Consider the following 288358-nt stretch of genomic DNA (forward strand, 5'->3'; position numbering starts at 1 on the left):
CGGTCGCCGTCCTGGCCGCGCCAATGTCCCGCACATGCTCGCGTACCCTCACCCGAAGTTCCCTTGATGTCAAGCCTACATAAATCAGACCACATCCATAGGTGGCGTAATAAATAACATTACTTGTGCCACAAGAAATGTAGTGGAGGATCTTAAATTGACGGGAACCATCGGAGGATGTGAAAGAAGCACTGCGCGAGACATTGGCGCAGGCAAGACAATGACCACAGGGAAAGCATCCAACAGTTGGCCCACGGGACCCAAATGGATTAGGCCTTGGGGGAACATAATGACTGGACACTAAGAGGTCCCCGAGGTTTCTCGCACGGCGTGCCGTCATGAGTGGTGAATTGCCTAGATGGCCACGTAGAGACGGCTTTGTATTAAGGATACTCCAGTGACGATCGAGGACCCGTCGCATCGCATCCCACTCGTGGTTAAACGATGAGATGAAGCGGATTTTACCCTGTGTCTCCATACCCCGTTTAGTCTGGTTGGTATATAGAAGACTATTCCGAGGGGTTCTACGAGCCCTCTCATAGCCACGCGAGATGCTGCGGTTACTGTACCCGCGCTGTTTAAAACGTGTTGTTAAATCACATGCCTGGGCCTCAAATTTTTGATTTGTGGAGCAGATCCGCCTCATCCTCAGGAACTGGCCGACCGGGACGGCCCGAATGGTTGATACATAATGTGCCGACTCTGCGTGGATCAAGGCATTGACCGATGTCGATTTTCTAAAGACATCAGTCTGGATGTTGGAATGGAGTCCACCTCCAGAGTGATGTCCAAGAAGTCGACACGTGTGGTGTGGTACACATAGGTCAATCAAATTCCACGCGAATTGGCATTGAGTCGCATCATGAACTCATCAAGCTCCCCCACCGTCCCCCGCCAGAAGAATAAAATATCATCGATATATCGCATCCATGACACGACTTGGTCCGCGGCGAGTGCGCCCTCGTCGCCAAATATCTCCCTTTCCCAGGCCCCCAGGAAGAGATTAGCGTGCGAGGGCGCGCAAGCCGCCCCCATCGCCGTGCCACGTCTCTGCAGATATATTGTGTCCTTAAATAGGAAATAGTTATGTGAGAGGGCGAAGAGGAGGAGCTCAATAATGAATTCACATGAAGGGCCGTCTCTGTCTGCCGCTGCGCGCATCCGTTTCGCTGGTCTCCCTCTCTCGGCGCGCGCCCAGATATCTCTGGCCCTCCGCTCATTTTGACTTCTGCGCATGCGCGGACGGAGTGATGGCCTGGGCGCGCACACGGGGGGCGAGCTCCTGCGGCGCATGTGCCATCGATAGCGCCAGACTTTCCGTACATACAGCCTCACTCCCCAGTGGTGGTCATGTGCTACGTCACGTGACCGCAGCACGTGATAACATATTTAAGGTCCTTACATCCCCACAGCAATAGCCTCTTGAGAAAGCCTGCGTGCTGAGGGCGAAATGCACGTTGAGGCATTTCCTTCCACGGAACCCTTCTCATTTTCAGCGTTACTTTACATTCTAGGTAAGGCATTTCCCACTGTCTCTATGGGCGTCTGTCATTCCAGTTGACACTATGTCTTGGATTACTTACTACTATAGCCCATGACTTATATCTATTGGTATATGCCTTGCCTCTTCCCCCCCCCTCCCCCTATCCCCGTTCTATTACCTTCTCAAATTACTAATGGCCTAGGGATGTAGGGGGCTTGACGTATGCTGTATACTCCTGACCATATACACCTGATCACCCAAGCTGTGACCTTTTCTATGTATGTATTTATTATGTGTTATTTAAGTGTTTGATTACTATGTGATACTCATTGTTAATAAGTAATTATTTAATAAACTTATATATACCTGTTGTTACCTCTATGCCCCTTATCTTTTCTCCTGTATCAATTATGCATTTGGGGTTGGTATGTACATGCTGATGCTGGCATGGTCCAGGCTCATCAGCAAAAAAATTTTTGTTTTGCTTTCTGCATATATAGGGCTGACATGTTTATGATAGACTTATATAGACTGTAAATAGGGCTCGGTTAACCCTAGAATGGGAATAACCCGATGTATTCATTGGTTAGTCCATGGGCAGATCCATGAGGTCATCAGGGGGCGTGATCCATGAGGTCATCAGGGGGCATGATCAATAAGGTCATCAGGGGGCGTGGTCCACGAGGTCATCAGGGGGTGTAGTCCATGAGGTCATCATGGTGGGTTGGTCCATGTGGTCATCAGGGGGCGTAGTCCATGAGGTCATCAAGGTGAGTTGGTCCATGTGATGTGTCGCTCTGTGGTTGGTTAGTCCTTCTATAGAATGCAGCTTCCTCCCAGAACAGAGCATGGTGTCATGAAACAGGAAATGGCAGCCATCTTTTGATCTAAGCAACCTTATGTAAGGTGAAATAATACACTTTGTGGGTATTTTCTCTCAATCTCCTATATCTTGAGGTTAATTAAGTATTTGAGCCTATAGCTCTCCTCAACACCTCCTTATCATGGCAGTGATTGACAGTAATCTCCTCATCAATATACCGGACTCATAAACTATGTCCCCGATTCATCAAGACCAGGAAAATAGTTTCATGGAAAGAGGTGGTGGTCTCAGAAACAAGGACTATGGCGGCAACTGAAGATGCTGGTGGCAGACACAGTAGAAGTGTAGTGGCGGCCACTGAAGCTGTGCTCACTTCTCCATCACATCTACTGAATTAGGACATAAGCAGGGGATAGCGGTGTCAGAAGCTGTGGTGACGTTCTTTTCCGGGGGAGGCTGGGGTAGAAGCTGCAGAGAAGTAATTGTAAGGTCATCCTCCTCCGGTTTGAGCCTGTCCTCAAATGAAACGTCACAGGCAGTAAATTATAAAAGCACATATAGGGATTAGCTATATAGGGAGAATGGTAGGGAATTTTATAATAAAGCAAATTACAAAAGTGGTTTGACCGTAAAGATGACATTTTATAAAGGGCATTATTGGTATCGGACAACCTCTTTAACACTTCTAGCACGTGGCAAGCAAGACGATAAAAGACAGTACTTTTTTGCACCCTGATTTACTTTTCATTGGCAACACGTAAAATTTGGGGGAGTCTGGGGTTGGATGTAGTTAGCAAACCCAATTGCTAATGTAATCTGGTTGACCGGTTGATTTAGTAGCTAAGAAGGCGGAAATTAATTAAGGGCTAAACAGATATGGAAAATACAGGGTCAATTTGCTGATTTCAAGTATCAAATTTACTAGATTTATATTAAGTTCATTGAGATAACACAAGATAAAATGCAGGTGCCTAGCTAGGCAGGGCTAGGGAGCATGACAGCCGTAGGTTCACCAGGTGCTGAGGGATGGTAACAAATTTAGACATACAGCTTGGGCAGCAAACTCAATCTTCGCTTTAGGCGAGGGAAATGCTATACAGATGGAAAATACAGGTCTGCGGACAGGGGCAACTAGAATCCTATTGACCCCAGGGCAAATTTTAGATTTGGGACCCCACCACCACCAGGAAGCTGCCCATATCTTTGTGTCCCACTGGCCTTGCTAAGATCTATAAATACTGTATATATGTTTGACCCCCCCACCCTAAAAAAAAAAAAGAATACAAATATGATTTATTAATCCAACAGAAAACAAAGCTATATGGTAATAACTTTAGCATTCTTTTACTGAAAAAACAAGCTAAACAACTATATTAATATCAGATTTGTCAATAATACAACTATACCAGGGACAAATAATTCTGCCACACCATAACAATATATTACTGTCATATACGGTAGTTACTGAATAATACCACCATGCTGTTCATTAACAAAAACACTGTACTAAGACTAATATTACCACCAGTAAGCAGATGGTGTTAGATGGCAGTTTTAAATCGGTGTCTATAGATATTATGTGTATACAGTACAGATACATCCAGTGACTCAGAGAGAGGTTTCCTGTTATTGAAGTATTCATTTTGCCTTTTTTCTTTATTCAACCGAGACCGCCATGAAGACTTCTTCCATCCATGTCTCTTCCCTGCAGAATTAGCACAAAGACTTCTATGACTATTCACTTTTCCAGATTTCTTTCCCACTTTTTCCACCACTTCTACACCAACTCCATAGTATGCCTTACACAGCAACGGTAACCCTCTTTTGCTCCCTACACAGTAAAATTATTCCCCCTCAAAAAAGTACATCACAGTAGTCATGTAATTATTTACAGACTATATTCAGTAGTACTGCCTCTCTTTGTGCCCTAATACAGTAATTATGTCCCCTTTTGTGGTCCCCATGCAGTAGCAAAATGTTTTATTTTTGCCCCCGTACAGTAATAATGCCCCCCTCTGTGGCACCTATACAGTAGTGATTCTCTCTTTCTTCCCTCATACAGTAGTAACATTCACCTTTCCGCCTTGTTATAGTTACACAGCTTCTGGATACCCACAGTTGCAGTAGAAAACTTCACAGAGCAGATTACATGGGATAACAAGCTTTTACTTCTCAGAACATGAGGTAAAGGAAAAAAATGCACAGTCACACAGTACTGCACCAGGAAGTAAGAACAAAACAGAAAGTACAAGAGAGGCTTTTTTCTTTTACAATACAGTAAACAAGAAAACTTTACACAACATCGCCATCTACTGTCAGATCAGCATAAAGTCCTCCTTCACACAAACAAAGAAGTCTACAACTGTTGCATATACCAACACCCTTTCTCAACAATATGGACTTATTCAGTCAAACTTAATTTCTTCATTGGTTTCTGATGTTTTTCAGCATTCAATGCCTTTGTGAAAATGTCTGCTGTCATATCTTCAGTTGGACAATATTCTAATTTTTCGGATTCCTTGTTCCTGATGGTCCCTCAAGAAATGATATTTCACATCAATATGCTTGGTTCTTGAGTTAACTCTTTCCATCTGAGCAAGAACAAGACATCCCTGATTGTCCTCATTTATTTTTGTTGGTTCAAACTGTACTTGTCCTAGGTCTGTTAGCAATTGTCTTAACCATAGAACTTCTTGACTCGCATGTGCTGCTGCAACATATTCTGCTTCTGTTGATGACAGCGTTACTATTGATTGTTTTTTACTAGTCCAACTAATTGGTCCGCCTGAGAGAAAGAAAAGATAGCCACCGGTAGATTTTTTGTCAGTTGGATCTCCAGCCCAATCTGCATCAACTTATCCAGTTAAAATGCATTTATCACTTGTAGGCAGTTTCAGTTTAACATTGCTGGTTCCTTTCAAATAATGTATTACTCTCTTCACAGCATTCCAATCCACTTTACTTGGCTTGGACACTTTTCTACTCAGAATTCCTACTGCTGCTGCAATGTCTGACCTTATAACAGTCGCTAGATACAGTTATTTTCCTATTGCCATTCTGTACTCTTCATTATTTGGTAACACATTTTTCTCACTACTCATCTCTTTAAGATAATTAGTTTCCAATGGAGACTTTGCTGGTTTTGCATCCTTCAATCCAAATGTTTTGGTTATGTCTTCAATCGTGTGATTTTGATTAAGTAGGAAACTTCCATCTTCTTCTCTTTCTATCTGTATTCCGAAGTACTGTTTCACATTTCCCAAGTCTTTGATCTCGAAACGTTGATTCAGGATTTTTAGTATGTCCTCTTTATCCCTTTCTTTTTCAAAACAAACTAAAATGTCATCAATATATATGAGTACATAGATCCATCTGTCCATTAGTCCTTTTGTATACAGGCAAGGATCAGCTTTGCTTCTTTTAAATTTTTCATTTGTGAGCACCTCCGTGATTTTATCATTCCACGCTTTAGCAGCTTGTTTTAAACCGTATATACTTTTCTGTAATTTGCAAACCATGCTTGGGTTACTTTCATCTTTGAATCCTGGAGGTTGTTCCATGCAAATATCTTCTGTTAAACTTCCATTCAAAAATGCTGTCTTTACATCCAGATGTTTCAGTTCCATTTGTTTTATTGCTGCAACTGCAAACAAAGTTCTTATTGTAGTATGTTTGACAACTGGAGCAAAAGTTTCATCATAGTCTTCTCCATATTTTTGAGAATAACCTTTAGCTACGAGTCTTGCTCGGTATCGTTCAGCTGTGCCATCTGTTCGGTACTTTACTTTAAAAACCCATTTACATCCTATAGCTTTTCTTCCTTCTGGTAATTCTGCTAGCGTCCATGTTTTTGATTCATGCATGGATTTTATTTCTATTTCTGTTGCCTCTATCCATTTATTGGCTTCTTCTTCAGGAAGTCGAGATATGCCTTCCCAAGAGGTAGGCTCATAAATTTTACTTGTACTTGCCTTGTATGAAAGGCGTATTGGTGGTTTTCCTTTGTTTTCTCTTATTGAACGTTTTGGTTCTGTGTCTGTTTGTAGTTTTATCTCTTCACTTTCAGTATTCTGTTTTTTATTAACCCCTTAAGCCCCGAGGGTGGTTTGCACGTTAATGACCAGGCCAATTTTTACAATTCTGACCACTGTCACTTTATGAGGTAATTACTCTGGAACGCTTCAACGGATCCCCCTGATTCTGAGATTGTTTTTTCGTGACATATTGTACTTCATGATTGTGATAAAATTTCTTCGATATCACTTGCGTTTATTTGTAAAAAAAATGGAAATTTGGCAAAAATTTTGAAAATTTTGCAATTTTCAAAATTTGAATTTTTATGCCCTTAAATCAGAGAGATATGTCACACAAAAGAGTTAATAAATAACATTTCCCACATGTCTACTTTACACTTGGAACTTGGAACCCCCAGGTGCTTCACAAATTGATTCGTAAAAATCTGCTAACAATTTGAGCCGACAATTTGTTAGCGGATACCATGTTGCATTTGGAGAGTCCCTGTGTGCCCAAACATTGGAGCTCCCCCACAAGTGACCCCATTTTGGAAACTAGACCCCCCAACGCACCTATCTAGATGCATAGTGAGCACTTGGAACCCCCAGGTGTTTCACAAATTGATTCATAAATATGAAAAAGTGTTTTTTTTTCACTTTTTCATTTTTACGAATCAATTTGTGAAGCACCTGGGGGTTCCAAGTGCTCACTATGCATCTAGATAGGTGCCTTGGGGGGTCTAGTTTCCAAAATGGGGTCACTTGTGGGGGAGCTCCAATGTTTGTGCACGCAGTAGCTCTCCAAACGCAACATGGCATCCGCTAACAATTTGAGCCGATTTTCCATTCAATTTGTTAGCGGACACCATGTCGCGTTTGGAGAGCCCGTGATGTGCCTAAACAGTGGAGCTCCCCCACAAGTGACCCCATTTTGGAAACTATACCCCTCAAGGATTTTATTAAGGTGTATAGTGAACATTTTGAACCCAGAGGTACGACACAGAATTTGTTTACATTAGGTCATCATATTGAATAAGTTGTCATTAGTCTTGAGCGCAAGAGCTCGCTACTTGAGTTTGCATCGGGTACTCAGGTATGCACCATGTACAGCGTGTGCTCGAGTGACATGCTCGAGTCCCTGCTCCACATATTTCACGGTTATTAGACACCCAAAAAAAAACATGCGGGGATCGCTCGTGCATGGCAGGCAATCCCCGTAAAGTTTTTTTGGCCGCGAAGCATATGGGGCAGACACTCGAGCATGTCACTCAAATACCCACGATACTCAATGCATACCAGAGCACCCGATGCAAACTCAAGTAGTGAGCACTTGCGCTCAACACTAGTCGCCATATCGTCATCTTTTTTCTTACTTTTGAAAAAAATCCCAACCCCATCACAACCCTAACCCCAACCCTAACCCCAACCCCAGCCCTAACCGTAGCACAACCCTAACCGTAGCACAACCCTAACCCTAGCACAACCCTAACCCTAGCACAACCCTAACCCCAAACCCAGCCCTAACCCTAGCCCGATCCTAACCCAAGAGTTTATTTTTGACGCCGTTCCTCGTGCGGTATAAGTGATTAGACGACTTTATTCTTCGGGTCGGTGTGATTACAGCAATACCAGAATCATATGGGGTTTTTATGACTGACAGCTGTCACACACAAAAAGACGCATTTTTTGTAAAATCTAGTTTTTGCATCGCCATATTTTGAGAGCTATAATTTTTCCAGATTTTGGCAGACAGTCATGTGATGGCTCGTTTTTTGCGGGATGAGTTGACGTTGTTATTGGTGCCATTTTCAGGCACGTGACATTTTTTGATCGCTTTCTATTCCGATTTTTGGGAGGCAGAATAAACAAAAACCAACAATTCAGGAATTGTTTTTTTTTTTTTTTATTCTGTTCCGCGTGTGGTAAAAGTGATAAGGCAGCTTTATTCTTCGGGTCAGTACGTTTACAGCGGTACCACATTTATATCGTTTTTCTATGTTTTGCACTTTTACATAATAAAAGCAATTTTGTAGAAAAAAATATTTTTTAGCATAGCTTTATTCTGAGAGCTATAACTTTTTTATTTTTCGGCTGTTGGAGCTGTATGTCAGCTTTTTTTTTGTGGGACGAGATGACGTTTTCAGCGGTACCATGTTTATTTATATTCGTCTTTTTGATCGCGTGTTATTCCATTTTTTATTTGGCGGTATGGTGATAAAGCATTGTTTTTTGCTTCGTTTTTTTTTTTTTTTTTTTACCGTGTTCACTGAAGGGGTTAACTAGTGGGACAGTTTTATAGGTCAGGTTGTTCCGGACGCGGCGATACCAAATATGTGTACTTTTATTGTTTTTTTTGTTTTTTTTTATAATAATATTTATTGATGGGTACATTATATTTTTATTTTTGGTGGATTATTTTATTTTATTTTTTTTTATATTTTTGGAATTTTTTTTTTTTTTTTCACTTACTGACAGTTTTTATACTTTAGTACTTTGTCCCACTATGGGACTTTCACTTTTTTTTCTCTGATCGCCTGCATGGCACAGGAATGCAGCACCATCCCTGTGTCATACAGGCTATCAGCGCTGCACAGTGAGAAGATTGTTTGGAGATGCACTGCGCATGTCCAAACAATCTTCCTGCTGTCTGGTGACCCGGATGTTGTCATGACGACATCGGGTCATCATGGCAACACCCGGGAAGCCTTTGCAGACAGCGCTGGAAGCCGGAAGAGGAGGTGAGTATCTGCGATCACCTCCCCTTGCCCCCGCAATGCTGCGATCGGCTGCGATCGACTTCGATCGCAGCATCGCAGGGGTTAATGTGCTGGGAGCGGTGCAGGACCGCTCCCTGCACATAGTACCGGGTGTCAGCTGTGACAATCAGCTGACACCCGGCGGCGATCGCGCCCGCACAGCCTGTGTGCGCGCGCGATCGCGATGACGTACTAATACGGGTCTGGCTCTTAAGTCCCAGGGCACAGACGCGTATTAGTACGTCAGATGTTATTAAGGGGTTAATTTCAACTTATTTTTCATCAGATATTCCTTCAGCTATATCATTGCTGTTTTTCTCATTTTTTGCTTCCAGTGAAATCATAGTGTCTTCATTTAGATCCTCAATAAATGTCACACTGTTACTTACCATAACTCTGTTTTGGGATCTAGGATTCTATATCCTTTGCAATTTTTACTATATCCAACAAATATTCCTTCCATGGACCTATTTTGAAGTTTAGAACGTTTTTCTGTTGGAACGAATACAAAAACTTTACAACCTAAAACTCTTATATGATTTACACTTGGTTTCATACCTTGCCACAGTTCATATGGGTTTTTTTTTTCAGTTTTCTTGAAAAAAGTCGGTTCTGTAGATAGGTAGCTGTCATTGCTGCTTCACCCCAATATTTCTCTGATAGTTTGGAATCTGTCAGCATACACCTTATCATTTCAGTCTGAGTTCTGTTTTTCCTTTCTGCTACTCCATTAAGTTCAGGTGTATATGGAACAGTCTTTTGATGCTGTATACCATTTTTTCTTAAGTAGTTTTCTATTTGGTGTCCTGTGAATTCACCTCCATTATCACTTCTCTTGACAATTGGCTTCCTCTGAAACTTGTTATTCGACTTTGTCACGTAGGCTACTAGTTTATTGAAAACTTCGCTTTTGTTCTTGATCAAGTATGTGACTGTGTATCTTGAGCAGTCATCTATAAAAGTCACCATATATCTATTGCCTCCTGATGTAGTCACTTTCATGGGTCCACATACGTCAGTATGCACCAAATCAAGTGGTCTTGTGCTTTTCGTTTCACTTTCTTTAGGAATAGATATCCTTGTGGCTTTGGATTTTATACAACATTCACATCTTGCGGTAATTGAGCAATCAGATATCAATAGATCCTTTGTCAATTCTTTCCTTTGTAGCTCCATTATACTTTCAGGATCTCTGTGTCCTAGATGTCTATGCCACACGTGAATTCAATTCTTGTGATCATGTGTACACAACTTCATCTGTTCCTTTAATGTGTCTAGATGATATAATTGTTCATCTGCCTTGACATTGGTTATTACCTTGTTTCCTGCTAGGATTGTGCACTCATCATCTTTGAATTTTACAGTAAGTCCTTTAGCTGTTAGACGTTTTACAGATAACAATCCTCCTTCTAATCCTGGAACATATAACACATCCTGTACAAGTATTTTTGAATCATGCCCAAACTTGTTAGAACAGTTTAGCATTCCTTGTCCAACACATTCTGCAGTTATTTTACTTCCATCTGTAAGATAAATGGCTTTCTTCTTATTTAAATTAAGTTCAGTAAAGACATTTTTATTACTTGTCATGTGACTTGTTGCTCCTGAGTCAATAAACCAACCCAATGATGATTTCTTATCAGTCACTTTAAATGTGCCATTCCAATTATTTTCACATGAATCAGAAATTGTGTTTTTCACCTTCTGTGTATTCTCTTTATGATGTAATTTCTGTTGTTCTGCTTTCCATATAGTACAGTCTTTCTTTAAATGTCCTTTTTTCTTACATCTGAAACATTCTCTTGTTTCTTTATTATAGGGTCTTTTTGATTCTGTAGCTTTAAGAGCATTTCCATTATTTTTTTCAGTAGAAGAATCATTTGTTTGTTCTTTCCTTCTCTGATATTCATCTATGAGTCTGGTCTTCACAAACTCTAATGTAATGTCTGTTTCAGATCTTGTCTCTTGTGTTTTTTTCAAAGCAGTATATGAATCCGGTTAACTGCACAATAATATTGCTGCTACATGGCTTTCCTTAATATCTTCACCAATTGATCTCAGCTGTGATATCACTTCCATAATAGAGAATATATGCTTCTTAATTTCATGGTCTGCACTTAGTCTCATACTGTAAAGCTTTCTTAGCAGAAATAACTTGTGATTTAAGCTGGGTCTTTCATGTAGCTTTCTTAGTGCTTCCCACATTCCCTTTGTGGCATCCTCATTCCTTATGTGGATTACTTGCGTATCATCTACTAATAGGCTGGTGGTACCTCTTGCTTGTCTATTTTTCTTATCCCATGTCTGATTATCCTCATCTGGTCTATCTGTAGTGATTACTTCCCATAAATCATCTTTAGACAATAACATTTCTACTTTGAGCTTCCATAACTGATAATTCTCATTATTCAGCTTAGCTACTCTGAGTTTTAGCTCTGTGCTACTTGTCATCTTTAATTTGTCTTACTTGTTTGGAGAGAATTGTACTGAAGAATTCACCAGGGTCTTGCTGAGAATTCCGGTGTCCTGGGTGTCTGGGGTCCTCGGTGCCTGGGCCCATAACCTGTTGCACAGCTTCTGGATACCCACAGTTGCAGTAGAAAACTACACAGAGCAGATTACATGGGATAACAAGCTTTTACTTCTCAGAACATGAGGTAAAGGAAAAAAATGCATAGTCACACAGTACTGCACCAGGAAGTAAGAACAAAACAAAGTACAAGAGAGACTTTTTTCTTTTACAATACAGTAAACAAGGAAACTTTACACAAAATCGCCATCTATTGTCAGATCAGCATAAAGTCCTCCTTCACACAAACAAAGAAGTCCACAACTGTTGCATATACCAACAGTTACATTGTGTAACATCCCTGGTTGCATGCTGGCATGGCTTACCATCTCCCACCATGCAAGACCGCCAACTTACCTATCAGTCCAGGCTGCACTCTTTGCTCCAGTACTTGCTGTGTGCATGTCTCTTGTCTGATTGCTTAGGGGGGCGGCGCGGTTAATGCCTGATTCTTAAAGTTACAGTGTGCGCACTCCTAATGCGTCCCCAGCCTATTGCTGTGAGTCACTGGATACTTAAACCCCCTCCACCCAGTAGGAGGTGCCTGAGCAACACTTTCCTTCAGTGTGTTCTGTGCAACTGAGTTGCTAGGTCCTGTTCTGTATCTTGTCTGTTTCCACCACCCTGGGGGCAGTATACCCAGGCCCGTTACCTGTATCTGTGACTTCTTGTCTGTTTCTGCCACCATGGGGGCTGAGTTCCCAGGCTCATTCCTGTATCTTGTTCCTGGTTCAGTTCCTGTCTGAACTGTGTCCTAGCCCCTTACCTGTTTGTCTCTATGTCTGTACCTTTCCTTTTCCTGCAGTGTCTGAACCTGCACCTAACTTCAACTCCTTGTACCTTGTGTGTATCTGGTTCTGCTTGTCCCGTTTCCCTGCCTCCGTATCTACCTCCTGTGTTCTAACTATCTTCCTGTGTTTCCCAGTCTGTTCCATGTGAACAGTGCCCTGTCCTGTCTGCCTGCACCTTCTGCTCTGCGGTTTCGCTCTGCTCTGTTCTGCTCTGCTTGTTCCTCTGCACTTGCGGTTTTGCTCTGCTCTGTTCTGCCTCGCTTGTCTTCCGCACCTGTGATTTCGCTCTGCCTCGCTTATCCTCCGCACCTGCGGTTTCGCTCTGCTTTGTTCTGCCTTGCTTGTCCTCCGCACCTGCGGTTTCGCTCTGCTCTGCTTGTCCTCCGCACCTGCGGTTTTCACTCTGCTCTGCTTGTCCTCCGCACCTGCGGTTTTTGCTCTGCTCTGCTTCTCCTCTGCACCTGCGGTTTTGCTCTGCTCTGCTTGTCCTCCACTCCTGCGGTTTCGCTCTACTCTGCTTGTCCTCCGCACCTGCGGTTTCGCTCTGCTCTGCTTGTCCTCCGCACCTGCGGTTTTCACTCTGCTCTGCTTGTCCTCCGCACCTGCGGTTTTCGCTCTGCTTCTCCTCCGCACCTGCGGTTTCGCTCTGCTCTGCTTGTCCTCTGCACCTGCGGTTTCGCTCTGCTCTGCTTGTCCTCCATTCCTGCGGTTTCGCTCTGCTCTACTTGTCCTCCGCACCTGCGGTTTGTTCCTGTATCCCAGTCTGTACTGGTCCCTATCCAGCCTGCTTTCCTATCTGCCAGTACCCGCCTGTCTGCATACCTGCCAGTCCTTTCCTGTCTGCATACCAGCTGTGCCAGCCAGAACCCGACTGTCTGCATACCAGCTGTGCCAGCCAGTACCTACCTGTCTGCATACCAGCCGTGCATGCCAGTACCCACCTGTCTGCATACCAGCCGTGCCTGCCCGTTCCCGCATTCCCCTGGTCAACAGCTGTGACCGGGGTCTGACCTGGAGTAGCACCTGTGCCACCTTCCACGTCCCTCCTCAGACCACGGAGTCGATTAAGCCACCGTGTGTTCGTGGTCAGATCTGGCGAGGCCCCTAGTCACGCCCCTCCAGGCACTCCTCGGTTCGTGGCCCAGTGGGACCACTAACCACGCTCACGCCAGTCAGTCCGGGCGTGAGCGTAACACATTGGTAGTGTTCACCTTTCATAGCACCTTACAGTGGTAATTTCATCCTTTGTGGACCCCATTTAGTAGTAGTGCCCCCCTTTTGGGCCTCCGCATAGTATAATATGTTGGTAATAGTGCTCCCACAAAGTTTTATTCACACTAATAGTTAGTACCAATACCCGTTTGCACTAAAAACATTTAAAAACCAAAACCTTAAGGTGTTCCCAGATTGATATTTTAATGCACAGGAGATAACTCACTGATCACCCCATCTTGAATGAAGTGGAAGTGTGCATAATTGACCTTCACTTTATTCATTGTCAATTAGACTGCCGAAGACAGCAAAGTACAGTGTTTGGATATTTCTGCCAGTCTCCACATAACTCTCAATTCTGGTAATACTCCTTTGATTTCTTCTTTCACTCTTTTGTCCTGCACTGATGTGGCAATGCAGTGACATCAGTGTGTCACCTGAGAGGGATTGCTATGTCCTCTGGTGCTCCAGGCCTCTAAAAGGCATGTAATTTCACTACAATGTATGTGTCAAGCAAGGTGAGGGAAAGACTAAGTGCACAACGACAGGAAGAGGGGGAGGAAGCCCAAACACTAGGGAAAGGGGGAGTGGAGACCCCTAGGCAGATCTGACAACACCCTGACTCCCCTAACATCCCTAAATAGGTTCCGCACGTATCGCTGAGTAGGAAACCTAATCCCTGACTGCCCCTAGCAATAGACCCTAGATAGGGAGGGGACGGGGTGAGTACTAGTCCAGCCCCCCACTGCAACTGAAGACAAACAGGTAAACAGACAAAGTAATACACTTAGCTTGAGAAGACACCAGAGAGATCACGCCAAATATCCTCCAAGAGAACTCCATGAAGACACTAGCCGACAACTAGTACTTCAGGCCTGGACAGAGGAAAATAGTGCTATCTGGAGAGACTGAAGGTATTTAAACATCCAGCAAGGGTGTGTCAATTAGCAGCAGATGGTGGAGGTCAATGCTTGGTCCTAGAGGGAGAAGGATATCACTACACTACAGAAATGAAAAGATCAAGAAGGTGCATGCAGAGCCTAGGGCAATGACCTGCTGCAGCTGGATTCAGGATGACTGGCTGTCACACCTGATACACCCGGGACAGCTTGCCTTATCACATTTTCTACCTTTTACATTTTCTCTCTTGCAAACTGTCTGGGTGATCAAACCAAAATGTTATAAACTGTTTTAAACTGATAATATTTAAATAAACTACACCCGTGGCTCTCTGCTCCGCCATTTATTTCACCTGGATCTTCATCCTGAAAATGCCGACTCAGCTGAGATTAACGCTGACTATTGAGGGAGCACCTGCCACTAGTGATGAGCGAGCATGCTCACTACTGCTCGAGATGCTCGGCGCCCACCGAGTATTTCCGGGGTTGCTCGGCGAGAGCTCGGGTCCCCTCCCTGCATGTTTGGCGCTCTTTAGAGCGCCAATCAACATGCAGGGATTGCCTTTCACTCATTGTAATGCCACAGCCATGGTGGTTGTGGCATTACAGTGATTGGATGGCCGCACAGCGTCATCAGGTCTATATCAGACCTGGCACCACCATGCTCGTCACAGACACCCCGGAATCAGGCAGAGTAGGGAGAGGTGCTGCTTCATCAAGGAGAGATTTGCTTGTGTATTAGGTAGTGTAGGGAGAAAAACCGTACATTACACATATCCATCTTAACAAACAGTCCTTTTGAGGACTAACTAATCCATCTGCAGAGATATCAGGCAGGGTATATAGGCAGGCAGGGTATATAGCAGACTGGAGTGCATATAGCACAAGAAATATTACAGCACTAGAAATCCAGCTATTTAAAACTGTGTTTTCTCCGTCACACAGATCACATATACGTTTTCAGAAAATATTGCCATTTGTGGCCTCCATTTCAATTTTTTTCACTGTGTCAGCGAAGTTTTTGACACTGGTTTGCTGTTCAAACTAGTTACCTACAGGCCAGGTATTTAAAACTCTGTTTTCTCCATCACACGGATCACATATAAGTTGTCAGAAAATACTGCCATTTCTTGCCTCCATTAAAAATTTCTTTCAGTGTGTCAGTGAAGCAATTCACACCAGTTTGCAGTTCAAACTAGTTACCTACAGGCCAGGTATTCAAAACTCTGTTTTCTCCGTCATACGGATCACATATACGTTGTCAGAAAATACTGCCATTTATGACCTCCATTAAAAATTTCTTTCAGTGTGTCAGTGAAGTAATTCACACCAGTTTGCTGTTCAAACTAGTTACCTACAAGCCAGGTATTTAAAACTCTGTTTTCTCCGTCACACGGATCACATATAAGTTCTCTCCAAACTCCAAAGATACTGTCCTCCATTTAAAATGGGCAAGGCACGTGGCAAGGAACGGGGAACTTGACATGATGGTTAAGGTGCATGCAGAGGCCGAGGACAAGGCCGTGGCCAAGCTGAAATTGTGCCACAACAAACACCCACATCTTCTCGCCCGACCTTCCTGTCCCAATTCCTAGGGGACCACAGCACACCACTATTGAACCCAGAGCAGTGTCAAAAGGTTGTTGGTTGGATAGCGGATAAGGCTTCCAGTCACTTAGCCACCACCACCACCACCCTGTCTTCCACATGGTCAAGTCTCAGTAGTCGTGAGTCTGGACTGCATGTTCCTCACCCTGATCCTCCTTCCCCCCACCATGCCGAGTGCCCGGAGACAACTGATCCCACACTTGGACACTCTGAAGAGCGGTTCACTTTTCCGTTTATAGATTCGGGCCTCTCGCCCGGTCCACCTGAAGCGGGGCAAGAGGAGATAGCGTGTAGCCATGCCCAAATATTTGAGCAGCCACAGTCACACGAAAGCGACATTGGGAAAGTGTCACAAGAGGTGGACAATGATGAGACACAATTGCCAGAAAGTCAGGAGGAGGACCAGGGTGCGGGAGTGGAAGACAAGGTGGTGGATGATATAGTAACTGACCCAACCTGGCAGGAGGACATACAGAGCGAGAACAGCAGCACACAGGGGGAGGGAGGCAGAGCACCCCAACAGGCAGGAAGAAGCAGTGTGGTGACCGCAGACAGAAGGCAAGCTACCATTCCCCGTAACACCAACACGAAGGAAGTTGCCAGTACAACTGTTAGGTCTTCCCGAGTCTGGTTGTTTTTTAAAGACTCTGCCAATAACCCCAAAAAGGCCATTTGCACCACCTGCCAGGCCAGCATGAGCAGAGGTGGCAAAATGACCAGCCTGACCACCACCAGCATGATCAGGCACATGGCAGCAAAGCACCCGATATTGTGGGCCGAACCCCAGGGTTCAGAAACAGTGTCTGCAGGTGGCACAATTGCTTCTTCCGCTGTTGTGCATGCAAGCCAATCCCCTGTCCATGGTGCATGCGAAGCTGCCTCCTGCCCTGCACCTGTCGTTGCGCACTCTCAAGTAGCAGCATCAGGAAGCATGTCCATGTCCTTGTCCCAACGCAGCCTTCAGTTGTCCATTCCCCAGTCGTTGGAACGCAAGCGCAAATATGCAGCCAATGCCCCACAGGCCACACTACTAAATTCTCACATTTCACGACTGCTTGTGCTCGAAATGTTGCCTTTTAGGCTCGTGGAGATGGAAGCATTCTGCAACCTGAAGGCGGCGGCCATCCCTCGGTACTCGGTCCCCAGCCGCCACTATTTCTCCCGGTGTGCCGTCCCCGCATTACACAAGCACGTGTCCCAAAACATTAGCCGTGCCCTCAACAACGCAGATACTGGGAAAGTCCACCTAACCACGGACACGTGGACAAGAGCTTGTGGGCAGGGACGGTACATCTCGCTGACGGTACACTGGGTTAACATAGTGGAAGCCGGGACCCAGTCGGACCTTGGGACGGAACACGTCCTCCCGACGCCAAGGATTGCGGGCACTAGGTCAATCAGTGTTGCCCCCACAGTCTACAGCTCCTGCACCTCATCCTCCTCAGACCCCTCCTTCTCTTCAGCCTCCATCTACGAAATGACCACATCAGTCACAAGCTGGAAGCACTGCAGCACTGCATCGGCCAAATGGCAACAGGCTGTGCGGAAGCTAATATGCTTAGGTGACAAACCACACAATGCTGAAGAGTTGTGGACAGCTCTGAAAGAGTAGGCAGATCTGTGGCTCACACTGCTGAACCTACAGCCAGGCATGGTCATGTGTGACAATGGCGGGAACCTGGTGGCGGCTCTGAGGCGAGGCGAGTTCACACACGTACCATGCCTGGCACATGTGCATGAAGGATTTGTAAGCAGAAGAGGGCAGTTGGGAAGGATTTGTGAGCAGAAGAGGGCAGTTGTTGAGTACCAGCATCAACAAGGCCGTCGGTATTCAGTTCAGACTCCACACATAAGACCTCAGGAATGGACATGGATGTCAGACATATGTTTCATCCTCCAAAACTTTGAGGACTCCGGCCATGATGCCATAATTAGCGTCACCATCCTGCTTCTCTGTCTTCTGAAACACTCTCTGCTCACAATCAAAGAGGATGCATTGCAGGCGGAGCATGATGAGATGGAGCAAGGAACCAAACAGGGTGATTACACACAGCCCAGCCACATCTCATCCCAACGTGACAATGAGGAAGAGGAGGAGCAGGAGGAAGGACAGGAGCTAGTTTCATGCGCTACAGACGGTACTACTTGCACAGCTGTCATACCATCTGTTCAGCGTGGATGGCCAGAGGACAGAGAGGAGAAGGAGGAGGAGGAGGAGAGCATGGTCAGTCATCCTCTTGGTGAGGACACGGAAGTCTTGCCTGTTAGTAGTCTGGCACGCATGGCTGAGTTTATGTTACGCTGCCTTTCCCATGACCCTCGCGTTCTCAAAATTTTGGGTGACAGTCATTACTGGTTGATGACACTTCTAGACCCACGCTAGAAGGAGAACTTTATATCTCTTATTCCTGAGGCGGACAGGTCTACAAAAATGGGGCTGTACCAGAAGGCCATTGTTGCGGAACTATTAAAAAAATTCCCATCTGAAAACGCTGGCGGCAGAGGGCACACTTTGTTGGACAACCAAGGAGTACAGGCGAGAGAGACACAACTTCAATCCAGCAGAGGCAGGGGAACACTGTCAAAGTTCTGGGAGAGTTTTCTTAGCCCCTCCCATCGCACAGGCCCTGAGGCGCGGGGTACTCTCACAAGGAGTGCAAAGTTTGGGAAGATGCTGAGGAGTACCTTGCCGACCGTACCAACGTCCTCCGTGATTCCTCTGTGCCTTATAATTATTGGGTATCCAAGCTGGATACATGGAATGAACTGGCTCTCTATGCCTTGGGGGTCCTAGCCTGCCCTGCCGCTAGCGTTTTATCAGAGCGGGTTTTTAGTGCCGCTGGTGGAATTATAACTAATAAGGGCATCCTCCTGTCAACTGAATATGCTGACAGGCTGACTCTTATAAAAATGAACAAGGGCTGGATTGGGCCAGACTTCTTAACACCACCGAATGATAGCAGCGTAACATAAACTCAAATCCAGTGTCTTTTCTTGGGAGGTGTATTCCCATGCACCTTTTCACACCCAGACATGGTTCCTGATTTTGGCTATTTGCTCTTGTCCTCCTCCTTCTCCTCATCCTCCACCACCATATCACCAGGGTGACCGTGGTCCGTGATGCAACACCCACATAATTTTTTTAAAGGGTATTTATGATGCCCGTAAAAAAAATTTTTTATACAGTATGTTCATGTATACCCCCCAGGGGTAAATGTTTGTCAGCCCATACACTTAGTGCATGGGCATTACAAGTATAGGAGGTCCGCTCCTTTCTAATGGAAACATTTTTTTATCAGGCCCTCCTCCATGTCTCTTCCAAGGGGCATTGGAGTGCCTCCAAATTTTTGGCAACCCTTGCATTCACTGCATAGGCCAACACTATGGGAGACCCACTTCCTAATAATGGGAACATTGTTTTGAGGAGGCCCTCTGACCTCCATGTCTCTTCCAAGGGGCATTGAAGTGCCTCCAAATTTTTGGCAGCCCTTGCATTCACTGCATAGACCAACACTATGGGAGACTCTCTCCTTTCTAATGGGAATTTGTCGTTACTGTGGCCCTGCTCTATGTCTCTTTAAATTCTTAGTGGGGTTTTTCCTAAATTTGGTCAGCCGTTGGACTCACTGCATACCCTATAACTGTATAGCAGACTCTCTCCTTTCTAATGGGAACATGTCGTACTCATTACTGTGGCCCTGCTCTATGTGTCTTTCAGAGTCCCTCCATCATCAATGAAACAGGATGTGTCTGATGTGTCACACACCACATTGCCAGATAAGGTTGTAAAATGTTAAAATGACATTTCCCAGTGAATGTATTTGCCTTAAAAAATAACAGTAGGATCTTTCTTTAGTATAAAAACAGAGTCGCCAATGTAACCTCAATGTAATCACATTGTTCAGCTCCTGCACCTCCTCCTCCATCTCCAAAATGACCACAAGAGAAGCCAGGGCCCACCGGAGGAGTCTCTGGTTTTCTGGTGGGTCTGTCCAACCCTGCAAAGAAGCAGCCCTGGCTAAGAAAAGTGTGGGGGAAGGTTCCCAGACACTCTATGGCTGTTTTTTTAATGTGGATCGGACGTGCTTATGCATGTTATTTCTCAAACCGGATTGCAGATCAGGCCATTGCCCAACTCTGTAGTCATGAAATTAAATGCGCAAAGAAAGATGTTTGTGTGTCAAAGCACCACCGAGAAGTGTGAGTTGATGTTGGACAGGCTGCCATTGCTTCTGCAACAAGCTGCTTTAGAGGACTTCCTGGGAGAAATGACACCCAGCGTAGATTCAGTTTCCCTCTATGCCAGTCCTTTCACCAAGCTAAAGAACATATCTGTGGTGAAATACAACTCTCAGCAAAAAAAGCTGTGGACTAGCTCCGCACAGTCCCTGGCCACATTCACCTGTCCACGTGTTTGTGGTTAGGCGGTCCTTCCCATTAAGTGCACTGGGGAGGGCACGGGTAATGTTGTGGGACCAGGGCTTGTGGAAGGTGGAGACGATACCGGGAGAAACAGTGGCAGCTGGGGACTGAGTATGGACTCCTGGCCGCCGGCATGAGGTTATGAAAAGCTTCCACCTCCATGAGCCTAAAAGGCCACATTTCAAGTGAAAGCTGCTTTAGAGGACTTCTTGTGAGAAATGACAGTTGGGTAGATATGGTTTCCCAAGTCCTTTCACCAAGCTAAAGAATATGGCTGTGGTGAAATACAACTCAGCAAAAAAAGCTGTGGACTGGCTCCGTACTGTTCCTGGCCACATTCACCTGTCCACTTGTTTGTGGTTAGGCGGTCCTTCCCAGTAAGTGCACTGGGGAGGGCACGGGTAATGTTGTGGGGCCCGTGCTTGTGGAAGGCGGAGACGACACCGGGACAAATAGTTGCGGCTGGGGAGCGAGTATGGATACCCAGTCGCCGCCATTAGATTGTGGACAGCTTCCGCCTCCACGAGCCTAAAAGGCAACATTTCAAGTGCAAGCAGCTGTCAAAAATTTGGCAGCATAGTATTGCAGCCTGTGGGTTGGTGCGTGGCTGGCTGCATACTTGCGCTTGCATTTCAAGGAATGGGGTAGGGACAACTGAGCGCTGCACTGGGACAAGGACGTGGACGGTGATTGTTGCAAGTCTGCAATGACAAGTGCATGGCGGGAGGCATCTTCGCATGCGCCAAGGATCACTTATGATGGGCACACTTTTAGGCAGTGACCTGGGAGTCAGAGATGCTTCCAGAGGTCTTCCTCATGCTGTTCCCATGTCTTTTCAGTACTGTATGCATGTGTCTGATTATGTGTCACACACCACATGGCCAGATAAGGTTGTAAAATGTTAAAATGACATTTCCTGGTGAATGCATTTGTCTTGGTTGTAAGCAATGCAAAAGTGCAAAAATGCATTAAAAACGCTACGTGTGAACATAGCCCAAGGTGTGGAGGAGTATTTTTGTTTTTGGTTATTTATTTTGCCTTATATACAAGTCATTACCCTGGAAAGGATGTTCCTTAACATATTTCCCAGGAAAATCCATTTTGGTTTCGTTTTTGTATGTTTTATTGTGAGTCCGTAAAAGTGGCGTAATACTCTGACAACGTTGTTGACAGCAGTGATCTGGGAGTCAGAGATGCTTCCAGGGGTCTTCCTCATGCTGTTCCCATGTCACTTGAGCACTGTTCCCATGATTTGGGCAATTTTTAGGCCCTCTACAGACCGCCGGGGGGAGCCGCCTGAAAAATGCTTGAGTTTCCCATAGACTTACATTGGGTAGTCACATCCTCTGCCACTGGGATCGCTTGCCCCTGGAGACCTGGATGCATGGCTTTAAATCTTTGCTAAAATTTGTTGATTTATCATGACTATTCCTCATCCTGCAACTAAAAAAAATGTCTCTTTTGTATCTATAAAATACATTTTTCATAAAATAGATATGGGAAAACCACTGCAAATAAAACAATGAGCTAGATAGGAAAACTTGATATAGAGGATTCAGAAGTATTTGGTGGGAAAATGTCCAATAAATTGCAATTCCCAATCATTTTTCAGGAAATGCTATAAAATGATCACTCTTGATATGGGTTTATTCATAATGATCTGAAAGGGTTATACTAAAAATCACTGATCCAGGCCGGCCTGGAAGACTCAGCAGAAACACCTCTTCCTCTGCCCTTCTCTCTAGTTAAAGGGTCACTTATTGCTTGGTCATTGTCACTCTTACATAATCATATAAATAAATTAGGGGAATTCTCTCATGTTCTTTCTCTCTGCACATGTGTCTTCTGCTGGGCTTGATTTCCCTTACTTGTAACCCAAAGGATGAGGGTATTACAGCTGGTGAGTAAGGCTAAAAATGAAGACTATACAATAGATTTGATAGTACTTGTATAAAAATAAATAAAATAATGTGCATGTAAGGTCAAACATTGAGTTATGTTTTATGCTAGCAATGGAGACAGTTGGGTAAAGTCCTTTTCCTTCACCACTGACTGTTTATGAGTTGAGTTCTATTTATCCTGCCCTTTTGCAGTTCTGACTTTTTTTTCGTCTTAGCAATGCCGAGTTTTCAGCACTTTGGTCAGAGCTACTATGGCACAATCTACATGAAGTCTGTACGTTTTCTCCAGTGCTCATTCCACCAATATATACATATATATATATTTAACTTTCACATAATTGGTTTGTCATGCAGTTCCTTTAAATGCTCTGCTGACACCTCCATTGAAGGCTACACTATTTTATCTGGTGCAATTCCAGGCACCATGACAGAAATCCAACAGATCCTGTTGTAATGAAAGGGGTTCGTTGGGTGCTGATGGTGTCCAGAATGTGTGCACTGCCAGTAATTTAATTGTTCTTCTCCAATGACAGGTCAGAACAACGTAATTGAAAAACTATGATGTGAACAGAGTCTACCATGTTTACGTGAATTTATTCTATGTCAGGTCTTCTGGAATATGTTGCTGCTATAATTATTAGAACAAAAATACCAGCTCCTCCACATACTTGTGATCATGTAAACTGAATTAATGGGAACCTTTCAGTTCTGAAATACTGTGCCATCTGTGAAAAGTGTGTTATAGGGTGGGGGAAGCTGAACAAATTAATATGAAGGTTCACTGGAAATTATTTAATATAGTTTGTATTTTTTTTTTATTGAAATGCCTGCTTATTTTGGGTTTATCAGTCAAAGGGATGGTTCTACTCAGTGACTGACAGTTATCTCTGTAGAAGTGAGCAAATAGCTGTCAGTCATTGATTAGGATCGCCCTCTTGACTGTTCAGTTTAGAATCTTTTTCCCTCAAATCTATCAATGCGTTCAGTTTCTTCTGCTCTGCACCATGCATCTGCAGATCGGACTACATGCTCAACATGACAGGTTCCCTATAAAGACAGGGTCAGTGTTATCAGAACCTTGGACATTGTAAGTGTTTTGATAATTTCCATGTGAATAAATTCAGCAGAGCATATAGTTCAGCCATACACACCTAGTGGACCGATGAATAATTGTCAAACAAAGTGCGGCTTAAAAAAAATAAAGAAAAAACACATGAAAAAGCTCTTTGTCTTTGACTACTTTATTGTTTGTTGACGTTAACTAATTGTTTTGTATCTCAATATTCTGAGAACCGTAACTTTTTTTTTTTTGTTTGATAGAATTGTATGAGGGCTTGTTTTTTTGCACACCGAGTTATGGTTTTTATTGGTGTCATTTTGGGGTACATACGACTTTCTGATATGCAATTTACATTTTTTTTTCTTTTTAGTGTTCGGCTTGTGAGATAACTATTATATTATCTTATTAAGTCAAACTGTTACTGACACAGCGATACCAAATCTGCTAATTTTGTTTCAATTTTTTTTTTCTTTTTAGTGTTCAGTTGATGGGATAAATATTATAATATTTTATTATTTCAAACATGGACGCAACAATACCAAATTTGTTAATTTTTTTTTTCATATTTCTGTAAAAGTTGTTTTTTTTAACTTTTATATTTTTGTTTTAATTTTTATAATTTTTACACTTTTTTTTATTAGTCTCCCTAGGGACTTGAACCTCTACACGGCACTGCAGTACTATAGTATTGTAGTCTATTCTAAAATTACTGATAATCCAGGAATCTCAGCCACAGATATGGGTGCATTCAGCAGGTCCTCAACTACCATCAGCACCCTGATGACGGGGTGAATTCCCTGCATCCAACAACTTAAAGAGGTTGTCCACTACTTTTACATTGATGACCTATCCCTGATTGGTCGGGGTCTGGCACCCGGCACCCCCGCCAATTGGTGTCGCCGCCGCCGGTCGGGGGTACTCACATGTGGATCTGTGCGTCTTCTGCTATTGGCCGCCACAGGGTACTATACATTGGCTCCTATTGATTTGAATAGGAGGTAGATGTGTGGTACCAAGCCTCCGCCACTACCAGCGGCCAGCTCCACAAGTGAGTACTTCCAGCAGGCGGCCCCCGACACTGATAACAGCTGGTCGGCCGAGGTGCCGGGTGTCGGACCCCGGCCAATCAGACTTTGATAGGTCATCAATCAAAAAGTAGTGAATAACCACTTTAAATGCTTGACAGCAGCAACTAAGACAATGAACAGCTAAAATTGCAGCAGCTACACTCGGATGCTGTCTGTGCCAAACAGTCGGATTTCGCAGTGTATGCAGTGAGATCAACTGCTGAACCCACGCTATACAGCAGGATGTTGCCAAGTGGTTATATGCTACAGTTATAGGTGGATGAAGCTGGTATTACATGTCGTCAGTAACATCAATAGGACTGCCAGTCTTAATATTATATTTAGTCAAATACATAGACTCATGTCATAAACCTTTACACATTCTTTGTTATGCAATTAATGCCCATTAGCTTTTTCTCTGTATCGTGCTGATATTCTTATAGAATTTAAAGATATTTGAGATAGTGAGCAGCAGAAGAAAATAATCACTAAATCTAATCTATAATGAGTATTATATTTGCACACCGGCCAACATTTCTCACTGGGATTTCAGAACAATATCTATAACATCTGCTTAGAACATCTTTTATAGAAAAAAAAAACTCTAGTGGTGGAGAAAATTCCATTGTGGAATTCTGATAAATCTGACAAAGTGTCCAATGCAAATGTGAACACAGCCTTAGGCTACATTTCATATTACTAGTTCACAAAAGCCAAACATTTTATAATAGGCTGATATTTTTACATAAATTTTGGCATAATTTTGTACACAACATAATGCAAGAAAATATTTTCTCTCTAGGATCCATCTTTGACTTACCGACCAGAGCCTGAAAACTATCAGTACAGGAATTACAAAGTGAGTATAAAACAACACAAATATATCTGCATGTTCAGATTTTTATGTTTTGAATTAACCTAGTTTTATTAGCTCGAATACCTGTTAGTTTATACGGGATCTAATCTCTCAGGGTATGTAATGTAGACAGCATAGAAAGATTTCTTAAAATATAACTTTTAATAGTAATCATAAAATTAGGATTAACCCAGGCAAGACAAAATATAAATACTGACCCACAACATCGTGCCTACATCTGTACTACAATTGTCAATAACAATTGCTAGTTGGTACCATGTGAATGTAGGACAAGGTCAAATTCAAGGTGCCATAGTGCATATAAAGAAGAAAAAAGTGTAGATCTCATCCACTTGAGCTGTAGGGATGTTAAATTCAATGGAGTTTCACAGGCAGACAATTTCAGTTGTCACACCTATCTGCACTGTCATGCCCCATGTATATGCTCCTGCCCTAACAAGGGCAATACCGAAGAACATGGTCTGATCATACCACATCTTCTGGGTAGGGAAGGAAGCAAAAGAATGTACAGACATGACAGCATGGGATCGCAGCTGATTCTTTCTGTGAGGTAAAACATTGCTTAAAAACAGGCAAGGAAATGTTTTGCCTCACAGAAAGAATCAGCTATGATCCCCTGCTGTAATGTCTGTATAATCTTTTGCGTCCTCCCCTGCCCAGGAGCTGTGGTATGATCAGACCATGGTCCTGCACGGTCAGACACAGCCATTACACAGTACATAGCAGGGGCACATTTATAAAATTCACAGAACACAGGAACATTTTTTTTTTAACAAATCCAATTGTGGAACCTATTTTTATTCCAAGATATATTGATTAAATTTTACTTTGTTATTGGGGAAAACCCCATTAAATGCTAACACCTATCCAGCATTCGGCTCTCTCCACTGATCCTGAATCTATATGGAGCGATGGCTGTGCATGCCTTCATTCCATGCACTGTTTATTAGACTATTGGATATAGCCACATACAGTGCTGGGCTTTTTCCACCAATCCCATATACAATGAATGGAGCGGCTAGCGCGACCAATCAGCGACGCGGGATTTCCGTTACAGACAAACAGACAGAATTAGACGATTATATATATAGATGTAATATAAAAGTTCTCATTTTAGGAGAATGAAAGCTGATAGAAATAGCAAGTCAATTGCAAACTTACTTATTTTCATGCTGTCTAACTAACTAAACCTTGACCTATCATTTATTAAATATATCTCCCGTATGCCAAAAGTCTACAAATTTAACCCTTTCACCCCGAAGCTTGTTTTCACCTTCATGACCAGGCCAATTTTTTTAATGCTGACCAGTGTCACTTTATGAGGTAATTACTCTGGAACGCTTCAACGGATCCCGGTGATTCTGAGATTTTTTTGTGACATAATGTACTTCATGACAGTGGTAAAATTTCTTTGACATGACTTATGTTTATTTGTGAAAAAAAATCAGAAATTTGGTGAAAATTTTGCAATTTTCAAACTTTTAATTTTTATGCCCTTAAATCAGAGAGATATGTCACACAAAATAGTTAATAAATAGCATTTATCACATGTCTACTGTACATCAGCACAATTTTGGAAACATAATTTTTTTTGTTAGGAAGGTATAAGGGTTAAAAGTTGACCATCGATTTCTCATTTTTACAACAACATTTACAAAACCATTTTTTTAGGGACCACATCACATTTGAAGTGACTTTGAGGGGTGTACATAACAGAAAATACCCTAAAGTGATAGAATTCTAAAAACTGCACCTCTCAAGGTGCTCAAAACCACATTAAATAAGTTTATTAACCTTTGAGGTGCTTCACAGAAATTAATGGAATGTGGAAGGAAAAAATAAACATTCAACTTTTTTTCACAAAAATTTTAGTTTAGACCCTATTGTTTTTACTTTTACAAGGGTAACATTAGAAAATGGACCCTAAAATTTGTTGTGCAATTTCTCCTGAGCACACCGATATCCAATATGAGGGGGAAAACCACTGTTTGGGCGCATGGCAGGGCTCGGAAGGAAATTAGCGCCATTTGAATTTTTGAATGTAAAATTTGCTGGCATAATTAGCGGACACCATGTTGCTTTTGGAAAGCCCCTGAAGTGCTTAAACATTGGAAACCACCACAAATGACACCTTTCTGGAAACTAGACCCCTCAGGGAACTTGTATAGATGTGTAATGAGCACCTTGAACTCCCAGGTTCTTCGCAGAAGTTTATAACGTTGAGCTGTGAATATAAAAAAAATCACATTTTTCCCACAAAAAAAAAATTTTTGCCCCAAATTGTGCATTTTCACAAGGGTAACAGGAGAAAATTGACCCCAAAATTTCTTGTGCAATTTCTCCTGAGTACACAGATACCCAATATGTGGTGAAAAACTACTTTTGAGGCATAGTGCACAGCTCAGAAGGGAAGAAGCGCCATATTGGAGTTCAGATTTTGCTGGACTGGTTTGAAGGTGCCATGTCACATTGTTAGAGCCAGAGGTGCCAGATCAGCCGAACCTTCCATGAGTGACCCCATTTTACAAACTACACCTCTCAATGAATTCATATAAGGGTGCAGTGATCATATTTACAGCAGAGGTATGTCACAGCATTTTATATCATTGGGCAGTGAAGAAAAAATAATTACATTTTTACCACCAAAATTTTGTTTTAGCCGCAGATTTTACATTTTCACACTGGGAAATGGGTAAAAATGACACCAAAATTTGTCCCACAATCTCGGCTGAACATAGAAATACCCCATATGTGGCTGTGCAGTACTGCTTAGCCATATGGCGAGACTCGGGAGAGAGAGCACTTTTTGCCTCCTAGAGCGCATATTTTTGAGAATAGTTTGCGGACTCCATATACAGAGCTCCTATGTGCTAGAAGAGCAGAATCCCACTCAAGTGACCCCATTTTGGAAATGATACCCCTTTGTGAATTTATCTACTAGTGTAGTGACGATTTTGACACCATGGGGGTTTTCCAGAAACCAGCAGCTGTTGTAGTGACCAGTACGTTGTAGTGACCAGTACGTTATGCCCAGCTCATGCTTCTGGAGACATGCACCCGTAAATTAGGCGGGCTCTCATAGCTACAGAAATGCTAAACATGTGGATGCTAAATATGGTTTAGGCACACTGTGGGGCTCAGAAGGGAGGGGTGCACTTCTATTTTGGAGCACCGAATTCACTGGATTTCTTTTTAGATCGGGTGAGGAGCCATATTGCTTTTACAGAGCCTTTGTGCTACCAGTAACATGGAAGCCCCCTATTAACAGATGACGAACCTGAGTGGGGACTTGCCTTTTTTGTGATTGGATTTGAAGCTTTTATTGGGAACATTTAACATAACATTTGAGATCGCATTTGTCCTGTGCTCTACGCTGAGCACTTATATCGGCGCTTCCATCTAAATCTCTGAGTGAAGTGATTCAGATGAAATCCCTCAGGGATCAATTCACTATAATGAGGTAGCATCGTTACTCTGGATTCCATCTGGCCTCTGTTCAACAGTGTCCTTCTTTTCAGAAGTGCACAAAACTGTGGCCGGCGGCGCTTTTATGACGGACACCGCCAGATCACAGGTCCCAGAACAAGGCTCTCATAGATTTGTATTGAAAAGTGACCTCCGACACACTCCAGCATACACTGGAGCGCACAGGCAGGTCACTTTTCACAGAAAATGAACTGGGGCGGCAGGGAAATTGATGAAGTTGGCGAAAGGTGAGTATATGACAAGGGGCAAGGGACTTACATTTAAAGCACCACTCCAGCGGTGCAAAAAAACAAACAAACGTTGGAGTGGTGCTTTAAGCCCATATTGATTATATACAGTGGGGAAGATAAGTATTTGATGCACTGCCGATTTTTCAAGTTTTCCCACCTACAGAGAATGGAGAAGTCTGTAATTTTTATCGTAGGTACACTTCAACTGTGAGAGACAGAATCTAAAAATAAAACCCAGAAAATCACATTGTATGATTTTTAAATAATTCAATTGCATTTTATTGCAAGAAATAAGTATTTGATCACCTATTAACCAGCAAGAATTCTGTCTGTCACAGACCTGTTACTTTTTCTTTAAGAATCCCTCCTACTCTGCACTCATTACCTGTATTAATTGCACCTGTTTAAACTTGTTACCCGTATAAAAGACACTTGTCCACATATTCATACTCTAACTTCTCCACCATGGCCAAGACCATAGAGCTGTCTAAGGACATAGCAATATAGTAACATAGTAACGTAGATTGAATAAAGACCTAGGTCCATCAAGTTCAACCTTCGTCCTCCAATTGTACTCCCTACACTAACACTACACTAACTTACTAACTAACTGGGACTAGGCCTCACAAATGTATTATTATTATTATTATTATTATTATTAGCATTTTTATTATTGCTACACTATTACAATTAAAAATGTACCCGTTAATTAAATTATTTTAATTAGTTTTATATTTTGTATTACTTTTGCGATTTTAACAATGGTATTACTAAAATCCTTATGCCTAAATCTGTTGAACCAGAAGAAGGCAAAAACCCCAGGACACCTTCAGCCAATTTGTGTCACACAGAAAAATTCCTTCTTGACCCAGAGAAAAGGCGACCAGTCCAAGAACCCTGGATCAAACCTAATTATAATATTAGTTATGTAATTACTAATACCGTACTAGATGTACTACTATAGTTGTAGCATTTTGTCTAATTTAACTGTAACCCACAATATTATGTATATCGAGGAAGTCATCCAGCCCTTTTTTGAAAGCTGTTATAGTGTCGGCCATTACTACCTCTTGTGGTTGGGCATTCCACAGTCCGACTTCTCTGACTGTAAAGAACCCTTTCCTGTTTATCTGCCGGAATCGCCTTTCTTCCACCCGTAATGAGTTCCCCCTGGTCCTTAGTATGGTCCTTGGAAGGAATAAGTCATGTGCTAGTTCTTTGTACGGACCACACATATATTTATACATGTAAATGAGATCCCCTCTGAGGCGTCGTTTTTCTAAGCTTAAACAAGCTCAACTTTTTCAACCTCTCATCATATGGGAAGCCTTCCATCCCTTGTAATAATCTAGTTGCCTGCCTTTGAACTGACACTAACTTCTGAATATCCTTTTTAAAATGTGGAGCCCAAAACTGGATCCCAAGCCCAAAACTGGATTCCAGGACACCAGGGAGAAAATTGTAGACCTGCACTAGGCTAGGATGGGCTACAGGATAATAGGCAAGCAGCTTGGTCAGATGGCAACAACTGTTGGTGCAATTATTAGAAAATGGAAGAAACACAAGATGACTGTCAGTTTTCCTTGGTCTGGGGCTACATGTAAGATCTTGCCCCGTGGGGTACGGATGGTTATGAGAAAGATCAGGAATCAGCCCAGCACTACACGGGAGGATCTGGTCAGGAACCTGAAGAAAGCAGGGTCCACAGTCTCAAACATTACCGATAGTAACACACTACACCGTCATGGATTAAAATCCTGCAGGGCACGCAAGGTCCCCCTGCTCACACCAGCGCATGTTCAGGCCCATTTGAAGTTCCCCAGTGACCATCTTGATGATCCAGAGGCGGCATGGGAGAATGTCATGTGGTCAGATGAGACTAAAATATAACTTTTTGGTATCAACTCCACTCGCCGTGTTTGGAGAATGAAGAAGGATGAGTACAACCCCAAGAACACCGTCCCAACCATAAAGCATGATGGGGGAAACATCACTCTTGGTGGGGAAAACTTGCAAAATCGTCAGTGTATCAAATGCTTATTTTCACCACTGTAACTGTATCTTGAATATGATTTGGTAAACAGCTAAAATGCCAAAACTTGTGTCACTGTCCACATATTTCTGGAACTAACTGTACCTGCCTGTTAGTTTTTAGGCCCATAATAATAAAAAAAAAAAAATACTCTTTAAGTTATTCCTTTGTGTTAGTTTATTATATGTTCAGCAAAACCTATGTATCTTTGCAATAAATCTTTTTGTCTCTCCCTTAAATTCTTTACCCATGTGCAAATATTGCCACCTAGGGCCATACTTTTGAAGTTTTAGTTCGAGGCTCTTGTATAGTACAGTATGAAATTATTTTGCAAGAATCTTAATATATTTCATCAGCTGCATGACCAACATCCAGATTTGCACCTACCTTCTCATAGAAGTCAAGCATTTTGGTTAAGCATTAAAATTCATGCTGAATATCAATCATTAGTTAAGATTACAGACCTTGAGAAGTGCAGGAGAACTAATGGTAAATCCATACTCAGGAGCTATGAGATAAAAGATATTTCTCTCTCCGCTTATTCTAGGATGGCCCTCTTGTGGACAGAGTGAAAATGACCTACTCTCTAATGCACACACACCAAACTCTGGACTTTGTGAAGGAAAAGGTGCGTTTAACTTGATTTTTTGGTTATAAAATTACATAAAAATATACAGATTGTAGTCACATAGATGATGCATATATCATGTCCTATTTATGGAAACATTACATAAATTTTTTTGAAGGGGTTAACCTTTGAAGGTCAACCGACCTTCTTAGTATCATCCAAAGAGTTGAATAGTAATTTATTAACTTGAAGTATATTAAAGGTAACAGATATATCAGTAGAAGCTCTATAAAAAGTATAATTTGCAATAACCCAATCAATAACACAGCGATGTAGCTTATTTCTTCTGTGACAAAGAAAAAATATTATTCATTTATTTATTTTTTAAATATTGCGATCTTTCAATTAACCCTTTTGAGGGGTGAGCATAGGACATCACAAGGTTGCAACCATTCTATTTCTGTAAAAAAATATATAACCATCAGTAATCTGATGATGTTTAGCAAACCTGCATTAAACTATGGTACCTGCTTAGGGCTTTGCTTATCTGGGTAGAAGATGGCACCAGGATGCATTATAGAAAAAATGCAAGCCGGTGAAAGCAGTGTGATGCTCTGGGCAATGTTCTGATGGGTAATCCTTGGGTCTTATCCATCAAGCCTCCAATTTACAGGACTTAAAGACAACCTGTCATGTATAATAACGCCATTAACTGTAACGCTAATGCTATCGCCCCTGCATGATCCCCTTCTCCCTTCATGCAGGGACGCTGACATACTCACCACCGCTGCCGCGTGGTCACCTCCTCATCTTTGGCGCATCTCCCTGCTTTCTGCGCGCTGGCTTCCGGTGCCGTACCTGGTGCTCACACGCGCACTCCCCTGCTCTTACATTGTAAATGCCTCCAGCCAATAGCTGTGAGGCATCTAAGTATAAAAGACACCTTCTCTATTGGGGAGGTGCCTGAGCAACCCCTATAGTTCCTTGAGTAGAGTGTGTGTGCAACTGTATGTTGCCATATCCCTCATCCCGTGTAGTTGAGTGTTAGCTCGAACCCCTGGTCCTTGAGTGGCAAGGCCTGAACCTGAACCTCTGGTCTTTGTGTGGCCAGGTCCTGATCCCGAACCCCTGGTCCTTTTGTTTCCAGGGCCTGAACACAAAACGCATCTGGCGGCCCCTGTAGTCTGAAGCCGCACCAGCGGTACCTGAATCCTGAGAAGCCGCTCCGACAGTACCTGAACCCCAAGAAGCTGCACCGGCGGTACCCAAACCCTGTGAAGCCGCACCAGCGATATCTGAACCCTGAAACCGTTCCGTCAGTACTTGAACCTGCACGTGTGTCAGTCCTGGTTAGCATTCCTGAGTCTCTACTGTCGGAGCCTGTTCCAGTACCCGAATCCAGCCCTGTCTGTGACTCTGTGTCAGTATCTCTTCTGTCAGAGCACCCAGAAACTGAGTAGTCTGAAAAGAGAGCGAATCCTGCCTGCAAGCAACTCTGAATCCTTATCCGTGTTGGTGAACCTGACCCCTGGGACTGCCTAGGAGTGGTACCTAGAGGATACCTGCAGCTCAATCAAGTCTGACTCCACCATCAGGAGCTCCAGTGAACACCAGGTAGCCGCTTAGTCATACCCCTCCTAGGTAAGCCCGGCTCCGTGGTACAGTGGGTCCACGAACCACGTGCACCACCTGCGTGTGTGAAAATAACCTGCAGATATGGGGTTAATCTGCATATTAATAACGTTATGACACCATGCGGCGCTGGCATCGAGAGCCCCACTGCCAGGAGGAACTGAACTTAACTCCCCCTTGCAGCGTTTGGCTTCCTGTCATAGAGGTGGCGCCTGTGCGGTTTCAGTTACCATTCAGTACTTAGTGAGCGGTGACTGTAACATAGCCCCCAGCACTGACTGACAGCTTGCTTGGCATATAGCCGACTGTCAGTTAGTGCCGGGGGTGCAGCCTCTGATCTCTATACACTGAGCGGTGATTGAAACCGTGCCGGCGTCACCCCTATGACTGGAAGCAGAATGCTGCAGGGGGAAAATTGTGTCCTTTAAAGGTTAATATCATTATTTTACAAAAGAGGCTCCCTTTAAAGAAGGACTCTCAATAAAAATGTTATCCTAAACCTTTCTAAATATGTGCGCAGTGTTGTGTAAGAGCAGTAAAACACTTACCATTCGCTGTGTTCCCAGATTTCCAGTACCGCTCCAGATCACACTGAAGTTTGAGTGAACTAAAAGTCGCTATTACAATGTAAGTTTATGTAGCCTTGCTCTGAGCAGGATGAGCTGAGCAGTGAGAAGAGGAGCTGAGCAGTGCTGGAAACCGGGGAAGATGGCGATGCGAGAGTATATTAATGCATCTACACTACGCTCATACTTTATAAGCTTTAGGGCATAACATGTTTGTTGGGAGTGCTTCTGTGCAGTTAGTCCATCATTTGAAATCTGTCAATTGGCAGTTGAAACCCACCTCAGTAACTAAGCACAGGCCTTTATCGGGACCTTATACTAAAAATAGAGATAACTTTAGTGTAAAAATTCACTTGATTACTTTAACGAAAATATTCTTTATGTTCAGATGAGGTGCTCAAAGCCCTGTGGGAAAGACTGTGCGGCTCACAGCACCTTTCCTTCCTCAGATTTGCCAGCTAGCTCTGCCATTGATTGACAACTTTAAATTAGTGAGAACAACAGTGGGAAGCAGGGTGCTCTGTACTGCATGGCTCCGCCCATGGTGTTCTGTCCACCTTATTTGCATATGAAGATAAGACATTTTTTCTCTAATACTACCCAGTGGATTTTTAACCCCTGTTCATGTTGGTCCTCTAGGATACTATTTTTTCATTGTCACATTTCAGGAGCCATAGGGGCCGATCCAGAAAAGTGGCATAAAAGCTTTGAAAAGTCTCATTTTCCCCGCTGTACATATAAACTAGTTTTTGCAGGTTCTACCAATTTTATATAGTTTTGTTATGTTTTACTACTTTCACAGAGAAAAACAAAAACATTTTTTAAAGCATCCATTTGCTGGGTTCCATTTTTTGATCATTTTTTATTTTATTTTTTTGTGAATCTGGATGAGCAAAACCCACCAATTTTAGCATAGTTTTTTTGTATTTTGTTCTTATGGCGTTCACCATACGGGATAAATTATAATATAGTTTTATAATACAGGTCAATACAGTTGCAGTGATATCCAAGTTATATCATTTATTTACATTCTTCTACTTTTGCAGAGCTGTACAAGGATTCGCTTTTTTGCATTTACATGCTGTAGCTTTTATTGGTAGCATTTTGGGATATGTACAACTTTTTGATTAATTTTTATGTAATTATTTGTGAGGTGGGATGAACAAAAAACAAAAAATTCTGGCATTACTTTTTCAAATTTTTGGGTGGCGTTTACTGTGCAGGTGTCGTGCAAGGTGTGGGAAATACTAAGTGCAACACGAAGGGAAGAGGGGAAGGGAGCCCAGACTCTAGGGAAAGGGAGGGTTGGAGACCTCCTAGGCTGATCTGGTATCACCCTGTCTCTCCTATCGTCCCTATATTGGTTCCTCACCAATCGCCGCTCAGGAACCTAAACCCTGTATTTCCCTAGCGCTTGGCCCTAGATAGGGAAATGGGGGATGAGCACTAGTCAGTCCCCACTAACAACTAAAGACAAGAAAGGAGACAAACACGGGGAAAAGTAACTTAGCTTGAACCAACTTCAGAGAGATTACTCCTAACGTCTTCCAGGTACCAAAGAGGAAGTAAGCAGACTGCAACAGCTCCAAGCCTTCACAAGAGAACAAGTGAATATCACTGGCAAGTATTTAAACACCCAGGCCTGGGTGTCAATTAGCAAGAGGGAGGTAGCCGCTGGGTCCTACAGTGAGACAGTTAAGAAGATGTCTGTAATGCCAAACAAAGAGATCTTCTGCAACCAACTGCAGAGCGACTGTCACTTCTGACACACCCGTGAAAGCAGGGGAAATAATCATATAGTGTTATAATATGCATAATTCCAGAGACCAACCAGTGAGCTGCTGGAGAAGGGATGTGACAGGAGAAGAAATAAATCTTCTCCTCAGCTGACGGAGAGAAAAAGATATTTTTCTACAGCTCAGTCCTCCTTAGTCAGCCAAGGTGAAGATTTATTTCTTCTCCTGTCACAGCTCCTGTGTCATTGAGACACAAGTCTCGTGAGTAATGTTTCTTCAGACTACATCCCATCCTGACATGTGACTAGGATGGACTTCCATTTGAATTACATGACAGAGGCCATTTTATTACATTCTTGGAAAACCCCATTTAGAGGTTTTGTGGAATCCATTCCTTGATCTTTTTCATGGCACAAGACAGACCTAAACAACACAAGTCATTTTAATGTTATGGCTGATTAGTGTATGTTTATATTGCTCAACAGAAGGTATTTGAAAAAATATGCAAGGGAACCCAATGTATAATTAAGGACAATTTTAAACAATTTGGGACCTGGGGCAACATTCATGCTGGGGACTCAGATCCTGAAATACTCCACCAACAACACTGTTACAGTCCATTCAGTACATTACACAAATGTTTTCATGTAAAAAAAAAAGAGGACACATAATTGGTATTATCACATCTGTGACAACCAGAGCTAAATGACTAGCACCTTATTTGACCAGCATGATGATTACCATAAAAAAAGAACAAAAACAATGGCAGAAGTGTTGTTTTTTTGTTAATCCTGCCTCACAGGCAGCGGGATAAAAAGCGATCAAAATGTCATATTTACCCCAAGTTGTTACCAGTCAAAAGGTAAGTTCATCCCACAAAAAAACACAATAATTTAAAATAAGTAGCACTGCGAAAATTAACCAAAAGATGATTTTCTATAATTATCTATAGACAATAAAAATGTAATACATACGTCACTTTGCCGGTGCAGACAATTTTGTATTATTATCTGCAGACAATAAAAATGTAATTATTTTGTAAATCAGCCGGTGATCAAGATATCCTGCCCCCCCCCCCACCTCCAATCCTCGTTTGCATAGCTTCTCCTTTGATAAGATTGGCAAGTAGATAACTTAAAGAGTTTGTCCATGACTTTTACATTGATGAGCTATCCTTAGGATAGGTCATCAATGTCTTATCGGCCAGGGTCCGACAACTGGCACCCCCGCCGATTAGCTGATATCGGTGGTAGAGGTCACCGGCAGGAAGTACTCACTTGCCGAGCTGCTCCGTCTACTTGTAGTGGCTGTCGCAGGGTATTACACATCACTATTGATTTGAATAGGAGGCAGATGTGCAGTACCAAGCTTTGGCCACTACAAGTAGACGGAGCAGCTCGGCAAGTGAGTACTTCTTGCTGGCGGCTGCCGCCGACTCCCGGTGACAGCTGATCAGCGGGGGTACCAGGTGTCGGTCCCTGGCCGATGAGACATTGTTACCTAATATTAACAGCTCTAAACATATTACCATTTAGTAACAGCTTAGTAAAGTACACAACAGCCCTGGGTTAGTGCAAAGTGTTATGATCTGCAACATGTACTAAGATAGGGGAAAGCTGTCCCTACAGTAAGACTAAGCTGAATCCCTACGATGTAGCGGGCTGTCTGTTCCTTGTGAAAGGACCCGCCAAAGTCCTCGGCTAGTCTGAACGAAGACCTATAGAATAAAGGAAGGAGTCCCTAAAAGAACTAAGGACTGAAACAAAAATGGGACACTTCCTGAACAGAGATAGTTGTTGCAGAACACAAAAAGACAAACTGACAAAAAAGGTACTAGAGGTCCCAGAAGGACCAAGCGAACTGACAGAGATAGGCACCGAATAACCTGGCTAGCAAAACAGTCAAACAGCACTGAAGTCCAGCACAGCCAAAAGGGCGGAGCTGGAATATAAAGGCAGATGGTCACATGACCGCAAAACACAAGATGGAAAAAACAAACAGGAAGGTTCTAACACAAAGAGTGAGATGTTAAGATAATAGGTGATAACTTCTTGTAACAAAAATACACCTTTAAAACTTGTTTATAATGGTCTAAATCTAGTGCAGCTTATCTGCCAAAGCTAAGAGTAGATCCTAAAATCATTAGAGCTTATCCATATGGCACAGCTGTGTACAGGCTGTATAACGACACACAAAATAATTGCATTTAAATATTATAGAGCAATATGCTTTCTGTGTCATATGGTCCCTCTGCGTGGCATCTTATTTACCCTTAAAAGCCATTTTCATGCAATGGCATGTTCAGAATTTTTTTTTTACTCTATGCCTCCATAAAGAAGCCTGATGGAACTACAATATAGGTCAGTCCATAGTACTACAGCGCATAAGTAGGGAAGAAAAGTTTAACATATGTTTTTTCACTGCCGCCTTCATATGCTTTGAGGCCTCCATGGTAGACCTCTAAGTTGTACTGTTTTCTCTTGTGGAGAGTGACAAGCCTGACATGCCAGGGTAAGGAGACTTATAGGCCATGTAATGCTCCTCTGGGAAATTAAATATGCAAATTGCCTCTTCAGAGAGGACGAGGACTTGATCTCTAGTGCCACCTATTGGATGTAACAATCCTAACAGTCAATATCGACCCTTTAACAAGTCTTGCCATATCTCATAAAGGAATGCATGTAGAATGTATACAAAATGTACACTAAACAATCTGAATTTATGTTTAATCTCGTGTCCAAGGCTCAAAGGTATTATTGATAACTAATAGTTACATAATAAACAGTGACTGATAGCAGTATTGATTGTCTGACAATATTGTTTTCATTTTCACGATGAGAACAGCACAATGTCCTTTTCTCACATTGCCTAAATTCATATCACATTATAGGTCAATGTTCACTGTTAAAAGCTACAAATGTCTCTATAATATAAACACAGCCTAGGTCTGTATATATCCCCGGGATAAAGAGGAGAAATATGCTAAATGTTAAAATGTATTATTTTACTGAAGATTAAAAAAAAACATGAAAACATTTTTTATTATTCTTCAATTAAATAATACATTTTTACATTTAGCATATTTCTTTTCTTTATCCTGGGGGTATATACAGACCTAGGTTGTGTTTATGATATGCTTATGAAGTGGTATGCACTAACTATATCTAGGACTAGTTGTTTAAATGTCTCTATAAATATTTTATCATGTAGAAATTTTATAATTTAGGCTTTGTCCATATCTTGTTTCAGGTACATATATACAGTTGTGCTCAAAAGTTTACATACCCCAGCACAATTTTTCCTTTCTTGACCTTGTTTCAGAGAATATAAATGATAACAAAAAAATTTTTCTCCACTCATAATTATTAGTCGGGTGAAGCCATTTATTGATTTTTAATATTTAAAAAGAGAAAACACAGTAGTTTGACAATAAATGTGTGACATTCAGAAGTAGTGCTGTTGCTTCAAAAGCATCCAGCAACTATAAGAGTTAACACAGTCACAAGAGACAGGGAGTGGTTAGCAGAGCCCCAGGGGGCACTCTGTAATAAAAGTATTATGTATCTGTTGTGCAGTGCAGGGAGGTAGCTGCAGGAGAGACACTTTTCTCCTTTTACTCCCTGGCATACTACATGAAAGTGTGGGTCCTGGCTGGATGTGTGAACTTTTGCTGTGAGGGCCTTACGCTCGTGCAGGCCGCATGTAGTCGGCGGTGTGGGCCGGCCAGGACCATGTGGTTCACAGTTCAATGAGTGAGACTTCCGTGCCAAAGCAGACTCTTTACTGAACGGTAACTTGGCAAAGGTTACATACAAGGGATAGCAGGTACAAAGTCTTATGGTCATTTCCTCTACCATACGGAGCATTCTCCTTCACACAGTATCCTTACTGTGTAATCTACTTCAGGGCTAGTGAAGCACATTGTTTTGCCCTACTTTGCCACAACCCAGCTTCAACACCACAGTCCTGATCAGCAAGTCTCCCTACTCGCTCAACGGTTCTGCATCCTATTTCTTCCACTATTGGCGCCCTGCATGTACCGCTCGGGGCCCCCACTAGTCCCACGAACTGAGTCCTTTTTAGCCCCGTTACCTTCAGTGTTAAAATCTTCGGGGATCGTGACTCAGCGTCCTCACCGAGAGCCCTTCCCCGGAAGGCCTCTGTCTCATCAGTCACTTCTCTTCAGGATCTCGCTATCCCTCACCTCTGGTCTCCTCTTTCTGTGGATCACCCCTTAGACAGCACTGCTCACTTAGCACTCCAAACTCGAACTCTCTTACTCACAGGAAGCATCACTTGCCCTAACACTAACCGCTCCCACTGTGGGCTAGTCCCAACATTAACTCTATCCTAATTTACCCTATCGTCACTACCTATGCTACAGTCAACAATCTATCCCTATTCTACCTATCCAATACACTATGCCTTACATTATCACATCCCACATTATACACTACTTATAGCACTACTACACACCGTATATTACCATGCAATTCACATGACCTGATATATACAAAGACGCATGACATAATACGCACAATGCGATTGGTGTCTTCAGGGGTAGAAACGCGACAACACAGTCCATCACCCTTACATATTCATGAAGGAAGATTGCAGCAGAAGGATGCTGCCATGTGCAAGCATGTCCTGGCTGAGTTATAGGCGTGAAAAATAGCCAGGTGCAGAAGTGGCCCAGCGGACCACTGTGGTGAAGTGTCATGATTTTTTGTCGGGCTCCCCGATGTATTCTGGGGCACTAGTTACAATAGTTTTTTACCAACTAATGTGTTTTTTATTTTGTGATATTGTGGTTGGTGGGAAGGAATGGGTATGGCAATTTCACTTGTCAAGCAGTGAAATGATGTACTTTGAGGACCTCTGTTTCATATACATGAACCTCTGGTGGAGCCTCTTTACCCTCCAAATGGCACTGTATGATTGTAGTGGTTTTACTTCTAATATATCCGTAAAGAAACTCCTGATTATATCTCCAAAACAACCTACAAAGATGAATAGTTCTGATGCTTTGGAACTCTTAGGGTATATTCACACGCAGAAGATGTATTCCTTAGACTTTAAAGGGAATCTGTCACCACATTTGAGCTAGGTAAACCATTACTATAGGCATACAGGTTATAGATGGAATAAAAAAAGTGATACCTGTCTGTGTCACATCTCATACCTTGTTGCAGAAAAATAATCTTTTATGACGTTATGTTAATGAGCTCTTACAGGATATGGGGAGGCTGCTGTTGGGAAGAAAACACTGCCTCCACATTTTATTAGCATACTAGCTGTACCCGGCCATGTGTTGCTGTGCCTCAGTCTGGTTAAATGGAAAAGAAAGAAAAGAGAAAGCGCACATTTCTAAAATATTTAATGCTTGTGGGTATACAATATTTTTTGTTGTTCCATTGTCTGTGTAGATATAGAGATTGTCTGGTTTGCCGACTCTAGAACATGCAACATATTATTTATCGTACATGTGAGAAGCAATCCGTATCTAAATTTATAATATATATATATATCTATATAAATAAAAATGTAAGTGTGTGTATACACATCTTCTCATTTAAAGATTTTTCTGAATTTTCTTGACTATGAAAATTGTACATTCACACTGAAGGCATCAAAACTATGAATTAACACATGTGGAATTATATACTTAACAAAAATGTGTGAAACAACTGAAAATATCTCTTATATTCTAGGTTCTTCAAAGTAGCCACCTTTTTCTTTGATGACTGCTTTGCACACTCTTGCCATTCTCTTGATGAGCTTCAAGAGGTAGTCACCGGAAATGGTTTTCACTTCACAGGTGTGCCCTGTCAGGTTTAATAAGTGGGATTTCTTGCCTTATAAATGGGGTTGGGACCATCAATTGTGTTGTGCAGAAGTCTGGTGGATACACAGCTGATAGTCCTACTGAATAGACTGTTAGTGTTAGAACCCTCCTGTTTGTTTTTTCTATCTTGTGGTTTGCGGTCACGTGACCATCTGCCTTTATATTCCAGCTCCGCCCTTCTGGCTGTGCTGGACTTCAGTGTTTGACTGTTTCTCTAGCCTGGTGCTTCGGTGCCTTTCTCTGTCAGTTCGCTTGGTCCTCTGGGACCTCTAGTACATTTTTGTCAGTTTGTTTTTTTGTGTTCTGCAACAACTTCTCTATTTAGGAGGTGTCCCATTTTTGTCCCAGTCTTTAGTTCTTTTAGGGACCCCTCCCTTAATTCTATAGGTCTTCGTTCAGACTAGCCAAGGACTAAGGCGGGTCTGTTCACTAGGAACAGGCAGCCCGCTACATCGTAGGGATTCAGCTTAGTCTTACTGTAGGGACAGCTTTCCCCTATCTTTCCTTAGTATATGTTGCATATCATAACAGTTAGAAGAAACCCCCCCTCTCGCTGTTGCTTTTACGTCCAACAGCTGGTGTATAAAAGCATAGTAGGTATATAAAAACATGCATGTATTCGAATGCAATGTTGTGTCAAAATTTCAAAGCAATCGGTAAAGAACTTTCAGAGATTTAAGATTTTGAACAAACGAACATTTACATTTTTATTTATATATAGATAGATGTTTCTGCTCCCCTCATCATTCCTACATTCCTGTGATATTGGGTGCTTGAGATGAAATGGCACACCTGCGCATTCCTTCTCACTTTGTTCCTCCTCAATGTTCCGTACTACTAAGGGTATAGGCTTCACTTCTTCTGCGCAGGTGCCAACGAGTCACTGGCATACCCGCTCCCAGTGTTCCGTGGCACGCAGAAAAGGTGCCCTCCTGAAACTGGGAGCGGAAGTACCAGTGATTCACCAGCACCTGCGCAGAAGGAAAGTGAAGCCTATGCCCTTAGAAGGGTGGAATACGGAGGAGGAATGAAGGGAGCTGAAATGCCCTGGCGCGCAATTTCATCTCAAGCTCCCGATGTCACATGGACGTAGGAATGATGAAGGGAGGAGAAACATATGCTAATGAAGTGCAGAGGCAGTGTTTTCTTCCCGACAGCAGCCTGCCCATATCCTGGAAGAGCTCATTAATATAAAGTCTTAAAAGATGATTTCTCTGCATGAAATGTGAGACAGACAGATATCACTTTTTTATTCAGTCTATAGCCTGTATATCCATATTAATGGTTTACCTAGCTCAAATGTGGTGACAGATTCCCTTTAATTGGAGCAAGAGCAAGCATGGTCAACTACAATATTCAAGATCTTAAATATGGAGCTGGATCATACATGGGCGACTACACTATTCAAACAGTTCAATATATGATCAGTCGGGGCCTCACAGTTGGGACCCCCACTGCTGAGCGCCTTTGTTTTTATAAGCCCCATTTAGCTGCATGTTCAACTACCATATTAAAATGCACATGGTTGTTAAAGAAGAACAAGGTACACAGGTCCCCCCAATCTAGTGATTATGGGAATTCCATGGATGGGAACCCCAATGATCATACATTTATCCCCTATTAAAGGATAGGCAAAAAGTGTTCTTAAGAGATTTTCCATTATTCAAAGAAGGCTTGAAATCTGTTGATTCACTAAATTATTAATGCTAATGGGCCAATTATTTAATTTAATAAACTTATATTTTATGTATTTTATATTTCCATGAGAACTGTGTTCTGCATTGAAATCCAAAAAGCTGTGCATGGTGCTAATGTTCTACCACTATTGCCCATCAATATTCCTTGTGCAGCTAATATGTGACTACTATCGATGTCATGCTATCCCCACAGGTCCCCTTGATTTTGATCAGGAGAGTATGATCACGGAGAAAGCCATTTCTGCCCATGTGGCACAGTGAAAATTCAAGGAAAAAAGTGATGCTCCAGCTGTTTTCCAAATAAAATAATAAGCTTTATTCCAACATTTCCAACATTTTAAAATCATGACATTCTCAGATATATCCAAAAAGATTTACCGTAATCCTTTTTCTTACAACGTTTCGGACTTTAACCAGGTCTTTATCCATGAATAAGGATCTGGATATGGTCATAGGAAAAGGGATTAAATCTTTTTGGATATACCTGAGAATGTCCCAATTTTAAAATGTTGGAATAAAGTTTACTATTTTATTCGGAAAGCGGCTGGAGTATCACTTTCTTCCTAGAAAAAAAATCATAGCCTGTTATCTGTAGGTTAAAAGCTGTCAAGTCCCGTTCCATCAGACATGACACTAGCCTTTGGCCACTATGTGGGAGAAGGAGTACCACCTCTTACTTGTTGGCATCCAAGGGCCTTTTTTGATTTGCTGACCTGGCGTGACATCACGTCTGCATCACGACGCGCCGATTATGTCATTCCAGGTCAAGGTAAGAAGCTGTACTCCTGACCCCGTCCAGCAGAACTCTTATCAATTCTTGCAGATAAAATGGAGCATTCAATGGGAACAATTCAAATTATGCATCCATAACATTATATTAGTATGAATAGAAGGGGTCCACGGCTTATGTTTGTGTCCAGTACCATCTTAAAATATTATAACAATTTTCTATCCAGCACGCTCTCTGGAGTTCTTGTACGCATAAAAAGATGAGTGTCATGGAGGCTTTAAGTTTGCTAGATAATCTGGTGGATGAATCTGATCCTGATGTGGACTTCCCAAACTCCTTCCATGCGTACCAAACAGCAGAGGGTATCCGAAAGGCTCACCCAGACAAAGGTACAAACATGCTACAAAATATATCTCCTAACAAATACTGTATACAAAAATATACAAATGAATCTTGCATCAACAGATTATTATATACATCCTGCAAAGGATGCAAACTTTTTGTGTAGCAGCTGTTCAACTATATTAAGGCTATATTCTCACGTTTACTTATACTTACATATATGTATGTTCTCACGTTGCTTTTATGCTACTTTTGGCAGTAAAAAAGCTGCAGACAAAAAAACAGGTTTTGCTTGCTCTTTTGCTGCTTTTCTTGCTGCGTTTTTGCTTCTTTTTTTTTGCTGCGTTTTATGCTGTGTTTTTCAGGATCCCAAAAATTCAGCTTTGCTTCCACCATGCAAGCATGAACAATGCAAGGTGTTAGACCACTAATGTAAGATGTATGTGAAACCATAAAACATTTTAGGAAAAAAATGGGAATTTGATCAAATTATTTAGTGGAAAAATATTTTCATGTCTATAAAAAATAGTGACTATTCTGATCAAAAAAGTTTATGAGTTCATGAAAAAATATACAACTGCAAATGTGAAAACAGCGGGGGGAGTTGAATTGGTTGGGAATAGTTTAAATAAGACATTAGCAGAGAATTTTGCAGGTCAGGAATTATTTACTTTCACACATTGGTCAGCTATTGAGTTAATCAGGTATTGTTCAATTTCACACATTAGTCAGGCAATGTTGTTTTACACATATATATATAATTTAATTAAAGTGTACTAATCCTAACTGCCATGCTCAGGTGAGGAGACCAAGACATTTTGGTTTAAACTTGAGAAAATCACAGAAATAAATGTGTTTCATATCCTGCTGTACATACCTTTTTTCACTAAAAACGCAGCAAAAACTGATGACAATGGTTTTTTTGCTGGATTTTTGCTGCTTTTTTGCACTTACTCATTGCTTTTTATAGGTGAAAAAAACGCTGCAAAAACGCTCAACAAATTGACATGCTTCAGTTTTCAAAAAAAGCAGCAGTTTTACAATTTAGTCAGGAAAAAAATCAATGTGTGTGCATGAGATTTCTGAAATCTCATAGCTTTTTCTAGTACTGTAAAAAGCAGCTTTTAATTTGCATATAAAAATGCAGCAAAAGCACAACGTGTGAACATAGCTTTAAGGAGTTTATCCAGTCTTAAACTACAAGTCTGCAGTCACTCTACATGACTGTAGACTTGTGAATCCTCACATCGCATGCACTGCACGCTGTGAGGACTCTCCGTTGTTGGGCCGGGAGAGTGACCGGATTTACATACATGCAGTCACATGCCGACTAGACTGTATCCGTCCTCTCTCAATGCAAGTATATTGAGCATGGCCGAATACAGTTTAGCTGGAATGTGGATGGGAGTATGCATATCGCATGCTTGTGGTCACATGGACGCCCGCTCCTAACACCAGAGAATCCTCACAGCATGCAGAGTGACTGCAGACTTCTAGCTTAAGACCGGAAAACCCCTTTAACTAATCTAATCCCACAAACCTCTTGGACAACAGTGACAGTGTGTATGTAAGTCAGTTATACACTGTATGGACACTTTTGTGACAATTTTGAATTACTCCAATGCATGTAAAATGAAAAACTGACAATGTTTGCATTGCCAGTGCATAGTAATGTTATTCCTGTTTGGGTTTAATACTAAAATCATGTAATATTTTCTGTTATACAGAATGTGTTAGTACTAAGCAAAAAAAAGTTTTTTTATAACAAAAATATTTTACTTACTCTTTGTGAAATGTTTCTTCTAAATGGGTATACAGCATTGTGCAAAAGTTTTCGGCAGGTGTGCAAAAAATACTGCAAAGTAAGAACACTTTCAAAAATAGAATAATTTTTGATACACTTTAATAGTGTTAAAGGGGTTGTACAGATTTGGCACAAAAGTTTGCAGTCACTCTATGTGACTGCAGACTTGTGAATTCACACAGCGCACACAGTGCACGCTGTCAGGATTCTCCGGTGTCAGCACTGGGAGCAGGTAGTCATATGAACACAAGAAGAGCTTTAAACTAGAACAATGTGGGAAGGGAAGCAAAAGGCCAGAAAAAGCCATACAGCTGACAAATACTATTGAGATCTCTGCTACTGGAAGTGGAAAGGAAGAACAAAGACAAAACAATTTAAATAATAAAAATATGGGAGGAAGAGAAACCAATCACAAACTAAAATGTTTTTATACAAATGCACAAAGCATGGGCAACAAACAAGGCGAATTGGAACTACTAATGCAGGAAAAGGAATATGATGTCATTGGAATCACTGAAACTTGGTGGGACGATACACATGATTGGAATAAAAGGCTAAAAGGATACAACTTATTTGCAAGAAACAGACTTGATAAACGAGGAGGAGGTGTTGCATTGTATGTTAGAAAAGCGTATATCTGCACAGACATTGAAGCTTCAGAGACTGGGAGTTCTGTGGAAACTGTTTGGGTAAGAATACAAGGAGAGAACAACGGAAAGGACACCATTGTAGGCATTTACTACAGGCCACCTGGGCAATCTGAAGATATGGATGAACTCTTTATGTATCAAATGACCAAGTTCTCCAAAAAATACGACGTAGTGGTCATGGGAGATTTCAACTATCCAGACATTTGTTGGGAATCTCTCTCAAGTAAAACTAACAGGTCAAGCAAATTCTTATCCTCTCTTGCTGACAACTTTATCTTCCAAAAGGTAGGGGAGAAAACAAGGGGATCTGCTACTTTGGATCTAATCCTTATAAACAGGGAGGAAATGGTTGAGGAGGTAAAGGTGGCTGGGACCCTAGGAGGCAGCGATCATGCTATTATAGAATTTTGGATAACTAGAGGAGGAAGACATGTGAAGACTCAAACTTCAAGGTTAGATTTTAGAAAGGCAGATTTTAAGAGACTCAGAAAGAGAATAGGAGGGATCCAATGGCTGGATGTCCTTAAGGACAAAAATGTCCAGGAAGGATGGGAAATTTTTAAAAATGAGATTCTCAAAGCACAATCGTTAACAATCCCGAAAAGTAGGAAGAATGGGAAGCATTTAAGGAAACCAGGATGGATGAACACAGAACTTAAACACATGCTAAAAAGAAAGAAAGAAATGTTTATTAAATGGAAAGAGGGAGGCATATCTAAAGAAGATTATAATGCAGTCTGCAGATCCTGCAGGGCACGTATCAGGTTAGCTAAAGCTGACAATGAATTAAGGCTTGCAAGAGATGTCAAAAGCAATAAAAAAGGATTTTGGGGGTATGTCAAAAGTAAAAGAAAAGTCAAAGATGCTATAGGATTTTTACAGGATGAAAATGGAGAAATGGTAAGAGAGGATGTTGAGAAGGCCGAACTTTTTAATTCCTATTTTGCATCTGTTTTCTCTCAGAAAGAAAATGTAACATCAACTGATCTTCACTGTCCTTTTAAAGGAATAGAGGAATCCAAGTTATCTGTAAACAGAAAGATTGTGAGGGAATATTTAGCTAACATAAATGAGTTCAAGTCTCCAGGTCCAGATGAATTACACCCCAGAGTACTGAAGGAGATCGTAGAAGAAATTTTAGAACCACTCTCCATAATCTTTGAAAATTCTTGGAGAACAGGAGAAGTCCCAGAAGACTGGAGAAGAGCAAATGTTGTTCCTATCTTCAAAAAGGGGAAGAAGGTGGACCCAGGGAACTATAGGCCGGTGAGTCTGACTTCTATACCAGGAAAGATCTTTGAACAAATTATTAAACAACATGTATGTAAGTACATGGATAAGAATGAAGTGATTAACCAGAGTCAGCATGGGTTTGTAACTAACAAGTCATGTCAGACTAACTTAATTTCCTTCTATGACAGAATCACTGACTGGGTGGATCAGGGAAATGCTGTAGATATAGTATATCTTGACTTCAGCAAAGCATTTGACAAAGTATCTCACACCATCCTTATTGAAAAAATGACCAAGTATGCAATGGACCAGGCAACTGTTAGGTGGATTCATAACTGGCTTAGTGATCGTACTCAAAGGGTGGTTGTAAATGGCTTCACATCCAGCTGGATGAATGTCTCAAGTGGGGTACCACAGGGCTCCGTCCTGGGACCTGTATTGTTCAACATCTTTATCAATGATTTAGATGAAGGAATTGAGGGTAAACTGATTAAATTTGCTGATGACACAAAGCTAGGAGGGATAGCTAATACTAGAGAAGAGAGAGAGAGGATTCAAAAAGACCTAAATAAACTGGAGCAGTGGGCAGCAACCAACAGAATGGTTTTTAACAGGGAAAAATGCAAAGTACTACATCTGGGCAATAAAAATGAAAAAAGCATATACAGAATGGGAGGAATAGAGCTAAGCAACAGTACATGTGAAAAAGACTTAGGTATACTAATAGATCATAGACTGAACATGAGTCAACAGTGTGATGCAGCAGCAAAAAAGGCAAATACAATTCTGGGATGTATTAATAGAAGCATACAGTCTAGATCACGTGAAGTCATTATCGGTCTTTACTCCTCTTTGGTCAGACCTCATCTGGAATACTGTGTACAGTTTTGGGCACCACATTTTAAAAAAGACATAGACAAACTGGAGCAAGTTCAGAGAAGAGCGACCAGAATGGTGACTGGTCTGCAAACCATGTCCTATGAGGAACGGTTGCAGGATTTGGGAATGTTTAGCTTACAAAAAAGAAGACTGAGAGGAGACTTAATAGCTGTCTACAAATATGTCAAGGGCTGTCACATTGTAGAAGGATCATCTTTATTCTCATTTGCACAAGGAAAGACTAGAAGCAATGGGATGAAACTAAATGGGAGGAGACACAGATTAGATATTAGAAAAAACTTTTTGACAGTTAGGGTGATTAATGAGTGGAACAGGCTGCCACGAGAGGTGGTGAGTTCCCCTTCAATGGACGTCTTCAAACAGAGGCTGGACAGACATCTGTCTGAGATGATCTAGTGAATCCTGCTTTGAGCAGGGGGTTGGACCAGATGACCCAGGAGGTCCCTTCCAACTCTACCATTCTATGATTCTATGATTCTATGATTCTATGCAATGTGCATACTCCGGGCCACATTCCAACTAGACATGTGTGGACTCACTCAGTACAAGTGAATTGAGCCAGGTTGCGCATGTCTAGTCAGAATTTGGATGGAAATATGCATATCACATACTTGGGGTCAAATGACCGACCACACTGGCCGCTGGCATTGGAGAATTCTAGAACACGTGGCATGTACTTTGTAAGGTTTCATAAGTTTGCAGTCACATATAGTGACTGCAGACTTTTGTGACAAACCTGGACAACCCCTTTAGTAGTTCATTTTTTTTTAGTTAGCAAGTGCAAAGTGAATGAACAAAAGAGAAATTTAAATCAAATCAATATTTAGTGTGGCTTTTTCCTTCAAAACATTGACAAAGCATCAATTCTTCTAGGGACATCTGCACACAATTTTTGAAGGAACTCAACAGGGAGAACTAACCCAAGATCTTATGAGAATGTACGTATTTACACATTCTTTAGCCTTATGTAATCCCAGACGGACTCGATTTTGTGATAAAGGTTCTATGGACTCCATTTATTCTTCTTTACACTGAAGATAGTTCTTAAATGACATTGACTGTATGTTTGGGATTGTTGTCCTGCTGCAGAATAAATTTGGAACCAATCAGATTGCTCCCTGATTATATTGCATAATTGATAATACTGCCTGTATTTCTTTGCATTTGCTCCATTTGCTGAAATGCACCTCCAAACTTGTAATAAACCTCCACCATGCTTCACTGTTGCCTGACACTTATTATTGTGCTGCTCTGCATCCCTTTGGCAAACAAACTGTCTTCTGTTTCAGGCAAATGTTTCCAATTTTGACTCATCAATGTTTCTGCACCCTTCAAGTTTTTGTGAATTGTTGAACAGCTTTGCCTTTTTTTCATGACAAATACATAACTTTTTGGCCTCAATGTTTTCCATGAATTTGCAGCACTAAGTTTCCTTGGCCAACCACTGCATCTATGGTCCTCAATAGTGTACATTTCCTGGTGCTTCTTTAGACGTGAACAGCAGATTTCAAAACCCAGTCTGCTTTGAAATCTTTGCCTGGGAGGCAATAATAATGATAATGCAGTATAACTACCTTGTATGTTGTTGTTGTGCTCAGTCTAGAAAGGAAAGCAAAGAGTCCTAGAAGTGATTATATAGCCCCAACAGAGCCCTGACTTCAACATCATTGAATGTGTCTCGGATTACTTGAAGAAACAGAAGGATTTGCGCAAGCCTACATCAACTGAAGATTCTGTGGTTTGGTTTTCCAAGATGTTTGGAACCACCTCCCTGTCCAATTCTTTCAAAAACTGTTGCAAGTTTATCTGGAAAAAATGATGTTGTTTTGAAGGCTAAGGCTGATCACACCGAATATTGATTTGATTTAGATTTGATTTCTCTTTTGTTCACTTTGAGTAAGTACACTAATAATACTCATTTTATTCCCACATCTGCCTAAAACTTTTGCACAGTTCTGTAGCTTTTACCTCTTTACTAGTTGTTAAAATGCAGTCTGTTCTTGTTATCTTTTATATGCTCCCAGAGATTTACATATTTTCTTCCTTCAGACTGGTTTCAGTTGGTTGGTTTGTTGCATGATATTGGAAAAATTTTGGCCCTGGAGAATGAGCCTCAGGTAACCCATATGATCAGCAAAATACCGTCAAGAATATACAATGAATATTACAGTAGTAGCTATTTTTCATACAAAAGAATAATTAGCTTTGGCTACTATAAATTAGTATTACAAAGTAATAGAAAACTGACCAGCACATCTTAACAAAATAAAGCAAGTCTGAACAGGCGCAAGCTACTGTCATTGTAATATCTTTGACTTTTCTTTGGTTTCTTAACTTTAAAATCTTCAATTTGTATGAGTTAGTATTTAATCCTAGTGCATTTTTAACACTATTCACCATCACCATAGTATGTTTGACTCAAAAATTGGGTCACAGAATAAGACTTTCACATTTCTAATTGTGACATTCAAGCTTTTTAATGTTCCATAGAAAAGAAAACGGTCCAGCCATGTCTGTAATTCCAGCTTCTGAGCAGCATTGGAGTTCTGAGGATAGACATATTTTCCCTAGTTAGTATTTGGTACAGTTGAGAGTGCCACATATTTGAGGAAACAGCCGTAAGCCACAAATCAGGTGGCCACTGGCTACTGGTGGGGGAACCCTGATCCATGCTCTACTATCAATTCCATGATGTATCAGGACACCATCATATAGGCAGGTAGAGACAGAACCATCTCTGTCTGCTGTGGTGACAGTAGGATTATCCTACCCCCTGCAGTAATCTAATATATAATAAGTACGGTATATAGTCATGGAAAAGCTGTCAATATATTTATTATAATTGCATTAAGAGATGTCTAATCATCAGTAACCATTATAGCTTAGCAATTTATGTCCCTTCTCACTTCTGAAGCATATTATCATTCAGGCAAGTTCTACTGAATCCTTCAAAGGCATTTAATTCACATGGGGTCACCCTGAAATCACATGACCAATCTGAAGAGAAGTACACCATGAATTTTGACATAGAAAGAACTAAATAAGGAAATACTAGAGCACATATATATAAAATTATTTTTTTTTTTGCAAAAACCTGCATACACTTATTTGTGAAAGCTGTGCATTTTCGCACATATATACATATACATATGTACAGTGGCAGAATGAATTAAAGGGAACCTAAAAGATGGTGACAGACATTGGCTGTATAATTTCTACCATGTATGTTTAACAATGAAATGCTGCAGTGTTTCAAAGAAAAACATAATTTAAAAGCCATTGGGGACTGAGCTGCACGTGAGATTAGTCTGTTTCTCCCTGCTCGCTGCCTTGGAGTGACTGCAATGGTCGTTCCCTCCCTATATGAGTACGCAGGGAGAGACCTGTCACTCCAGGGCTGTGGGCAGGGAGAAGTTGCAGGGGACCCGACTATAAAACTAGTCTCCCATGTGACTCGGTCCCTGATAGCTTTTAAAGTTTTTTCTTTAAAATGCCACAGTGTTTCAGAGTTAAACATACTTGGCTGAAATCAGGCAGCCAGTGTCTGATATCTGCTGCAGGTGGATTGGACAGCATGTATTGACTGTCAGGTTTCCTGGACTGCTACTTCAATAAAATTACTATGTATGTGTTACATTTAAGGCTACACCTCTTTCAGCACAGCCACTCACCCATGCATGAGGTGCAAAAAGGGTCTAAAACACGTAAATGTAGTGCAAGACATGTAACACAGTTTTTGGGTGCAAACTAAGCCAGAATTTTTGCACATTTACCTTTGCAAATCTCCCTCAGAAACCAATTATTCTCTTTTCAGTGGGCTGTTGTTGGTGACACCTTTCCAGTTGGTTGTAAGTTCCAAAAATCTATTGTATTCAGTGACACAACATTTGAAAACAATCCAGATACAAAGCACCCAGTTTACAGGTGAGTAAATCTGGTTATATTATTTGCATTTTATAGACAGAATTTAGCATCTCTCTATGCCATTTTTCCATCATCCATAAAATTTTTGGCACCATGGATATTTGAACAAATGATCAATTTAAAAGCAATGGATAGAAAGGCCAAATTTGTACAATGTAGTAATTCAGAATTTAATTGGAAACAGCACAGCTCACATCTGAATATTTTCTCTGTTCAGCACTGAATCCGGCATCTACAAGCCTAATTGTGGTCTAGAAAATGTACTCATGTCTTGGGGTCATGATGGTAACGTAACCCTATTTTCCTATCACTTTTTCTGTTTTATAAAGGCAATATTTAAAGAAGCACTCCCATTAACTTTTTTATTCATTAAATGTGTGCATATGTGTATGGAATGTGGTGAGAGTGTATTAATATATTCACCTACAACCACTTTCTCTGGTGTCCAACGTTCTTTTCCTGTTCTGACTGAGTTCACCCCTCTGCAGACTGTCCGGATCACTGTGTGACTGGGAAGTGACTTTTACAAAATAAGCCTATGGAACATCAGAACGAGGTTCCAAAGACTTACATTGTAACAGAGACTTCCGGCTCATGGAAAGAGCATAGAGTGAGCCGACTAGTCGCAAATGCCGTGATGTCACTTAGAAGAGGAGAAGAACAACACTGAACAATGGAGAAAGCAGCGGTAGGCGAGTATATTAATACACTGATGTTATGCCCAACGGTGGCGCACATGGATTTGTGGACCCACTGTGCCACAGGGCCAGACCTGCCTAGGAAGGGGGGTAGCTAAGCGGCTACCTGATGTTCACTTGAGCTCCTGATGGTGGAGACAGATTGGGCTTCAGGTAACCATCAGGTACCACTTCTAGGCAGATCCAGGTACTGCATCTGCTGACCCCAGGTGTCCGATTTGCTGACACGGACTAGGACTATGTTCAGACACACCAGTCTAGGATACTGAATCAGGGACTAGCTACACACTGACCGGAGGACAATGTTCAGGCACTGACCGCATTGGGACCAGGGGACTTCGGGTTCAGGACTGGATGCACCAGGACCAGTGGAGAATGTTCAGGCACTGGCCGCACTGGGACCAGGGGACTTCAGAATCAGGACTGGCCACACCGGGACCAGAGATTCGGGTTCAGGACTTTGGCTGACCGGGACCAGGGATTCATGTTCAGGACACTGGCCACACCGGGACCAGGAAATCGGGTCCAGAACACTGGCCGCACAGGAACCAGGGATTTGGATTCAGGATACTGGCCACACCGGGACCAGGGGACCTCACAACCGCACTGGTAGGACACCACACTACATAATTACTAAACATGTCGCTTGGCAACTGAGGGAGTCTTTTATACAGGATGACTCCCAAGAATTGGCTGGGAACTATCTTGCAGGTGGAAATAATTACACTAAATGACTCTCAGGAACAGGCTGAGGGCATTTACTATATGAGCATGCTACCCGTTTAAGAGCAGGGAAGCACGCGCACTAGGTGCACGGCTGGAACTCAGTACAGAGCAGGAAGCAGGGAACGCCAGGAATCATGCCGCGAGGCCAGGGCGGTGAGTTAGCCGGCATCCCTGCATCGAGGGAGAAGGGGACACCATGCAGGGGCGCCGGCATAGCGCTACAACTCACACTACATTACATACATATATACACATTTAATGAATATAAAACTTAATGAGAGTGCTTCTTTAATGGAAGAGCTATAATGTTTATACTGCTTAATGTCCACAATGGATTATATACAGAGAGATAAATATTGGATATTTTAGGAAAATGTAGCAAGAAGTATTAAGGTAGCTTACAATACAAAAGTAAGAAATCATAATTGTATTCTAAAATGTTGTGTAAGATCGTTTTAAATAATCCTACAACTTTAGGGCACAAGTGAAAAAAATGCACAGCTCACACAAATGATTCTATGCAGAATTTTGTCAAAGGAAGTTTGAACAATATTTTTGGATGGTGTAGTATCAGAATTTCCCGTTAATTTACCTTAGCAGAAGGTTCTAGCAGCTTTTCTACTCGTTTTGTTTACTTTCCTGCAGAATATCTGTACCAAGTGCTGAAGTTTAACCAGTGTTCAATACCAGATGAGGTAAGACTTGTCCATTTAGCATCAACTACTAAACTGCCTTTGTAGGTCAAGAAACTGGCATAATGGGTACTTAACGTACATCAGTCACATCTTCAAAGTCCAACACAGGTCATTGCTAAAGACGTTCAGGACTGTGCTGGATATATCAATGCCCAACTGCCGGCCACAGAAGGTAGGAAATTTGGAAACCGTGTAATACAGTCAACTACACTTTTTCCGTAACTTCCATTAACTTCTATGGGAGTTACAGCATAGTACAGCCTTGCCCAACTGTTTCCTGAGTTCCCACCTCCTGTCGCCAGAGCTTATACATTGATATTGCTGTCTCAGCCATGAACAGGTAAAAACCATTAATTGTTAAAGAGATTTCCACTACTGACAACCCCTTCTCAATTTGTATGTTTGCCACCAGTAAAATAATAACACTTATACTCACAACCGGTGCTGGTACCGGCTGTCTCTGGGATTGCATGTCATTGTTATATCACGCAATCCCTGTGGCCAATCAACACACCACATACATCCGCAAGACGTGGGAGAGCAACTCCCAGATTGGTGCAGTGTGTGATGTAGGTATTGTGTTCCCTGATGGGCATGTGATGGAAGTCTGCCCCTACAGATTACTGTAACCTGCAGTGATTACCGTATTTTTCGGAATATAAGATGCACCAGACCATAAGACGCACCTAGGTTTTAGAGGAGGAAAATAGAAAAAAATATTGAAGCAAAAAATGTGGTCATGATGCACTGTTATGGGGGAGGTGGTCTGCTGCTGAAACTGTTATAGGGGTAATGTCCCCCAATTCTCTACTAATATCCCCCATGCTGGTATATATGGCTCCCCTTCCTGTTATATGTGGCCCCCGCCCCCATCCCCATGCTGGTATGCATGGCACCACTCATCCCCATCCTGGTATTCATGGCACCCCTCATCCCCATCATGGTGTGCATGGCACCCCAATCCCCCATCATGGTATGTATGGCATCTCAATCCACCCTCCTGGTATGCATGGCACCCAAATCCACCATCCTGGTATGCATGGCACCCATCATCCCCATCCTGGTATGCCTGGCAACCCCCCATCATGGTATGCATGGCACCCCCCCATCCTGTTATGCATGGCACCCCCCATCCTGTTATGCATGGCACTCCTCACCCCAATCTTGGTATGCATGGAATTCTCATCCCCATTCTGGTATACATGGCAGCCCTCATCCTGTTATGCATGGCACCCATCATCCCTCATCCTGGTATGCATGGCAGCCTTCATCCCTCATCCTAGAATGCATGGCAGCCGTCATCCCTCATCATGGAATACATGGCACCCCTCATCCCTCATCCTGGTATGCATGGCACCCTTCATCCCTCATTCTGGTATGCATGGCACCCTTCATCCTGGTATGCATGGCACCCCCATCCCCATCATGCTGCACACAAAAAATAAAGGATTCTACTCACCTTCCCTCTGCTCCAGCGCTGCGTCCTGTTCTGCTGTCAGCAGCTGATCTCACCATGTGAGCAGTGCATGATGTCACTGCCATGCGCCCTCACATGCTGAGATGAGCTGCCGGAATAGTCACTGCTCCCCACGCCAGGACTATGGGAGTGGGGAGTACTAGTGACTATTCATTCTCCTACAGCGTCTCGGCGATCACGTGTGCCCGCTATTAAAGAGCATGAATATTCACTACTCCCCATGCCCATGGTAGTGGGGAGTAGTGAATATTCATGCTGTTTAATAGCGAGCACACGTGACCGCCGAGCCGCTGCAGGAGTCGGTGGCTGCTACTGACACTGTGCGCCTGCTATTAAGAAGAATGAATATTCAGTGCTCCACATGGAGGAAAAAAGTGCGTCTTATAGTACGAAAAATATACGTTATGTGATTAAGAAAGGTCACATGACCACTGAAGGACACCATGCCGACATCAGAGGAACACTGCTGGGGAGTAAGTATGATGATTTTCTTTATTTTAGACTTCACAATTGAGCGATTCATGTAGTGGACAACCGCTTTAACTTATTAATATATTTTTATAGCAGTTGATGCACCATTTTTTTTAATTCAAAATGCCAGATTCTATGTCCTCCACTACTGTATACCATTTTAATATTGAGGTCAACGTATAAACAGTGTGCAATTAGCACCTGGCTATGCTCACTCTTTTTGCGGCTATAGGCAATCAGCATGGTGGCTTTTAAAGCAGATCTGTCCCCGGATTTCACAATACAGACAGCATACATTATTAAATAGATCAACAACATATAATAGCATAGAAAGAAGCTGGAGCGAAACACGCGTCGGGGTGGAGGGACATGGCTGCAGCAAAACCTTAATCACTGTTCTACATGCTGGGCCATTTCAATTACATTATGTTTAGCTTTGGAATACTAGTTCAGTTTGATATCTACTTGTTTATGTATATGTGCACACTCTTGTCTAGATACTCCCTTGGCTCTCCATATAATGTATATTCTCCATCATCTGATCATCATACATGTTCCCTCTGAGGCACATTTTTTACCCCTATTTTTTTATTCTCATTTGATTATTTTCTAATAAAGAAATATAACATTTTCTGGACATTTGTGTTCACTTTCTCCAGTAATTTATTTTATCACTGAATTAGTGGGGTGGTATTATTAAATAAATATATTAGACCTAATAAGACTGGTGCATTAGGATGGGTGTATAAGCGTTTTATAACTCCAGCTACAGAATGAGAGCTTGTTAGTTTAATCCCTTCACGACATCCACTGTACATGTGCAGCAATGCGGGAGGTGTGTTCCCACAAACCGCCATACATGTACGGTGTGACAATCGTGCAGGCTCACTCAGAACCCCGGTGCGATCAAATGCAGGTGTCAGCACTATATGAGAGCCGATACCCTGCAGCTGAGAGAGCTGACACCCGATCGTGGGCGTTTAACCCCTCTGATGCCGCTGTCAATGACAGCGACATCAATCGGTATAGTAGAGGGAGGGAGCTCCCTTTCTGCTCTGATCGGCACAACGCAATTGCGATGGAGTTGAGTCAATGGTCCCCATGGTGATCCTGGGCCAAAAGATGGCTGCGTGGTCACCCAGGTACAGTGACCTGTAAGCTTCAGCTCAGAGCAGGAGCTGACAGGCCTCCTTCCTGTTTGCGATTCACTGAGCTAATGCCCTGCAATTCAAAAGTATTGCAGAGTATTAGATCAGCAATCAGAGCAGGAAAAGTTGATGTCCCAACCTGGGACAAGGTAAAACAGTAAAAAAAAAAAGTGTAAAAATTGTAAAAATATATTTTTTTTAAAAAATCACAAAATAAAACAACAAAAGTGCTATGTCTCATCACCCCCCAACAGAAATCCAGCAAATTCTGCACTCCCAAATCCAAATACCCCCTCCCTTCTGAGCCCCACAGTGTACCTAAACCGCATTTAGCATCCACGTTTGCCATTTCTGTAGCGATGAGAGGCTGCTTAATTTACGGGGTCCATGTGTCCAGAAGCATGAGCTGGGCACAATGTATGGGTATTACAATGTACTGGGCACTACAATGCACTGACACTACAATGGCAGAATTGCAGATTCTCTCAGCATCAATCACTGCTGCTTGTTTCTGGCATGCACCCATGGAGTCAAAATCGTCACTACACCTGTAGATAAATTCCCAGAGGGGTATAATTTCCAAAATGGGGTCACTGGAGGGGAGATTCTGCTCTTCTAGCACTTAGGGACTCAGTGTATGGAGTCCACAAACTATTCTACGATAATTTCTTCTCCAAGAGTCAAATAGAACTCTTCCGTTCCCAGTCACGCCGTGTAGCTAAGCAGTACTGTACAGACACAAGCAGAAATTGTGTGACACATTTTTTTGCCATTTTTACCCATTTCCCTGTGTGACAATGTAAAATCTGGGGCTAAAACAATTTTTTTGTGGTAAAAATTTTATTTATTTTTTTTTCACTGCCCAATGGTATAAAATTCTGTCATGTGGTGTCAATATGATCCATGTGCAATGCAGGTGCCGGAATGCAACGCACAGAGACACAAGGCGAGAACAGTCAGAGATGAATATAAACAGTTTATATATATATATATATATATATATATATATATATATATTATATATATATATATATATATATATATATAACATATATATATATGTTATATATATATAACAGGTATTCTGAACAAGGGATTGGCAACAAGGGTAATGAACAGTAATTTGAAATATTAGCAAGATACGAAGTCTCTCAAAGTAATGTGGTGCCCTCAGTCATGGGAGACACCACGTGAGTTCTTTAACTCTGCATATGGCCCTAGCGGGGGTCACTGGTTATTCCCGCTAGGCCGAAAGTCTTTTCCGGACAAATTCAATTAGATCACGTTGAGCTCCTTTAACCCCAACCGTTCCCCTCCCAACCTGAGTACCTAAACCCAATTGGCCCGGTACCGTGAGTGAACAGTAGAAGGGATGACCCTGTTCACGTATGCAGCTCCTCTGCTTTCACTGGCGTGACTTTCCTGGCTCAGCAGTCTCTCAACTCCTCTCTTCTTTGCTGTTGGAGGCAATCTCTCAAGCCTTGGGTAGGGGGGTCCAGACCTCATCTGTCGGCGGGCGACATCAGGTTCTGCGAACTCACTCAGTACCGCAAGCAGGCTCCGAGTCTCCTCAGCAGGCACAGCACTCGGGTCACATCTGTGAGGGATCTGGAGCTCTTCCACCGGCGCCCGGCTGTGGCACCTCACAGACCTCTGGCTTAGGTCTGCCACACGGGGCTTCTCAGCACACAGAGAACGCATCTCCTCCTCTCTGCTGCTTGGCGCCAAAAACTGCTCAGGCTTGGCGCGCTGGCCTCTTATCTCCAGGAACTCCTTCCTGGAAGTCACCTGATCGGGTCCAGCATCTAAATCTGCTCTCTTTTCAACTTCTCTTGTGTATCTTGGTTCCACTTGACTGTGTCTGGCCAGCAGATGGCAGTCTCTCTCCATCTTTGAAGCATCATATAAGAGTTCTCTTAAAGGCTCTCTCGCCTCTGCTACATTCCTCCCTCCTTTTTGTTCGCCAGTCCTCGGGCGAGTGGATTTCTTGCAGAATTGATGTCTCTTTCCAAGCAGTGCAAGTTCAGACAGGAGTTGAGCACACTCCTGCGTTTTCTGTTGGATCTGAGACCAGATAAACTCTTCTTGAGCATACCGGTTCGGAGGAATTCCAGCATTAGCCCGCTCAGTTCTGCAGGGCTCCTCCTGCGGAGGTGACTCCGGGATATCCGATGAATCAACCACTGGGGATTGCAAGTCACTTCTCGACTCATTCTGGGTTCCACTCGGGGTTGGCATCGATGGTTCTGACGGGCCCAACTGCATTGTGGCCCATCCTTCTTCATCCCCCAAGGTTCCTGTATGTGGCACTCCACAGGTTGTGGCCTAACCTCGTTACAGGCTTCTGCTTCAGAGGAGCAAGGTCGCAGCATATTGCGGTGCAACACCCTGGGAGTCGCGGCGTCATCCCCTTCAGGCCTAACCTTGTAGACTGGGTTGTCTGGGTGAACCTTCTTCACCACCCGATATGGTATCGCTTCCCAACGGTGGTCCAGTTCACTCCCAAATCGTTTGACCCTTACCAGTACACGGTCTCCTTGCTGGAGTGATCCACCTGAGGTCGGGGGCCGATCTGCATGCTCGACTTCCTGAAACTTCTGAGCAACCAATCTTCTCACTGTATGGAGCCGGCGCTGGTGTTCTCGAATCCAGGTACTTGGGTTACTGCCCGGGCCGGAGTCTTCTGAGTCTAGCTCCAGTTCAGTAATTTCTCGCCCACTTCTTCCAAACAGCAACATGTAAGGGGTGTAGCCAGTAGTCACATGAACTCGATTATTATACACCCACACCAGCTCGGACACAAATTCGGGCCACTTCATCTTTTTGTCTGCTTCCAGCGTTCGCAACATTTGCAACAGGGTTCGGTTGAAGCGCTCGCATGCGCCATTCCCTTGAGGGTGATAGGGCGTTGTTCGGGATCGGTCGATCCCATAGATGCGGTATAGTTCATCCATCACTCGTCCTTGGAAGCAGGCCCCCTGGTCAGAATGTATCCGCTTCGGGCACCCATAAATCCGGATGAAATCCTGACAGATGGCCTTAGCTGCGGCTTCTGCTGTCTGGTCTTTGGTAGGCGTCACTACTGCGAACTTGGTGAAGTGATCAGTCATGACTAAACAGTGTCCATAACCATTGTATGAAGTTCCTATCATCAGGTAGTCAATCAACAGGACTTCCAAGGGGGCAGAAGTTCGGATGGTCTGAATGGGAGCTCTTTGTTCCGGGGGCTTGTTCAACTCGCACTGGCGACATGTTCGGCAGACCCCCTCGACTTCTTGCCGCAGTTGAGGCAAATACACCAGCCGTTGCAGCCACCGAAAGGTCTTCTCTACGCCGAAGTGAGCACCTCTTCTATGAGCTTCCTGGGCTAGTGGCGTTACCAGCGCTCCTGGAACTACTACCTGCCAGGTAACATCAAACTCTCGAGGTAGCTGGATTCTTCGGCATAGCAAGCCATCTTTCAGGAAGAGCCTCTCCCACTGGCCTAGGATTTGTAGGGTAGTTGGAAGTGAAGTGGCTCTGGCTTCCTGGTCGGGTCTTTGACCAAGGGCAACCCATTCTCTCAGCTTTGCCAACTCTGGATCGGATTGTTGCAGATGTATCCACTCGTCTCTTGAGCGACCCAGAATTTGAGTGGGCCTTGGCTCCTCTCTGGTATCCTGGGCGTCGACCACGGCAGTGGCGAACTGGCAGAAATCCGGAATCTCGTCGCCTTCGAGCTCCTCATCTCTGTCCCTCTTCGGCCCCGTCTGAGTGACCTGGGACAGGGCATCTGCATGAGTGTTCAGGGCCTTGGACCGATAGGCGATTTTATACTAGTATTTGGACATCCTTGCGACCCACCGCTGCTCTAATGCGCCCAGTTTGGCGTTCTCCAAGTGGGCCAAATGGTTGTTATCTGTCCGCACTTGCACTTCTGACCCTGACAAGTACTCAGCAAATTTCTCGGTCATGGCCCACACCAGTGCCAGTAGCTCCAGCTTAAACGAACTGTAGTTGTCTGGATTCTTCTCCGTATCTCGGAGCGACCTGCTGGCATACGCGATCACCCGCTCTTTTCCTCCTTGCACTTGAGCCAGCACTGCTCCCAGTCCATGCAAGCTTCCATCAGTGTACAACATAAAAGGCTGTGAAAAGTCAGCGTAGGCCAGAATTGGGGCATCCGTTAGCGCCATTTTCAATGCTCGGAATGCCTCTTCTTGTCATGGGCTCCACTGAACGGGCTGTCGCTTGGCTCCCCCAGTCGTTCCTCTCAGCAATTCATTGAGCGGTATCGCAATCTTAGCGAAGTCTTTAATGAATCTGCGGTAGTATCCAGCGAGCCCCAGAAATGCCCTCAGTTCTTTTAGATTGGCGGGTGTGGGCCACTTCTGCACGGCAGCTACTTTCTCCGCAGTGGGGTGCACTCCTGCACTGGACACAGTGTGCCCCAGATATTCAATTTGTCGCTTGAAGAGATGACACTTACGAGGCTTAATTTTCAGGCCGTGCCTTTGAAGCCGTTCTAACACTTGTTCCAGTCGGCGGAGATGATCTTCAAACGTAGAGGAATAGATAATTATATCGTCCAGATATATTAAAGTCGCTTCAAAGTTGAGGTCCCCCAAGCATCTCTCCATCAGTCTTTGGAAGGTTCCCGGCGCATTTGTTAGCCCGAACGGCATCCGATTGAACTCAAATAGGCCCATAGGGAGAACAAAAGCTGTCTTCGGACGATCCTTCTCAGCTACTGGGACCTGCCAATAGCCACTGGCCAGGTCGAGGGAAGAGAAGAACTTGGCGCTTCCTAGCGCAGATAGAGACTCTTCAATTCGGGGGAGTGGATAGGAGTCCCGTACTGTACAGGCATTCAGCTTCCGATAGTCTATAGAATCTCCGGGTACCATCCTTCTTCTGGACCAGCACGATAGGAGCCGCCCAAGGACTCTGACTTTCGCGGATCACGCCGTTCCGCAACATGTGGGCCAACAGCTCTTTCACCTCCTGGTACATTTGAGGCGGGATCTGCCGATATCTCTCTCGGATGGGAGCAGTATTTTCGGTGTGTATTTCGTGCTGAATGTCCCGAGTGCACCCGAAATCGTCTTCATGTTGTGCAAACACTCCCTGATATCGCTGTAGAAGTTGTTCGATCTGCCTTATTTGTCCAGCAGAAAACTCAGTAAGATTAGCCTCCATTTTCTCCAAGAGGTGGTGCCCAGCCAAGGGTTCTCTTCCATTCTCCTGGCTGTTGAGGGACACCTCCAGGGTCCATGGCTCTCCTTCCACAGGTGCCAGCCCTATAGAGTCAGCTCTGGTAAGGGCCTCTGGCATTATACACACTCGCGCCACCTCTTGTCGGGGCAACAACTGTAAACTCGTGCCACTTAGATTGATGCAACGCACGGGCACTCGACCCTGCCACACGGTGGCCAGGGTCCGAGCAGCCAGGAGTCCAGAGGGCGCTTCCTCTCCCTCCATTGGTTCAATTTGAATGTCCACGCCTTCTAAGGACACATGTGCCAGCACCGGTAACGTGAGTACAGTCTGTCCCACTGGCAGTGTCATTGTGGCTTCGGGTGGTATCGATACCTTACCAAGGTACTGAGAGGTAGCGGGCAATTATTGAATTTGGCTGACCCGCACGAGATGCTGGAATACTCTCTTGTTAGCTGGGTCTCGAGTGGCGCGGGTCAAGTTGTTTTTGTCACAGCCCTCAGCCAGGAACTGTCCGACCTCCTTCATCACATTCATGCCCAGGGTTACAATGGGCCCATCGCCTCCGGGCCCTGTGGTCAGCACGATCCCTTTCCGACCGAGGTCCTTTCCACATGCCCGGACAGACATCCATACTACTCCCGCTACTGGGATAGGTAGTTGATTAGCCGCCACCAGTTTGACAGTGGGTTCCCGCCAGGAACGAGCAACTTCAGGAAAGTGACTTTGGAAATACGTCTCAGGCATAGTGGTCACTTGAGACCCGGTGTCCATTAGACAGCGGATCCGCTGCCCATTAAATTCAGACCAGATAATGGGCCTCTCGGAGACAATGTCTTCAGAGCTCCCTCTTCCACTCTCTGAAGCTCGAGACCCCATGGTATGCTCCACAACCGTGGGGCATTTTAGTTTAATGGCTGTCCCCTCCTCCTCCTTTCTCGGTTTGGACAGTCTTTGGAGATATGCCCCCTACCGCCGCAGGTCCAACACTCTGGTCCTCATTCTACGGATAGGTCGGGTACATGCTGTGCTGGGGCCTGGTAGGAACATCTTTCTCGCTCTGGTCTCCGTCCGCGTTGGGCGGTACGGTCCATCGGCAAGGGGGCAGCAGGGGTCTTTCTGATAGCGTTCAACTCACCCCGAATATCTCGAATTTCCGGACGTATTTCCCGTACCCAATCAGGCTCTTTGTTAGTGAATCCAGGGGCAATTGCCTCATGACTTCTAACTGTGGCTTTGAGAACAGGAACTTCTTTCTCCAGGACTCTAGCTTCAGCCCCTACCTCCAGGAAGCCCAGATCAGGGCTCAAACGCAGCCGCTCCTTCAAGATCTGCCTCAGGGAAAGGTCTTTCAAGCCAGAAATCAGTTGGTCACGCAACACTTCATCTAATGGTCCCAGTCCTCGGTTCCCATCTCGAGCCTTCTTAGTGATATGGGCCGTCACTTCCTGCAATGCATTAACATACTGATTTATGGTCTCATTTTCCCCTTGGACCCGCTGAAACAACCGTAGGCGCAAGTGTCCCAGATCTGTGGTGTCACCGTGCATGTCCTCTAGAATTTTTATCACTTTGTCCATGGTGTCACGATCCCCAGGTGGGCGGTACATCACAGTCTGCCGGGCCTCTCCATCAAGGGTTAGGAGGGCCAGTTCCACCTGGGCTAGGGGATCGAGGGGATACATACGTAGCATACTTCTCAGTCTTTCTACCCAGTCCCACAGTGACATGCCATCCCCCGTGAACTTGGGAAGATGGCTGAGCATAGCCCCCAGGGGTATATGGCTCCGGCCGGACCCAGTCACAGGCTGCTCCGCCATCTCTGCGTCTGAATGTTGCATCCTGCCGACTACGCCAAATGTAATGCAGGTGCCGGAATGCAACGCACAGAGACACAAGGCGAGAACAGTCAGAGATGAATATAAACAGTTTATATATATATATAAAACAGATATTCTGAACAAGGGATTGGCAACAAGGGTAATGAACAGTAATTTGAAATATTAGCAAGATACGAAGTCTCTCAATGTGGTGCCCTCAGTCATGGGAGACACCACGTGAGTTCTTTAACTCTGCATATGGCCCTAGCGGGGGTCACCGGTTATTCCCGCTAGGCCGAAAGTCTTTTCCAGACAAATTCAATTAGATCACGTTGAGCTCCTTTAACCCCAACCGTTCTCCTCCCAACCTGAGTACCTAAACCCAATTGGCCCTGTTCACTCACGGTACCGTATAAGTGACGGCCCTGTTCACGTATGCAGCTCCTCTGCTTTCACTGGCGTGAATTTACTGGCTCAGCAGTCTCTCAACTCCTCTCTTCTTTGCTGTTGGAGGCAATCTCTCAAGCTTTGGGTAGGGGGGTCCAGACCTCGTCTGTCGGCGGGCGACGTCGGGTTCTGCGAACTCAATCAGCACCGCAAGCAGGCTCTGAGTCTCCTCAGCAGGCACAGCACTCGGGTCACATCTGTGAGGGATCTGGATCTGGAGCTCTTCCACCAGCGCCCGGCTGTGGCACCTCACAGACCTCTGGCTTAGGCCTGCCACACGGGGCTTCTCAGCACGCAGAGAACGCATCTCCTCCTCTCTGCTGCTTGGCGCCAAAAACTGCTCAGGCTTGGCGCGCTGGCCTCTTATCTCCAGGAACTCCTTCCTGGAAGTCACCTGATCGGGTCCAGCATCCAAATCTGCTCTCTCTTCAACTTCTCTTGTGTATCTTGGTTCCACTTGACTGTGTCTGGCCAGCAGATGGCAGTCTCTCTCCATCTTTGAAACATCATATAAGAGTTCTCTTAAAGGCTCTCTTGCCTCTGCTACACCTGCACACCTAGATGAATTGATTGAGAGGTATAGTTAGTAAGATGGTGTCACTTATGGGGATATTCTACTTTTCTGCACCTCAGGGGTTCTGCCAATGTGACACGGCACCCGCAAACCACAAAACAAAATCTGCATTATAATATGCAGCTCCTTCCCTTCTGAGCTTTGCACTATGTCTCAAAAGTAGTTTTCGACGACATATGAGGTATTGGTGTACTCAGGAGAAATTTACATATTTTGTGGTTCATTTCCTGCTATTATCCTTTTTGAAAATTTAAAACTTGGGGCCAAAGTAACATTTTAGTGGGAAATTTTTTTTCCATTGACTCAGCCCAATGTTATTCAATTTTCTGAATCGCCTGAGGGTTAAAGGGGTTGTCCGGTACTTTAAAAAAAATGCCAGTGTGTTTTAATGATAAATACAACCTTCTTTCTAATTACCTTGTGCTGCCTGTGAGCGGCCACCGATAGCGCCGCTCACAGGCAGTATCAGCAGCGCAAGGTAATTAGAAAGAAGGTTGTATTTATCATTAAAACACACTGGTATTTTTTTAAAAGTACCGGACAACCCCTTTAAAAATGCTCACTATACCTGTAGATGAATTCCTCAAGAGGTGTAGTTTCCAAAATAAGGAAACTTGTGTGGGTTTCTGCTGTTTTCACATGTCAGGCGCTTTTGAAATGTGACATGGCATCCACAATCTGTTCCAGCCACAATTGCGCTCCAGAATCCAATTAGTGCTCCTTTTTTCCAAGCCTTGCCATGTGTCCATACAGTAGTTTTCCACCACATATGGGGTATCGGTGTACTAATAAACTTCTTGAATGTGGTTTTGAGTACTTTGAGGGGTGCAGTTTTTAAAATGGTGTCACTTTTGGGTATTTTCTGTCATATAGGCCCCTCAAAGCTGCTTCAAACATGATGAGGTCCCTAAAAAAGAAACGGCTTTGTAAATTTTGTTGGAAAAATTAGAAATTGCTGATAAACTTTTACCTCCTCTAACTTGCTAACTAAAAAAAATATGTTTTAAAAAATATGCTGATGTAAAGTAGACATAGGGGAAATGTTATTTATGAATTATTTTGTACAGCATGATGAACTGGAATATAACAGAATAAAGAATGTAAAAATTGAAATTTTCACCAAAATGCCAATATTTTCACAAATAAAATCAAATATTTTAGACCTAAATTCCACATCATGGAATAGTGACTGCAGAGCTAGATAAAATGAAGTTTTTAATTTATGATCTCTGTTGCAGAGATATTAGTTAGTAAAGTTTATATGCTAATTTTTGCTAAGACTAAGGTGACATTAGCAGAGATTCATCTATAGGAGTGGTTACTTTTTCATTGACCAATCATAAGCAGGAGACGTCATGCAGTGGAGGAAAAAAAAAGAACACACCCCCAGAGAATGTCAGACCCAGCTTCCTCTATGTGAGGCATGTAATGACCCACAGCTCTGCTCTCCTCACTGGTGGCACCCATTTTGATTACAAGCGGGAAAGGTGAGTAGAGCAGAGTTGCATGTCATTACAAACACCTCTTGCAGCTCTCCTCTTACAGCACTGTCAAGCTTGATGTACTCCCCTCCATCTACACTGACTGCCGTAAAATTAGTTTTGCAAGAAGAGTTAGTAATGACACACAGCTCTGCTCTACTCCCCTTCCCAGTTTGTAATCACAGTTGATGCTGACAATGAGATCAGTGAGTAGAGCAGAGCTGTGTGTTATTACATGTTTCACACAGAGAAATCTGGGCCTGACATTCTCTGGGGATGTTATTTTTTCCTCTGCATGACTCCTGCTTATGATTGATCAAAGTCATGGATTGTAAAAAGTCAATGATCCCAGGGACCAATCTCTGCTAATGCCCCCTCGGTCTTAGCGAAAACTAGAATCCAATCTTTACAAGCTAGTATTGCTACAAAGGAGATGAAAAATTAAAAATAAAATTATGTTTTATTCTGCTCTGTAGTCACTATTACATTATGTAGTTTATCTGGAGAAAAGTCCACTTCAAGTATACTCATTTTAATCCCACTCAGCCTGACAGCTTCAGTTTGTACAAAGCAGTGAGAGATCTCAGCAGCAGCAAGGAGGAGGAACACTGAGAAGCTGTCAATCAGTCTGTGTGTGCGGAGAGCAAGTTAAACTATTTCAGCGGAGAGGTGATAGACTGCTTAGGCTGGAATATCCCTTTTATTTATAATGTTATGCTTTGGAAATGCTTATTTATAGAGACAATACTTTTATTTTAGGGGATGTACATGATCAGATTCCATTCATTTTACCCGTGGCACACAGGAGGCGATTACAAACACCTTTGCAATGAGAAAGACCTTAATATGCTTCCTTGGGTGCGAGAATTCAAGTAAGCATTACTTTTTTTTTTTAGGTGATGTGTAAGTAATTTGCTTAAAAATTTGATAAGTATACACAATTATGGCCAACATTACTGGCACTGTTGAATATTAGGCACACCATGTAAAATATGTCCTGAAATACAGTGTTTAGTGAACCTGCTTGTATATAAACTTTAGTTCGGTCCAGAAAAATACACGACAAAAATAACAAAATGAAAGCTTAGAAGAAAAAAAGCTTATAAATACAGACTTTGATGCTTTACCCCTTATCTCAAATGAACGTAAGGGTCCGTTCAGATTGCAGGTAATTTCCTGCAATTAAGGATACAGTTAGGTCTCAGGGATGCGATGGGCACTCGAGCTGTACATGTGCCATCTGAACTAGGAGCTGGCTGTTATACCCAGCTGAACTCCTTCTGGGTGTGCTGGGACTGGGCCTAGCAGCATTTGAACCTCTTATCCCCTAAGATGCCAATGTCAGTAGTGATAGAGACATGCGAGGAGTTTCACAGAAGGGAGATCACTCAATTTTGACATTGTGGGATGCCGATGGGTTGCTATGGCAACGAGAGGCCCAACAATGGCGACTGAGTCTTCAATATATCTCAGTCTATCAGACCCAAACAGAGGAAGGGCCTAATATGCTTATCAGTCAAACAATGACAGGTTATATAATGCACTGTACAAAGTTATTTATTGTACAAAAGTAATAAAAAAACAATATAAATTTGATATGGTCATGAACACATTGACCCACGGAATAAAAATAACATATCAATTATACATAGCAGAGAATGATGTTTAAAAAGAATAATGAAATTAGTGTTTATTTGTTCAAATTGTCTCCCAAAGAGTGTAATAAAAAGTGATGAAAAAGTCGCATCTACTACAAAATGGCGCCAATGAAAAGTAAAGCTTATCAGGAAAAAATTAAGCCTTCATAGAGCTCCGCTGATGGAAAATTATGAAACTTATAGTTCTCAGAATATGTAAACACAATAACAAATGTTTTTCTTTTCCAAAGAGTCTACTAATTTACAAAAGTGATGAAAAATAAATAAAACCATAGATATTTGGTATTATTGCCATATTGCTGACCCTCAGGATAAAGTTAACACTTGCAGGACGGCGAATAGCGTAGAATTTCTGTTTTGTTTACATACCTTGCCATAAAGAGTTAATAAAAGTTTGTAAAGAAGTTATATATACCCATAAACCCCAAAATGATGCCACTGACAAACACAACACATGCTGAAAAACACAAGCCCTCACATGACTAGGTCGCCAAAAAAAATATTGGAAAGCTACAATGAAAAAATGAAAGAAAAATATGGATTATCATAAAGGACAAAACTGGCTGTGACATCAAGGGGTAAAATGTTTGAAGATATACGGCACTCCTGTGTAGGTGGTGCTTAAGAAGGGTTCCACTCTGTTAACATATAAAAATACTTAGCACTCGAGAAAAAAAATATATGCAGATAACAGCTTTATTATAGGAAATCCAGAAATGATAACGTTTCGGTGCTAAAGTCAGTCCTTCCTCAGGTACGGACTGTCATGAGGTATACAAAGGAACTGCAGTAATAAGCACAGGGAAAATGAGACCAGTCTCCAGGAGAAGGGCAAGGAAAATGCGATCACAAGCACCAGGAGAAGAGAGTCTTCTCTTGCAAACTGTGGTCCATTTCTTCTGCGATTATTACTGCAGCTGCTTTGTATACGTCATGACAGTCCATATCTGAGGAAGGTCCAACTATAAGATTGAAAGTACTTTTTATAAATTACCACGTGGTTAAAATTCTATTTCTGTTCCCTGTTCACAATGACAAAGGCAAGATAGCTGCTTGAGCTGACCATAAATGTTGTCACCACCAAGCAGAAGCAGTCTAAATGGTACAAGATTATCTCCAAATACCTTAACACCCAGGCTTCAAAATATCAAAATGTTATCAAGACATTTGCTACTTAAAGGGCTAGTCTGATTCAAATCCCCCCAGCGCACCGGTTTCTGAGCCTGGAGCAGTATGTATGTGTTATACATACTCCCTACCAGGGCCTGTGGAGTGTGCATGGCCTGGCTCCATACACTTGTATTGAGTGAGGCCGCACCTCGTCTAGTCACTCGGCTATCCAGTGGGCGTGGTTGACTAGTGGGTGCGCCCTCGCTTCATACAAGTGTATGGAAGCGAGGTTGCACCCACTGGCCAGGAGTATGAATAACTCATACATACCCTCCAGTCCCGGCCCAGAAACCAGCGAATCCCTGCAGTGACATTTAGTACACTGAACAAAACTGGGCTCTATAAGCATAGGCCAAGGAGGAACCCACTGCTTAAAGAAGACATTTAAAATAGTGACTGAAATTCATCAAAAGTCACAGGAAGAAATCATAATTCAGGAAATGTTCTATGGACAGATTAATTCAGACTAGCGCTCTTTGGCAATGCATTCCAGCATTTTACTTAACCAGGTCATAATGAATCCTATAGAGAAAGTGCACCATAATGTTGTGGGCTTTGCAGCCTCTGGGATTGGAAGCATTGAATATGTTGCAGAAACAATGAAATTGAAAGATAGTATTTAAAATCAAAAAGTGCATCAAAGTGTATGTGAACAAGATGTATTTTCAGGTGGATGCTGCATTGATCCCAAGTGAAAAAGTCCTAAAAACCCACCACAAATATTGAACTTATGTCAAAACGACTTGCTGCGCACATGTTCCATTCTTTGAGTCAGACTCAGAGCAAAGCACACACACCTACTTAAAGCAAATCTACAACTGACACTAAACTAGCAGCTATCCAGTTAAATATCTTGCAAATGATTAGGGATGAGAGGCACCTGAGCAAATGCCCACAGACTAAACCAGATTGAGCATCAGAGCTGTCAATCAAAATGTTCACAACCCAGCACGCCCCAGAATCAGATTGGATAACTGGACTGTCACTCACAAAATGACAGTCCAGCACACTCCAAATCCCATATGGCGGTTGAGCTGTGACTCACAGCGTTCCTTGGGCACAGTCTATGTAGAAACCGTGACACATATATAGTACATATGTAATACTCAATAAAGCAAAATAACAGTGGGATAGGGGATATTAACCTCCTAAAATCCTTACAACTCCCAACTCACAGAAAATATGTGCAAGCAATAGGCACAGGCGGTATCTAATAAAGAAAATGTATGTATTATATTTGCAAGCAATAGATGAGTATAGTAATTAGGGAATCTGTAAATCTATACATAGGGAAAAGTAAATCTATACATACCTGTATGGCCCATAGTAGAGGTCTGATTGCAGAGAAAAGCACTTTAATCAATTCTCTTTTCCACAGGATTGGCGTCCGCTGGACGCCAAGCAATCCCCGCCTATCTGCTTATTATTCCCCTAAATCCCACCCTCCCCTGCACGTCACAGGGCCCTGTGACAGGCTCTGTGACGTGCACTGTGCTCCATGACTTCCGGGTATGTGCAAAGCTCTGCTCACATAGAACGCGCTTTGCTTCATTCTGGCCCCGTCTGCCTGTGCTCTGCGCCGCTGGTTTCTATTGCGCAGGCGCCAGGGGGTCACTGTCACTTCCGGGCGCCTGCACAATAGAAACCGGTAGCGCAGTTCACGGACAGACGGGGAAGCAAAGTTTGCTCTATGTGAGCGGCGCTTTGCGCATACCCGGAAGTCAGGGAGCTCAGTGCACGTCACAGGGCCCTGTGACGTGCAGGGGAGGGGGGAATATGATAATTAAGCAGAGAGGCGGGGATTTAGGGAAATAATAAGCAGATAGGTGGGGATTGCTTGGCGTCCCCCGGATGCCAAGCCTGTGGAAAAAAGAATTGATTAAAGTGCTTTTCTCTGCAATCAGACCTCTACTATGGGCCATACAGGTATGTATACTGTAGATTTACTTTTCTATACCCTGTATGGTCATAGTAGAGGTCTGATATCGCCCAGGGGGTTACAGATTCTCTTTAAAACATAACATTTAATAAGATAAGTTAAAATAGAATTAGTCACTATTTGGTACCTAGGTAATAGTGAATAATTATATTTTAACTTATCTTATTAAATGTTATGTGTTAATAATTAGTATACTCACCTATTGCATACACATGTAATACATACATTTTCTTTATTAGATACTGCCTGCTTCTCACTAACATAACCCTATGGACATTGTAGTGAGCACATCAGGAGTATTCCTGGGGTACGCGCTAAACGGACAGTACATCACAAACACGTTGTAAACACACCTAAATAATTTAATGTCAATTCGGTCTGCCATAGTTTCTAAGTACATTTCTTTTCTCCGTGTTCTTCCGTAGTAAGTTTGATCTCTACACGAAAACTGAAGATTTGCCTGACGTGGAGAATCTCCGACCATATTACCAGCGCTTAGCAGACAAGTATTGTCCTAGGGTGTTATGTTGGTGATCTTATGCTTCATACGCATTTCTTTTTCCTATATCACAATTTATCCTTTTTTGGCCAGATATTTTTTTCATGTACCTACAGTTATTGGTGTTTGATGGAGCAATTTGAAGTGTAATAGAGAACATGATATACTAAACTATCTTTTCAATCAGAAATAAAGCTTAAACCACTGCACTAAACTAATACTGCAATGAAAAAACTCTCGTGCAAATGCTGCTCCCTAGAGCATAAAAGATATACTGTCCATGTACTATAAAAATTGGCGCACATTTCCAGGTACTGTCCTGTGGTTTGGATTCACAAATCCTAAAGAGAAATGTGCACATATCTTGAAACAAACATTAATAGGAAATTAAAGAATTAGAGTAACTATCTCTGTAGAAATATAGAGAATAAATTAGGCCTTCTCCTTTTTTACATTTAACAACAATTATTTGTTTAAAGCGTACATACAGTATTGTAATCATTTTCTGTTATTGTTCTTGTGTATCTAAAGTTAAAAATAAAGCAACTTTCTATCGGCCTGAATTAATAGTAATTCTCCTTTCCTCGACGTCCTTCGGCAGCACACAATGGGTTAATTAGCTCCCTACTTAGAAACAGAAGGCATATTAAACAGCAGTAATTAATAAATTATGCAAATTATCATAACAATATCCACTCGTCCAAGACACATAAGGCCTCCTTCATACGTCCTTGTATCCAGTACACGTGGCGTCCGTTTTTTTTTCACGGATCCCACATGTACCCATTATAACCTATGGTGCTATGCACGTCTGTATTTTCCAGAAGTACAAATGAAAAGTGGCAATACAAGTCTATGGGTCAGTGAAAAAAATGTACAGCACATGGATGGCATCAGTGTGCCATCCGTTTATTGTTCTGGTTTAACATTGAAAGGTATAGGAGAAGTTTTGCAATTTATTTATCCATACTGTACAAACACTAATGGCAAAAATCAGACAAGCAGATGACACACTGATGGTAAAAAAGAACAAGCGGATGACACACTGATGGTAAAAACAGACAAGCGGATGACACACTGTTAGTAAAAACGGAGGAGTGGATGACAAATTGATGGTAAAAACGGACACGCGGATGACACACTGATGGTAAAAACGGACGAGCGGATGACAAATTGATGGTAAAAACAGACAAGCGGATGACACACTGATGGTAAAAACGGACAAGCGGATGACACTGATGGTAAACATGGACACGCGGATGACACACTGATGGTAAAAATGGACAAGTGGATGACACACTGTTAGTAAAAACAGACGAGCTGATGACAAATTGATGGTAAAAACAGACAAGCGGATGACACACTGTTAGTAAAAACAGACGAGCGGATGACAAATTGATGGTAAAAACGGACAAGCGGATGACACACTGATGGTAAAAACGGACAAGCGGATGACACACTGATGGTAAAAATGGACAAGCGAATGACACACTGATTGTAAAAAAGGACAAGCGGATGACACACTGATGTTAAAAACAGACAATGATGGCAAAAACGGACACAAGGATGACATGCTGATGGTAAAAACAGTCTCATGGATGGCATACTGATGGAAAACACTGATAACACTGGTACCAGTTTTTCATGTACGTGTTTTATATGGATGTATGAAACCAGGCAGGATACACACAGCGTAATTTTGTTTCTTCTTGCAAAAAAAAAAAGGATGGGAATATTTTATCGTTCCACTCGCTGCATACATGAGTACCTCGGCTCACTGCTGTATACATGAGGTGTTTTCATGTCCTTCGGCTCTACGGTGCACAAGGTGTTATCATGTTCCTCTGTGGCTCTGCTGCGTATAAGGAAGGAGCTTTCCTTTTCTAGCCCGACTTTAAATCGCTTAACCCCTTCACAACATGTGTCGTACATGTATGGTGCAAGTCAGAAGTAGGTGTATGGAGCCCACCCCATACGCAGTAGGTACTTGCTGTGTGGTACAACCAGGACCTGCCTCTAACAATTGCGAGTGGCACAAAGCCGCCGCCCGCGATTGTTACCCTGTTAAATGCTGTTGTCAAACTGTGACAGTGGCATTAACAATGCACCGGCATGGGGGCGCATCATTTTATGCATCCATCGGCGCACCCATGACGCGAACACAGGTCGCTGATCGGTTGCTTTGACAGCCGGGGGTCTGTTGAAGACCTCCATGCCTGTCATTACGGAGCTCCCTTGAAACCCTGCCTGTGGCCGGGCTTCAAAAGGAGACCGTGATTTTTTTTACTATGTGCAGCAATACTATAACATTGCTGTATATAGTACAAGTGATCAGACGATCACATGTTTATGTTCTCTAAGGAGACTAACAAGTACAGTGGAAAAAAAAGAACGTTAAAAATTTTTAAAAAAAACATAAGTTCAAATCACCCCTTTCCTCCCCCATTAAAAAGAAATATAATAAAAAAAAAACTTAATAAATACACATTTGTGAACAATGGAAAAAGCTAGTGAATGATACAATACTATATGAGAATATAGTATATAGAAATATGGGATGTCCCCAGAAGTTCCAAAGGATATGGGAAAGATGGTGTGATTCACCCTCAACACACCTATCTCCTGATGCCATGACCTCGTTAATCTTACGTTATGAGTCCTGATATATGCCCTTTTGAACACATGGAAAATGATATATGATACACTGCTCAAAAAAATAAAGGGAACACTCAAATAGCACATCCTAGATCTGAATGAATGAATTAAATATTCTCATTGAATACTTTGTTCTGTACAAAGTTGAATGTGCTGACAACAAAATCACACAAAAATCATCAATGGAAATCAAATTTATTAACCAATGGAGGCCTGGATTTGGAGTCACCCCCAAAATTAAAGTGGAAAGACACACTACAGGCTGATCCAACTTTGATGTAATGTCCTTAAAACAAGTCAAAATGAGGCTCAGTAGTGTATGTGGCCTCCACATGCCTGTATGACCTCCCTACAATGCCTGGGCATGCTCCTGATGAGGTTGCGGATGGTCTCCTGTGGGATCTCCTCCCAGACCTGGACTAAAGCATCCGCCTTACCTGGACAGTCTGTGATGCAATGTGACGTTGGTGGATGGAGCGAGACATGATGTCCCAGATGTGTTCAATCGTATTCAGGTCTGGGGAACAGGCGGGCCAGTCCATAGCTTCAATGCCTTCATCTTGCAGGAACTGCTGACACACTCCAGCCACATGAGGTCTGGCATTGTCCTGCATTAGGAGGAACCCAAGGCCAACCACACCAGCATATGGTCTCACAAGGGGTCTGAGGATCTCATCTCGGTACCTAATGGCAGTCAGACTACCTCTGGCGAGTACATGGAGGGCTGTGCGGCCCTCCAAAGAAATGCCACCCCACACCATTACTGACCCACTGCCAAACCGGTCATGCTGAAGGATGTTGCAGGCAGCAGACAGCTCTCCACGGCGTCTCCAGACTCTGTCACGTCTGTCACATGTGCTCAGTGTGAACCTGCTTTCATCTGTGAAGAGCACAGGGCGCCAGTGGCGACTTTGCCAATCCTCGTGTTCTGTGGCAAATGCCAAGCGTCCTGCACGGTGTTGGACTGTGAGCATCTGTGGACGTCGGGCCCTCATACCACCCTCATGGAGTCGGTTTCTAACCGTTTGTGCAGACACATGCACATTTGTGGCCGGCTGGAGGTCATTTTGCAGGGCTCTGGCAGTGCTCCTCCTGTTCCTCCTTGCACAAAGGCAGAGGTAGCGGTCCTGCTGCTGGGTTGTTGCCCTCCTACGGCCCCCTCCACGTCTCCTGGTGTACTGGCCTGTCTCCTGGTGTACTGGCCTGTCTCCTGGTAGCGCCTCCAGTCTCTGGACACTACGCTGACAGACACAGCAAGCCTTCTTGCCACAGCTCGCATTGATGTGCCATCCTGGATGAGCTGCACTACCACGAGTGTGAAAGCACAACCAACATTCAAAAGTGACCAAAACATCAGCCAGAAAGCATTGGTACTGAGATGTGGTCTGTGGTCCCCACCTGCAGAACCACTCCTTTACTGAGGGTGTCTTGATAATTGCCAATAATTTCCATCTATTGTCTATTCCATTTGCACAACAGCATGTGAAATTGATGGTCAATCAGTGTTGCTTCCTATGTGGATAGTTTGATTTCACAGAAGTTTGATTTACTTGGCGTTATATTCTGTTATTTAAGTGTGCCCTTTATTTTTTTGAGCAGTGTATATATGGACTATAAGGCTAAGTGCCCACGAAGCAGAAATGCTCTGAATTTTTTCTGCATCTCCCAGGCAGGAAAAACACATGTGGATTGTTCATGCGGATTGTACATGCGTTTTTCCTGCCAGGGACAAGCGGATGTGAAGAGTTCTTCACATGCATTTTCGCATGCGGGTTATCAAGCGCTTTTCCAAGCGATTTTAGCATCACTTGGAAAAGTGCTTGACAACTTGGTCACACTATATAAATCTATGCAACCGGCATGGATTTATAAAGTGTGACCAAGTTAATAGTTAAAAAAAAAATAAATTACATGACATCAGCGGTCGCGTGACCTGTCACATGACTAAATGACGTCATGGAAGGACATTTTACACCATCGCGAACCGCCAGGACGCATCGCTGAGGAGACCGGGGGCCATAAGTATAATGTTTTTTTTTTTTTTATTTTATTCTTTTTTTTACAGGTACTATAGTACCCGGGTCTGGTTGAGAGTCTCCTCTTCTCCAGACCCGGGTACCATCCGCACATTGAATCGCTTAATATCCGCATGTGTACATGTACTCATACGGATATTACGCGATTCAATGCAAGTCAATGGCAGCGATTATGCAATGATAATCCGCAGCGGAAATTTCCGCGCATGTTCACAGCATATGCGGATTATCATTGGGGACCATGGGGCACGTATTACCAAGCGTTTTTTAAGCGTTTTCGCTGCGGAAATTCCACCCCAAAAATGCTTGAAAAACACATAGTGGGCACGCAGACTAAGAGTGTACCTCTGCTACAACCATAATTAATATATGTACTGAATTCTGATGAATATACAAATAATTGACCCGATCGGTAAACATTGCAAACAGAAATAATACAAGAACGCCAAAATTAAGATTTTTTGGTTGCTGCAATGCCACAAAAAATGCTGTAAGAAACGATCAAAACATATTTAACCCAAATTGGTATTAATAAAAATGTAGTCTCGTCCCACAAAAAAATAAGCCATCACCCAGCTCCATTGACCGAAAAATGAAAACATTACAGATCTCGAAAAATGGCGACATAACCTTCCCATTTTTTTTTTTTTCAAACTCCTGATTTTTTTTTTCACCATTAAAGGGGGTTGTGCGGTACTTTAGATTACCCCCCCCCTCCTACCATGTATTCCGCCCCAGGTCCCGAAGACTTTTTGTAAATACCTTCTGCTGTTGATTATGCCTGTGAGCGGCGCTATCACTGGCCGCTCACAGGCATCACGTGACCCCCGGCTGCAGCCGGCTCTGACATCCGCTGATGTCATGACAAGTGCTGGCAGCAGCCGGGGGTCACGATCTTCCTGGTTCCAGGTGGATGCCACACTGTGGGCGGGGTTACCACCCACATCACACCCGGCATCCACCGCGCGCTCTGCCTCTCGCCATTCATTGGGAAAGTGCGCGGTGGATGCCGGGTGTGATGCGGGGAATAACTTGTTGTGACGTCAGCACGGGGTCACGTGATGCCTGTGAGCGGCCACCGTTCAGAGGCATTATCAGCAACAGAAGATATTTACAAAAAGTCTTAGGGACCCCGGGGGAATACATTGGGGGGGTAATCTAAAGTACCGCACAAACCCTTTATAATAAAGAAACTGGACATGTTTGGTATCGCCGTAATTGTATTGATTAGCAGAATCATACTGCAAGGTCATTTTTACCACAAAATATACAACCGTAAAAACAATTTAAAAAAAAATAAAATAACGGAATTGCTTTTTTTTTTTTAACAATTTCTCCCCACCTGGTATTTTTTTTCCTGTTTTCCAGTACACTATGTGGGAAAATGAATGGTTTAATTTAAAAGTACAACTTGTCACGCCCAAAAAAAACAAAAAACGTCCTCATGTTTGTATGTGCACATAAAAATAGAGTTATAGCTTAGGGAAGAAGGGGAGGGAAAAATTAAAACGTAAAAATGTAAATTGGCCGCATCATGAAGGGGTTAAATGCAATTTACCTACACATTACACCTGTAGCTGCAGGTAAATAGCATTTCTGGAGGTGACAAGTTCCCTTTAAAGGGTATATCCAGGACTTTATTAAAAAAAACAAAAAATGTACCTAAGCACTAACAGGCATTTAATTGCTACTTACGTGCCTGTTGTGTAAGGCACTGTTCTTCCCTGGCACAGAGCAGTCACAGACCGTTCCTGCCGGGAATTCAGAAGCCTCTGCTGATGTCGCGAAGGCTTCTTTTCCGTTCCAAGCTGTTGACAGGTCGGGACTTCCGTTATTGTGATTGACAGCTGGATCCCGCTACCTAACTGGGGGAACAGGCTGTCAATCAGAATGACGTCGTAAGTCCCACCCAGTCGCGTCAGCAGAGGCAGCTGAATTCCCGGCAGGAACGGTCTGTGACTGCTTTGTGTTGAGGAAGAATGACTCCGTGCACAACAGGCAGGTAAGTTGCAATTACCTGCCTGTAGTGCTTTGGCACATTTTTTGTTTTTCCATAAAGTCCTGGATATTCTCTTTAAAGTCAATATTATCGCAAAAAGCATGGTATAATTAACGGCATTATTAGTATTAATAATGTTTAATAATTTAAAAAAAACAAAATCCTGTCCTATCAGGCCAGTATCATAAGACATGCTCCAGAGTACGCACACAGGTAATTTTGATCCAACAAGATAAACAGAGTGGTGTTTGAGTTTCCATTTCCTACACAAACTGGAAAACATTTGTTACGTTGTAAGTGAACTTTACATTCTTCCATTTAACTCTTTGTTTTAAAGAATTCACAATTAGGGATAACTTTTCTAAATAGACGGATAGTTGTTTTCATACAATGCAGTGTGTGATGCCCCCGCTATAGGCTGGGCTCATATCAGCGTTATGAATTGTGTATTTTTCTGTTTTGTATTAGTACAGAAAAATGATAATCCTTATCTGTCACATGATGGTCATCAAGCGCCAGAAGACATGCTCTATCCCAGAAATTTATTTTTCCTTTTAAGTTTACTTACTGATTTATTTGGGATGCTGTACCTTGCAAGATCATTCTGGCGATTTAGTTAACACAATAGTGTGAGCCTCACTCAAGGTTTCCAAAGTAACCTTGATAAATCTGTTTCTAACCGCATCGTGCCAAGCTAAGATTTCAACCATACAAAATGTAATCTTTACTTTTTTCCCACCATAGACAAGTACATTACCATTTGTATATAGTTTACTGTGCTCAGGGCCAGACTGGCCATCGACAATTCTGGTAAATGCTAGATGGGCTAGTGAGGCAGTGGGCCACATTCACCACGAAACAGATACCGTTAACAGCTGTGGCGCAGCACAGAGCCATCGACTCTGCCAATTACTCTGGCAAGTACTTGCAGTATGCTGGAGGCTGGTGCTACGCAGGCCAAGTCAGGCAGTGTGATGATATCACATTGCGCAGCCTGCGCCGGCCCAATGCTATACAAGTCAGAAGAGGACAAAGAGGCAGTGGTGAACGGGAACCAGGAGTAGGAGAGTTTAAACTTTAAAAAAAAAATTCTTATATAAAAGTTGTCCAGTCAAAAGTGATGTCTACACACTCTGTGTGACTGCAGACTTATGAATCCCCCCCCCAGCGTAGGCACTGTGTGCTACGTTATACATACCACCGGCCATTCAGCGCCACCTTGCTCCATACTGTTGTATGGAGCGAGGCCACGCCCCATCTAGTGACGTGGACGGCCAGTGGGCGCGTCTGACTAGAAGGCGCAGCCTCGCTCATTACAAGTGTATGGAGAGCGAGGCCACACCCACTGACCAGGGGTATGTATAACACACACATACCCTCTGTTACCAGTTCTCATACTGGCAAATCCTCGCAGTGCACAGTGCCTGCACTGGGGGGATTCATAAGTCTGCAGTCAAACAGAGTGACTGCAGACTTATCACTTTTGACCAGACAACCCCTATAAGGGCCTGAGTCAAGGGGTAAGGCATAATACTCTATGGGCACTGTGGTGGAAAACACATTGTACTGGGTGCAGTGGTGGGGCATCATACTGTGTGGGGGGCTGTGGTTGATATTCCATGGTGGGCGCTGTAATAGACATCACACTGGAAAGCTGTGGTGGACATCTGTCATGGGTGTGTCAGGTGCGACAGTCGCTCAGAATTTAGCTGTAGAAGGTCACTGCGCTTGGCATTGCAGACGCCTTCTTGATCCTCTCATCTCGGTAGCATAGTTGCATCCTTTAGGTCCCAGCAGTGACCTCCACCTTCTGCTGCTGATTGACACACCCTTGCTTGGTAATTAAAAACTCTTTCTCGAGAGAGTCGCCAGTGATAATTCTATGTACCTCTGTGCAGGCTTGCAGCACTAGCAGTCGGCTAATTTCTTCTTTGGTGCCCTTGGAAGAAAGTTGGCATTCGCTTTATGGTGTCTGATCAAGCTAAGTATATCCCCTTTGTTTGTCTACCTTGTCTTTAGCTTGTAGTGGGGTCTGACCAGTGCTCACCCCGCCCCCCCTCTCCACCTCCCCACTATCTAGGGCCTAGCTCTAGGGACATGCAGGGCTTAGGTTGCTGCTCGGCGATAGGTGTGGAACCTATATAGGAACAAAAGGGAAGGCAGGGTGATATTAGATCTGACTAGGAGTCTCCACTCTCCCTTTCCCTAGTTGTTGGGCTCCCTTCCCGTCATTGTGCATTTAGTCTTTCCCTCACCTTGCGTGATAACATAATAGTCTCTGTGGGTGAAGGATTGTGGGAACAGCATACATTATGTGGCAAGAAGGGTTTTCTAAGTGGGTGAGAACACTAAGGGGCATCAGTAGGGGCAACATAACTATGTGCGGAATACATGCCCTCCCTCCAGTCTATAAAAGTTGGGAAGTAGTGTCTTCTGTGACTGCATTGTGATAAGGATTTTGCTACGGGGCCCCATAATTTCTGGGGATCATTATTATATGGGAAGCACAGGAGGCATCATTCTTATTTATAAGAAAGCATGGGGGGGGTTATTATAAGGATGTACGGAGTTACTATTATTAACGGAGTCACAAGGGGAATATTATTACTATTAGTAAGAAGGACGCAGAGGAGGCATTATTACGGTCTAGAGCACTGGTTATAGCATTTGTATGATTTGTATAGAGGTGGGAGGAATATGAGGAGGGTGCTGTAAAAACAGTAAGCCAAGGATGTCTGTGTTAAATTTTGCAAGAACGAGCTATCGATGGACGAAGCAGAAATGGCAGTGTAGGCCAAATTGAAACAGTAAAACTAATTTCTAAAATCAGCGAGACCACTGGTAAGTACCTAAATATATACAAACTTATATTTCGGGGGGCTCATCATGCCCTCCCACACCCACGATATTATCCAATGTGCTGTGGGAAGGAGGGTGAGTAAAGAACGATCATGCTTGTTGAATTTTAACTTGCCTGATCCTTGAGGTCATAGGAGAGGTGGTGTCCTGGCAGCAGCTTACGGCTTTTGCAAATGAGAAGCTGCACAAAAAGCTGCAGCTAAAACTAGCATTTCAGTGACAAATACTCAACATGTATGGGCAGCTGAAATCACACTTTCTTGGACGCTTCTGTAAAAGTGTTTTTAGCACAATTATGACAGTCTTATGACATTGATAAATGAACTAATTGGTTCTGTCTGCAGCTTCTTTTAATACAATGTGATTACCTACAGCAGTTTTTAAAGGAATAGAACAGATATGCAAGTACAGATTTATTACAAAAATCATCATGAAATTGTGCACATCCGATAAGACAAGAGCTTTTTCCTGAACAAAGAGTGACTACGCCATACAAAAGCAGATTTATTTCTTAACAACCTGGACATTGATTTACAGAGCTTGTTCCATGTAAGGGTCAACTTCTAAACAGAAGGTTTTACTTCTAAATTCCAAGTCAGCAAGAACATTTATATCCTGAACATTTCACCGTTTAAAGCAGATACGTCAGCTGAATTTTCTGCCATTTTACTACTTGCCAAAACAGCATAAAAAAATGATAGCCAAACTTACAGTTAATAGGCGCACTTAAAGAGAATCTGTCATCAGGATTTTATACCCCAAACTAATGGCATATATGTAAAGGTGCTTTAATGCTGAGTAAATCCTTACCTTTCTTGCAGAAATCTAGTTTGCTATTTTAGAGAAATCCATAGTTGAAATTGTATGTTAAAAAGGGGTTTCCCAAGAACAAAGTACATTTTAATCAATAGATCTTGGAATAATAACTTCCACAGTTGGATGTTAAAAAAAATGTTCCTGTGCCAAGATAATCATATAAATGTGCCCCTGCTGTGTACTGTGTAATGGCGGTGTCTGACCGTGAAGGGACATCTTGTACTCAAGGACAGCACCATACATACTGTGATCTTAAATAATAGCTACTTGGATTTCTAGTTATGAATTTGGTGTATTCACGAGGAAAATGCTTCTATTGCCCACCGCCACCATTCAGGTTGGTGGAGTTGGACAATAGAAGAGGTAAAAGGGCCCACTTGCACATCCAAAGCAGCTTCTGTCAGACACAAAGGGGTGCATTATGATGAACTATTGAACTGCAGATGGTCCCTATAATGTTCTAGCACAAGTGCCCTCTTCTGTGTTTGTCCACTCTTCAAAGTGATAAATGCTCCTACATGCCAAATGACACTTTTTTGTGCTGTTTTGGACTGGTAGCTATATTATACCGCCTTTACATTTTGCATTAAATTTAGCTGACAGATTCACTTTAAAGGGGTTGTCCCAAGGACAAAGTACATTTGAGTCAATAGCTCTTAGAATAATAAGTGCCACAATTGAAGGTGTTAAAAAAAATGTTCTTGTGCTGAGAGAATCTTAAATGTTCTCCTGAAATGTACTGTGTAATGGCTGTGTCTTACCTAAACATACCACAGCAACAGGGCAGAAGGCAAAAGAGAGTATACAGACAGGACAGCATGAGATGGTATGATCAGACCATGTTCTTGCATGGTCAGGCACAGCCATTACACAATACATAGCGGGGGCACATTTATAAGATTATCTCAGCACAGGGACATTTACAAAAAAAAACCCCACAAAAAAAACATCCAGTTGTGTAAATTATTCCAAGATCTATTGATTAAAATGTACTTTGCTGTTGGGAAAACCCCTTTAAGTAGTGAAGAAGTTGCAAGTAAAATTGCAGACTCCATTGAAATGTTGTCATCTTTACAAAGTAAGGTTACAATTGCCATGTGCTGTCGTTTAATACTAGATGACAAGAACAGGAGTTTTTAGGAAAAAAACACAAAAAAAAATCACCAATTTCAAAACAAGATTTTAGCAAGAAATTCCTCCTGATATACAGTAAAGTCGTGATTGTTGGACAGTTAAAAGTTTCCTAGGTAGTTACTACCTCCTTTAAAGAACCCAATGATAAAAAAAATAGATACTTCTGATTAATAAATATTTCTAAGTACTATTTTTATTAGAGGATGAACGGATCTCTTTGTGCGACTCCGCTCCATGGTCCAGGTCAGTAGTTTCTGGACGTTGACAGTAGCTGTGGAAATTCACTTACCCTCTAGGACGTCTCTACAGCCCAGATAATCTTAAGCAGAGCCTGGGATGCCTGAGGGTAAGGAAATTTGTGCAACTACTGACCTGGACCATGAACCAGGGTTGCGTGAAATGATCCGTTCATCTTTAATTTTTACCCAAACTGAATGGGAACCAATCACCGGTACAGATATGTAGACTACAGCACCTTACAGATATCTCATCTGCATAAATCTTGGAAGCACACACTATTTCCCATAGTCACCTGATAATCACTGACAAGGCGTGGGCCTATGGTTCGCTTATTTTTAAACGCTTATATAGTAACAGACAATTCTGCGTCGACCATTTTCTTTTCTTTAAACACAAAATGATTTATGAGAGACAAAAGCACAATGTATACATATTGTGAACAGTAGCATGGCACACCTATATACCGTAAAATGCACACTTTTCTCTTTATTTGTGACAAAGCCATATGTAACCAAGGCACTTCAGGTTGACAGATTCACACTTGTAATCATTAAGGCACTTTAAATAAGGAGCCTGGCTACTTGGAAAGGCAAGCTTACACATACAGTAAAGATGTCTTGACGATAAGATTAGCGTGCAGATTATTTTTTTGGCAATTTTTTTAAATTTAAATGCATGTATGTATTTGAGGCTAAAAATAATTTTTTGTAACTGGGTTTCATTAAAAATTTCGCACCTCTTGACTTTTTCAGGCTCTTTCTTTACCTGCACGTTCAACCTTAATGTAGTCTACAGTCATAAATCAGCTGAGAAGAGATAGATAACAGTTACTAAATCTTTGCCAGACCATCATAGTGGGCTGACTGACCTACTGATTCTCAGTTAACGAATTTTACAGCCAGCAATAGACAGTGCAACTTTTTGATGGAAATGAATTTCAAAAATGAATTTTAGGCAAAAATACATGATTTTAAAGGGAATCTGTCAGTAGGATCAACCCTTCTAAGGCGTCTATATGGCCATGTAGGTCATAGGAAGCTGAATAAAATGATACCTTGATATCTGTGATCCAATGTCTTATTCCAGAGAGATCCACATTTTTCTTATATGTAAATTAACTTTCCAGACTATGGGCTGGACACTGATCTGCATGAGACTCCACCTCTAGATATAAATAAAAGGGGGAGTTACCAGTGTAAGACATGTAACAAACAGTAGAACTGAACTGTGTCTCATAACAAACACATTAGCAACTGCAGCTCTCACAGCTCTGCTGTATTGTAACAATATTGCAACCCTGTCTGCCTGCGAGAGGAATCTGCAGAGGTGTCAGTTATAACCACACACAGCTCTGCAGTGAGATTAGCCATTACACTTGTAATGCCCCCTTTTATTTAAAATAAGACAAATTCTTATGCCGATCTTACAAGGGCTGATCCTACTGACAGATTCCCTTTAAGAAAAAAAACATATATAAAAAAAAAAAAAAAAAAAAATTGTCCAAAAAGGTGGACAATGCCTTTAATTGTATTTTTGGAAACATTGTGCATTTGCACTGCCCAATACATGGTTGAGTTTCCGGCCAATATTAATGGTAAGGCATTATATTTTCACATGTTTAGTCTGAATCGCAATAAATGAAACATGATCTTAGCATTTATCACAACCGCTAGAAATTTGGAAGCATAATTAATATCTACTGCAAAAGGGGCAGACGATAGATGTAACAGGTATCACTAGATTTAGAATTTTGCACCAACTTTGGCCATCGTAATTCAAGACTAGTATGTAACCCCTTGCTGTGGGTGCGGGGTGGGGTTAAAACTAAATTAGCATTTGGATAATTTGCATAAACATATAATAAAAAACAAGATTAAAAACTGAAGAGAAGTGGCACATAGTAAGTAAATTCATTGAGCAGTGGTCATGGATCCACCATTTCTTCAAGGAAGCCTAACTGTAATTAGCAACACTTGCTGCAATGAGTACCACAGAGAATGGTGAAGAGAATGAAGCTCCACCAGTGTAATGAAGTAGTGACACATTCACAGCCATCTACTCGATTTATGGACGGTTGTGCCAGGTGGAATGACAGTCTCAGGCCCCTTATGCAATCATTAGCTCTTTTCTCGCCTCTTGTTATTAGGACCAGAATCCTTCCCAGAGCTCCCAGACTCTCCTTGTCTGCTTGACTCTTTCGGCTTCCTCTTATCACTCGGCGGTTTTGAGTGACTCCGTTGCTTCGAGACTCCTGGCCGGTTACCTCTGCCAAATAAAGCTTGTAAGGAATAGATGACAACTAATGTAACAAGAATGGAATACAACAGTAAAGGTGCAGGGTATGGCCGTAAAATGTCTCGTATAAACCGAAGGGCTGATGGAAGGGGAGCATCCAAAGACCGACGAGGAGTGGGCTTATCCTGAAGAAGAGAGAGGGAAAAAAATAGATAAAAAGGTTTGTCAAAAGTTATAAAACTTTGGATTGTATGATCAGGGCTTATCCACCCAGAATGTATTGATGGCCTCTCCTTAGGGCAGGCGAGTGTATTTTCGGTCCAAGTGCAATCTGACAAAACATCAGATCGCACTTGGATCAATGTTAGTCTATGGGGCCATGCACATGTATGATTTTTCCCTTGGACAGAGGCTATTCGAGGGGGGTAAATAAATGAAAAATTGCAGCATGCCAGAGTTTGAGTCGATATTCGAATACACTCGGCTATGCAAGTCAATGAGTGTGCTGAAAACACTGGACTGCACAAAGAGGACATCTGAGTGCAGTCCGATTTCTGGGCACTGACACAATGGAGAAGGTGGAGAATTTTTCTTCGCCATCTTCTCCTCATCCGAGAGAATCTGATCACATGCTGATCAAACTTCATTCAATATGTAGTTAATGCCTTTGTGTACTATGAGAAAAAAATATATATAAGGCACTACATAGTGCGGATATATGTATGAAATGAGTTGATAACGGTAAAGCCATGAAAGGCAGAAGGTAGTATGCACACCTTAGGAGATATGCTTCTACCAGGCACAATATCAAGACACAGATATGTATCCATCCATGTATATCTGTGTGTATGTATGTGTATTCTTTTAATTATATGGTTTTATCCTTCATATAATAAATTTTCATTAGCAACTGAGCCCTTTTATATATTTATTTTAACAAATAAAGCATAATTGTAAGTTCTGGTTTAAAAGCACAGGGGGTAGTATCACAATTTTCCTAAGGTAGAATCATGGGCTCAAATCCAACTAAAGTTTTTTTTTTAGAAATATGTATTTATTTTTTTCTGTGGCGTTGTGACCTTTGACTCAGCCTCATGATGTAATTTCCTTTTCCTGTCTTCTGTACATAAATCTCTGCGGTTTCTTACAGCATTATGACATTAGAAAGTCTTTGGTCCACTTTGGTCTTGTAACAGCCCGTCATGGGTGGGGGCACAGGAGTCGGGACATCTAAGGAGAGGTCATCAATATATATTGACCGGAAGACCCCTTTAAAAGTTCATTTGTCTATTTAATTACTCAATAATATAGGGACATATTTAGCGATTACAGTATATTACCTATAGACCATAAATAAGAACCTTCCAAAGCACAAAGAAATGCTGCAGAGTCAGAGTGACAAGAAACTGGAGCCTTGACATTGGCAATCAAGCTTGAGCAGAATCCTAGCATAATGGAATCTGGTTTCATATCTGGTTGCTGCACTAGGTTTTACTATATATTTAATGTATAAATGGAAACTCAATGTTTTTACTGAAAGCCTCTATATTTCATACACCGTATAGACACATACCGACCCTGCTGAGGCCAAAATGACACTTCTAGCTTCTGCTGAGTATATGGCGGCTTATGAGTGTTTGTTGCATAAAGCCCTAAGCTTTCTCGTCACATAACCTAAAAACGCATGTACTCTAATCCACGTTTAGATTAAAAAAATTTGGTTTATGGAATAATTCTAAATTTAATGTAATACAAGCATATCCACCATCAATTATCAACATTTTCTATTTAAAAAAAAAAAAAAAAAAAAAAAAAAGAAGAACAGACAACTATATGCTGTAAATGACAATTTGCTATGATGCACCTAACCTTCAAGTAGGTCTAATCTTAATACTGTCAAACATGTTTCAGATGATAACCCCAAACTGCATAATATAAGGTGCAACTGAAAATCTGTCACAGGCAATATGGTTTGTATAAAGGGTGGTCTTCTGAAAGTGGTGGACTTTCAGAGAAGTTTCACTGTATAATTACTTACTTTTAAGCCATATTGGTTTAGAAGAGATTCTAGTGTATGGTCTCCTAGGAACACCATTGGGTAGAATTCTTCTGCGTGACGTCGGCGCCACCAGTTACTAGGAGTGTGCCTGGCAAAAGGACAGAATAAGAAATTGCCAATTGGGCATAATCTGAGTAACAAAGTGCAGACTCCAGCAACGGTTACAAAGGAAAACACTACAAATACAAAGAGAAGGATATCAAATGTCCAAACTGCAATACTCAACAGCTGTAGAAAGGTGGGAAGGGTCCAGCATCTGCAGGCTGAATGAATTTAAAACGCACATTTTGTTAAGAATTAGTCTTAAAAGAAAATTGATTCAAATCCAATAGTAGCAAAGGGACACCGGATCTATGCATTTCGAATCCAGCAGGCACTCTTAATCATGATTAAGTCCCAGCTGGACTCAAAGCGCGTAGTAGACCCTTGTCCCTAAGCTACTATGGACTTTTAATTCTTTTTAAACTAATTCTTAAGAAAAAGTGAGTGAGTATCTGCACCCTTCCCACCTTTCTACAGCAGCTTACACAGAAACCAGCCTGGAGATGTCCGTGCACCGCAGCCAGAAACAACCAGCAATATTTCCCTTGGATTGCTGATGACTATTCCTTTTTCTAGTTGCAGTACTCTGTGGGTGTTAAATGACAGCTAAAAAAAATTTTTTTTTCTTTGTGCAGCATCCACTGCTTAAATACACAATGATTTCCGAAGGAATCAAATAACAGTTCAGTCAGAAGCTCTTCATGAGACCGTATGCAGTGAGGGGGTCAGAAGGCGCAGAGAACTCACAAATATCAATATTGACATTAAAGAAGATCTGTCACTAGAATTCACAATACAAACGGCATAGATATTAAAATATTAGACCGGATGAGGCTGGCATACTTACGCTGAAATTCCATGTCAGAATGGCTTTAAAGTCCTTTTTGAAAATTTTCATAAAATAAGCATTTTAGGAGTTGCGGAATATACAGCCATTATGATATAGATTTTTAAAGTAAGTACACCAGTGTCATCAGTTCTAAGATCCATTTAATAGGGCATGCCACTTATATTGTTAAATCTGGCAACATCCGCTTTAAATAATATTATGGTACTTTGGTTAATAAAGTTATTTTGAGTAACAGCAATAAACCTATTCTTGTCTATGTCACGCAGTGAAGGCATGACAAACCAAATTCAGCAGATTGACATATTAGGAGCAGGGCTGCGAAGTCGGTAAGCCAAACCTCCGACTACTCAATTTCCATGCCACCGACTCCATGACTCCGGCTCCCTCATACATGGCTCATGTTTAAGTGATAAATTTAAAGTGGCACAGATTCATCTCAGCTCAAAGACTAGACCCTTAGATCATGAATAGAACATTTTATAACTTTCCAAAATTCTTATGAAAAAATATTCCCCACAAACTGCATTGACCTACTCTAGCAAATTTATTATATATTTTAGGAGTCTGAGTTGGTCCATTTTATACAGACTGACTCCACAGCCCTGATTAGGAGGCACTCTCAACATCTTGGGTGTTACATATGTAGATGTGAGGTGACCAAAATGTTAAGGTTACCCTGAAATTCAGGTATAAAAACGAACAGATATAATTTTGGTACAGAAATAGTAAGAATAATCTTTATTTTTATATAGCGCTAACATATTCCACAGCACTTTACATACATAATCATCGCTGTCCCCGTTGGGGCTCACAATCTAAATCCTCTATCAGTAGGTCTTTGGAGTGTGGGAGGAAACAGGAGAACCCAGAGAAAACCCACCAAACATGGGGAGAACATACAAACTCCTTGCAGATGTTGTCCTTGGTGGGATTTGAACCCAGGTAATCAGGGTAAACGTGATATAATTTGGAAACTAGTAGGGATTATACTGATTTCTAACTTTAAAGCGTAATAAACTGTACACCATAAGTAATACTCACCCTGTCTGATCAACCTCTGTGTACCAGTACTTGTATAATTGTGCTCGTATGTACAGAGGAGGATGCGAGTTGAAAGGATAGAGAGATTCATCATTCTGCACCAGACGTATCACTGGTAAAATAAAACATGATGTGTTATGCTCAGATCACACTTCCAAGTTCTTTTTGGTCAAGTTTCTGCTTTTTGATTGAAAAAAATAGGGTTGCATGTTACACAATTCTATCTAGTTTAAAAAAAAATGTGACCGCTGTATTACCAGTAATGAGATTTGCTCACCTGCAGGCAGGCAAAGGAGTTCAAGGCAGGGTGCAGAGATCAGATATTCCCTTATGCAGTGTCTGCTGACCAGTAATAGACAGCTTTTCTCTTGCCTAATTAGGGTGGTGTTCACTAGACAGTGTTGGGCGACCTTTATAGCAATGACATCTCAATACTTTTAGGGGTGAGCTTTATGGGTTATGTTAGGAACAGCCTTTGAGTGTTTGCTTATGTGTTATACAACTGGTGTACTCATTTATGGCGCACCTTAATGCAGATATATTTGGCAAATTTGCTCAATACTTCTTTAATAATAAATTTTCACAGTTATTACCAATTTATGATAAGAACTATAATGAAAAGTATACATGAAATGATCAATGTTGCTGTACACAGCTGTCGCGATGAATAATTAAAGGATTTATTAAAAATTCACATAGATCTCAACAAACGTGCTCTCCGTTAGCTCTTAAATATGAACTATCACCAGGGCAAAAGTGGCCAGTTTTTTCAACTTCTTTTATTCCCACTGTTCTCCTGGTTATTCCAGTATTTGTCATTTAGAAATCAGTCTTACGGTTACAGAAATAAGGGCCTTATTATTTAGCGCCAGTTTTTATGGTCCTTATAAATGAGGCGCGGCTCACGGGATTCTCTGGGGGCGTGTCTTCAAGCTGCTCTGCATAATTACCCTGTAAGCCACGCCCACTTGTAAAGACCATTTAAAAAATAGCACTAAACAAAAAGGCTCATAACTGGTACCATATAGCAGATTTCAGAAAAACAAAAAAATACTCAGAAGAGCTGTGGGATTAAAATAAGATCAATCTATCACAGTGAAAAAAAGTCCCTTTAAATATATATTCTGCCTCTAGAGAAAAGGAAATATTGGACCTATAGAGAAGGACTACTAGCAGGACATTTTAGATAAACTGCTGCATTGGCCTTGAATGGTTACACAGGTTATCACACATATTTAACACATTGAGCGCACAAATATTCAAGGTTTTTATTTTACAGAGGGCTGCGCCCAGACCTGCTGTGCCCCAGGTGTAAGGCACACTAAGCAGACCTACACATATAGTGGTCATGAACTCAGAGACTTTTAGGAAGGGGATACTGTACCCAAAAAGAAATGTGGAATCCAAGTTTCAGAAATGATGGGCCCCTGGATTGATGGGTTAGGCATGGCCTCAAGAGAGCTGATGAGGATTTGCCTGGGATTATTGTGAATTTCTTTGACATGTCTCTGTATCTATACCTGCTATGGGGTATTTAGTAAAGAACTGTGGGACTATGGTGTGAGTAATGGAGTTGTGGAAGATTCACGAACAAATTCCTTTTACCTTAATGACTCTGCTGATGCTGGTATATTAAAATGCACTGATAGTTATCCTCTATGCATCTTGTGAGAGAATTGGGTAATATAAGGGTGGGTGGGAGGAGGGTTGGGGTTGTTTCCTTTTGATGTTTTCTGCTTTCTTAAACAAAAATTGAATAAAAGCACTTGGTAAAAACACGTAGTCTTTAAGAGGTTGTCCACTACTTTTTCAGTGATGACCTATCCTTAGGATAGATCATCAATGTCTGATCGGCACCCTCGCTGATCAGCTGTTATCGGTGTCAGCGGCAGCAGCCGGCCAGAACTGCTCAATTGCGGAGCTGCTCCGTCTTCGGATAGTGGCCGCGGGAGGGTACTGCACATCCGACTTCTACTGATTTGAATAGGAGGCAGATATGTAGTACCCTGCCGCAGCCACTATCAGAAGACAGAGCAGCTCTGCAATTGAGCATTTCCGGCCACAGCCAACACAGATAGCAGCTGATTGGCGAGAAAGCCGGGTGTCAGGTCATCAATGTCTGATCGACTGGGGTCCATCTAAAGGATAGGTCATTAATGCTAAAGTAGTGGACAACCTCTGTAAATTAATCTGATTTTTATTTTTTTTTTAGATAGAAAAACAGGCAAAAACAGTAAAAAAAAAAAAAGAGCATTAGATAAATTATGAAGGTGGTAAACCTCATCGATTCAGGGTTACAATAAATCCCAGGTTTGTAACTTTTAGAAGCAGAAACTTGTTAAATTTTATCCTGGAATTATCATCTCAACCCAGCAAAAAAAAAGTCAAGTGTTAAAAATTTCTGTTATACCAAATTCTACTCAATGCCAAGCAATAGAACACAGCCTTTTCTATTTCTCACCATCTTTGTTTCCCTGGAGAAGACGATAAATAAAGCTGGTAAACCACGGACTGTGTGTATGATGGCCAAGGGCAGCAAACCACATCTGCCAGTCAAGCCGAGGTTGATGAGGTGTGATTATTGGAGGAGGCGCACTAACATTTCCAGGCTTGTACATAAACTCAATTTCCTGATGATAAAGACAGAAAAGTACGTATGAAAAAACAACCAGCAGCAGAAACAAAGCTGATCAAATCAGCAGCATTAAATATGAAAATATATACATGACTTATTCCTCCCAAAGACCACACTAAGGACCAGGGGGCACTCATTACGGGTGGAAGAAAGATGATTCTGGCACCTAAACAGGAAAGGGTTCTTTACAGTCAGAGCAGTCAGACTGTGGAATCACCGACCACAAGAAGTAGTAATGGCAGACACTATAGCAGCCTTTACAAAAGGGCTAGATGATTTCCTCAGTACACATAACATTGTGGGTTATAGATAATGTAGTGACAACAAAAGTATAATTGGTGGAGAAAGGTTGAACTTGATGGACCTAGGTCTTTTTTCAACCTATGTAACTATATACTAATTTCTAAATATTCTATCAGCCTTAGTCACTGCTCTTCCACTGAAGCAATAGCAAAAATAATGGCTAATGTAAGAAAAAAATACAATAAAACAGATGTAATTTAAAAAGGTTAAACCACCACAAAAGACAAAAAACACAAAAAGTGAGAAACAACTAATTTTTACCGTCCAAGTCTGTTTATCATAACTTCCTTCGACCACCACCTCTGGGCGACCTCCCACCCCGGTCATGCGTCTGAACAAGCCATAGGAGTTCACAAGCTGGTATTCATCCACTGCTTTAAACATACGATGCACTGATGGCCAAAGTTGACCATTCGATTCAACTTCAATGTATGTATAAGGTACCTACACACAAAAAAAATTAAATAATGTAAAATTGGTAAAACTGTAAAAACTATAAACCAAAAAAAAATTATAACATGAAAACAAAACAACTACCCAACAAGCTGCCCATATGTCTCGTCTCAGGGTTAAAAAAAATGGAGAATAAGAAATTCAAAGTCTGCGTTTCACTGGATCCACTAGATTTTTCCGCTCAATTTGTAAACTTACAGAGGCAGATTTATTTTTCACAAGCAGTTTTGAAGTGTTTTACTATTAGTGATCACAAATCGAAAGCGGATTCATAAACTTCTAAACTCTTAGGCCCCAATTCATCAAAGCTTTTACGCTAGAATTCTGGTTTAAAAAGCTTTGAAAAATTGCTACATTTTGGCGCAAAGTGAAGTTGTGCTGACATTTAGCGACCTCTTGCCATTGTTGCCCAGCTCCAACAAAATGGGTGCTGCAGAGGCATGGCAATCCCCGCTTGTCTAATGTATGACGATCTGTGGTATTTCTTACGCCACAAATCTTACTCCAGTCTCTGACTGGAGTAAGTTAAGTGACGAGGCACATGCCATTTTTCAGACACGTCAGAGTCATTAAGAGGCGTGCGTCTCTTAATGAATCAGGAGCGCCTGACTCCAGCACACCTCCTCATCAAGACCAGCATGAAAACAAGCCAATCCAATACTTATACTGTGACTTTCTCCAAAGCATTTGATTTGTAGCGAATTGGAAGTATTTTAATTGTCCTGAAAAAAGGTGTGGTCTCCTAGGACTGTATCCTACTCATTTCATGCTCACTTAACAAAATGGCTACTGCATTCCCTGCCTTGGCTTTCATACAGGTATGATAGTCCCTAGCTTTGCTATACAAAGTGATCTACCAGCTGCAAGGAATCATGGGGAAGCCAGAGGTGATGCGATCCTTCTCTGGCCTTTGTAAACTTCTGGAATGTGTAAAATGTTGGTGACCATTTTGGACGATTTGCGCAAATTAAAAAACATTAAAAAAAAAAAAAAAAATCACAAATTGTTCAAAGTCGCCGGGTTTGAATTCTTAAAAATTCATTTAGCATCGAATCGATTTCTTCATCTCTAGCTTTTTGGCGTCTTTAAAAGGGTTCATGGTAAGAGAGGAATTGTGAGAGACAGTACATAAAGCATAGAGAATGAGAATTGCAAAGAGGTTTTTAAACAATTTCACATTTAACACTGGGAATGTGACAGAATATATCTTTTACTATCATAGTGAAACTTTTTACTAAGGTTTTTCGGTAAAAAAACAACAAAAAAAAAAAGCTTACACGGAGACAGTGTATTAATAGGATAGATAATAAAAAAATATATAAATATTAAATAATATAAAACACACACACGAAATGGGTATGATCGAGGGGTAAAACTCACCAGGCTGATTGCAAACATTCCTACTGCAGCAATCGAGAAAACAACCCACTGTATGGTAGCCAAAAGCTTCCAGAACAATCCGCGCACAGACGCGCTCCTGAGGGGACATAGTAATATATCTCATTTATAACATCTCTCAATTAATGTATATATTTCCTGATACTTCGTGTTTTGTACCTAGTAGATGGGTGGACAGTCCACTGCCCTTTTGTACTCACAGTGATGGCTAACGGTTGTTCAGAAGCCTCAATCATGGAAGCACAGGCTATGTATATTTACTCAGAAGCCAGCCTTAAGCCCCCGTCACACTAAGCGAGATAGATCGCTAGCGAGATCGCTGCTGAGTCACAAGTTTTGTGACGCAACAGCGACCTGAGCAGCGATCTCGCTACGTTTGACACATAGCAGCGACCAGGCCCCTGCTGTGAGATCACTGGTCATGTCGAAATGGCCTGGAGCATTTTTTGATCGTTGAGGTCCCGCTGGGTAGCATGCATCGGTGTGTTTGACACCTTACCAACGACCTCATTGGCGACTCCGAACTGAGACACATAGGCGTGCATTTGCGTTGCATCATTATACAGGTCGCTACGGGTCGCCGTATCGTTGCTGCGTCGTTGGGAAGATCTGACTGTTTGACATCTCACCAGCGACCACATAGCGACGCAGCAACGATCCCTCCCAGATCGTATCGTTGTCGGGATCGCTGTAGCGTCGCTAAGTGTGACGGTACCTTTATTCTAGCCATACTACATATGCCATCTACATCCCCAAAATCAGTCCTGATCAACCTCAAAAAAGTTTTGACTACAAAATTTGTAGTATTCACAGAGGTCTAACCTTACATTATGGACAGACGGCAGATATTTCATAATACAAGGTGTAGGCAGATAGTAATGCCAGCACAAAAATACCAAACATTGGACAAAAACCTATATTATTATGCCAGCCACCTAGAAGTACCCAATGATGCCTCTTCACTGCTCCCCTGGTTTTTGTTGACATGACGTCACAACTACAGTACACGATCAGTGTGCCGACACAGCTTTTAATCTTAATTATCCAGACGTGTAAATTCAGTAGGCCAGGAGCCATACACCTTTATCTTGACTTTTGAGTTGGTGTTCTTCTTCGGTTGATCACCACAATCTATTGTTTGAATAAGCCTGGATGTTGATCACTTGAGGTGATATTTGTTAATTGATGAATGGCTGTTATTTACATCTTATATCAACTCCCACGACGTATTGTCTGCTGGTTTTGCAAGGCGGCGACTCAGTCTTGAAACAATGATGTTTGCTAATATGATAATTACATATTGTACTAGGCCAACTAGTTTGTTGATCTGCAGAGCAGTGGGATACCAATTATGCAAATTGATTAAATGCTCAAGCAATGAGACATGAGCCCCTGCCATTTTTCCCCCTGACCTATAAATGATAACCTGAGCCACAGACAGAAATATAAAAAAGGGATTTCTATCGTGCAGAAGGAGATTCAGAGACTCTTCAGAACAGCAACCAGGATATATGGCTCCATCAAGAGGAATACAGATCTGCTCCATTGACTATCACTGAACTCTGAGACGTTATGAAGAAAACCAGGTTGGGACAATCAGGTCACCTGGACACATATCTCACTGCTCTATTCCCGACGGGCCAGTGGAAGGGTGAGACTCTGTAAATTGCACCATCTTGTGTTTCTGCTGGGACTGTGCTATACGTTTATTGTCTGTTTGGTGGTTAAATAAAGTATTGCCACACTGTTTTACCATCACCCTGAGTTACCTGAGTAGTAGTGTGCCCATGGGAGACCCCGTATGTCAAGAATTATGTCCAATTACTGTGCCTTATGAAAAATGGCAAAGTGCCGCAAGGTTTGAGCAGCAGTCGATGAGTAAAAGTAATCTTGTTCTTTAATTGGACAAACCTATGGAGCATAACATTTAAAGGTGGACAGCCCCTTTAAAGGGTAAAGGTTCTTTTCCAAGGAAAAAATAATTTATATATTAGCAGTAGATAGTAAGTTATAAAACTTAGCAATGTAGCTGCATTAGGCCAGGTGCTCCTACCACATAGCAGCTGTTTTATCTCAGATGCCTGGCTCTCCGTTTGATGCAAGAAATAGTTTCCTGTGTGGTCGACTGACTGGCACAGAGTGAAAAATGTGGCTGTCATATTGCTCATTTCAATAACTAACCAGCCCCAATCTCTGATCTACAGACAGGCAGGGGCGGGTTTAGCTATTGAAATCATTAAAATATGTTTTGTAATGTGTCAGAACAGTACTAGACAGAACATAAACCATACAAACCTGTACATGCCCTTGAGAATCTCCCAGCCAAGAGATGCAGCTGCTAGCCAAATAGAGGGAAATGTGAGCGTGCGGAGCCACTGCAGGAAATCATGGTATGTAAAAGCTGCAGAATAACAGAAATAGTATCAATCATAACACACACACAATGTATAGAGTTGTATTATTTCATTTTTTTTCGCATAGGAGTTATATTGTTGTTATTGTCAAGGTTTCCAATAAAACTAAAAATTGTTTTATAGCACAGCAGCCTTCCACAACATACATTCGTTATAAATTTCAGTTAGTATTGGAAAGCAGTGTCTTTGTAGCAGAGAGGGATTAAAAAGACAAAACACTTACAAAAGTGCCTTAATTCCCTTAAAGGGAATCTGTCAGCAGGCTTCTGTTACCACATCTGAGAGCAGCATGATGTAGGCAAAGAGAAGCTGAATCTAACGATGTATCACTTAGATTACTGGGTGCAGCCGTTCTGACACAATCAGAGCTTTTAGATTTAGCAGTGCAGCAGAGCTGAGAAAGCTAATCCCGCCCACACCAGAATCTCAATGTATAAAGTCCATAGTCAGTGAGGTGCTAATCACAGGGGGAGGGGGCGTTGCCGGACTAGTGTAGTTCAGCAATGTTAATCTCTTAGTGATTAATCTCTTAGTGATAAATCCTTCACAGTTAGTAAACAGCACACACTTTGACAAGTGACACATCCCTGAAATATGTGTTTCAGACTATCTTCAGGTTACATAGCAAAAACCTGCTGATTGAAAAAGGGTAGATTTCTTGAAGGGAATCAAAGAATCATAACTTTTATTTTTTAAACACATATGAGGGCTTGTTTTCTTCGGGGGACCATTTCTAGTTTTGAAAAATATAATTCCTTCTACCATACAGTATATGAGTAAATGATAAAAAAAATAGTTTAAAGTGCTGTTAAATGGTGAATAAAAGAAAAAAAAATAAATTTCACCATTGATATTAGGGTTTTATTTTTGCTGAAAAGAACTGGAAACATGACTCCTCAGGTCAGTAGGATTACACTGATGCCAAACATGTGTAATTTGTCTGTTTGTTTTTTTTATTATTATTATTTAGCGACATATAACGGCAATATTGTCATTTTAAATATTTCGAAAGCACTGACAAGAGCACTCACCAGTTTTAGATTCCACGTGATACTTTTCCAAGTTTATTTGTAGATCAAAGTATTTTACAGTCCAGAAACCAAGCAAACCAAAGACCAAGAGATCAAAAAGCACAACAAAAGACTGCAGAGAGAACTTACGGCCTGCAAGGAAAAAACACTTCCAAAATTCAGATATATAAAAAAAAATACACAGAACATTATCATTAAAAGGGACCTTTCATATTTGCTGTATATCCAGCACTGTCTAATCATGTAGGAGGTTAGACCAGATCAGGCTGACATTATACAGTACATCTCACTTGCTAAGAAACCTGCTCTTAGCTATGGTGGGGGAATGATGTTCTTTCTCCAGTGTGTTGCTGCTTGCTTATAATTGGTCAGCATCATTCTTGAAGAAGCACAAATCCATTTGACTTGAGAAAAGTTAACTCATTAGGTGCAAAAACTTTGATTACCAATAGCTCCGCAACAAAGTAGCCAAATAATAAAAAAAAGTTTTATTTAGCTCTGCAGCCACTATTACATTTTATTTCCAGCTTAACATAAAAATTTGGGGAAGGGCCAGCTTTAAGAAGTTATTACACAACAAGGTGTGTAGCTGCAATAAATTAAAAATGGAACAGGATTTCTCAAAAAGAATCTTTCACCCGTTTTTTTGCATGTTAAACTGGCCACATCATGGAATAGTGGCTGTAGAGCTAAGCAACATAGTTGTTTTTTTTATTTCACACCTCATTTGCAGAGATATTAGCTTGTAAAGTTTAGATTCTAAATTTTCACTATAACCAAAAGTCTTTAGAAAACGAAAGCAAAGCGAGACCCGTCAGGGTCCACAAAAAAATCAGCTCACCCATGGATAATCCAGTAGAATTGCAAGGTTCCACAGTGAAAAAAACGTATAATCCTGCAAAGGGTCCAATAAAAAATTCTTTATTTAAAATCCTTATGCAATGAATAAGGACAGCAGTCAGAAACGCGACAGCGGTTACTAATATTTGTGGATTTTAATGGACTTGAAATTAAGAATTTTTTATTGGACCCTTTGCTGGATTATACTTTTTTTCATTAGAAAATGCCCCTAGAAAAGGTCAGAAATGGTCTTTTCTGTGTGATATGCTAAGACATTTAATGACACAGCTCTGCTCTCCTATTGGGGAACAATGACCTAATAACTGTCAGAGATCAAGAGCAGTGTATATGACACACTGCAGCTCTCATCTCAATACACTGTCAGTTCTCCCCCTCCCCCCCATACTGTCAATGACGTGAAATGAGAGCAGAGTATGTCATATACATCACTCTGGAATTGTGGCAGCTATTAGGGCTAAATGCCTGGAATAGATGCAGACAGGTGTTTGTATAGACATAAAGCTCTGCATACCCCCTCCAACAGTTTGACTTACAAAAGAAGCCCCAAGCATATTAATTCATTTAACAGCATCCATTAAAGTTATATATTAAAAATCATATTCAAAAGCCCTTACTCTGCTATATGTACAGTAATCAATAGGAGCGTTGCAGCAGAGACGTCCTGCTGGCTTTGAATGCAGAGAACGAGAGTGCAGGGCTGTGCGGAGCTTTATAGCGAGTACCAGCAGTTTGCAGCACAGGTGTCCATTCTACTGGAGCTCAGAACTGACAAGCACTTTGCTACATTTAAAAGTTACAGCAAGCAATGCAACATATAATTTTTCATTTACAACTGGAGATAGTAATAAAGTATATGGAAATTTTTCATTACGATCCATCACGACACTGCCAAATCATTCACTCACATGTCTGTGGCTTGAAAAGGCATCCGTCAGCACAATTTCTAAATTTTACATACGGAAAGTTAAAATATTACTCTATAGGCGCTTGTCTGACTTATATAAATGATACCTTTAATAGAGAACCAAAGCGCTAGTCATGAGAAATCTACATTACAAGCGATATGCAAATCAGGCTGGAAGTGCACTGGTGGTGCGTCTGTGCACCAGTACGTCTCCTTCCATGTGCACTGACCCCACAAGTGCACTTCCAGCCTGATTTGTTTATAGCAGGCAATGTTAGATTTCTCATGACTGGCACATTGTATCTCTACAAGAAAGGCAAACAAGCTCTTACATAGCCATTACTTTACTTTCTAACAATAAAACTTGCAGATAGGATCCCTTTAACAATATTGTAGACATCCTAAAACTAAATTTTCTTCAGTAAGTACGAATTAAATCATGCCTCCTGTAATGTCTGTCCTTCTATTGGTCTGACTGAATAGACTATGCATACATGCCTTAATGGAAAGCTATAAATCAGAAAACTACCTATTGTTTAAATAAGTTCTGTGTGTTGTATTTGTTTTCAAATCATGTTTTGTTTTTTAATTATAAAAATAAAATAAAAATAAATCAGTAATCTTGCAATTTTCGCACTGGCCACTGGGGGCTGTTTTAAATTAATACTTCCTGTCCCTTTAGGAAGAGTTTTCAGCAGAGTCCTTGTCAGAGGATGAAGGAATACAAAGATAAGAGTAATATATCTATATACACACATATACAGTGCCGGCAAAAAAAAAAAAAAATATATCACACAAAATTGCAAGATTTCTATTTCTTGTTTTTAATACAGATTGTGATATGGGTGAATAAAAAAATAAAAACCACATTGCTGAGAAAAAAAACCAAAACATTTAACTCAAAAAACTGATCTAAACTATGTCATTTTCTGACAATAGCTTCCCTTTAAGCTTGACTTGGGACATATTGTACATTGAATTTCTCAAGGTACTCTGTAAACATTTGCAACTTAATATTCATATTGGTCTACATTTAAAGTGACTAAACTTGTGTGAACTACTTTAGATTTTGTAAACCCCTTAATTCCCTGCTGATCGGTGGGGCGCAGGTCCCGAGATCCCTACCGATCGCGGTGAAGACTGCTCAGAACCATGTAGGTCAGAAGCCAAACCTCTTAAGTGATGGGACTTCAACTCTTTAACGAAGACCGAGACTATGTGAAGGCTTCCTGTTATTGTCCATTTCCCAGCGTATTTCAGTCCTGGGTAATCAGTAATATTGGTGCATTATAGCACAACTCTTTTAATAAGTTGGACAAGAATGGGAAGAGTCTCCTTACATGGGGCATGATTATCTGACCGACATATGCAAACCAATAGAATTTATCTATGAATCACAATTCTCAACATCAATATCGACTCCACACACATTTCGTAAACCAAGGATAAATATTTGATCAGAATAATACTGTAGTGTATGTATGCTAGAGGAAGCATTAATCGGACACGACACAAGCACAATCACACATTAGGACAATCTCTCTGCCGACCTTTTCTTCCCTTTGGGCCAGATCTCAAATGCTGGTCATCTAGCAGAGAAAAGCAAAGAACCAGGGTCAGCAGGTTAAAGAAGTTGTAATTCCCAGTAAGTATGATCAAAACCTGCAGCAGAACCTAAAAAACAAAGAAGAACCTAAAGTTACTTTACACACATACATTGGTCAAACATCAAAACAAATCATAACTTGGCTGATAAATAAGCAAATGCACTTGAAAGTTGTTAGCTTCCCAGGATTTCTATGTAAGGTATATCCTTAGAATCAGCAGAAAGAACGGTCTGCGGCATTAAATGGTATTGCAGCTAAGCCCATTTGAGTTAACAGGTTTTGTATGACTGTTGAAAAGCCTGAAAAAAGAACAAACTGGATCCCCACCAATCTTACACCGATTGCCTAAGAATAGGCTTTCAATGGAAAATCTGGGAAAGGCCTTTTAACATGGACATTGCTCTGAAGCTGTAGACAGTCTATACAGTAATACAACTTGATAAGCATCTAATGCGTTGGGGACCCACCGCTTATTTTCCCATAATTTAACTAAAGCAACTATCATGCATGCCGCTGCGTCGTTCATGGTCTATGGGAGTGATGATGATGGCCTGGTACAGCCATGATGAATATAGATTGTGGACACAATTCACTGCACTACATGTCTAAAATACTATCAATACCTGAGTGTAAAATGAGAAGAGACGAAGACGTCTTGAAGGCAGGAAGAAAAGCCATGGCACCCCAATTTCTATCACATAGGTCGCAACCACTGAAAGCTTCTGGATCCATACAGGAAGCTGATGAGCATACCAAGCAGCGGGGGTCGGGATACACTGCGTCTCATAGTGATAGGTTAGAGCTGGAAAAGAACAAAAAAAATAAAAAAATAATATAATCCCCAAATATGAACACACATTTACACGTGCTATGTAAGACTAGGGGCTATTCGTTGCTAAATATGTACTGCACATATGTAATATTAATGTCTTTTCAGTTAGGTTGCATTAATATACATATCATTGCTTTATTTCTAGTGTCTCTAACCAGTCTCAGCATGGCAGAGGTTAAGCTAGACAAGCTTTCTTTTATGCTCAGTCTTGTGACAGGAAAAGCAGATTTCATTAATTCTATCAAATTCATTGCATGAGGGAGAAAATAAAATATGCGCAGGAGAAGTTAGAGTTGTATGCTCACAAAGCCAGAACTTAAAAAGGGACAAATCTGCTTAAATAGGTAACAAAGTCATTTGGCACAAAATGGCACTATATATATTTATTCTTAGGCCACGGCCCCACTATCAGTATTTGTTCAGTATTCGGTCAGTATTTTTTCTCAGGAGTGGGAGTCAAAACCAGGTGAGGAACAATCAGAGAAAAGGTATAATAGAAACAAGTCACCAATTCTGCATTTATCACACACTCCTGGTTTTGGCTCCCACTTCTGAGAAAAAATACTGACCAAATACTGATAGTGGGGCTGTGGCCTTAAAGGCAATCTGTCACCACCTGGGAGATATCAGACCTCTACTATGGGCATACATGTTATAGAAAAGTAAATCTATACATAGTAGAGGTTTGATTGCAGAGAAAAGTGTTATCAACTCGGTTTTGCACATGCTTGGCATCACCCAGACACCAAGAAATCCCCGCCTATGTGTTTAGTTAGCATATAGCCCCCCTCCCCTGCATGTCACAGGGCCCTGCGACGTGCACCATTATCCCTCAGCTCCCGTGCATGCGCAAAGTGCCGCTCACATAGAGCAACCTTTGTTTCCTCCCGGCCACCTTTGTCTGTACTTCTGCTCTGCAGGGTTCTATTGCGCAGGCACCGGGAAGTCACAGTGAAACTGGGCCAGGAGGGAACAAAGCGCGCTCTATGTGAACAGGTATGTATATATTTACTTTGCTATAACCTGTATGCCCATAGTAGAGGTCAGACCCTGACCAATCAGCTGTTATTGGTGTCGGCGGCCACCAGCTGAAAGTACTTGGAGCCGGCCGTGTTCTTGTAGTGGCCACGACAGGGTTCTACACATCAGTCTCCTACTGATATGAATTGGTGGCGGATGTGCAGTACCAAGCCTTGGCCACTATCAGAAAACTGAGCAGCTTCGCAACTACTTACGGCTGGCAGTCGCCGCTGATTGGTGGGGGTGCCACATGTTGGACCGCGACCAATCAGGCATTGATGACCTATCCTAAGGATAGGTCATTAATGCTAACGTAGTGGACAACCTCTTTAAAGCACTCTTGGATAACTGCTATGAGGGATTCTTATAACCACTGGCTATATGCTTCTAGCATCAGCACTGGGACCACTACTGATTATGAACTTACATAAACCATTATCTATTCTATAACTGAGTTTTCTCAATACGCCTTCCACGACAGCATTGGAGGATGTTGTCCTCACAACATCGGGGGACAGGAACACAGAGAGGTTAAAAGTCCCTCCCCACCATCAATCCCCAGTGTTTTCCTGTCCCCCTTGGGGCATGGAGAGGTCCTGCAGTGCTGTCGGGCCGGCAGGCAGCACTGTATCAAAATATACTTGCCGGGCAGCGGTCGGTCGGGGCGCTCCCTTCTCCCTCCATGCTGCTCCCATTGGGACCGTCCTGGCTTCCTGCGCCCCATAGAGGGTAAAGCAGGCCGAGTGGTTTCATGCTGGGTGCCTGCATCTCCTCCTTCCTCCGGCATTCTGGGCGGGCGCGCGCGCACCAGAAGTGACGTCATCGCAGGTCCTGTCTCTTCCAACCTGTGTGTTCTACACTGGGACGCACAGTATGGGCACTCCCAGAGCTGGCAGGCATCTGGGCACGCGAACACACCAGGGTGACTTCACCGCAGGTCCTGCTTCCGGCCTGTGTGCTCCACGCCGGGACGCTGATGTTAAGCGCGTCCCAGGGCCAACAAGGCCCATATCGATCCGGATTGGCCCTCAAGTGACTGAGGTTCCTTGCTGGGGGGCACGTTTTTTTCTACAAAAACCCGCCTGAAGACGCCAAAGGTAAGGCTATCTCCATCATGGAGGGTGACAGATCCAGTGTTCCTACATATGCAGAGCCCAGCACGCTCTCGGCTACAGTGAGTAGTACCTGGGTGGTCAGTAAGGGGTTAACTTAAGCCTCTCTTTTAGATGACGCTAGATCTCCCCTCCTTCTAGTTATATGGGTCCCCTTCTCTTCCCCTTTCTTAGGAAGACAAGGCCCCCGCTTCTAAGAAGTATAAAGACCAGCCCCAAATCTGTGCTAAAAAAAAAAAAAATTGTACTCATCCTATAAGAAGTTGTGCCGACCCTGTTCAGATAAAATAAGTAAGGAAGAAAACCATTCTCTAATTGAGGAGCTTAGATCTCATTAAACAGGAGGTCCAAGTTTCTTTTGCTGCGCTGCCTGTCTACTCCTCCTCCAGGCCCTCTTCCCCTAAGAAGAGGAAGATCAAGAGTTAGACTCAGACGTGGTCTCTATTGACGTTAGTAGCTCTGCCTCTGATGATTTGGATGAAATAGCATCCTTAGGGCCTGCCAAAAAAGTGGAAACCGGAAGATATTATTTTTTCCTCGGACAACTTAGAAGAATTACTGGACGCAGTTAGAGGCACTATGGGGCTGGAGGACGTCGAGGTCCCCTGTTCCGTTCAAGATGAAATGTTTAGGGACCTTAGATCAAAAAAGCAGACTGGGTTTCCTGTTCATGAGGTCATTAGAGATCTCATCCAACAGGAATGGGAATCCCCGGAGAACCGTCTCACCACCCCTTCGGAATTAAAGCATAGATTTCCGTTGATTGGGACGTCCCTAAGGTGAACATCCAGGTGGCAAGGGGTAGTGAGGAAAACCTCACTTCCCTTTGAGGATTCATCCCAATTGAAGGATCCATTAGACCGGAAAATGGAAAGCATCCTTAAAAAATCATGGGAAACCTCTTCTGCCTCTCTCAAAGCGTATATTTCATCGACTTGTGTGGCCAGATCCCTCTTCAAGTGGCTCGCCCAACTAGAAGAACATCTGTCTCAGGGCACCTCCAGGACTGACCTGTTGGACTCCATCCCTCTCCTTCAAAAAGCCACGGGCTTCTTAACGAACGCCTCGGCTGAGTCAGTCCGGATCGCGGCTAGAGCAGCTGTCCTATCCAATACTGCTCGCCGTGGACTGTGGCTCAAAACATGGAGTGGGGACGTCACCTCTAAGATTAAACTCTGTTCCATTCCATTTCAAGGAAAATATGTATTCGGGCCAGCACTGGATGATATCCTGGAGAAGGCCTCGGACAGGAAGACATCCCTTCCTGAACAGAAACAAACTAAAAAAACGTCCCTTTCGACCTTCCCAGAGTCTCCCCCCACAATATAGGGGAAAGAGAACGTCTGGGCGCTGGAGCTATCCTAAGGGCGGCAGGGGTCGTAACATCCTTGTTCCCCAGCAACAACACCAGCAGCAGGACAAGCAATGACTTGGGCCATGTAGGGGGCGTCTCTCGGATTTCTTTTCCCAGTGGCAGGCAATATCTTCCTGCCAGTGGATCCTCAATACCATCAAGGGTGGGGGGGGGGGGGTCTTCTATTGGAATTCAAGAGTCGCCCCCCTCAGGTCCTGAGGGTCACGTCCCTTCCCTCTCGGTGGGCTTGGGAACTGCTATCAGTCGGTTTACAAATTCTGCTGAAGTCCAGAGTGGTGTCTCCGGTCCCCCCCTGGCCAGGAGGGTCGGGGTCACCACTCAAAAATTTTCCTAATACGTAAACCGTCAGGGTCCCCACGCATCATAACCAACCTGAAATCCCTAAAGCATCACATGAAATACAGACTATTCAAGATGGAGTCCATAAGATCAACTATTCCCTTAATAGGGAAGGATTACGTCATGGCAACCATAGACCTAAAAGATGCGTACTACCACATGCCGATTCATCCGACCCACAGGAAGTTCCTGGGCTTTGCGATTTCCAGGGACAACATAACAGAACACTACCAGTACAACGTCGTAGAAGGGAGGGGAAATGTAGAAAGCTTACCACGTTGTCGATTTCAAAACCATATGTCAGTTGGAATCCATCCTGAGGGTGCCGCACCCATTGGTGATCATAAGCAAATGAAAAGGGAAACCTAGGTTTCTGAGGTTTCATTTTAGCATGTTTTAGTTTTTCTTCAATAAACAATTTTTAATTATTTACTGTTGGATGTGTCGGTGGATTTCCCTTTTCTTTTTCATTTACCAGTACAATGTACTGCCCTTCGGCATCTCTTCAGCACCTCGAGTGTTTATGAATATTATGGTAGAAGTCATGGCACTTATCCTAAAACAGTGTTGTCTGCATAATTCCATACCTGGACGACATGCTGATCGTCATAACCTTAAAAACTCTTCGCTCGTTAGGTTGGGCTCCGAACCTAAAAAAGTCAGAACTCGTTCCTTCGTCGAGGAGGAAATTCCTTGGTGTCTTGCTGGACTCCAACAGACAAATGTCCTTTCTTCCATCAGACCATCAAACAGCTTTCAGAACCAAGATCTCAATTTTCACCAGAAGAATCCAACATTGAGAACGGCAATGTCTGTAATGGGGTCGATGACTGCCTGTATCCAGTCAGTATCATGGGCTCAGGCCCACTCAAGGTTCCTCCAGGATCATATCCTAAGATCATGGGACAGACAAAGGGACTCACTAAACAAACGGACCAGGACCCCCGGTTGGGTAAAAGCTTCCCTTTCTTGGTGGCTAAGCAACCAAAGTCTTCGGAGGGGGATTTCTTGGACCCAGGACCCCCTAATCACAGTGACTACCGACAGCAGTATAAGAGGATGGGGAGCCATGGTGGCCCAGACTCCCTTTCAAGGCATATTAAGTCCCGAGATCAGTGCCAGATCCTCCAACTTCAGGGAGCTGAAGGCAGTAGAAAAAACGCTCAGGGCGGCAGTCAACCTAATCCAGGGTACTCACATCAAGATACTCTCGGACAATGTGACTACAGTCTCCTTCCTTCATCATCAAGGAGGTACGAGGGTAGACAGCCTGAAACAAATCGCAGGTCGAATATTTTCCTGGGAAGAATAACATCTCCTGTCAATTTTGGCAATTCACCTGAAAGGCTCAAACAACATTCAAGCAGACTTTCTAAGCAGGGAAGACATTCAGCCAGGAGAATGCAGCCTGAATCCTCAAATATTCCAGTCACTGGTAGCAAAATGGGGTTTCCCCGAAGTAGATCTCTTTGCCAGTCGACTAAACGCAAAACTTCCCCTCTTCTTTTTGTTGGACAGAAGAGACAATGCCATGAATTTGGACGCATTAGCCCATCCCTGGCATTTCAAACTGGTGTATGCGTTTTCTCAAATTCCACTGATAGCAAGAACTATCCAGAACGTCAGGCTAGAGAAAGTGGCAACAATTCTAGTGGCTCCTCTGTGGCCCAAAAGGACTTGGTTCGTCGCCATCACAGAACTTTGCCTGGATGGTCCTGTGATACTTCCACCAGTCAACAACCGTCTCTCACAAGGTCACCTATTTTACCCAAATCCTCAGTGGACCTTGCAGCCTGATTACTGAAGCAGAGATCTTAAAATCCAAAGGTCTCTCTGAAGAAGTTATAAGAACTCTTCAACAAAGTAGGAAACCAGTAACCAATGCTATATATGGCAAAATATGGAAAAGATTCCCATCATGGTATGCCCCGGATATTCCTGACACCTCACACCCCAACATTGCTCAGATCCTTGATTTTTTTACAGAATGGATTGGAGTTGGATCTCAAACCTAGTACTCTCAAGGTGCAGATTTCAGCCCTAAGTTCCATATTCGAACAAGATTTGGCCTCTCACAGATGGATCAAAAGATTCATAACTTCGGCACTCAGACTTCACCCAAAAATTCAGTCTCATGTCCCATCCTGGGATCTTAACGTGGTGCTCCGGGGTCTAACCCTCTCTCCCTTCGAGCCTCTATCCTCCAGCACAATACAGACTCTCTCTCATAAGACTGCCTTTTTAGTAGATATGACACTTTCATACAATAGTAGTCAGTGTACAGGTTGTATCACTGTGTACATTTGGTGTGCCCTCTAAACAAAAGGGAGTACACGCTAATTAGCCATTTTCCCTCCTCGGTGTCATGTGACTCAGTGTTACAAGGTCTCAGGTGTGAATGGGGAGCAAGTGTGTTAAATTTGGTGTTATCACTCTCACACACTATATCATACTGGTCACTGGAAGTTCAACATGGCGCAACATGGCAAAGAACTCTCTTGAGGATCTGAAAAAAAATAATTGTTGCTCTACATAAAAATGGCCGAGGCGATAAGAAGATTGCCAACACCCTGAACCTGAGCTGCAGCAAGGTGGCCAAGACCATACAATGGTTAACAGGACAGGTTCCACTCAGAACAGTCCTCGCCATGGTCGACCAAAGGAGTCGAGTGCACGTGCTCAGCATCATATCCAGAGGTTGTCATTTCAAAATAGACGTATGAGTGCTGCCAGCATTTCTGCAGAGGTTAAAGGGGAGGGAAGTGTGTGTGTGTGTGTGTGTGTGTGTGTGTGTGTGTGTGTGTGTGTGTGTGTGTGTGTGTGTGTGTGTAAATCAGCCTGTCAGTGCTTGGTTCAGATGATGTCAACTGTGTATGGCGGCAACCAGGTGAGGAGTACAAAGACGAGTGTGTCTTGCCTACAGTCAAGCATGGTGGTGGGAGTATCATGGTTTGGGGCTGCATGATTGCTGTCAGCTGTGGGGAGTTAGTTCTCTGATGCAACCTTGAATGCCAACATGTCATGTGACATACTGAAGCAGAGCATGATCCCCTCCAGTAGAAAACTGGGCTGCAGGGCAGTATTCCAACATGATAACACCAAAACACACCTCCAAGACGACCACTGCCTTGCTAAAGAAACTGAGGGTAAAAGGTGCTGGACTGGCCAAGCATGTCTCCAGACCTAAACTCTATAGAGCATCTGTGAGGCATCCTCAAACGTAAGGTGGAGGAGCGCAAGATCTTTAACATCCACCAGCTCCGTGATGTCGTCATGGAGAAGTGGAAAAGGATTCCAGTGGCAACCTGTGAAGCTCTAGTGAACTCCATGCCCAAGAGAGTCAAGACAGTGCTTGAAAATAATGGCGGCCATACAAAATATTCACACTTTGGGCACAATTTCGCCATTTTCACTTAGGGGTGTACTCACTTTTGTTGCCAGCGGTTTAGGCATTAAAGGAGATGTCCACTACTAAGACAACCCCTTCTTAAACTGAATGTTCGGCCCGATAAAATAAACAAATCTATACTCCCCTCCCATGCTGGCACCGTTCAAGCGGTGTCAGCACTCACGGTCCCAGGGCGGTGATGCGGTGGAATGACACGTGAGGCGCCCAATCAGCGCTGTCTACAGCCTCGGACAAACTGAACATGAAGAGGAAGTCCGGGATCGGCTGCAGTCCAGATTTCCTCTTCATTTTGTCTGAAGGCGGAGACAGTGACGCCAGGGCTGATTGGGTGCAGTGCTCACGTGTCATTCCACCGCATCACAGACCAAGGACCGCGAGTGCTGACACCGCTGGAACGGAGATGGCACGAGAGGCGAGTATAGGTTTGTTTATTTTATCAGGGCCTAACATTTAGTTTAACAAGGGGTTGTCCTATTAGTGGACAACCCCTTTAATGACTGGGTGTTCAGTTATTTAAGAGAGCACACCAAATTTACACTGTTATACAAGCTGTGCATTGAATACTTAACATTTTATCAAAGTGTCATATCTTTAGTGTTGTCCCATGAAAAGATATAAAATATTTACAAAGAGGGTGTACTCACTTTTGTGATATACAGTAAGTCAAGGGGCTCAAACTCAGCCAGGTAAATGGGCCGCATATTGAAAAAATTTGAATATAAAGGGCCACATTCTTTGTGGGAGAAGATGACATTTTTAGTGATACCATTATTTTTATATATGACTTTGATCATTGTTTTTTTAATTCTTGGCATGTTCTTTTTAATGGTGTTTATCATATGGGTTATAGTACAGATCTTCTTTATTACTTCAGTTTTTATATAAAACAGCATTTTAAGTGGGCAAATATTTTTCCCTTATTTTTTCGTTGTTATTTTGACCATCTCAGAGGCCCGAGGGACGCACAACGGAGCCTTGGGGGCTGCATGCAGCCCGCATGTTTGAGACCCCTGCTGCAAGTTATCTAAAAATGGCACAAAGGCAATACAAAAATGGAAATCAAGTAAATACTATAATGTAGAGTTCACAATTAACTGAAAGTAGTGTATGGAAATAACACTGATTAAAGCACAACACTTGGTGACAGATACTCAAAGATCAAGAAATCTAGACCAAACACATTAGGCCTTGATGAGAAAAGTATAATTTTCTCACCTGTAAGCCCCCACCATGTTGGACAACGACTTGTTAGTTTTACGACTCCAGAAGCAAACATAAGCCTAAAAAGAAGCCATCGAGTGAGCCAGAAAGTGATGCCATCGTGGGCACTCCAAACGTTCATCTTTGAGCGTAAAGCACGTATTGGTGCAATCAATACTGCCAGGAATCCCATCTCTAGTAAAAGGCTGTCCCTGAAAGAAAATACATACAGATGAGGCCATTGTAGGAGAAAATGTAATAAACAAGCATAAGTCTGGCATCCTTTGGTTACATTTGGATAAAGGACCATAAAAAAAACATTCACATTTTATTGCCTGTAGTAGGGTCATGTTAGTAGGATCCAGAGCTGATGGAGGGAGGGGGGAGGGGTAAGGCGAAGGTTCTCTCACAGGATAAAGTGTCATTTTTGACACTAACTTTATTGGCACATACTTCAAAACATGGGCATATGTTTGACCAAACTGGTCCTCAACCCCATCCCCCACAGGGGTCACAGTGGGGGGGAGGGAATGCAGGCTTGCAAAAAGATGCACTATTCAATATACACTATACTTGCCCCCTTATTAACTCACTGTCCAGTCACAAACCTGAAATTTCCCACCAAAATGGCAGGTGGTCCTGGAAAACCAAGCCCAGAAAAGGGGATATTAAAATATGAGTTGAAGAACTGAGAGGTGTTGATATTATGGAGTTCTCCAGGAAACAGAGGAGTTTCTGTGGAGGATACATTTTTAAGCCAGTTACCTGGCATAAAAAGCCGCAGAAGTTTTGATCAACTAATTTGTGACTTGGCGTTTTCACACCACATTCACCCAGATCTGCCAAAATGGGCAGTACAGGGGCACGACACCCCAACACTTCTAATTCATAACGAGCTGTCGTGTTCTTTATGCCAGAAATCTTACTCCAGTCGTCACGGAGATGCAAGCTCGGGTCTATGTGTTCACCACATATAAGGTATGAAAAGAGTCCATTTCCAAAGGATACCATTATTATTACAATATAATAATACAAACTACATATACATGTAGATTAATGCATACAAAGGTACATTAACACTTACCATTGGAAATAAAGGAACACCTGTCCGACCTGCAGAAACAAAAGTAATCAATATTAATTCATGTGATCAATGACTAGGATATAGGCCAGTTCCACAGATCTGTCATTTACAACAGTGCTCCCATCCATAGTTAATGTTTTCACAGCAGTGTACCCCCATCCAACATCGTAGTGACAGGAGGTGTGTGCGCCCCCTCAATGGAGACCTCGTTCTTCCTCCCATCTGTCCAGTCATGTCTCCGTTACTGATCACCTTCATCTGTCCCATCACAGCAGTGTTTCTCTACACCCTCTCGCCAGTCACAGCAGACATAGCAATAGTGCCCCCTCGTCCTTACTGGTCACAGCAGTGTCACCCACCTGTCCCTCGGGATCTTATTTCTGAAATAAGATATGGATAGTTTATCGGACCTATACAGTCATATTCTGCTCTGCTGAACAACTTCTGGAATTTCTGAGACAAGAACATTCGCTTACCTGATACAGAGATAAGTAGAGGATCCAGAGCAGGAGAAAAATGAGGCTGTCACGAAAGCAGTTAAAAAGCAAAGCGCCCAAAGAAAGGACTGCCCCAAGTATACAGATTAATTCAATGCCCTGCTCTGTGTCCAGTCCTAGCTGAGGACCTAGCCACAGCAATGTGGGGGAGTCCTTCAACTGTTCCCATAAATCTTTTCCAGTGAATCGAAGCATCTTCCCGGCTGGTAAGATTCCTTCACGTCCATAAAGCCCTAAAAGAAAACCAATCAAAACACATGAGATACTTCCTTCCTACTGAAGTCTGCTAGATTTTCACTCTATCTATATATAAATAAAAGTGTAAATGTTCGTTTGTTCAAAATCCGAAATCTCCGAAAGTTCTTCACCGATTGCTTTGAAATTTTGACACAACGTTATATTCGAATACAGGCATTTTTTTATATACCTACTATGTTTTTATATACCAGCTGTTGGACGCAAAAGTAACAGTGAGAGGGGGTGTTACGAGTTCAGTCCCAGGCTGACTCTCCCCGGCCGCCCGGCATTCTCCCCCCCTTAGTGACATCTCATTCATAAACCCTTCTCCCTCTCCTTCATTTGCCTCAGCCGCTGACTGTGCTCTGCTCCTTTCGTGTCCCCTGTGCGGCTTGGGGGGGGAATGACGAAACCGTCTGTTTGAGGCTGAAAGATGCCGCTGCTCGTCACCACCACTGCCTGAGAGGCGACTGTCTCTGCTCTTCAGCGAAGCTGCGGCTTCTCCTCCGGCAGGTGAGTTTTATTTTCGACTGCGCAACAACAAGCGGGGGAGGGAAGGAGAGAGGGAGACTGCACGGAGAGGCTCTGGGCACGGAGCTGGGCCCAAGCCTCGCAGCAGTGGGCGGATAGTGGGTGAGTGCAAATCCCACTGCGCCACTGGCGGGAGTCAAGCGGATCACCCCCTCCTCTGCCTCCTGCCTTCATCTCTGCGCCCCCTCCTGTCAAATTCCATCTGTACTAGGGAATTGCATAACTAGCAATCCCTGACATGACTGACTCCATTGTGGCACCTTACAGCAAGTACCGACCTCTTTAGTGACCTGTGCAGAGTACAGGCCTGCAGGGGTCACAGGGTACAGGCTACCACCATGCCTGCCTGATGGGCACAACCATCAACAGCGCCTTATTCAGACAGACATAAGCGATTTGTTCCCATACACAAAAAAAATGGTACGATTGCTGTAAGTGGAGTCAGAAAGGAATTGTTCCCCTAACATGGAGCGGTTACTATCTGCCTCACTGGGTTTTGTCTTCTTCTGGAACAACATGTAGGGCTATATTTTGAACTTGATGGACTTAGGTCTACGTTCAACCTTAGAAACTATGACTCCTCCATACACTGAACATTCAGCTTCTCAGCTTGTTCACGTGTTCAATGGGGAAAGCCAAGGACACTGCTCCTCTGGCAGCTTATCTTACAGAAAACAAAAAGCATTGAGTGACTAAATACAAATTACCTGTCCCTTATCTTCCCAAATGACATCTTGATTGATCTCGACAATCCCATTAATATTGGTGGATCCAGCTGACTTTAATGTGTAAAGAGGCCTTAACTCACCTTCCCCGAGTCCAGCACTCACTCTCAATCATAAAGTCTGGGGATAACATTAATAATATGGATGTCTTAACCACAGAGCATGAAAAAGACAACAAGAACTAATTATTTAGTAAAAAGCAACCGATGGCAACTCCAAGCCACAAACGTTGCGCCATAAGGCTATGGGCAATATGGTCTGGGATGGGGGTCTGCGGAGCTGGCCACCCATCCAAAAATGGAAAGGCTATAAGGCCAAGCAAGAAGCTGGAGACGTAATAAATCCAGCAGCTCTGAGACCACTCCCTGTGTGGTGGGCTTCAGTATGGCAGCTGTCTGCAGTCAAGCACATAACTTCTGACTACACAAGAGTGCAATCACGGCAGGCCGCAAAATCCAACATTGTGAATCTGCAGCAAAACGCAAGTGGGATTACCGCTGCAAAATTGTGGTGGATTTGTTGCAGATTTACAAAATGTGAAAATATTTAGAATATATGTTACAGATTTTATTGTAACCCATAGGAATACACGGTGCATATTTCCATAGTGGATTTTTCCACCTGGAAAACGACACCACATGAGAATCCACCCTTATCCTGGGCCAAGTGCCCAATGTCACGGCCTCGATTTCATCACATCCCACCATATTATTGGAATCTGGATCCTGCGCTGACTCAGTAGTCAGGTCTGATACGGGGCGGCCGGCGGCAATCACAATTTGCTTATGCAGAATTTGTAACCTTGAGGAAACAGGCTTTCCATTTCAGGAATATCGATGCCTGACAAGCACATATATAAGGATGTGAAGCCGCGGCTTGTAGGAAGCGAGGATCACACACAGTAGACAGCAGCAGATATACTGAATAAGTGAGGAAAAGTCTGCAGGATTATTATACACAAGTGTCAATCACAAGGTGCACAAAGAGGAGCTCAGGTCACACACGTGCACTAACGCCTGGGGAAACACGTCCGACCATAGGAGCAAATCACATCTCACCCTCTGGGCACGAAAGAGAGTGCACCCAAAGATTTGGGCGCTAATCAGACAAGAGCGTTACCTGGGACTTGAGTATACAGTGAGAGGAATGCACACAGATAAATGCCGCTCAGCCCCCATAGGAAGGTATTCCGGACCTGCCGTTGCTCCCCCATGTCCGCGGAAATACCGGATTCCTGCAGCTGTCTGGATGAGTCACAACGTGGACGGTCCGCTGATGCGCAGTAAGGGCTGCCAATCGCCCTATCTAACACGCATGCGCGTCTCACGTTTCTACGTTCAAAAAGCTGCTGCGTAATTTGATAGGCGAGTTTGGAGAGATTTTGGGATTGTCCGTGATTTGGTCTAGTGCGCAGGCGCGACTCTTCGGCTGCGTGTGTGCAGGGGGAAGTGATTGTAGCTGGTATTAGGCTAAGTGTTTTTCCTGCAGTAACACGAGGAATAGACGTGATTGTGTGAGGCTGTATTCACACATCATGACAGCACACAGACCCATACTGTTTTATTAATCCATACACACGTCCATTTTAAAAATGGATGCATTTTTGTTGATTAGACTAGAGTATTAAAGGGGTTGTCCACTTCTTGGGCAACCCCTTCTCAATCTCTCTGTTTCCCTCTTATAAATAATAATAACACCTATGCTCATGTCAGGTGTCGGCACCATTTCAGCAGTGTTTTGGCACTCTCGCCAGGGGCTTGCGTGACATTGTTATGTCATGCGATCCGTGAGGTCAATCAGCACTGGATTCACTCTCTCCACCTTCGGAGGAAGTGAGAGAGCAGCAGGTCTCACTCAAGATGCAAGTGCGACAATACTAGAACAGTGCCGGCACCGGAGGGGAGTATAAGGGCAGGGACACACAGCCGTATAACTCATGCGATAATCGCATCGCACTGAACGGACTGGCCGACACCTCTCCTGACCTGAGCCTGAGAGCATGATGGATTTCTATGCAGCTGTCAAGCTCAGATCAGGAGAGGTGCCGGCCAGTATGAGGTTTACCATGCGATCCTCGGACAAGAAAAACGGCAGTGTGTCCCTGTCCTAAATGTTATTATTTTACAATGGAGAAACATGGATTGAGAAGGGGTTGTCTGAGAGGTGGACAACCCCTTTTAAAGTTTAGGGATCTGTATAAAACAGATAACACACTTAAAGGGAATCTGTCACCCCCTGGGAGATATCAGAAAAGTAAATCTATACTGATCTGTATGGCCCATAGTAGAGGTCTGATTGCAGAGAAATCAGTTTTTATAAACTCTGTTGTGCACAGGCTTGGCGTCCTGGGGACACCAAGAAATCCCTGCCTATCTGTTTATTATTTATTTATTTTACTCACTTATATAGCACCATTAATTCCACAGCGCTTTACAGACATTATCGGCACTGTCCCCATTAGGGCTCACAATCTACATTCCCTATCAGTATGTCTTTGGAGTGTGGGAGGAAACCGGAGGAAACCCACGCAAACACGGGGAGAACATACAAACTCCTTGCAGATGTTGTCCTTGGTGGGATTTGAACCCAGGACCCCAGCACTGCAAGGCTGCAATGCTAACCACTGAGGAATCGTGCTGCCCATATTATTCCCCTAAATCCCCACCTATGTGCTTATTATTCCCCGAAATGCCCGCCTATATGCTTAGTTACCACATTCCCCCCCTCCCATGCACATCACAGGGTCCTGTGACGTGCACTGTTCTCCCTCTTCTGCCGGGCATGCGCAAAGCGCCGCTCACATAGAGTGCGTTTTGCTTCCTTCCGGCCCCGAATCTCCGTGCACTACGCTGCAGGTTTCTATTGCGCAGGCACTGTCGCTTCCCGGCACCTGCGCAATAGAACCCTGCAGCGCAGTGCATGGAGAGACAGGGCCGGGAGGAAGCAAAGTGCCCTCTATGTGAGCGTCGCTTTGCGCATGCCTGGCACAAGAGGGGGAACAGTGCACGTCACAGGACCCTGTGACATGCAAGGGAGGGGGGAATATGGTAACTAAGCATATAGGCGAGGATTTTGGGGAATAATAAGCACACAGGCAGGAATTTCTTGGCGTTCCCCGGACACCAAGCCTGTGCACAACGGAGTTTATAAAAACTGATTTCTCTGCAATCAAACCTCTACTATGGGCCATACAGGTATGTATAGATTTACTTTTCTATAACCTATGTGCCCATAGTGCAGGTCTGATAACTTCAAAGTGGTGACAGATTCCCATTAAGACCGACTTTTTAGGGCTCATTCAGATGAGCGTATTAAAAGTACTTGTGCTGTCTTTATGCAAAACTGATAGCAACGGTGTTAAGAGGGCGGTTGCAAACAACTTTATTAAAATGGAACGCAACCGACTCCAGGGTCCACGATGCAGCCTGGTGGACTGCTGCCAAACACTTCCCAGGTGGAAAGGGAAACAATCAACTTAAATGATAACCCCTCCGTGTTAACAACACACAGTAATGGTATAGCGGTACGCTCAATCTCCGTTAACTGCACGGAAGATGAGCGTCCGGAGACGCACCTATTAACTAATTAATCCCTCTGTGTTAAAGCACAGGGAATGGGTATAACGGTTCACACAATCTCCAAGAACCGCAGGGAGACGTGTGACCGGGGGAGAAGCAGTAGCCCTGTCTGCGATACAGGCGCTACGCAGTAGGAGTTGGCGCTAGTGTGCAGGTGTGACTACGCCGACAGGTACACGTGCCTCCAGCCGGCGTGCTACCGGACTGAAGGGAGCTACACCACGTGGAAGACAGGCGATAGCCGTGAATAGGACGTCTGCAGGCTGCTCGGGGTGTTAGGCAACCCCTTTGGCAGAGCCAGACTGCTAGATGAAGCTGCCTGCCTACTTTCACTAAGCCTGCCTGCAGAAACTAAATGGACCCAGTCATCCACACACAGCAACACATGCTCAATGATCCAAGCGTGCCACCATGTTTGTGGGCGGGCCTTTTAAAGACTAAGCCCTGCCCACCAACGTACCATTGGTGACGCCACCCGTGGACCAATCATGCGGTGCCAGGTCACCGGGTCAGGTGGGTGCTAAACCACCTATCATGATCCGCCAGGTCACGGCCATGCTCAGTGCGGCGAATCCTGGACTTAGACTCCACAAGCCCTGTCTCCCTCTGCAACCTAAGCTTAACATTGCTAGGTACAAATGCCTGGGAGACAATCTGTACGGCTCGTGGAGCAGCTAGGCGTTGGGGCTGATGATGATGCTGAGCAGCATCAGCCCTGGCTGAACCAAAATGGGAGACCACAGAAGGTCCTGGACCCATTTCAAATCCAGCACCAGACTGACGCCTAACAAATGAGGCAGCACACTGACCAACGCAGGTTAATGTGGGAGTTCACATGAAGGTGTCTATACACTGACCAATGGTTTGCATGTACAGGATCTTAGCATGTGCTACTTTACCTCATATTTCAGTGTCTCCCATTCACACACCACCTCCTCCTCATCTTGCTCCCTGTCGGTGTTCCCCCAAGGTTCAGTTCTAGGACCCCTGCTCTTCTCCAGCTACACCTTTGGCCTGGGACAGCTCATAGGGGCTTACAGTATCACCTCTATGCTGACAACACACATATCTACCTCTTTGGACCGGATATCTCCTCCCTACTAACCAAAATCCCACACTGTCTGTCCGCTATTTCATCTTTCTTCTCTGCTAGATTCCTAAAACTTAATATGGATAAAACTGAAATCATCATCTTTCCCCCATCTCGCTCAACACCCCCATCTGACCTATCCATCAAAGTTGGCTGTCCACTCTTCCCAGTCCCGCAAGCTCTCTGCCTCGGGGTAACCCTTACCTCTGATCTCTCCTTCAAACCTCAAATCCAAGCCCTTTCCACTTACTGCCGACTCCAGCTCAAAAATATTTCCCGGATCCGCATATTCCTCAACTATGAATCTGCAAAAACCCTAGTGCACGCCCTCATCATCTCTCGCTTCGACTACTGCAACCTCCTACTCTGTGTCCTCCCTTCTAACACTCTCGCACCCCTCCAATCTATCCTAAACTCTGCTGCCCGACTAATCCACCTGTCCCCCCGCTATTCCCCGGCTTCTCCCCTCTGTCAATCCCTTCACTGTCTCCCCATTGCCCAGAGACTCCAGTTCAAAACCCTAACCATGGTATGTAAAGCCATCCACAACCTGTCTCCTCCTTACATCTGTGACCTAGTCTCCCGGTACTTACCAGCACACAACCTCCGATCTTCACAAGATCTCCTTCTCTACTCCCCTCTTATCTCCTCTTCCCACAATCGCATACAAGATTTCTCCCATGCATCCGCCCTTCTCTGGAACTCTCTACCCCACCATTTCTGTCTCTTGCCTACTGTTGAAACCTTTAAAAGGAACCTGAAGACCCACCCCTTCGGACAAGCCTACAACCTGCAGTAACCCTCGCTCCACCATGCCACTGCACCACTAGGTCTACCCTCACCTACTGTATCCTCACCCATCCCTTGTAGATTGTGAGCCCTCGCGGGCAGGGTCCTCGCTCCTCCTGTACCGGTCGCTGACTCATTTTTGTTCAAATTATTGTACTTGTTGTTTGCTATGTATACCCCTTTTAAAATGTAAAGCACCATGGAATTAATGGCGCTATAATAATAAATAATAATAATATTTTATATCAGACTCGTCCATTATAAGTCAATGGGTGTGCAAAAAAAAATGATCGAAAATTGATTAGCATCCGCATATGATGCGCTTTTCACTCACCTATTGCAATTATTACCATAGAAAACTGTATTTGGGTTTATATTTATTAAATTATTGATGTAAAAAATGGGAATGTGGACAGCACACAGATGACTATATGGATGAAAAACACAATTTTACTGTACATATGCTCATCATACCCTGGACTAACTTCAGTGTTTTAACCGTGTTTCATCCGTTTTTCACTGATCCATTGTTAAGAGTCAATGTCAATACTTAAAAACAGATGAAAAAAAAAGGACACAAATGGAGGCAGTATGGATGGCACAAGAGGCACATTTTAGTCCAGGCTTAGATAAGTCTATGAAAATTGGAAGATTTTCATCCTTATTGTTATTCGTATGTCAGTTTTTTAAATCCGTATGGTACCTATGGGATATATGAAGCTGTTAGCTCAGGTCAGGGGTCTCTGCAGTCGGGACAGATCATTGAATCAGAGCAGAGTCAGTGTTTTGCAAACATTTGAAAGCGGCCTTACAAAACCTGATCGGTGATTTTAAATAACGGCCAATTGGCCATATAAAAGCTGATCGGTCTTTGATTAATGGCCTGTTTATAGACAAGCTGACCAGAATTCTATACACTCAGCACAATCGTTAATGTAATCGTTCTCTATGCATACAATATCGTGTTATCGGCAGCACATCACCTGTTAACACAAGGCGATGTGCTGCTGATTATGAAGAATGAAAATCTATGCACCCGATAAAAGAGCATTTTGTTCGTTTGTCGGTTGATTGCTAACCTGCTTAAACAGGCAAATAGTCACTAAATAGCATTTACTGCACTCATTTCCCTATTATCTCCCCATATAGATGGGTCTTAATGGTCCGTCAATGCACCTTAATGAGTGCTGATCGACTAAATACAAGTAATTCATGACTCCTTTATCAGTCGGTGCATAGGCCAATGAACAATGGAAAGAACGCCAGCAAATACTGTCCCCAAACAGTATCATGTTATCAGCAGTGCGTCCTCTGATTACACGGGTGATCTGCTGCCGATGATGATTTTTACGCTGTGTGATCAGCGGCATAACAACACAGGCAAATAACAAGCATTTATGCAAACGCTAGATCGCCAAATATCTTCTTGTGTATATGCACACAAGGATACTCAGCATTCAGATTTTCCAGATTTTTTGTTGTATCTTTTTGTAGCTCTTGCGCAGTTGATGCATTTTTTTTCATTAGAGCATGTTGGACTATAAATTTTGTAAAAGAAAAAATCGGAAATTAACTGCAAGAAAAGTGACACAGTTGAATACAGCTAAGTTCAAGCAAGTGTAAAACAAGCACATTTTTGTATCTGTATTACAGGCACAAGCCCAGACCTAACCGTAAGGTGTGCTTAGTGAAGCGCTGGTGTGAGTTAGCACGAAATAATGACAGACAAACGAGGGTTCAGGGTAAATGTATATACAGCTCAGCTTCACATTATGTTACTAATACAGAAACCAAGACTTGGTAGTTACTTCTCCTTTAAGAGATAAATCACTAGACCATTCTCTATAAGGCCATGTTTACACGTTCAGTATTTGGTGAGTTTTTTACATCAGTTCTTCTAAGCCAAAACCAGGAGTAGGTGATAAATACAGAAGTGGTGACGTGTTTCTATTATACTTCTGCTCTGGTTTTGTGTGCACGTGGCCTTACCCTTTTTAATTTTGTGATTTGCAGGTGTTTTCCTATGGTTCTTGGCAACAATCTTTTCTGGCATTTCTCTGTCGGTATTTCCTTCCTTCATGCATCAAATCGGTGGAGAGACTCCTTTTCCTCCATACCAGGCCTTACTTTAGGACTTACAGTTAGGTCCATATATATTTGGACAGAGACAACATTTTTCTAATTTTGGTTCTAGACATTACCACAATGAATTTTAAACAAAACAATTCAGATGGAGTTGAAGTTCAGACTTTCAGCTTTCATTTGAGGGTATCCACATTAAAATTGGATGAAGGGTTTAGGAGTTTCAGCTCCTTAACATGTGCCACCCTGTTTTTAAAGGGACCAAAGGTAATGGGACAATTGACTCCAAGGCTATTTCATGGACAGGTGTGGGCCATCCCTTCGTTATGTCATTCTCAATTAAGCAGATAAAAGGCCTGGAGTTGATTTGAGGTGTGGTGCTTGCATTTGGAAGGTTTTGCTGTGAAGTAAACATGCGGTCAAAGGAGCTCTCCATGCAGGTGAAACAAGCCATCCTTAAGCTGCAAAAACAGAAAAAAACCATCCGAGAAATTGCTACAATATTAGGAGTGGCAAAATCTACAGTTTGGTACATCCTGAGAAAGAAAGAAAGCACTGGTGAACTCATCAATGCAAAAAGACCTGGGCACCCACGGAAGACAACAGTGGTGGATGATCGCAGAATAATCTCCATGGTACAGAGAAACCCCTTCACAACAGCCAACCAAGTGAACAACACTCTCCAGGAGGTAGGCGTATCAATATCCAAATCTACCATAAAGAGAAGACTGCATGAAAGTAAATACAGAGGGTTCACTGCACGGTGCAAGCCACTCATAAGCATCAAGAATAAAAAGGCTAGACTGGACTTTGCTAAAAAACATCTAAAAAGCCAGCACAGTTCTGGAAGAACATTTTTTGGACAGATGAAACCAAGATCAACCTCTACCAGAATGATGGAAAGAGAAAAGTATGGCGAAGGCGTGGTACAGCTCATGATCCAAAGCATACCACATCATCTGTAAAACACGGCGGAGGCAGTGTGATGGCTTGGGCATGCATGGCTGCCAGTGGCACTGGGTCACTAGTGTTTATTGATGATGTGACACAGGACAGAAGCAGCCGAATGAATTCTGATGTATTCAGAGCCATACTGTGTGCTCAGATCCAGCCAAATGCAGCCAAACTGATTGGTTGTCGTTTCATACTACAGATGGACAATGACCCAAAACATAAAGCCAAAGCAACTCAGGAGTTTATTAAAGCAAAGAAGCGTAATATTCTTGAATGGCCAAGTCAGTCACCTGATCTCAACCCAATTGAGCATGCATTTCACTTGTTAAAGACTAAACTTCAGACAGAAAGGCCCACAAACAAACAGCAACTGAAAACCACTGCAGTGAAGGCCTGGCAGAGCATCAAAAAGGAGGAAACACAGCGTCTGGTGATGTCCATGAGTTCAAGACTTCAGGCAGTCATTGCCAACAAAGGGTTTTCAACCAAGTACTAGAAATGAACATTTTATTTACAACTATTTAATCTGTCCAATTACTTTTGGTCCCTTTAAAAACAGAGTGGCACATGTTAACCCCTTAATAACATCTGACGTACTAATACGCGTCTGTGCCCTGGGACTTAAGAGCCAGACCAGTATTAGTACGTCATCGAGATCGCGCGCGCACACAGGCTGTGCGGGCGCGATCGCCGCCGGGTGTCAGCTGATTGTCACAGCTGACACCCGGTACTATGTGCAGGGAGCGGTCCTGCACCGCTCCCAGCACATTAACCCCTGCGATGCTGCGATCGAAGTCGATCGCAGCATTGCGGGGGCAAGGGGAGGTGATCTCAGATACTCACCTCCTCTTCCGGCTTCCAGCGCTGTCTGCAAAGGCTTCCCGGGTGTTGCCATGACGACCCGATGTCGTCATGACAACATCCGGGTCACCAGACAGCAGGAAGATTGTTTGGACATGCGCAGTGCATCTCCAAACAATCTTCTCACTGTGCAGCGCTGATAGCCTGTATGACATAGGGATGGTGCTGCATTCCTGTGCCATGCAGGCGATCAGAGAAAAAAAAGTGAAAGTCCCATAGTGGGACAAAGTAATAAAGTATAAAACCACCCAGAAAGTGAAAAAAAAAAAAATAAATAAAATTGCAAAAATATAAAAAAAAATAAAATAAAATAATCCACCAAAAATAAAAATATAATGTACCCATCAATAAATATTATTATATAAAAAAAACAAAAAAACAATAAAAGTACACATATTTGGTATCGCCGCGTCTGGAACAACCTGACCTATAAAACTGTCCCACTAGTTAACCCCTTCAGTGAACACGGTAAAAAAAAAAAAAAGAAAACGAAGCAAAAAACAATGCTTTATCACCATACCGCCAAATAAAAAATGGAATAACACGCGATCAAAAAGACGAATATAAATAAAAATGGTACCGCTGAAAACATCATCTTGTCCCGCAAAAAAACAAGCTGACATACAGCTCCATCAGCCGAAAAATAAAAAAGTTATAGCTCTCAGAATAAAGCTATGCTAAAAATATTTTTTTCTATAAAATTGCTTTTATTATGTAAAAGTGCAAAACAAAGAAAAACGATATAAATGTGGTACCGCTGTAAACGCACTGACCCGAAGAATAAAGCTGCCTTATCACTTTTACCACACGCGGAACAGAATAAAAAAAAAACAAAACAATTCCTGAATTGTTGGTTTTTGTTTATTCTGCCTCCCAAAAATCGGAATAGAAAGCGATCAAAAAATGTCACGTGCCTGAAAATGGCACCAATAACAACGTCAACTCATCCCGCAAAAAACGAGCCGTCACATGACTGTCTGACAAAATCTGGAAAAATTATAGCTCTCAAAATATGGCGATGCAAAAACTAGATTTTACAAAAAATGCGTCTTTTTGTGTGTGACAGCTGTCAGTCATAAAAACCCCATATGATTCTGGTATTGCTGTAATCACACCGACCCGAAGAATAAAGTCGTCTAATCACTTATACCGCACGAGGAACAGCGTCAAAAATAAACTCTTGGGTTAGGATTGGGCTAGGGTTAGGGCTGGGTTTGGGGTTAGGGTTGTGCTAGGGTTAGGGTTGTGCTAGGGTTAGGGTTGTGCTACTGTTAGGGTTGTGCTACGTTTAGGGTTGTGCTACGGTTAGGGCTGGAGTTGGGGTTAGGGTTGGGGTTAGGGTTGTGATGGGGTTGGGATTTTTTTCAAAAGTAAGAAAAAAGATGACGATATGGCGACTAGTGTTGAGCGCAAGTGCTCGCTACTTGAGTTTGCATCGGGTGCTCCGGTATGCATTGAGTATCGTGGGTATTTGAGTGACATGCTCGAGTCTCTGCCCCATATGCTTCGCGGCCAAAAAAACTTTACGGGGATTGCCTGCCATGCACGAGCGATCCCCGCATGTTTTTTTTTGGGTGTCTAATAACCGTGAAACATGCGGAGCAGGGACTCGAGCATGTCACTCGAGCACACGCTGTACATGGTGCATACCTGAGTACCCGATGCAAACTCAAGTAGCGAGCACTTGCGCTCAAGACTAATGACAACTTATTCAATATGATGACCTAATGTAAACAAATTCTGTGTCGTACCTCTGGGTTCAAAATGTTCACTATACACCTTAATAAAATCCTTGAGGGGTATAGTTTCCAAAATGGGGTCACTTGTGGGGGAGCTCCACTGTTTAGGCACATCACGGGCTCTCCAAACGCGACATGGTGTCCGCTAACGAATTGAATGGAAAATCGGCTCAAATTGTTAGCGGACGCCATGTTGCGTTTGGAGAGCTACTGCGTGCACAAACATTGGAGCTCCCCCACAAGTGACCCCATTTTGGAAACTAGACCCCCCAAGGCACCTATCTAGATGCATAGTGAGCACTTGGAACCCCCAGGTGCTTCACAAATTGATTCGTAAAAATGAAAAAGTGAAAAAAAAACACTTTTTCATATTTATGAATCAATTTGTGAAACACCTGGGGGTTCCAAGTGCTCACTATGCATCTAGATAGGTGCCTTGGGGGGTCTAGTTTCCAAAATGGGGTCACTTGTGGGGGAGCTCCAATGTTTGGGCACACAGGGACTCTCCAAATGCAACATGGTATCCGCTAACAAATTGTCGGCTCAAATTGTTAGCGGACATCATGTTGCGTTTGGAGAGCCCCTGTGTGCCCAAACATTGGAGCTCCCCCACAAGTGACCCCATTTTGGAAACTAGACCCCCCAAGGCACCTATCTAGATTCATAGTGAGCCCTTGGAACCCCCAGGTGTTTCACAAATTGATTCATAAATATGAAAAAGTGTTTTTTTTTCACTTTTTCATTTTTACGAATCAATTTGTGAAGCACCTGGGGGTTCCAAGTGCTCACTATGCATCTAGATAGGTGCCTTGGGGTGTCTAGTTTCTAAAATGGGGTCACTTGTGGGGGAACTCCAAAGTTTGGGCACACAGGGGCTCTCCAAACTCGACATGGTGTCCGCTAGCAAATTGAATGGAAAATCGGCTCAAATTGTTAGCGGACGCCATGTTGCGTTTGGAGAGCTAACCACCCTCAGGGCTTAAGGGGTTAAAGAGCTAAACCCTTCATCCAATTTTAATGTGGATACCCTCAAATGAAAGCTGAAAGTCAGAACTTCAACTGCATCTGAATTGTTTTGTTTAAAATTCATTGTGGTAATGTCTAGAACCAAAATTAGAAAAATGTTGTCTCTGTCCAAATATATATGGACCTTACTGTATGCCACGGGCCCACTATTAGTATTTGGTCAGTATTTTTTCTCAGGAGTGGGAGCCAAAACCAGGTGAGGAACAATCAGATAAAAGGAATAATAGAAACAAGTCACCAATTCTGTATTGATCACCCACTCCTGGTTTTGGCTTACAAATGCTGAGGAAAAATACTGACCAAATTCTGATAGTGGGGCCATAACCTTATGGGAAGAACGTACTCAACATTTATACTCAACCGGCCAATCTTCATGGTGAGCAACTCTCCAGTGGACTCCTCACCATCAGCCTGCTGCTTCTTTTTCTGCTCTCCCAGGACCATCTCCACCTTTCCAGCAGTAGCCAACTACCTCCCACTGTCAACGTCACTTCATCTCTGACCCTTAGTTTTCATCATCCTTATGGTTCTGCTTTTGGTGAGGCGCAGAGCACAGTGTATTTGCAAAGGTTGGTTTCAGCCACACCTTACAGGTTTACTAACCCAAACTAACAGCATCATAGTAATACATTGGTCTGAAGGCTAGAGTTGGTGTGGATCGATTTGCGGGACTCCAGTCCATGCGCCAGGTCAGTATTCTTTGCCCATTGGATGGTGGGCTCTTACCTTCCGGAATCTCCGATGCAGCTCTTAACTAAATGGGCTGGAGCCACAATATCATTGTGGTGTGATGCACAGATGAAGTTGCGCCAGCCCAACTAATCAAAAAACGCGTGTGGATCCTGAAAGGTAAGAGATTTGCGAGCCTCCCATTCAGCGGCCAGAGACTACTGACCTGGACTGGAGTCCTGCAAATTCATCTGCGCAACTCTACTGAGGGCTCATACACAGAAATCTATGAGGTTGTGGTGTAGATTTTCTTATTCCTCTGATTTCTTTAAGTTCAAAGCATTTTTTTTAAATTGTGGTATCTTTATTGTACAACTCATTACAGAAGTATTCTCCCCTAGGAGCAATGATATCTACACAATACAATCACCATATGGCGGCACACGCTAGACAACAAAAAAATCATCAAGAATACCAAACTACTGTACAGTGAAAATTCAGCCACGATATGACAACAACACTTGAATAAACCCTAAAAGAATGGAAATCAAAGGCCCCAATTCATCAAAGCGATTACTCCAGAATTCCGCCATAAATCGTTTTGAAAAGTAGCAGAATTTTTTGCACAACGCACAGTTGAGCAAAATGTTGCAACTTTTGGCATTTTCAAGATCAGTTTCGCCAAAATATGCAGAGCTGGGGTGAAATGAGGATTTGAGGTCACAGCCCGTCTAATTCATGACAAGCTGTGGTGTAACTTATGCCTGAAATTTTACTTCAGTCCTTGACTGGAGTAAGATTTCTGGTGAGGCGGATTCCACTTGTCAGTCGTGCCTGATTCATAAAGAGGTATGCGTCTCTTAAAGAGGTTGTCCACTACTTTTACATTGATGGCCTATACTTAGGATAGGTCATCAATGTCTGATCGGCCGGGGTCCAACATCCGGCACCCCAGCCGATCAGCTGTTATCAGTGGCCGGCAGAGCTGGCCGTCTACTTGTAGTGGCCGGGGCTTGGTTCTACACATCCACCTCCTATCGATTTGAATAGGAGGCGGATGTGCAGTACCAAGCCCGGGGCACTACAAGTAGATGGCCAGCTCCGCAATTGAGTACTTCTGGCCAGCGGTGGCCACTGGTAACAGCTGATAGGGGAAGATGGGGTGCCCGGTGTTGGACTCCAGCTGATCAGACAGTGATGACCTATGCTAATGATAATCCATCAATGTAAAAGTTGTGGACAACCTCTTTAATGTATCAGGCGCCTCTGACTCCAGCACGTCTCATTAAGACCAGAGTGAACAGCACGGATCTTGATGAATAGGGACATAAGTATTCTCTTTCAAAACACATGTGGGTTTTGATGCAGTTTGAGGTGCAGTTTTTTTTATATAGGCAAAATCAGGATTGGACCCCATTTGGTGAGATAAGTTCTTATCTATTTCCCACTCTTTTTGAATTCACTCCTAACTTTGGCTCAAAAAACTGAATGTGTGATTTGCGTCTTATATTTTTCTTCTGTAGCTACTTCAAGTTTTGGCTACAAGAGCAGAAGCTTAGTGTCTCATACTGTACTTTGTCAATGACTGCACATGAGTTTTATGGAGCAGATTGTTGCAGTATAGCTATGTTATCTCAAAGCTTGCAAAAAATCCACAAGTTTGTTGCAGAAATTACCTCATTTAGATGAAGGACTAATTCAGGCGAGCGTATATGCAGACAGTGCGCTGTCTGTCTGCTCAACGGACAGCAAACTAACCCAACAATACACTGTGCACACAAGGTGAGTTTTCATATGGCCGGTGTGAAAAAATTGCAGCATGCACTAGTATGGTCCGTTGCGCATGTGAACGGGCACACAGTGGCAGTCACGTCTGGAATTTATGGAGGTGACTGGCCTGAGTTTTAGCACGGCCGTGTGAACTTGGCCGTAAGGATATCACTGTCAGTAATAGAACTTTCTGAAGCAAATCTACTAAGTGTTAATAACACAGGCATTGGCTCCTTTATAGACATTCATTCAAGTAGTTTAAAAGGCTGTAAATCTAAAAGATTATATTTTTTTAGAAATGTTTTTTTGTGGCATGTATTATTTTGTAATGTTTTGTGCATGCTGTTTTCTGCTGTGTTTGAAGTTATATGGGTAACAACACCAGTAAAAACACCATACCCCAAGGATGCTGAATTTTGAAAAATAACAGTAGTGAGGCCACAGACCAAAATACTGAATGTGGAAATGTTTCAATGTTAGTAAAGAAAGTATGAAAAAAAAATAGCCTTGAGTGTTTTTTTATGGAGTGATACATGGTAAACAAAGCTTATTCAGTATTACATACCTGTCCATCCACAATAAGTAAACTTTACTGACTGGTGCATTTAGCCAGGATGGGTACAGTATTCTGGTGATTGATGGTGGTCCCTTCAGTTGGACATCCACCAATCACAAAGTGATGACATAGATATACTGATCCCTTTTATATGGACTTCCAGAGAATTTTGATTGATAGCCATTCTCAGAATAGGCCATTAATTTATGATTAGTGAAGATCCAGCATCCAGCAACCCCACAATGAGCAGAACAAATACACTACACCTCTTGTTGGAGAGTCGTGGCCCCTTTATTGTATATTCGGGCACATCAACATAGACAACTGCGGCTGAGCAGAGTAGAGCTGCGGTACTGATCAGTGGGGGTCCAGGACTATTGATAGCCTATCAATCAAAAATGCTATAAACATTAGATATAAAATTGCTTTTATTTATTTTACGCATTTATACAGCACTATTAATACCACAGCGCTTTACAGACATTATAATTACATTGGGGCTCACAATCTACAGTACAGACCAAACGTTTGGACACACCTCATTTAAAGATTTTTCTGTATTTTCATGACTATGAAAATTGTACATTCACACTGAAGGCATCAAAACTATGAATTAACACATGTGGAATTATATACTTAACAAAAAAGTGTGAAACAACTGAAAATATGTCTTATATTCTAGGTTCTTCAAAGTAGCCACCTTTTGCTTTGATGACTGCTTTGCACACTCTGGGCATTCTCTTGATGAGCTTCAAGAGGTAGTCACTGGAAATGGTCTTCCAACAATTTTGAAGGAGTTCCCAGAGATGCTTAGCACTTGTTGGCCCTTTTGCCTTCACTCTGCGGTCCAGCTCACCCCAAACCATCTCGATTGGGTTCAGGTCTGGTGACTGTGGAGGCCAGGTCATCTGGCGTAGCACCCCATCATTCTCCTTCTTGGTCAAATAGCCCTTACACAGCCTGGAGGTGTGTTTGGGGTCATTGTCCTGTTGAAAAATAAATGATGGTCCAACTAAACGCAAAATGGATGGAATAGCATGCCGCTGCAAGATGCTGTGGTAGCCATGCTGGTTCAGTATGCCTTCAATTTTGAATAAATCCCCAACAGTGTCACCAGCAAAGCACCCCCACACCATCACACCTCCTCCTCCATGTTTCACGGTGGGAACCAGGCATGTAGAGTCCATCCGTTCACCTTTTCTGCGTTGCACAAAGACACGGTGGTTGGAACCAAAGATCTCAAATTTGGACTCATCAGACCAAAGCACAGATTTCCACTGGTCTAATGTCCATTCCTTGTGTTCTTTAGCCCAAACAAGTCTCTTCTGCTTGTTGCCTGTCCTTAGCAGTGGTTTCCCAGCAGCTATGTTACCATGAAGGCCTGCTGCACAAAGTCTCCTCTTAACAGTTGTTGAAGAGATGTGTCTGCTGCTAGAACTCTGTGTGGCATTGACCTGGTCTCTAATCTGAGCTGCTGTTAACCTGCGATTTCTGAGGCTGGTGACTCGGATAAACTTATCCTCAGAAGTAGAGGTGACTCTTGGTCTTCCTTTCCTGGGGCGGTCCTCATGTGAGCCAGTTTCTTTGTAGCGCTTGATGGTTTTTACAACTGCACTTGGGGACACTTTCAAAGTTTTCCCAATTTTTCGCACTGACTGACCTTCATTTCTTTAAAGTAATGAAGGCCACTCGTTTTTCTTTACTTAGCTGCTTTTTTCTTGCCATAATACAAATTCTAACAGTCTATTCAGAACTATCAGCTGTGTGTCCCCCAGACTTCTGCACAACACAACTGATAGTCCCAGCCCCATTTATAAGGGAAGAAATCCCACTTATTAAACCTGACAGGGCACACCTGTGAAGTGAAAACCATTTCCGGTGACTACCTCTTGAAGCTCATCAAGAGAATGCCAAGAGTGTGCAAAGCAGTCAACAAAGCAAAAGGTGGCTACTTTGAAGAACCTAGAATATAAGACATATTTTCAGTTGTTTCACACTTTTTTGTTAAGTATATAATTCCACATGTGGAATTGCCCATGCTGGGCAATGTCTGAGTTACGCGAACACAACGTCTATTGTACATACCCCCAGAGTTAGGTGGAAGCCATCTTTCTACTCTCAGTGCTCCTAGGCTAATTGCTGCAATTCCTGTGAAGTTGGTGGATGATAGGAACTGAGAACACAGTGATATAGAGGAATAGCAGTGCCCTGCCCCTCTCTTTCATATGTACTGAGTTTATATTCCTGTCTAGAAAGCACTAGCACTTTATATACTGACCAACAGGAATTACTTGATTATTTGTACTCTTCCATAGCACTATGTGTTTTTAAAGATATTGATTTCTGTTGAATGATAAAAATAAAAGTTATGATTAAGGTCTTTAATGAGAGATCTTCATTTGCCTATGGCAATGTGTGAGTATAGCAGATAACCCCATTCTGACCTATAACAGTCATTCCTGTATCACGTGCACATGACGTCAGGCCATCTACTATACCTACACCCAACGTTATTTGGAAACCATCTTTGTACTCCTGTGCTGATTGGTGCAATTCTTTGTCACGTGCACATGACGTCAGCGTCATCTACTGTACCTACACCCAAAGGTATAGTTGTACTCCCAGTGCTCCAGGTCTGATTGGTGCAATTCGTGTGTCACGTGAGCAAGCCGTCAGCGCCATCTACAGTACTTACACTCAGTTATTGGCAGCCATCTTTCTACTCCCAGTACTCCTGTTCTTATTGGTGCAAATCGTGTGTCACGTGAACATGACGTCAGCCCCCATCTGCCGTACCCAATGGTATCTTAAAGTTTTGGTTATACTCGCAGTGCTTCTGATCTGATTGGTGCAATTCGTGTGTCACGTGAACATGACGTCGGCACCGTCTACAGTTTCTACACCCAAAGTTGTTGGAAGCCATCTTGCTACTCCCAGTGCTCCTGGCCTGATAGGTGCAATTCGAAGCGTCCGGAAGTGCGTGTCTGTACTGGGTAGGCGCGAAAAACAAAAATGGCGTGCTGAAGTCGAAAGGGAACGGTTTTACGTGTCGGTAGAGAGTGGCGGAGCTCGTTACTCTGCCTGCTGTATTGCTCATAGGCGGACACGCAGAGGTGAGTCTTCCGGACAGGTCGCAGCGGCTGATGTATTTACTAGGTATTAGCTGAGCTAATTGTCAGCATGGCGGTCTACAACGGCTTATACTATGGAGCTGGTATAAAGGGACAGCTTCACTACGAGGCATAACATGGCATGCTGGCACTTGTAGTGCGACAGCACATGGAGACCCACAAGCTGCTGTCAGGGCGGATGCCTGCTAGATACTAGCTTCCTCCAGTTCCCTCAGTACTCCCCATGCCTCGGTAATTGTGTGCTGACTCACTCTCAATCACCATTATTCCTCCTCTGTGTACTGGACTCTATCTAGGTGTGAGCAGACAAGATGGAGGACGTGGAGTCCAAGTATATCCACCTGCTGCAGCCGATCAGGGACTTGACCAAGAACTGGGATGTGGACGTGGCCGCTCAGCTGGGCGAGTACTTGGAAGAGGTAAAGCGCTGTCATCTGGATCTAGAGTTTAATTGTCTTCCTGTTATAACCATTCTAACCACTTATTAGGGTATATAGACCCCCGTAGAGGGTCGCCGATCACACCTCCCCTCTGTAATCATGAAAAAGTTTCCGCCTATGCGACTCATCCATGTATTACATGGCCTGGCTCATCTATAATGACTACTTAAAATAAATGCTCCTCTGCTGGGATGAAGTGATCATCTGGCCACTGATTGACTGTAGGGTGAGATCATCAGCTACCATTTCCCATAGAGATCACCAGAGCAACAAATGATTCAGGGATAAGTAACACTTCTATATTTTATGACTATATCTTGCTTTTTTCAAAGTGCTGCAAAATCCTTTTAAGATGTCAGCCACAACCATGAAGGCCTTGGTCATGTGATGGTTTGGCCATACACATGGAGTCTATATAGGGGCGAAAATGATACGTAACTTTACAGTAATGGTGCATCCAGACATGATGTACGTTTTGTTTTTGGCTGAGAAATGGATGTGTATATGTCATGTTCCTATCACTTTTATTAGATTGGCTAATCTTATGATCGAATTAAAATTGATGTAGACAGAGGCCTGGCAAAATATAGGTGAGCGGGACAGTGAGAAGCCGCCAGGGACTTGCTTTCTGGGCTAGTTGCTGGTTCCACAGTCAGCTCTTAAAGGGGTTGTCCACTACTAGGACAACCCCTTCTCATTCCTCATGTTCGCCCCCTTAAAAAAAGCAAAAAAAACCCAAAAACCTTTATACACACCTCCGGCGCAGTGTTAGCACTCGCGTTCACAGGGCTCATGTGAGGGTGTTAGTCATGCAAGCTCTGCGCCTAATCAGCACTGGCGTCACTGTCCTCGCCTCAAACGTATAAGTAATCAAGGGAAAGTTAGGGCTGCGGGTAGCTTTATCACCTTCTCTTGATTATGTATACATCCAAAGGCGGGGACAGTGACTCCAGTGCTGATTGGCCTCCCGTAACGTGAGTGCCATCACCGCTAGAACGACGCCGGCTCAGAAGGTGAGTAAGTGTTTTTCTTTTATTAGGGACAAACATGGGGAATTAGGGGTTGACCTAGTAGTGGAAGGAGCACAGTTTAACTTTTTGAACTTGACTTGTTGGCTGGAATTGAGACTGGACGCCATGATGCGTTTGGAGAGCCCCTGATATGCCTAAATAGTGGAAACCCCTTTACAAGTGACCTCATCTTGGAAACTAGACCCCCCTCAAGCAATTTATCTAGGTGTGTGGTGAGCACCTTGAATAGAAAGCAAATGTGCATTTTAGTATAATGATCTGTATTTTGCTCTGCTTTCTACAGAAATATAATGAAAATATTTAGTTTATTTTATAACACTTTTCTTTTAATTACAGTATTTTCTATGGATTTAAGGTGAAGCCTTAAAATAATGCATTTAATTTATATTTCTATAGTTGGATCAGATTTGCATATCTTTTGATGGAGGTAAAACCACCATGAACTTTGCAGAAGCTGCCCTCCTAATTCAAGGATCAGCATGTATTTATAGTAAAAAAGTAAGTTTGTCTACTTTTTTAAGCATCATCCTGTACTAAAAAGGCTAATCCAACCTTTATAAAAAATATTAAAGCCTGCTGCAAATGATAAAGGATATACTCTCCTCTTATTACAGTTGGCAATCCAGTGCCAATGCTCCTTTGGTCTTCCCTATATTTGATCACAAGTGGTCAGAATGTGACCATTGCTGCCAGTCTATGGCTGCAGCAGTCACTTGTACTATTGGCATAATGAATCCAAATGACAGTAGTAAGGCAGAGGCCACATGCTGTCCAGATGCGAACAAGACTAGGAATTAATGAGAGCATAGTTGTTGGATCACAAAGGCATAAGAGTTGAGTAACAATAGATATAACTTTGCAGTATAGCCTGCAAGATATATGTTCTTTCTTGCATCATGGCTCAGCTCAGTTGCTTTTTGATTTTTTTTTTTTGATTTTTTTTTGGGTGAAAAAAATGAATTCTGCATGGAATCTGCTTGAAATAATGCTTAAAAGGCAAAATGAGTGCACATAAACATAACCATGTACAGTGGGGGAAAAAAGTATTTAGTCAGCCACAAATTTTGGCCTGTAATTGACATCATAGGTAGACCTCCACTATGAGAGACAAAATGAGAAAACAAATCCTGAAAACCACATTGTCTGATTTGGAAAGACTTTTTTTTTAAATTTTGATGGAAAATAAGTATTTGGTCAATTACAAAAGTTCATCTCAATACTTTGTTATATATCCTTTGTTGGCAATGACAGAGGTCAAACGTTTTCTGTATGGCTGTGTGCTCACGATGCGGAAATGCTCTGGATTTTTCCTGAGCGTTTCTGCATCTCCCTGGCAGAAAAAATGCATGCGGATTGTACATGCGTTTTTTCTGCCAGGTAGAAGCGTTTGTGAAGCGTTTTTAACATGCGATTTCGCATGCAGGTTGACAAGTGCTTTCCAGGCGATTTTTAGCATCACTTGGAAAGTGCTTGACAACTTGGTCACACTATATAAATCCATGCAACCATGGGCTCTACACTTTATGCTTGTGCATTCCCTGGGGGGGTGGGCTTCACCTGCCACATGGGTAAGGTTTCTTTTTATTGAATTATTTGATGGTGGGTTATCTGACATACTCTCATTTACACATGTGTGACATAGGTGGAATCTTGACATGTATACAATCTGTCTTATCAGTCGTAATATAATACCTTCTATAATTGCATGTTGCATGTGTTTTCCCTACTTCAGGGTTTTAGCTTGTTGCGATTTTGCTTGTCCTGGTTATTTGTAAAAATGTTTACATGCATTAATGATCTATGATGATCTAATTATTTGTATCTCAATATGCCTATGGGACTTGTATTTCAAATGCAGCATCAATAGTAAAAAAAATACAGCAAAAAAAAAACAAAACAAACATTATATTCACCTTCCGATGGCCCCCGGTCTCCTCTACGGTGTGTCTGGTGTCTTTGCGGCTCGCGGTGCTCTAAAAAGGACCTTCCATGATGTCATTTACTCATGTGACAGGTCACGCGACCGCCAACGTCAGCGGTCGCGTGACCTGTCACATGACTAAATGACGTCATGGAAGGTCCTTTTACACCACCGCGAGCAGCCAAAGAGCCAGCAGCGCTGCCGGGAGCAGACAGGGGGCCATCAGAAGGTAAATATGTTTTTTTTTTTTTTTTTTTTTTTTCATTTTAATTCTTTAACTACAGGTACTATGGTACCCGGGTCTGGAGGAGAGTCTCCTCTTCTCCACACCCGGGTACCATCCGCGCATTGAATCGCATAATATCCGCATGTGTACGTGTAGTCATGCGGATGTTATGCGGTCCAATGCAAGTCAATGGCGGCGATTCCGCATAATTAATGGTTGTGCTGCGGATTTTTCGGCAATGATAATCCGCAGCGGAAATTTCCGCAGCATGTGCACAGCACATGCGGATTAGCCTTGGGAAACATAGCAGACAACTTGACAACAAGCGTTTTTAATGTGTTTTCGCGGCGGAAATGTTGCCGCGGAAACGTATTAAATCTGCATCGTGGGCACGAAGCCTAAGTCTTCACAAGGTTGGCACACACTGTTGCTGGTATGTTGGCCCATTTCTCCATGCGATCTCCTCTAGAGCAGTGATGTTTTGGGGCTGTCGCTTGGCAACACGGACTTTTCAACTCCCTCCAAAGGTTTTCTATATGGTTTAGATCTGGACACAGGCTAGGCCACTCCAGGACCTTGAAATGCTTCTTACGAAGCCACTCCTTCGTTGCCCTGGCGGTGTGCTTGGGATCATTGTCATGCTGAAAGACCCAGCCACTTTTCATCTTCAATGCCCTTGCTGATGGAAGGAGGCTTGCGTTCAAAATCTCACAATACATGGTCCCATTCATTCTTTCATGTACACAGATCAGTTGTCCTGGTCCCTTGGCAGAGAAATAGCCCCAAAGCATGATGTTGACACCCCCATGCTTCACAGTAGGTATGGTGTTCTTTGGATGCAACTCAGCATTCTTTCTCCTCCAAACACGACTAGTTGTTTCTACCAAACAGTACTACTTTGGTTTCATCTGACCATATGACATTCTCTCAATACTCTTCTGGATCATCCAAATGCTCTCTAGCAAACTTCAGACGGGCCCAGACATGCATTGGCTTAAGCAGGGGGACATTTCTGGCACTGCAGGATCTTAGTCCCTGGCGGCGTAGTGTGTTACTGATGGTAGCTTGTGTAACGTTGGTGCCAGCTCTTTGCAGGCCATTCAGTAGGTCCCCCTGTGTTGTACTGGGATTTTTACTCACCGTTCGTGAGATCATTTTGACCCCACGGGGTGAGATCTTATGTGGAGCCGCAGATCGAGGGAGATTATCAGTGGTCTTGTCTGTCTTCCATTTTCTAATTATTGCTCCCACAGTTGATTTCTTCACACCAAGCTGCTTGCCTATTGCAGATTCAGTCTTCCCAGCCTGGTGCAGGGCTACAATTTTGTTTCTGGTGTCCTTCAACAGCTCTTTGGTCTTCGCCATAGTGGAGTTTGGAGTGTGACTGTTTGAGGTTGCAGACAGATGTCTTTTATACTGATAACAAGTTCAAACAGGTGCCAGTACTACAGGTAATGAGTGGAGGACAGAGGAGCCTCTTAAAGAAGAAGTTACAGGTCTGTGAGAGCCAGAAATCGTGCTTGTTTGTAATTGACCAAATACTTATTTTCCACCAAAATTTGAAAAAAAATCCTTTCCAAATCAGACAATGTGATATTCAGGATTTGTTTTCTCATTTTGTGTCTCATAGTTGAGGTCTACCTATAATGTCAATTTACAGGCCACAATTGGTGGCTGACTAAATATTTTTTTTCCCCACTGTAAAAACGACTTGCTGTGCAAAATTCAGTCTTTTCAATCTTTTTTTTTTTTTTTTTAACTGGTTCAAGCTTCCAAAACTGCAAAGCGATTACCTTACCATTATCAAGTGGTTTTGGAGCCACTTAATATTTTATATTAAGGAAAAAAAAAACATGCTGGAAAAATGAATAAAAAATATGAAATATATCAAAATTAAAAAAAAAAAAGACTCTAGAAAAGCACTAGTTTTCCTGAAACGTTTTCTGCTTCAAAAACTCATCGGATACACTGGGATCTAATAAATGCCCTTATATAGTTTTTATTTCCCCATAGCTGTTCATTATGCAGTTATGTTTAAAAAATAAAGTATTATAAAGGTGGACTTCAGTTTGTAATAAAGTGATAAGTACTTTTTTTTAAATTTAAAGTTGCACTAAGAACTACCTTCATGCATCGCAATAATACTTTCAGTAAACCAGGCCAATCTGAGCTCTAATACTAAACTATATACTGTCTTATTTGATTTTATTTCCTTTATACAGGTTGAATATCTTTACTCTTTGGTGTATCAAGCTTTGGATTTTATAACCAATAAGAAGTACGTATCACTGTTTTCACATTACACTTACTGTGTAGTAATATTGACAGCAAGGCAGTGTTTAAATTAGTTTTTTAACCGGTGAAATAGAAATGTGCCTATAGAATCTAACTATTTACTCCCATTCTTTGCTACTTCAATAAAGCACACACATCTGTACTGACGTGCAGGAAGGATATGTATGTAAACGTAATCTTACTGAATCTAATGATTAATTCCCTTAATGAAATTGATATAAACTGAAGCAGGATACTGCATTTTGGCACATTTTTTTTCTCTCATAAAGCTTTTATTTTCTATATACCATACACCGTTATAGTTTCAGGTTTTTATTTTTCCATGTAACGGTCATGTTTTATTTAGGCGGGATAAGCAGCCAGCCTCTGTTGGAGAAGATGGAGTGGACAAAGATGCTAACTTTTCAAACAAAAATGATGAGGACGAGGTAAGAATTGTACTTGGACAACTTGCTGTACTGAATACAAGCAAATTGGCTAGTTTCTTTTAAGTACCAGGGTGTGACAGATCATGCAGATAGTCTTTGTAGACTCCTCGTGTATAAGTATGTTTGGTTAAAGGGAATCTCGCAGGTCATTTTTGGTGTTGCAAGTAATGTATGCCTGAAAGAGAACCTGCTGAGCATTTTATTATTGTACTCACCCACTTTTGTCCATTATTAACTTGTGAAGCTAGCGCGTGCCACAGCTCTAGGTAGTGTGTTTATGTCGCATGTCTCCTAATCCTCTATATGCTAATGAATTGCTAAGATAGTACTTTTAGGTTTCCAAAACCTTGCACATACCTCACTGGATAAGGACATTGACTTTGCCTTGATGTCCTATGTCTGTAAGGCCTCTATGACCTGGGCAAAGAGCCTGCACTAGGGTTAATTGTCCGTGGTTCCTCAGGAAGATTTTCTTGACCTCTCGATTGCTGCACGTCTCAAAGTTCTTTTGTGAGGATTTTGTGTCAGCACAGCTGTCAGACTGCACTTCAGCTAATCCCATGGATGTTTGGCGCTCCACTTGGCTTAGATCCTAGTCCGCTAACTCAGCCCTCCACATCTAGGTTTTCCATTGCATGAGGATTTCCCCTACCTGTATCACCTCTGGTTGGCGGATGTCTTCTCTCCTTCAGGGAGATATGGTTGGCTCATGTGGACGATGTAAGGCTCAGGGAGGTGGTATCTCTGGGCTGCAAGATTGGAAGCAGGGAGACAAATTAAAACAGGGTCTTGTCTTGCACACTCACCTTTTTCCAAGCCATATGTGACCTTCAGCTACAAGGAGTCATTCTCCCTGTTACAGACACATAATTTTCCAGCTATCCTGGTACCAATCAATTGGCACAAAAGGGTGCTCTGGTCAGACCCACTCTATACTTGAAGAACCCAAGAGATTACACTTCACATGGAATCCTTGCCATCTGTGGTAACGTGTCCTCTATGATAAACATGGGATGCGTGTTTTCATATATAGATCGCTGAGTTCCCTTGGTGTTTTTACTTCGCTTTGCTGTTGGTTCTCTTTATTTCCAGTTTGTTGCACTTCCCTTTGGACTTGGGGCAGCCTACAGGGTCTTCACCATGGCACTCCTCATGCCTGAGGAGGGTGGCAATCATCCTGTATCTGGACGAGCTTTTCATAACTGCTCTGTCCAGTGAGGAGATTCTGTATAGTCTCCAAATTATCTTTTGATTCCTTGAAGCTCGTCGGTTGAATCATTAACTGACAGAAGGCATATTTGACACCATCTCAGCAACTGGAATTGATGGTCATGACCTTCAACACCCAGGAGGGTCAGATTTTTTTTCCACTAGTGAAGGTTTCTCTTCTGAGCCAGAATGTCTCATTTGCAGATGGAAACCTCATGCTGCATTCATTTTTGTATGAGGGTTTTAGGCAGGATGGTCTCCATTTTCAAGGTTGTACCTTTCGCCCAGTTTCACAATTGCCCACTATAGCATTCCATTTTGTCTTTCTGGATAAAGTCAGTGGCCACCCATAGTCACATCCATCTCCCCATTATTCAGCCACCGGTACTCCACTGCAGCAGCAGGCACAGGGAAAGGGTGACTGCTGGTGAATGGTTTCCGCAGGGCGGTACACTACTGCAGAGTGCACAGCCCTGTGTCCTTCAATATGTTCAACGAGAGGGATTTTACAGTAAGTACAAAAATCCAGATTTTTTTGTGGTGTGGAGAAAAGATTACCTTATCTTAATTGCTTCATTAAGGGGGCACCATGGGTGTGTTCACTTCCACCAGAAGGCTGACACCATAAGGCTGTGTGCCCACGTAGCGTTTTTCAAGCGTATATGCTGCGGAATTTCCGCAGCGTAAACGCTTGAAAAACGCATGTATATCCGCACCCCATGGTCCCCAATGGCATTCCACAATGTCAATGCCCATGCTGCGGATTTTTCCGCAGCGTATATGCTGCGGTCAAAAATCCGCAGCATGTTCATTAATTTTGCGGAAGCGCAGCGGAATCAATGTGCGGATGGTACCCAAGTCTGGATGAGAGGAGACTCTCATCCAGACCTGGGTACCAAAGAACCTGTTAAAAAAAGAATAAAATAAAGTTTATACTTATCTTCTGATGTTTTCCCTCCGTCGCGCTGTTGTCTGAAGGACCTGCCACGTCATTGAGTTATGTGACCCACCACATGACTTAATGACGTCACTGCAGGTCCTGCACACAACAGCGTGAGCCGCTCAAGCCTCCGGACGGGGCAGAGAATGCATCAGAAGGTGAGTATAAAGTTTATTTTTTAATTTTTTACCATTCTGAACAAGTTGTCAAGCACTTTTCCAAGTGATGCTTGGAGAAGTGCTTGATAACCCGCATGCGGAAATGCATGCAAAGACGCCTCACAAACGCTTCTACCTGGCGGGAAAACCGCATGTAATATCCGCATGCGATTTTCCCGCCAGGGAGAAGCGTAAAAAATATGCGTCAGGTCCGCAACATGGGCACATAGCCTAAGACTAAGAAAGTCTTATCCTTCTCAGCAGATTACACCTGCCTACTGGCACCAAGCTACTTGGTTTAGTTGCAGTTTTTTCTGCTTAATGTTAAGTTAGGTTTGGAAATGGAACAGGATGGGTTATTTTAATATCCCACTATTGATGGAGCCAACAGTGCTGAAATAGTCCTGTTGTAATCTCTGGTTCGCATGATCCTGTCTGGGCTAAAGGTCCTTGCCTTTTGACTCCGCTCGCCTATCCCAGCAGAGTATGTCTTGTTGCATAGATCGAAGACTGTTCCAGGGCTCCCAAGACCACAGGTATCAGCTGTGGAGTCTGTAAGTCAAGCCTCTGACTCCACTATTTCCATGACTCTGACTCCCTCATACATGGCTCATAGTTAAGTGATAAATTTACTGTAGCACAGATTCATCTCGGCTAAAAGTCTAGACCCTTAGATCAGGAATAGGACAGACATTTATAGGACATTTCATAACTTTCCCAAATTCTTATGAAAAAATATTCCCCACAAGCTGCATTGAACTGCTGTACCCAATTTATTATGTATTTTAGGAGTCGGAGTTGGTCCATTTTATACAGGCTCCACAAAAATGGGCTTTGACTCCACAGCCCTGGGTATCAGTTCATCATTCCATTCTCCTTCCCTCTGAGTACATTCTTGGTTTCACTCCCCCCACTTCCCTCTCCTCCCTCCTTTCCCTGATGCCTGAACGCTGCTTTAATCAAACTCTTGCTTTGAATTGGACTCTCGATTAGGTGTTATGTCTCCATTTTTTTTCTTTCAAAGTGGTTTTCCTGGTTATTACTTCCATCAAGCTTGTCTCCGAGCTGGTGGTTTTTCATGTTGCTCTCCGTTTCTTGTGCTTCATTTTGACAAGGTGATTTTGCTTCCTGTGCCCTTTTTTCCCTAATTTGGTCTATTCTTTCCAATTTAATGAGGAAATTATCCTGCTTTTGTTCTGCCCTTTTCCCCCTCATACTATTGAGATACTTTCACAAGTTGGATAGGGTGAGAGCTGTGCGGCTCTTCCTGTCTGTGACTGCTCCTTTCAGGCACTTGGATGCTTTCCATTATCCCAATAAGGTCCTCAAAGTGGTCTGGTCTTTTCTAAGGCTAAGTGCCCACGAAGCAGAAATGCTCTGGATTTTTTCTGCATCTCCTTGGCAGGAAAAACGCATGAGGATTTTACATGCGTTTTTCCTGACGGGTAGAAGCTTTTTTGCATGCATTTCCTCATGCGGGTTGTAAAGCACTTTTAGCATCACTTGGAAAAGTGCTTGACAACTTGGTCACACTATATACAGTAAATCCATGCAACAGGCATGGATTTATATAATGTGACCAAGGTATGATGCTGCAAATGCAGCATCAATAGTTAAAAAAAAAATCAATATACTCACCTTCTGATGGCCCCCGGTCTCCTGTTGGTGTCTTTGGCGGCTCGTTGTGGTTTAAAAGGACCTTCAATGACATAAAAGGTCCTTTTAAACCACCGCAAGCCGCCAAAGACCACCAACAGGAGACCGGGGGCCATCAGAAGGTGAGTATATTGATTTTTAATTCTTTTTTTAACTACAGGTACTATGGTACCCGGGTCTAGAGGAGAGTCTCCTCTTCTCCAGACCCAGGTACCATCCGCACATTGAACACATGCTTAATATCTGTATGTGTACATGTACTCATGCGGATATTATGCGATTCAATGCAAGTCAATGGCGGCAATTACGCCGCATTTCCGCTAAATTAATGGACCTGCTGCGGATTTTTCCGCAATGATAATCCGCAGCGGAAATTTTGGCAGCATGTGCACAGCACATGCGTATTGTCATTGAGGACCATGGGGCACATATTGCCACGCGTCTTTGCTGCGGAAATTCCACGGCGAAAACGCTTGAAAAACGTATAGTGGGCACGCAGCCTTAAACCACTTTTGATTGCTGGATTCATTCTGCCATTCTCGAAGCTTATAGGACAAATTCTAGAGTGCCACCAATTGAGTCACCGCTCATTCCACTGAGAACCTCCTGGACCGTACGCTATCAGGCTGGTCTTCATATGAGCACGGTCATGGCAGTAGGCCCCTCCCTGCTGCCAAGGTAGCTCAGTGGCATCCTGCAATAACTTCACGGGTGGAGCTTATGGGCCCAATGAATGATGTTCCATTTGGTTTTTGAGATTGGCAGCTGCATTTAAGTGGTTAACAGGAGTAGGTGGGGTTTCTCTCAATCCACTGATATAAACAGATAATAAGAAAGAAAGCTCACCCACAGCAGCTCTCGGCGTGCTGAAGCCCGGAAATCGTGTGGTCACACTTATGGAAATCACAGGAAAAGAGAGATTCTAGCTCCATAAAATCGATTTTTATTTCATCTTTAAGAAGTTCATAACTCCACAAGGTTCAATATCAAAAAATCATGAAGACAGCACGCTTGTCAGGTGCCCATGAGGCGATGTTTCAGTCCAACGATGGGGACCTTTCTCAAGCAATGTTAAGGTGCAAGTGCATGATATATAAAGGCAGAAAATCAACATCAGCAATTAACTGCAATATATTTTCAAAATCCACGTTATTCCACATATCCATAATACATTAAATAAAGTGCATAGTTATGTGTGACATAGTGATTCAGTGCAAAAAGGTGTATGTAAGTATCCAGTTAATATAGAATATTTCATATTCATACATAATTACTCATTATTAGCAGCTGTGTACATTCATTGGGCATAATGACTCACCCCACATTTGATTATTAGAGGTATGCCAGAACTCATCGTCCATAGCTAACTATTGCGCATGTCAGGAGGAACAGGATACGCTACCAAGCAGGAGCACATGATCAAAGGGTCCTGGAAGGACATCAACTAGGAATCCTTGCGCATGCGCCATGTGCATCAATCTTCTCAACGCCATCTTGGGTCAGGGCACACTCTAATGTGCAAGCGTCAATACCGCACAGCTCTCAATAGAGATATATGCAGGTGCAAAAGGGAACACTCAACCTCCCCAGCCATAGTTGAACAGGGAAATTAGCCCATTCAGTGCTACTCATCACCATATGGTATCAACAATTCAAAGTCAGCGCCGGGCAAAAGCAATTCAACAAATTCAGAGCACAAGTGAGAAAAGAATTGATACAGAACTATGCATATTATTAAGGTGTTAAGATATGCTGACCAGACCCAAAAGAAGGAATGGGAACACCCCCCATTAGCTGGGGATTGCAACTGTGTCCATTTCAGGCAAGCCAGGAGATATGTAGTAAGGGCACAAATCTCAACCGACCATACCCATTAGGACTCGTGTCAATAACATATTACCTTGTGCTCTGTATCAAAATGTATTATACCTTTTATAATACCCTTCCTACGCCAATAAAATGATCTCAAAATCCCATATTCCTCCTGACAATGGCATAAAATTAATTTAGACAACAATAATGAAGTGTGTATATGTATATAATGTGGGTATGTGTATAGAGAGAGAGAGAATTTTTATATTATATTTTCAAATAAGACGTAGGGATGAGCCATGTCCCACAAAGTTTCTCACAGCCATCTTAAAATAAAAAAAATAAAAAATGTTTAATAGAATTGCCTTAAAAAACAACCATAGCATCAGAAGAGCTAAAGATGGAACCAAAGTTACACCACATAATTTACAGAGTAACATTCATTTTTGAATTCCACATTTAGACTATGGTTTCAGAGTATTAAGCTTCCTGATCCATTCCAATTCTTTAATTTTAAGTAACCGCTCCCTATCTCCTCCACGTCTCAGTGGAGGGATATGGTCAATAATTCTAAATTTTAATGCTTTCTCAGAATGTCCACTCTCCACAAAATGTTTGGATACAGGCAGGTCTAACCTCTTCTTCCTAATTGTATATCTGTGATGGTTTATCTGAGTCTTAAAATCCAAGGTCATCTCCTAAACGTAAAGTAAATTACATGGACATTGTAAAAGGTAAATAATATGATCTGATGTGCAAGTAAGATAATTACCAATGAATAAATGTATGGAAATCACAGGAAAAGAGAGAATCTAGCTCTCTAGAAATAGTTTTTCATCTTTAAAAAGTTCATAACTCCACAAAATTCATACAAAAATTGCAATACGTTTCAAACGCTCAGCGTTCTTTGTCAAGCTACATAAAAAATGACTTTCCTCATTTAAACATGATTACGGTACATCCAAGAAGCATCATTTCCCCCGATCACATGATGGATCCAAAACACATATGTTAATTTGAAAACCAACTCCTCCCCTATCTCTAAAACTCATGAATTTTCACACAATTATTAATATAAAACTATAAACCACACAATGGCAACACCACCAGAACAATGAGTTCAAATCCTTGTTTTTCTTCAATAATGGAACATAACTTTCCTCTGTGCATTGAGACCATGCGGATGACAGATCCCGAGGCAAAACATCCAGAACGCCTCTGGTGAGAAGTCGTCTCCCGAGATCACCTCCCCTTACTGATTTCATCACCCTTTTGATTCCGAGAACCCTTAATGCTGATGTCAGTCTTTCATGGCAATTTATGAAGTGTTTGGAGGCATTACATGGAGGAGGGGGGGGGGAAGCGGTGACATCCTTCATGGGGCATTATATAGGGGGGGGGGGGGAGAGGTGACATCCTGCATGGGGCACTATATGGGGGGGGGGGGGGGGAAGAGGTGATCCTGCATGGGGCATTATATTGGTGAGGGGAGAGGTGACATCCTGCATGGGGCATTATATGGGGGGGGGGGGAGAGGTGACATCCTGCATGGGGCATTATATGGGGGGGGGGGGAGAGGTGACATCCTGCATGGGGCATTATGTGGGGTGGGGAGAGGTGACATCCTGCATGGAGCATTATAAAGGAGGGGGTGACATGGGGCATTATGTGGGGGACCAGTATCCTGTATGAAGCGTTATATGGGGACCAGTATCCTGTATGGAGCGTTATATGGGGACCAGTATCCTGTATGGAGCGTTATATGGGGACCAGTATCCTGTATGGAGCGTTATATGGGGACCAGTATTCTGCATGGAGCGTTATATGGGGACCAGTATTGTGCATGGAGCAATATATGGGGCCCATAATACTGTATGGAGGACTATACTGTTCGGTCTGCACTGTGCGTTGAGAGAATTCGCCTGTGAAATCTTCGGCATTCTACTATGTATGTATGTGGGCCCTGGGCGAAGAGTCTCAGTGGGCCCCTTTAACACATACCACGATTCATGATGGACAGATACCGCAGAGAAAGATAGACAGACAGACAGACAGACATATATACACACACACACACACGAATCGTGGTATGTGTTAAAGGGGCCCACTGAGACTCTTTCGCCCAGGGCACACAAAAACCTGGAGTCGGCCCTGCCTGCGTGTACTACCGCTATTCCGTCTATCAAAAAGACTGGGTGATATAATGTTACCTAATGTAGCCCATCTCTTGGTAACAATACGACATCCTGAACCCAAAATAGTAGACAATATTTGATCTTCATATAGCATAGGTATGTGCTGTAATATAATTCTTTTCTCCGTTTGAACAAATAAAAATAATTACATTACAGCACCTACCTATGCTATATGAATATCAGACGTTGTCTACTATTTTGGGGATCAGCATTAAGGGTCCTCTGAATCTAAAGAGTGATGAAATCTGCAAGGGGAGGAGATCTCAGGGGGTTTGACTTCTCATCAGAGATGCGTTCTGGATGTTTTGCCTCGGGACCGGTCATCCACATGGTCTCAATGCACAGAGGAAAGTTATGTTCCATTATTGAAGAAAAACAGAATTTTTGGTTACACACCGTAAAATCTGTTTCTTGGAGCCTTCATTGGGGGACACAGGAAACTATGGGGTGTATGCTGCTGCCACTAGGAGGCTGACACTATGAAGAAAAAAAGTTGGCTCCTCCCCATCAGTGTATACCCCACCGACTGGCAACAAGTTAATCAGTGTACAAGCAGTAGGAGAAGCACCATTTTAAAAGAGATACACAACTCCAAACTAACATTTAAAGCTAACCTATCAGCAGGATTTTAAGTAAACTACATACAGTGTCCTGATGAGACTGCTGCACTGATTTATATGATACCTGAGGCGAAGAAATCACTCTTGTGGTTCTTGTGCTGCGATTGAATATCTGCATGTCCTACACCTCAACCCCCCACATTAAAAGAATCCAGGTTTATTAAGCCATGTACTGCCGCTGGTCCGTCTATCAAAAAGACTGGGTGATATAATGTTACCCAATGTAAGCAGGTCTTTTCTTGCTGATCTGGCCTGGAGCACAAAGGTAAGACCCTGCCTACAGTCCCTCCCCGGAGCACAGGCATGTCATTAACTCAACTGCAAACACTGATTACACAAGAACCACAAGACTGTTTACTTAGCAAAATCCTGCTGACAGGTTCCCTTTAACAACAGTTAGTCCAGCTGTAAAACATGGGAAGGTGCTGCGTCCCCCAATGCCCCAATGAAGGCTCTGAGAAACTGATTTTAGTGAGTAAGCAAAAATCCTGTTTTCTCTATCGCTTCATTGAGGGACACAGTAAACCATGGGATGTCCCAAAGCTGCCCCTGGGAAGGGAAACGGCAGAAAACTCCTTTCAGGTTAGTGAACTAATCACTGCCACCTGCAAGATTCTCCTACCTAGGCTGGCATCTGGCGAAGCGTAGGTATGGATCCTGCAAAATTTGGAGAACGTGTGAATTGAAGACCAGGTCGCTACTTCGCAAAGCTGTAGGACGGCTACCCTATGATGAAAACCCCTGGAGGAGCCCACCTCTTGGGTAGAGTGGGCCTTAATCCCAGGGGGAAGGTGTTCTGTTCTCAGTCAGGTACGCCTCCAAGATTGCCGTCCGGATTCAGCGAGCAATCGTAGCCTTTTAAGTCTGAGGGCCTCTCCGCGCCCCCTCTGGGGTAACAATGACTGTCCGTTTTCCAGATGGGGCGGTTCTAGCCAAATAAACGTGAATTGTCCTGACCAGGTCCAACAATTCAGGGAGCGTTCCAGAGGGTGAGCCGGAGGGAGGAATATTTCCTCATTGAGATGAAAGGTGTAAACAACCTAGAGAAGGAAAGAAGGCACATGTTGCAAGACCATCCTGTCCTGGTGGACAACAAGGAAAGGAGAGCGACAAGACAGCCGCCAGCTCCGAAGCGCGCCTGATGGCCGCAAGGAAAACCACCTTCCAAGAAAGCAGAGAGACTTCTCTTAGTGGTTCAAAATGGGAACTCCTGAGGACCCCCAGGGACCAATTGGCGTTTGATACAGAAGAACTGCATGAGCCACTCCCTCAAGTAAAAATTCTGACCTGAGAGCGAGAAGCTAAATTCTTCTGGAAGAGAATGGATGGCACAGAAACTTGGCCCTTTAGAGTGCTGAGAGCAAGGATAGTCAAATCGAAATGGCAAAGATGATGAATTTTGAAAAAAAAAAAGATATACAACCCCTGGCAAAAATTATGGAATCACCGGGCTCGGAGGATGTTCATTCAGTTGTTTAATGTTGTTGAAAAAAAGCAGATCACAGACATGGCACAAAACTAAAGTCATTTCAAATGGCAACTTTAGGGCTTTAAGGAACACTAAAAGAAATCAAGATAAAAAATGTACTCAGGGTAATTTTTTTCAGACCAAGCAGAGGGAAAAAAATTATGGAATCATAGAAAAGAACACTCCAATACATTACTAGTATTTTGTTGCACCACCTCTGGCTTTAATAGCAGCTTTCAGTCTCTGAGGCATGGACTTAATGAGTGACAAACAGTACTCTTCCTCAATCTGGCTCCAACTTTCTCTGATTGCTGTTGCCAGATCAGCTTTGCAGGTTGGAGCCTAGTCATGGAGCATTTTCTTCAACTTCCACCAAAGATTTTCAATTGGATTGAGATCCGGACTATTTGCAGGCCATGACATTGACCTTATGTGTCTTCTTTCAAGGAATGTTTTCACAGTTTTTGCTTTATGGCAGGATGCATTATCATCTTGAAAAATGATGTCCTCATCCCCAAACAGCCTTTCAATTGATGGGATAAGAAAACTGTCCAAAATATCAATGTAAACTTGGGCATTTATTGAAGATGTAATGACAGGCATCTCCCCAGTGCTTTTACCTGACATGCAGCCCCATATCATCAATGACTGTGGAGATTTGCATGTTCTCTTCATGCAGTCCTCTTTATAAATCTCATTGGAACGGCACCAAACAGAAGTTCCAGCAGCATCACCTTGCCCAATGCAGTTTCACGATTCATCACTGAATATGAATTTCATCCAGTCATCCACAGTCCACAATTGCTTTGCTTGTAACCTTGTTTTTTTTCTGTTTAGGTGTTAATGATGGCTTATGTTTAGCTTTTCTGTATGTAAATCCCATTTCCTTTGTCTGTGATCTGCTTTTTTTCAACTACATTAAACAACTGAATGAACATCCTCCGAGCCCGGTGATTTCATAATTTTTGCCAGGGGTTGTAGAAGTGTCCAAGAGGAGACTGTAAGAAAGTAGACTACCTCCATGGTAGAAGAAGGGAGGAAGAAAAATATATATTCACTTTGTCTTCCTCCTGTGGACGGTCAGGTCTCCCTGGGAATTGAACTTTCATCAAAGTGTTTGCAAACTGTTGCTCTACCAATGAGCCACAGCTCACAATAGGGTTCGAGTGTAGGTGACTGTGAAAGTGTTGGAGAACAACGCTGCGTCGCGGAATCTGGAAGTGGGCTGAAAAACCCTTGTAGAGCACCCTGGATCTCTTTGGGACAATGTAGGGTATGACAACTGTGGACAAGAACAGTCTGATGAGCTACCCTTCTGTCGAAGGCCTTTCGCAGGTTGGGAAGTAAGTATAATTTAGTCTACTGTGGACGAATCAGCAGACAGTGATCCGTTCATGAACAGATACCTACGTCGAGGTTGACCAGGATAGTGTTATACCTTGGTTGGAAAGAGAATCCTGATTTCCGCCATGGAATTAAGAGACTACTTACCCTCCAGGTTCCAGATGATGGAGAGGAGGCTTAATTAGTCTACGGGCAATCCAGAGCTGAGCTACACTAGGCCAAAGTACCTAGCTGAGAAGAGGAGAGACGCCAGTCATCACAAACTTACTTTGGACTGAAGGATCTTTTGCGAAGAATGAGGGTAGAAGCACTCCATTAGGCTAAGACTAAGAATATGAATATGCTCAGAAGAGAGAAAGCCGGAAGGAAACTGAGAGCGATTGAGTTCTGAAAAGGAGAGTAGAGAACCCTTCTGGACAAAATAAGGGGAGATTAAGACCTGCTTTAAGGTTGAGCCCGAGCAGAAGTGTGCTCTGAGAATAGTGCAAAGAATCTCAGAGCATGTCGGGAGCGTGGACCGGCTGCAGGTGAAGGCCCAGTGCTGAGCTGGGAAGAACCAGCAGTCTGATCCCAGAAGGCTGCAGTGATGAGGACCAGTACAGCTAGCTGGAGAGACTCCTGAGGTTCCGGTATATAGATGCCGGAAACTAGCGATCGTGGGGAGGGAGAGGCGGGCCTCATGTTAGAAAAGGGCGTGCAGTTTCCCGTGCCACTGAGGGAGGAGAGGGGGCGTGTCAACGTCGACAGGGAAGAACCCACGCCATAAGGAGGAAGAGTGGACGGTGCCAAGCGCCGCAGCTAGGCCGCACAGGAGCTGGGGCCTAGAGTAGACAGAGAGGCCCGCACAGGAGGAGGGAGCGGTGCGGAGGACTAAAATGAAGGACAACCCTAGAGCCGGAAACGCGCGCGCGCGCACACACACCATAAAGAACCCCACACACATTTATATTAATGCTAGTAGAGCTCTTGCAGATCTTTTTGTCACCTCTTAGGGGAATAGAGGGAGGGGAACCTGTGGGGAAAAAGGGGCTACCTCTTTGTCCCTGAAGATGACTCAGAAATACTATCAGATGTCCAGTATTCACCGTCAATGGAGGAGGGGTGGGGGTGGGGGGGGGACTCCAATAGCGGGACGTCTGTACATTTTGAAACAGTCAGGCTCTGGTGGGCGAGCAGGCAGGAGTAAGGGGCCAGGACTCCTTCGGATCATCTAAACACTCTTTATGTGTTAGGGTCCTGACTGATAGACATATGAAGATATTGGGTGGTAGTACTCAGTCTCTACATGGGAGTACAGTGTGACCGTCGCACACTGTATCCCCCCAGAGGCTTGTGAGAATAAAATCTTCTGAAAATAAAAAGGGAAATTAATTACTGAAACTACAAGAACTGAGGTAGATCTGGGTCTAGCGAAAGACTCGTGTCCACCTCATACTGACACTAAGCTAAATGGATTATCTTAATGTCAGTCGGTGGGGTGTACACTGCTGGGGAGGAGTTAACTTTTTTTCCTGCATAGGGGCAGCCGCATACACCCATGGTTTCCTGTGTCCCCCAATGAAGCAGTAGAGAAAACAAGGATTTGGACTCATTGTTCTGTTGGTGTTGCCATTGTGTGGTTTATAATGTTATCTTAATTGTGTGAAAATTCATTTGTTTTAGCGATAGATGAGGAGTTTGGTATTTTGTTTTCTCATTTACGTATGTGTTTTGGATCTGTCGTGATCGGGGGAAATAATTCTCATTCGATGTAATCATGTTTAAATATGAGGAGTAATTTTTATGTAGCTTGACAGAACGCTGAGCGTTTGAAACTTTGTTGCTATTTACGGTATTTGTATGAATTTTTTTCACTTTTAGCCTCTGGAGTTATGAACCTTTTAAAGATGAAATAATAAAAATCGATTTTATGGAGCTGGATTTTCTCTCCTTTTCCTGTGAGAAGCAGATAATTGTTGTGTAACACTGCATCATCTGGGAAACATGTAGGTTCAGCTCCTGCGGCTGCATCAAAGCTGGGGCCATGACATATGACGCAATAGTATGTCACATATTGGGAAGGGGTTAAACATGATGTTTTCATTATTTATCCAGTGGTGTTGATAGTGCATGTACAGTAAAGTTTTATTCATAACCATATAGTAAATGACACACCATATTCGTATTCCTAAATATTTGTTTGGGATCAATCAGGTAAGCTTTAAACCAACATGCTTTGTCTTCTAAATCCCATAATGGTAATTTTCCTTCTGTTGTAGTTTCTCAGTCTAGATGATATAGGTGACACCAAGAAAACCAACGTGGATATGAAAAAAGACCAAAATCCAAATGTACGTAACAATATACTAACCTATTATGGTAACTGTATAAATGTAATTGTTGTGTACGGCCACTTTATCAAGAAAACAATTAGAGCCGCTCTCTGCAGTATACTCCTTCTAAATTGCTCTAGAAGTGGTTTTTAATGATAACCTGCAACACTGGCCATCCAAAGTCTGTGCTTGGGCTACACTAAAATATGCCGCGTCCAACGTCCCTTTTGGCTTCTCTTGAGTGCGGGAGCGAGCGTTGTAAAATCCCATGATTCTTGCTCCCTCACTTAAGACAGAAACCTGGTAGCAGGAGGATGGCACTGCCTAATTATTATTTTTTTTTTAATAAAGTAATTTTTATTAAAAAATTTTCAAATATGAAAACTAATCATAAAGCACAGGGTTCATTGATAACTACATAGATGAGAAGCCTATGCTCATTCATACAGCGTGGGCAACGGCAATGATACAGTGCAGCCAATGCAGGTTGATATGCCGTTTATTGGTTTGTTATAAATCCAACAGTATCGGGTAATGGTAAGAAAATCCTTCATTAATGGAGGATTTATGTTGAGATAAGACACCAAGCAGCTCCGCAAAGCTCTATCTCTTCTGAGTCTGGAGCCAGCACAGGTGTTTCCAGCCATGCAGCCCACAATTTCATATTTGGCTAAATTTCCTCTTAAATTGGACATATTTTTCCATATGCAGCAACCAGTTTACTTAATTTTTAAATTCATTTATTGTTAGTGGTAACTCATCTTTCCAGTGCTGAGCCAATAGTTCCTTGCTGCACCTAGAAGTCTGGCCACAGCAGCTTTACCCACTCGTGGTCACACATCTGCCACATAACCAAGTTTATATACTTTTGGGGATCAAGAGGATTCCAGTAGATTATGGTGATCATGTCAACCACTCCTCGTAAAAGATAGTATGTTTGGAAAAACTCAACATCATGTGAAGGAGGGTGCCAGAATAAACTCTACATCTGACATAAGGTGAATTTTGTGGGAGTAATGGCATGAACTGGTGTTCAGTATACGAGAGAGATTAGGAATAGCTGGAACACTTGGTAGACTTCATTCACTGATGGATTAGGAACCAGATGTAATATGTCACTCTACTGTTCATCCTCTCAGTCCCAGATCTTTCCCCACTTTTCTTTTGAGGGAATTCTGACATTTATTTAAGACCTTAAAGGGAACCTGTCATCAGGATTTTGCTAAGTAAACTACAGGCAATGTCATGTTGGCGCTGTTACACTGATTAAAATGATACCGGAGGTGAAGAAGTCTGTCTTGTGTAATCAGTGTTTGCAGTTTTGAGTTAATGATATGCTCGTTCTCCAGAGCGAAGCACAAGTGTGTTCCTCATCATAGAGACAGTCTCGCTCTGTCTTATACATCAATCACTCAACCGTACATCGCCTGCTCCAGAGTCGCTGATATACTTTGTGCTACTGTGGCAGGGTCTCTGCAGGGGGCAGTGTAGGTATGAGTGGTTGACGTATAAGACAGAGAGTGAGACAGTCTGTGTCTCTCTATGATAGGAACTGCAGGGCGGGCATGTGGGCAGGTCTTTATTTAAAGTCCCGCCCCGGAGCATCTCATTAACTCAGAACTGCAATCCCTTATTACATAAGAACCGCAAGACAGAGTTCTTCACGTCAGGTATCATATTAATCAGTGTAACAGCACCAACATGACAATCCCTGTAGTTTACTTAGCAAAATCCTTTTGACAGGTTCCCTTTAAATCGTTAAGCACTGGTACACTAATAAGATATCGGCGAATGATGTGTTGAAGAGTTTACTAAAAATCCAATAATAGAGAATATTAATCTGAAAGTTTTATGACTGTGCCTCTGCGTTATATACATGTCGCAGCTGCAAATGGCTATAAAATTGTGAATGCCCTGGACATACAGTGCTGGCCAAAAGTATTGGCACCCCTGCAATTCTGTCAGATAATACTCAGTTTCTTCCTGAAAATGATTGCAATCACAAATTCTTTGGTATTATTATCTTCATTTAATTTGCTTGCAAGGAAAAAACACAAAAGAGAATGAAGCAAAAATCAAATCATTGATCATTTCACACAAAACTCCAAAAAAGGGCCAGACAAAAGTATTGGCACCCTCAGCCTAATACTTGGTTGCACAACCTTTAGCCAAAATAACTCCGTACAACCGCTTCCGGTAACCATCAATGAGTTTCTTACAATGCTCTGCTGGAATTGTAGACCATTCTTCTTTGGCAAACTGCTCCAGGTCCCTGATATTTGAAGGGTGCCTTCTCCAAACTGCCATTTTGAGATCTCTCCACAGGTGTTCTATGGGATTTAGGTCTGGACTCATTGCTGGCCACCTTAGAAGTCTCCAGTGCTTTCTCTAAAATCATTTTATAGTGCTTTTGGATGTGTGTTTTGGGTCATTGTCCTGCTGGAAGACCCATGACCTCTGAGGGAGACCCAGCTTTCTCACACTGGGCCCTACATTATGCTGCAAAATTTGTTGGTAGTCTTCAGACTTCATAATGCCATGCACACGGTCAAGCAGTCCAGTGCCAGAGGCAGCAAAGCAACCCCAAAACATCAGTGAACCTCCGCCATGTTTGACTGTAGGGACAGTGTTCTTTTCTTTGAATGCCTTTTTTTTTTTCCTGTACACTCTGTTGATGCTTTTTCCCAAAAAGCTCTACTTTTGTCTCATCTGACCAGAGAACATTCTTCCAAAACGTTTTAGGCTTTCTCAGGTAAGTTTTGGCAAACTCCAGCCTGGCTTTTTTATGTCTCGGGGTAAGAAGTGGGGTCTGCCTGGGTATCCTACCATACAGTCCCTTTTCATTCAGACGTCGACGGATAGTACGGGTTGACACTGTTGTACCCTCGGACTGCAGGGCAGCTTGAACTTGTTTGGATGTTGGTTGAGGTTCTTTATCCATCATCCGCACAATCTTGCGTTGAAATCTCTCGTCAATTTTTCTTTTCCGTCCACATCTAGGGAGGTTAGCCACAGTGCCATGGGCTTTAAACTTCTTGATGACACTGCGCACGGAAGACACGGGAACATTCAGGTCTTTGGAGATGGACTTGTAGCCTTGAGATTGCTCATGCTTCCTCACAACTTGGTTTCTCAAGTCCTCAGACAGTTCTTTGGTCTTCTTTCTTTTCTCCATGCTCAATGTGGTACACACAAGGACACAGGACAGAGGTTGAGTCAACTTTAATCCATGTTAACTGGCTGCAAGTGTGATTTAGTTATTGCCAACACCTGGTAGGTGCCACAGGTAAGTTACAGGTGCTGTTAATTACACGAATTAGAGAAGCATCACATGATTTTTCAAAGGGTGCCAATACTTCTGTCCACCCCCTTTTTTTAGGTTTAGTGTGGAATTATATCCAATTTGGCTTTAGGACAATTCTTTTTGTGTTTTTTTTTCATTGAATACAAATTAAATGAAGAGAATAATACCAAAGAATTTGTGATTGCAATCATTTTCAGGAAGAAACTGAGTATTATCTGACAGAGTTGCAGGGGTGCCAATACTTTTGGCCAGCACTGTATGTTAGCAAACAGATTCCACAGACCAACCAATTTTCATTCCTTAAACCCTGATGGCTTATGCCCCTGTCTTGTGCCCCTTCTCAGCTGCAACGGTTCAGATTCTGGTTTACGGCCTATCATAGTCATTGAACCCAAGAAATAAATTGTTCTCCAAAGCCTATCTTCCTTAAGACAGCCCATAAATAAGCCCACTCTCCAAGTAAATGGTTTGGCGACATCAAGAGAGCATGGTACTCGATCGATATTATTTGTTGGTACCTGCACAGTCACATATAACCTTCTAAGATTGATGCCTGTCGACTTGTTTGGCATAAAACCTGTCTGATATGGATGCATCACTGCAATTCAGTACATCAACTCTAGAAAGTGTGATAACCCAAGCTTTTGCAAGGATTTTAATAACTAGATAGGCCTATAAAAGTCAGAAACCATGGGTGTTTTCCCTCCTTGGGCAATGCAACGCTTACTGCTAGCAGCCCCTAGCCATCTATTGTATTCTGGAAGAACCGCAGCACTTATAGTACTATTACTTCATTTGCCAGTTTATACAATTCAACCAGGATACCGTCTTGGCCGAGGGATTTATATTGGCCAGCGCAGCAGTCTCCTCCTGTAGTTTCTCCAACTGTAGTGCACCATAAAGAGCCAGTCTAAGGGAGTCTGATAGGGAGGAGAATGGAATTTTATTCAGGAAATCCACAATCTGATGCTGCTGTCTCTAAGAGTAATTTAGAAAAAGAATTCTACTGCAGCGTCCTATAATATATTTGTTTTCTTGTGAACATTGAGGTACGCTTTGAACCATATTTTCTATGCTTTCTCTTGTCTCCAGCCAGCTACATGGTGATATTGTTTCCCCATGCTGTTAACTTTTTTTCTTCACATTTATATAATATACCTTGTTACTTTATTAAAGCTGGTGAACATTGTTCCCCTTACACCAATGGCGCTTGTTCCTCCTGAGGAAATGGAAAAGAAAAACAACCCTCTATGCAGGTGAGTGATTTCACTTGTGATCAAAAGTAGTACTTTTTTTTTTTTTTTTTTGCTATTTGGCATGTCCAAGTAAAACGCATTAAATAAAAAATAAAAAATTTCACCTTATAAAAACTGCATCACACAGCAACTATAGTTCTAGCCAGGAAGAAAAAAAGCATAAAAATGGCTTCAGTGTCTATCAAGTAATTTAGTACATGTTCCTATTTCTAATTTGAATTTGTATATTTCAGCCGAAAAGGAGAAATCTTGGCCAGCAGGAAGGATTTCCGTATGAACACCTGCACCCCTCATGCATGTGGCGCCTTTATGTTAGAACTAGCTATAATGTCCCCTACACAGTTTCCCCAAAATATCCAGCGAGTGGAGGATCCCAGCTTTCAGCCAGGTACAAAAAAGTTCCCATAATATATCTGACTTGTGTTCCCAAACCTCTATTTTTTTTGAATACCATGAAATTTATAAATTGTGTGAAAGGTGATTCTTGAAATTACATGTTTTAGCTCTACATGTATTGCTGCACTGATTTCTTTGTTTTGCTGAGTGATATTTGCCATCCAATCTTTTACGTCAGTGGTATGTGGGAAAAAATGCAGCATTGTACATTTTATAAACACGTGTAGACTTGTTAAGACTATGAGCATTTGTCTTATAGGTGTACAGAACATAGAAATTGAAAACAAAGAAAATATGGAAGCTGAGTGTAATGCACCTGTACCTGTGCTAAACTTCTCTGATGACAATGGTGAGTCATTTTAACTTATGGCGCCCAAACACTTAATGGTAGTGTGCCATGCAACCCAATCTGCACATATTAATATTGCTTATATTGTTTAGATGAAGCAAATTACACACTTCATTACCACAATCCAGATCAGCACCCTTATACAAATTTATATCTGGTATACTTATCTATTCTATATGGGAGTAGGATTAAATGCTTGGCATTTCTAGACATTTCAAGTATGGTTTCACACAAAACTTAGACATGAGTAGATACTTTATTACTCATGCATTTTTACTAATGCAAAGTCTCATGGTTTCTCCAGAGAGAACCTTAGCATCTAAAGTTATCAGTTGGCTAAGTCTGTTTGCAGCTTCATTCACCGTTCAGCACTTCAGATGGGTGCAAGAACTATCTCCCATGAAAAATCTGACCTGCAAAATAGATAAGGCAAAATTGAAACTGCAATATACCTCCTTTTCCCCCAAACAGTGATTTTCCACAGTTGATGTGCGTCCATTATGCACACAGATGTCACATGAACCCAAAATATGTTCTCCTGAATGTAACTTAACAGTGAAAGGAATGTCAGTTAGAATTGTTAAAAGACCATATTACGCAGTCACTATGTAATTAAGATTTTTGGGTTTCGGTGTTTTTTAGTGCTTGTACACTATAAAGTACACACTAAATTTGGATTCAAAAGATGGATATACAAGTGTACACGGTACTCCTATTCTGATAACTAAGGGCCCCGTCACACTAAGCGATGCAGCAGCGATCCCGACAACGATACGACCTGTCAGGGATCGTTGCTGCATCGCTAATACATCGCTGGTGAGCTGTCAAACAGGCAGGCTCACCAGCGATCAGGGGAGCAGCGATATCGTGGAAAGAATCGGTCCACGATGTCCTGCTCCCGTTACCAGCCTGCTGCAAGCAGGAGCAGGCTGGTAACTATGGTAAACATCGGGTTACTAAGTGCGCGTGTGCCCCTAGTAACCCGCTGTTTACCATGGATACCACTCTGCTACGGTGCGCGGGAGCCTCCGCGCACCGTAGCAGAGTGGTATCCATGGTAAACAGCGGGTTACTAAGTGCGCGCGTGCCCCTAGTAACCCGATGTTTACCATAGTTACCAGCCAGATCGTTGGTCCCGCTGGTCACACACAGCGATGTGTGCTGGCCAGCGGGAGGCCAACGACCAAAAAATGGTCCAGGACACTTTGCAACGATCAGCGACCTCACAGCAGGGGCCTGATCGTTGCAAAGTGTCACACACAGCGACATCGCTGGTGAGGTCGCTGGTGAGTCACCAAAACCGTGACTCAGCAGCGATATCGCTAGCGATATCGCTATGTGAGACGGGACCATAACTGTTCAGGGTTGACCTACCTGTGTTAATGCTGTAGCTGTTAGATGTGAACTCTTCAAAGGCTACCTAGATTAATGCTACCCATGGTTTGAACAGCATGAATCGGAGCCTGACTGACTGTAGTGAGAGAAAATCAGTTTGAAAAGGCGTCAGGAACTATAGGGAGAGCTGACTAGTCCAATGCTCACACGTTTCTTTCGACCTTCTCCACACAAGGGAGAAACCTGTCAATCAACTGGGGCGACGAGAAGCCGGCCGGTGGCCTCACTGGACTAATCCAAACTCTCACTATAGTCCCTGGGTAGACTTTCAAGCTATGTTTTTTCTAAAATACTGGAGCGACTGAGTAAAACATACACAACTGTAATTGCGCAGCGAGGCTCTGATTCATGCTGTCCATAGTTCAGGCAGAATGAATGTAGTCACAGGTTCCCATTTAATCTAGTTGATTGCTAAATTTGTCAGACCCACCATATCTTAGCTTTACACTGTAGCGATGGCTTGCATCTTCTGGCCAGAATTGAAATTACAATATTAACATTTTCTTGACACTTTCTGTGTTGTGTAGAAGTAAGAAATATACAATTTCACAAACTGAACTACAAATGGGTCTCTCCCCCTTAGAATTGGTTGGCTTTCCACTGTTTTCACTCACACCCTCCTAGACCTTTTTATAATAATGACAAGAACTTTTCAAAGCTGCGTGTTTGGGCATAGGACCTCTGAGGCACACTTTTTCTTTCTCCTACTCCTTGCTGATCGAATCTCCTGATCAACTGAATACTTATTTTGAAACCCAACGGGAGGGTGATTTGGGTCTTTCTCTGTCGATGGATCATTGGAGGCATATCTTCACCTTAACACATAAATCATCTGCTCTCGCTTTCATGAGGCCGGCAATAAATTGCTATCCCGGTGGTATAGGGTCCCGACTTGCCTATACTTTTATCTTCTCTGAAGCCAGTCCCATGTTGGAGATGAGGAGGGCGATCTATTACTTATTTTTTTTGGTCATGCAGGCTTCTCTCTCCTTTTATAGAAAAAGTACAACTAGTGATATGTAAAATCACAGATCTCATTTCTGACCTAATTCCGGCTCTCATCTTTCTCCATCACTGTAACATCCCATTAAAGAAGTTGTCCACTACTTTTTTCATGGATTAATTTTTCATTGATGCCCTATCCATAAGGTAGGGCATTAATGTTTGATCAGCTGGGGTCCCGCACCCGGCATCCCTGCCGATCAGCTGTTATTTGTGCTAGCCAGAATGCTTTCTTGTGGAGTTTGGCCGTCTAGCTGTAGTGGCCGCCGCGGGGTACTACACATCCGCCTGCTATTCAATTCAAAGGGAGGCGGATGTGCAGTACCCTGCGGCGGCCACGCCCCGCAAGTGCTGCCGGCACCGATAACAGCTGATCGGCGGAGGTGCTGGGCGTTATGTCTCCTTCACTGACATGTCTCCTATTTTAAATATTGTGCTTGAGCAGTGCATATTGTGGTCTTTCAAAAAAATTTGGCTGCGGCAAAATGGCGCATGCGCAGTAGCATCTATTGCTTGTCAATAAATGCTACTGCGCAGACGCCGCCAGTGGCGCCATATTGTTGGAGGGGAAAAAAAAAATTGGCTGCAGCATAATGGCACCACCGGCGACAGATGCTACTGCGCATGCACGTCCCCTGGCACCATTTTGCTGTACTTTAATTTTTTTTAAAGATCACAGTATGAACTGCACAAGAGCAGTATTTAAAATAGGAGGCAGGTCAGTGAAGGATCAGTGACCTGTCATTTAAGCCCATAAGAATGAATATGAGAACAGAGCACCAAATAAAGCCCCGTCCACAGGCCACCCCGAAGCATGAGAGTATCATTAACTGAAAACTACAAATACAGTTTAAGCAACAACCAAAAGGCCGATTTCATCAAACCAAGTAATCAGTTTAAAGGCTATGTGCCCACGATGCATTTTTTTAAGCGTTTCCGCAGCGGCAAAAACGCTGCAGAAACTCTTAAAAAAAACGCATGGTAGAAGGCCTGCCATGGTCCCCAATGATGATCCGCATGTGCTATGCACATGCTGCGGAAATTTCCGCTGCGGATTATCATTGCGGAAAAAAATGCAGCACTACCAATTATTTTGCGGAAGTGCTGCGTTTTCGCCGCCATTGACTTGCATTGGAACGCATGGATTACGCATCACTGTATATGTAGATGCGCATTCCACGCGTTCTAATGTGCGGATGGTACCCGGGTGTGGAGGATAGGAGACTCTCCTCCGGACCCGGGTACCATGTAACCTGTGAAAAAAAAAAAAAAGTTAAATTTACCTTCTGATGGCCCCCGCTGCACTCGTCCTCCCATGCAGGCAGATCGTGGTGGATTGAAGGATCTGCGCTGACGTCATAGTCATGTGACGGCCGGTCCTTCAGTGTAGTGTACCGCGATCTGCCGGCAAGGGAGAACGGAGCGAAGCAAGACTGTGGGGGCCATCGGAAGGTAAGTATAGATTTATTTTTTTATTTTTAACCTTTCTTTTACAGTCACACTATATAAATCCATGCCGTTTGCATGGATTTATATAGTGTGACCAAGTTTTCAAGCACTTTCCAAGTGATGCTAAAATCGCTTGGAAAGCGCTTGTCAACCCGCATGCGGAAATGTATATGAAGAACGCTTCACTTTCGCATGTCCCTGGCAGGAAAAACGCACGTACAATCCGCATGCGTTTTTTCTGCCAGGGAGATGCAGAAACGCTCAGGAAAAATCCGGAGCATTTCTGCATCGTAGGCACATAGCCTAACAGCGCCAACCTGACACTGCATGTAGTTTAATTAGCACAATCCTGATGACAGATGGACTTTAAAAATACATAGGCAAAATGAAGTCATATTAATGGAGGAACTCTCCTCTACGATCAATAATTCCTGTGAATGTTTCTAAAAAACCTGGTTTATTGGCTGAAATTTAGATTCTCCATCTGGCTCTTATCGGAGAAAACTGAGCCCGTAATTATTGGGCCCCATCTTTGAACACCCTCCTTCCTCTTCCCCTCCCAACCCCCCTTTCTTTTCTTCATGCTGCTTCTGCTTTTTTATTTTCTCCTTTTTGTTTAATTCTTTGACTGTGTTATTCTACTTACTGTATTTTTCGAAAATGGGAGGCGCGTCTTATGGTCCGAACATAGAGCTTACCAGATAGTGGCGGTGATGGTGGAGCGGGATTGCAAGGCTCTCCGTTTCCTCCCTCCTCCAGAAACCCGGCAGCAGAAACAGAGGTGAAATGCTGCGGGCCGGTGTCTAGCTGTCGGCGGAGAGGCGTGCGTGGCTTTCCCGTGATCTACAGGAAAATAGCCGCCCGAGCTGGCGCATGCGCAGACTAAGCCTGGGCGGCCATTTTCCTGTTGATCACAGCTTCAGGAAGATGGCCGCAGCCACCAGAAAGCCGCTCACAGCCAGGCCCCAGCCCTGGCCAAAACCCGGGCCTTATCTCTATAATGCAGCAGCTTCACCAACAGAGTTCACTTTGGGGAACCTGTGGGTGATGGACAGTTAGGCACATTGTAGGCTCGTTCCACTGCATGTAATGGAGTTTAAGTCTTTTACAGAGACTGAATTTATCCATGCTTCAAAATATGCACTGGGATTTGCACCCAGTACTTTCTCTGGTACACTCACCAGATGCCCCAGCCAGACACCGGCCCTGCAGCATCTTACCTCTTCTGCTTTTGCCGCCGGGATCCGGAGTGAGGGAACGGAGGGCCCTGCGATCCTTCTGCTGGAGCATCGGCTTCGCGCATCCAGGGTCCGCAGCATTCCTCCACTTCCGCCGGATCCTGAAGGACCCTGCCTCCTGTGACCCTCACTCCACCGCCCCCCAGGTAAGATACCGTACCTATTCAGACTATAAGACGGACCCACATCTTATAAAAAATATTTTTTTCCTATTTTCCACCTTAATAATTGAGGTGCGTCTTATGGTCCGGTGCATCTCATAGTCTGAAAAATACGGTAGTCTGTTTGATTTATGGCTATGAAACTTCACATTCTGTTTCCTAACATAAACTTTGTCTCAATACCTTGTACTGTTTTCAGGATTCCAGTAATAAGAATTTTTATTGTAATTGCTTTTCTTTCTGTGATTGTTCTTGTACCTCTGCACGGTTAGTGCCTTGTGAATGTATTGCCTCTTCTCCTATTATATTTTCAATAAATTATAAATAAATAAAAAAAAAAAAAATGCAGATGTGAGGACATTTCCACTTGGGTACACTCAGTGAGTGATTTTCGAAAATGACAAGTTATTGTACAAATGAGTTTTTTACTACCATTCAGATAGTAACTATACTAATTTCTAAATCAGATTGAAAGTAATTACTTTCTTTTGGGTATGCTTTTTTTAATGTTTAAAGCAAACGATGATGTATTTCTCCCACTGGACGATCACCATGAAGTAGAAAATGCAGAAATGGATCCTATTGAACACATTGAGCGACAGCAGGTAACTATACTACTGTCTGTGTGTGATGTGTATAGTAACACGAGTCTAATGGCGCTAAATCTCTGATCTGTAACTGTTTACTGGAGCCAACCTTTGACGTATGGGTACGTCATGGCGATCATGCTGGGCACCGGTCCGGGCCATTTAAACCCCCTAAATGCCAAGATAGAAAATTGATTGCAGCATTCAGAAGGCTGGGAGAGGGAGGGCCCGATTGTTGCCATGGCATCCAAAGGTTGTCATGACTACCTCCGGGTCAGCCAGCTTTGGCAAGTTTGTTAGACCATGCCAGGAGCATGATCTAAGAGACTTCTCTCTGTGTAATACTGACAGGTTTAATGTATTGCAATGCATTATACCAGTGATCACAGTTGAAAAAAAGTTGTCCCATAGAGGGGCTAAGTAAAGAAGTAAAAATAGTACAAATATTTTAAAAAATGACAAAGTAAAACAAAAAAAAATATTATACCAATAAATACACATTTTGGTATTGACACAACCTATAAAACTGTCACACTAGTTAACCCCTTCAGTGAATACTGTAAAAAAATTTTTAAAAAAAAGTGGCAAAAAATGATGCCTTTTCATCATATGGCCAAACCAAAAGTGGAATAAAACTCAATAAAAATGGTATCGCTGAAAACGTCATATTGTCCCGCAAAAAACAAGCCGTCATACAGCTGTCAGTGGAGAAATAGTTATAGCTCACAGAATAAAGCGATGAAAAAATCAATTCTTTTTTTCTATAAAATATTTTTGGTGTGAAAGCAGCAAAACATAAGAAAAATTATGTGGTATCACTGTTACTGTACTGATCCGAAGTATAAAGCAGTCTAATCACTTTTACCACACTGTGAACGGCATAAAAAAAAAAATCATGATTTGCTGGTTTTTTTTTCTGTTCATTCTGCCTCTCAAATATTGGAATAGAAAGTGATCAAAAATGTTGTGCACAAAATATGATACCAATAAAAACGGCAAAAAACAAGCCCTCACATGACTGTCAGCAAATATATAGAAAAATTATAGCTCTCAAAATATGGCAATTTAAAAACAGACAAACATACAAAAATGGTATATATCTGGTATCGCTGTAATCGCGCCTACCAGAAGAATAAAATTGTCTAATCACTTATACCGCACGAGAAACTGTAAAAAAAAACAAAAAAAAAAAAAAAAAAACCAAACCATTCTTCACCTGATGTTGATTTGTTCATTCCACCTCCCAAAGATCGCAGTAAGGCTTGGCTCCTATTTATCCTGCGCTGAGCGCTTACACCAAGGGTGGCCATGTAAATCTCTTAAATATTCATGCTGTAGACGTCGTCTGACCTGTGATCCGGCTATGTCTGTCTTTTTAAGCGAGCATAAAAGTGTGGTCCGTCACAGGTTTGTGTACTTCAGAAAAGAAGGTGATTCGGAGATTTACTGTATTTTTCAGACCGTAAGATGCACCCCAAATTTTGGAGTGGAAAATAGATTTTTATAAGTTGTGGGTCTGTCTTGTATTCCGAATTTAATGTATCTTACCTGGGGGGCAGAGTCAGTGGGGCAGGGTCACAGGAGGCATGGTCCCATCCTCAGGAAGCCAGAGGCGACAGAAGCGGGGCAATGCTGTGGGCCCTGGGTGGTAGGAGGGGGGGGGATATCCCAGCGGTGCGATGCTGCGGGCAGGGTCCCTTGGGAATCTGGCGGTGCCAAAAGTGTGGTGATGCCAAGGTGTCGACAGTGAGCAGAACAGAGTGCATTATTGCTTTCCCGGCAGCCATTTTCCTGAAGCCGCGGGCCGCCGGAGGCAGCGCGTGCTCAGATTTGAGCCTCTGCTCAGCAGAGATCATTATTCATAGCTGGCGTTCATAGGTGATCATGAATTATGCTACACATAGCAGGGCTGAAGCACTGCTATGTGTAGCACAGGCTATCGAATGATCGCAGATTCAAGTCTCCTAAGTAAAACAAAAATGTATTAGGCTATGTGCCCACGATGCAGAAATGCTTCGGATTTTTTCCTGAGCGTTTCTGCATCTCCCTGGCAGAAATAATGCATGCGGATTGTACATGCGTTTTTCCTGCCAGGGACAAGTGGATGTGAAGCGTTCTTCACATGCATTTCCGCATGCGGGTTGACAAGCTCTTTCCAAGCGATTTTAGCATCACTTGGAAAGTGCTTGACAACTTGGTCACACTATATAAATCCATGCAAACGGAAAGAATGTTAAAAAATAAATATATACTTACCTTCTGATGGCCCCCGGAGTCTTTATTCGATGCGTCCTGGCTTGCCGGGTGCTCGCGGTACACTGAAAGGACCTGCCGACGTCGGCGGTCGCGTGACCCGTCACATGACTAAATGACGTCAGCGCAGGTCCTTTAGTCTACTGTGAGCTGCCGGTAAGCCAGGACAAAGACACCGGGGGCCATCAGAAGGTAAGTATAATGTTTATTTATTTTATTCTTTTTTTTCTTTCTTACAGGTTCTATGGTACTCGGGTCCAGAGGAGAGTCTCCTCTTCTCCAGACCCGGGTACCATCCGCACATTGAAACGCATGGAATCCGCACGTACAGATCCAGTAATGCTTAATGCATGCATTCCAATGCAAGTCAATGGCGGAGAAAACGCAGCGCTTCCACAAAATAATTGATAGTGCTGCGTTTTTTTTCCGCAATGATAATCCGCAGCAGAAATTTCTGCAGCATGTGCACAGCACATGCGGATTATCACTGGGGAACATGGCAGACCTTCTACCAAGCGTTTTTTAAACTTTTCTGCAGCGGAATTGCCGCTGCGGAAACGCTTAAACGCATCATGGCACACAGCCTTAAAAAAAACAAAAACAAAAAAAGTTCGCATCACCCCACTTTGCCCCATTCAAAATCAATTTTTTTAAAAAATACACATCTGATATTGCTGCGTTCGGAAATGTCCGATTTATCAAAATATAAAGTAAATTAATCTGATAGGTTAACAGCGTAATGAGAAAAATCAAAACGCCGGAATTGAGGTTTTTTTTGTCTTCGCAACATTGCGATAAAATGCAATAACGGACGATCAAAACATAGTATCTACCCCAAAATGATATCCGTAAAAACGTCAGGTCGGCGCGCAAAAAAATAAGCCCTCACACAGCCCCATATGTCAAAAAATGGAGACTCTACTGGTCTCTGAAAATGGCGCCATTTTTTTTTTCCTTGCAAACTTTGGATTTTTTCCCCCACCACTTAAATAAAAAAAATAAACTATACCTGTTTGGTATCCACGAAGTCTTAATGACATTGAGAATCCTATTGCCAGGTCCGTTTTAGCATTCAGTGAACATGGCAAAAAATTTTTGTGAAATTGCACTTTTTTTTTTTTTTTTTTTGCAATTTCACTGCACTTGGAATTTTTCCCCCCCGATTTCCAGTGCATGATATGGTAAAATCAATTGTGTTATTCAAAAGTACAACTCATCCTGCAAAAAGCAAGCCTTCATACGGCTATATTGACGGAAAAATAAAAGATATATGGCTCTGGGAAATAAGGGAGCAAAAAACGAAAGCGCAAAAACTGAAAATCACAGGGTGGTGAAGGGGTTAAGAGTATAAAAATTGTATAGTTTGAAAATTGCAACATTTGATATTTTCATAAATGCAAATCATATCGACCTAAATGTACAACATATCATTTAAGCGTTCCAGGGTTATTACCTCATAGTCACGCTGGTCTGAATTGAAAAAAATGGCCTGTTCAGGAAGGTGAAAACAGGATGGGGTTTGATGGAGTTAAATTACTGGGTGGGCCATTTATATGGATATACTTAAATGAAATGGGAATGGTTGGTGATATCAACTTTTTGTTTGTGGCACATTAGTATATGGGAGGGGGAAAACTTTTCCAGATGGGTGGTGACCATGGCGGCCATTTTGAAGTCAGCCATTTTGGATCCAACTATATTTTTTTTCAATGGGAAGAGGGTCATGTGACATCAAACTTATTGAGAATTTCATAAGAAAAACAATGATGTGCTTGGTTTTAACGTAACTTTATTCTTTCATGAGTTTTTTACAAGTTTATGACCACTTATAAAATGTGTTTAAAGTGCTGCCCATTGTGTTGGATTGTCAATGCAACCCTCTTCTCCCACTCTTGCCATACTGATAACGACACCGCAGAAGAAATGCTAGCACAGGCTTCCAGTATCTGTTGTTTCAGATGTTGCACATCTCGTATCTTCACAGCATAGACAATTGCCTTCAGATGACCCCAAAGATAAGTCTATGGGGGCTAGATCGGGAGACCTTGGTGGCCATTCAACTGGCCCACGACGACCAATCCTCTTTCCAGGAAACTGTTGATGTAGGAATGCTCGGACCTGACACCCATAATGTGGTGGTGCACCATTTTGTTGGAAAAACTCAGGGAATGTGCCATCTTCAGTGCATAAAGAGGGCAACACATCATCATGTAGGTAGCAATTTCAGATATCCAGTGGCATTGAGGTTTGTACCCCATATACCACACCATAACATCAAGATATGAGATGTGCAGCATCTGAAACAACGGATACTGGAAGCCTGTGCTAGCATTTCTTCTGCGGTGTCGCTATCAGTGTGTCAAGAGTGGGAGAAGAGGGTTGCATTGACAATCCCAACACAATGGGCAGCACTTTAAACACATTTTATAAGTGGTCATAAACTTGTAAAAAAAAAAAAAAACCAAGCACACCATTGTTTTTCTTATGAAATTCTCAATAAGTTTGTGTCACACGACCCACTTCCCATTGAAAAAAAATAAAGTTGGATCCAAAATGGCCACCATGGTCACCACCCATCTGGAAAAGTTTTCCCCCTCCCATATACTAACGTGCCACAAACAGGAAGTTGATATCACGAACCATTCCCATTTAATTTAGGTGTATCCATATAAATGGCCCACCCTGTAGAATTAAAGGGGTTTTCCCACAAACAAAAGTTCATTTTAATAATTGTCTGTGTCTGACCATATACGGAGCATACCACATCTCCTGGGCAGGGGAGGAAGCAAAAGAGTATACAGATATTACATTAGGTGATCACAGAGGATTCATTTTGTGAGGTAAAACATGGTTTAAAAACAGGCAGTGAAATGTTTTACCTCACAAAATGAATCCTCTGTGATTCCCTGCTGTAATGTCTGTATTGTCTTTTGCTTCCTCCCCTGCCCAGGAGATGTGGTATTCTCCGTACACGGTCAGACAGACAATTTTTCAAATGAACTTTTGTTCACGGGAAAACCCCTTTAAGTAATGAGTTAATTGTAACCTTTAAGGGTTACACAATACAGTACCGAGGTTTAATTCAATAGACAGCTATTCAATTGGTTTTGGGAAAAATAGTACTTTTTACTTTGTGCAATTCTTACTGTTAAATACATATCTTTGTAATGTTTATTTCCCACACAGCATTTTTTTAGAAGAAAAAAAAATAAATCTGCAGCTTTTATGCAGTTTTTGAGCCAAAGCCAAATGTGTATCCTGTGATAAGTTCTTCCTATATATTTCCCATTCCTTTTCAACTCACTTCTGCATTTGGCTGAAAAAAACTGCAGTGGTGTTTTTTCAAGAAACTAGTAACCTCCTTTAGAAAAATGCTTCAAAATGTAACAAAATTGCACATATTTGTATAGATCCAGACAGAAGAACGAGGATATGTACTGCGGGAAAGAGCAGAAAAGGAAATTCCAGCTTCAAACGTCAAGGTATTTTACAGTGGTACCTCCTTTCTCTTCAAGTACGTTATACAATGATAGAAGTAGATGATATTCATACATGTATAATTCAGGACATACAAGTTTCGTTTATACAGTTGAGTGGTGTCCACAAAAGATTGATCAATGTATCTCTGTGGGGGCCAGTAAATGTCTGTGCATGCAATTTTTGTCTAAATCATTTTTCAAACTGGGTTTCATTTGAAAATGTTTAGGCATTAGGCTTCTACAGCCTATATGTCACAGTATTGTAAATGGCAGAATAAGTTAATGATGCAACTCATTTGACAATTGTGTATATAGCCCTTATCTAGCTTCTTCTGAACTTTTTTCTTTTGAACAAATTTTGGTTTTCACAAAGTTTGCTGCTTCAGTTTTATAGTGCCAATTTCCATTAACTCTAGATTGTTATAGAGTGATCAGATGAATTGTGAAATCATTTCTTGCCATGAAAATTAACTTAATCCCAAAAACCCAATTTCTACTGATTTTCAGCCCTGCCACAGGATGGCCTGCTTACATAATTTCAGTGATCTTCTCACTAGCTCAGGAGAAAGTGTTATCGATGGTGATTAACACTGCTTTTTCCAGCATGATGGGAGCACCATGCCACAAGGAATCAGTGATAACTAAGTAGCTTGGTGAACAAAACATTGAATCATTAGGGTACTTAGCTGGGAAACCCAACCAGAACTCAATCCCATTGAGAACCTGAGGTAATTCCTCAAAAAGTAGGTGGACAAAGAAAAACACAGAAATTGTGATCAACTCCAAGCACTCATTAGACCAGAATGGATTGCCATCAGTCAGGATTTGGCCCAGAAGCAGATATTCAGCATGCCAGGGCGAATTGTAGTGGTCTTGAAAAATAACAGTCAACACTAAAAATATTGAGTCTTTGCGTAAACTTGATGTATTGTCAAAAATTTAAAAGCCTATGAAATACTTAGAACGTCCCACATTATGAGGCGACCACACCTTATGAGACGTTGTGCCTGTTCCAAATTAAATAGTAAAATTCAAATACGTGCACAGAAGAACCACGTCTAATATATTGAGCATCGGAGCACATCTGTCTTTATTACATAATCGTCACTTATATATAGACATTTCTTGGACATTAGTTGTAGTAATATAATTTGTTCAGCTTATCTAATATATATAATCGTCTTATCCCGTCTGTCTGTCCTTCTGTCCAGGAAATCCTGCGTCGCTGATTGGCCGCGGCCGGACCAATCAGCGACGCGGGATTTCAGAAAAAGATGGCAGCCGTTAGCGGCTCATCTGCCGCACGGAGGTCAGCGGCGATGCAGCTGGGAGATGAGCGGCGCTAGCCGGTCATCTCCCTGCTGCTAGCAGCAGAAGGACCCTGACCGGCGGCGCCGCTGCCCTCCATGCGGCTACCGTCGGGAGATCAGCGCCTAGGGCCGCTGATCCCCCGTCGCAAGTGTGAAGGGAGGACCGGGGAGCTGCGCTGCCGGTCGGGACACTTCTGCTGCGAGCAGCCGGGAGTAGAAGTACCCGTACAGGCAGCGCCGCTCCCCGGTCCTCACTAATAGGATTCGCTGATAGGTCGCAGTCGCGACCAATCAGCAATATTGGCGCCAAATTTAAACACCGCTTTGCTGATTGGTCGCGACTAATCAGCGATTTTGCCACGAAATTTAAACAAGCTCTCTGGTCCTCACTAATAGGATTCGCTGATAGGTCGCGGTCGTGACCAATCAGCGATATTGGCGCCAAATTTAAACACCGCTTTGCTGATTGGTCGTGACTAATCAGCGATTTTGCCACCAAATTTAAACAAGCTCTCCGGTCCTCACTAATAGGATTCGCTGATAGGTCGCGGTCGCGACCAATCAGCGATATTGGCGCCAAATTTAAACACCGCTTTGCTGATTGGTCGCAACTAATCAGCGATTTTGCCACCAAATTTAAACAAGCTCTCCGGTCCTCACTAACGCAGCCAATCAGCGATATTGGCGCCAAATTTAAACACTGCTTTGCTGATTGGTCGCCGGCCGCGACCAGCGATTTTGGCGCCAAATTTAAACAACGCTCTCCGGTCCTCACTAACACGGTTCGCTGATTGGTCGCGGCCGCCGCCCATTTAAACACTGCTTTGCTGATTGGTCACGGCCGGCAACCGTGACCGATCAGCGATTTTGTCGCCAAATTTAAACAACGCTCTGCTGATTGCGCCCGGTCAGCCGCATACATATTCTAGAATACCCGATGCGTTAGAATCGGGCCACCATCTAGTCTCTACATATGTGCTTGCATTACCATACATACATCTCATTGGCTAAAGGTAAATCTTTCTGTACCCATCTTTTGGATTTTAGGAATCTCTCTACCTTCTAGTTTAGTTTCTTCCTTATCTCAAAGTCTCTTTAAGGCTGCTTTCACACATTGCTTTTTTTCCTGCGTATTTTTACGCGTGCGTATTTCCTGCTTTTTTTTACCTGCGTTTTTTTACACAGGTAAAAAAAGCACCTCTATTCACACTGCATTTTTTCCTGCGTTTTTTTTACGGAGGTGCAGGAGAAATGAAGTGTGAGGATGGACATCTGTATGTAATGTAATGTCTGTGTGTCCTGTCTGTGTCGTGTGTGTGAGTGTCCCCCTAGCAGTGTATGTACAGACAGCTTTTGGCTGCAGTACATACACTGCTTTAAAAGAAAAAAACTATGGATACTCACCTATCCTATGGATGGGAGAGGCGTCCGGTCCCACCGCTGCCAGCATCTTCAGTGAAGCGATGACAAGCCGGCGTTCGCACCGGTCCCGCCGCTTGCAGCTTCCTGCCGTAAAGCGATCACAAGCCGGTCAGCTGACCGGCTTGTGATCGCTTTACGGCAGGAAGCTGCAAGCGGCGGGACCGGAGCCGACGCCGGCTTGTCATTTCTTCACTGAAGATGCTGGCAGCGGTGGGATCGGACGCCTCTCCCATCCATCGGATAGGTGAGTATCCATAGTTTCTCCTGCGCCTCCATCAAAAAGCTATGGAATTACGTAGTGTGTTAACACCGCTGCGTAATTCCATTGCTTATAACGGGCACAATAGGAGAATGCGCAGTTGCGTCATGCGCTAAGAATTGACATGTCAATTCTTTACGCAGCTGCGCTTTCCCGCTGCGTAAAATCACGCAGTGTCTGAACGGCAAAGTGAATTTCCCATTCACTTTGCTGGCAGACACAAAGCACATTGCGTATTTTCGCGCGCTTTTTCAAAATACGCAATGTGTGAACGCAGCCTTAAACAGAGACCTACCTAAAACCTTCTTATCTAATCACAGGCTTCTCTTTGCAAGCAAAATACATGGCCAAAATACACATGCTAGCTCAAACTCCATTCTGGTAAGCAGAAGATACACATACAAAAATCAAGATGGAGTCAGGACAGATAAAATAACTCCTGTTCTCACAAAGAGTATGTACACACACTCAGTATTGGCAGCAGAGAAATCTATTGTAAATACTTGCATAAAATACACGTGTTGTTGATCGTTTTTTTTATTCTCCTATTCTTCAAATGAGTGAAGAACGTTTAAAGAATTGACATGCTGCAAAGTTGAAACTGCTTCAAATCTGCAAAAAAAAATAGGCTGCATGCACATGAGATATACAAAATCTCATTCACTATGCTGGTACAGTAAAATGCTGCGTTTTTTCGTAGCAACACCACTTGTGAAGATACCATGCCACAGAAACTTCTGATTAAAAGATCGAAAAACACTATGGCAGCAAAGTTTGTGAAAACAAAAATTTGTCAGTCTCAAAACTTTAGCCACAGTAGTGTTAGTCAGTTTCCCTATAGAAGCTGCTCTAGAATGTGAACTTAACCACCGTCATTGTCTACCTTGTTCAGTCCAGAGATATACTGTATAAGTGAGTGCAATAAAAAAGATTGACTTTTCTAAATGTTTATCATATGTTAGTCACTCTCCTTTTTTAATTTTTTTTTTTTTTTTTTTTAGAGTAACCAGTCGGACCCATGGCGCTCTTTAGACCCCTTTGAGTTTGTTGAGGAAAAACCTTTTAAAAAAGGTAACTTTTTTTTTATTTTTTTCATCCTCTGCTTAGTACGTTGTGCTTTGAGATTTGTATATGAACTGTTATCTCTACTTTTAGGCAAGCACTACGTAATTCCTCCAGGATTCATGGATGATTTATGCAGTAACAAGAGAAAAAGGAGAGTAACCTCCAAGCTGCAAGAATTCATGAAGTGGTTCACCTCGTCTTGTGAGTATGTTACACGCGGGTTAGAATGTCACAGTTCTAGATGTGTAAAGATATCTTAAAATCTGCAAGAACTTAACTAGACCATAAACCTACAATTTAATAATAGTATGACACCAGATAATATAAATACACAAATAATAATGATGATGACAAAAATCTTTAATACATGGGATCGTTACAACAGAACACTTTTAAAATGGAATCATATGATAGGAGAAAGTCAACCTCACCAGAGGCAAAATATGATAGGATCGCTAACATGATTGAGTAGCAAGAGAACATTCAAGGGCAGTGGTTTGTCAAAATCGCATAGTGCTGATTATGTACGAATACAGAATTTTATGTGGTTACGACACCAAAGTGCACAGTTCTAATAGAAATAAATAGGTAAGCCCTACTAAGCAGGCACATTTAATGGACACTGACTTTCACAATGCATCTTAATGAAGGCAAATGCTGAAAACATGTACAAATGTACGCTAAACTTCACAATATACCAAAGTGCTGAGTAAAGGGACAATAGGAACCTGATAGTAAATACATTTTTTCTTTATCAGCCATGACTGCACCTAAGAGTTAGGTTCATCCCTCCAAGGCAGGAAACCTACAAAGTTAAAGTGGAGCATCGCCAAAGCATCAGTAGTTTCCTGTCCTTGGAGTGGGAACCTACACCAGGTGCCTGCTACCAGAGGGAAGATATTCTGGATAGGTTCGCCAAACTAATTTTCCTAATCCTGTTCTGCTTCAATTCCGATGGGCGGACAGTGCGTAGCTCTTGACAGGACAAGCGTGGGCAGGGGTTTTGCAGCCCTTCCTAGTTAAGGAGTCTGTGTACCAGGGTGGGGGTGACTGCCTAAATGCTTCAGTGAGGCCAGCCGCCTTGTACCAGGCATCGCTGAACACTGGGAGTAGCATCACTGCAGGCAAACGTGTGGGTTAAGTGTTAAGGAAGCACTCCTCAAAGTTTCTCTCCTCTTAATATATTGCTGTCATCCATATTATATAGTACTGTGTACTTACAATTGCACATTTTGCCTTTCTACTCAGATAATGCTTTTATTTTCCATTAGGTCTATGACATCATGTGATTAAAAACTGACTAGTTGAATCCTTCTAAGCTCTATGTACGAACAGGAGGTGTCTTTTCTCTGCATGAGTCATCCCTCTCCAACACGTGACCTAGCTGCTTTGCTTCTAGCAGGTAATAAGTAGGATAGTAGTTCTAATGCTGACTCATGCAAGGAAAATAGACTTCATGTTTCTACATAGAGCTTAGGATTCAGCTAGTCTGTTTTTTTCATGAACTATAAATTTTGAGTGAAGGATTATCATATTTCACAAGATGCAACTTTAAAAAAAAAAGGCGGCTATATAAACCGATAACAAGATTTCAATGACAACAAGTTAAACCAAATGCATAATAGATATGCATTAGATTATGTTTAAGATATTATTCAGAAATTCTCATTTTTAACAGTTTCAGAAGAGGGGGAAGACATACAAGACTTACACTAGACAAAAGGGGAAAGGTTAAATATAGGTATTGGGAAGAAGAAATGAGCAGATGGATGAATAGGTCAAAAGAGACTCCTCCTCAGATATTCAGGGGTATCCAGAAAGTGTCACAAGGGGACCAAATGAGATTACATCGCTGAACCCATTTTTCATTCAAAGCCGTGCGATATTCATAATTTATAACTACCTTGCTCCTGGTGTATAGGTCGAGCAGAGACCGTCTATGACCGACAGGTCCCATTGAAACTTATTTCTTTATTTTTGTAGCCTGGCATGGGGCAGATCTGGTGAAGTATAAAAGGAAAGGTCCAACATTTACAGGTATGTTTCTACTTGTCTTTTCATGTGTGCTAAGAATAGTATAGAAGAATGTGGCTCCTATTGTAAAACCTGTCCTTGTTGCTGTAGCAACTAGTCAGTGCAACTCTTATCCGATAGATAGATGGATGGATATAGAGCGAGATGTCAATTTCTGTTGCCTGTTCTGATCAAGCTGCACCAAATTTGGAACATAGATAAACAGTCTCTTATAAAAGTTTTAAACTGGGTTTTGACTCTCTAGGGTCTACAGTTAGCAACATATTCGCCAAAAAGTTTAATACAAAAGTATTTTAGTAGTAATTTACAGCCAAATGATTGGACCAATATTCCTCAAATTTGAACATGGATAAATCAGGCAGAACTTTGACATGTTTTACATTGGCTTTCAGCTCTCTAGGATCTATAGTTATCGACTCATTCACCCAAAAATTGGAACACAAAAGAAAATATTTACAGTCAATATAAACCAATATACCCTAAGGGCTCTTTCACATGTCAGTATCTCCGGTACGAGTAGTGACCGTTTCCACACGTACCGGAGACACTGACACACACAGACCCATTCCGTTAACATCTCAGTATGTTTTCACGCACTGTGTGTCCATGTGCTCCACACAAAGACAAGTCCGTCTTTTTGCGTACGAAAAATCTGTGTGACACGTACAGGCACCTGGGAATCAGCGCCGGTGCTAAACACTACCCTCATCATGATTCCCTGCCGGCGCTGTGATCAGCACCAGCAGGTACAGTGATTAGGGTAGTGGTAGTCTGATCCCGCAGTGTCCCTGTCTAAAAATAAGAATAAAATAATAAAATCCATATACTCGCCTCTCTTGGTGTCCCACGCTGTAATCCATGCGACTGCTGCTGCCAGGGAGAATGAGCCGCTCCGGAGCTGCAGCTCCGGAGCGGTGTCCTGTCACTCACTGACCACAGCTCCTGAGCGGCTCATTCTCCCCGGGTCCTCTGCAGCAGCGGTCACATGGATTACAGCCGTGGACATCTAGGAGAGGTGAGTACATGGAATTTATTATTTTATTCTTCTTTTTAGACAGGGATACTGCAGGATCAGACTACCACTACCCTAATCACTGTCCCTGCTGGTGCTGATCGCAGCGCCGACAGGGAACCATGATGACTGCAGTGTTCAGCACCGGTTCCTGGGGAACAGCGCTACCTATAGCATGGATTCCCAGGCGCCGGTCCATGTGATCATGATGCGGCACACTGTTGCCACACGTGACACACTCGGACACACGGGACACGGATATCTCCGGTGTAACAGGAATTTTGGAGGGTTTTGCACTGAGGTTCAGCTCTTTGGAACCTGCCGTTCTAAACATAGTTACCAAGAAAACAAATATTAATTTAAATTTCTTAGGGACACTACTAAAGAGAAGCAAAATTTCTGTCTAAAACTCAGATATGTTGACTTCATAATTGTAACAAAGTTTTTAATCACAAATATACACATAACAAACTGTTAGGGTGCCTTCACATTGCGTTCAGCATCTGTTCGTTGGCCCGTCGGGGCTTACGTCTGAATCCCCTGCAAAATGGCGTACACCTCCAAAAATTATGCATAGCACAGCACATGTTTGCTCTGTCAGCACCATTATAGTTTATGGCCCTGTCTGCACATGCGCCTAAACTCTGTTTTACAGGTGGGGAGGGGTTGGACGCCAGCCCCAAAGAATGGATGCCTGAACGCAATGTGAAGGCATCCTTAAACCAAATAGACCTGTGTGAAGTCTGGTAATTCTACTAGTACAAAATGCAACAGAACTGAATTTTGAGAGGTCGCTATCTGGTGTTTCACAATTTCTTGGCTCTTGCCCAATTTGTTTTCTAGTACTTTGTATGCTAAAGTGAATGTTGTCACTCAAAACTAAAACTCGTCCTGCCAAAAAATGGCTCACACAGCTATTCTGTGTTTAGGTAGTATGGCGCTCCTTGATGCTCAGATAGGGTCCCACCCAGTAAGTATCCATATAGAGAAAAACCTGCCACTCTTAAATAGGTACTGTAGAAACCCTTTAATTATGTTGTTTAGTATACAGTCTATAAATCATATGATGTTTTTGTCAAACTGACCTTCCTGAAACATACAAAAGTGATAAAGGGCTGATAGCGCATATACTAAAGGCTGCTCCATGTAAAAAGTCTCCATGGAGACTATTCACTGGATGAGCGCAGTCGCCATTCATTCTGTATCTATTTAAGAATGCCAAATTCTTTTCATACTGCTGATGGTGGGAAAATTAAAAAGATTGACTATTGGAAGAACAGGTTGGAAAAAATGAATGCCAAAAAATAGAAATTGGGAAGGGGTTAAAGGGAATTTGCAAACAGCAATAGAGTGCCCATACGAACAAATTTTCACCCTTTTGACATACTTGTATTAAACCTGAATTATTAAATGGAAAAAAAAATCATTCTTGCCCCATATTGAAATATTTACTGTAAGTATGCGCCTTGCACAAATGATACCCCCCACTTTATGCTCATGGGTATCTTCATGCAATTTTGCAAAAAAATATATATAATTCATGTTTGTAGCCAGATGTCTGACCCCAGCAGAGCCTGATATGCGAAACACCTACTAATGAAATTTCCAAGATATACAGCACTTCTATGTGTCACTTTTATTTGTCTATTTGCACATATTTTTATGTATATCAATGAGTTGGCAAGTGACCTGATTAGGCATAAGCCAGGGATGTCAAACTCAAAATACAGAGGACCAAAATGAAAAACTTGGACAAAGCTGCGGGCCAACCAGTATACAGTATAATGGGCCCCACATAGTCCTCTGAACAGTATAATGGCCCCATATAGTTTTCCATACTGTATCATGGGCCCCATACAAAATAATGGCGTCACATAGGGGTGGGGGTTCTGGTGTCGCGGGCCAAATATAATTACCCTGCAGGCCAGATTTGGCCCACGGGCCAGAGTTTGACACGTGTGGCATAAGGGGTGATTATTTCTTCTGTTCTTGGCCTTTATTTAGTAGAGTAAGAGGGATCAGAAGAAAGCGGAGAGGGAGGTGTTGGTAACAGACTATGTTCTTCTTCCTCACACCTTTTCTGAACACAGAACCAAAAATTATAACATTTTCATCCCCCGAGCACTATATAGAATATAGTAGCTAAAGCTTGGACCCTGATATGTTCGGAAAGCTAACATTCTGGGTTTTTTATTATGATCCTACGATCAAAGCTCGGGTATGCCTTTGAGGTCATGACGGTTACACACGTCATTGGCACTGAAATGCTATAAAGTTTTGTAACTCACGACTTTTGTGTACCTTTGCAGACATGGAAGTGCTGTATTGGGAGCATGCTAAAGAACGTCTTGCTGCACAGAGGAAACTCCAGAGAAGAATGGTAATGACATTGTATAGATAGTCATGCTGCAGCATTTATACAGTTCTGTGCAAAAGTTTTAGGCAGGTGTGGAGAAAATGCTTTAAAAATAGTAGCGTGTAGTTTAGTTTATTATTGGCAATTAACAAAATGCAAAGTGAATTGACAAAAGAAATGTAAATCAAATCCACATCAAAGAATCAATTCTTCTATGTACACTTGCACAGTGTTTTAGAACGAACTTGACAGGGAGGTTGTTCCAAACATCGAGAGATCTGACCACAGATCTTCTGTGGATTTAGGCTTGCGCAAAACCTTCTGTCTCCATGTATTTGAAGACAGACTTGATGTTGAGATTAGGGCTCTGTTTTTTTCCATGTAATCCCTTCCATGATTCCAAATTCTTTGTGCTGAAAATGGTTCTTAATGACATTTGCTTTGTTTGGGGTCGTAGTCCTGCTGCACACTAAATTTGGAGCCAATTAGACCCTATCTGATGGCATTGCATTACTGATAACGATCTGTCTGTATTTGTCAGCATTGAGGACACAATTATTCCTGCCATTATTCCTGTAAATCCCCAACTCCATTTGCTAAATGCAACAAACTTGCAAATAACCTTCAACATGTTTATTTGTTCCCTCCAAGTACTCATTATTGTACCGCTCTCCAGCCGTTCTGCAAATAAACTGCCTTATGTTGCAGCAAAATTATTTCATATTTTGACTTTAGTCTAGAGCACCTGCTGCAACTTTTTGCACCCAGATTCCAAAGTTCTCATGCATAGTTACTTGGGCTTATTTCTATGTCAATGGTATGGTTTGTGGCCACAATTCTTTCATGGAGACCACTTCTGGCCAGACTTTTCCAAACAGTACATGGATATAGCTAGATCCCACTTGTTACTGGCAGCTCTGAACTGATGACACTGCTGGACATTTTTGAATTTTGAAGAAAAGTAAGAATCGTGTGTCTTTATCTGCTGCATGAAGTTTCCTTTGTTGACCACTGCCTCAAAGTTGCCCATTTTTTGGTGTGAACAGCACGTCTTGATTCTCCAGTCTGATTTGAAATTTTTGGCTTGGAAAAATCTTACTGGTGTAGTGAAACTCGTATATCTTGCTGTGCTCAGTCTTGCTATGATGTATGACCTGTGATATTAAACTATCTTCTACAATCTCACCTTTTATAATAGTTTGGCTGTTCCTTACCCAGTTTACTGTTTTAAACAGTTTACTGTTCAAATCACCCCCCTTTACCCCATTGAAAATAAAAGAATTAAAAAAATGCACATATTTGGTATGAGTTGAGAAATGTCCGATCTGCTAAATATAAATTAAATTTAATCTGATCGGTAAACGAGGGAAAAAAAAATCAAAACGTCAGAACTGTGTATTTTTGGCCACCACAACATTGCAATAAGAGGCGATCAAAACATCGCATCTACCCCCAATATGGTATCAATAAAAGCTGTAAGCTCAGGGCGCAAAAAATAAGCCCTCACCCAGCACCAGATGCTGAAAAATTAAAACACTATGGTTCTCGGAAAATGATGACAAACGTGAAAACTTTTTTTCATTCAAATTTAGGATTTTTTTTTTTCACCACATATCAAATATGTATAGTTTATTTATTTTTTATCTGCATAATTGTACTGACCTGGGGAATCATATTGCCAGGTCAGTTTTACCATATAGTGAACATGGTAAACAAAAAACCCAAACCCTGTTTTTCCTGTCATTCAAAAGTACAACTCGTCCCCCATATGGCCATATTGACGGAAAAATAAAAATGTTATGACTCTTGAAAGAAGGTGAGAAAAAAAATGAAAACGCAAATCCTCATGGCGTGAAGGGATTAAGGGCATAAAAATTCAAAGTTTGAAAATTGCAAAATGTTCAAATTTTTTGTCAAATTTTTAATAAACCTAAATCATATCGACCAAAATATACCACTAAAATATGTCACGAAAAACAGTCTCAGAATCACTGGGATATGTTGAAGCGTTCCAGAGTTACCTTATGAAGCGACACTGGTCAGAATTGAAAAAATTGGCCTGGTCAAAAAGGTGAAAACAGGTTCGAGAGATGCAGGGGTTAATAACCTACATACCTGCCTAAAACTATTCCTTAGTACTGTATCTACTTTGATTTTCTCACACTAGTGTTTTTAATCATTTCTGCCTGATCAGATTTGCATTGGAAATATTTTATTAGTTAATCATGGCTTCACTCATACCTGATATCCTAGTTTCATTTTTTAATTTTTATTAAAGGGGCCCCAATTTGAAGCTATGGCAGAATTGCTTGCTGAAGATGGCCAAGTAGATCATGTGGATGAAGTACGTGATGCAGACTATCTGGATCATGATGATGCTGAAGGTGTGTGTAAAAGATCAGTTCTTAATTTCTGCTTTTCTGGTACCAGCGTTTCTATCCCTGAAGTGGATTTAGGAGGATGTGGTTTGGGACTGTGGATCACTTCTTCTGCAATATTTATTTCACTCACTTATATAGCGCCATTAATCCCACAGCGCTTTACAGACATTATGGGCACCGTCCCCATCGGGGCTCACAATCTACATTCCCTATCCGTATGTCTTTCGAGTGTGGGAGGAAACCGGAGAACCCGGAGGAAACCCACGCAAACACGGGGAGAACATACAAACTCCTTGCAGATGTTGTCCTTGGTGGGATTTAAACCCAGGACCCACAGCGCTGAAAAGCAACAGTGCTAACCACTGAGCCACTGTGCTATTGCTTCATCATAGTGTAAAACCTTTGGTGGAGAGAACATTTTAAGGCTATGTTCACACGCAGCATTTTTTAAGTGTTCTTTACTAAAAAAAAAATCTCCTGTGTTTTATAGTACCAGAAAAAGCTTGTTTTTTTTCTTGACTGAATTCAAGCACTGCAGCTTTTTGAAAACTGCAGCATGTGAATTCGTTCAGCATTTTTCTCACCCATAGAAAGCATTCAGTGCAAAAACGCAGCAAACAGGTGAAAACTAACTTTATTAAACGTACTGTAGAAAAATCACACATAATCCTCAAAAACAACAAATAGCTTGGAAAGGTTTTGGCTGCAGGAAAAAAAAATGCTGCGTGTGAACATAGCCTTAACATTTCATAATGATTGAGATGCTAAATCACGACTCCTGTGCGTGCTAGATTCTCAAGTCTTCCCAAATATATGGGATAAAGAAATGACTGTTAGAGTACAATAGTCATACTGTATGCCTGTCTATAAGATATCTTAGAAATAGTTTGTGAAAATATGAAATGCTTATGGTATTATGCTAAGCATCCTTATCAAACTTGTATAGACTGAAATGACCTTCTGCTGCACCTTCTTTTTTGATGGCAGACCTTTCAGACCATGAAGATTTTGGTACGAACATTCCAGCTAGTCTGCGTGAAGAGCCGGCCTGTGCGGATGTTGGTAATGAATAATCGTATTATTCCTGGCTGCTGTCATTAATATTCTGTAATATTTTATAGGATAATTAAAGGGAGCTTGTCTGTTACTTGTGATTATGAAGCTGATATGCAATCATTGTTACCATGAACAAGAGGACAGCAGCAGAATGTATAAATGATATCCAAAAACGAATCCAAACAAAACACTGCAGCAGATATAGCAATTCTGCTCCATTCACTTCCGTGGACATGGACAGGTGTGTCTTGAGGGTAGGAGTAGGTATGAGTAGCCATCTTTTTTTTTTTTTTTTTTTTTTTTTTTTTTTAAATGTCCTAAACATTCTTGTTTGATTTTCTAGTAGGAAATAAAGGGAAGACAATAGCACAAAGTGGAGTCTTACCAGGAGAGGGGGTATGAAAACGATATGTTTTGGGATGTGCTCACCTGGCAGGGTTATATGCCACACCACCAAAGAAAGCTCAGTAGAACGACTGCTGCAGATCCAGAATACATGCAATGGAATGAAAAACCATAGAGCATGGATCTTTAACTGCGCTGCTGATGACACCATATGATTAAAAAAGGAGATTCAGGAGTCAGTATAGAAAATTGCGGTTTTATTAGTCAACACGTTTCAAAGTTCACAAACTTCTTCATCAGGACCAAGCTAAATTTAAATAGATATCACATTCACATAGAAGTGCCAAAAAGGCACACGAGGTGTCAGGTGACTCCCCTTTTGTCAGTTTGAATAAAGGTTTTTGAAAACACAAAAAAAAATGTACTTATGCTGGGTGGAAATGTCTAAGATTGTGTATAAATACAGGTGTGAAGAGGAATAAAAACTGTATTAAAAAATATTCTTATTTACTAAAGATTTTTTTATAAATTTCTTTTTACATAAAAACAGAGGATGGTTCACACATGTATTAGACATTTCCACTTGGCATAAGTAAATATTTTTCTTTATCGCTTCATTGGAGGACACAGGTAACCATGGGTGTATGCTGCTATGGCTAGGAGGCTGACACTAGGCAAAAAAAGTGTTAGCGCCTCCTCAGCAGTATACACCCACCGACTCGCACAAAGATCGTCAGCTTAAGCTTAGTGTCAGTAGGAAGCGGACCTGCATCGGATTTCAGATCTGTCTTTTCCTTTTCAGGTCACTCTGTTGTGTTATTAATATTTTCCCTTTCTTTTTCAGATCCTTCGCTACATGGTAACGGTGTAATCTCTCACCCTGTTTTCCTGCACAAGAGCAGCCAAGAGAACAGTGTGGTGTTACCCCCATTGTCTACCGTCCGTCTGCCAGGCAGGATCTAACCCCCTGTCACCTCATGGTGAATACCGGTGGCCGGTCCTTGCCTGTTCACCACCCCAGCCCTTTCCTCGAAGCAGGCCGGGAGGAAGATGGTGGTCCCTTTTTAAGGTGACCTTCCCCCTTCTTTTAGGAGTTGATTAGTCTTCTGCACCGTCTAGGAACATGACGGTGCGGGAAGGAGGATGTCTTTTTCTTTATTAGGACCCCACTCTTTTCAGCGGCGGGCCTCCTGATGCCATCCTCAAGAACAAAGAAGGACCGGGACTTGCATCAAAAGGTATGGTCACTCTTCTCCACAGGTCCCAAAGACGACGGGGGTGCATCGATACCTCCCGATGCTCTGAGTGAGGGATGCCATTTCTACATCTAGCCTCTTCTTCTCTTAGTCACGCCTCTTCTTTTCCCCTTACTAGATCTCTTCTGCCTCTCTCGCTCTTGCAGATGGACACGCCCCCTCCAGTGTTAACCAGCCTGTCAGCAAGCGCGAACATACCAGCCTCCTCTCTGCTGGCCCACACACGTCCTGCCGGGCGGGCCAGCCAATCAGCGTGTTGCATTGCACACGCCCCTTATCTCCTCTTCCTCCTATCGGAAGATCTGGCTCGTACAGTGAGGACCACAGCGCGCCCTGCTCGGGCCCTCCCCCTCTTCTGCCACGCTTCTGCCCTGTCAGCTCACATAAGCTCCAGCCGCAGCTCCGGTCTTTTCCACACAGCATCTCACAGCACGGCGCCATTAGCATCCTCTTCTGGACCAGAGCCTCCCTGATTTAATGCTGACAAGGCCTCCAGAACCAGGTAGGCTCTGTCCAGGCTGTTGCTGTTTTTTTTTCTAGGCTCCCACCTCAGTAGTATTCACCAGGCCTTGACATATGCCCAGACCTAGGGAGCAAACCACCCACACTATTATTCACTGTGCCTGTGCTCTCTGCAAAAAGAAGTGGCCCATATGTCAAACCTCGTCCTTCTGCCCAACTTGCAGCCCTTCCACCATGCTGGCATCACAGGAAACCCCCGACGCCCAGGATGAGAGCACTCCCCCCTCCCCCGGAGTGGGCTGTTCTGTTGCCATTTCGCAGTCAGTATCTGACCTCACCAAGGTATTTCAGTCCTTGGTCTAGGTCCTAGAACGTCTGCCTAACTTATCTACTGCCACCAGTGCTCTGAACCTTCCTCTTGATGATTCGCAGGCACCCCACCACCACTCTCAGAAAGGCAGATCAAGAGTTAGATCTAGGAGGACGATTTCTCCCCCCAGGTCCACTCTGTCTCTTAGAAAAGGGTGAAACATCCTTCCTAGACATTTTCAAATCATATAAAGAGTTTGAAGGGATATTTTTGAAATATTGGGAGCATCCGGAAAAGTTTTTTTTACTGGCAGAAAACAATTGGATATTTTTTTCCTTTAACCCGAATCCTATTAGTAAGTGGACGGAGTCACCAGCCGTTGATCCGCCGGTCTCCCGCCTGTCCGCCAAGATGGTTCTATCCCTACCCGACTGCTCCTCTGTCAAGGATGCCACCGACTGACAGATCGAGTCTCTAGCCAAATCAGGCTTTGAGGCTGCTGGCCTAACCCTCTGTCCTACTTTTGCTTCCACGTGGGTAGCAAAATCTGTTGCCGTCTGGGCAAAACTCCTCCGACAGGACATCCTATCAGCCGCCTCCCCGGACGAGCTCGCTGGCCTGGTGGACCAGATCGCCGATGCAGGAAAATACTTACTCCCTACGTCCCTGGACGCTGCCATCTGTTCTACCTGTGTCACTAGCAATATCATTGCTATACAGCCAATTCTCTGGCTTCAGGCTTGGAAGAAGTCACTTTCTAATCTCACCTTCCAGGATTAAAGACTCTTTGGGTCAAAACTGGATCAGATCATTTCGGATACTACAGGCGGTAAGAACAACCTCCCTCCCTCAGTCCAAACCAAAACGTCCTTTATCAAGGAGGCGTTCTCTTCAGTTTCGCCCCATTCGTCGATTTTCCTCACTAGGGACCTCCTCCCAGCAAGATCGTCCTTCTGCCCAGCGGGAGAGACCAAAGCCATCATTCAAGCCTTCTTTCTGCCCATCTCCAGTTCATCCCCTTGAAAGATCTCTTCACAAGCTGGACCTGATCAGAGCTTTACGTGTCTACCTCTCAAGAACCGCTCTTTTACGACGTTCTGGCGCCTTATTTGTCATCCTTGAGGGTCGGCGTAAGGGTCTCCCTGCTTCCAAATCTACCATCGCCCGCTGGATCCGCTCGGCCATACTGGAGGCATATCGTGTTAAGGACAGACCACCTCCTCTGGGAGTAAGGGCTCACTCCACGCAGGCTGTGCGGGCCTCAAGGGCCGTTCGCTATCAGGCCTCTGCATCTCAGATTTGAAAAGCTGCTACCTGGTCACCTCTTCCCACTTTCGCGAGGTTCTACAGAGTGCATACCTACGCTTCGGCTGATGCCAGCTTGGGAATAAAGGTCCTGCAAGCAGCGATCGCCCGCCATGCGACCTAATTTGTTCAACTTATTCTGTTCCCTTCCTTGGGACTGCTGTAGGAAGTTCCATGGTTACCTGTGTCCCCCAATGAAGCAATAAAGAAAAGGCTTTTTGGTACTCTCCTCAAAATCTCTTTCTTGGAGCCTTCATTGGGGGACACAGCACCCTCCCTGGTTTTGTGCCTTTGTTGGGCCTGTATATACACTGTACTTATGTTATTGTTGTTCCTCCTGTTGCTTTCTTTACTAACTGGTGAGCTTTGTGGGTGTATACTGCGAGGAGGAGCTAACTCTTCTTTTGCCTAGTGTCAGCCTCCTAGCGACAGCAGCATACACCCATGGTTACAAGTGTCCCCCAATGACCAATGAAGGCTCCAAGAAAGAGATTTTACGGTGAGTAACCAAAAATCCTTCTTTTTTTGTGTGTTTGAACAACCTTTATTCAAACGGACAAAAGGTGAGTCACCTGACACCTTGTGTGTCTTTTTGGCACTCCTATTCAAGTGTGATATCTATTTAAATGTGGATGCTCTTTCTTGCAATGTGGTTTTGTCCAGATAGAGGTTTGTGAACTTTGAAACGTGTTGACTAAAAAAAACACAGTTTTTTTACAGACTCCTGGATCTTCTTTTTCATCATATGGTGTCATCAGCAGCGCAGTTAAAGGATGTGCCCACTATCAGGAGCCGCTGCAGAATAGCCACACCACTTCCGCTCTCATTATGCAAATTAGTGGCTGCGATTATTTTTTTCATTTGATTTTTTTCCTTTTCTTTTTTTTCTCCCCCCTCCCCCCAACATGCGGACTTTCCTCATTGATGTAAGTCCACATGCGGACCCGCAAGAGAAATTGACTTGCTGCTGTTCTGTAAGATGCGCCGTATGTCAGTTTCCACAGGTGATCTGCAGCATCAGATGCACACATAGTGGACATGGGATTTCTAGAAATCCCATCCACTATGCTGTAACATCTGGACGCTGCGGGTTTGACGCTGCATAAACACACAGCTTCAAGCCCACAGCATTTTCTGATTGTGGACACATACCCTTAAAGAGCCTTGCTCTATAGTTTTTCCTTCCATTGCATGTTTGGTTTTCGGACAGACAGGTTACCATCCTGATATAGCTCCTCTCTGGAAGCACATTAGGTTTCAGCACTAAATAATATGGAGCTGTAAACACCTCATGGTTTCGGTGCTGTCTTAACCAGTCCAAGGCCAGGCCATTTACCCACATTCCTGACCAGGCACATTTTTGGGCTTTCATGCGAGTTTAAAGAGCTGTAAATTTTATTTTCTAGTTTGGATAGTCAATTGCGGTCTTTTTTTTTTTTTTTCTTCAAATAGTGCTTAATTTTTGTTATTGTCATGTGTTTTTGTAACACATGAGAATAACATTTAACCCCTTCACGACATATGATGAACATGTACATCATATGTAGTGTCCCTGCCTTTAATGCGGGCTCGCACGCCGGCAGATGGCTGATTTTAATAAGCCATCATGTTCTTTTAACAGGCGCGGGGTGGAGCAGGGCTGTAAGTCTCTGGCAGCGGCATCTAACGTGCTCCGGCAGGTGGGCGTGTCAATCTGTACATTTTATATTGCGGGGCGCTGATGGGATGCCATGACAGTCGGAGGTCTTCTGAATATCTCATGCGAAAATATATATAAATTAGTACAGACCAAAAGTTTGGACACACCTTTTCATTTAAAGATCTTTCTGTATTTTCATGACTTTGAAAATTGTACATTTACAGGCATCAAAACTATGAATTAACACATGTGGAATTATATACTTAACAAAAAAGTGTGAAACAACTGAAAATATGTCTTATATTCTAGGTTCTTCAAAGTAGCCACCTTTTGCTTTGATGACTGCTTTGCACACTCTTGGCATTCTCTTGATGAGCTTCAAGAGGTAGTCACCAGAAATGGTTTTCACTTCACAGGTGTACCCTGTCAGGTTTAATAAGTGGGATTTCTTGCCTTATAAATGGGATTGGGACCATCAGTTGTGTTGTGCAGAAGTCAGGTGGATACACAGCTGATAGTTCTACTGAATAGACTGTTAGCTGCTTTTTTCTTGCCATAATACAAATTCTAAGTAAATAAAAACGAGTGGCCATCATTACTTTAAGAAATGAAGGTCAGTCAGTCCGAAAAATTGGGCAAACTTTGAAAGTGTCCCCAAGTGCAGTTGTAAAAACCATCAAGCGCTACAAAGAAACTGGCTCACATGAGGACCGCCCCAGGAAAGGAAGACCAAGAATCACCTCTGCTTCTGAGGATAAGTTTATCTGAGTCACCAGCCTCAGAAATCGCAGGTTAACAGCAGCTCAGATTAGAGACCAGGTCAATGCCACACAGAGTTCTAGCAGCAGACACATCTCTTCAACAACTGTTAAGAGGAGACTTTGTGCCGCAGGCCTTCATGGTAAAATAGCTGCTAGGAAACCAATGGTAAGGACAGGGAACAAGCAGAAGAGACTTGTTTGGGCTAAAGAACACAAGGAATGGACATTAGACCAGTGGAAATCTGTGCTTCGGTCTGATGAGTCCAAATTTGAGATCTTTGGTTCCAACCACCGTGTCTTTGTGCAACGCAGAAAAGGTGAACGGATGGACTCTACATGCCTGGTTCCCACCGTGAAGCATGGAGGAGGAGGTGTGGGGGTGCTTTGCTGGTGACACTGTTGGGGATTTATTCAAAATTGAAGGCATACTGAACCAGCATGGCTACCACAGCATCTTGCAGCGGCATGCTATTCCATCCGGTTTGCGTTTAGTTGGACTATCACTTATTTTTCAACAGGACAATGACCCCAAACACACCTCCAGGCTGTGTAAGGGCTATTTGACCAAGTAGGAGAGTGATGGGGTGCTACGCCAGATGACCTGGCCTCCACAGTCACCAAACCTGAACCCAATCGAGATGGTTTGGCGTGAGCTGGACCACAGAGTGAAGGCAAAAGGGCCAACAAGTGCTAAGCATCTCTGGGAACTCCTTCAAGATTGTTGGAAGACCATTTCCGGTGACTACCTCTTGAAGCTCATCAAGAGAATGCCAAGAGTGTGCAAAGCAGTCATGAAAGCAAAGGTGGCCACTTTGAAGAACCTAGAATATAAGACATATTTTCAGTTTCACACTTTTTTTGTTAAGTATATAATTCCACATGTGTTAATTCATAGTTTTGATGCCTTCAGTGTGAATATAAAAATTGTACAGTCATGAAAAAACAGAAAAATCCTTAAATGAGTTGTGTCCAAACTTTTGGTCTGTACTATGTGTATATATATATATATATATATATATATATATATATATATATATATATATATATATATATATATATATATATATATATATATATATATATATATATATATATATATATATATATATATATAAAATTTCACCAAGTAAATTTAAAAAGAAAAACTTTTGCCGTATAGTGAAAATGGTAAATAAAATAACACAAAAAAATTGTGAAATTGCACTTTTTTTTTGTAATACCAGCCAGGGCTGTGAAGTTGGTATAAAATGGAAAAATATTTAGATTTGAGAGTCCGCAGTGGTTGATACCTTTTAATGGCTAACTGAAAAGATGGTAACAAATTGCAATAGGTAAGACAGGTGATGAAAAGCAGAGTTATTATGGAAGAGAAACAGTTCTGGCTATAAATATTTTAGCAGTTAATAGATAAGGAGTGTGAAGGTTTTATTGTCCTGTGACCAGGTCCAGTGTTGTGATGGCCTCACAATTCTGAGGGGCACATTCCTTAGTTGATGTAGAATGACATAAATCCATGCGACACATTCATTCCTTCTCTGAAAGTGTTAAAGGTCATCATTAGTTTATATTCTGAGATTCTTCTTTCTCTTTGAGATCTGAAGTTACCTTTTAATACCAGTAATTTCATATCTTTTATGCTGTAATCAGGGGAACAGAAATGTTTGGCTACAGGCAGATCTATTCTTTTTTCTTTTATTGTGTGGCGATGATGATTCATCCTTGTTCTAAGTTTTTGCCCTGTCTCCCCTACATAAAGACCCCCAGCTGGACATTTGGTACATATAATTAAGTACACTACATTAGATGTAATACAGCTGAACGTACCTGGGATCTTATAGTCCTGATGTGAATTGGGAATCTTTATCTTGTCTGTGGTCGTTATAAATGGACAAGTTTTAAATTTTTTCTGGTTGCAAGGAAAGGTACCTGTAGCTGGTGGAGATGACAGGGAACTTCTGACAATGATGCTTCTTAGATTTGGGGGCTGCCTGAAACACAGAAGTGGGGGGGGTCTGGAAATATGGATTCTAATCGGGCATCTTTTTGTAGTAAGGGTTGTAGTTTCCGTGCAGCTCTTCTTAGCGCCTCCAGATTTGGATTGTAGGTGACTACTAGAGGCACCCGGTTGTTTTCTTGTTTGGTTTTGTAATGTAGGAGATGATTCCTTGATATTCTGGTGGCTCTTGTAATCAGGTTTTCAATTGTTCTTGGATGGTAGCCCTGTTTCAAAAAGGTCTTTCTGAGGCCATCAAGGTGTTTGTCTCTATCCATCTGGGTGGAACATATCCAATTGTATCTGATGGCTTGGCTGTAAACCAATTGAGTTTGTTTTGGATGGAAAGTGTCCCATTTAAGGTATGTAGGACGGTCGATTGGTTTCCGGTACAAGGATGTCTCTATTTCATTGTTCTGTAGCTTGATGATGGTGTCCAAAAAGTTAATTTCAGTACAGGAGTAGTTGAGTGTTAGGTTGATGGTGGGATGAAAACGATTAAAGTGTTCATGGAACGTCTTCAGCTGTTGCTCAGACCCTGTCCAGATGATTAAAATATCGTCAATGAAACGATAGTAGGCCAGAGGCCTGATGGGACATGAGGACAAAAAGTCACTTTCAAGCTTGGCCATGAAAAGATTTGCGTACTGTGGAGCCATTTTACTTCGTATCGCTGTACCAGTTTCCTGTAGATATGTTATCAAATTCAAAGTAATTGTGGGTGAGGATGAATTCTGTAAGTTTGACCACAGAATCAGCAACAATTCCTGTATTTTCTATGAAGATTTTGCAGGCATTTAATCCATCCTTGTGTGGGATATTAGAATACAAAGATTCCACATCCATGGTGGCCAGGATGGTTCCTTCTGGTAGAGGACCTACTGCTGCTAGTTTATTCAGTAGGTCTGTCGTGTCCTGAATGTAGCTGGGTGTACTCATTACCAGGGGTTTAAGAATACCCTCTACCCATCCAGAAACTTGCTCAGTAAGGGTGCCCACACATGAAATAATTGGTCTTTGTGGATTTTGGGGAGCATATAGAATGTCCCTATTCTTGGACTCTCTGGTATCAGGTCATCGGCTCTTATGGATTCGTCAGGCAGACACGATACCAACTTGTTTAGTTCCTTGTAATAGTCCTGTGTAGGATCAGACTCCAGTTTTTTGTAGTAGCGCGTATCCACCAGTTGTCTGTTTGCTTCCTTCATGTAGTCTGATGTGTTCATCATGACTATTGCACCACCCTTGTCAGCAGATTTAATTATGATTTCTTTGTTGGTTTTCAAAGATTGTATGGCCTTTCTCTCCTGGGCACTGATGTTGGATGCTTGTCTCCTGTTTGTGTCTAAGATGGTGGATTTTATCACATGTCTGAAGGAGTCTATATATGTATCCAAATGAGGGTTTCATCCAGGTGGAGGTGTCCAATCTGACCTCTTCTTGTTTGTCAAGATCCCTTTTCCTTCTGTTATGGTGGGTTCTGAATCTTCTGTAGCATTGAAGTATTCCCTCAGGTGCAGTCTCCTGAAATAATTTTCCATATCACTACAGAGTTCAGTTTTATCTAGGGCCTTAGTAGGACAAAATGAGAGTCCTCTAGAAAGCACGGTCAGCTCCGCTTTGTTTGGTGTATAATCTGAGAGATTGATGACAGTTAGATGCTTCTGCGTCTGGAATGGAGTGGTTGTCCAAATTGTCAGGTTTTGGCTTTGTTTTGTAACTGTTTGTATAGCGTCCTGAGTTTAGGCGCAATCTGTGCAGCTTCTTTTCCTAGTTATGAATCAGAAGGGTCCGTAGTTTGTTATAGTATTGCTGTAATTTTTGCTCTGTGTTTTCTGTAAGTGTTTTCCTCCGAGTTTCAAATTGCCCTTGGACTTTACTCTTGATGCTGTAGAACAGGGTTCCCCAACTCCAGTCCTCAAGGCCCACCAACAGGTCATGTTTTCAGGATTTCCTTAGTATTACACAGGTGATAATTGCATCACCTGCACAGGCAATAATTCCATCACCTGTGCAATACTAAGGAAATCCTGAAAACATGACCTGTTGGTGGGCCTTGAGGACTGGAGTTGGGGAACCCTGCTGTAGAAGACCTGAAAAAGGTGGTTCCTTAGTCTCTCAGAAGTCCTGTGGCAAAGGTTTTGTGCATAATGAGTATTGTAGGTATGAAGAATTGGGTTTGTAATCCAGAGTCCTTTGGGAATTAGATTCTCCTTTTTGCATTTAGATAAGAAAAAAATGTCGCTGTCCAATTGTGCACGTTTCTTCAGAAGTGGCTTAAGTTCCATGAAGATGCGGTACATTCTGGTGTACTCCATTTTGATTACTGGTATTAAAAGGTAACTTCAAATCTCAAAGAGAAAGAAGAATCTCAGAATATAAACTGATGATGACCTTTAACACTTTCAGAGCAGGAATGAATGTGTCGCATGGATTCATGTCATTCTACATCAACTAAGGAATGTGCCCCTCAGAATTGTGAGGCCATCACAACACTGGACCTGGTCACAGGACAATAAAACCTTCACACTCCTTATCTATTAACTGCTAAAATATTTATAGCCAGAACTGTTTCTCTTCCATAATAACTCTGCTTTTCATCACCTGTCTTACCTATTGCAATTTGTTACCATCTTTTCAGTTAGCCATTAAAAGGTATCAACCACTGAGGACTCTCAAATCTAAATATTTTTCTATCTACTGGCTAATACGGTACAAGAATATATATTTTCCCTGTATAAAATGGACCAATTCTGACTCCTTAAAATATAAAATAAATTGGTACATTAGTACAATGCAGGATGTGCTGGAAATGTTTTCATAAGAATTTTGGAAAGTTATGAAATGTCCTATAAATGTCTGTTCTGTTCCTGATCTAATGGTCTCGGCTTTTAGTTGAGATGAATCTGTGCTGCACTTTATGTACATGCTTAGTAGTGAGGCAGTGAGATGAATCTGTGCTGCACTTTATGTACATGCTCAGTAGTGAGGCAGTGCGGTGCTGTGGAGTTGGGAGTCAGGTAAACTGAGGAGTCTGAGTCAGTGGTTTGGCTTACCGACTCCATAGCTCTGATTTCAATGCACTTGGAATCTTATTTCCACTTTCTGGTGCATCACATGTTAAAATGAATGGTGTCATTCAAAAGTACAACTCGTCCCTCAAAAAACAAGCTCTCGTATGGTTATGTTGGTAGAAAAATAAAGAAATTTATGGCTCTTGGAAGGAGAGGAAAAAACATGGAAAATCGCCCAGAGGTGAAGGGGTTAAAAATTGTTCCCCATTCTATCATAAATATTTTTATGATGGATATGTTTTTTTTTTAATGGACGTGGGGCTAGTAACAGCAATTTAACAGCTGGATCCCAGCTCCCGCAGATACAATCGCTTGTCGCTGCTCTACTATGCAATGATGTTTAAAACATCCTTGGAGAGCAGGAGGGGACCACCCGGACATTTAAAGTCAATGGGCGGTCCTGAAGCATTAAGAGTGTGTGCCTGATGGAACATAATTTTTATATATTTTTTTTTATTCTGATTTTGTAGGACAAAAATGTAATACTCTTGCACCTAAAATTGGCATTTGGGTTTACAGGAAAGGGTCTTTGACTTATGTTCTGTCGAACTGTTTGAAGCTGTAAGGACACGGAGATGACATTTTGGGACAATACCAACACTATATTTTTTTTTTCATAGGTTTGGTCTTGATGCTCTTAGTCACTTTCATTTTCTTATAGGTTATTATGTTTATTAGACTTGCCTTTTCTTGCCGATAGCCTGTAAAAGACACTTTCTCCTTTACAGATCCGATGGACCTCCACGACCAACTGACATACGATGATCTTGTGAGAAGAAATGTTGTAAGTGCAATACTTCATCAAATTCTATTCTGGGACATGCGTATTATTATAATTTCTCTGATGGCCAGTGGCTTTTTTTTCTACCTGTAATTTCTGGATATTTGAGAAGTTAAATATGTTGAATAGAATAGTCTATTTTACATACATAGGTCCACTTTTAGCAAAGTGGATTCTTAGAGCGCAATATTAGATGAAATGTGGGCTTTGCAGACCCATTTCTTAAAGGGTTTATCCAGCCTTCTAATTGGACTTGGCGATCATTTTTAAGCTGTTGGGGTACAATGATCAGCTCCTCCTCCAATTAGCTGATTGTAAAGGCTGTCATTATTTACTGCAGCTTGCAGGCTGCTTTGTACTTGTCTGCATCATATAGGACAACACTGCAATAACTTGTATCACACTGTGAGATGTATAGAACAGGAAAGTACGAACCAGCCTGCCAGCACCTGTTAACCTTTATAAAAGCTGCAGAGCAGCACAACTGATCGATGGTGGGTTTTGCTAGTAAAGCCTCCACTGATAAAATATGGAAAGGCTATCTTGTGATAAGCCATCAGTTTTAAAAGGTTGGATAATACTATGAGCCCAGTTTTTAGTGTAAGGATGATTTTCATAATGGGATTATTTTTTATATAATTTCTTGCATGACTATTTAAATGTTACTTGGAAACAAAGTGATTCTATTTTATTCTATAATTTTAGGATTTATTTATTGCAAATTCTCAGAAGTATGCACAAGAAACGGTACTCTCCTTGCGTGTGCGAGAGTGGGAGGATAAAATGGGACCACAACTTCAAGAACAGGTATATGAAGAATAGGCTCTTTACACTAAACTCCAACCAACTTCAGGATTGAATTTTAGATTGGTCTTTAACAATGTAATTAAAGCAGCACACCCCTCTCAATTTCCATATATACTATTTAATCTGGAAGTCACAGATGCGGTCTTCCACACTGACCATCTTCTAATGAGCCCAATGGAGAGCTGCTTTTCCTCTGGTGGGACGCGTCTTACTGAAAGTTGGCATCCAGTGTAATCCAATTAAAATTCTAATTTCTTCAACCTTCTGGCTTACCCGATGTGAAAAATTAATAAAATTTGTGTTACTCGCCTTCCCCTGCTCAAGTGCCATCTCTCCCTCGCTACTCCTATACAAGATTCAGCCGAGTCACAACTACAGTGCACATGCCCGCTACAGCCAATCAGTGGGCTCAGCAGTGATGCTACTGTAGTCAAGACTTAACCTTTGCAGCCTGTAAAGGAGCAGTGATCAAGATATGGTGCAGGATTTTACTATTTTTACATAGGGTGAGTTGATGGGGTGAAAAAATTTGGAGGCTAAAATCGGTTAACCTCGCTATAAAAACTGATCACCCATGGGTTCCTGATTTTCACCCCTGTAATCAAAACCAGACAACCAGTTTTAACTCCTTCACGACATACATGTACGGTTCAAGTCAGAAGTGTGTGTATGGAGCAGGCTTACGGGGTGAGCTTGCCTCATACCTGGCAGGTCATGGCTGTGTGTTACAACCAGGACCTGCCTTTAACAATCTCGGGTGGAGTGTAGCTTCTCCTGCGATTGTTAACCTGTTAAATGCCTCTGACGGCAACATTTAGCACATGCCGGCATGGGGGCGCGTCATTCCACGTGCCCATTGCTGCACGGGACGCAGATGGGTTGCTATGACAGCCGAGGGTCTGTAAAAGAACGCAAATTCTGCTTCATATATAGTATATATGTGTATAGCACAAGCAATTGGACAATCGCAGCTTCAAGTTCCCAGGGGGGACTAACATGTAGAGTGAAAAGTAAAAAAAAAAAAAAAATCAGCTGTCCTGTGCTGGGAAATCCAACGCTGAGCTTGCATCAAAGGCAGGGACAGAACCTTTGACATAACTATACGTCAAAGGTTGTGAAGGGGTTAAAAATAAAGATGTAAAGAAAATACACATATGTGAATCGCAGCATTTAGAAAAGTCCAACCTATCAAAAAAAAAAAAAAAAAAAATAGTTAACCCGATCGGTAAACACCGTAAATGAAAAAAATTCCAAGAACTTATGTTTTTTTGGTTGCTGCAATTTCGCAAAAAATGCTGTGATAAGCAATCAAAACGTCACATCTATCCCAAAATAGATTGAATAAAAACGTTGTCCCTCCCCCCCTGCAAAAAGTAAGCAGTCTTGCGGCTCCATCGTCAAACGTTACGAGTTTCAGGAAATGGTGATACAACCCCAAAATTTTTTGGACAAACCTCAGACTTTTTTTTTTTTCCACCACTAAAATAATAATAAAATAAAATGTACAAGTTTGGTATCACCATAACCTTACTGATGAGAAGACTCGTACTGCGAGGTCATTTTTACCACAGTATGTACACCGTAAAAACATTTCCCAAAAAAAACAATTGTCAGAATTGCGGGGTGGTTTTTTTCACAATTTCTCCCCACTTGGAATTTTTTTTCTCATTTTTCAGTACACTGTGATTTAAAATGAATGGTGTCATTCCAAAGTACAAAGATTAAGAAAACGTTCCAGCTCCCATCATGGATAAAAAAAATTTTTTTTTATTGAAGTTATGGCAATTCCATATAAAAAATTTTAACTATAGCAACGCGTTTTAAACGCAATGAGCGTCCTTTGTCAAATCTTTGACAAAGGACACACATTGCATTTGAAACGCGTTGCTATAGCTAAAAATTTTTATATTTAATTGCCATTACTTCAATAAAATATTTTTTTTATCCATGATGGGAGCTGGAACGTTTTCTTAATCTGTTTGCTTGAGATTCCGTGCTCCAGAACGCCAAGAAGTATAGGTGAGCTGGCTTCTTTTTTTCTTCATTCAAAGTACAACTCGCCCCGCAATAAACAAGCCCTCATGTGGCTATATCGATGGGAAAATAAAAGCGTATAACTCTTGGAGGAAAAAACGAAAATGCAAAAAACGTAAATTGGCCCCGTCTTGAAGGGGTTAAAATGTGACTTCTAAAGTGGATTCACTGACTTTGGTATAGTATTAGAATAAAAAGCCCTTTTTATGTATTGCATTGCATTGCAGGAAGACAGAGGAACCTTCGATATCCATGATTATGGCGACCGTCTAGTGTCAGAGTTTAGTGAGGTGGGAGAGTGGAGATCCTTTGCAAGTCTAATGGCGCACAGACAACCCTATGAAGTTTGCCGATACATGCTGGCATCTTTACAACTGGTAAGTGAGCGGAGCTGCTCTTTTTCCTTGATATTGCTGTGATAATCCGATAGCCATGGACTTGCATATATCTGCATGCTGACCTGCGCTATATTTGTGTAAGTAATTATTTTTGGTAGTTCTGCACATTTGTAATACCGTGACACAAACAAGGAGTACACAACATTGGCTAAACTTTTAGGATATAGATTATGAGCAGCTTTCTGTATTATGATTTTACATGGCTTTTTTTTTTGTCAGATTATCTGACCTGTTTTTGTTTTTTGCCTTGACTTGTATCTGTGATCTTGTGACTGATGGGAAATCTGTGGAGAATCCCAATTCCCATTGGCTTCCCTGCTCTGTTTGCATGAAGCACATGGGCACAAATTAGTTACAAGCAATGCAGTACTGACTTATCTGTTTTGTTTTTACCATTAGGCCAACGATTACACAGTGGATGTGTCCCAGAAGCCAGGGCTGCAAGAAGGACTGGATACAATGTCTCTACGTCTTCTCAGTCAACAGAGGGCACATGAGAGATTTAAGACATATACCGCTCCATCTGTTTCGGATCAGTGACAGTAAAGAAACAATGTGCAACAAACTATCTTACAGTTGAGTCCATCAGTTTTACTAATTTGTCATAAGCAATCTTTTTTAATAGAAAGCTTTTATAACAAAGTGATCCATAATTCAGCATGTCATGTGGCTGCCCCTCCAAAAAAAGAAATTACATTGCTGAGTTGGACTCCTCCTTCCCGTGTCTTCCAATGATGGAGTTGCATCTTGTCTTTTTTTTTTTTTTTTTTATTTGAAAGTGCTGTATGCATTTAATCAGACACAAGTTTTTATTACATTTATATTCTGTACATACTTTTTTAAACCCATATTTTGTACAGTCTTTAATCTACTGTTCCTATTTTTAATTTTTTTCTATGTATAAAATGAATCTATAATACACACTATTGGTTTTGTTTTTTCTTATTATGGCATGGTAACTTTGAGCATAACTTCACACAGATCACTTTCAAAAATCTCATGAATTTAAAAAGTAAACTAACTTAAATGACTACATAATGTCTAACCTTACCAAACTCTCAAAAAAAATTACAAGAGGTAGTTATAATTGATTCTTAATGTACTACCGCAATTACAACAAAAGTTGGGACTTTGGGTAAAATGTAAAGAAAACAAGAATGCAATGATTTGGAAATCGCTTATAGCCATATTTTATTCACAACAATACAGAACAACGATCAGATGTTGAAAGGTAGACATTTCCATTTCATTTAAAAAAAATAATAATAAAAAAAATGCTTTTATAAATTGATGGCAGCAACACATCTCAAAGTTGGGACAGGGCCATGTCTACCATTGTGTGGTATATCCTCTAATTTTTACAAGGCTGTAAATGTCTGGGAAGTGAGGAGACCAATTGCTGGCGTTTTGGGGGAGAAATGATGTCCCATTCTTGTCTGATATAAGATTCTAGCTCCTCAACAATCCTGAGTCATCTGCTGAAATTTTTCATTTCATAATGTGCCAAATGGTTTATATTGGTGTAAGGTCTGGACTGCAGGCTGCCAGGACATCACCTGAACTTTTTCAGCAAAGCCATGCTGTTGTAAAGAATGTAGTATGCAGCTTAGTATTGTCTTGCTAAAATATGCATGATGCTCCCTGAAATAGAAATTGTCTGAATGGGAGCATATGTCCTAAAACCTCTATATCAGTGGTGGCGAACCTATGGCATGCAGAGGTCTCCCTATGGGCACGCATGCCATCTCCTCTCAGCACTAGCGCCGCCGCCACTCGCCCTCTGCACACACGCTTTCCCTGTCCTCATTCATTGGGAAAGTGCGTGGTGGATGCTGGGTGTGACGTGAGGGGTAACCCCGCCCACAGCCCAGCATCCACCGCAGGGAGCGCGTCACTGATGTTACGCCTCACTTGACATGACCTCAGCGGAAGGAAGAGCCGACTGCAGCTGGGGGTCACGTGATTCCTGTGAGCGGCTAGCGATAGCGCCGCTCACAGACAAGAAGGACAACTAAAGGTATTTTACAAAAACACTTATCAGCACAGGGTAAATACATTGGGGCCATTGTACAAACTAGTGGACAACTCCTTTTAAAGGGAACCGGTCACTAGAAATAACTGTTCACCTGCAGATATGTGGTTAATCTGCGGGTTAACCGCTTTATTATGCTGCCGACGCCTGCACGCAGCGGGGAGAAAATTAATTTTATTCTCCCCGCCAGCATTTGATATCAGTCATGGGGGAGGGGGTTCAGTCATCGCTCTGTATTCCCCCCCCACATCTGCGTCAGCGCACCGGGCGCTATGACATCATTACAACTCGCCCGCTGTACCAAGATGTACAGAGGATCTCAAGACACCATGAAGAGACCGGAGCAGTGGGAAACGGGCAGAGGCGAGTAGTTTTTGTTTTTTTAATGTGGGACCATTATTCTGTATGGAGCACTATGTGGGCCCATTACACTGTATGGAGCACTATGTGGGGCCATTATGCTGTATAGCGGGCTGTGTGGTGTTTACAGCTGGAGAATCATACTATGATGGGGGATCACCATTCTTTGTCAGGGGGGATTGAGGGAGGGGGGTATGGTATGGTCATCATATTGTGCATGTGATGGGTACTGTGGAGGAATTGACTGTGGGGGTATCCTACTGTGTTTGGGGGCACTTTTGTTTGCATCATACTTTAACTGTATTCTTCATGTTTTTTTATCCTTTGTTACATATTTAAATTAGGCCATTTGCTTTTTACTGCTCTTACATAACATTACACTGCTCAAAAAAATAAAGGGAAAACTTAAACAACAGAATATAACTCCAAGTAAATCAAACTTCTGTGAAATCAAACTGTCCATTTAGGAAGCAACACTGATTGACAATCAATGTCACATGCTGTTGTGCAAATGTAGTAGACAATAGATGGAAATTATTGACAATTATCAAGACACCCTCAATAAAGGAGTGGTTCTGCAGGTGGGGACCACAGACCACATCTCAGTACCAATGCTTTCTGGCTGATGTTTTGGTCACTTTTGAATGTTGGTTGTGCTTTCACACTCGTAGCATGAGACGGACTCTACAACCTACAGAAGTTGCTCAGGTAGTGCAGCTCATCCAGGATGGCCCATCAATGCGAGCTGTGGCAAGAAGGTTTGCTGTGTCTGTCAGTGTAGTGTCTGGAGGCGCTACCAGGAGACAGGCCAGTACACCAGGAGACGTGGAGGAGGCCGTAGGAGAGCAACAACCCAGCAGCAGGACCGCTACCTCTGCCTTTGTGCAAGCAAGAACAGGAGCAGCACTGCCAGAGCCCTGCAAAATGACCTTCAGCAGGCCACAAATGTGCATGTGTCTGCACAAACGGTTAGAAGCCGACTCCATGAGGGTGGTATGAGGGCCCGATGTCCACAGATGGGGGTTGTGCTCACAGCCCAACACCGTGCAGGACGCTTGGCATTTTCCACAGAATACCAGGATTGGCAAAGTCGCCACTGGCGCCCTGTGCTCTTCACAGATGAAAGCAGGTTCACACTGAGCACATGTGACAGACGTGACAGAGTCTGGAGACGCCGTGGAGAGCTCTCTGCTGCCTGCAACATCCTTCAGCATGACCGGTTTGGCAGTGGGTCAGTAATGGTGTGGGGTGGCATTTCTTTGGAGGGCCGCACAGCCCTCCATGTGTTCGCTAGAGGTAGCCTGACTGCCATTAGGTGCCGAGATGAGATCCTCAGACCCTTTGTGAGACCATATGCTGGTGCGGTTGGCCCTGGGTTCCTCCTAATGCAGGACAATGCCAGACCTCATGTGACTGGAGTGTGTCAGCAGTTCCTGCAAGATGAAGGCATTGAAGCTATGGACTGGCCCGCCCATTCCCCAGACCTGAATCCGATTGAGCACATCTGGGACATCATGTCTCGCTCCATCCACCAACGTCACTTTGCAGCACAGACTGTCCAGGAGTTGGCGGATGCTTTAGTCCAGGTCTGGGAGGAGATCCCACAGGAGACCATCCGCAACCTCATGAGGAGCATGCCCAGGCGTTGTAGGGAGGTCATACAGGCATGTGGAGGCCACACACAATATTGAGTCTAATTTTGACTTGTTTTAAGGACATTACATCAAAGTTGGATCAGCCTGTAGTGTGTTTTTCCACTTTAATTTTGGGGGTGACTCCAAATCCAGGCCTCCATTGGTTAATAAATTTGATTTCCATTGATGATTTTTGTGTGATTTTGTTGTCAGCACATTCAACTTTGTCCAGAACAAAGTATTCAATGAGAATATTTCATTCATTCAGATCTAGGATGTTATTTGAGTTTTCCCTTTATTTTTTGAGCAGTGTATATTATTCCACTATAATTCCAAAAGTTAATAGTTTTATTTGATAAGGAAAAACTTCCTCAATTGTAGACCCTTTTTTTTTTAACAAATATCAAGGTGGCCCATGACTTTGTCCAAGCTTTTAACTTTGGCCCTCTGTGTATTTGAGTTTGACATCCCTGGCTTAAAGGGCTTATTCTTCTCATGATAAAGGGTTACAATTGCAAAGAGGTTGTAAAAACAAACCACTTTGCAATTTTACTTTTCATTAAAAATCCTGTCCATTCTCGAGAACAGACCACCTCTGCAATCGGTGGCTAGTATCTCCGATCAGTGGCTTGGAGTGCAGGGCTTACAAGCTCTTTGCAACAGACTCTAGAAAAACTCCTACATTAGCGCGCTGTGAGGAGCTGCCCATTTTCTAAAGACTATGATACTTTTCCAGCAATGGACCACCATTTTTGTTATTATTATTGTGTTTTATTAGGGATTTACTTATGTTTTATATAGTTCTGCTAACTTGTCAGTATGTGCACTAGATTCACTTGTAAAATGTCCAGCATTCCACTAATCTGTGTCTCAGGAGTATCTAACCATTGTTCCAATAGCCAATAATCTCGTTATGTGTGTGTAGATTGTAGACACAGTGGAGCCGTCCCCAAAGGGGGTCTTACATGCAGTCTCAGATGAAGGCTTCTAGAATATTCTTCATTGTTTAGTGAACAGTGAATGTTTAAGGGGGAGGGTGTGATCACTTCTGACTAGTGTTGAGCCACCCCCCGTAGTGTTCGGGTTCGGTTCGTCGAATACCGGGATGTTCGAGGAACTGTTCGTCGAACTGTTCGTCGAACACCTTAGAACACCGTCGAACACCGTTAAAACCAATGGCAGGCAAACAAAAGCACATAGAAACACATAGAAAACACCTGCAAAGGTGTCCAAAAGCTGACAAACTGCTCAGAAGACACTCTCTTTAAAAAAGCCGGCCGGCAAATTCAGCAGCGGCATACACCGGTACCCGACAATTTAGACAAGAAGGAATAGAGCATCACACATAGATTAGATAGATAGAAACATGTCAGTCACACATATAAGAAGCACAGTGACAGTGTTGGTTACTATACTTGTCATTTAGTGTAAAGGATTTATTTAAAAAAATAGTGTTTTCATGCACTGTCTCTTTAAAAAAGCCGGCCGGCAATTCAGCAGCGGTACCCGACAATTTAGAACAGAAAGATAGAGCATCACACATAGATTAGATAGATAGAAACATGTCAGTCACATATATATGAAGTACAGTGATAGTGTTGGTTACTGTACTTGTCATTTAGTATTAAAATAAAGGATTTATTAAAAAAATTGGCGTGGGGTTCCCCTTAATTTTAGGCTCTAGCGGAGGTTAAGCAGACGGCTGGGGCAGATGTTTGAAGCCTGGGAAGGGGGTAATACCCACGGAGCTTCCCAGGCTACTAATATCAGCCCCCAGCTGAATACATAGCCTTTACTAGCTATTAAAATGGGGGACCCCCCAAAAAAAATGACGTGGGGTCCCCCCTAATTTAATAGCTAGCAAAGGCTAGGCAGACAGCTGGGGGCTGATATTAATAGCCCAGGAAGGGAGCCATGAATATTGGCCCCCTCCCAGGCTAGAAACACCAGCCGTCAGCCGCCCCAGAAATGGCGCATTCATAGGATGCGCCAATTCTGGCACTTAGCCTCGCTCTTCCACGCTGCCCTGGTGCGGTGGCAGGGGGTAATAGGGTTGGGGTTGATGTCAGCTTATAATGCCAGCTGACATCAAGCCCAGGTTAGTAATGGAGAGGCGTCTATAAGACACCCCCCCCATTACTAACCCCATAGTCAAAGTTAAAAAAAACACAAACACCCAGAATAAAGTCCTTTAATTGAAATAAAGACACAATCCTTTATTGTTCTAAATTAAACCATACTTACCATCACGCCCATTCCAGCTGAAGCCAACGATCTCCTGCAATAAAAGAAAAATAATAAAGCAACCTCATCCTTACCTTTCCATGGTTCCCACGACAGCTTCAGCTCTGCTACATCGAGATGACAGGCTGGACCGCAGCAGAACGCTGCCATCCAGCCTATCATCCCGCAGACACTGAGAAGCGCAGGCTTGCTTGCGCTGCTCAGCGTCTCTCTGTGACGACATCCAGATGAGCCGAGTTCATGTCCAATGAACTCGGCTCACCTCATGCACGTCACTGACAGCGTGGGAAAATTCTCACGCTGAAGCGCTGATTGCAGGAGAATTTTCCCACGCTGTCAGTGACGTGCAGGAGGTGAGCTGAGTTCATTGGACATGAGCTCACCTCATGCACATCACTGACAGCGTGGGAGAATTCTCCTGCACTCAGCACTTCAGCGTGAGAATTTTCCCACGCTGTCAGTGACGTGCATGAGGTGAGCCGAGTTCATTGGACATGACCTCGGCTCATCTGGATGCCGTCACAGCGAGACAGTGAGGAGCGCAAGCATGCCTGCGCTTCTCAGTGTCTGCGGGATGACAGACTGGATGGCAGCGTTCTGCTGCGGTCCAGCCAGTCATCTCGATGTAGCAGAGCTGAAGCTGTCGTGGGAACCATGGAAAGGTAAGGATGAGGTTGGTTTATTATTTTTCTTTTATTGCAGGAGATCGTTGGCTTCAGCTGGAATGGGTGTGATGGTAAGTATGGTTTAATTTAGAACAATAAAGAATTGTGTGTTTATTTCAATTAAAGGACTTTATTCTGGGTGTTGTGTTTTTTTTAAATACTTTACTAGAAATTCATGGCGGTCATGTCTAATACTGGCGTGACCCCATGAATTTTGGGCTTGGGGCCAGCTGATAATACCAAGCTGGCCCTAACCCCTTTATTACCCAGTGAGCCACCGCACCAGGGCCCTGGATGAGTTGGGTACAGCGCCAGAAGATGGCGCTTCTATGAACGCGCCATTTTCCGGGGTGGCTGCGGACTGCAATTTGTAGCGGGGGGGGGGGGCCCAGAAAGCTTGAGCCTCCCTGCGCTGCAGATTCCAGCCCCCAGCTGCCTAGTTGTACCTGGCTGGACACAAAAATAGGGCGAAGCCCCACGTACTTTTTTTTTAATTATTTCATGAAATTCATGAAATAATTAAGAAAAAAAGGCCTTCCCTATATTGTTGTGTCCGGCCAGGTACAAATAGGCAGCTGGTGGTTGGGGGCAGCCCGTTCCTGCCTGCTGTACCTGGCTGGACACAAATATAGTGCGAAGCCCCACTTCAATTTTTTTTAATTATTTCATGAAATAATTAAGAAAAAAAGGGCTTCCCTATATTGTTGTGTCCGGCCAGGTACAAATAGGCAGCTGGTGGATGGGGGCAGCCCGTTCCTGCCTGCTGTACCTGGCTGGACACAAATATAGTGCGAAGCCCCACTTCAATTTTTTTAAATTATTTCAGGAAATTCATGAAATAATTAAGAAAAAAAAGGGCTTCCCTATATTGTTGTGTCCGGCCAGGTACAAATAGGCAGCTGGTGGATGGGGGCAGCCCGTTCCTGCCTGCTGTACCTGGCTGGACACAAATATAGTGCGAAGCCCCACTTCAATTTTTTTAAATTATTTCAGGAAATTCATGAAATAATTTAAAAAAAATTGACGTGGGGCTTCGCACTATATTTGTGTCCAGCCAGGTACAGCAGGCAGGAACGGGCTGCCCCCAACCACCAGCTGCCTATTTGTACCTGGCCGGACACAACAATATAGGGAAGCCCTTTTTTTCTTAATTATTTCATGAAATAATTTAAAGAAAATTGACGTGGGGCTTCGCCCTGTTTTTTTGTCCAGCCAGGTACAACTAGGCAGCTGGGGGCTGGAATCCGCAGCGCAGGGAGGCCCAAGCTTTCTGGGCCACCCCCGCTGCAAATTGCAGTCCGCAGCCACCCCGGAAAATGGCGCGTTCATAGAAGCGCCATCTTCTGGCGCTGTACCCAACTCATCCAGGGCCCTGATGCGGTGGCTCACTGGGTAATAAAGGGGTTAGGGCCAGCTTGGCATTATCAGCTGGCCCTAAGCCCGAAATTCATGGGGTCACGCCAATATTAGACATGACCACCATGAATTTCTAGTAAAGTATTTAAAAAAAACACAACACCCAGAAAAAAGTCCTTTAATTGAAATAAACACACAATTCTTTATTGTTCTAAATTAAACCATACTTACCATCACGCCCATTCCAGCTGAAGCCAACGATCTCCTGAAATAAAAGAAAAATAATAAAGCAACATCATCCTTACCTTTCCATGGTTCCCATGACAGCTTCAGCTCTGCTACATCGAGATGACAGACTGGACCGCAGCAGAACGCTGCCATCCAGCCTGTCATCCCGCAGACACTGAGAAGCGCAGGCTTGCTTGCGCTCCACAGTGTCTCTCTGTGAGGGCATCCAGATGAGCCGAGTTAATGTCCAATGAACTCGGCTCACCTCATGCACGTCACTGACAGCGTGGGAAAATTCTCCTGCACTCAGCGCTTCAGCGTGGGAGAATTCTCACACTGAAGCGCTGAGTGCAGGAGAATTCTCCCACGCTGTCAGTGACGTGCAGGAGGTGAGCTGAGTTCATTGGACATGAGCTCACCTTATGCACGTCACTGACAGCGTGGGAAAATTCTCCTGCACTCAGCGCTTCAGCGTGGGAGAATTCTCACACTGAAGCGCTGAGTGCAGGAGAATTCTCCCACGCTGTCAGTGATGTGCATGAGGTGAGCCGAGTTCATTGGACATGAACTCGGCTCATCTGGATGTCGTCACAGAGAGACGCTGAGCAGCGCAAGCAAGCCTGCGCTTCTCAGTGTCTGCGGGATGAGAGGCTGGATGGCAGCGTTCTGCTGCGGTCCAGCCTGTCATCTCGATGTAGCAGAGCTGAAGCTGTCGTGGGAACCATGGAAAGGTAAGGATGAGGTTGCTTTATTATTTTTCTTTTATTGCAGGAGATCGTTGGCTTCAGCTGGAATGGGCGTGATGGTAAGTATGGTTTAATTTAGAACAATAAAGGATTGTGTCTTTATTTCAATTAAAGGACTTTATTCTGGGTGTTTGTGTTTTTTTTAACTTTGACTATGGGGTTAGTAATGGGGGTGTCTTATAGACGCCTCTCCATTACTAACCTGGGCTTGATGTCAGCTGGCATTATAAGCTGACATCAACCCCAACCCTATTACCCCCTGCCACCGCACCAGGGCAGCGTGGAAGAGCGAGGCTAAGTGCCAGAATTGGCGCATCCTATGAATGCGCCATTTCTGGGGCGGCTGACGGCTGGTGTTTCTAGCCTGGGAGGGGGCCAATATTCATGGCTCCCTTCCTGGGCTATTAATATCAGCCCCCAGCTGTCTGCCTAGCCTTTGCTAGCTATTAAATTAGGGGGGACCCCACGTCATTTTTTTTGGGGGGTCCCCATTTTAATAGCTAGTAAAGGCTATGTATTCAGCTGGGGGCTGATATTAGTAGCCTGGGAAGCTCCGTGGGTATTACCCCCTTCCCAGGCTTCAAACATCTGCCCCAGCCGTCTGCTTAACCTCCGCTAGAGCCTAAAATTAAGGGGAACCCCACGCCAATTTTTTTAATAATAAATCCTTTATTTTAATACTAAATGACAAGTACAGTAACCAACACTATCACTGTACCTCATATATATGTGACTGACATGTTTCTATCTATCTAATCTATGTGTGAAGCTCTATTCTGTCTGTTATAAATTGTTGGGTACAGATGCTGAATTGCCGGCCGGCTTTTTTAAAGAAACGGTGCATGAAAACACTATTATTTTTTTTGATAAATCCTTTACGCTAAATGACAAGTACAGTAAGCAGCACTTTCACTGTACTTATTATATATGTGACTGACATGTTTATATCTATCTAATCTATGTGTGAAGCTCTATTCTTTCGGTTCTAAATTGTCGGGTACAGGTGTATGCCGCTGCTGAATAGCCGGTTTTCCATGTTTCACTGTGAGCACTGTTCCCATCGATTTGGGCAATCACTGTAATGCCACAACCACCATGGCTGTGGCATTACAGTGAGTGGCAGACAATCCCTGCATGATTGGTGCTCTAAATAGCGCCAGACATGCAGGACACGCTTTTGGTGCACGAACAGTTATCGAACATAACCTCGAACAGCCGAATTTTTTGCAAATCGTTCGGGTTCGTCGAACAACTCGAACACCGCCCAAAACAGCTCGAATTTGAGATTGGCGAACAGTTCTAGTCGAACACCGCTCATCTCTACTTCTGACCTCGGAGGGGACTGAGCCCAGTGGAATAAAGGACAGACATGTTTTAGGAGAGTTGGGTGGAAGGATTGAAGGAAGAGGATGGAGACAGTGAGTATGGCCTTATACAAAGCCAGTGGAACTACTGAACCCAGATTGGGAATTTGAGGACTGAGAGAACTGTTTTTTGGCCATTTACCTGGAATTGCTTATTGGGTCATTCCACATCAAGTGGACCAGTTTTAAAAATCGTCCCCACTCGACCTTCTCCGATTTTGTTGAAAATTTATAAGGATGTACATGTATGTTTGAAAAGAGGTTCTGTAAATTTTTAGGGCCAGATCTCAAATACATTGGGCACTGTTGACCTTTCACTGGAGGTTCCACCAAGCCTGCGGCTTCAGCTAAGAGGATTTTGCAAACTTTGGCACATAGCCATTAGAGTTCTATACTGGCTATGATGCTGAAATTTGGCATACTAGCTCAACTTTTGCTGCTAAACACGATAAAATTATTACCGGCTATGACAAAACAATATTTCGGCCGCAATTTTGTGTCAAAGTAGCTTGTAAAACGCGTCGCATAAAATTTATGCCAAACTTTGCCCATATATAACTCAAGACCAAAAACCAATAGTAACTGGTGCTTTGCCCTGTACACCAAACATCTACATGACTTTGCATTGCTGCAATATCACGGTCAAACCATATGTATTTGTGGGAATATTCACACCCACATATGATGAAAAACTTAAAAAAAAAAAAAATCAAAAACCTATAAACCTTTTTATTTATGAAAAGTTATTGACTATTGTTACATTTTAATGCATATATTATTTATTTTTTAGCGATCAGCCTTGCGAATAATTCGAAGTTCCACCTTAAGACATTCACCCATAGCAAGGATGAGTTGAAATTGTTTACAAGCTTTGGATTGGATGAACAGAAATTGCTGCGTCGACGAGTGGGACTAAATTTTAACGAACATTCACAAATCTGTTTACACCATGAAGCTTCATTCTTGACCAAATATGAGCATTTGCAAAAATCGTGTTGCAATCCTTTTGGGAAGAAAGGTCATAACACCAAAAAGAATTTGCGAGCTATCAATTTGTTAGCAGCTGACCAGTTGAACGAATTTACAAAGAATGATGTGAAGCCTGGCCAGAAGATGTGTGCATCATGTCGAAAAGAATTTGCTAACAGGAAAAAAATCAGCTGATCCAGTTTCCTCTGAATCAGATCCAGATGGAATGGAATGTTCTCCTGAAAGTCTAAATTCAAGCTTAACATCCATTGGCATCTCTCCTCTGAAATATCCACGGGTAAGCCAGCGGGATTCACTTGGATATGCAAGGAGAAAGATAAGCCAGGTACAAAATGCATTTTCTAGCAAGATTGCTTCAATTGGAGGGCTTGAGCCGAAAGACATTGAGCAAACAAAAACAGCACAGTGCAAAATGTGTCTGGATTACAATCACCTTTTGGCAGATTTGAAGCAAAAGCTGCAGGTGTCCAGTCGGGCAGAAAAGGTCCAAATCTTGACATTGGCACCTAAAAGTTGGTCCATTAAGGCTATACCAGACGAATTCGGTGTCTCTGAACGAATAGTCAAACAAGCTCGAAAGCTTAAATGTGAACATGGGATCTTAGCCTTACCTAGAATCAAGTGTGGCAAGAAAGTTTCTGAGGAAGTGAAGAAAAAGGTGCAGGCATTTTTTGAGGATGATGAATTCAGTCGAATGTGCCCTGGTAAAAAAGACTATGTATCAGTGCGAATAGCAGGAGAAAAAAAAGCAGATGCAAAAGCGACTATTACTGAGCAATATGAGGGAAATGTTTGTTGCCTATCGGGATCGGAATGGCCCTGAAATTGGATTTTCCAAGTTTTGTGAGCTTCGGCCAAAGTGGTGCGTAACCGTTGGATCTGCTGGAACACATTCCGTTTGTGTGTGTACCATTCACCAAAATGTCAAACTAATGCTTGCAGCATGCCCAATCAATGATGACTACAAAGAGCTCATATGCAAAATGGTCTGTGGAATTGAATCCAAGGACTGTATGCTTGGCCGTTGTGATAAATGCCCGGGTCCTGAAGTTTTAGAAGAACTTCTAGTCAATGTGTTTGTCAACAGTGACCCTGAAGATTTTATTGAGTTCAAACAATGGATTCACACTGATCGAGACACGCTTGATACCAAACAACTGACTATAGAAGATTTCATTGAAGAATTTGTTTTGAAAATTTCTAAACTTTGTAGCCATCACTACATCGCCAAGCATCAAAGTAGCTATTTGAAATCGTTGAAGGAAAATCTGAGACCTGGAGAGCTTGTGATCCTTATGGACTTTGCTGAAAATTACTCATTTATTGTTCAAGATGCCATTCAAGGTTTCCACTGGGAAAATAGTCAAGCTACAGTACACCCATTTGTAATTTACTTCAAGGAGTTAAATGGTGAAGCTGCGCAGAACATCAGCTTGTGCCTAATCAGTGATTGCTCACGACATGACCGTTGCAGTCCACACTTTCTTAACAGTAATTGTGGAGTATCTCAAGACTCTCATCTAGGGGATTCGTCATATCCACTACTTCAGCGATGGATCTGCAGCCCAGTACAAAAATTTCAAAAATTTTCTCAACTTGTGCCACCACAATGCTGATTTCAATATCAGCGCTGAATGGAATTTTTTTGGTACCAGTCATGGAAAGTCGCCCTGTGATGGGATTGGAGGGACAGCAAAGAGGTTGGCAGCTCGTGCCAGTCTTCAACGCCCAACTGAAAACCAAATACTGACCCCGGTGGATTTATTCAACTTTTGGAACGAGCAACTGCATGGAATCAAATTTTTTTTTGTTCCAAAAGAAAAAATTGACGAAATACGGGTAGTTCAAGAGGAAAGGTTCAAAGATGGACATACAATTGCTGGAACAAGAGAAAATCACCAGTTTGTGCCAATTGATGACAAAAAGATTCGCATTTCAAGGGTGTCAAATGACCCATCATCTTTCATTGCCCATGTAGATAGATCTGTCAGATCAGAAATGCCTTTTGTGCCAATTGCAAACCTCCAGCCAGGGCAATACATTGCCTGCATTTACGATAGGAACTGGTGGATTGGAAATATTTCTGAAATTTCAGTCGACGACCATGATGCATTAATAAATTTTATGCATCCTCATGGACCAGCTAGCTTCTTTCACTGGCCTGTGAGAAATGATACATGCTGGATTCCCGAGCAGTCAATCATTGCAATAATTCCAGCACCAGCTGCAACAGCAATGGGCCGACAATACAGCTTCTCTGAACCGATTATGTTGCAAATTCAGCAACAATTCCAGACCACTTAGACTGAACATTATGGCTTGGGAACAAACAAAAGATACCCAATATTAGGCTTGGGATCCTAGGCAAAGACACCCACCCTCAGGCTTCGGAACCTGCGATAAAGAGACCGCCCGTGGCTGGCCTTGCACGGCTATCGGCCATGGCTCCTAGGCGATGGGGCTGCCAATTCTTGAAAGACAGCATTATTACAATTCTTAATATAATTAGAATACCAATTCTTAGGGAATTGGTTGTGGTATAACCACCATGGACCAACGCAAGGGTTTGAATAGTGCAGTTACCATTCATTGCTTATTAATAAATAACACCATGTTCAGTGGCATTTTTCTTTTCTTAAACTGAGAGACTCCAAAAAAAAAAAACCAATGATCCGTGTAGAGAAAAATGTGCTCTTTCTAATGATATCAGAATTAATATATTTTAGGGGTACCCTTTTTGAGAAATTTGACCTAAAATAGGTAAAATTCGTTTTTTTTAAAGTTTTTCATCATATGTGGGTGTGAATATTTCCACAAATAGATATGGTTTGACCGTGATATTGCAGCAATGCAAAGTCATGTAGATGTTTGGTGTACAGGGCAAAGCACCAGTTACTATTGGTTTTTGGTCTTGAGTTATATATGGGCAAAGTTTGGCATAAATTTTAAGCGACGCGTTTTACAAGCTACTTTGACACAAAATTGCGGCCGAAATATTGTTTTGTCATAGCCGGTAATAATTTTATCGTGTTTAGCAGCAAAAGTTGAGCTAGTATGCCAAATTTCAGCATCATAGCCAGTATAGAACTCTAATGGCTATGTGCCAAAGTTTGCAAAATCCTCTTAGCTGAAGCCGCAGGCTTGGTGGAACCTCCAGTGAAAGGTCAACAGTGCCCAATGTATTTGAGATCTGGCCCTAAAAATTTACAGAACCTCTTTTCAAACCTACATGTACATCCTTATAAATTTTCAGCAAAATCGGAGGTCGAGTGGGGACCACTGGTCCACTTGACATGGAATGACTCTATTACCATGGCTGTGATCAATAAAATATTGTTGCATTGTTAATCTGCCTAGGTGATTACTTATGTTATGGTTAATGTTTAATATCTAGATATCATTAATTTAGAAAAATCAATTTATATTTTTGCTACGTCTGAAATCTGCTTGAGTGTTTAAGACATACGTTGTGAAATGTCTGACTAAGATACTGGTTTCCTGTAAACTCATTGACAAGAAGGTTTACGTTGGGCCAAGGGAAATGTTTGTTACTGATAAATCTTTTGGTTTTCTGTTCAGTTGTATGTAACAATGAAGTTCCGCTTTTTGTCTAGCTAATAAATATGGTGAGTCTATGTTGCCACACAAGAAGACTCTACCTGCTGACAATGCATGTCGCATGTATTCTGTCTCTCTTCTTTAATCGATGAAGTATCTTAATTTGAATCTCACTGGCAATGTGAAGACTCTTTGCAGTCAATTCCAAAGTTCTCCTTAAAACAAAAAGGGTCTCCATAACAGTACATGGTGCCAAAACCCGGCATTATCATAACCGGACCTCCTCTGGACCCATCAACAAGGATCTCTCTGGGAATTACTGAATAAAATCTGCGGTAAGTAATCCCTTGTATTACTACTAATTCAGTACTACCTAGAGGGCTCCAGGACGGGTAATTGGTGGTCCTAACAAGACAATTCTTTTTGAACCCTTGCCAGTGATTGATTTTCGATGTGGTTTTTCGATGTATAATTGACGATTGAATGACGGTTGAATGATAACTGAATGAAGTGACGAGTAACCAACCTTGCCCAGCGTGTCAGGATTAGGCACCTCCGCAGTTCTTCTGTATATTTCAGGAGTCGGAGGATTGTTTTATGTTTGTTTTGTCTACGTCCTAAATGTCTGGTATGGTATTGTAAACTATGAGGATCCTTGAATATGGGACTGAATGATTTTTGAATGACCAATAAGGGACTACGGTCTCTGCTTGATAAGGGATCTCGTTAGATGTGTTCCTTCACATGTGGTGGAGAGGAAAATCGGTCCGTAAGCGGATCAGGGAAGTGTGATTGCCTATAACAGAGGAATCCTTCACAGTAAGGTAGTACTCTGAGGGTATTGAATTCCCCTGTAAATTGATAAGGGTGCCCTCAAGAAAGGGGTAACTGAATGCAGTTTTTAGCCCGAATACAGCAGGGGGATTAATATCAGCAATTGTGCAGTGTGCGTTGAATGATTAACGTATTGTTAAGTCGTTTTTGATGAATCAGAATCGTTGTCCTCAGTGTCTGTGTTCTGTTTTCTGTAAGCTCAAGAGAGGGAAAATCATAGTAGCTGAAGTTCTTGCTTAGCCTGTATACCCAGACTGGGAAACATATAGTATAAAAAGTAACACTTATTGCAGATATAATTGTCACGCAGTGCCTTTACAAGGTGTAGAAGGAAAACCTCTTAACTGGGAAATGTTATATGATCATGCAGAAATAATTGCAATAGTAGGTGGAGCATTAGGCTTGGTATTATTTGTTTGGTTGTGTGTAAGAATCTCCCTAGCTCACAGGGCTGGAAAATCGGTGTTAGTACTTCCTTAAAGATCTGTCTTCCGAGGCTCAGAGGAGACTGGGACAGGATCAGATCCGTCTTTCGAGGATCAGAGGAGACTGGGACAGGATCAGATCCGTCTTTCGAGGATCAGAGGAGACTGGGACGGGATCAAATTTAGTCTGAGAGGCTCTAGGTGTGCTGAAGAGTTCTGCGGTAACTCTGGCACAGTGGTTGCAGTCATGGGGACTGGCAACAGTAAGGAATTGACTAACCTAAAGGGCGTGGCCCCAGTTCCAGCATGTGAGATAGTGGAGAGACTGAAAGGGAAAGAAGCAGTAGAGGGATATAAAATAATATTGAGGAAATTTGGTGTGGGGAAATTTGGAACAGAAGGAATGGGAGACACACAATTGGGAAGGATGGCTGAAAGATAAAAACAAACTAGAGCAGGCTAGGATGTGGTTAGAAGTAGCAAAATGTCTCTCAATGAGTGAACATAAATCAGAGGAAACCTGGCATGGAACTGTCTATGTAATCTATGATAGTTTGAAAAACTCTCAGACCCCTGTAGTCTCTGTACCTGATGTAAATTCTGCACCCCCGCCTTATGCTAGGTCAATGGCATGGACTTGCAGACATTGTGGTCATCAGAATCCCCCTAATGTTAATTGTTGCAGGTCCTGTGGGTCTTCACACCCAGGGACAACACCCAGGGTGCCTCTGTTCCCTATGAGGACCACTAGTCATGTACAGTTTCAACCTCCTAGGATGGTTGATAATATTCAGGTACACTATCCCCCCAAGTATGGCCAATAGAAACATATCGGCCTTGGTCCCTCAGTGAACTTATTGCCCTCGCTACACAGCTCCCAGATCCCTGAAAAACCCCCTTAACATTTAGCATGCGCCTCCAGGGTGTTCAGGAGGCATATCGGGCCACATGGGATCATCTAGTTTCTGTCATTCTGCAGAAAGGCAGTGACCACTTATGGAAATTACTCAGATGCTGCCAGGCCAGGAACCAGCCATTAAAAATACACCAGAGTCTGGTTGGGTGTTTATACAAAGGATGCAAAACTGGGCACAGGCAGAGCAGGATAAAAAACAAGACCTGTTACAAACTAGTATAGGATAAGGCTCAGTCAGTCTCAGAATATGCCTCTGTATTAGAACAAACATGGTTGGATTTTGGATATGAGCATAATGATAAGGATCGCAGATTATTGTTGCAGTGTTTTATGAATGGTCTTAGACCTACGGTTCAGGCTGTAGCACGCACTAGTCGCCCGGAGTGGAGCAATATGCAATGGGTTGATTTAAAGGAAATAGCCCGAGGTGCTGAACTAGAAAGCATGTCAAAGAAAAGGGTTAACTTGGCTCCTGTCCAGCCCAGGAAGGGAAAATGGGGGGGGGAGGAGGCAGTAACCACCAAGGAGGAAATAGAGATTACAGTAATGTAGAATGCTGGTCTTGCCGGTAAAAAGGACATCTATCCATCAAATGTCCCGCAAAATCAACAGCCACTGCCCAGCCCCCTCCATAGGAAACTGGCAATCCAGATGTCTCCCTCTGCCCCGTTATCACCCCCCAGGGACCCACACTCACTGTCCCTGTATCTCTGGGGGAGGGACAAACTATTTCATTCATGGTAGACACTGGAGCAGCCCGTACAGTATTAATGCAAGAACATGTTCCAGAGGACATTTTGTCCCCCGACTATGACTTGTGAAGGGGTAGAGGGACGACTTACTAAATTACAAATGACTCATCCTCTCCGGTTAAATTTGCATGACTCAATTTCAATTGTAACCCAACTTTTAGTTTCCCCTGATGTGCTTTTAATTTGTTGGGAACAGATGTCTTGCAGAAAATTGGGGCCTGCATAGAATTCACTCCAAATGGCCCCAAGATGACCACCCCCCTGGATGTTGACACATTGTGTGGTCTTCTATCCCTAACAATTCCCACAGTTCTAGACAATACAGACTCTAAACCTCATTCCCATCCTGTTTGGCTTGAGAATATACCCAGTCAATTGTTGGCATGTAGCAAACTTGATGTGGGAAAACTACCCATCCCTCCGGTGACTGTAAAACTTAAAGGATATTGCTTTATACAGGGGGGTTGGGCACCTGGTTTAAGTGCTGCTCAGGATGCAGCAATACATGAGAATGTCCAGAAGCTTTTGTTAAGAGGTCTAGTTATTCCTATAACCTCCCCATATAACACTCCCCTGTACTCAGTCAAAAAGAAAACCCCACCTGGACAACCAGTAGCCTATCGTATGGTACATGATCTTAGGGCAGTTAATGCAGTAACTATAGTGGATACTCCACTTGTACCCAACCCCCATACTCTCCTGAATCAGGTCCCCTCCACAGCCACCTGTTTCACAGTGATTGATCTGGCCAATGCTTTTTTTCTGTCTTCTTGTCCACGGAGTGTACCTCTTATTTTGCCTTCACCCACAGAGGTGCCCAGTATGCATGGGCAGTCCTTCCTCAGGGAGCTAACTCCCCTTCCTTATTTTCCACATCCCTAAAGACTGTACTCGATAACTGGTGCCCCTTTGATTCATTCACCATACTCTTACAATATGTGGATGACCTTCTCCTTTGCTGCACCACTGACCAGATATGTTACAATGAATCTCAAGCTCTGCTGCTATTCTTAGCAGAAAATGGGTGCAAAGCTTCGAAAGAAACTCCAATTGTGCAAGTCCACAGTCACTTTCCTTGGGCATTGCCTGTCTCCAGGCATTAAGCATCTCAGCCCAGGGAGGATTGAGGCTATACTAAAAATACCCCTTCCAAGATCTACCAAGTCCCTTTGGGCATTCTCTGGCCTAGTCCAGTACTGCCGTCTCTGGATACGAAATGCCTCTAGTATTATGGCCCCATTGTTTCAATGCCTCAAAACTGAGCCTTTCACCATTAATTCTGAGGTTATTGATGCATTTCACACCCTCAAGCTCACTCTTTCTACCTCACCAGCTCTAGGTATACCGAATTATGACAAGTTTTTTACTTTGTACTGCCACGAACAGGCTGGACATGTGTCTGGTGTCCTTACCCAAGAACATGGTGGTAGGCAGCACCCTCTAGGGTATTACTCTGTAACCCTTGATCCAGTCATTATGGGTTCTCCTACGTGTGTTAGAGCTGTGGCAGCTGCTTCAGAACTTGTTAAAAAGACAGAGGACATAGTGTTAGGAAGCCCCCTCACACTTCAAGTTCCTCATGCTGTATCTGAAATACTTCAACAGGCTCAGACCCGTCACCTCTCAGCATCAAGGTTGACAAAATATGAAGTTTCACTCCTTACACCTCCCCATATAACTATCAAACGCTGTAATGTTCTAAATCCAGCTACACTACTTCCAGCGGATTTAGAAAAGGGAGGAAAGTATCGGGATGTGGAAGAGGGAGAGACCATGAGCCAAGATTTGCCCGTTTTTCAAATTAGCAGATGAGGAAGCTGAATTTGATATGGCACATGAACATGATTGTCAGGCATTGATGAAAGCTGAAATAAAGGGCTTGGCCAATATTACTGATGTACCACTCACTAACCCCTCTGCTGAGTATTTTGTAGATGGTTCCAGAGCTTGGGACAGTGAACAAGGACTATTCATCACCGGGTATGCAGTAGTCCACAATGGTAAGGCACTGATACAAGAAACACTCCCCTCCAGCTGCTCTGCGCAAGAGGCAGAGCTTAAAGCACTCGCTGCAGCGTATAATCTGGGAAAAGGTAAAGAAATGTATTTTCTGACTCGCAATATGCTTATGGTGTTGCACATGACTTTGGCGAAGCTGTAATTTCTTGACCTCTGCTGGCAAACCTATAAGGAATGCACAAGCGGTAGAGCAGCTACTCACAGCACTCACCCTTCCCCGAAGGGCAGCCATAATCAAAGTGTCATCACACACTCTGGAACAAACTCCCCTTGCAGTAGGGAATGCTTTGGCCGACCAGGCGGCTAAGTAAGCAGCACGATTACCTCTGACAGACATACTGGCTATCGCAAGTGCGGGAACCCCAGGAGACAAAGTCAGGGAGTGCAGGAAGCCCCCTTTCAAATAAGGAGACATCCCCTGCACCGGTCCCAGTGGCCGTGGACCTCGAACTACTGCAGGTCTCCCAGACCCAGGCTCCCCCCCCCCCCCACAACGAGCAGAATGCATGGGTCAAAGCGAGTGCCGTACAGTCAGTGTCAGGGGTATGGCAGGTAAACAAACGTATTTGCCTTCCACGCTGCCAGTTCCCCATGATGGCTGCCCTTGCACATTCTCCGGTGCATAACTCACAGGGTGTTGTGTGAGCAGTGGTGCTACAAAACTGGTGTGCCCCAGGGTTCCCGAATACGGCTGCAAAGTATGTTCAAGAATGTCTAGTTTGTGCAAAACATAACCCTGGTAGGCCTATTCGAGTCCCACGAAAATGCACACCAACACCAGATTACCCATTTCAGAGACTGCAGGTGGACTACATACAGCTACCTAAGGTGGGTAATTATGAATACGCCCTGGTATGCATTGACCTTTTGTCTGGGTGGCCAGAAGCTTGGGCGGTGACTAAAGCAAACACAAAAACTACTGCTAAAAAATTGATCAGTGAAGTGGTTTGTATATATGGGGTGCCCGAAACTATAGAAAGTGACAGAGGAACCCACTTTACTGGGGAACTAATGAAACAAATTATGGTCACTCTTGGGATAGGGAACATGGAAAGCCTGTTCTATCTTCCACAAAGTAGTGGGAAGGTGGAACGTCTCAATGGTACCTTGAAGCTAAAAATCCAAAAGTGCATGGAAGAAACACCCTTGTCCTGGGTAGATTGTTTGCCCATAGCATTGTATTCAGTGAGGACCGCCCCAAGGGGGAGGGAGAAGCTGTCTCCATATGAAATACTGTTTGGTAGTGTCCCTAAGACAGGGTTGTATTTCCCACAGCAGCTGCAGGCCTCCTATGGTTCTCTCACTGAATATGTTCTGGAGTTGCATAAACATTTGACTGTTACTCATAATTGTGTTCTTTCCTCTATCCCAGACCCCAATTGCCTCAGCGGCACTCACACTTTGGTACCAGGAGACTGGGTCGTGATAAAGAGACATATGAGGAGACCACTGGAGCCCAGATACAGTGAACCATTCCAAGTGCTGTTAACCACTGCCACTTCGGTCAAGCTTCAAGGCAAGGACACTTGGATCCATACCAGCCATTGTAAAAAGATTTTGAACCCCAGCAGCAAAGATGATGACCCTGTTTGTTTGGACTATGGTGATAGCAACCGTACCCCTTGCCCTAACTCTCCATGAAGTACTTAAAGAGAACTGGGATAACAAACTGATAAAACATCACCAAGTCTTACTCCAAGACATGAACTCTAATGACCGTCCTAAGAACTGTTGGATATGCACCCATAGTCCAATATCCTCCAGTGACTTTGAATGAAATGTTTTACTTAATCTAATAGGAAAAGTGTAGCTACTTAAGAACAACAAACAAAAAAGGCTGTAGGTCTAACTGTAGCTGCTTGGGTGACTAAGCCATGGTTGTTGTTTAACAGGAGTGGTCCACCTCTAAGTCAGACTGAAATGCCTTGGGAGACCAGTCGTGTCGACCTCTCCTGTTATCCGAACTTTACCTCTTGCAGCTGTATTCAGATAAAATCCAGAGGGTTTCCTTTCTCTACAGCTGACTATTCAGAGTGTAATGGATCTGCTACCACTACTACGCAGTGTATAGCTGTTGATGCCACTCTCAATCCTAAGCTTCATTGTGTAAATGTCACCTTGCAAAATCTAATATCATGTTTTACCTCAAATGACACTCAGTAGCAGGAAAAAATTATGGAAAAATTAAGCACCACCTTGTTATCTAAATGGATTGCTAGTCTGTTCAACAACACTGTTGTTGGAGCACCAGAGAGTTTATATATTGTATGTGGACATCAGGCTTACAAGTGGTTACCCAACAATTTCACAGGAGTTTGCACACTGGCTTTTCTGACACCTTCTACAAGAGTAGATATTAAAGCAATCCCGCTACACACACTGTACAGACGAGCTGCAGACGACAAGCCCAGGCCAAATGGTAAACCACATCTTGTAGAAATGGGGGTGGCTAACAAATTTTTTAGTGTCTTATTCATTTACCCATTCATAATGCAAATGTGGGATAAGTTGGTAGAAGCGACTGATTATCTAGATGACAAGATCTTCCAGATTCTTGACATTCTCAATACATCTAATATTGTACAGAAACAACTAATTGCAGTTACTAACCAACACACCATAGTGCTAGATTACTTGACTGCTAGAGAGGGTGGGATGTGTCAGATAATAGGCCCTACCTGTTGCCACTACATAGACCCTGCAGGAAATTTCCAGGTAAAGACCAAGATAGAGATAGTTAGAGAAATGAGGGATGCGTGGCTCCAAGAACATAATTTCAACAAAGATTCCTGGTGGAGCAACACTTTCTCATTTCTTAATCCTGTCAATTGGTTCAAGGGTATAGGTGGATGGCTAATGGGTATCCTACAAGGTATTCTACAAATAGGAATTTTGATATACTAGTCCTGGCAACTATATACACTAGTAATATTTGCTATTAAGAGACTATGCAAGAAAACACGTAAGACTAAGCATCACAGACCTGCGAAATATAATACCACTTCTCCTATAAACATATATGATGAGATGTACAAGCAAGATATTTGTCGGTGAACGGGATTCGTCCCCTCCAGGCTTCCATAGCATGGGGAAGTAGCTGATGAATAAATTGTTTTGTAAAATAATAAAAAGGGAGGAATTGTTATGGTTAATTTTTAATATCTAGATATCTATTAATTTAGAAAAATCAATTTATATTTTTGCTACGTCTGAAATCTGCTTGAGTGTTTAAGACATACGTTGTGAAATGTCTGACTAAGATACTGGTTTCCAGTAAACTCATTGACAAGAAGGTTTACGTTGGGCCAAGGGAAATGTGTTTGTTACTGATAAATCTATTTCGGTTTTCTGTTCAGTTGTATGTAACAATGAAGTTCCGCTTTTTGTCTAGCTAATAAATATGGTGAGTCGTTGCCACACAAGAAGACTCTACCTGCTGACAATGCATGTCGCATGTATTCTGTCTCTCTTCTTTAATCGATGAAGTATCTTAATTTGAATCTCACTGGCAATGTGAAGACTCTTTGCAGTCAATTCCAAAGTTCTCCTTAAAACAAAGAGGGTCTCCATAACACTTACAACCCACAACCGCACATCTTTACACGCGCTATAAACTAAAACCTCAGTATTGAGGTTAAATTGCTGTGTTGGTACTTTGCGATAAATAAGTAGGTTTTGGATTGCAGTTGGGGCACTAGGTCTCTAAAAGGTTTGCCAGAACTGCTCTATAGAATGACAGCATTGATGGTGTCTTTCAAGATGTGTAAGCTGCCCATGCCATGAGCACTAATGCAACCCCATAGTCATCAGAAATGTAGGATTTAAACTGTGTAACAAGCTGGATGATTCCTCTCCTCTTGAGTTCACAAGGCACAACATCCGTGGTTTCCACTAAGATTTTAAAAAGAGGATTTTTGTACTTACCATACAATCTCTCGTAACTTTCATTGGGGGACACAGGAGACCATGGGTGTATGCTGCTGCCGCCAGGAAGCTGACACTAAGAAATACAACCAAGAAAAAAGTCTGCTCCTCCTCAGCAGGCTACACCCACATATTCAGTTAGTGAGATAAGCAGAGAAAAGTTCTTCATTAATACACAAACATGCTCAACTAAGAAACATAAACAAAGGGGTGGGTGATGTGTTCCCCAATGAAGGCTACAAGAGAGAAATTTTACGATAAGTAGAAAAAAATCCTCTTTTCTCTGTCGCTTCATTGGAGAACACCGGAAACCATGGGACATCCCATTAATTTAATTTTCGGCTCTGTATTCACTGCATGGCCACACCTGCTCTGTGAGGCCATCTGTACATAATGCTGACTGTGTTAGTAGGAACAATGGTCCTGCCATCCTGGACGAGAGAGGATACAGACTGGCCCCTGGCAGACTGTGCTCAGGTCGGTAAATCACAGAGTGGCCCAAGCCGCTCTATTGCCCTTTCTATGGGAACAAGGAAGATTAATAAAATGAAGATTGAAAAATAAATATTTTTGGCAGAAACTGGTCTGGAGCTCTAGACCCATGTCTCCCTGCTAGTGACAGCAAGCTAAAACTGAGTAGCTTGGTTGTCAGAAGGCAGGTGTAGTCTTCTGGGGAGGAGACTGTTTTTCTTAGATGTAATTCTTAGTGTCAGCCTCATCGCAGCAGCGTACACCCACAATTTCCTGTGCCCCCTCATGAAGCGACAGAAAAATATTGATTTATTTGAGTAGAGAACAGTTTTCCATTTTAAATGAGCTTTTGTCCAGAGAACATGGTAGCGTTTCTGGGTTGTTGATATATGGCGTCTTCTTTGCGTGATAGTTTTAACTTGCATTTGGGATTTCACAGAAAACTCTGCTCACAATGATTTCTCAACGGAATGCTGAGCCCATGCAGTGATTTGCATGACTGATTCATGCCTGTTTTTAATGAGGTGCTGTCTGAAGGCCCGTAGGTCACAAAATCATCTCTGAAGCTTTTGATATGTACTGTAGGTGGTGGGATATTTGAAGTCTTTGCTATTTTGCATTGAGGAACATTTTTTTTATGCATTTGTTTCCAAACTGGATTAACTCTGACCGTCTTTGCCTCCGAGAGACTTTACCTCTCTAACATGCTTTATTTTTATACAGACATGTCTTAGTTGAACATTGACCCTCCAGCTTTTTTTCATCATTGACACTTTTCCAGCTTTTTGTTAACCCTGTCCCAACTTTTACACATTTTACCATTTCATTTGAAAGCATTAGCTTTCAACTTCTGATGTGTTCAGTGTTCTGTTGTGAATAAAATATAGCTATAAGAGATTTCCAAACCATTGCATTCTTGTTTTCTCCTTCCCCCATGACGGCACCATGGAGAGAGGGGATCCGCCCTTCAAGGACAGGAAACCTACAGATAAAAGGGCGGTACCTCTCTCCCGCATCAGTTGGTTTCCTGTCCTTGATGGGATCCTACAGTTCTGAAAATAGGCATACCTGCGGGGTGCCAGAAGATTATCATCGTGGGATGCCAGGCCTGGCCAGTCTGATCCAGGCAGCAGGGTTCCCTGCCTAGGCTGGTGAGGTGCCCTGATGCGCCACCGCTGGGGTCAGTGGCCTTTAGGATGTGCCGTCCAGACAAAGAGGACAGGGCGTGTCAGGGCCCACGGAGGTGCTGTGCTGGACCCCCCTGGTTGCGGCAGGTGGAAGCACGCGGAGCTGGCCAACGGCGTTCTAATGAACTTCCGGGACTGCCACGCATGCACGAGCTCGCCGGGCGCCGCCTGATCGCGCGGTGCTGCAATGCATGACTGGGAAACCAGTCTGTGCGGGGGAGGAGGGGGGCCGGATCACCGCAGGCACTATGGGAGGGACTCCCAGTGCCTTTAAAGACAGCTGGGGCGCCAGGAAATTGCTTCTCTGAAGCTCTGGCATGCTGGCTGGAGGAAAAAAAATATATATATTATATTATACAAAAATGAGTGACCAGGAGCTACTTGAGGAGCAAGAGCTGCATCCTCAGTCGCCGCCGCCAACCCAACGCAAGAAGAAACCAGAAGAGACGGGACACCAGGATCGTAACAGTGGAAGCGGACACTCCGGCAGATCGTCGCAGCGCAGCAAAGACTCCACTTCAGCATCTTCCAGGAGGACTCAGTCTACAAAGATGGCTCCGCCTCCTGAACCGGTACCCTCTCTTCCATCTGGTAAATGATCTTCGTGAAAGTCCACTTTGTAACCAGGCCCCCCCCCCCCCCCTCTCTTTTTTTTCTCTTACTAGGGAAGAAAGAGTACGGGAAAAACAAAGAATAGGACCTGTGCACTATGCACAGAAGTCTTACCCACTACTTGGGATAAAAGACTCTGCCGCTGCTGCATTGAGGAAACCCTGAAATTTGCCTCTGAACTTGGAGACCTGATAAAGTCGCAGGTAGAAGATACAATTAAATCCTTTAGGGGGGGTAAAAAGCTTAAAAAAACTGAAAACATATCCCCCGAGTCCGGGTCTAGCAGCTCTGAGAATGGCGGAGATTTGGACACGTCCGTCTCTTCATCATCCTCTTCCTCTTCTACAGAAAGAGGAGGACGGAGCTGTTTACCTATCGAGGAAACAGCCTCATTAAGGCAGTCAGGTCCACCATGGGGTTAGCAGATCCCCGACCCAAGAAGTCTATCCAGGACGTAATGTTCAGCGGTCTAGAACAAAAAAAAAAGATCTTTTCCACTAAATGAGCAAGTTCACTCTTTAATTAAAAAAGAGTGGGAAAGACTGGAGAGGAAGGGCCTCCTTTCCCCTAAGCGAAAGTACCCGTTTGATGACCCTGCATGTTCCTTTTGGGAGAAAGCGCCAAAACTGGACGTCGCCATAGCCAAAGCCTCAAAAGAAGTTCTCCCTTCCATTTGAGGACATGGGCGTCTTAAAAGACTCCATGGATAAAAAAGCAGACACCTTCATAAAGGGTTCCTGGGAAGCCGCTGGGGGGGGGTTAAAACTTGCAGTAGCTGCCACATGTACGGCCAGGTCATTAATGGTCTGGCTAGACCAGCTTGAAACACAACTGCGTCAGAAAACATCTAGAGACACAATTCTAGAAACCATCCTGGTAATGAAAGGAGCAGCGGCCTTCCTAGCTGACGCCTTGGCGGACTCCGTCAGATTAGGAGCTAGGGCGACAGGGCTCGCTAACGCGGCCAAACGAGCCCTCTGGCTCAAATGTTGGCCCGGGGATCTACAGACAAAATCGAGATTGTGCTCCATCCCCTATGAGGGCGAATTTCTATTTGGGCCCACCCTTGATGACATCTTAGAGAAAGCGGGGGACAATAAGAAGCGGTTCCCTATTTTGTCTAACACTGCTTACAGGAAACCTTTTCGGAGCAAAAGGTTTATCCACAGAAAACCCCTTAAAGAGCAGGATAGGTGGGAAGACAGGAGAAGGAAGACCAAAGGGTTCCTATTTAACAAGCCCCCCAACGATAGCAGAAAGCCCTCCCAATGAGGATTTGCCCCGGGTGGGGGGGGGGGCCATCAAACTTTCTCCCGGCCTGGGAATTAATATCCGACAGCTCATGGATTCTGAGTCTAATACAATCGGGCCTGAAACTCCAGTTCCTCACATTTCCTCAGCCAAGCTATGTCTTAACCCCCAAAAGGTCCTCAAACGAGGAGCAGCTGGCCTTGGAGCAGGAAATCCGGGGACTGGTAGGGAAGGCGGTCCTTCAGGAGATCCCGAGGGGGGAGGAAGGCAAGGGCTTCTATTCTCCGTTATTCCTAAGAAGAAAACCAGATGGGATTTACAGGACGATTATAAACCTAAAAAAGCTTAACAAACTTTTGAAGGTGGAAGCCTTCAAAATGGAGACAATAAAATCATCAGTAAAAATGCTGTTTCCCGATTGTTTCATGGCCGTCCTGGATTTAAAAGACGCTTATTATCACGTCCTGATACACAAAGATTACCAGAAGTTCCTCAGAGTAGCAGTTCCCATAGGTGGAGTGGTCAAACACTATCAATATATGGCCTTCCCATTCGGCATCGCCATAGCCCCAAGGGTTTTCACCAAAGTTATTGCAGAGGTGATGGCTCATCTAAGGGAACAGAACACCCTAGTCGTCCCAGGTTTCTGGTAATAGTCAGTTCCTTCCTAAACTGCAAAACCCATCTGGGAAAGGTCATGGATTCCTTGACACACTTAGGATGGCTTTTGAATCTGGAAAAATCCAAAACAGAACCATGCCAGATACAGGAATACCTAGGCATCGTGCTGGATTCAAACAGACAAGAGTGTTGTCTCCCCACAGGGAAAATTCACAAAATCATAGACCAAATATTGCAGGCAAAGTCCCACCCGTCTATGTCCCTACGGAAAGCCATGTCCCTTCTAGGCTCCCTGACGGCATGTTTCCCGGCCGTCCAATGGGCCCAAATACACACCAGGATCCTACAGTTCGAAATCCTAGAGGTAGAAAAATCCCTAAAAGGGCAGCTAACGCTATCTGCAGAAACCACACTTTCCCTAGAGTAGGTGGGGGAAGATAGACAATCTAGCCAGGGGTATTCCTTGGACAATCCCTACACCTCAAATCCTGACCACAGACGCAAGTCCTGGGGGGGCTCACCTCAACAACCTTGTAGCTTAGGGGGTCTGGACAGAACGTCTAAAGCTCGTTTCCTCAAACATGAAGGAGCTTCTAGCAGTAGAGTGGGCACTCCAGGTATTCATGCACAAACTACAAGGCCACCATGTGAGGGTCTTCTCAGACAACCGAGTAGTAGTGGCGTACCTGAACCACCAGGGGGGTACACGGTCCCATGCAGGCGACAGAGGTCATCTTTCGTTTAGCCGAGGAAAACTTACAATCCCTATCAGCCCTACACATAAAAAGGATAGAAAATCGCACCGCAGCCTTCCTGAGTCGGACACAGCTAAAGCAGGGCAAATGGGAGTTAAATCAGTCAGTTTTTCGTCAGATTGTACGAATGTGGGGACGTCCTTCCATAGATCTGTTCGCCAACAGTCGGAACAAGAAAACGCACTCTTTCTGCTCCCTAGACCCCAAAAGAAACCCCATAGCTTTAGATGCCTTCATGATCCCATGGAGTTACCCTCTAGCTTACGCTTTTCCTTCGACCGCCCTGATTCCAGCTGTTCTGAGGAAAATCAGGGAAGAGAAAGCGAGAGTAATCTTAATAGCCCCCTTTTGGCCAAAGAGGGCGTGGTTTTCTTGACTGAGGATGTTGTCAATTCCCGACCCATGGGTTCTTCTGGACCTTCTTTCTCAGGGTCCAGTTCTCCATCCTCAGGCATCAAACTTACACTTGACAGCCTGGAATTTGAGAGGGCTCTTCTGAAGGACAAAGGTTTCTCCCCAAATCTTATCACCACACAACTGCAAAGTAGGAAACAGTGACCACCAAACTTTACGGGAAAACCTGGAAGAAATTCCTTTCAGTCTCAGGTTCCAGGCTAGGAGGGGAGGTTCCATTAACAGCTACCCTGGAATTTTTACAGAGGGGTTTGGAACAGGGTCTGGCCACAAGTACCTTAAAAGTTCAAGTTGCGGCCCTGGGAGCCCTCTACAATTTTGATCTGGCTAGGGATAGATGGGTATCTAGGTTCATTAAAGCATCATCTAGATTCCGACCCATCCCCTCCCGAAATACTACACTTTGGGATTTAAACTTGGTCCTTTCAGCTTTAACGGAGGCCCCTTTTGAACCTAAGTCAGAAGCGTCTCTAAAAATTCTATCCCTCAAAACAGCGCTCTTAGTAGCTCTCACATCCGCACGTAGGGTTAGTGATATTCAGGCCCTATCGGCAGGCCCCCCTTCACACACATCTGGGAGGATAGAGTTACTCTGCGAACTGACCCTGCCTACCTGCCAAAAGTGGCGTCAAGATTCCACAGGTCCCAGGAAATCACCCTCCCTTCTTTCTGCCCCAACCCTAGAAACACGAAAGAGAGAGTCTTGCATACAGTAGACGTCAGAAGGTGCCTAATCCGGTACCTAGAGGCGACACGAGTGTAGGGAGGATAATTCTCTTTGTTTGCTTTCAGTGCCCTCGTAAGGGGAAGAAAGCTTCTAAGGGCACGCTGGCCAGGTGGATAAGGGAGGCGATCATACTATTGTACTCCTCACGCTGGGAAGCTGCCCTGGAGAAACTGAAGGCCCACTCAACAAGAGCACTGGCAGCCTCCTGGGCGGAGAAGGCCGGTGCTACAATAGAGCAGATATGTAGAGCGGCAACCTGGTCTTCCCCCTCTACCTTCTTCAATCACTACCGGCTAGACTTAACCTCTTCTTCAGACCTTACTTTCGGGAGAAAGGTTCTGGAAGCTGTGGTTCCCCCCTAATGAGTCACTTCTCTGTAATTCTCTCCGTGGTGCCGTCATGGGGGAAGGAGAAAGACGTAGTTACTTACCGGTAATGGGATTTCTCAGAGCCCATGACGGCACTCGTACATTCCCTCCCTTCATGTGTGGGTGCACACACTTATTAGTTACCTGTTGTAGCCACGTGGTGTTTCAGACAAGTTCTTAAAATGTAAAATTTTGTGTTACTAACCTGGTGGTCCTCTCATTCTCTGTAAACAACTGATGCGGGAGAGAGGTACCGACCTTTTATCTGTAGGTTTCCGGTCCTTGAAGGGCAGATCCCCTCTCTCCGTGGTGCCATCATGGGCTCTGAGAAATCCCGTTACCAGTAGGTAACTACTTCATTCTTTACTTGTTTTCTTTCTTTACACAACATCCACAATGTTTTGGGAGTGTCATGGAGATATTATGACAAGTATTAACAATTTCACCTAAATCCCTCATTCCCCCTCCCCTATAGTAATTGTCAAGAGCTAACACTTGGACCATCTGCTCCTATGCAAATTGACACCACACAGCAGTAGTGACTTGTAAACAGATGCCAGCCAAGAGGTGCTACAACCCAATTAAAATGTGAGTGTATTTCCCCCTGGCAGAGGTAGGGGATAATTAGACACAGGCTTGCGACAATTTACAGTAGCTGAGGAAGTTCTATTCCCAGGACGTCAAAGGGAATTTAACAGAGGTCTCCAGACTTTTCGGTACTGACACGAAATATTGAATATTGTAAGTTCCATAATTTCGATAATAATGGGACCTATATTTTTAGTGACAGGGTCAGCTAGGGAACAATATGGATATTTTCCCGTAGCGGTGAGCCCCTTTGGGGGGGCTGTGGTGCAAAAGTAACAAAATAGCAGACGGCAGCTATACCGTGTGTGGTCTCTGGAGAAAGGTAAAATCATAACGGAAAATATGGTATCACTTTCGGGCCTCTTCGATCAACCCACAATAAGTTATCGCACAAAACAAATATCTAAAAAAAATATGAAGGCTGGAGACCAGCCCCCGTGATGTCATCACAGGAGGTGTGTGGGCAGGTCTCCCCTTAGGCATAAATGAATCCACGGAGGATGGATCAGGACTCATGTTGGAAGTTACATATATTGTGTAGCACGGGTTACGTTCGCTGAACGGACATCGGAGTGCCTCCCTCCACCTATACTGTCGTCCCTGCGAAATGTATAGAGTAAGTTTCTTCTTTAATCCTGTTTATTTTGTGTAACTGTATATTCTGTACTGTATTGTCCCCTTTGTAAAATCTTTGTATATTTTTCATAACACTGCCTCCCTTTTGGATTAAATATAAAATGTAATAGTTCTGTTTCTTTTGCTCTGTATTCGTTCCTTCCCCCAAAGCCATACGCTACCAGAATGCAGGCGTCTGGCCAGGCCTGTATTATATTTCAAATCTGGCCAGTGGTGGCAGCAAATAATTATTGGGCTATCATGAAGCTGGCGGTAACCGTAAGGGGCGTATGCACATTCCATGCATTGGAATCCAGAGGTGTGACGCAATACGCTTTCTGCTCGCTTGCCGAAAGCTGTGTAGTGAGTAGTCAGGATTGTGTGCTTGCGAATCCCTGACGAGATTCTGACAAAGTGACAGCACGGTGAGATATTGTGTGATCTCCCCGGTGTCGCCCTTGTGAAACCCTGACAGGGAGCATTTCTTCCTTTCTAGTTCAACAGCAACATACATAGGTTGAACATAAACCATAAAAAACATCTACCTCACATTGTGTGGGTCCCCTCTTGTCTCCAAAAACAGCTCTGACTTGTCAAAGCATGGACTCCATAAACCCCTGAGGCTATGCGCACACAAAGCGTTTTTGATGCGTGTTTGCGGCGGTTTTTCCACTGCGGAAATGCTTAGAAAACGCTTTTTAATACGTCTGCCAGCTATAGCGATGGTAATCCTGATGTGCTATGCACATGATGCTGAAATTTCCACTCAGGATTACCATTGCGGAAAAAAACGCAGCATGACCATTACGCCCAGCGTTTCCCGCCCATTGATTTTAATTGAAATACAGCAAATCCGCAAGTATAATATTTATACTTGTGGATTTGCTACATTTCAATTAAATCCAATGGGCGGGAAACGCTCCGGAAACGCGCTGCGGGTGGTACCCGGTTGGCAGAGGAGGACTACAACTCCTCATTTGACTGCCGCTCCCACTGATAACAGCGAGAGCAGTGCTGCTTAGGGGAGCAGTAGTTCTCAGTAGAGCTGGGAACCACTGGCAGTAAAAAATAAAATAAAAAAGTAAAAAATTCCATATACTCACCTGTCCGGCGGCCCCCAGTGTCCTCCTGGTCCCCTGCGGCCGGTGGTACAACCCCTGGCAAAAATGGAATCACAAGGCTCTGAGGATGTTCATTCAGTTGTTTAATGTTGTTGAAAAAAAGCAGATCACAGACATGGCACAAAACTAAACTCATTTCAAATGGCAACTTTAGGGCTTTAAGAAACACTAAAAGAAATCAAGAAAAAAAAATGTGGTACTCAGTAAAGGTGATTTTTTTCAGACCAAGCAGAGGGAAAAAAATTATGGAATCACTTAATTCTGAGGAAAAAAATTATGGAATCACCCTGTAAATTTTCATTTCCTAAACTGACACCTGCATCAAATTAGATCTGCTTGTTAGTCTGCATCTAAAAAGGAGTGATCACACCCTGGAGAGCTGTTGCACCAAGTGGACTGACATGAATCATGGCTCCAACAGGAGAGATGTCAGTTGAAACAAAGGAGAGGATTATCAACTCTTAAAAGAAGCCAAATCATCACACAATGTTGCAAAAGATGTTGGTTGTTCACACTCAGCTGTGTCTAAAATCTGGACCAAATACAAACAACATGGGAAGGTTGTTAAAAGGCAAACATACTGGTAGACCAAGACATCAAAGCGTCAAGACCGGAAACTTAAAGCAATATGTCTCCAAAACAGGAAATACACAACAAAACAAATGAGGAATGAATGGGAGGAAACTGGAGTCAATGTCTGTGACCGAACTGTAAGAAACCGCCTAAAGGAAATGGGATTTACATACAGAAAAGCTAAACAAAAGCCATCATTAACACCTAAACAGCAAAAAACAAGGTTACAATGGGCTAAGGATAAGCAATTGTGGATGACTGGATGAAAGTCATATTCAGTGATAAATCGCGAATCTGCATTGGGCAAGGTGATGATGCTGGAACTTTTGTTTGGTGCCGTTCCAATGAGATTTATAAAGATGACTGCATGAAGAGAACATTCAAATCTCCACAGTCATTGATGATATGGGGCTGCATGTCAGGTAAAAGCACTGAGGAGATGGCTGTCATTACATCTTCAATAAATGCCCAAGTTTACATTGATATTTTGGACAGTTTTCTTATCCCATCAATTGAGAGGATGTTTGGGGATGATGACATCATTTTTCAAGATGATAATGCATCCTGCCATAGAACAAAAACTGTGAAAACATTCCTTGAAAGAAGACACATCTCATTCCAATTGAAATTCTTTGGTGGAAGTTGAAGAAAATGGTCCATGATAAGGCTCCAACCTGCAAAGCTGATTTGGCAACAGCAATCAGAGAAAGTTGGAGCCAGATTGAGGAAGAGTACCGTTTGTCACTCATTAAGTTCATGGCTCAGAGACTGCAAGCTGTTATTAAAGCCAGAGGTGGTGCAACAAAATACTAGTGATGTTTTGGAGTGTTCTTTTGTGTGTTTGTTTTTCATGATTCCATAATTTTTTCCTCAGAATTGAGTGATTCCATAATTTTTTCCCTCTGCTTGGTCTGAAAAAAATTACCCTTACTGAGTACCACATTTTTTTTCTTGAAGCTTTAAAGTTGCCATTTGAAATGACTTTAGTTTTGTGCCATGTCTGTGATCTGCTTTTTTTCAACTACATTAAACAACTGAATGAACATCCTCCAAGCCCAGTGATTCCATAATTTTTGCCAGGGGTTGTATACTGCTGGGAGCGTGCTCGCTCCCAGCAGTGTACTGTGCTGCCAGGACCTGCGGTCACGTGAGCGATCAGCTGATTTCTGGGACTGCTGAGGGGTAATATTAATAGCTGCCGAGGGGGCTAGTATCCGTGGCTCCTTCCCTGGCTATTAATATCAGCCCGCAGCTGTCTGTTTAGCCTTTTCTGGTTCGATTTTATAGGGTGATCCCTCATCAATTTTTAATGGAGTCTCCCTGTAATCTAGCCAGTAAAGGCTAAACAGACAGCTGTGGCCGATATTAATAGCCAGGGAACATTGTTGGCTAATGGCCCCTTCCCCAGCTACTAATATCAGCCAGCAGCGATCGGCTTTCCCTCTGCTAGTTATAAAACTGACGCGGGAGCCCACACCATTTTTTTTTTTAAATTAGGCGCTGTGCCCACGATCTTGGCGTAGCAGTGCTATGGACGCATATTTTTTATGCATCCAAAACGTTGCATTCTATTGAACGCAGGTAAATCCACATATGTTCACTGAACCATGCGGATTTATCGCATTCAATACATTCTAGTGGTCAAATTTCTTTTTGCGGAGACTAGCGACTTTGCAAGAGAATTTGACATGCTGCGGTCCTGAAAGGTGTGCGGCGTGTCAGTGTCAACGGGTGATCCGCAGCCACTGATGCACACATAGTGGACATTGGATTTCTAGAGATCCCATCAACTATGCTTTAACATCTAGATGCTGCGTGTTTAATTCTGTATAAACACGCAGAAGCTCCTGATTGTGGCCACATACACAAACATACACCCATGGTTTCCTGTGTCCCCCAATGAAGACTGCAAGAAAAGGATTTTACGATGAGTACCAAAAATCACTTTACAAGTCTGTAAATGTGGCCTTGCTTTTCTTGTGTATTTCACAATTACATTGAGATCTGGGGAATTTGGAGGCAAATCATCACCTTGAACTTTGTCATGTTCCTCAAACCATTTCTGAACAATTTTTGTGTTGGGGTTGGGTGCATTATGCCGTTAAAGACCATTACTACTCACGCTTGTGGTCCAACCACACAACATAACTAAATGTCCTGGTGGTCCCGCTCCTACATTGCAGTGACATTGTAAAACGTCACTGCATAGGAGCCCAGCTACATGCGATCATTTGGCTACAGAAGTGGTGAGGCCCCATTGTCAGAGATAGCCGGGTTCCCCATGGAGAACGCACAGATACTTTATGGATGGATAGACCTGTGCCCTTTCTTTCACTGTATACAGATCACTAAAGAAGCACTGTGTACACAGTAATAGGAATTGCTGCCGACGCTTCCTCCTCTGTACAAAGTAGTCATGTGATCACTTTGTATAGGGAGGAGAAGCCAATTCAATGGAGGTACTTTTTTTTCGGTAGGTCATAAACACTGCATACCTGGAAAACTTCACCAGAGTTTGGAGAAGCTCTTACTTGGTCATTTAGCCATCACAATTTGACTATAAAAAAATGCTTGCCCTTTTTTTCTGGCTCCAAGACATTGATGTGAAGAACTGATTGATGACTTGCTGCCTAATTGTCATGAAATCTCTTCACCTTCAGTGGTTTTTGTGTTGTAGCCGATAAATTTATAAGAGATGTGAACAGGAACAGCTGTGTATAAGCTGGTGAACTGAAGAAATGTCTCGAGGCTACCCTGCCAATATATTCAATATCGACTTGGATTTTTTCCTTCCTTAAGCTAACCGCAGCAGTCAGTCCCTGAAATATAAAATTCCTACAACTACTTATTAGCGATAATAATAAAATTGCAGTGAAAGTGCAAGCATCATAAATGTAAATGGCAACTATTAAATAAAAGAACGACTACAAATTGACAGAAAAGGCAGCCGCATTTATCAACTCCGGTCACAATACTAATGCTCTACAGTATGCAGCAGACTCCCTTGATAAAAGGTGCAAGCAGCACAGATGCAAAATACTGATGAAACAACCACTCACACCCTACCATTCATGGAGGGGGTGATTGTCCAGTAATAGAAATGCACAAGGATAAGGCTTGTATAGGGCGCCAGTCACACAGCAGCTTTAGAACATGACAAACCAAAAACCGCAGAATCAAAAACTCAATGAAAAATGCAAATAACCTAATTGCTGCAGAAAATCGTGGGAACACTGCTCAAGAGGTCTTTTGAGAGACCAGTGTCCATCTCAGGACCTGGACCTCCACAGAATTAAAGGGCCTATTACATATAAAAACTTCTTTCAAAGTTTAGCTACTCTTTAAGGTTGTGAAGTATGTGACACACTGATACTTAAAAGGTAGTCCAATGCTATATAACTAACCCCTTCTTAAAAGGTTCAATGTCCATCATAACATAAAAAACTGCATACTTACCATCACAGCGCTGTGCCCCCCACCACCTCAATGGTCACATGACATAATCAGCGCCACTGATCAATACTCCTTCAGAGAGGAAATCAGCGCTAATGAAATACTGACGGCTGCAGCCATATGACAGAACATACCTGCCAGGGAAAATAGTTTAAAACTAGGGGAGGACGCAAAAGAGATTATACAGCCAGGACGGCATGGCATCAGAGCTGTTGATTCTTTCTGTGAGGTGAAGCATTGCTTAAAAACAGGCAGTAAAAGGTTTTACCTCACAAAAAGAAGCAGATCAGACCATGTTCCTGCACATGTATAAGATTATCACAGCACAGGAACATTTTATTTAAACACATCCAATTGTGAAATTTATTTTTATTCCAAGACCTAGAGATTAAAATGTACTTTGTTAGTGGGAAATCCTCTTTAAGCATATTTTAGGGTGCAATTATGTGCAGCACATTTGTTGTGAAAATTTTAAATCAAATTTCTGCAACAAATTTGCAATTCCAATATAGACTCCTGATTGAAACTGTAGCAGTGGCAACATCGATGGGGATGTAATGTATAGGCTTATACTTTCTTTTTGGGCATGTCTAATGCTATGCTTTGATACTGAATTACATGATCTACTATTTGGGTATGTGCCCACGTAGCGTTTTACAAGCGTATATGCTGCAGAATTTGCGCAGCGTAAACGCTTGGGAAACGCTTGGTAATCCGCCACCCATGGTCCCCAATGACAAGCCGCAATGTCAATGCCCATGCTGCGCTAAAAAATCCGCAGCATGTCCATTAATTTTGCTGACACGCAGCGTAATCGCCGCCTTTGACTTGCATTGAAACGCATATAATCCGTGTCAGTACATTTGTACACACGGATATTATGCGTTTCTATGTGCGGATGGTACCCAAGTCTGGAGGAGAGGAGACTCTCATCCAGACCTGGGTACCATAGAAACTGTAAAATAAAGAATTTAAAATAAAAAATAAAGTTTATACTCACCTTCTGATGTCCTCCCGGTGTTTTGTCTGCTCCGTCCGGTCTATTTCAATGCTCCCGCTGTTGTGAAGGACTTGCCATGACGTCACTGAGTCATGTGACCCATCACATGGCTCAATGACGTCACCGCAGGTCCTTCACTCCACCGCGAGCCGCCCAACACAGCGGACGCGGCAGAGAGAACACCAGAAGGACACCGGAAGGTGAGTATAAACTTTATTTTTTACCATTTTATTCTTTTTTTTTAACTAACTTGGTCACACTACTATAAATCCATGCCGGTTGCATGGATTTATATTGTGTGAACAAGTTGTCAAGCACTTTTCCAAGTGATGCTAAAATCGCTTGATAACCCGCATGCAGAAATGCATGCAAAGACGCTTGACAAACGCTACTACCTACCGGGAAAAACGCATGTAAAAAACGCATGCGTTTTTCCGGCCAGGGAGAAGCGGAAAAAATATGTAGCATTTCTGCATCGTGGGCACATAGCCTTTTCGTGTCAAGCTGTTATTTATTTGAGATCCGCTGAATGGTATATATTCTTTTCTGCTACATAGGATATTTAGCTGTGGATAGCCCCTTTGACCACTATTTTTTGGGGGGGTTGGGGCTTGTAAATAATAATACTTTGTGTTGTTTTAATAATTTTTAATCCTACTTTGCTTTTCTGTTAGTCAATAAAGATTGAAATTTGGAACAAATATGGATGTGCACGCATGTTTTAGTGAAATTGATAATGTGCTCAGTTTTTTCTGCACCAGGGGAAATGTACCACTACATAGACTCACTAAATTGATTCCCTCTTCTAGCTTCTAAGTGAGTCTACCTTCTGACATCCATATAGTAAAAGGCCTTATTCACACGTCTGTGTTTAAACACGTAAGTGGAAAAAAAAATACCTGTGTCAACAATGTATTTCACAGATTGATAAAAAAATAAAATGATAAAGCTTCTCATATACTTTGCAGTGTTAAACACGGACAGCACACGGATGCCATCCGATTGACATCTGTGTGCTGTATATGTTTTTCACGGACCTATAGACTTGTATTGGCCCTTTTCATCCGTTTTGCCGGAAAAAAAATTATCTGTGTGCTTTGCACGGACGCACACTGTCCGAGAAAAACAAGGACGAATGAACAGCACCATGGCTTATAATGGTTTTGTATTGTATCTATGAAAAAAAAGGGCAACACATACAGGAAACACTGTAATCTGAATGAGGCCTAAGATGGTGTACTAATAGCTGTCGCAATCCTTTAAGCTCACTATTAAAGGGGTTTTCCCACAAACAAAAATTTATTTTAATCAATAAATCTTGGAATAATGATAAGTTTCACAATTGGATGGGTTTAAATAAAATGTTCCTGTGCTGAGATAATCTTATAAATGTGCCCCTGCTGTGTACTGTGTAATGGCTGTGTCTGACCATGCAGGAACATGGTCTGATCATACCACAGCTCAGTGGTATACGGACATTACAGCAGGGGATCACAGCTTATTCTTTTTGTGAGATAAAACATTTCTCCGCCTGTTTTTTAAAAAAATGTTTTACTTCAAAGAAAGAATCAGCTGTGATCCCCTGCTGTCCTGTCTGTATCCTCTCTTTGCTTCCTCGCCTGCCCAGGAGATGTGGTATGAGCAGACCATGTCCAGCACGGTCAGACACAGACATTGCACAGTACACAGAAGGGGCACATTTTTAAGATTATCTCAGCACAAGAACATTTTATTTAAACACATCCAATTGTGGAACTTATTATTATTACAAGATCTACTGATAAAAATGAACTTTTGTTCGTGGGAAAACCCCTGTAAGTATAGGGGTAAGGCTAAAATTTGACATAAGAACACTATCGCATAGCGACATCACATCTAATTTATTTAAACACATCCAATTGTGAAGTTTATTTTTATTCCAAGAAATAGAGATTAAATTGTACTTTGTTAGTGGGAAATCCTCTTTAAGCATATTTTAGGGTGCAATTATGTGCAGCACATTTGTTGCTACCTTTGCACAAACCCAACTCTCAGAAAATTGGTGATAAGTCACATGTGACGTGGTCTCCATATTCTTCAATAAAGATCCTGCGCAGTTTAATGATACCCATCTGTGTTTTGGGTGATTTTTTTTGCAGCCAGATCACTGCTCTGAAAGTGTCACATGCGATCATGTTTTTATTCATGAAGACATATAGTTGTGTGCCTAAGCCCTTCCATGTAGCGAAAACATGCACTGACAGCCTCAATCATGTCATTTATTGCCATTTTTCATCCAGAAGCATAGTATGATTTATGGTATGATTTCAGAGTACAAAAAAGTGCAGTTATTTTAAACTGTAAAAAAAAAAAAAAAAAAAAAAAAAAAAAAAAAAAATCTAAAGGGGGTGAACATAGACCATAACTGAAAATCTCCCCCAAATTTTTTTTGACCAATCAGAATTAGAGAAAGGGTATACTTCAGAGACAGAACTTATGATCACGGTCAGCTGAATATTGACTTGTAAGTCTTCATATGTTGTTTTACACTTTCCGCTATTTCCTGGTCATTTTTGCTCCGGCTATAGTAATCTGTGAAGAGTCCGTCAGGGTTAAGTAAATATATGAGGATGGTGTGATCAATAATGTAATCGTTATCCTCATCACGGGGCCCTGCGCTGTAGTACACACGATAGGCTTGGGCTACCGCCTTGATCTGCTCCTGGTTGCCAGTCAGCCCCTTGAGACGTGGATGGAATTCACTAACATACTTTGCTAGTGCTGCGACGTTATCACGCTCTGGGTCCACTGAAATGAAGACGGGCAGCACAGGGGGCAGAGTGTTGTCCTTGTCCAGCACGGACACTGCAGAACTCAGCTTTTGCAGTTCATCCGGACAAATATCAGGACAATGGGTGAAGCCAAAGTACATTAACACCCAATTACCTCTTAAGTCTTTTTTACAGCAAGGCTCGCCTTTATGATCAGTAAGACTGAAGTCTCCCTGACCGACTGTTAAGGTACGAAGCTGTTGAATGCGATCCAGCTTCTTCTTCTTCTGTTTTTCCCACCGCAGATATTGCCAGATTCCCACTGCGCCACCGCCAATAATGCAGCTAACAAGCAGCCTTGTCCGTAATGATATTGGAGCCTTTGAGGAGCCCGATGGCTGGGATTTCTGTAATGTAGGAGATGTGAATATGCCTCTTTTATGGATCAGACATCTTATTCCATTTGTGTAGTCCTTTGGTGTTGCGCTGGCTGGGTGTAAAACCGCCTCACTGAGGAAAGGACAAATACGTTGTATATGCCGCAGCATCCTACAGAGAAGATGATATCAGTGTTATCATGCAGAACATTTAATTGAGGAGTTAAAAGGACTATCTAGGTATTAAAACTGATGGCATGAGGATATTAGATTGGATGGGTGCTGAGTTGGCACCCTTGCGGATCAGCTGCCGCTCCTGTATACATGGTGTCTACTTCATTCGCTACAATGGTCCATCATTAGCAGCGGCTGGAAGCTCAGAACTAGAGCTTTAATCTATGCACTTGAGAAAAGAGCAATGTATACTATAAAGGGGACATGGTCTCTTTAAAACCCCTAAAGGAGTTGTCTGGTCCAAACGGATAAAAGCGCAGTCACTCTGTGTGACTGCAGACTTATCAATTTAGAACGGACAACCCCTTTAAAGAAATGTTCTCAAGTATGAAAGTTATTGCCTATTCAAACGACAGAGGATAACTTTTCCATCACTGGGGTCCTATCAGCGTGGCCCCACTGATCCCAAGAACCGGGGATTTGAAGAGCCCCAGCTGAATGGAGCTAAGGGCGATCATGCACTTTGCCTCTCCATTCATTATAATAGGGGTTCCCGAAGATCAGCCGAGCACAGCGCTTGGCAATCTCTGGCGATTCCTTCAAAAATGAAAGAAGCGTTAGAGCACATGATTGACCTCCGCTCCACTCAGTCGGGGCTCTTCAGATAGGGGATAACTTTTAAACTTGTTTAATTGATGGGGCTGTTAACCTCTTAAATGGGGTTATCATACTTCTAGAAAAAAAATTAAACAGAAAAATATAATGTAAAACAAAAAGATAAACACCAATCCCATGACAGATCCAACACTGATGCTCCAGTAGTCCTCCCGCCCTGTTTTTGCAATTATTGCTTATTTCTGGAGTTAGTTTGTTTTATTTCTTGTTTTTCAGAACTTATATGAGCCCTTTAAAGGAAACCGTTCATCTGATTTATGCTGCCTGTAACACAGGCAGCATGAACTAGATCCTGGCTTTACTGCACGATAGCAGTCAGGTATATTCTTCTCTGAAATGCTCTGGCGTTTTAGAGATAATATACTTTAAAAATCCATTTTGTCTTCATAGGGAGAGATGAGACTAGTCTAGCTCCGTCTCTGGCCGGCTCTTCCCAGCGCTGCTGAAGGTGATTGCGTTGCTACGGAAGAGACCTGTCGTCATCACCTGCAGCGCTGCTGGGGGACACCGACCGGTGCCAGACTTTTCTCTCCCTACAGTACCCAACTGGGGGCCATACCGGCGTAGTCAGATTTCACCCTATTGATCCCAGCTGGCTCTTCAAACCACGAGGCCAATTCATCAAGACCAGTGTTGTTCACGCCGGTCTTAATGAATGGATGTGCTGGAGTCAGACACTCCTGATCCATGAAGAAGTGCACGCTTAATGAATCTGGAGCATCTGATGAAGTGCGCCTCTGTGCCACACGCCATAAATCTCACTCCAGTCATGAATTAAACGAGCTGTGGTATCACACCCCCACTCAGCCGAAAAACTTGTGTGAAAATGCCAAAAGTAGAAAACTTTTGGTGCAACTCTGAGTTGCGACTACATTTTTCACCTTTTCAAAGCTTTTACACCGGAATTCTGAAGTAAACGCTCTGATGATTCGGGCCCTGTGTTTTTTCTGAAACACTGCGGCATTTCAGAGAAAAATATACCTGGCTGCATCTGTGTATCCAGTCTCTTATGCATGCTGCCTGTAGTTTGGGCAGCATCAATGGGCTGACAGGTTCCCTTTAATATCTAAGCTTTTGTGTAACTCATTTATTATTAATTCTGACAACTTTCCAATTAGGGAAATTGTCAGAGAATCAAGGCCGAGCCATCGTCAGGTATGTTCTCTGCTGAGGAGTTGTTTTCTGATAATCTTCTTAATCTAAAAGTTGTCAGACTTAAAGGGCTTGTCCAGGCTCTATGTAACTGTAGACTTGTGACTCCTCATGGCGCCCTGTCACGATTCTCCGATGATGTCATCTGGGCTTAAAGGGGTTTTCCCATTAAAAAAAAGTTCATTTTAAAAACTGGCGGTGTCTGACCGTGTACGGAACATACCACATCTCCTGGGCAGGGGAGGAAGCAAAAGACAATACAGACATTACAGCAGGGGATCACAGAGGAGTCATTTTGTGAGGTAAAACGTGGTTTAAAAACAGGCAGTGAAATATTTTACCTCACAAAATGACTCCTCTGCGATCCCCTGCTGTAATGTCTGTATTGTCTTTTGCTTCCTCCCCTGCCCAGGAGATGTGGTATGTTCCGTACACGGTCAGACACCGCCAGTTTTTAAAATGAACTTTTGTTTGTGGGAAAACCCCTTTAAGTACGTAATTCTCATACTTTCAGCCACATTCCCCTAGCCGTGTCCGGCCTTACTAAATACGCTTGCATTGAGTGAGCCGGCGCCCGTGTAATCGGCATGTGATCACTTATATGCCAATCACATACTTGCGGATACGCGCCCAGCACCAGAGAATCCACAAGTAGTCACAGAAGGAGCCCCAAGCCTGGACAACCCCTTTAATGAATGAACTGCACTGGCTCAAGGGCTCCATCTGGTGGCTCATTGTCAGGTGTATTGATGAATCCGCTCCTGTGTTTCTCACACACACAGACATTATGTGGATAACAGGGTAAATCTCCAACCTGCTGCAACACACATCTCCATGTGCCACAGTACCGGCCCCTGTACCCGCCCAGGCCGATCGCTGAGTGGATTCCCCGGTAAATCCGCTCCCGGTGATGTACTGACCTCGTGCTCTCCCGCCTCCGGAGGTTAGAAGGGCACAGAGCTGACACCAGCGAGCTGAAGGACCTTCGGTGATGTCATGGTCATGTGACCAGTCATGTGAGTGCGAGGAGGCGGGCATTGTGCTGAGCTGCTGCAGTGGATGGGTGACTGCATAGTGTCAGTGTGTGGGAGACGTGCTACGGATCCGTGTTGTGTGCGCATCTGTATACACCGCAGTATATTGCTATGGGCCAATGAAGCCCTGTTCTATCACTACATGTTACCCAGCGCCCCCTGCTTCTCTAGTGGTGTTACTGATGGACAGCTCTCTCTGGGACTGACGCTTATTTTTGTCACTGTGCTGTTTTCTTACTATTTTTTTTATAATAACATGCATCAATATACTATATAGTTTATTGTCGAGAAAGGATCATGCATGTATAATAGATATGTCTGATAGCCAAAAGGTGGAAAGGAAGTGCATAGACCCAAAGGGTAAAAGTCTGACAATCTTCATTAAGTAATTAATAGTGTTGAGCGAGCACTAAAATGCTCGGGTGCTCGAAGCTCGGGCCGAGCTCGCCCTGATACTCGGGTGCTCGACCCGAGCAACGAGCCCAATGTTAGTCTATGGGAGACCCGAGCATTTTTGCGGCGGCTCCCCCGGCAGTCTTTTAAAAGCCTAACAAGTGCCCAAAACGATAGTGACAGTGCTCAAATGACATGGGGACAGCATGGGGATCGCCCCAGGAAGCATTTCTGACCCCCAGGTCACTGCTGTCAACAACGTGGTCAGAGGTATTAAGCCACTTTTACAGGCTCAAAATAAAACGTTCAAAAACAAAAGTGAAAGTGCTTTCCTGTGAAATATGTTAAGGATAGTGTTGAGCGATACCTTCCGATATCAGGAAATATCGTATCAGATTGGATCGGACCGATACCCAAAAAGTATCGGATATCGCCGATTCCGATACCGGAAACCAATGCAAGTCAATGGGACACCAATATCGGAATGAAAATAAACCCTTTCTTTCCTTGTAGGTTAATTCTACATGAAGTAAAACAACTAAGAATAATGTAGAATGTATTACGCGAAAAGCCGGCAATTCATCAGCGGCATACACCGGTACCCGACAATTTACAACAGAAAGAATAGAGCTTCACACATAGATTAGATAGATAGAAACATGTCAGTCACATATATATGAAGTACAGTGACAGTGTTGCTTACTGTACTTGTCATTTAGTGTAAAGGATTTATTTAAAAAAATAATTGTGTTTTCATGCACTGTCTCTTTAAAAAAGCCGGCCGGCAATTCAGCTGCGGTACCCGACAATTTCTAACAGACAGAATAGAGCTTCACACATAGATTAGATAGATAGAAACATGTCAGTCACATATATATGAAGTACAGTGACAGTGTTGCTTACTGTACTTGTCATTTAGTGTAAAGGATTTATTTAAAAATATAATAGTGTTTTCATGCACCGTCTCTTTAAAAAAAGTCGGCCGGCAATTCAGCATCTGTACCCGACAATTTAGAATAGAAGGAATAGAGAATCATAAATAGATTAGATAGATAGAAACATGTCAGTCACATATATAATAAGTACAGTGACAGTGTTGATTACTGTACTTGTCATTTAGTGTTAAAATAAAGGATTTATTTAAAAAAAAAATTGGCGTGGGGTTCCCCTTAATTTTAGTCTCTAGCGGAGGTTAAGCAGACAGCTGGGGCAGATGTTTGAAGCCTGGGAAGGGGGTAATACCCACGGAGCTTCCCAGGCTACTAATATCAGCCCCCAGCTGAATACCTAGCCTTTACTAGCTATTAAAATGGGGGACCCCCTCAAAAAAATGACGTGGGGTCCCCCCTAATTTAATAGCTAGCAAAGGGTAGGCAGACAGCTGGGGGCTGATATTAATAGCCCAGGAAGGGTGCCATGAATATTGGCCCCCTCCCAGGCTAGAAACACCAGCCGTCAGCCGCCCCAGAAATGGCGCATCCATAGGAAGCGCCAATTCTGGCACTTAGCCTCGCTCTTCCCACTGCCCTGTAGCGGTGGCAGTGGGGTAATAGGGTTGGGGTTGATGTCAGCTTATAATGCCAGCTGACATCAAGCCCAGGTTAGTAATGGAGAGGCGTCTATAAGACACCCCCATTACTAACCCCATAGTCAAAGTTAAAAAAAACAAACACAAACACCCAGAATAAAGTCCTTTAATTGAAATAAACACACAATTCTTTATTGTTCTAAGTTAAACTCTACTTACCATCACGCCCATTCCAGCTGAAGCCAACGATCTCCTGCAATAAAAAAAAAATAATAAAGCAACCTCATCCTTACCTTTCCATGGTTCCCAGGACAGCTTCAGCTCTGCTACATCGAGATGACAGGCTGGACCGCAGCAGAACGCTGCCATCCAGCCTGTCATCCCGCAGACACTGAGAAGCGCAGGCATGCTTGTGCTCCTCAGTGTCTCTCTGTGACGGCATCCAGATGAGCCGAGTTCATGTCCAATGAACTCAGCTCACCTCATGCACGTCACTGACAGCGTGGGAGAATTCTCCTGCACTCAGCGCTTCAGCGTGAGAATTTTCCCACGCTGTCAGTGACGTGCATGAGGTGAGCTGAGTTCATTGGACATGACCTCACCTCATTCACGTCACTGACAGCGTGGGAAAATTCTCACGCTGAAGCGCTGAGTGCAGGAGAATTCTCCCACGCTGTCAGTGACGTGCATGAGGTGAGCTGAGTTCATTGGACATGAACTCGGCTCATCTGGATGCCGTCACAGAGAGACACTGAGGAGCGCAAGCATGCCTGCGCTTCTCAGTGTCTGCGGGATGACAGGCTGGATGGCAGCGTTCTGCTGCGGTCCAGCCTGTCATCTCGATGTAGCAGAGCTGAAGCTGTCCTGGGAACCATGGAAAGGTAAGGATGAGGTTGCTTTATTATTTTTCTTTTATTGCAGGAGATCGTTGGCTTCAGCTGGAATGGGCGTGATGGTAAGTATAGTTTAATTTAGAACAATAAAGAATTGTGTGTTTATTTCAATTAAAGGACTTTTTTCTGGGTGTTGTGTTTTTTTTAAATACTTTACTAGAAATTCATGGTGGTCATGTCTAATATTGGCGTGACCCCATGAATTTCGGGCTTAGGGCCAGCTGATAATGCCAAGCTGGCCTTAACCCCTTTATTACCCAGTGAGCCACCGCACCAGGGCCCTGGATGAGTTGGGTACAGCGCCAGAAGATGGCGCTTCTATGAACGCGCCATTTTCCGGGGTGGCTGCGGACTGCAATTTGCAGCGGGTGGGGCCCAGAAAGCTTGGGCCTCCCTGCGCTGCGGATTCCAGCCCCCAGCTGCCTAGTTGTACCTGGCTGGACACAAAAATAGGGCGAAGCCCCACATATTTTTTTTTTAAATTATTTCATGAAATTCATGAAATAATTAAGGAAAAAAGGGCTTCCCTATATTGTTGTGTCCAACCAGGTACAAATAGGCAGCTGGTGGTTGGGCGCAGCCCGTTCCTGCCTGCTGTACCTGGCTGGACATAAATATAGGGCGAAGCCCCACATCAATTTTTTTTTAATTATTTCATGAATTTCCTGAAATAATTAAAAAAAAAATTGACGTGGGGCTTCGCACTATATTTGTGTCCAGCCAGGTACAGCAGGCAGGAACGGGCTGCGCCCAACCACCAGCTGCCTATTTGTACCTGGCCGGACACAACAATATAGGGAAGCCCTTTTTTTCTTTATTATTTCATGAATTTCATGAAATAATTAAAAAAAAAAATACGTGGGGCTTCTCCCTATTTGTGTGTCCAGCCAGGTACAACTAGGCAGCTGGGGGATGGAATCTGCAGCACGGGGAGGCCCAAGCTTTCTGCCCCCCCCCCGGTGCAAATTGCAGTCCTCAGCCACCCCGGAAAATGGCGCGCTCATAGAAGCTGGATGCTGTACCTGGCTGGCATACAAAAATATGGCAAAGCCCACGTCAAAATTTTTGGGAAAAATTAATTAAAAAAATAAATAATAATTTAGGGACTGCATCTTTATTAACTCCTCAAATGTCATTTAGTGTTAAAATAAAGGATTTATTTAAAAAAAAATTGGCGTGGGATCCCCCATAATTTTAGGCTCTAGCGGAGGTTAAGCAGACGGCTGGGGCAGATGTTTGAAGCCTGGGAAGTGGGTAATACCCACGGAGCTTCCCAGACTACTAATATCAGCCCCCAGCTGAATACCTAGCCTTTACTAGCTATTAAAATGGGGGACCCCCCAAAAAAAATGACGTGGGGTACCCCCTATTTAATAGCTAGCAAAGGCTAGGCAGACAGCTGGGGGCTGATATTAATAGCCCAGGAAGGGTGCCATGAATATTGGCCCCCTCCCAGGCTAGAAACACCAGCCGTCAGCCGCTCCAGAAATGGCGCATCCATAGGATGCGCCAACTCTGGCACTTAGCCTCGCTCTTCCACGCTGCCCTGGTGCGGTGGCAGGGGGTAATAGGGTTGGGGTTCATGTCAGCGCCAGCTGCCATGAAGCCCAGGTTAGTAATGATGGGCGTCTATAAGACACCCCCATTACTAACCTACAAAGTGTTAAAAAGAAAAAACACACTACACCCAGAAAAAAAATAATTTATTTGAAATAAAACACACAATTTTATTTAATTCTTAGTTTACTAAAAAAAAATAGTTACCTTTCCACGTTCCTGCACTGATCTCCCATGCACAGCTGTCACATCTGGAGATGGTGACAGCTGTGCATGGCTGCTGTAAGTTCACACTGCCGGGAACACGTCCGCTCCCGGCAGCGGGAGCCACTGACTGAGGTCACCGGAGTGCATTCAGGCAGCGCAGCTCCGGAGACCTCCTTTACGGCACTGCTGTACCATGGGAATTTCTCACGATACAGCAGGGCCATAAAGGAGCTAACCGGAGCAGCGCTGCCTGAACTCCGGCGAACCCGCTTATGCAATGACGGGGCTGCTTTACGGCCCCATCATTCTAGCGGCGGCAGCGGTTCAGAGCGGTCACATTTTATGTGGCTGCTCTAAACTGGAGATCATCGTGGGACACTCGTGGACTACTACGGAGGGGTAAGGATAAGGTTGTGGTTTATTATTTTATATTTTATTACAGGAGATCGATGGCTTCGGGGAATTAGGTGTCTAGGTGAGTATAGGTGTAGTTTTTTATTTTTTACTTTATTTTAGGTGGCGATCGGCGGGGACAGGTAATGTATGAACTAATTTATTGTAGGCAACCACTGGCCACCAATGACATGTATTTAAAATTTATTGGGGACACAGTAGGGCAATTTAAATAGCAGGATCAGGCTGATGGGAACTACTGCTCCCATCGAGCTGATCCTGCTGGCACGAGTGGACCGGGGACAGACATAGGCCGATGGGAGTAGTAGTGTCACATCGGCCTATGTCTGCCTGCACGCACACACCCGCAGACATCGCACAGACACCGCACACACTCGCAGACATCGCACAGACACCGCAGACATCGCACAGACACCGCACACACTCGCAGACATCGCACAGACACCACACACACCCGCAAACATCACGCAGACACACGCACAGACACCGCGCACACACACTCGCAGACACCGCAGACATCGCACAGACACCCGCACACATCGCACAGACACCGCACACACCCGCAGACATCGCACAGACACCCCGCACACACTCGCAGACACACGCACAGACACACGCACAGACACCCCGCACACACTCGCAGACACACGCACAGACACCCACACACACCAATCATGACGGGCTGATCGTCTGGGAGGTGACGCTGTGCGGCCAGCCAATCACTGTAATGCCCACAAACAACATGGCTGCGGCATTACAGTGACTGGCTGGCAATCCCTGCATGTTCATTGGCTCTGTAAAGAGCACCAAACATGCAGGGCGGAGACCCGAGCTCCCGCCCGAGTAACCCGGAAATGCTCGGTGCTCGCCGAACATCCAGAGTAGCGTGATGCTCGGGCGAGTACCGAGCAGTGTCGAGCATGTTCGCTCAACACTAGTAATTAAATAAAATCCACTAAAATTAAAATTATATAGCAATGGGGAAAATACAGAGCAGAGTGATACCCATCCCAGGCACAATAATAAATAATGAACAAAATGTGTACAGGTACAGCCACAGAATCTATCAGCAGGGAATTATGCTATGGGATAATAGAGCCCTCTAGTGGGCAACTGAAGATATGACAAAGCATTGATCAGAGACACAGAAGTGTTGATAAGTAGAAAATAAATCTAAAATAAAAATGTAACCACTCCTCATGCCTCTCAGAATAAGATGCAAAGAAGTAAAAGTTGTATTACCATAAATAAGGCTGCAAACAAAGAATACAAAGATGTATATGCACCCTATGAGAGAGACTGATACCCATTTACAATCACAGTATAGATTAGATTCAAAGGAGGAGGAGGAGTGGTGGTCAAACTATTTTAGATTTATGTTGTATTTACCAACACTTCTGTGTCTCTGATCAATGCTTTGTCATTTCTTCAGTTGCCCACTAGATGGCGGTGTCATACCATAGCATAATTCCCTGCTGATAGATTCTGTGGATATTCCTGTACACATTTTGTTCATTATTTATTATTGTGCCTGGGATGGGTATCACTCTGCTCTGTATTTCCCCCCTTGCTATATAATTTTAATTTTAGTGGATTTTATTTAATTACTCAATAAAGATTGTCATAATTTTATCTTTTGGGTCTTAGCACTTCCTTTTCACCTTTCGGCTGTTGTGTAATTTTGAAAGCACCCTCTTCTATATACCTTATGTTCAATTGTAGGCATTAATTAGATATGTATGTGTGGCACCCCAGAGGGTCTGGTTGCCACAATGGTAGTAATACCATGTCTGGGAGCAAAACAGGAGTTTCCTGGTCAGGAACATATTACATGCAACACCTCCTGCCCCAGACCAGAAAGGGGAGGATCCTGCCATATATAACTGGATCTGGAGGCGGGGTTAGGTCAGTCTAAGTCGGAGTCTAGAGCTCAGAGTGAGTGGAGTCAAGTAGGACATGAAGGAGTAAAGAGCCAGGGACTGGAGCTGGAGATAGCTTGTCCTAAATAGTATCCACAGAGGACCGGAGTCCGAGGCTGTGGGGATTGCATACCCAGCAGCAGATACCGCAGGGCAGGAGATTGCAGGTCTCCTGGCCCAACAGAAGCCCGGAGGCTCAGCCACACGAAAGGACCCGTACCGCCACAGAGGAGCGAGGAATACACAAGGTCCGAGTCGCCAGCCATACGGGTGAATGCAACACGTTACACTCAGGGACGTGGGCTACAACACGACTATAAGCGGGATAGCCAAAGAGTATAGTCAGAACGGCAGGCCTACAACTTCACCTGGCCAGGAGGACTCCAGGATTGTTCCCAGACTGATCAGGCCCTCATCACTAGCCGGTACTCCTGTTGAGGCCCATATAATTGCCAACAGTAAAGACCCTGGGACTGCACTGCAAAGACTCCGTGTTGTCATTACTGATACCTTGCACTACCACCACCATCATCCATACACGCTGCCCCGAAGCTCCACTCTTCCTGTGGGGAGTTACATCACCTTGCTGCACATACCACCAGCTTCAGCGGACTGCTCCGCAGTGGCGGTTCCCAATAACCGCATTCCACAGGTGGCGTAGTCGGACTATACATAACAGATATACATAAACTACCCTTAGATTGACCACCTGGGTCACGGACCGGGTCACCGCCACGGTGACTACAACCCCCAGCATCTACAGGCCCGGCTCCGGGCACCCCACGGCCCAGGGGGCGCGTCAACTTTGGCGTAGTCGGCAGGATTGTGTGCCCGCTACCACCGGGTACTGCGCGCCTTCACAGACTGTGTCGCATACCTTGGTGAAGATTTCCCGCCATTTGTCGCCGTTTTCCCACCATTGTCCACCATTTTCGAGTCGCCGCGCGGGAAGAAGAGGGGCGTGATTGCTGGAAACGCGCGAAGTCCAAAGCCCCGCCCCACGCATGGACGCAGCGCCAGGTTCTGGAAGGAACCACAGCGAACGCTGACGTCAGACGCGTGCGACGCCAGGTCCTCGACAGAGACCATCGCCTACAGAACTGCGGCCTATGGAAGAAAAGAGAAGGAAGGTAGGCCACGGTTCACTAGGGGGGAGGAAGACGCCGGATATGGAGGGAACTTCAACCACCGGCGCGGCCGCTGCCGCGGTAATGCCATTCTCCATGCCATATATACCGGGGGCGGCGTGGTTGCCCCAGTACTCAAGAGAGTCGCACACCCTGAGTGACTTCAAGGAGAGACTAAGCAGTTTATTTAAAGTATACCCCCTGTCTGAGGAGAAGAAAGTGAGCATCCTCATAGGCCAATTGATTGGTGCAGCCCAGAGAGAAGTAAAATCCTGGTCAGCCAGAGAAAAAGGGACTGTAAAAGAGATACTGGCCCGCCTAAAGGACACTTTTGACACCCGTACTATGGCAGAGATAAAGATGAAGTTTTATGGGTGCAAACAACGGGCGCAGGACAGTGTACTATGCTTTAAACCTGCAGGAGGCGCTGATGAAAACAGACTGTTAACTGAGCAATTTATTGAGGGTTTATTGTCCAGCGCCCACCGAACCCAGCTGCGCATAATGGCTCTGCAAAACCCTGACTTGGACTTTGCTCAATTTAAGGACAGGGCCATCCGGGTGCTACGGGAACCAGCACCAGGTGGCGCTACAGCTCACCGGCGCCCAGCTATCACCCTTTTCCCCGGAGCCTGTAGGAGCTGATGCGCAGACTCTGGACAATGCCCCATCTGCAGACCTGCACCATTAGGTCCAAGAGTTAACTAAAAGTGTAGCTGCGCTAACCAAAACTGTGCAGTCCTTGCAGGTGTATCCCAAAGGAAAGATCCAGCTGGCTTCCAGTCCGGAGAATGTCCCGTGGCGCCGACAGAAGAGGATTCCACCATCCAGAGGGAGGAACAGCGACCGCTACGACCAGGATGGACAACCCATCTGCCGCCGCTGCAACCAGCCAGGACATATTATGCAAGGTACTGTCATTTAAACGAGCAAAACCTGGGGCAGAGGGCCAACCCCCAGGCGTAAGACCACCAGGCCCATCAAGCTGGCGAGACAAATATGTGGAAGGACGACCAGTCCTACCTATCGTGCTGGATGGCTTTCCAATGAGCGCGTTGCTGGACACTGGGTCCCAGGTGACCAGCATCCCCTACATTCTTTTCAAACGGTACTGGACTGATTCGGACATTACCCGTCGTCCAGACGAACATTTGAGTATTTATGCTAGTAATGGTCAACCCGTACCTCAGGTGGGGTACAAAGAAGTGACCATAAAGGTTGGCAAAGTCGAACTACCAGCACAAGGACTGATTATTGTCGACATTGATCGCCGAGAAAGTCATCCTATGATAACCTTAGGCACTAATGTCATTGAAAATTGTCTTTCAGAAATTATTGTCTTGTTACAGCAGGTTGCGGAGACTGCCAGTTCCAGCCAGCAGCGGGTTCTACAAAGAGAGATCAGAGCCCTGATGAAAAGACAACAGGTAGAACTGTCTGGTGGTGAAATTGGCAGTGTCAGGATGAGTGACCCATTCCCTATTGCCATGCCCCCAAGAAGTGAAATGCTGATATGGTGCCGGGCAGCAATCGGTCTCCGGGGTAGAGATTACCAGGCCCTGGTAGAGCCCGTCTACTCTGACAGTAGGCCCACCATTTTGACAGCCAGGGGGGTGGTTGATGTCCGCCATGGGAGAGTGCCAGTCCGCATCCTGAACATTGGGGAAAAAGAAGTCCATTTGCCCCGGTATGCCACCCTAGCCAAGCTATTTACCGTCAATCAAAATGCTATAAAAACAGTGGAACCCTTACCTCCATCCAACCAGGCGGAGGGTAATGGCTCTGAGGGACAGATGGAGGACTGGTGTCAGAAGCTGCATGTGGGCACTGACTCTACCCCTCAACACCAAAAACAAGGAGTATACCGGGTGGTCCAAGAGTATGAAAGGGTCTTCAGTAAACACCCGCTCGACTTCGGGCCGGTAAAGGGGGTTCAACACCATATCCCCACAGGAGACCATCCACCCATTAAAGAAAGGTACCGGCCTGTACCGCCAGCACACTACCAAAATACCAAAGGGATGTTGCGAGAGATGAAGGAGGCTGGGGTAATAAGAGACAGTTGTAGCCCCTAGGCAGCTCCATTAGTTATTGTAAAGAAAAAGGATGGCACAATGAGAATGTGTGTAGACTACAGGCAAATTAACCGCATAACTCACAAAGATGCATACCCGCCACCCAGGATAGAGGAGTCACTAGCTGCGTTAAAATCTGCTAATTATTTCTCTACTTTGGATCTTACTAGTGGGTATTGGCAGATTCCTGTAGCAGAGGCGGATAAGGAAAAGACCGCATTCACCACCCCGATGGGCCTCAGCGAGTTCAACTGCATGCCATTCGGGCTCTGCAACGCCCCAGGAACCTTCCAGCGGTTGATGGAGTGCTGTCTAGGGCATAAGAATTTCGAGACAGTCCTGCTGTACCTGGATGACGTCATAGTATACTCCAAAACATATGAGGATCATCTGAAGCACCTGGCGGAAGTGTTTGAAGCCCTGGCTGGCTTTGGCCTGAAGGTGAAGCCGTCTAAGTGCTACCTGCTGAAGCCCAAAGTACAGTACTTAGGACATGTGGTAAGCTCTGACGGTGTAGCACCAGATCCCGACAAGGTCACCGTAATCAAGGACTGGCCGAGACCTTCCACCATCAAAGAAGTGCGGCAGTTCCTCGGGTTGGTAGGCTACTACCGAAGGTTTATACCAGGCTTCACCAAGATGGCGGCACCCATGCAGGACATCCTGATAGGCCAGTCCAGGAAGGCCAAGAACCAGAAACCACCATTCAAATGGGACAAGCTGGAAGATGAGTCCTTCACCAGGTTGAAGATGACCCTAACAGGAGACGAGGTCCTGGCCTACCCTGATTATGGCCAACCCTTCATCCTTCACACGGACGCGAGCAACGTGGGACTAGCAGCGGTGCTGTCCCAGATCCAGCAAGGCAGAGAAAGGGCGATAGCCTACGCCAGCAGGAAGCTCCGGCCCACAGAAAGAAACCCAGAAAACTACAGCTCCTTCAAGTTGGAGTTCCTTGCCATCGTCTGGGCTGTGACTGAGTACTTCAAACATTATCTCGCCTCGTCCAAATTCACTGTGTACACGGATAATAACCCGCTGACACACCTGGACACTGCAAAACTTGGTGCCCTGGAACAAAGATGGATAGCCCGACTGTCTAATTACGAATTCACCATCAAGTACCGGGCTGGGCACAAGAATGCAAACGCAGATGCGCTGTCCAGAATGCCTTACTTGCCAGATGGGGGAAAAGACCCAGAGGAGCTGGAAGAGATAGAAATTCCCGCGTTCCACCGCCATGGGATAAAGCAGTGCTCCCATTGTGTGAAGAACAGGTGCTCTGCCAACAGAGAAGCCACGTTCAATCCATTGCCCCACCATGGATGGGCAGAAACACAAGACAGTGACCCGGCTGTTCACCTAGTCAAAGAGTTGCTGACACAAGCTGACTCATACCCTGATTCAGATGCTCCAAAAGAGACCAAACAGCTGTGGAAAGAAAAGCAAGCTGTTCATCTATGAAGGGAAGCTGTGTCGAAGAACTGTCAACTCCCGGACACATGAGGTGGTCTGGCAGGTGGTAGTCCCGAGGCGAGATGCGTCTATGGTCCTGGAAGTGTACCACGATGGCGCGGGACATTTTGGATGGAAGAAGCTGGAAGTCCTGCTATGTGAACGGTTCTATTGGGTTGGCATGAGGAAAGCAGTCGAGAGGTGGTGTCGAGAATGCGGACCATGCAACCTGAGAAGAAAAGACCGTGACAGCCAGAGGGCTCCCCTGCAGCCCATCATCATCAAGCAGCCACTCGAACTGGTAGCCCTGGACCTTGTGAAGCTATCTCCGAGCAGGTCAGGCTATGTCTACGCTCTCACCATCGTAGACCACTACTCCCGGTTTCTGGTAGTAGTGCCAGTCAAGGACCAAACGGCTCAGACAGCAGCCAGAGCTTTCCAACAGCACTTCTGCCACCCGCATGGTTACCCAGAACGTGTGCTAACTGACCAAGGTCCGGCCTTCGAAGCAGAAGTATTCCAGGAATTATGCAACCTGTACAGCTGCAAGAAGATCAGGACAATGCCTTATCACCCCCAGACCAACGGGATGTGTGAAAAGATGAATCAGGTGGTGATAGACCTACTGAAGACGTTGCCCCTGGAGGAACGCAGCCTGTGGCCAGAAAAGTTGCCAGACCTGGTGGATCTCTACAACCACATCCCAGTGAATTCCACCAACTGCACACCTGCTTACCTGATGAGAGCAAGACCTGGTAAGCTGCCCATCGATCTGGATATGGGAGTTCTGACACCAGAGGACGCCTCACCAGACGCAGATTGGGATACTGAGCGGCAACAGCAATACCGTAAGGTACAGGAAAGTGTTGAAAGAAGTCTGTCCCAAGCCAGAGAAAGGCAAGAGAAGACTTACAATCAACATGCACCTGCTGCCCCCTTGTCACCTGGACAGCAAGTCCTAAAGAGAAAAAGGCGGCTCCATAAATTGGATGACCAGTGGGAAAAAGAGCCGTACACCATTCTACCATCAAGGCATGATAACACCAAGGTTTACCTCATAAGTAAGGATGAAGGAGAAACGACAGCAACAGTTTCTAGAGACCACCTGAAGAAATGTCCCGAGCAGCTACAGCATGCTGAAGAAGGCCAAGATATCCCTCAACCCGCAGAGGAAGTGGAAGAAATGGTCAGCACAGTACTCGGAGAATTTCCCCGGTCATGGACACAAGTGAATAATGCCATTGTTGTGTCAGTCCTTACATTTCTCCAACCAGCCCCTCAGGGAGCTGTAGAAGTCCCGGTAGAGTTGGAAGAACCATTGGCCCCCAGAGACAGAAGATTCCTTATCAGCAGACCAGGAGAATCTACCCTCTGCTAGTAGCGAACCTGTCGTACCCACGGTAAGCCAAAGGATCCATAGGGAGCTGCCCAACCTACCCGGGGCCCCCCCAAACACCTGTAGTGTGGTGAGCATTGAACCCACCACACCAGGGGTAAATACAGGGGACCAAGGTAGAACACGGATAGACAGTGTGTTACGTAGATCTACCAGAAGCACCAGAGGTCAAATCCCTGCTCACTGGAGGATTTAGATGTAACCTATAACTGTAGTATTGCAAATGTTGAAATGTTTTATATGTGTGTACTAATTATGTTTTTCCAGTTACCCGACCGGGTTCAAAGACTTTCAGGTTATGGACAGTGAGTAACCAAAAACTTACCCTGTAAATAGTTGCACTTATAAAAGTGCCCCCCTTGTGAAAGACCACTGAACAAAAACCCGTTGGAGGTGGCCGAAGACGTGGTCCAACACCTGGATCATCAATGCCCTGCAGCTACCCCAGGGCCTCCGTGGAGGGTTTTGGATGGGTCCCTCAAATTATATCTTGCTCCGTGAAATGGACACCTGGTTACGGATGTTACCGTGACCTATAAGGACTGTAATGCCTGCAAATATGTTCATGTATTGTTATTGCTATTGTTTATTGTTATCTGTTATATTTTTGCAAAATATGCTCAGTCCCGGAGTACTGAAATTTACCAGGGGGGAATGTGGCACCCCAGAGGGTCTGGTTGCCACAGTGGTAGTAATACCATGTCTGGGAGCAAAACAGGAGTTTCCTGGTCAGGAACACATTACATGCAACACCTCCTGCCCCAGACCAGAAAGGGGAGGATCCTGCCCTATATAACTGAATCTGGAGGCGGGGTTAGTCAGTCTAAGTCAGAGTCTAGAGCTCAGAGTTTGTGGAGTCAAGTAGGACACAAGGGGTAAAGAGCCAGGGACTGGAGCTGGAGCTAGCTCGTCCAAAATAGTATCCACAGAGGACCGGAGTCCGAGGCTGTGGGGATTGCATACCCAGCAGCAGATACCGCAGGGCAGGAGATTGCAGGTCTCCTGGCCCAACAGAAGCCCGGAGGCTCAGCCACACGAAAGGACCCGTACCGCCACAGAGGAGCGAGGAATACACAAGGTCCGAGTCGCCAGCCATACGGGTGAACGCAACACGTTACACTCAGGGACGTGGGCTACAACACGACTATAAGCGGGATAGCCAAAGAGTATAGTCAGAACGGCAGGCCTACAACTTCACCTGGCCAGGAGGACTCCAGGATTGTTCCCAGACTGATCAGGCCCTCATCACTAGCCGGTACTCCCGTTGGGGCCCATATAATTGCCAGTAAAGACCCTGGGACTGCACTGCAAAGACTCCGTGTTGTCATTACTGATACCTTGCACTACCACCACCTTCATCCATACACGCTGCCCTGAAGCTCCACTCTTCCTGTGGGGAGTTACATCACCTTGCTGCACATACCACCAGCTTCAGCGGACTGCTCCGCAGCGGCGGTTCCCAATAACCGCATTCCACAGGTGGCGTAGTCGGACTGTACATAACAGATATACATAAACTACCCTTAGATTGACCACCTGGGTCACGGACCGGGTCACCGCCACGGTGACTACAACCCCCAGCATCTACAGGCCTGGCTCCGGGTACCCCACGGCCCAGGGGGCGCGTCATATGATTCAGGTAAAGCTCTGTGCACACTGCATTTACTGCATGCACCCTGCAAAGCCCCCAGCATTTATGTGACACATCCATGGGGCTTCCTTCACCTAACATGGGCCAGGAGCCTCCTTTACCTCCCTAACTGTGGTAAAGTGCAGCCGACTCTGAGTACACAGGAGCGCTCGATCTGCCCAGTGTTTCTGTGTTCTCTATGAGAAAGCCGCTGGGCTGACATGTCGGCTGGCGGCTTATCTCTAGGAAAACAATGCAATTGACATCTTCCTCGACCATCAGTCAGCCGGCGCCCCCATATACATTAGATCTTCAGCCAATATCTGCAGATTCAGCCGACATCAGTCCAATGTGTATGGGGGCCATTAATCGCTTACCTTTCTGGCAGAGGTGATGGCTGCTAAACATAAGGTTTCAATGGGTTCAAAAAGATAAATCTGTAGGAATTTCAGAACAATAGAAAAATCCTAGTGAGGAATTGGTGGTGCAAAGTTAGGACTGATGTTCCTTACTACCAGGAAGAATTTCTTGACCTAGGGATGATTTGAAAATTTTTCATACAGAAAAGAATTTATTGCAGAGAAATGCCACTTTACCAGATTCAAGTTAAGTTCTTTTTTTGCAAACCCTGGTGAAGAAACTGAAGAACAGTATTCAGCGAAGAAACATACACAGACTTGGTAGCTGTCAAATATAGTCTAGCTGGGTCCAGGTGTAGAAAGCTCTTGCAGGAGAGAAGATCTTGCCTAAGGCTCCATTCACACAGTGGCATAAATGCCACTGCTATGGGACCCATGAGCCGGGGGGGCCCACGAAGCAGCGGGGGAACGCAGAGGATAGGTGAGTATTGGGGGGAGGGAATTTGCGGTGGCGGAGGAGCGGACCTCACACAGTAGCGGCTGCTGCAGCTATCACATGTGCCCGCTGCTAAAGGAACATGAATATTCCCTCTTCTCCACTCCCATGGGCGTGGAGAAGAGGGAATATTCATTCTCTTTAGCAGTGGGCATGGAGGAGTGCTGAGCCACAGCTCCTGCTGACCAGTGCCTGCTACTAAAGAGAAAGTGTATTCGCTCCTCTCCACGCACATAGTCCCGGCGTGGAGAGTAGTGAATATGCCGGCAGCAGCTCACCTCGGCGTCTGAGAGCTCGCGCTGCTTAGATTGAGCTGCTGACAGACAGGACACAGCAGCGCTGGAGCAGAGGTGAGGAAGGAAGGTGAGTATAAGTGTTTATTATTTTATGTGTGCAGTGATTGGGACACACATACCAGGATTGGGGATGAGGGGTGCCATGCATACCAGAATTGGGGGATGAGGGGACCACACATACCAGGATTGGGGATGAGGGGACCACACATACCAGGATTGAGGGATGAGGAGGCCATGCATATCAGGATTGGGGGATGAGGAGTCCATACATACCAGGATTGGGGATGAGGGGGCCATGCATACCAGGCATGGGGGATGAGGAGGCCATGCATACCAGGATTGGGGGGGATGAGGGAGCCATGCATACCGGGATTGGGGGGGGATAAGGGGGCCATGCATACCGGGATTGGGGGGGGTGAGGGGGCCATGCATACCAGTATTGGGGGGGATGAGGGGGCCATGCATATCAGGATTGGGGAGGGATGAGGGGTGCCATACATACCAGGATTAGGGGATGAGGGGGCCATACATACCAGGATTGGGGGATGAGGGGGCATGCATACCAGGATTGGGGGATGAGGGGGCCATACATACCAGGATTGGGGGATAAGGTGTGCCATGCATACCAGGATTGGGGGATGAGGGATGCCATTAGTACCAGGAATGGGGGATGAGGGGTGTCATACGTACCAGGATTGGGGGATGAGGGGTGTCATACGTACCAGGATTGGGGGATGAGGGGTGCCATATGTACCAGGATTGGGGGATGAGGGGTGCCAAACGTACCAGGATGGGGAAATTTACCAGTAGCTGCTGCATTTCCCACCCTAGGCTTATACTCGAGTCAATACATTTTCCCAGATTTTTGTGGTAAAATTAGGGGCCTCGGCTTATACTCGGGTTGGCTTATTTAAAATATACAGTATTTTTAAATCAGTGAGTATGTGGTGCCCATAATACCGCAGGACTGTGGGGTGCATTATACTATATGGGGGCTGCATTTTACCCTATGTGGTGTGTAATATACTGTATGGAGGACTATGGTGAGTGCATTATATTCTATGGAAGACCATGGGAAGTTCATCATACTATATGGAGGATTATGGGGGGCGCATTATACTACGTGGAGGATTATGGGGGCGCATTATACTATATGGAGGATTATGGGTGGCGTATTATACTATATGAAAGGCTATGTGGGGCAATTATAATATTTTGAGGGCTATGTGGGGGGCCATTATACTGTATGAAAGCAATTATATGGTGTGAAGGTTTGTGTGGGGGACATCATACTGTTTGGAGGGCTAGTGCGGGCCATTATACTGTATGTAGGCCCATTATACTGCATGGAGGGCTGTGTGGGGGTCACAGTTGGGGGATCATACTGTGTTGGGGTCACCATACTTTGCCTTGGGAGTGGAGTGGGGCACAGTAGGGTCATTATACTGTGCATGTGGAGGCTAATGTGGAGGAATTCGCCATGGGGGTATCATACTGTGTTTGGGGGTCACTTTTATTGGCACAATACTTTATTGGGCAATGAAAGAGGAATCTAGGACTTCAGAAGGAGGAAAATTACTTTGTTAAGGCTGGAAAGTTGTGATATCTGCTCTTCTGTGACACAGACAAACATTTATTTATTTTCTTGGGGGGAGGGTGACCCAATTAGAGCTTCTGCTATGGGGCCCCATGATTTCTATGTACGCCCCTGCCTTCACATGTCCACTTAAAAAAAGTATGCATGAGACGGTCCGTTTTTACAGTGGTTTTCTGTTGGCCATCCGTGTGTACATGTGTAACATCCATGTGCCGTACGTGTGTACCATCTGTGTACCCTCCGTGTGTCGTCCGTGTGACATGTACCGGAATAAAATGCATTCAAGAAATTGCACTACGCTACATCATAAGTTCAGCCTATGTATAGATTTAAACGTGACCCCTGGGTAAACACTCTTGTCTGTAGGGTGCCAGAGCGAGCAGGGCCCACAGCTCGTACATGACTACCTCGCTGGGGCACCTTACATTATCCAGTCAGCATTTTGTTCATTGGAGGTCCAGTCAGAATAGTCATCTCTCGAATCCCTGCTTCGTACCTCAGATTTATCTGAACTTCTCACCAATATATACTCTTTTTTACCAGAAGTGGATGGATACCATTGTGGATCTTTTCGATGATGACTGGAAGGATGTTACTGATTATTTTTTCAATTCAGAGGTTAGCGCTGAACACTCACTGATTCAATATAGGTTTATTCATTTGAATACACTCCGACTATATTATGAAAACTAGGTATGTCCATGCTTTCGGTGTCAGTGAGGACTACATATTTTTCAGCATGCGATGTGCTCCTGTTTGAGTCCTTCATTCTTTTTGGTTTCTGAATACACATTTTAATTTCCTGAGAGTTTTATCCCCTCAAATTCAGATTTTTTTTTAGATTTCTACTCTTCTGAGTTCAGTAAATTGTGATTATGGCTTGGAAGTCACCTAACACCCCTATTGTGTCTCAGTGGCTCATTCTGGTTAATCAATATATCTGTAAGATCTTATATATGAGTCATAAGTGGCCACAGAAATTTGAATAAATCTGGTTAGAATGGATCTCCTTCACTGCCACTGCTTACAAGGAATCTGCTTGACACTCTTCTGATTACGGGTGCCATGGGCTGCAGGGAAATACACTGCTCAAAAAAATAAAGGGAACACTCAAATAACACATCCTAGATCTGTAATGAATGAAATATTCTCATTGAATACTTTGTTCTATACAAAGTTGAATGTGCTGACAGCAAAACCACACAAAAATCATCAATGGAAATCAAATTTATTAACCAATGGAGGCCTGGATTTGGAGTCACCCCCAAAATTAAAGTGGAAAAACACACTACAGGCTGATCTAACTTTGATGTGATGTCCTTAAAACAAGTCGAAATGAGGCTCAGTATTGTGTGTGGCCTCCACGTGCCTGTATGACCTCCCTACAACGCCTGGACATGCTCCTGATGAGGTTGCGGATGGTCTCCTGTGGGATCTCCTCCCAGACCTGGACTAAAGCATCCGCCAACTCCTGGACAGTCTGTGGTGCAATGTGATGATGGTGGATGGAGCGAGACATGATGTCCCAGATATGCTCAATCGGATTCAGGTCTGGGGAACGGGCGGGCCAGTCCATAGCTTCAATGCTTTCATCTTGCAGAGACTGCTGACACACTCCAGCCACATGAGGTCTGGCATTGTCCTGCATTAGGAGGAACCCAGGGCCAACCGCACCAGCATATGGTCTCACAAGAGGTCTGAGGATCTCATCTCGTTACCTAATGGCAGTCAGGCAACCTCTGGCGAGCACATGGAGGGCTGTGTGGCCCTCCAAAGAAATGCCACCCCACACCATTACTGACCCACTGCCAAACCGGTCATGCCGAAGGATGTTGCAGGCAGCAGATCGCTCTCCACGGCGTCTCCAGACTCTGTCACGTCTGTCACATGTGCTTAGTGTGAACCTGCTTTCCTCTGTGAAGAGCACAGGGCGCCTGTGGTGACTTTGCCAATCCTGGTGTTCTGTGGCAAATGCCAAGCTTCCTGCACGGTGTTGGGCTGTGAGCACAACCCCCATTTGTGGACGTCGGGCCCTCATACCACCCTCATGGAGTCGGTTTCTAACCATTTGTGCAGACACATGCACATTTGTGGCCTGCTGGAGGTCATTTTGCAGGGCTCTGGCAGTGCTCCTCCTGTTCCTCCTTGCACAAAGGTGGAGGTAGTGGTCCTGCTGCTGGGTTGTTGCCCTCTACGGCCCCCTCCACGTCTCCTGGTGTACTGGCCTGTCTCCTGGTAGTGCCTCCAGCCTCTGGACACTTCGCTGACAGACACAGCAAACCTTCTTGCCACAGCTCGCATTGATGTGCCATCCTGGATGAGCTGCACTACCTGAGCAACTTCTGTGGGTTGTAGAGTCCATCTCATGCTAACACGAGGGTGAAAGCACAACCAACATTCAAAAGTGACCAAAACATCAGCCAGAAAGCATTGGTACTGGGATGTGGTCTGTGGTCCCCACCTGCAGAACCACTCCTTTATTGAGGTTGTCTTGATGATTGCCAATAATTTCCATCTATTGTCTATTCCATTTGCACAACAGCATGTGAAATTGATTGTCAATCAGTGTTTCTTCCTAAGTGGACAGTTTGATTTCACAGAAGTTTGATTTACTTGGAGTTATATTCTGTTGTTTAAGTGTTCCCTTTATTTTTTTGGAGCAGTGTATGTGATCTCAAGTCTCTCGTTCCATTCTGCATGTGGGTCGGAGTACGTGAGCAAGTATGTGCATGTAACTGTATGAATGGGCCATCAGTCATAACAGAATATTTTACATTTTTGTTGTATTACTAATACACGTGCTTAAAGGATCGTTCTCAATTCCTGTTTACTCATTTCAAATCATGTCACAATATAGTATTGTACAATATTTCTTGTGCAACCTCTGCCAAGTTGTTTAATGTGGTACACAATGGTGCATTATTGTCCCTTATATCTTGTATTGCTAAAAACATTTAATAAAAAGCTTTAAGAAGAAAAAGAGAGAAAATACCTCGAGCTGTGTGAAAAGCTGTTGCCTTGGCTGGATGTATTAGCATTAGGCCATACTCACACGAGCATATAAAAAGAATTCAGTTTCATTCTGACTTTTTTTTTTCTCCCTTGTCATCCATATATAATTTGTGTGCAATTAGGTTTTTTTTTACAGCAGCATTTATTAATAATTTACTGAACCATTTACAGTTTACTTTGTTAAAAACTTGCAATGAATAAAAAAAAATGTTATATGGACATTCCGTGTGGGATCCTTTTCATTCTGCATACCCATAGACTTGATTAAGTGAGCCTGACCCATCATTTAAAAAAAAAATATTGCATCTTGTGATTTTTTTTTTTTTTTCACATGCAGATTCAGTCAGTGAAAAAATACTCATCTGAACAGTTCAATTGAATAACATTGGTCCTAGTGATGTCTGTTGTCCGTTTTATCGTGGACAGCATTGTCTGAAAATACGCTCACGTGAACCTATACTAAGGGAAAGATCAGGCAAGGGCATAACGATCCTGGTCGCAAAAGGTGCAATCGCCACCGTGCTTGTGGAGTCAAAGGGCCTGCCGACACCAGCACCGTTTTCAGCTGAATGTGAATCCGCCAACTTCCTGCAACACCACCGGGCAATCAGGGGCCGGCAGCTGACGTTGGCATGCAACATTTTGACTCAGTCTACATTATTACTGTCAATGACACAGTCAGCGCATACACTCAACTTCTATTTTGTGAGGGTTCAGTTGTAAGACCCAGTGGAGCCACGGAATGTAGGTTTGAACATGATGTCTAACACTTAATATATAAGCCATCACACAACTTTTTGTAGAAAATGTGTACAGCTCAAAAAATTACATTGAAATGTTTAAAAGGGTTGTGTACTACTGGCCAAATGCTGTTAAATTTAACAAGAGTGCTGCCTAAAATATAACAATAAAAAATATCTGGAGTGGCACAATTCAACTACTATCAGCTCTGTCTACTCCGCTATTCCTACGACATAATCAATGTCACATGATAGCTGTAGGCAATCAGCAGACGCTCATAGGCTTCAGGTTGCGCTATTCTGTCCAAGACGAAGAATAGTGTTTATTCTGGTTGGACAAACGGTTGATGGCTATATCAGTCACGTGATATTACTTATGTCACATAGAGGGTGGGTAACACCAAGCTGACAATGGAGGAATGGTGCCAGTCCAGGAGGGGAGTATATCTTTACATAAATTTGATGAAGCACAATGGTGAAAATTAAAAGAGGTTAGCAGCGCCGGCTCCAGGTTTTTGTGGGCCCTGGGCGAAAGAGTCTCAGTGGGCCACTTTAACACATACCACGATTCATGATGCACAGATACCGCAGAGAAATATATATATATATATATATATATATATATATATATATGTATAGTACAATGCCAAAGATTTCACTTCTTACATTACATGACCGATATCCGATATTGTAAATTCCACAATAGCTCAGAAACCGGCGAATTGCTTCGTACAGAATACTGGCCCTCATAAAATGTTCCATGCAGGATACTGGCCCCCATATAACGCTCCATACAGGATACTGGCCCCCATATAATGCTCCATACAGAATACTGGCCCCATATAACGCTCCATGCAGGCTGTGCCCCCACATAATGCTCCATGCACGCTGTCCCCCCCAACATAATGCCTTATGCAGGCTGTTCCCTCTTCATAATGCCTCACGCAGGCTGTTCCCCCCCTTATAATGCCCCATGCAGGCTGTTCCCCCCATATAATGCCCCATGCAATATGTCACCCCGCCTTATAATGCCCCATGCAGGATGTCACCCCCCTTATAAAGCCCTATGCAGGATGTCACACCCCTTTTAATGCCCCATGCAGGATGTCACCCCCCTGTCCCTTATAATGCCCCATGCAGGATGTCACCCCCCCCCCTTATAATGCCCTTCTTATGATCTGCAACATGTACTAAGGAAAGATAGGGGAAAGCTGTCCCTACAGTAAGACTAAGCAGAATCCCTACAATGTAGCGGGCTGCCTGTTCCTAGCGAACAGACCCACCTTAGTCCTCGGCTAGTCTGAATGAAGACCTATAGCATAAGGGGAGGGGTCCCTAAAATAACTAAGGACTGGAACAAAAATGGGACACCTCCTAAACAGAGAAGTTGTTGCAGAACACAAAAATACAAACAGACAAAAAGGTACTAGAGGTCCCAGAAGGACCAAGCGAACTGACAGAGATAGGCACCGAAGCACCAGGCTAGAAAAACAGTCAACAACACTGAAGTCCAGCACAGCCAGAAGGGCGGAGCTAGAATATAAAGGCAGCTGGTCACGTGACCGCAAAACACAAGATGGAAAAAACAAACAGGAGGGTTCTAACAGTACCCCCTCTTTTATAAGGATCCTCTGGATCCTCCAGGCCCAGGCCTATCCAGAAACCTCCTGTGGAAAGCTCTAACAAGCCTAGGAGCAGAGACATCATCCGTCCTTACCCAGGAGTTATCTTCGGGACCGAAACCCTTCCAAGAGACAAGATACTGTAATCTCCCTCTATGCCATCTAGAATTCAGGATACGAGAAATTTCATATTCACCGTCTTCTACCACAGGAGGAACTGTGACATTGGAATCCCTATCTGATACATCAGCCTTTTTCAACAAGGAAACATGAAACACAGGATTAATCTTCCAGGAAGTAGGGACATCCAACCTAACCGCAGACGGGTTAACAACCTGAAGCACTTTAAATGGACCCACAAACTTAGGACCCAGTTTTTTAGAGGGAATCCCCAACCGCAGGTTCTTTGAGGACAACCAAACCATGTCACCCACAATAAACAAAACCTCCTTACGTTTCCTGTCAAAATACTTCTTGTTAGCCTCTTGAAGGTTGCAACGTACATTAGTCCAAACTCTCTCCAAATCACGGAAAAAATTCTCCTCCTCTGGCACCACCGACCCCAATTTGGAGAACGAACCAAAAGACGGATGTCTCCCAGTACAACAAAAAAAAGGAGAACAGCCAGCAGAGGAGGATGTATGATTAAGAGCAAATTCTGCAAGAGGCAGAAACTCAGACCACACCTCTTGATTGTCCGCCACAAAACAACGCAAAAACTGTTCAACATCCTGGTTCTTTCTTTCAGTCTGTCCATTAGACTCAGGATGATACCCAGACGAAAATGACAAATGGACTCCCAACCTGTCACAAAAAGCACGCCAAAAGCAAACCACAAACTGAGGTCCTCTATCAGAAACAATATCCGTGGGAGCGCCATGAAGCTTGACAATCTCCTTAACAAACGCTTTAGTGAGTGTCTTGGCGCAGGGCAACTTAATGAATGGAACCAAATGACACATCTTACTAAAACGGTCCACGACCACCCAGATGACAGTAAAACCCTCGGACACAGGAAGATCAATAATAAAATCCATTGTGAGATGCATCCAAGGCGCACTAGGAACCTCCAGAGGGCAAAGCAACCTCGCAGCAGGAGTATGCGAAGCCTTTGACCTAGCACACACCGTACATTGACGCACCCACTTGATGACTTCCTTCTGCCATCCAGGCCACCAAAAACTGCGACTGATAAGTCTCTTAGTCTCCGAAATTCCTCAATGACCTGCCAACCGAGACTCATGACACTCCACAAACAAATCTCTCCTAAAGGTTCTAGAATCCCATTCTCCAAAACGGAGTCCAATGCCGCCACCACAACTCCTTTCTGTAAAATGCTCTCCTCCTCCTCGGCACTGGCCGTAGGAGAGAAGCTGCGAGATAAAGCATCGGCTTTAACATTCTTAGGACCAGGTATATAGGTAACAGAAAAATGAAACCGACAAAAAAAAAAGTGCCCACCTAGCTTGACGGACATTCAAGCGCTTGGCAACATCCAGATAGATCAAATTCTTATGATCTGTGAACACCTGAATAGGAAATCTAGCGCCTTCCAAAAAATGACGCCAATGTTCAAACGCGAGTTTAATAGCCAGCAACTCCCGATTTCCAACATCATAATTCAGTTCAGTTTCCGAAAATTTTTTCGAAAAGAAGGCACAAGGATGTACTCCATCCCTGTTCTCCTTGGACAAAACTGCTCCGACTCCCACCGATGAAGCATCGACCTCGACCAAAAAAGGCTTGGTCTCATCAGGCTGCATAAGGATAGGGGCAGAACTGAACCTCTCTTTGAGATACTTAAACGCTTCAATGGTCTCAGTAGTCCACTGGACCGTATTCGCACCTTTCCTGGTGAGATCTGTTAGAGGCTTAACAATTACAGAAAAATTCTTAATGAATTTCCTGTAATTATTGGCAAAACCCAAAAATCACTGCATAGATTTCAAACCAATAGGCATAGGCCATTCCTGCACAGCCTGAACCTTCAACGGGTCCATCTCAAAGCCCTTGCTGGAGACAATGTAGCCCAAAAAACTAATTTTCTGCATAGCGAACTCACATTTCTCCAGCTTAGCAAAGAGTGAGTTATCACTCAATAACTGCAAAACTTCAAGTACACTCTGCCAATGGGACTTTAGATCTGGTGAATAAATCAAAATGTCATCCAAATACACAACCACATTCTTACCAATCAAAGGTCTCAGGATGTCATTAATAAGGTTCTGAAAAAATGCAGGTGCATTGGTAAGAGCAAAAGGCATCACCAGATTCTCAAAATGTCCTACCGGAGTGTTAAAAGCAGTTTTCCATTCATCACACTCCTTCACTCGTAACAAATTGCATGCCCCCCAGAGATCAATTTTAGAGAACCACTTGGCCCCCACCAACTGGTTAAACCAGTCAGGAATTAATGGCAATGGGTAGGAATTGCGTACGGTAATCTTATTACTTGCACGAAAATCCAGTCATGGACGTAAACCCCCATCCTTTTTTTTAACAAAGAAAAATCCAACTGCCACAGGCGACTTAGAAGGTCTAATGTGACCAGCAGCCAGGCTAGTCTGTATGTACTCCTCCAAGGCCTTTCTTTCAGGGATAGTCAGAATAAACAAGTGACTCTTGGGAAGAGTAGCTCCCGTAACAAACTCAATGGCGCAATCATAATCCCTATGAGGAGGTAAAACTTGCGACTCCTCCTCCGAAAAAAACTCCAAAAATCTTGAATAGGTACCGGTAATTCCCCTTTTTCCACAGCTGCAATGCGACCATTACAACATTTATCATAGCACTTCGGACTCCAAGACTTAATCACATTAGTAGACCAGTCCAGTAAAGGATTGTGCAGTTTTAACCAAGGCAAACCTAGAACGTCCGGAGAGGGTAAATTATCTAATACAACCAAGTCCAAAATTTCTTGGTGAACTCCATTGATAGTGAGGGGAAATGCTGCAACCTTGTGAGTAATACATTTCAAGGGAGTGTTATCAATTGCAATCACAGAAATAGGGGATGACAAAGGTTTGGATTTCAATTTAAGTTCTTCCAAAAACCCTTTATCAAACACATTAAGTGTTGAACCACAATCCACAAATACCTGAAATTCAATCAAATTTTCCTGCAAAGTAGTACTCCCTGAAAGAAATACTCCTGCAGAGCATAAACAAGCTATACGGGCGTACCTGACCTCTTTTTTTTCTTCACTTAAACGAAGCTCACAATTCTTAATCAAATGGTCAGCTTTACCCCAACCTCCATCGGTTCTCCACCGTCAGAGAAGATTTTCTGGGGACTAGGACCTGGCATTACAGGAGTCTTTACCTCATTCTGTCTAAATCTCAGCCTCCTGTCCACACGAACAGCTAGTTGCATGGCATCCTGCAGAGTCTCAGGTGCAGGGAATGCGATTAGCAAATCCTTAACCCTTTCACTCAGACCAGCAAGAAATAGACATTTCAGAGCAGGATCATTCCATTTCACTTCTGAAGCCCATCTTCTAAAGTGTGTGCAATAATTTTCAACATTACCTGACCCCTGATTCAAACGCCTGAGTTCTGCCTCAGCAGATGAGATTCGATCAGGATTGTCATATAATAGACCCATAGCCGAAAAAAATTCTTCTACAGACCTTAAGCATGGATCATTAGGTTGGAGAGAAAAGGCCCACCCCTGTGGTTCTTTGCGCAAAAGTGACATAATAAAACTAATGCGCTGTGATTCATTCCCAGAGGACCTTGGTCTCAAATGAAAATATAACAGACAAGCATTTTTAAAGGAAAAAAAATCTTGCTGTTTACCATAATTAGGCAGTCCTACCTTGGGTTCGACAAAATGCGCTCCAGAACAGCTACTCACGTGTTGCTGGAGCTCAGCCACCTCCAGAGACAATCCCTGCAAGCATTGAGCCAAATCCTGGATGGAAACCATACTGATCCCCGAATTTCTTTCCTTTTATTTTTTTGGGCTGGACTTACTGTTATGATCTGCAACATGCACTAAGGAAAGATAGGGGAAAGCTGTCCCTACAGTAAGACTAAGCTGAATCCCTACGATGTAGCAGGCTGCCTGATCCTAGCGAACAGACCCGTCTTAGTCCTCGGCTAGTCTGAACGAATACCTATAGCATAAGGGGAGGGGTCCCTAAAATAACTAAGGACTGAAACAAAAATGGGACACCTCCTAAACAGAGAAGTTGTTGCTGAACACAAAAAGACAAACAGATAAAAATGTACTAGAGGTCCTAGAAGGACCAAGCGAACTGACAGAGATAGGCACCGAAGCACCAGGCTAGAAAAACAGTCAACAACACTGAAGTTCAGCACAGCCAGAAGGGCGGAGCTGGAATATAAAGGCAGGTGGTCACCTGACTGCAAAACACAAGATGGAAAAAACAAACAGGAGGGTTCTAACAGCCCCATGCAGGATGTCACTCCCCCCCCTCTTTTTAGTGCCCCATGCAGGATGTCACAACCCCCCTCCCTTATTATGCCCCATGCAGGATGTCATCCCCTTTATAATGCTCCATGCAGGATGTTACCCCCCTTATAATGCCCCATGCAGGATGTCACTCCCCCCCTTTTAATGCCCCATGCAAGATGTCACACCCCCTCCCTTATAATGCCCCATGCAGTATGTCACACACACCCCTTTTAATGCCCCATGCAGGATGTCACTTCCTCCCTTATAATGCCCCATGCAGGATGTCACTCCCCCCATATAATGCCCCATGTAGGATGCCACTTTCCCCCCTTTTAATGCCCCATGCAGGATGTCACTCCCCATTATAATGGCCCATGCAGGATGTCACTCCCCCCCTTTTAATGCCCCATACAGGATGTCACAACCCCCCTCCATTATAATGCCACATGCAGGATGTCACCCCGATTATAATGCCCCATGCAGGATGTCACACCCCCCTTATAATGCCCCATGCAGGATATCACACCCCACCCTCCCTTATAATGCCCAATGCAGGATGTCACTCCCCCCATATAATGCCCCATGCAGGATGTCACGCACGCCCTCCCTTATAATGCCCCATGCAGGATGTCACACCCCCCATATAATGCCCCATGCAGGATGTCACTCCCCCCATATAATGCCCCATGCAGGATGTCACTTCCCCCCATATAATGCCCCATGCAGGATGTCACTTCCCCTCCTTTTAATGCCCCATGCAGGATGTCATCCCCCCTTATAATGCCCCATGCAGTATGTCACTCCCCCCCTTTTAATGCCCCATGCAGGATGTCACACACACCCCTTTTAATGCCCCATGCAGGATGTCACTTCCTCCCTTATAATGCCCCATGCAGGATGTCACTCCCCCCATATAATGCCCCATGCAGGATGTCACTTTCCCCCCTTTTAATGCCCCATGCAGGATGTCACTCCCCCCTTATAATGCCCCATGCAGGATGTCACTCCCCATTATAATGGCCCATGCAGGATGTCACTCCCCCCCTTTTAATGCCCCATACAGGATGTCACAACCCCCCTCCATTATAATGCCCCATGCAGGATGTCACCCCGATAATAATGTCCCATGCAGGATGTCACACCCCCCTTATAATGCCCCATGCAGGATATCACACCCCACCCTCCCTTATAATGCCCAATGCAGGATGTCACTCCCCCCATATAATGCCCCATGCAGGATGTCACGCACGCCCTCCCTTATAATGCCCCATGCAGGATGTCACACCCCCCATATAATGCCCCATGCAGGATGTCACTCCCCCATATAATGCCCCATGCAGGATGTCACTTCCCCCCATATAATGCCCCATGCAGGATGTCACTTCCCCTCCTTTTAATGCCCCATGCAGGATGTCACCCCCCCTTATAATGCCCCATGCAGGATGTCACCCCCCCTTATAATGCCCCATGCAGGATGTCACACGCCCCTCCTTTTAATGCCCCATGCAGGATGTCACTCCCCCCTTATAATGCCCCATGCAGGATGTCACTTCCCCCCCTTTTAATGCCCCATGCAGGATGTCACTTCCCCCCCTTTTAATGCCCCATGCAGGATGTCACCCCCCCTCCCTTATACTGACCCATGCAGAATGTCATCCCCCTTCCCTTATAATGCCCCATGCAGTATGTCACTCCCCCCCTTTTAATGCCCCATGCAGGATGTCACCCCCCCTTTTAATGCCCCATGCAGGGTGTGACTTCCTCCCTTATAATGCCCCATGCAGGATGTCACCCCCCTTCCCTTATAATGTCCCATGCAGGATGTCACCCCAACCTCCCTTATAATGCCCCATGCAGGATGTCACCCCCCCTCCCTTATAATGTCCCATGCCTCCATACATTAAAAAAAAATAATCAAATGCTCACCTCACTCCTCACCTGCTGCAACTTCTCTGGACTCCAGCGTCGCCGGCGTCTTCCCGCTCTGCGCTGTAATGGCTCAGGGGAGAGCGCGGTGGAAAGACGTCACCGCACCCTCTGACCTGAGACGTCACAGTCAGAGGACGCGGAAGAGACCGGAGCTGCTGCGGAGGCACGGGGAGAGGTAAGTATTGTGCCGGCTGCCGGGGTACTGAGCAAGCGGGGGGGAGCATGCGCTGACACCGCTCTCCTCTGCTCACGGGTCCCATAGCGCGGCGGGGTGCCCGACGGCGAGTGGGCCCCCCTGCCTGCTCAGGGTCCCGGCATTTGCCCGGGTGTGCCGGGTGCTGACGCCGGCCCTGGAGGTTAGTGTGATGCTAGTCACTACTCATGGATAAGCCGTGAGGCTTGGGTAGTCAAGAGATCTGGGGTCAGATACCAAGAGGGCTTTTCATACACAAAGGGGTAAGGCAAAAGGCCTAGTCAGGTCACAGTCCGGAGTCAGAATTCAAAGGTCAGAGTGTGTCAAGACAAAAGAGGTGATACAAACGGGTAGTCTATAGGCAAATCCAGAGTCCAGCAACAAAATATCTGAATGTCAGAATTCAGAGTTCAAGGCACATAGGACAAGTCACACAGAGCTGAAGCTATGACTGGCAGCTATCTTGGACAGACAGCTCAGTTAAGTAGCTCCTGTAGTAGTTGACACTCCCCTTGAGAAAGCACTTTTGGTGTGTGCGAAACGCACGTCGGGGCGGCTTGTGGTGGTGTCCCAATATGGGTAAGTCTGATTGAGATATCGATCGTGTTCAAATTCATGGTCTAAATAGATATGGGCTTATCACCAGCAACAGTGCTGGTAGCCATTACTCGATATGAATATGACCTTAAACATTTTTGATGCAATGAATGTATACTGATCGATTTTCTATCACTGCCTTCAATTATTTGGACAATCCTCTTTGCACAATACTCTGTTTGTTTGTGTGCCTTTGTGTATGTGTGGCACTTCATGATTTTAATTGAATATGAATAAAATTGATCATTTTTTAGTATTATGGCCTCTTTTCAGTGTTTTTTTCTGGGTGTTCCAGACCCAGATGTAGGTATATACCTGTAGTAACTCTAAGTAGCTCTAGTAACACCTGATGGAAGCTCAGCACCTACCAGTCTCAGATTGGACGGTTGAGCTGTCACTCAAAATATTGACAGCTCAGCACTCCCGTGCACTAGAATGAATGACTGAGCTGTCAATCAATACAGAAAGCTCAACAGGCCCCTGCACTAGACTGGACGACTGAGCTGCCAGTCACTGCGTCTAAGACACACTGAGTGGTAGAATCATGACAGTTAGCCAGGAATGTACAGCTCTTTTAAACATGATTTTAAACAGAATCTGTCAGTACGATTTTGCAAGTGAAAGTTACTGACATGGCCGTAATGGGGCTGATGTACAGATTAAATTGATACCTTTAGTGAAGAAATCCGCTCTGTGATTCTTCTTTAATTGACATTTGAATTGTTTGGGTAATGAGATTTCAGTGCACAGGGGCTGGAGTGTGCACTGGGTCCTCTCCACCTTCCCCTCCACTGCATCCAGTGTTTGAATGACAGGTTACTGCTTTTTCAGTGACCTGCTTCCTGTTTGAAATTTCACAATGGCACCGTCATCGCCGTGGGTGACGTGTGTAGAGATTGATTTCCCGGCTGGTCTTCAATAAAATGGTGCCACGGGCGGTGCATGCTCTGATTGATACTTCAATGACATTGCTAAAAGATGTCTTTCCAACTGCGCACTCTCACCCAGGTGTAAGGAGATGGACATATTGCCCTGTTCCCCCTTGAAGACATCAGTGCTGTGTACAATGTAAAGTGTAATGTGTATAATGTCATGCATTATTGTGAGGGTGATGTGTAATGGGAATTATGTTGTGATGCATTATAGTGTTCTGCACTGTACTGTTAAGAAGCTGAGTTCTGCCCAGCAACAGACAGTAAGTAGAGTAAGACATAGTTACAGTGGTGGCCAAAAGTATTGGCACCCCTGCAATTCTGTCAGATAATACTCAGTTTCTTCCTGAAAATGATTGCAATCACAAATTCTTTGGTATTATTATCTTCATTTAATTTGCTTGCAAGGAAAAAACACAAAAGAGAATGAAGCAAAAATCAAATCATTGATCATTTCACACAAAACTCCAAAAATGGGCCAGACAAAAGTATTGGCACCCTCAGCCTAATACTTGGTTGCACAACCTTTAGCCAAAATAACTGCGAACAACCGCTTCCGGTAACCATCAATGAGTTTCTTACAATGCTCTGCTGGAATTGTAGACCATTCTTCTTTGGCAAACTGCTCCAGGTCCCTGATATTTGAAGGGTGCCTTCTCCAAACTGCCATTTTGAGATCTCTCCACAGGTGTTCTATGAGATTCAGGTCTGGACTCATTGCTGGCCACCTTAGAAGTCTCCAGTGCTTTCTCTCAAACCATTTTATAGTGCTTTTGGAAGTGTGTTTTGGGTCATTGTCCTGCTGGAAGACCCATGACCTCTGAGGGAGACCCAGCTTTCTCACACTGGGCCCTACATTATGCTGCAAAATTTGTTGGTAGTCTTCAGACTTCATATGCCATGCACACGGTCAAGCAGTCCAGTGCCAGAGGCAGCAAAGCAACCCCAAAACATCAGGGAACCTCTGCCATGTTTGACTGTAGGGACCGTGTTCTTTTCTTTGAATGCCTCTTTTTTTTTCCTGTACACTCTATGTTGATGCTTTTTCCCAAAAAGCTCTACTTTTATCTCATCTGACCAGAGAACATTCTTCCAAAACGTTTTAGGCTTTCTCAGGTAAGTTTTGGCAAACTCCAGCCTGGCTTTTTTATGTCTCGGGGTAAGAAGTGGGGTCTTCCTGGGTATCCTACCATACAGTCCCTTTTCATTCAGACGCTGACGGATAGTACGGGTTGACACTGTTGTACCCTCGGACTGCAGGGCAGCTTGAACTTGTTTGGATGTTAGTCGAGGTTCCTTATCCACTATCCGCACAATCTTGCGTTGAAATCTCTCGTCAATTTTTCTTTTCCGTCCACATCTAGGGAGGTTAGCCACAGTGCCATGGGCTTTAAACTTCTTGATGACACTGCGCACGGAAGACACAGGAACATTCAGGTCTTTGGAGATGGACTTGTAGCCTTGAGATTGCTCATGCTTCCTCACAATTTGGTTTCTCAAGTCCTCAGACAGTTCTTTGGTCTTCTTTCTTTTCTCCATGCTCAATGTGGTACACACAAGGACACAGGACAGAGGTTGAGTCAACTTTAATCGATGTTAACTGGCTGCAAGTGTGATATAGTTATTGCCAACACCTGTTAGGTGCCACAGGTAAGTTACAGGTGCTGTTAATTACACGAATTAGAGAAGCATCACATGATTTTTCAAACAGTGCCAATACTTTTGTCCGCCCCCTTTTTTAGGTTTGGTGTGGAATTATATCCAATTTGGCTTTAGGACAATTCTTTTTGTGTTTTTTCATTGAAGACAAATTAAATGAAGATAATAATACCAAAGAATTTGTGATTGCAATCATTTTCAGGAAGAAACTGAGTATTATCTGACAGAATTGCAGGGGTGCCAATACTTTTGGCCACCACTGTAAGTGTTGGGACTAGCCTAGAGGGGAGGGGCTCTGTAGCAGGATCAGAGAGAACTTCCTGGCAGTGACTCAGACAGGGCCTAGCTTGCAGCTAGAGCAGCACAGACATTTGGTCTGAGTGCTCAGCAAGGCCGCATGCAGTGGGTGTTTTGTAGCAAGAGAGAAAGGAGATTGGGACAGATATTGTGATCCTGAGGAACAAAATGAGACAGAGAGAGTTACAGAGATGTAGAGAGAAGGACAGTGCCCGCTCAGAGGACTGGCCAGTAAGGATAAGCAAGCACTAAAATACTCAGATGCTCGTTACTCAAACCGAGCAATTCCTAGTGCTCGAATGCTCTTTTCGAGTAACGAGTATACTGGGAGTCATTGGGAAATCCGAGCATTTTTTCGGCAGACTCTACAAAAGGAGGTCTGGGGGGCAGTGAAAATGTTAAAATGAATGGAAAAAGTGCTTATTGGAAGGAGAAAAGCATGGGGAAGACCTCTGGAAGCATCTCTGACTCCCAGATCGCTGCTGAGAACAATGGTGTCGCAGTTTTACTCCTCTTTAAGGACTGACAATAAAACATTCAAAATTGATGAGAAATTGGAGATGACAGGAAAAAAAATGTTAAGAAACATTCTTTCCTGTATAATGACTCCAAGGCAAAATTTAAAAAGGATTTAAAAAAAAATAATTTAAGTAAACCAAAATTGAAATTTTTATTAAAACATTAATTTATGAAGGAACAAGAACTGCCAAAAATTGATGGAAGAGGGACTTCCATACACCCATACACCCTTGAAGGCACCAACTGTAGTAGTGTCTCATAAAAAAATTAAGAAAGTGTAGTTGTGGCACTTCTACACTGGCCGGCCTCATTCAAATATTTTGAAAGTGTAGTTGATGTACACCTACACTCATAAAGGCTTTGCACAAAGTGCAAAGCTAAGAAAAAATTATAAGGAGGGTCATCCAACCGTCCATTGACCACTGAAGGGCACGTGATACGGGTTCGTACTTTGCACCAACGTGACATTCCACACCCCTTGGAGACACATAAGGTCAGATTGGTACAGTTTTAAACAGACACCCCCTGTCCGCATGGGTTCAGGAAGATACCAAGAGTGAGAAGAGGTGGCCCAATCAGTCACTGACGTGGCACCACACTCGCCCACACCCTTGACAGTCTGAGAGGCCCCTTTCACTGGCTCTAGTGAAACAGAACCTTATCAGCTTGGTAGAGCCGCCACCAGTTCCTATTCGATATAAGCCCCGGTTCGTTAACGTAAATTATATCTGGCCAGAAACCAGCCCCGATTTCATGAGAGTTAACCGAACAACGAACGTGTGGATTTGAGGATCGAGATAAAAAAGAAGCCCAAGATAAAATTAAATATTTAATCGACTTAAGGGCATACTAGACAATACACTATATACATAAGGTTTATACATATATAATGGTCAGAGATGCAAATACAACAGTAGTGGTATAAAAGTATGCAGATATTAAGAGTCAGTTGCCAGTCAGATGAAAGGCCTGGCTTGCAGGGGAGGGGCTTCCACATGGGAGGCTTGTCGTTCCCTCTGTTGCGTGACTTCTCCCCACATGATATGTCATCATGACCTCCCAGAGTAAAAGCACTAGGCCAAGATCTGCAGGAGCACTTAACCCCTCTGGGTCACTCCCCTCCTGCCCCCTGGGCTGAACCGAGCCCCCTCCCTATGTCCCTGGCAGAAAATAACTCCAAAACTTCAGATGGGTCATAACTCCTTAATGTTATGATCTGCAACATGTACTAAGGAAAGAAGGGGGAAAGCTGTCCCTACAGTAAGACTAAGCTGAATCCCTACGATGTAGCGGGCTGCCTGTTCCTAGTGAACAGACCCGCCTTAGTCCTCGGCTAGTCTGAATGAAGACCTATAGCATAAGGGGAGGGGTCCCTAAAAGAACTAAGGACTGGAACAAAAATGGGACACCTCCTAAACAGAGAAGTTGTTGCAGAACACAAAAAGACAAACAGACAAAAAGGTACTAGAGGTCCCAGAAGGACCAAGCGAACTGACAGAGATAGGCACCGAAGCACCTCGCTAGAGAAACAGTCAAACAACACTGAAGTCCAGCACAGTCAGAAGGGCGGAGCTGGAATATAAAGGCAGGTGGTCACGTGACCGCAAAACACAAGATGCAAAAAACAAACAGGAGGGTTCTAACACTTAATGGATGGGAATAGGGAGGTGGTTCTGGTGTCATTGGATCCAGTCGAGCCCCTGCTACGCATGGAGACTAAACACAGCTGTGCTATTCTTTTCCTAATAGCCGTTCTATGTACAGTGAAGAGCAAAAGGATAAAAATGTTTTGAACTTTTGACTTTCAGGCTCCATATCTCACCATCCACTACTGCTTTTAACTTGAGACTGCCATCATTTTATAAACCTTCATTATGGCTATCTCATAAATAAATTTGATGTACAACTATTTAGCATATGATTAGTTATGCAGATTCTTGTCATGGCACTGCATTGTTACTGTTTTGCTCCTGATGGTGGAAAAAATCTTTTTCTTCCTGTATGCTACAAAATTCATCCTGTTCTCACATTCCCTAATAGCTCAGTGTGTTATCAGTTTGATTCCCAAGGGAAAGGTCACTAGTTTGAATCGAGGAGCATCTAAGAAGAAGATTTCCCAAGAAAAGAGAAACAGCATCATCCAGCTCATCAATAGCAGTCTCTCGGCCAAGAAAATTGCCAAACTGCTTCATGTGAGTGCCATGACAGTTGGAAGAATACAAAATAAAGCCCGTCCATCCATTCAAAAGCCAAGAGGTGGACATCTAGGTAAAATATTGGAGTCAACAGGTTGGCTGATCATAAGGTCTATTAGTTCAGGTGCGACAAACACTGTAGTGGAGGTGACTCGTATGCTTCATAATAGTGAGATCACAGACATCCATGCAAGCACCGTGCAACGTATGTTGCACAAGTCTTGAATGGTGGCTCAAACAAAGGTGAAGAAGCCTCGACTTCAATATCGTCATAAGAAGCGTCGACTCGAGTTTGCAAAAAAGTACAAAAACTGAACAGTAGAAGATTGGAAATGGGTGATTTGGAGCAATGAGGCAAAAGTCAATATACTAATCTCTGATGGGTGCAAATGGGTGTGGAAGAAACAAGGGAGCTAACAGATGGGGAGAGTGAAAGAACTGTCAAGGTTGAAGGAAACCTGATGATATGGGGTTGTCTCACAGCCAAAGACGTTGGGTACTTGACCAGGATCGATGGTGGTCTCAATGCTGAGCTATATGTGAGTATCCTACAAGACAAATTACTTTGTACACTCGAGTACTATGGATATGAAAAGGACGACATAGTGTTCCAGCAGGACAATGACCCAAAGCATACGTCGAGATTGGCGAAGAAATGGTTCAATGACAATGAAGTAGAGGTGGTGGATTGGCCCCCACAGTCCCCAGACCTCAACCGAATTGAACAATTGTGGGTAGAGTTGAAGGAAAAACACATTGTATACATACCCAAGTGAGTCAACCAGTATGTACCAACTTTGGGAACATGTAAAAGAGACCTGGGATCATATTTTGGTCGCGACATGCTTGAATCTGATCGAGAGCATGCCCAGAAGGATTCAGGCAGTGTTGAAAATGAAAGGTAGATTTACAAAATGCCAAAAAAATAATAAAAAAATTATTTTTGATTTTTAGGAGCAAAACAGTAACAATGCAGTGACATGATACAAATCTGCATAACTGTTCATATGCTAAATAGTTGCAAGTCAAATTTATGTATGAGATAGCCAAGATGATTGTCTATAAAATGATGGTAGTCTCACGTTCACAGCTGTAGTGGATGGTGAGATAAAGAGCCTGAAAGTCAACAGTTCAAAACATTGTTACCTCTTTGCTCATCACTGTATCTCCCTATCCCTATGTGCTAGAATGGGTCGAGACCCAGGTGGAGATTCACCATGTCCTGGGAATCTCAGAAATATACGCGATGTATGGTTAGGACGTATAGTATTTCCATAACTCGATATGGAATTATAGCTGTCTGAAACAAAGGAGACCGCATGGCTTGGATCCACAGGGGGTCTTCCTGTGGTAGCTTACCAGCTAGCTGGTGGGGGTGTAACTTCTTTGTTTGAAGCTGGCCAGGTGTGTCTTTACAACTACACATGCTTACAGGATGATTGTAAGCTGCCATTACATCCCACCATCCTGCATACCTCCCCCCTTTAGAGGATGCTAGGGTTCAGAACTTTTCAGTGTTCCCCCCGTGTACCCATCCGCAACTTAAGGATAAAACGTCGGCATTACCGTGGTCGCGGGCCTTCTTGTGGCAAATGGCGAAGTGGTGAGGCTCCAGCGTTGCAACCTCTCATTCGTTCCGGATACAGTGTGTAACCAGCTGAGGGGGTTGTGGTCCTCTTCCATGGTGAATTGGTGTCCGTACAAGTACGGCTACAGACGCTGCAGGGCCCAGACAATTGCCAGACATTCCTTCTCCATCGTGGAGTAGGCCACCACCCTTAGCAGGAGCTTCTGGCTCAGGTACAAAATGGGGTGTTCATGGCCCATAGTGTCGACCTTGCTGAGCACAGCACTGAGGCCAAAGTCACTGGCGTCGGTGTGCACTACAAACGGCTGTGTTAGGACAACTGCCTATAGTACCAGAAAGCTAGAAAGGGAGATCTTCAGCTCTCGGAAGGCCGTCTCACAGTCGTTTGTCTAATTGACTGCAGAGGGCAGCTTCTTCTTGGTGAGGTCCGTCAGGGGCTTCGCCAGGGTACTATAGTGATGGACAAACCTCCTATAGTACCGGGCGGTGCCCAGGAAGGACATCACTTGTTTTTTGGTCATGGGGGTGGGCGAAGATGCGATGGCATCCACCTTCCCAGGCACTGGCTTTAGAGCTCCCCTGCCTACCCAGTGTCCCAGGTAGTGGACCTCACTCATACACAGCTAACACTTTTCCGGCTTAATGGTCAAGCCTGCCCGGTGTATCCATCCAAGCACCTGCACCAGATGCTCTAAGTGATCCTCCTAGGAGGGATTGAAGATGGCAGTATTGTCCAGGTATGCTGCCACGATCCCATCAAGTCCCTTTAGCAGCATGTTAACCATCCACTGAAAAGTGGCAGGGGCATTCTTTATGCCGAATATCATCACTGTGGACTCGTACAATCCGAATGGGGTGATAAAGGTAGAGCGTTCCCGTGCCTCGGGGGTCAGGGGAATCTGCCAATATCCCCGGCTCAGATCCATGATGGTCAGGTACTTGGCCCTGGCCAACTGATCGAGCAGGTTATCGATGCGCGGCATTGGGTACATATCGGTGACCGTTTCAGTGTTGAGCCCCCTGCAGTCCACGCAAAACCGGGTTGTCCAGTCCTTCTTTGGGACGAGGACAGCAGGCGAGGCCCAAGTGCTGCTGGATGGTTGGATGACCCTCAGCTTCAGCATCTCGTCAATCTCCTGGTGCATGTGCTGCTGTACCTCCAGGGAGACCTGATATGCTGAATGCCGGATTGGGGGGTGATCCCCGGTGTCCACGTGATGGATGGCTGACTTAGTCCTTTCGGGCTTGTTGCTGAACAAATCCCAGAAGGGGTGCAGGGTTGCCCACAGCTGGGACCGTTGGTCTGACAACAGCTGGTTGCAAACCTCCACGTCCTCGATGGTCCCACCTGCCCTATCCTGGGCGAGCATGTCCAGGAGCGTCTCCACCTCTCCCTCCTCTGGCAGGTTGCATACGGGGAGGGCACAGGCCTGGTGCTCATGATGTGCCTTCATCATGTTTATGTGGAAGGCCTTCTGCCTTTCTCGGGCGTGGTCCAGGGTGATCAGGTATGTAACAGCGTTGGTTGAGCTTGTGGTGCACAAGGTACAGACCTTCCCAGAATGCCTGAAGCTCTTCCTGAGGTACAGGGACCAGTAGCCACACATTTTGACCCACCTGGTAGGTCCTCTCACAAGCATTCTGGTCGTACCATCGCTTCTGGTCGGCCTGGTCTCACGAGATATTATCGTGCACCAGCCAGGGGTCCCAGCACACGTCAGCCGTACAGGAGCTCAAAGGGGAAGAATCCCCATTGAGGCCTGTGGAACCTCCCGGTAGGCAAATAGCAGGTGTGGGAGGTACCGATCCCAGTCGCACCCGTGGGAGTCGACCAACATCTTAAGCATCTGCTTCAGAGTGCCATTGAGCCGTTCACACAGGCCTTTGGTCTGTGGGTGGTACGGACTGGTCACCAGATGTTGCACCTGTATTTGCTTATAGAGAGACTCCATCGTCTGTGACATGAATAGGGCCCCCCGGACAGTGAGCATTTACTGGGGAAAACCAACTCTGGAGAAAATCTCCAGTAAGGTAGTGGCTACCTTGACGGCCGGAATGGACGATAAAGCTACCACTTCTGGGTACCAGGTGCTATAGTCTACTACCATCAGTATGAAGCGTTTCCTGGAGCTGCTGGGGGTGGACGCTGGGTCAACCAAATCCACAGCCACCCTCCTGAAAGGCTCTTCAATGATGGGCAGCAGGGCTGTCACCAGAAATTTCAGGGCCCCATAATAGCAAACTTTTCGGGCCCCCTTGAGACTCTGCCCAGGCTCCACACCAGCTACGCCTCCATCCCTCGAACCTTCCACAGTCACACCGCCCACTCTTGGAAAAACGCCACTTTTGCACCATGTCCTCACCAATCACACATTAACAGTTCCTATCAAATACCATATCACATTCATAGCCATCAGCTTTTGTTTTGACCAAAAGATTTTTTAAGCTGCCACCACGACAAGGTAGACCTCTTCTATCAGGGCCCTACTCTATTCTAACTTATTAAACATTTCTTATAATATTCAATACTCTTTTAGGTATATTTTTATTTAATTTTCTTTAAGAAAATGTGTCACATACATTTTTTTAAAATGACCAATAATATCACATACAAGGGACAAATACCGCCACACCATAACCAGGCCACATGTTACCACCTCATAGTAACCAAATAATACCACGTATAAGGGACAAATACCATCACAGCATGACCAGACCACATATTACCACCACATATTAACCCAATAATACCACATACAAGGGACAAACAACGCCACACCATAGCCAGACCACATATTACCACCTCATAGTAAATGAATAATACCACGTACAAGGGACAAATACCGCTACACCATAACCAGATCACATATTACCACCACATAGTGACCGAATAATACCACATACAAGGAACAAATACCGACACACTGTGACCAGACCACATATTTCCACCACATAGTGACAGAATACTACAATACTGATCATTAATTAAAAAAAAAAATACTAATACTACCATAAGTGCCATTATACACAGGAGGTATGCACATAATATACAGTGTATAGTGTTAGTGTACAGTTAATATAGGGATCACTAGTGACATTATACACAGGAGATCTGTACATAGTGTCAGTGTACAGGTAATACAGCGATCACCAGTCACATTATACACAGGAGCTCTGTGTATAGCAGGGGTCTCAAACTCGGCCAAGTATATGGGCCGCACAGAGAAAAAATGTGAATTTGGGGGGCTGCATTCTTTGCAGGATGATATGAAATTTTTAATGATACCATAGTGTTTTTTCTATACATCTTTTGGATAATTTGACTTTTTTATTTTATTCTTTAAATGGCATTAATTTTATGGGCTATGGTACAGTTTTATAGATTTTACAATTTTTATTTCCTTTTTGTGTCCCCTAATTGGCCACATACACTGTGTGCAGAATTATTAGGTAAGTTGTATTTTAGAGGATTATTTTTATTATTGATCAACAACTATATTCTCAATCAACCCCAAAGACTCATAAATATCCAAGCTTAATATTTTTGGAAGTTGGAGTGGGGTTTCTTTTAGATTTGGCTATCTTAGGAGGATATCTGTTTGTGCAGGTAACTATTACTGTGCAGAATTATTAGGCAACTTAATAAAAACCAAATATAATCCCATCTCACTTGTTTATTTTCACCAGGTAAACCAATATCAGTGCACAAAATTTAGAAATAAACATTTCTGACATGCAAAAACAAAAACCAAAAAAATTAGTGATGAATATAGCCACCTTTCTTTATGATGACACTGAACAGCCTCCATCCATAGATTCTGTCAGTTGCTTGATCTGTTTTCGATCAACATTGCGTGCAACAGCCACCACAGCCTCCCAGACACTGTTCCCAGAGGTGTACTGTTTTCCCTCCCTGTAGATCTCACATTTTATGATGGACCACAGGTTCTCTATGGGGTTCAGATCAGGTGAACGAGGGGGCCATGTAATTATTTTTTCTTCTTTTAGACCTTTACTGGCCAGCCACGCTGTGGAGTAGTTGGATGCATGTGATGGAGCATTGTCCTGCATGAAAATCATGTTTTTCTTGAAAGATACCGACTTCTTCCTGTACCACTTCTTGAAGAAGTTGTCTTCCAGAAACTGGCAGTAGGTCTGGGAGTTGAGCTTCACTCCATCCTCATCCCTAAAAGGTCCCACAAGTTCATCTTTGATGATACCAGCCCATACCAGTACCCCACCTCCACCTTGCTGGCGTCTGAGTCGGAGTGGAGCTCTCTGCCCTTTACTGATCCAGCCTCTGGCCCATCCATCTGGCCCATCAAGAGTCACTCTCATTTCATCAGTCCATAAAACCTTTGAAAAATCAGTCTTAAGATATTTCTTGACCCATTCTTGACGTTTTATCTTATGTTTCTTGTTCAAAGGTGGTCGTTTTTCAGCCTTCCTTACCTTGGCCATGTCCCTGAGTATCGCACAACTTGTGCTTTTTGATACTCCAGTAACGTTGCAGCTCTGGAATATGGAAAAACTTGTGGCATCTTGGCAGCTTCACGCTTGATTTTCCTCAATTCATGGACAGTTATTTTGCACCTTTTTTTGGCCAACACGCTTCTTGCGACCCTGTTGGCTATTTGCCATGAAACGCTTGATTATCCGCTGATCACGCTTCAAAAGTTTGGAAATTTCAAGACTGCTGCATCCCTCTGCAAGACATCTCACAATTTTGGACTTTTCAGAGCCCGTCAAATCTCTCTTCTGACCCATTTTGCCAAAGGAAAGGAAGTTGCCTAATAATTAAGCACACCTTATATAGGGTGTTGATGTCATTAGTCTACACCCCTCCTCATTACAGAGATGCACATCACCAGATTTACTTAATTGGTAGTTGACCTCAAGCCTATGCAGCTTGGAGTAGGACAACATGTATAAAAAGTATCAAAGTGATCAAAATACGCATTTGCCTAATAATTCTGCACGCGGTGTACAGTGATTTTTTTTCTGACAATTAGCACCATATAGTAATTCTGACCAACTTCTTATAGTAATGTCCCCATCTTCTAATAGTTTCCCCATCTTGTAATAATGTCCCCATCCTTGTCCGCATTTTGTAGTAATGTCCCCCATCGTATAGTAATGTGCCCATCCTGGTCCCCATCTTGTAGTAATGTGCCCATCCTGGTCCCCATCTTGTAGTAATGTGCCCATCCTAGTTCTCATCTTGTAGTAATGTGCCCATCCCGGTCCCCATCTTATAGTAATGTGCCCATCCTGGTTCCTATCTTGTAGTAATGTGCACATGCTGGTCCCTAACTTGTAGAACATTCAATTGAAAAAGAATCACTGACTTTGATGGCCCTCAGGACCAGGCCGCAATCATTACAGGGCTCTGGTGCCTGCGGTCCACATTAAGCAGCCTCAGGGGCCGCATGTTTGAGACCCCTGGTGTATAGTGTCAGTGTACAGGTAATACAGGGATCATCAGTGACATTATACACAGGAGCTCTCTATATAGTGTACAGGTAATACAGTGATCAGCAGTGACATCATACACAGGAGCTCTGTATATGGTGTATAGTGTCAGTGTACAGATAACACACTGACTCACCAGTGATCCAAACGAAGAAAAAAGAGAGCACTCACTGGCCCTAAAATCATCCTTTATTCCATATGCTTAAAAGTCAGATACAGGGGAGTGTGAGAGACACATGTCGGGACAACGGAGGGGGCCCAGGAGCAGGTCAGCGGCTCTAGCGCCCGGGACAAGGAGACTCCTTACCTGCTCCCGTGGCCGCTCTTGCGCTGCACTCTGCCTCCTGGCGCTGGTCCAGATCCGCCAAGGCTGGGGCGCTGCCTGTACTAGGTAGCGGTGTTTGCTGCCGGCTTGCCATCCTTTCCACCATTTCCTTTTTCCAGCCTGTGATAGCATCTTGCTGGGCCCTCTTCATCCTCCGGTTCAAGTCTTCCATCCTGGCGTAGAGGAACTCTGAATCCTCCCGAGACAGCCTGGCAACTAACCCCTCCAGGGAGAGGGGCGCCTCCGGTTGTAGCAGTGCGCTGGCAGGGATTCCGGTCTCTCTTCCTTCCATGTTCCCTGCCGGGTATGGTCTGTCTATATTCGCCCAGACCACACCCCGTCTCCCAGCTTTATTCTTCCCTCTCCCCTTTCTGGGGCGGTCCCATGTCTGCTTGCTGTCGGTCACACCCGGGGGCGTCTCCTCCAGACCAATGGACAGGTCCAGAGTTATGGCCACAGTTGCAGTGGGCCGTGCTTTTGGCGCCATTCTGGGACCCGGCCCACGATGGGAGGTGATTTCTTGCTGTCGTTTGGCTCGCACATAATGGCGCCCGTTCTTCTGGGGCGGGCACCACATTCAGTATAAAACACAGTCTCTAGGCGCACAGTACCCCGTGATAGCGGGCATGAAATCCTGTTCGTGACGCCAAATATGACGCGCCCCCTGAGCCATGGGGTACTCGGTGCCGGGCCGGTAGATGCTGGGGGTGATGTCACAGTGGCGGTGACCCGGTCCGTGACCCAGGGCAGTCAATAAAAAGGGGTTATGGATAGGGGATTTATAGTGTTTTTATAGAGTTTGTGACGCTTCCTGTGGAATGCGGCTAAAGGGAGCCGCCGCTGCGGAGCAGTCCTCTGAAGCTGATGTTACTGCAGCAGGGATGGTGTGGCTCTCCACAGGAAGAGCTATCTCCAGGGCAGAGTAGATGTTGTAGGTTGTGCTGGGCGTTGTAGTGCAGGGGTTGATGGCGCAGCAAGAAACACAGAGACAAGGAAGTGCAGTCCCAGGGTCTTTACTCACAGTTGTTGCAGTCCAGATTTCAGGGATCCATGTAACTATCCTCGTCGTTCTGTGTTTACTCAGGGAGGGATTCGGTCTACACCCAGGTAACTCTGGGGTACTTAGCAGGACCCCCTTCTGTGTGTCATCGCTCTCTGGCCTTCTCCCTGCACCTCACACCTAGTATCTCCAATCTGGTACCCGCGGGCCTTGGCGGGCGAAGTCTGTTCCGTACCCTGGGTCCTATATGGCTACCTTCTCGGTGAGACTGGCGTGGACTTGTGGCTACAGGACATAAAGTACTGCAGCCTCCGGTTTCTAGTTGGGCATAAAGTCCTCCGCTAGTTGAGGGACCGGTTCCCCTTAGATGGTCTGACCTCTCCACCGCCTGGCAGATGCGGGCGTACGGGTGGCCTTCTGCACGGCCCATACCCCTGGGGTCCTCTCCTGGTTCCTGGAGCCTTTCTGCTCCTCTCTCTCACCTCTTCTCTCCTTCTCTTCAGACTTGGGCCTCACTGCCTAGGCCCGCCTCTGGAGCAGAGCTCCTGCAGAGCCTCTGCTCCCCTCACTTTCCTCCTCTGACTGAACTCTCTGACTGGACTGGGCCCACTTCCTAAGATGGTTCCCTCTTTATACCTCCCTCTCATGTGCTCCCCTAAGCTACTTCCTCCACCCACACTCACTACGTGGTTCCCCCTCTCTAGGTTCCCCTCCACTCCAGCCAGGGACCAGGGACTGTGCTCTCCCTTAGGAGCAGTCTTGCCCTGCCCTACTGAAGTGGATGTGTTGGATGCAGGTGTTAGGGTCCCGGACTGTACTCCTTTCTTACCTGAGAGTGAGATGCCACATCTCTGGCTGAGATGCAGCACCTCTGTGACGACCGAACCCTCTGGGGCGCCACAGTTGCATGGCAGGAGGCATCTTCGCATGTGCCAAGGATCACTTATGATGGGCACACTTTTAGGCAGTGACCTGGGAGTCAGAAATGCTTCCAGATGTCTTCCCCATGCTGTTCCCATGTCTTTTCAGCACTGTATGCATGTGTCTGATGATGTGTCACACACCACATGGCCAGATAAGGTTGTAAAATGTTAAAATTACATTTTCCAGTGAATGCATTTGTCTTGGTTGAAAGCAATGCAAAAGTGCAAAAACTCATCAAAAACGCTACGTGTGAACATAGCCCAAGGTGTGGAGGAGTATTTTTGTTTTGGCTATTTATTTTGCCTTAAATACAAGTCATTACCCTGGAAAGGATGTTCCTTAACATATTTCCAAGGAAAATCCATTTTGGTTTTGTTTTTGTATGTTTTATTGTGAGTCCGTAAAAGTGGCATAATACTCTGACAACATTGTTGACAGCAGTGACCTGGGAGTCAGAAATGCTTCCAGGGGTCTTCCCCATGCTGTTCCCATGTCATTTGAGCACTGTTCCCATCAATTTGGGCAATTTTTAGGCCCTCTGCAGACCGCCGGGGGGAGCTGCCTGAAAAATGCTCGAGTTTCCCATAGACTTATATTTGGCTCATTGCTCGGGTCGAGCACCCGAGTGTTCCAATTTGCTCGACTCGAGCAACAAGTACCCGAGCATTTTTGTGCTCGCTCATCACTAGTGGGTACCCATCAGGAATCATCCTCAGCAGCTATTACTGAGGACGCAGCACTTTTGGCCAATTTGACCACTGACATCGTTGTCCCTTTTGTGTGGGGTGTCAAATCATGTTTTGTCCCCCCTACATCACCAAGTAATGTCATCGACATCTTTCAGGAGCGGGTGTTGAGAGACGTTGAAGCTCTGATTTACCCTTAATCAATTGACAACTTAAGTATAGGGGAACAGAAAGCATTGAAAATCATAAAAAGCAGGGAAGATGTCATTATAAGGGGCGCTGATAAGGGGGGCAATTTGGTGTTACTCACAAAGGATTATTATCTAAAAGAGGCACATCGTCAATTATCCGACTCTACAACATACACTCAGTTGTCAGGTGACCCCACACATAAATTTAAGAGGGAGCTTCAAACATTCTTGAGACATCAAGTGGAACAAAGGGTGTTAACAAATAGGAAAGCAGAAAAATTATTTCCAGAATTTCCCCATAAACCGTTCCGGTTTTCGGACGGGTCCCTCATACTCAAGTTTGCTAGTTAGCACCTTACTAAAGAAAAAGGACACCTGGTTGCAGATTATGCTGTAACCTGTAAAGGAACAGTTTATATGACAAATGTTTTGTCTGGAAAATGTTTTATATGTGAAGGAAAATGTTATTTAATAAGTCTTATAATGTTTTGATATAGTAATCTGAAATGTTCAAGAAAATGTGCCTCCCATAAAGGGAAGAAAAGATGTTATGTTTATAATCTTCTATGCGAATGCATTCAAAAATTTTGCATGTCTTTAAAATTGTTTTTACTCTGTTCCAGCCCACGGACGTGCTGTGTTTTACCAGGGGGGTATGTGGCGCCCCTGAGGGTTCGGTCGCCACAGATGTGCTGCATCTCAGCCAGAGATGTGGATCTCACTCTCAGGTAAGG

General features: G+C 43.6%; 4 protein-coding genes across 4 annotated transcripts; 2 read left to right on the plus strand and 2 right to left on the minus strand.

Moving 5' to 3' along the window:
• Positions 1-22334: 22334 nt before the first annotated feature.
• Positions 22335-73418, plus strand: MIOX (myo-inositol oxygenase). Its single transcript, XM_073652593.1, has 10 exons — positions 22335-22476; positions 25407-25463; positions 31777-31857; positions 44230-44392; positions 50982-51049; positions 52747-52856; positions 53074-53141; positions 54926-54975; positions 68349-68461; positions 72782-73418. The coding sequence occupies exons 1-10, from the start codon at positions 22459-22461 to the stop codon at positions 72888-72890; spliced, it is 837 nt and encodes a 278-aa protein (XP_073508694.1). The 5' UTR covers positions 22335-22458; the 3' UTR covers positions 72891-73418.
• A 9318-nt stretch (positions 73419-82736) lies between these two features.
• Positions 82737-116137, minus strand: LMF2 (lipase maturation factor 2). The gene is made up of 14 exons (XM_073652594.1): positions 115908-116137; positions 113275-113528; positions 112799-112827; positions 111730-111926; positions 103051-103229; positions 102371-102494; positions 99056-99187; positions 97906-98011; positions 95593-95689; positions 94021-94203; positions 93283-93451; positions 90822-90933; positions 88868-88976; positions 82737-87014 (listed from the first exon to the last, which is right to left on the minus strand). Exons 1-14 carry the CDS (start codon positions 115999-116001, stop codon positions 86712-86714), a joined length of 2088 nt encoding a protein of 695 aa, XP_073508695.1. The 5' UTR covers positions 116002-116137; the 3' UTR covers positions 82737-86711.
• A 16715-nt stretch (positions 116138-132852) lies between these two features.
• On the plus strand, positions 132853-198938 carry NCAPH2 (non-SMC condensin II complex subunit H2). The gene is made up of 21 exons (XM_073652595.1): positions 132853-133015; positions 133330-133452; positions 134901-135002; positions 138874-138929; positions 139293-139374; positions 153035-153106; positions 157569-157648; positions 157882-158036; positions 158304-158393; positions 164155-164243; positions 169889-169960; positions 173950-174019; positions 174104-174214; positions 175997-176050; positions 179369-179439; positions 181694-181799; positions 182784-182858; positions 194726-194781; positions 195484-195585; positions 197847-197996; positions 198417-198938. The coding sequence occupies exons 2-21, from the start codon at positions 133345-133347 to the stop codon at positions 198555-198557; spliced, it is 1842 nt and encodes a 613-aa protein (XP_073508696.1). The 5' UTR covers positions 132853-133015; positions 133330-133344; the 3' UTR covers positions 198558-198938.
• Positions 198939-237603: 38665 nt separating this feature from the next.
• Positions 237604-241989, minus strand: SCO2 (synthesis of cytochrome C oxidase 2). Its single transcript, XM_073650763.1, has 2 exons — positions 241869-241989; positions 237604-239119 (listed from the first exon to the last, which is right to left on the minus strand). Exon 2 carries the CDS (start codon positions 239116-239118, stop codon positions 238306-238308), a length of 813 nt encoding a protein of 270 aa, XP_073506864.1. The 5' UTR covers position 239119; positions 241869-241989; the 3' UTR covers positions 237604-238305.
• Positions 241990-288358: the final 46369 nt, after the last annotated feature.

This window comes from Phyllobates terribilis, unplaced genomic scaffold (assembly GCF_046119375.1).
Source record: "Phyllobates terribilis strain yellow unplaced genomic scaffold, ASM4611937v1 Scaffold_11__3_contigs__length_659146591, whole genome shotgun sequence".
NCBI classification, from domain to species: Eukaryota; Metazoa; Chordata; class Amphibia; order Anura; family Dendrobatidae; genus Phyllobates; species Phyllobates terribilis.

Bases quoted from the DNA above. Each gene is read 5' to 3' on its own strand.
- NCAPH2 (XM_073652595.1), top strand. From the start codon at position 133,345: ATGGAGGACGTGGAGTCCAAGTATATCCACCTGCTGCAGCCGATCAGG. The intron at 133,453-134,900 runs GTAAAGCGCTGT...ATATTTCTATAG, and splicing joins TGGGCGAGTACTTGGAAGAG to TTGGATCAGATTTGCATATC. The intron at 174,215-175,996 runs GTGAGTATGTTA...TTATTTTTGTAG, and splicing joins GAAGTGGTTCACCTCGTCTT to CCTGGCATGGGGCAGATCTG.
- SCO2 (XM_073650763.1), bottom strand. From the start codon at position 239,118: ATGCTGCGGCATATACAACGTATTTGTCCTTTCCTCAGTGAGGCGGTT.
- MIOX (XM_073652593.1), top strand. The intron at 44,393-50,981 runs GTACAAACATGC...TTCTTCCTTCAG, and splicing joins AAAGGCTCACCCAGACAAAG to ACTGGTTTCAGTTGGTTGGT. The intron at 68,462-72,781 runs GTAAGCATTACT...GTTCTTCCGTAG, and splicing joins CCTTGGGTGCGAGAATTCAA to TAAGTTTGATCTCTACACGA.
- LMF2 (XM_073652594.1), bottom strand. From the start codon at position 116,001: ATGGGGGAGCAACGGCAGGTCCGGAATACCTTCCTATGGGGGCTGAGC. The intron at 98,012-99,055 runs GTGAGTGCTCTT...GTTATTCTGCAG, and splicing joins TCACGTGGAATCTAAAACTG to CTTTTACATACCATGATTTC. The intron at 87,015-88,867 runs GTAAGTAATTAT...TCTCTTCTTCAG, and splicing joins TAAACCAATATGGCTTAAAA to GATAAGCCCACTCCTCGTCG.